This window comes from Zootoca vivipara, chromosome 8 (genome assembly GCF_963506605.1).
Source record: "Zootoca vivipara chromosome 8, rZooViv1.1, whole genome shotgun sequence".
Taxonomy (NCBI): Eukaryota; Metazoa; Chordata; class Lepidosauria; order Squamata; family Lacertidae; genus Zootoca; species Zootoca vivipara.
In genome coordinates this window covers 65912121-66169162 of record NC_083283.1, presented here as the reverse complement: position 1 = coordinate 66169162, position 257042 = coordinate 65912121, and the positions used below count along the sequence as shown (strand labels likewise).

General features: G+C 43.4%; 8 protein-coding genes and 2 long non-coding RNA genes across 36 annotated transcripts; 8 read left to right on the top strand and 2 right to left on the bottom strand.

The window, feature by feature from the left end:
• The first annotated feature begins 4594 nt into the window (after positions 1-4594).
• Positions 4595-16429, top strand: LOC118089975 (leukocyte elastase inhibitor). The gene is made up of 8 exons (XM_035125205.2): positions 4595-4707; positions 7748-7926; positions 8665-8721; positions 9830-9967; positions 11382-11499; positions 12313-12455; positions 13882-14037; positions 15608-16429. The coding sequence occupies exons 2-8, from the start codon at positions 7765-7767 to the stop codon at positions 16004-16006; spliced, it is 1173 nt and encodes a 390-aa protein (XP_034981096.2). The 5' UTR covers positions 4595-4707; positions 7748-7764; the 3' UTR covers positions 16007-16429.
• Positions 16430-24990: 8561 nt separating this feature from the next.
• LOC118089974 (leukocyte elastase inhibitor-like) lies at positions 24991-37944 on the top strand. The gene is made up of 8 exons (XM_035125204.2): positions 24991-25246; positions 29075-29254; positions 30479-30592; positions 31911-32045; positions 32252-32369; positions 33578-33720; positions 34304-34471; positions 36360-37944. The coding sequence occupies exons 2-8, from the start codon at positions 29087-29089 to the stop codon at positions 36762-36764; spliced, it is 1251 nt and encodes a 416-aa protein (XP_034981095.2). The 5' UTR covers positions 24991-25246; positions 29075-29086; the 3' UTR covers positions 36765-37944.
• A 1417-nt stretch (positions 37945-39361) lies between these two features.
• Positions 39362-52267, top strand: LOC118089833 (serpin B10-like). The gene is made up of 8 exons (XM_035124828.2): positions 39362-39423; positions 42681-42854; positions 43684-43731; positions 45249-45386; positions 47360-47477; positions 48979-49121; positions 50265-50432; positions 51362-52267. The coding sequence occupies exons 2-8, from the start codon at positions 42690-42692 to the stop codon at positions 51764-51766; spliced, it is 1185 nt and encodes a 394-aa protein (XP_034980719.1). The 5' UTR covers positions 39362-39423; positions 42681-42689; the 3' UTR covers positions 51767-52267.
• Positions 52268-54487: 2220 nt separating this feature from the next.
• LOC118089834 (serpin B6) lies at positions 54488-70715 on the top strand. Of its 2 annotated transcripts, none has more exons than XM_035124829.2 (7): positions 54488-54682; positions 62272-62449; positions 64907-65044; positions 68212-68329; positions 68441-68583; positions 68711-68878; positions 69385-70715. In XM_035124829.2, the coding sequence occupies exons 2-7, from the start codon at positions 62282-62284 to the stop codon at positions 69787-69789; spliced, it is 1140 nt and encodes a 379-aa protein (XP_034980720.1). In that variant the 5' UTR covers positions 54488-54682; positions 62272-62281; the 3' UTR covers positions 69790-70715. The 2 variants fall into 2 exon arrangements, with proteins under 2 accessions (XP_034980720.1, XP_034980721.1); XM_035124830.2 differs by lacking the exon at positions 54488-54682 and adding an exon at positions 60806-61490.
• Positions 70716-74299: 3584 nt separating this feature from the next.
• LOC118089835 (leukocyte elastase inhibitor) lies at positions 74300-82519 on the top strand. The gene is made up of 7 exons (XM_035124831.2): positions 74300-74406; positions 76329-76504; positions 77743-77880; positions 78602-78719; positions 79188-79330; positions 80589-80756; positions 81855-82519. Exons 2-7 carry the CDS (start codon positions 76337-76339, stop codon positions 82260-82262), a joined length of 1143 nt encoding a protein of 380 aa, XP_034980722.1. The 5' UTR covers positions 74300-74406; positions 76329-76336; the 3' UTR covers positions 82263-82519.
• An 8888-nt stretch (positions 82520-91407) lies between these two features.
• LOC118090069 (oocyte zinc finger protein XlCOF6-like) lies at positions 91408-148996 on the bottom strand. Of its 24 annotated transcripts, none has more exons than XM_060278002.1 (6): positions 138223-138606; positions 136811-137200; positions 118331-118720; positions 98539-98928; positions 96352-96478; positions 91408-93954 (listed from the first exon to the last, which is right to left on the bottom strand). In XM_060278002.1, the coding sequence occupies exons 1-6, from the start codon at positions 138460-138462 to the stop codon at positions 92528-92530; spliced, it is 2964 nt and encodes a 987-aa protein (XP_060133985.1). In that variant the 5' UTR covers positions 138463-138606; the 3' UTR covers positions 91408-92527. The 24 variants fall into 24 exon arrangements, with proteins under 24 accessions (XP_060133985.1, XP_060133995.1, XP_060133994.1 ...); XM_060278017.1 differs by lacking the exons at positions 91408-93954; positions 96352-96478 and adding exons at positions 113720-114058; positions 116449-116575 and having other exon boundaries at positions 98786-98928; positions 138223-138601; XM_060278018.1 differs by lacking the exon at positions 96352-96478 and having other exon boundaries at positions 93782-93954; positions 138223-138601.
• LOC118090070 (uncharacterized) lies at positions 104102-110683 on the top strand. The gene is made up of 3 exons (XR_009558059.1): positions 104102-104348; positions 106061-106245; positions 110553-110683. It is a non-coding gene; the product is annotated as an uncharacterized LOC118090070 (long non-coding RNA).
• On the top strand, positions 122117-133596 carry LOC132592559 (uncharacterized). The gene is made up of 4 exons (XR_009558060.1): positions 122117-122250; positions 123967-124151; positions 128451-128590; positions 132005-133596. It is a non-coding gene; the product is annotated as an uncharacterized LOC132592559 (long non-coding RNA).
• Positions 148997-149127: 131 nt separating the features above from the next.
• WRNIP1 (WRN helicase interacting protein 1) lies at positions 149128-185630 on the bottom strand. Its single transcript, XM_035125399.2, has 7 exons — positions 184776-185630; positions 171644-171835; positions 169888-170132; positions 159140-159363; positions 152418-152573; positions 151728-151807; positions 149128-149921 (listed from the first exon to the last, which is right to left on the bottom strand). Exons 1-7 carry the CDS (start codon positions 185448-185450, stop codon positions 149646-149648), a joined length of 1848 nt encoding a protein of 615 aa, XP_034981290.2. The 5' UTR covers positions 185451-185630; the 3' UTR covers positions 149128-149645.
• On the top strand, positions 170061-255690 carry MYLK4 (myosin light chain kinase family member 4). 3 transcript variants are annotated; one of them, XM_060278024.1, is made up of 14 exons: positions 170061-170194; positions 187094-187286; positions 240959-241010; positions 242294-242732; positions 243442-243713; positions 245085-245190; positions 245932-246031; positions 246720-246829; positions 248364-248505; positions 252149-252219; positions 253300-253428; positions 253602-253754; positions 254637-254715; positions 255624-255690. In XM_060278024.1, exons 1-14 carry the CDS (start codon positions 170139-170141, stop codon positions 255669-255671), a joined length of 1950 nt encoding a protein of 649 aa, XP_060134007.1. In that variant the 5' UTR covers positions 170061-170138; the 3' UTR covers positions 255672-255690. The 3 variants fall into 3 exon arrangements, with proteins under 3 accessions (XP_060134007.1, XP_060134005.1, XP_060134006.1); XM_060278022.1 differs by lacking the exons at positions 170061-170194; positions 187094-187286 and adding an exon at positions 223457-224816; XM_060278023.1 differs by lacking the exons at positions 170061-170194; positions 187094-187286 and adding an exon at positions 223458-224816 and having other exon boundaries at positions 245932-246025.
• Positions 255691-257042: the final 1352 nt, after the last annotated feature.

The following is a 257042-nucleotide window of genomic DNA, read 5'->3' as shown; positions in this document are numbered from 1 at the left end:
TGTGGGTAAGTTTTGTTATAAAAGCACTCTGTGTATGCCCATGGGTCGGGCAGAATGAGGAATGGTTTTTTCCCTACTGCTCCATATTGTTTTGCCGACAAGCCAATAAATTTGTTCAACTGCCTGAGATTTCGTCTGGTCAATTTGGGAAGCCAGTCATCCACCTTACAGTACCTCAGTTCTTCTTTTTTAAATAGCATGTAGAGATAGCACCTGGAGGCAGGAAAATGTCACTAGTGTGGGAACTGCTTCCTGGTAGAAGTGTTCCTGTTGCTTCATAATACATTTCAGCTTGAGCAACTGAAATAGATTTGTGTGGCTACCACTGAATTGCACAGGCCAAAGTTGGCATGAGGCTTCTGTCCTCTGATCACTTGCCTGGAAGTAAGCTCTTCTGAACTCAGTGGGACTTACTTCTGAGTAGATAAATCGACACAAATCGACACTGAGCGGCATAGCTGCCAAGTTTTCCCTTTTCTCGCAAGGAAGCCTATTCAGCATAATGGAAAATCCCTTAAAAAAAGGGATAACTTGGCAGCTATGCTGAGCGGTAGCCTGGCTGCTTCACATGAAAACCTTTTCGTATAGCTTTTCAGATATTCTCTGACCATGTTTTAATAAACAAAGCATTTAATAAAATTGTTGTTCTGCAGTTTTCATTTGCAGGAGAGTTTATTGTAGAGTATTATTTCTTAAGTACCCTTAGGTCAGGGAACTTAAATGGGCTAAGTGCTCTAAGGGTACTGAAGTAGGCGAAGAGGATTAAAGTGACCGACACGGATGGCGCTGTGGTCTACAGAGCCTAGGGCTTGCCGATCAGAAGGTTGGCGGTTAGAATCCCCACAATGGGGTGAGCTCCCTTGTTCAGTCCCTGCTCCTGCCAACCTAGGAGTTTGAAAGCACGTCAAAGTGCAAGTAGATAAATAGGTACTGCTCCGGCGGGAAGGTAAACTGTGTTTCCGTGCGCTGCTCTGGTTTGCCAGAAGCAGCTTAGTCATGCCGGCTACATGACCCAGAAGCTGTCTGTGGACAAACACCAGCTCCCTTGGCCAGTAAAGCGAGATGAGTGCCGCAACCCCAGAGTCGTCTGCGACTGGGGTCCCTTTACCTTTACCTTAAGTTGGCTAAGAGGACTGAAGTGGACTGAGTGCTCTAAGGGGAAAAGGGGAGTTAAATGGGCTAAGGGGAATTAAGGGGACTGGAGTGGGCTAAGGAGACTTAGGGGGCTAATTGGGCTAAAGTGACTGAAGTGCCCTACTTCAGTCCACTTAGCCCACTTCAGTCCCCTTAGCCAACTTAGCCAACTTTTAAGTCCCCAGTTAGCCCACTTTTGACCACTTTAGCCAAGTGAAACAACTTAGCCACTCACTTTTAGCATTAACTTTTTTCAAAGATATTGCTTCCAATGGGGAGAGACATCAAGGTGTTTTCTGTTCCAATAAGTTTTTATATTTCTCCCACACTGAGTAAATTGATTTTCTCACCAAGTGGTTTAGGAAACCTTTATGCACTTTTGTTTTTTCATACCATAGATATGCATGCCAAACAAATCTATTATCATAACCTTCCAAGCCTAAGATATCCCATGCTTTAACACAATTCACTCCTGGAGCCAGCAAAAACAGGACGCCTCATAATATAATCTCACATCTGGCACTGAGAACACACCTCTTTCCTTAGTATCCGTTAACAATTTATATTTTATCCTCAGTTTCTTCCCCTGCATGATTTGATTTTAAACGAGGCATACCAAATTCCTCCTCCTTAGTCCTGTGATACAGAGTCAACTTACAGAGTGACCTGCCCTGCTGACGGTATCAAACATTTTTTGCCAGCATTGAAAATTGTGCAAGGGGATACTCTTCAGAAGCGTCTGGAACAGAGAAGAAAAAAATCTAGGCAGGATCATCATTTTAAGAGTGGCGATTCGATTCAACTCAACCTGGAAAACTCAAGACCAGGCATCCCCAAACATCCTCCAGATGTTTTTGCCTACAACTCCCATGATCCCTAGCTAACAGGACCAGTGGTCGGGGAAGATGGGAATTGTAGTCCAAAAACATCTGGAGGGCCGAAGTTTGGGGATGCCTGCTCAAGATGTTTCCATTTCTTTCAGTCCTCCTTCATAGTCCTCAAAAGAGGGCCAAAATTCCTCTTACAAAATAGGGTGATTTCTTTAGTGATGAAAGCTCCAAAGAATTTACAACTTCCAGATTTAAGTGTCACTCCTGGCAATTGTTGCAAGCTCTTTTAAGTTGGTTTTTCAAAGGAGGTGCCTCTCATCGGCTGCCACAAGAACAGGTTTCCATTGAAGCCTCAAACCATGATTCATCATAAACATGCAAAGTGCTTTGCAGTGCATTTCACCCTTCCCTGAGCTAAAATCTGATGCAGCCCAAAAATGGTTGGCTTGCAGGGCCCTGTGCCGAGTGCTCCCTGAAATCTAGGGTCAACCCTGATGTGCAGCATGACCCACAGCAAAAGCATAAGCCAGCTCAAATTCTCCTCCATCCCTGCACAATTCAAAAGGATAAAATCTGAAACAAACTGTTGGAAGCATTTGAAATCTTTCCAAATCTGGAATCTTGTTTATTAGTTTTAGACAAGAGGAATATCAAACAATAAAGAGACCAATGAAAAAGCCATAAATAAACGATATCAGGTTTTGTGTAAAATTACTGAGTGAGTAATGGTGGCAAGATTCTATTATATCAGAATTCAGTGCGCCTACATAGGAAGTACTTAAATTAATTCCTGAACAGAGCCAGACAGATTCTACTATAATTTATGGCGCAAAGTAAATAATTAATATAAAAATAAGGATCAAAGGATGATTGATCCCTTTTAGGTAAGTTATTTTAGTTTATTTAAATATTTTAAATATTAATGATGTAATGCAATTATTGGGCTGGTCAGTGACCGTAATAAAGATTACTACTACGGTACTACTACTACTACGACTGAGTGAGTGAACACACCGGAGGGAAAGGGAAGGGGGATCACCTAGAACTTGGTAAGTAAATAAAGCCTGTTCAGTGTATACAGTCTCTCCAGAAAGCGGACTTTTTTGCACGTGTTGCCTGCCAATTCATTGATAAACAAGATGAAGGAGGACCCAACCAAACTTGTTAGGCTTGGCCAGTCCATGGATCCATCTGTTTAAAGCAGTACCATACAACTTTGAACAGACTTGCTGTCCCCCAAAGACATCTGGGGATTTCACCAGTGGGCATCGCCAATGAGCAGTGATATTTTTCACCTTGGGGAGAGGCAGTTGCTTGCTTAGATGGCTCATATGTTTCCCCATGGAGTATTAATTCCGGCTTCTCTGACCTGAGGCTGCAAACATCCTGACCCAACTAATTGGGCTTACTGTTCATTAACACTTCTGATATTGTGTCAGAGAGTAAATAAAGTGGTGGCACCATATTTCATCAGACAGTCGCCATCTTCAAGCTGGTGCCTTCCAGGTATTTTTTCGACTACACCTACTCAGCCCCAGTTAGCACAGCCATACTTCTGGAGACTTCTGTTATTCACCACACATTTGCCGTGCTTTAGCGTGCGTCTCTGTGGTACACTTACTTGAGAGAAATTAGATTTAGGGTGGGAGTGTTAAGGGGGCCTGGCCTGCACAGAACCAAGATGGCGGCTTACTTTCTCTCTTGTCCACTTATGAGACCACTCGTTCAACATTATAAGCAAAGAAAAATTATACAGACATCTGATCTGAGATCAGCAAACCTCCTCCCTGCCACCTCCCGGTTTGAATGATTTAATGGGGTTGGAGATTGTTTAAAAATCATTTAAAAATTGTTATATATACATTTTTTCATTACTTTTGTATAAGTTAAGTTTGTTTTTTAAAAAAAGAGGGTCGGGGCTGCCTTGGGAGTGGACCCTAGCCAATATAATGGCTGGGACAGGTACCACTAGGGCAGATACAATGGGATACTCAATCTCAGTGATCACGGGCAGGAGGAAGAGTTACACCAGGATCAGATTATGTTTTTACTGAGGAGTCAGGTTTAGTCACTATCTGAAGACTACCCCTGCCTCTGTGTATGTTCTTGGCCAGGGGGATACAGGTATCAACAAGGGTGTCCCACGTGACCTTAAGGTAGTGCTGTGCAAAGCCAGGTCAATGACTAATAAGAAGACGAACACCACCCATGATTTGATAATGGATGAGGGAATTGACCTGGCAGAATGCCTTCTCAATCTTATTTTCCAAACCTTCCTATTTTCCTGAACCTTCTGGTCTGTTTCAACTTCTTCTGCAATTGATGTGCCAAGTAAGCTGAAATATAAACCCAAATTGCAACACAAGTAGATTATTAACTGAGGAAGGGTTTTCTGTTTTGTTTCAGAAATGTTTCTCAAATGACCCTTACGTGACAAGCTTCACCTTCTGAAATTCTATTGAAGGTGCAGGAGCTCCTGCCCCACCTCTGTTCCCAAATTGCAACACCAGTAGATCCAGGATTCCCCAGTCTCCTCCTCTAGACAATCTTCCTATTGCAGATTCATTTGCAATTTCCGGCACCACGAACTCATTCTCCGGGAACTTTCCAAATTGCACCTTGGTGTAACAAAAGCAATTATCTGATTTATGCAGATGTCCAGCTTTAAATACTGGTGCCTTGTAAGAAGGTGCACCAGCTGCATCAGCCGTAGAACATTGGAATCATTTCCGCAGAGGAAAAGGTAAGCTTCGTACAGACTTTTCTCTTCTGCTAACTGAGGAAGGGTGTTCAATCTTAGGGCATCCATATTTACATCTAAGGGACACAGGCTTGGGTGGTGGTGGTACAATGCTAGGTTTCCATGGAGAGGAACCCAGATTCAAGAAATGTATTTTAAGAGCACTTATTCTGGTTACCTCTTCATACATACTTTATAAGTCAATTTTAAAAGTTATCAACACAGCACCCCCACCCCCACAAAAGGTGGACATCACTTTGGCACAGATACTTTATACATAGGCTCATCTATTTGTTTATTTGTATGGGGGAAGGGGGCAACATATTTAACCCCCCCCCCCAGCAAGCTAACTACTCATTGCTCCTTACAAAAAGGCTCTCTCTTCTGGCAAACAGGCATTTCAGTGCAATCCTATGCATTTCTGTTCAGAACAAACTCTTACCGAGTTCTCAGGTAAGTCTAATTAAGGTTGGTTGCAGCCTTAGAGCTTAGACTTACTTGGGGGAGTCGCTGAATTCAGTGGATATATGTATAGGATTGGACTGGGGTTGAGGGTAGAACGGCAGCAATGTCTTGTTTGTGGCAGTGACACTGTGTTCCCTGGGATGGGGATGAGGTGGGGTGATATGGCAGTGAGTGAGGGGATCACATTCACTTGCCCCTAAGCTCCAGGAAACCTATCTGAACTCTGTTTTTGTGGTGAAAAATTGAGCCTGCCAGCCTGTTGTGATGAGATTTAAGGGGTTGTGATTAGTCCTTTCTAGCCTCAGATTGTCAATTAGCAGACTCAACAGAATCCGATTCCTAAGCTGGCTAGCAAACAGGCACCGAGTACAATGGAGCGTAGGAGCAGGTCTGCCCCTTAGCCTATTCAATGAGCTGATGGCTGTGCTACATGTATGCTCAAGTCCCAAATTGTCTTCACTTGTTAAGCAGGGGTGGGGAACCCTTTTGACTTGACAGGCCAGCTCCTTTTAAGAGCTTAGCTTGTGAGTCAAATTTGGCAGGTGAAGGGACCTGCTCACCTGTCACTCACCAGATGTCAAAATGGCATCAAGTGCTTTGATGTCCCAAATTTGAGTCTGAAGCCTTGAAGTTGGGATTTCAATGCAAGTTGCTGCCAAAACAAAGTCGTCGTCCCCCTACCGTTTTAGCAGGACTTTCCATGTCGGTCAAGTGTTGAACTGTCAACAGTTCCAGTCATAAGACTCATATTATTTCCTATAGGTTAGTGCGAATGTTGGTGATTGTAGATAATCTGCATGGCAAACTTTAGGTGATACTGAATGCCGAAAGGGGGAGATACTGCTGTTGTCTGTGCATATGCAATGGCAGGGTAAGACTCATCTCTTATCACCTCTTTCAAAATAACCTTGTTTAGAGTTATGTCTCTTAGTTCTAAGCAAGGCCAGCTCAAACCAAGAGAAGATCATTTCCAATTAAGTTTGCAAGCACTGTGTTTGATTGGGTTGCCTAATAAGGACATAATTTAAAACTGATAGCCCTCATCATTATAAGACCTCAGGTGTGGTCACAAAGCAATTAGTCATACCAACTGTTTCACAACGCACTGTTGGAGCTGCTGAGCAGGAGGCAAACAATTGCTTTCCCTTTGTTATCAGTGGTTATATGTGTTAGGTTTCAGGTTGCAGAGAATGCTTCATCAGGCTAATCTGAAAGAGGGAGCAATTACTGTACTTAGCTAGGTTTGCTAATGCAACCTATCACTCATAGTTCTGTCCCCAAACAGTCATGTATTGGCATAGATGACAGCATCAGTAGAGCAGCTGCCTTCACACAACCACAAATCCAGCTTATTCACAGCTATGCAAGCATAGACATTGCTGATACATAAAGTGTGTTGTGTGGACACCCAGGAGACAGGGACAGCGCCACACGAAGCTGCTACCTGCAGAGAACAGCTGAATTGGGCTTTGTTCCTTGGAAATAGCTTTTGCAAACATTAGTTCATGACATTAGGAAATTGACAGGCTATCAGAGCAACTTGCCAATTATTAACATCAAAGAGGAGAGCAGCCAGATAAATGCTGAAAGTGTTCACAGCTTTGCTCGCATGAGGAGAAGCTAGCCACATTTCCAACATATGGAGACAACTTCAATAAGCACAGCAACCTAACACAGTATTTCAGAGTTCACCCAAAACAAATATTTGGAAGATGTAATATAGAGCTCATCTATTAAGTCTTAATAACCAACAGAGAATGCACTGGATGGGGGTAGGACTTAAATAAATGTTCAATACATGGTTAAAAAAACGTTAACTAGAACTTTTGTTTGAAGGCTTTTACTTATTAGTGATTTCAGTGAAACTTGGTTGATTTTCTTTTCTTTCTTTTTTTACTGTTATGTTTCAGCTTTCTAGTTTTTGCAGCTCTGTTTTAAGTAATGAGATGCTTTAGTACCTTGATTGTATTCTCTATCTTGTCAGCGCAGTTTGCCAGTCATTTGGGGTTCCTCCTCCAGTCAGCAGTGTCACCCAGAAAATCTTCTAGATCCTTCTTCACAGTTTAGCTCTTCTCTTGCTAAACTCCTGTGTGGGAATAAACACCTCACCCATTTGGGTCCTTCTTAAGAGCATTTGTTGTTAAGTTAAACACTACAGCTAATCTAATTTATCGAACTACTGGTCTAATGAAGTAAAATAAAACTATATACAGAGAATTATTCTATCTCACCCTGCTCTTCAGCCATCGTGACCATAACAACAGCCTCTACACCACACACAAACCTCCCCTCCAGAGCCTGCCTTATAAAGAAGCCTATTGTTAAGGGCAAAACTTTTTTCAAGGAACATTTCAAGTCAGTATTTAGAAGCTACACTGACACCAAGATTGTAATCTCTATCTTGAGCTTTTTAGAAAGGTGGGGTGTAGGCGTTTTAAATAAAATTGAAGTAACGCGGTATTGAAGGCACAGTGAATACCTTTCTGTGGAGATATTCATCCTATTAAAAACAAAATCAAAAAAGGACTATAGACAAAGGAGTCCACCAGAAGAATTAACCTGATGAAATTTGTCCCAGGTATCATAATCAACACCATGACTACCCTTGTGGATGCAATCAACAAATTTGCCCTTGATTTACACAAGAAGATTGACGGCACTTCGGGGAACATCTTCTTCTCTCCCATGAGCATCGCAGCCGCTTTGGGCATGGTCTCTCTTGGAGCCAGGGGAGACACCGCTAAGCAGATGGAGAAGGTAAGAAACACCACACACACACACACACACACACACACACACACACACACACCGTTGTGTGTCTGCCAAGTGTCATATTATGCAAATGCCTACTGTCTCAAAGGCCAGATAATACAATAGGTGGTAGCTGACTGAGTCCCAGTCGAAAGAGACCCATTTAAAGAAGTTAGAGGAAAGATGATCATCCGATTCTCCTGAACCGTGTGGAATCATCCATTGCCGGACACCCTTCCTTGATGGCATTCATTAGGTTCCTTTATGATAAAAAGGAAATGTTTGTTTTGACTCTGAGAAAGAGCCTCTCCCCACCCCCCCCAAAAAAAATCTGAGGTGGGGTGAAAGACCAACTATTAGTTATATGATACCCGTTGGCAGTTGTGGGAAATGGTTTTCCGTCCAAGTGCACCATTCCCTTGTGGGAAACTTTCTGAAGGGTTGCATGCCAGTGCTGGGTGTGGCCAGAGGGAAAAGTAGGCAGGGTAATAGATATGACTCTATCCTCTGTACTTTGGACAACATTCCAGCCACACAAAAGCCAGAGATTTCTACACAAACACACACATTTCTCCATGCAGCTAAGCAGGAGGTATTATCACAGCTCAGGGACATGTGCCCTAAATTCCAATAAGCCCCCTGCTCAAATGAAGTGTTTCCATTGTACTGGAGGAGGATGAAAAGAAGATGGCAAAGTTATTTGGAGTAGATCTGTGGTTTCTCATTCCACATTTTGTGTTGCAGGTCCTTCACTTCAATGAGGTCACTGGATCTGGAAGCTCTCCAGGCTTGGCTGAAAAAGTACTGGCATATAATTTCTGTTTCACTAGGTTGTTTTTTGGGGGGGAGGGGATAATATGGATCTAGCTGGCGATCCTTTCAAAATGTGAGATAATCTGAAATCATGAACAGCTGCAGCCATAGCAGCCAACTCCTAGGGGCCGAGGGGACTTCAGCCCCCCAATAAAATATTTGAGGGGCCAGGGGTACCCAAAGTTTATGGGGAAATGGTGTGCATGTGCCGCAGCATGTGATTATGTGGGCTGGGGCTTACCTCCCTCCCCCAATATTTTATTCAAGTTGCCACCTCTGCAGCTGTGAGGCTCAGCTTTCTTGGAAGTCAACCTGGGGTAATGTAGTCACTAAGAATACAGAGATTATAACGTGGTTGAAAAGGCTACTGTTTGGATAACCGAAGTCAGATATGAAAAGCAGTCGTGGTCAGCCACATGCTGATCTGACCTCCCGTTGACCAGATTGCTACTATATACAGTGGTACCTCTGGTTACGAACTTAATTCGTTCCGGAGATCTGTTATTAACCTGAAACAATTCTTAACCGGAGGTACCACTTTAGCTAATGGGGCCTCCCGCTGCCACCACGCGATTTCTGTTCTTATCTTGAGGTAAAGTTCTTAACCTGAGGTACTACTTCCGGGTTAGCAGAGTCTGTAACCCGAGGTGTTTGTAACCCAAGGTACCACTATACCGAGTGTTAGAGGGGGGAAGGGAAGGAAGCGAGGAGGTGGGTGCTGTGCACCCGATAGTCTCCCCCCTCCCCCTCCTGCCTTCTGGTTAGCAGGCAGCGATTTGGGAGACTGGAGCTCTGGGGTGTACAGCCCTGCCCTGCTGACCCCTACTGAAGGAAAGCAGTTATTCCCCATTATTCCCCAACAGCAATATACACACTTTCAAAGCCTGCTCCAAGGCAGTCCTGGAGTTTCAGAAGTTTGGTTCAGGATGCCTTGGAGGGGAGCACCTGCTTCCACTCAGAAGAGCCCCAAATCTCTCCATTATCTGCACAGTTTGGCTCTGGATTTGGGATTGGTCCATATAATGGTTTGGAGGGTGTTGGGAGCCATATTTACGAGAATGTTGATGTACTGTTAAACAGTCTTTGCTATTTAAAGGATACACAGTGTGACAGACCAGGAGGACCACACATCCAATTCAAAGCACTCTTAGCAGCTATCAACCATCATGACAAAAATTTCGAAGTGAGCATTGCCAATAGGCTTTATGGAGAAGAGAAATACACATTTCTACAGGTAAGGAAGAACACTTTCTACGCTCCTCCCTATGTGGTGGATGAGCAGCAGAGACCACATGAAATTGATAGCAATGCTTCTGCTTCCTTTTACTGATGCCTATTTAGTATCTCTTTACTTGACAGTGGAGAATGTTTTAAATGGTACATGGGAGCGGTTGTGGGGCCTCTGAAGTTTGGTCTTTAATGTTTTAGGTTTTGTTTTGTTTTTAATATTCTGTTGGGAACCACCCAGAGTGGCTAGGGCAACCCAGTCCGATGGACAGCATTTAAATAAGAATAAAAATATTTGTTGTTATTGATCTATAATTTGTATCCAACAAAGTCAGTGCATGTGTAGAATGATTCACACTTGTGCAACAGAAGTGTCCCTCCTCCCTTCTGCACGTCAGATCTGCTCTGGGGGTTACCCCAAGTTTCCAAAGCAGATCTGAAGCACTGTGGGGAAAACACAGCGGGCAAAGGAGAAGCATGGGAAGCTATATTGTACAAATGAAACTTGTTAAGCCCATGCTCAGCAAGTTTCTCCCCTTTGGGCACAAATATATTAAATCAACAAATGAGTTCAACTCCATCTTTGTCTGACATTTGACATAAGAGGGGGAAGTATCATGAAAGAAAATGAAGACTGACATAAGTCAGGAAGAGCACAGTAGCGTTTGATGGGGTGGCTCAGGTAGGAGAGCATTGCTCACCTGCCTTCTGAACACTGAACACCATTGCTGGTTCCTGAGAGGGAGGGGAAGGTCCGGAGAGTTCAAGTGCAGCAGAAACAGCAGATTGGACCCATGGCTTCACCACAGTGAGCTCCATGTGTCTCACCTTCACACTGGCAGGTACTGGCAGTGATGCTCAGTGTACAGAGGAACATTCTGGAAAAAGCAAATGAAACATCTTCTGCTTCTGACTAGGGAAATGGCTCCGTAAATCCCACAGTATTATTCTATATTTCTTTTTAATGAAGCTTTCTAATTCTCTTCAACAGCAGGCACTAAACAATTACATTGGTATCTCTGGTTATGAACTTCATTCGTTCTGGAGGTCTGTTTTTAACCTGAAATCGTTCTTAACCTGAGGTACCACTATAGCTAATGGGGCTCCCGCTGCCGCCGCACGATTTCCGTTCTCATCCTGGGGCAAAGTTCTTAACCTGGGGTACTGCTTCCGGGTTAGCAGAGCCTGTAACCTGAAGTGTTTGTAATCCCGAGGTACCACTGCAGTAGTAGGAGAGCAACATGGGGAAATTAATATGTCATACCAAACAATAAATTCCCATTTATTACATATATATGACAGCCATAGCTTCTGCTGTCCTGGGCTGATTTGGAGGAAGGTATGGCATATAAATTCAATGAAATTGTTTAAATAATAACAATTAAATTAATGGTTTGTTTGTTTTTTATTATTCTATACAGCAATTCTTACATTGCACAAAGGAGATGTACCATGCTGAGTTGCAAAAAGTGGACTTTGAGAAAAAACCAGAGGAAGCTAGAAATCAGATTAACACTTGGGTTGAAAAGCAAACAAATGGTAAAGGAACAGAAGTTATGTCTCACTTATTTGGAAATGGATCAGCTAAGGAAAGGGATATGGGAGAAATTTGTTCACTTTACATTTTAATGTGAACTTACCTAATTCACACTTCTGATACCAATATGTGGACCCAAATGCATCTAGCACTTGAAATCCACTCATCTACAATTTTTGCATTGCAGTTTTCCATCCCAAAAAAATGCATATGAAAAAGCATATATATTGAGGAGAGGTGGGGGAAAAAATGCACGTTAGTGAAAATGACATAGAAGAATGCATTCTAATGAAGAAAACTGCTTGCAAAAAAGTGTATGAGGCAAAATCCCATGCAAAAAATGCATACAAATGTTCGTGCAGTCTTTCTTTTAAATAAATAAATCACAAGCTAAATGCTAAAATGGTGGGAAAGTAATGGAAGATTGTGAAACTGAATGGCATTGAAAGATTTGTTTCCCATAAGAACTGAGCAGCCCACAGAATTCTAAAATGTACACCTACTCTCACCCCCATCCACCCTCCCATCCCCTATCTACCCCTATCTACCTCGTTTTCCCTCTTTCTTCTTAGTGTCTTAACAAATGAAACTGATTTGCAAAAATGATACATGTTAAAATATGAGTGACACTGGACACACCTTTGTAATTCAAGAAATCTTTAATAAAAAATATTTTTAAAAAAGTAATGAACCCTTTAATGGTGTTTGCACATGGTGGATAAGCTTCATGTTTTAGATGTTACGCACTAACATGGTAGAATTGCATTGTCATTTTGACTATTAAATATTTTGCCTTGAATCTGTCTTTTAAAAAGGTAAAATCAAGGACCTGATGGCCAGTGGATCTATTGACGCAACAACTGTTTTGGTCTTAGCGAATGCTATATATTTTAAAGGAAACTGGAAGTCCCAATTTGATAAGAAACTCACCAAGGAAGCACCTTTCTGGATTAATGAGGTACGATATGCCTAGAAGTTAGTGGAGATGGGAATGCCATTTATTATGGCCAGCTATCTGTCCAAAAGTAATAACTGGAGGTCCGTCCCAACTTCCCACCTGAGGTGAAATGGGATTTTGCCTCCCTCTGCCACTGCCCCCATCATACCTGCCAAGTTCGGGACGTAAAGATCCGGGATCGGCAGCGTGCGCATGACCGGAAGTTGCGTGACGCAACTTCCGGTGGCGCTTCACCCTTCTATGGGCACCAGAAAATGGCGGTGCCAGCGCCGGAAGTTGCTTCCGCGCATGACCGGAAACACGTAAAAGCGACCTCCGGCGCCGGCGCCGCCATTTTCTGATGCCCATAGAAGGGCAAAACGCAACCGGAAGTCGCGTCACGCAACTTCCGGTCATGCGCGGAAGCGACTTCCGGCGCCAGCGCCGCCATTTTCTGGTGCCCATAGAAGGGCAAAGCGGCACCAGAAAAATGGCTGCCGGGCCGAAGCTGATTTAAGGGACAATACCGGGATTTTAACCTAAACGGGAGACCGCCGGGAAACGGTAAGAAAAAATGGGTTTTCCTGGCGGATACGGGATACTTGGCAGCTATGGCCCCCATGCCCTTTCCACCTCCGCCGCACACCAGAATGCTCCCCTCTCTTGCCAGACTTGGAATGCTCCCACTTTTCGCTGATCTCAGTGGGAAGGAGGAGCATGCCACAAGGCAGCAGTGGCAGTGAGACAGACAAGACGCTTCACCCTTCATTAAACGGCTCAGGACTGCAATACCTCAAGGTCTGCCTCTTCCCATATGAACCTACCCGGACCCTGAGATCATCTTCTGAGGCCTTCCTTCATGTGCCTCCCCCTCGAGAGGTCAAGAGGGTGGCAACACAAGAACAGGCCTTCTCTGCAGTGGCTCCCCGTCTGTGGAATGCTCTCCCCAGGGAAGTTCGCCTGGTGCCTTCAATATACACCTTTAGGCGCCAGGGAAAATGTTCCTTTTTAACCAGGCCTTTGGGTTGATCTGATTGAAATCCTATGCCCTTTTAAAATGTGGCTTTTTTGGGGGGTGTATTATTGCTTTTATTTTTATTTTATATACTGTGATCTTTTTTATGTGAACTGCCCTGAGACCTCTGGGCATAGGGCAATATGTAAATTCAATAAATAATAATCATCATCATCATTCTGCCTCATTGGTGGGCCAGCTCTGACTAGACTAGAGCATTGTACATTGGGGATACAGAATACATTTGTGTTTTACGCCAGAATGGTCCGATGTTCAAAGGTGCTAAACTAAAAAAAGATAGAACACTGGAAATCATTGCAACTACCTTACTCTACTCAGTATTTCATATGGTTTATAGCCACCTCTTTTACACACACACACACACACACACACACACATTTTATGCTTAACTACCTGCTTTATTCACTACAGAACCAGAGCAAAAATGTGCCAATGATGTATAAGGAAGGTGAATTCAATGTGGCCTATATACAAAATCCAGCACTGAAAGTACTTGAGCTTCCCTATGATAAGAATGAGATGAGTATGTTCATTCTACTGCCAGACAAGAAAGGAGGTGCACACCAGGTAATTTGCTTTGATTTCTGAAACTGATCAAGGAACTGAAGCGAACTTTCAAAACTTTGTACATACATACATACATACATACATTGCTTTTAAAAAAAAAACCCTGATCAATGAGAATAAACGGTTCAACTGATTAGTCAACTGATGAAATCTTGGAGAAATATAGAGATCTGTGAACTGTAGCTTTCGTCCTGTTGCCAATTCTGTTTTATTTTGTAATTTTAACAGACATAGAGCAGGGCAATCCAGTAGGCCTGCATTGTCAATGTCTGTTAATACTAGTGTATCTTTGGATGTGCCCAGGGACACAGGTGGTGCTGTGGTCTAAACCAGGGACGTCCAACTCCCAATAGTCTGCGATCTACTCACAGTATAAAAAAACTGGCAGTGATCTACTCATTGTCATAAAAAGGACTGCCAGTGATCTCCCCAAAGTTGTGGAGCTTGAGCTTTTTGTAAAAAGCAAATGTTGTGGAGCTTGAGCTTTTTTTAATAAGCCAAAGTTGTTGAGCTTTTTTTTAGGAAGCCAAAGTTGGGTTCCCCACCCCTTTTTTGTAAGGAGATCACTGAGGGGCCAGAGATCAACCATGATCTACCAGGAACACCCTGTGATCTACCAGTAGATTGCAATCTACCTGTTGGACATGCCTGGTCTAAACCACCAAGCCTCTTGGGCTTGCGGATTATAAGGTCAGATGTTCGAATCCACACGACGGGGTGAGCTCCCATTGCTTTGTCTCAGCTCCTGCCAACCTAGGAGTTTGAAAGCATACCAGTGCTGCAGCGGGAAGGTAAACAGCATTTCCGCGCGCTCTGGCTTCCATCACAGTGTTCTGTTGCGCCAGAACTGTCTTAGTCATGCTGGCCACATGACCTGGAAAGCTGTCTGTGGACAAACGCCGGCTCCCTCGGCCTGAAAGCGAGATGAGTGCCGCATCCTGTAGTTGACTTAGACTGGACTTAACCATCCAGGGATCCCTTTACCCTTTTACCTTTATCATTTTTGGATGTGGCTGCAACAAGGGGACTTATTAACAACCATATTCTCAATTACTTTGCAACTTCTGTCTGATAGGCTGGGCAGGGGGACACCACACCCTTGACACAAAGGAGGTTTGGACTGCTATGTTTATAGTGCAATTTCATAGAATCCCCTTGTTCTCCATGGGGCTTTATGCCCTGGGAAATGTACATAGGATTGGTACACTTTTCAACGACCCAGAATGTTCCCATGGTGTCTTTTAAAACAGAAGTTAAAGACTCTAAAGCAGAGACAATCAACATTACAGTGTGCTTTGTACATGCCACTGAACTTAACGATTCTCCTCTCCTCATTTGTTAAAACATTTCCACAGATTTGTTTATTTATTTTTGAAAGAAACCACCAATTTCACAGACAAATTTAATGTTTTTCCAAAACTTTTATTGGGGGGGGGTTAAACAATATTGGAGCTTTTGGAAATATTCTTTGCCTACGCTTTACTAAATGAACATTTGTCTTTCTCTTTATCCCCAGGTCTTTGGGGGGGGATATTTAATTGGCATTTATTATTATTTTTTTACTTGACAGGTTGAAAAGGAACTCACCTATGCAAAATTTCAAGAATGGACAAGTTCGGAAATCATGCAAAAGGCAAAAATGGACATTTACATGCCGAAGTTCAAGCTGGAAGAAACTTATGAGCTCAACGAACTTTTAATAGATTTAGGGATGACAGATGTGTTTACACGAGGAAAGGCTGATTTATCTGGCATGTCAGGAAGCAAAAACCTGTTTGTGTCCAAGGCCATTCACAAAACTTATGTTGAGGTGAATGAAGAAGGTACGGAGGCAGCAGCTGCCACTGGGGTGGGAGTTTCTACCACAAGCATGCCGATTCAATTCAGAGCTGATCACCCGTTCATTTTCATCATAATACACAAAATAACCCGGGGCATCCTATTTTGGGGCAGATATGGTTCACCTTAACAGGTGCTTAAATGATCTCATGCATGCCCTTTGCATTTGTTGCAAGCCCAGGGTGTTAGAAGTGCCGAAACAAAATAATATATTCTACTTTCTGTTCAGCTAATATTTCCTGGTTTTCATCTCCTAAAAAATAGCTAAGATGGACCTCTTTCTGCTTATGTAGGCAGACTCACTTTAATGTACAACATGGGGCTTTCAACGGAGGAAATTGGGAGAGGGGGATAAGGAGGGAGCAGACCCACTTCAAAAAATAAAAATAAGAGACATATCTAAAAAGCAAAAGGGAAGAATCTCAAAGTGTTGAAGAAGGAAAAACGAAACCCAAAGCAACAATCTAAATAAAGTGAGCTGTTCAAAATATTTGGTTTTGTTATGTGATTCCGGGTCCTTAACTTCCTGACATGCCACTGTAAACTTGCTTATTCTGGGTGAGCCAGAGCTTAGACAGCTCAGCTGAAGCTGCCTGAGCTAAGGGCATATTATTATTATTATTATTATTATTATTATTATTATTATTATTATTATTAAATAGGGTGTCCCTATTTTCAGCGGAGAAATGTTGGAGAGTATGGAACAGTAGTCCTGCTTTCAAGCAGGGTTTAGATCTGGTGTAACTTTATGCTGGCTTGATTTACAAACAACTTGCTTTACAGTAGCTTCTCGTGCATAGAATTTTCCCCTTCGACTGACTTCAGTGCCTTTTCCAGGTTTTGGACAAGAGACTTTCCCAATTCCACCTAAAGACAGCAGGGATGAAGCCTGTGGCTTTTTCCACACAAAGCATGTACCGTACTATATATACCACTACAGTCGTACCTTGGATCCCGAACGCCCTGCAACTCGGACGTTTTGGCTCCCAAATGTCACAGACCCGGAAGTGAGTGTTTCAGTTTGCAAACATTCTTTTGGAACCCAAAGATCCGACGGGGCTTCCATGGGTTCTGATTGGCTGCAGGCTGTTTTTGATTGGCTATTGCTGCAGCAATTGTGCTGGCAATTGGTGGCGGCGAGTGGCTCTGGTCAATTTGGTTTACGAACATTTTGGAAGTAGAACGGACTTCCGGAATGGATTCTGTTCGACTTCCAAGGTATGACTGTACTTTCGACATGCTCACAAAAGGCACTCATTCTTTACATCCAACCTGCAGGGCCATAAATAAAGAATTAGCCAACTGCGCGCGCGCGCGCACACACACACACAGATACATCACATGGAAAACTCTTGCTCCAAATCTGACACGGATGTTGCAAACGCATTCCGCAACTCTCCTTGGACAGGCCCTGCCAGAAATAATTGCATTGGTCCTTCCAGTTGTGAGACAGTTACACCCAATCTTCTGCGAAGACAATCCCATAGGCTGGGTGCAATTTGTATTATTATTATTATTTAATAAGATATCAAAATAAAGACATGGGTTCCTCCCACAGCGTTACAAGAACAGGAACATAAGGGAAGGGCAGTGGAAGAGAAAAACAGAGGAGGGATCCTCTGAATATTATGAGAGACAGACTAGTTGGAGCCAGATTTTTTTGGAGGGGGCATGGCCTTTCTGAAGCCGCGAGTTCTCTGGCCAGTGACTGGGGCCACGCCGTCTTTCCCCTCCCCTCAGCAGTCCCAGGACCAGTGAGAAACTGAACCAGGTTTGTCTCTACAATGGAGAGGAAAGAATATGGTGGTCCTTAGGCTCTGTTCTGTGTTTCTCTATGTCCCTATAGACTAGGAGCAGTGCTTGGCAGAGACTGGATGGCCAGTGCTTTCAATGCAAACAACAACAACAACAACAACAACAACAACAACAACCCCTAAACATTTTGTGACTCTAATGGAAGAAGAAACCAATTTTTTTAAAAAAACACCAATAGTTTCTTCTCTAGCACGGTGAATTGTTGGTTCTGTTGCTACCCCTGATGGCGGCCTTTGGCATCTGATGGGAGGGCGTTCCACAGGGCAGGTGCCACTACCGGGAAGGTCCTTTCTTGGTTCCCTGTAACCTTACTTCTTGCAGTGAGGGATCCGTCAGAAGGCCCTCAGAGCTGGACCTCAGTGTCCGGGCTGAACGATGGGGGTGAAGACACTCCTTCAGGTATTCTGGGCCGAGGCTTTAGTAATATCCCACTTCACACACACACACAGGACTATGGGGCAGAGCGCAACTGGATGAGTTCAGACTATCAATGGCTACTAGCCAAAATAGCTATGTTCTACCCCCAGTATGCCTCTGAATACTAGTTGCTGAAAACCACAGGAGGGGAGAGGGCTGTTTGCTCAGCTCCTGCTTTTGTGCTTCCCATAGCCACCTGGTTGTCCACTTTGGGAATAGCAAGTTGGACTAAATGAGCTATCGGCTTGATCTAGCAGACTTTTATTATGTTCTTGTGTAGAGCCATGTTGAGCTCAGCTCCAGATTCAGTTCTGATAGTAAATGTACGAAGGCAAGGCAGGAAATACCGTACTTTTCCGTGTTTAAGATGAGTTGTTGTTGTTTTTTACGATAAAAAATGTTTAAAAATTGGAGTCATCTTATACATGGACGGGGGTTGGTTGGTGCTGCAAGCAGGAGATTGAGTAAATAAAAACACATTTGACTCAAATTTTAGTTTTGGTTTTTGGCAGAATTTAGGCCACAACTTCATTGATTACATCAAAGTGAGTGTTTTGCATAGGCTCTGGTTCGACTAGCTCCCTACACCATTGTAGGTAGCGCTGACCCAGGGCACCAGCATAGGTCAGCCAAGGGTGAACACCTGAGGTGGTGAAGAGCCCGGGCACGGACTCTATCCACTCCTCCAGATGCTCCCCTGGACTCAGGCACAGGCACAACCTCCTCTCGGGGGTTGACCAAACCAAGTTGAGTCCCTGGGTTCCTTTAACGGAATACCCTTCACATAGGGATGGCGAGACCGTTCTCCCATCGCTATCACATGAACCAGTGCCTCCCTGCAACCTTACAAGTTGTGACAATTTGCTATGCAGCAGGCGAAACCCAAATGGCAAGAGCCAATCAGCCAAGTGGGGAAGATTTCTGCAGTGCCCCTGTCCCAATGACAGATGACACACGACGGCATAGCAAGGTCAATCGCAAAAACACCCTAAATATAGGGAGAGGTGAGCGGGTGTTCCGTTTGCACAAGCCGAAAGAGAAGCTCTGGGTCATGTGCAAGGGATTAAATAGGTCCTTCAAACTATTTGGATTGTGCCCCATTGGCCAGATTAAACCCAGCAATGAGGGACCTACCAATCGTGTGTTGTGGCTATCCAATAGACCCACCCACAACCAGGAGGTCAGTCTCCAGGTCTCACCGCTACACATGCCCTCTTTTAGGGAGGACCCGATTTGTCAGTGGCGGTTGTGTGGTTGATTTGTGTCTGCGCTAAGGGCTCTTTTTGATTGGCTGCTGCTGCAGCAATTGTGCTGGCGATTGGTGGCAGCGAGTGGCTCTGGTCAATCCTCCCCCCCAAAAGCTCAACACCTCTGGGCAATTTCCCCCCATTTTCTTAATTTTGAGTCCCCAAAATAGTCTTATACACTGGGGCATGTTATACATGGGGAAATACGGTAATTCCTTGATGTGAACCTATCATGGCCTAATCTGATGCTAGAGTGGGGGAGGCAATATGTAGCAGAGAGAATTATGACCAGGGTTCCTTACTTTATTTTATTTTATTACTAATGAGTAGATCTTCATGGCTGCTTTGAAAGCTAAAGGTGGCACTAGGGAAGAAGACCATCCTATGTTATGTCCTCAATTATACGCCGTCACTAGTTGCTAAAAGTGTCGGAAAATACCAGTGCAAAAGGAAGAGGAAATTCTGCAGTTTGCCTGTTTGCCTGTGATCAGGAATGGAAATCGGTCAAGCAAGTATGACTGGCTTTCATTCACATTGTCATTCTGTGCATTTTTTAAAGCCTGCAAATAATATATAATTAATTGAATGCAAGTTATATGAATAATTATAGTGAGGTGAATAGCATAGTATTTGACAGATACCAAATTGCAGTGAAACAGAATCAGCACTGCCTTGATTTTTTTTAAAAAAATAATCCCCTCATTGCTTTCCTTTAGTGATGGGCTTGGAGAATGTTTAACATGCCCCCAGAATAAGCCCATCACCAAGACTTTCACACACACCATTGCTTGGCTCAAGGGAGAGACAGAGAGAAAGAGAAAGCAAACTGCTTGCTCCACAGTGATGAGGTTCGGGTGGGAGGAGAGAGACACAGGCTGGATCTACACTCACCTTTTGAACATATGTTCTGAAACATCAGGACATTTAGACTCTTTTCCTTTTTCACAAGGTCTATCCAGTTTCAGGAATGGGATAGTTCTGCAGCACCCTCTGGTGTCACATTTTAATAACGCATCATTAAAGTTCTAAGCGGAACATAATATGTTATAACCCTTACATTTTGAAACATCCCCTTAACCCTTTCCTAGCAGTATAAACTACGAGTGTAGATTAGCCTATGATCGCTCATGATTCCCCCCCCCTACACACCCACCCTCTCCTCCTCTGAGCCTACTTCTTAAGCATTGTGCACCTCTCACCTCCCCACCCAGCAAATCTCCCACTTGAAGCAATGGTGAGGCTGCCGGTTTGGAAGACCAACTCAAAGTCGCTTGCAGAGAGCCAGAGAACAAGGAAGCTCCTGAGTCTCTCTCTCGCTCTCCGTATCTTTCCTTTTTATTCCATCTTCAGGATTTGCCTGTGTGGCTTAACTTTGTCCTCTCTCCTCTTGTGCTTCCATTACACTCTTCTCTCTCTCTCTCTCTCTCTCTCTCTCTCTCTCTCTCTCTCTCTCTCTCTCTCTCTCTCTCTCTCCTCCCTCCCACATTTCCACACCTTCCAACTTAACTCTTTTCTGCCTCGTTTTTAAACCCTTTCTCACCTTGGAAAGAAACCTTTGGGGAGTGATTTTGCCCTTTTGGCTCCTTTCTGATCTTACCCACCCCCTCTTGCTATGTAAATTCACACACACACACACACGTTTGCCTCCGATGCTAGACTCACTGAAATTAGTTTTAAAAATCCAACCAAAGTGTCTACACTAGGTAGGATTTAGTTAGATGTCACCTGTTATAACCAAAATATCTTACCCAAAAAGCTCTGCGCAAACCAGTTCATCTGAGTGCATTATTCTCAATGGGGGGGGGCAGGTCTCTAACTTCTGCAGTCCACACTCTGGTGTTATATGTGGGACTGCCTTTGAAGATGGCTCGGAAATTGCAGCTGGTGCAGAACACAGCAGCCAGGTTGCTCAGCGAGGCAAGATGGTTTAAGCATATGACACCATTCCTGGCCTGACTGCACTGACCACCAATTAGTTTCTGGGCCCAGTTCTAAGAACCCAATACCTCAAGGACTGTCTGTCCCCATATGAACCAACCTGCAGGGGCGGAGAAAGGGCAGTGCAGTGGATGTGACCACTGAGGTGACCACTGTGGGAGTGACAAAATGCCGGGCGGCACTCACCGTGAGGCCTGAAACGCACCTGAGCCACACATCTCTCCTGGGAGTGATGCGGTGGCCTGGGCACACGCAGGCTCTGCACTGCCCAACCGTTCCACCCGCTGCCTCCTCCCCAGCTGTAGGGCAGCTGAGTGAGAGGAGGCTGCCAGACTCCGGAGGCCTTGCAGTGCACCCCACCCCTATGGGCGGCTCGCCCTGCTCCTGGGCGCGCCACCCCAGGTGCCCGAGCGGCTTCCTCCACCGCTGCCAACCTGGACCCAGCAATTGCCATCTGGGGCTCTTTATTGTGTGCCCTCTCCACAGGAGGTCCAGAGGGTGGCAACATGAGAACAGGCCTTTTCAGTGGTGGCTCCCCGTTTGTGGAATGCTCTTCCCAAGGAGACTCGCCTGGCACTTTCATTATATGTATTTAAGTATGAGGCAAACACTTCCCGCAATAACCTTTTGCCCTTAACTATGTGTGGCCATTTAGAATAGGGTGGGGTGGTTTTATGTATTCCCACCCACCCACCCTCCCACTGGTTTTAATGTATCTGTTGAAAGAGGGGAACTTGCAGTGCAATGCATGAACCACATAGAACTAACTTGAAGGAGTTTAAAAGGTCCTAGTTGGGTTTTCTTCACTTTCCTGTTGATTTGGCCCATCTTCAGATTGAGAAACAGCAAAGAGTTCAAAAGTAGCAGTGGCATGGTCAGTGAAAGGAGAAAAGGATTGAGGCATATCAGCTGAGTTCTTGGTGGGGGGTTGCTTCCTGCAGAAGTAGTATCTGTTTGATTCCTATGTGTTCTGCTGATGTATTTGTAAATAAAGCAATTCCACAAATTTCCACTGTTGCATCATCTAATAAAAACAGAACTTCTCCCCCACTTATTTATTTTATTTAATTTATATACTGCCCTTCATCCGATGATCACAGGGTGGTTTACAGTATATATATATATATATATACAGTATATACAGTATATACAGTATATACAGTATATACAGTGTATATATATATATATATATATATATATATATATATATATATATAAAATCACAACTTAATAACAAAACAGTAACCCCCCTCCCAGCACACAGTTTAATAATAATAATAGTAATAATAATAATAATTTATTTATACCCAGGCTTCCAACTGAATATTAAAAACAGTAAAGCATCAAACATTAAAAGGTTATAGATTGATTAATTAGCCAAAGGCCTGGGAGAAGAGGCATGTTTTTGCCTGGCGCCTAAAGATATGTAATTAAGGCGCCAGGCGAGTCTCACCTGGGAAAATGAGGAGCATTTACAAAAATAAAATAAAATAGCAAAATAGCAAACTTGGTCCATAGTGAAAACTGCATATTGACTGGTTCTCTCCATGCAAGCTCCCAACAGTTAAAAATAATAATGGTCCAGTCACACACTCAGTGAATCAACTCTGAGAAATCAAAATTAAATCTTATTCACACAACACATAGGTTTCTGAAGCAGCAAGGAGGCAGCTCCCAGGAAGCCACACCTACAGAAATATTTGTTCAGGATTAGCAATGGGGTTTTGGTACGTAAATCCTACCTTCCTGTGGATGTATGAATCACAGAAAGCTGCTCAGAAAGGATATTAAAAACATAGTGTGTGCATTCTTTTAGTACTGAGGTGTTCGAAGTGAAAGTCAATTGGGCTCTGTCATGTTTCTTAGAGATGAAAAGGGAGCGATTTGGCCGAGACAAGCAAGGTGTGTTATATATGGAATAGAATGTGTCTTTGATGCCTGCTTGTTACCTAGCAACAAGGGAACAAATACTCTTCACATGAAAGTCTGATTCTGAGACAATTGAAGCTCATGTCAAATTACAGTATCATACCCAGATTTGAAAGTCATAAAGGACAGGTTTGGCTGAATACCAGGCATGGCGACTCTAGGGGGCTGAAGGCACCTTGGGTCCCTCAATATTTGATTTAAGGGGGCTGGCCTCCCTCAATCATGAGGCGGCCCATGAGTGCAATGCACAACACACGTCGCAGGTCCTCCAGAGCGCTCTGCCTCCTCCATCCCATGCGCACCATGTGTGTGATGTGCGATGGGCCCCCTCAATCTTGGGGGCAACCTGGCACATCTGTTGAATGGATATTTGGGGGGGGTTACCTCTGAATTATGGTGCTGGAGGAGACTCTTGAGAGTCTCATGGACTGCAAGAAGATCAAACCTATCCATTCTGGAGGAAATCAACCGAGTGCTCACTGGAAGGAAAGATCGTGAAGCTGAGGCTCCAAAACTTTGGCCACATCATGAGAAGAGAAGACTCCCTGGAAAAGACCCTGATGTTGGAAAAGATGGAGGGCACAAGGAGAAGGGAACAACAGAGGACGAGATGGTTGGACAGTGTTCTCAAAGCTACCAACATGAGTTTGACCAAACTGCGGAAGACAGGAGTGCCTGGCGTGCTCTGGTCCATGGGGTCACGAAGAGTCGGACACGACTAAACAACAACAACCTCTGCAGGATTTGTATCAGAAGTCAGGTAGGATAGAGCTGCTAAGCTAGCTTTTTCAGCCGGAAGGTGAGTTCTGTTTCCTGGGAGGGGGTAAGCAGTTGTTGCTGCTGACTAGGAAAGGGAGGTGGTAGGTGGTGAGGAGGCCAGCACAGAACGAACACACTGACAGAGACAGCCCAATGCTACAGCTTTGCCCCTCCCCTTCCCAAGAAGATGCAGTGACTCACCTGTTGGGAGGTCAGGTGAGCACCACCACCCCATCAAACTGTCCCACTCAGTCCATGGATTTCTCTCTTTAGTATAAATAAAAATAAACATAAAAAATCCTTCCAGTAGCACCTTAGAGACCAACTAAGTTTGTCATAGGTATGAGCTTTCGTGTGCATGCACACTTCTTCAGATACACTGAAACAGAAGTAACCAGACGCTTATGTATAGTCAGAGAGTGGGTGTGGGGTGATGGGAATGGGTGATGGGCTGATAGGAGTGGTAAACCTGTTGATGACTGTTAACGACTGTTAATGACTGCAATTGGTCTTGCAGGAAAAAGCTGAGGTGCTAAAGAAAGCTTGATCATGTATAATGAGATAAGAATCCTATGTCTCTGTTCATACCAGGTCTCTCCATGGTTTTAAGCTTGGTAATGAGTTGCAATTCAGCAACTTCTCTTTCCAGTCTGTTTCTGAATTTTTTCTGTAATAAAACAGCTACTTTGAGATCTTGTATAGAATGTCCTGGGTGATTGAAGTGTTCTCCTACTGGTTTCTCTGTCTTGTGATTCCTGATGTCAGATTTATGTCCATTTATCTTTAGTATGTCTTTTTTATTTTCAGCTTTCTTTTTTCATGTGAGCATATGATCTGTGGGAAATATTTGTTGCATGTCTCAATATTTAATAGGTGACAAGTTCAAGAGATTTTCCACATAGTTCAAGAGATTTTCCACATTCCACAGAGGGGAGAAAACTGCTTTGAAAGCTCTTGCTCAAAGACTCAGTGATACATTGTGTATCAACCCCACAGCAGAGCAGTGAAAAGACACAGATATTTCTATGACCGTGATGTCATGCTTTCATTCTTTTTTTCTCTCTTTTTTTAGGTCACTGACTCTTGCCTAAGATGCTTCAATCATTCCATAGGATCACAGCCTTAGGGCAAATGTATATTGCATCACATCTACTGAGGAAAGTTTCACTGGGAGTGGTGAGAAATCCTATATAATCAGCCTCACTTGCACTTAGATTTACACTTGGGTGAAGAGAGTGCCTGCTGTAATAGCTGGGTTAAACGAGGTATGTAAAATTACAATTCTCATCTTTTCTCTGTTTTTGCTGAGGTTTATGCATGTCTTAAGATCAATCTGCGTCGGACAGAGTTTACAATCAAATCCGGTGCATATTTATCCGGAAGTAGATCCCACAGAGTTCAATGGGACTTACTCCCAAGTAAATATGCATAAGATTGCAGCAGTTCAACAGGGAACTTTAATAGAAACCACATCAAAATGTGCTCTATTAGAGATGAATAGGACCTAGAAGGCTAAGATTAGATCTAATGAGATTACATTACAACAGGGGGAGAGTTAAGTGGTGTTGATATTAGGAGAAAGTTCTTGACAGTAAGAGTGATTTGACAATGGCAAGAGTGATTTGACAATGGTGAGCTTTCCCTCCGTGAGTCTTTAAGTAGAGGGTGTATGGTCTATTTTCAGTCAGAAAAAGGCAGCAAGCCAAAGGTAATCTGCCTTTAGAAAGAGAAAATAGAATATATATGATACAATTGGGACCTTCAGCACAATGTACTCACTGACTTCTCCAGTCATGCCTTCCCCCATACCTTTCTTCCTTCTGCCTCTCACCTGGTTCCCCTCACAGGTAGTGAATCTTCCCTGCCCCCTGAGCAATCTCAGTTCCCGTTGGGATGTTTTGGGATTCCTACACCTGTAGCGATTTCCACTAAATAAGCTTTGCACTTCTGCAAGCTTGGGTTTTCTGCCAAGCCTGCTAGTACATATCTCTTGTATGTGGATGGTGTTTCATTTTGTTCTAGATAAGGTTGCATAGACACCTCGGAACTTTGGGATTATGAAGCCTCTGTGCCCAGACTCCTGAAGAAATGAACACACATAGAGGTCTAGGTGCATAGGCTTCCCCCACTCAGAGGTCCACACATGGATCATAGAATCATAGAGTTGGAATGCACCCAAGGGTCATCTAGTCCAACCCCCTGGATGTTGGGGTTCAGGGTGAGGGGGTCATATAGGAACATAGGAAAGTGGCCTTATACTGAGTCAGTATTGCCTATGCTGACTGGCAGCAGCTCTCGAGGGTTTTTCAGGGCAGAAATCATAGAATTGCAGAGTTGGAAGGGGCCACGAGCATCTTCTAGTCGAACCCCCTTCAATGCAGGAATATTTTGCCCAATGTGGGACTCGAACCCACGACTGTGAGATTAAGAGTCTCATGTTCGACTGATGGAGCTATCAAGAGGCTCTTCCCAGCCCTGCCTGGAGATTGTGGGGATTGAACCTGTGTCCTTCTCCATGCAAAGCAGATGCTCTCACTGATCCACACCCTAAACCTCATACAACCTCAGAAGCAGGGCCAACAGCACGTGGGCCTCCTTCGTTCCATTAGCCTATAACAGGGGCTATTCCCACAACCATCTTACAAGACTTAACCTGTGAAAGGTTGGGCAGAGTGCAATACAGTACATAGCTAGCTTAGTTGGGTGGAACTGAACTGTGAATGGCGAGACCTGTTGTTAGAAAACTATAAGGGGCGTGAGAGGCAAAACTAAACCTGACAGGACAAGAACAAGATGCTTCAAATGGATAGATAAGCCATGAAACAAAGGAATCTGCCAAGTACTATGGATGGCAACACTTCTTCCAAAGCGGCCCAGCTCAAAGTTCTCCAGGGCAAATTCTGCTGAGAGCTTGGGACAACCTGAGTTAAGTGTTTGTCAAGGAAGGAACTGTGGCAAGCTGCCTGGTGTTTACAAAAGTGCTAGGTTCAAGACGACATGTGTCCCAAGATGATTAAACCTAGGAAATGCTATCTTACGTTAACAGGAAGTATGTGGTAAGCAATTCTTTGCTTGACATATTCATACAAAGAACAGGACACGGTTTCCTGTGGGCTATGGTCAGAGGCGGATTTAGGGGAGCACAACTGGTTCAGTCACACTGGGTGCAGTCTCAAGGGCACTGCAGCAGGGATAGGCAGGCGGGTGCTGGGTTTTGGCATTGTACAGGGTGCCGCTGAAATTTGAGACCCCAAGGTCTGCCACTGCGGTGGTTTCCTAATCCTGTGGCACAATTGCATACCCTGCCTCACAGTCAGAGAAACACACATGGGGAGTAACCACATCATTCTAGTCATGATGGCCTTTTTCTGACCCCACTCTCTAACGCAGTCTGCATCTGTACACTAGCTGTGGGAATCGGAGGAGTGCTGTTGCACTCAGCTGCTGTCAGGAACGTAGCCTTCCCCCCAGAGCACAGCAGAAGAGTCAACTCAGAAATTAAGTGAGCAAGGGGCCGACTCTGCAGAGGAGAGCTGTGTGTAAGAGTTTAGAGAAGACAGCCCGGCCCTCCTCATTCCCAGGGAAGAAGCTATTAGCTACCAAGGAGAGGAAGAGTTGGAAGTCGGCCCGAGCATTGCCAGGCAACTAGCAGATAAGCCAGAGTCTGAGGCTGTGTCTTCTGGGAGTGAGGAGGAGACGGAGCAGCCGTTCAGTCCCCGTACTAGGAGGCAGAAAAAGCTCAGAGAATGACATAAGGGAAGAAGAAGAAAGGAGGGGTTTTGGCGTTCTTCCTGTTGGAAGGGATGGTGAGTCAGACTGAGCAGCAGCTATTAATGAGAGCATACAGGAGGCCATGCTCTGAATGTGTTTTTCTTGTAAATAAACTTGCATAAAACTGACGGAGAGTCGTTACTGCTTATCAGGCTGCTTGCTTGCCAGAGATTGTTATAGGTGCTGCTTGTGGGCTTCCCATAGGCACCTGGCTGATTACTGTGAGAACAGGATGTGGGACTAAGCTGGCAGGCCCAGAGGAACTCTAGAAACATCACCACTGTCTGGAAAGCATGGTCCTACCCTGAAACCTGACTTGACCGAGGAAAGAGAAGGGCCATCATTGAAAGGAGAATGCGTACCCAACTGTTCAGGGGAATGACTGGGAATAGTAATGGCATGAGCTTTCATTTATTATGCAGGAAAAGAACTGTACCCTGGGGTTTTAAAAGTTTTGGAAACACTAGTCCAACTCTTATTGCAGAGAGAATATGGACTTTCTAGCCACTGTATATTTTTCTCATCAAGATGGAATATTGGTAAGGTCATGATAGGGTTGCCATATTTCAAACAGTGACAGTTGTTGAGCTGTTTTGGAGACTTTGCAAAATAAGGCGTTTTGGACCTATTTTTTAAGGAAAATAGGCAAAAGCAACAGTGCCGACATGGGCTGCCATACGTTCAGATTTTCCAGACATTTTTGCAATTTCTGCCCAGACACTGCTTCCAACAGCAGTATTCCAGGTATGTCCGGGAAATATCTGCATATCCAGGTAGGGTTGAGATTCTGGAGATCCACTGCCAGCTTAGAGTACATAATACTGAGTGAGAGGGATTCTATATTCCTAGCACTTGTAAGCAGCCCTTCACCAAATCATGTGGTAACAGCCCTTGACAAAATGTCCCCATATGCAGGAGCATTTGGCATGCATTGTTCAAGTTGCATCCACGTATCATATGATGTAATTAAGAACAGAACAGACAAATGAACTATTTGCGACTCTCCTAAACCGAAAGCATGGTCTTTTTAATTTCTTAAGTCAGGATCAACATGCCATAATGAAAGACTTTTGGCAGAAGAAAGACTTCAAACCACATTACTAGTATCTACTGCTACAAAACTAACGCAAGACAGGCAGGAAGACAGTTTCTGTGGTCCAAATGACTGATGGCTTTTCCCGGACTGCTTATCTTTCAGGCCAGTTGCCTGATCATCAAAAGCTTCCAGAATTTCTTCAGTAGGAAAGAGGCATGCACAACGGTCCCTGGTGTACATGTAAACAGTTTTAAAGCTTATTCTCTCTCTCTCTCTCTCTAAATAGGTTTAAATAGCAATGGAGGAACTGAGTACAGCCAATGGTGGTTTTGCCATTGATTTTTTCAAACAAGTGTGCAAGGCTCAAAGCAACAAAAACATCCTATTCTCACCATGGAGTATCTCGTCTATTATGGCCACACTGTACCTTGGAGCCAAAGGCCGTACTGCAGAGCAGATAGCAGAGGTAAGCTTTGTGCTATTAATAACTTAAATCAGGGTTAGGGAACTGGGTGTGTGGCCAATGAGCTAGACTCTTATCTCTGCAGGCACCTGTGGGTCAAATTTGACAGTGGGTGAGATTATCTCCAGCTGCCAAGCACCTGATCTCACAATGACATCAGGTGACCCGTTGTGCAATGAAGGGATAAGAACCAAGTCCTACCCACCCCTCTAAAAAAGATGAGTACCTCCATTAACCAAAGGCCTGGGTAAACAGAAAAGTCTTAGCCCAGTGCCTAAAAACTGACAGAGATGGTGCCAGGTAGATCTCCCATTTCATAGATGGGGGGCCACCACTGAAAAGACCTGTTCTCATGTGGTCACCTTCCACACTTTTCTCATGTGGGGTGCACAGATTAAGACTGGGAATGGGGCGGTACCGGTATATATAAATTACACACAAGAGAAATAGCAACTCAACCTTGCTCCTGGCCCCTGGGATATAATGTCGTTTTCTCTATGCACTCTCAAGACCAGAGACCTAACTCAATCTACTTGCATAGTTTCTGGAGCTTGTAAATCCTACCAGCAATGTTGGATCCTGCTGTGCCTGGAATTGCATTGTCCTGCTTTGCACAGATTGCTAAGCCGTAGTTAACATTTGAGGCTGGGGAGAAATTAGATTCAGTTTGCATGTACAGGCAAATGTATGCACTTCAACTTTCCAGAGTAATACGAGAGCCAATATAAGAACACAATGATCCCTTGAAACTTGCACTCATCTGAATTTTGCGGTAAACTAATTAAACCATAGTGTTTACAGAAATGCACATTCTAGGTTAAGGTCTGCTTTAAAATGCATATATTAGTGAAAATAATACAGAAAGATACTTTATATTAAGAAAATTGCTTTGCAAAAATATGTATAATCGGCAAAATTGCATACAAGAATGGGTATATTGGAAGAAATTCACACAAAAGTTCTGGGGAATTTTCAGGCGAACCCTTTAAAAATGCAAACCAATACAGAAATGTGAACAGCTTAATTTGGAAAAATGAGACCACTGGAGATAAAGCTGAGGCATCTTTAACTTTTGGGAGGGTTCACTATGGTGAACATCAACTAACATTTATAAATCAACTTACAAACCACGGTTAATGAGTGCAATTGTAAGCACATGACTTTATACACCTCACGTAACAACTTTTTATTGCTTATGTTTTGCCTTGGGTTTGTTTTAAATTGCAGGTGCTTCACTTTAACAAATCTGGGAGAAGTGAGGCTGCCCACGCTATGAGACACCCACGAGGGTACTTCAAAATGGAGCAGCTATTGAATAACCCCTGCATCGCTATTCGGAAGGTAATTTTTGGAAAAAGCCCAAACTTCACCTATGATTAATGTATGCTTGCCAGGTTTTTGTTTTGTTTTTTACAGACTTTGGTGTTAACTTCTTTTCCAGCCTACTTTGTCCTAGTTCACTTGATGATTTGGAAAGAATGTCCTAGATGATACAAAGTTTTAGCTTTCAAAAAAACCCAACACTTTAAACCATCCAGTATGTGGACAAGCACAGAGAGAATAGTTATCAGTGTTATGTGGCAGAGCAACCATGACACGTCTCCCCTCCATATATATATATATATATAACCTGCAATGTACATTTATCACAGCAGCTTGAATATATGGATGTTTACTGGCAAGCAAGATTGTAAGAATTTACTCCCAACTAAGTGTGCATAGGGAAGCGGCTGTAGTCTCTTTTATCAACACTTCTTTGTTACTGGATGGAAATCTGGATGTCTTAAGAGTCAACAGGAATATAGGCTGCAAGAAAAGAACAGTGGAATTTAAGCATATATTCCCATTTATACCCATTGCAATTAATTTGACTTAGGCGTGCTTAATTCTCTCCGGATGTATCTTGTCATGGAGAAATCTAGATATGGGTATCTGGATATGCTTTTCTGGGATATATTCCAAGGGAAATAACTGGTACAGACCACATCCCAGTTCCATGTGGAAACTGAAAGAGGTATTAGCCTCCCCAGACAAACTTTGGAGAATTGATCTCTTCATCTTGTAGCTAAAAAAGAAAATATTAAGCGCCTTCACACAAGTGGAGCTGTTTGCATGTTAACACCCTATTCCAGCCGTGGTTCCTTGTTGCATCTGTTGTGGAGACAGGAGAATCTATCAATTTTGCTTTCTAATTTTTCCAATTTTTGATAAAGTTCTCCACACTTCTGCATCTGTTTGGGATTTTCATGAGTCCGCCTCATTGGCTCCTTCTCCTAACTCCTTCTCCTAACATACATCTTTTTAGATGTAGTTTTGCCTCTCACATCCTTTTTTTTTTGCAGGCAATTTCCCCTCACAGAATGCATCTTATATTATTTTTTACTAACATCTGGATTTTAGGCAAATTTATCGCTGCTATGAACATTTCTTTGGTTGAAGAAGTGCATCACAAAATCCAGAGAAGTGTGAGAATTTCAAATTCTGCCCTTCTGCCCACGGGAAAAGAAGGGGAAAGGGGAAAAGAGGCAAGATGTGTTGACAATGCAGGTTAATATGAATGTGTGGGGGTAAATGAGAGGTAATGGGGGACAAAACAAACTGCAATTAAGAGGTAATAGCTGAATGTGGGATTAATCAATGTTGTAATTCTCTGTTTAAGCCCCCTCCTGAAACATCAAGCAACATACATTCAAGATTCCTGGAACTTAGTCAAGAAATCAACAAACCTACAAAGCATTTTCTGCTTCGAAGTGTTAACCAGTTATATGGAGACAAATCGGTGCCTCTCCAAAAAGTGAGTGGAGCCTGTAGATGTGACCCTGGAATGAGAGCTGAGAATTTAATAAAAACATGTAATAACTGCCTATTACAACAATAGGGGTGTATTCAAAATTTAAATTTGCTTCTGTGGGTGTAGGATGATCTTAGTATCCTGTAAACGTTTGTTTCACTCTCCTTGGCATGGCTGCATTGCCTTAAGAGTATTGCTTTACCTTTAAGGAATTCATGTTGTCAATGAAGAAATACTATAATGCGGAGCCACAAACAGTGAACTTTCAAGAAGCCACGGAAGAAGTCAGAAAAGAGATCAATGCTTGGGTTGAACACCAGACAGAAGGTGAGCTCAAAATGGTTGCTCTGCTAAAGGCCTGGGTGATATATTGATATATCGCCCAGGATCGGTATGTGGGGGCAGAACGCAATGACAGCTTCACTCAGCGGTATATCGCTGGTGAAACCGTCACCGCTAGAGTCTTTCTGCCTCCAGCGCCCAGCGTGATGAGGGACAAACAAACGAGCCGGGAGCTGGAGGCAGAGGGACTCAAGAGCAGTGCCGGTTTCATCAGTGATATACCGCTGCTGAAACCGCCATTGCACTCTGCCCCAGAAGGGAGAGGATCAAGCTGAATCGGTGCCTACACAGCTTCTTCCTTCCTCCACTTCTTTAAGCTGCTTGGCTGAGGAGCGTGCAGCTGCCCTCGCCTCAGCCAAGCAGTTTTACGGAGCCACTGAGCCGCCACCAGTTCGCAAGAGCCAGTGGCGGGATGTGGGCTCTGTTAAAGTGCTCCCCCTCCCCAGCTGAGAGATCCCTGACCCCACTCCTGCTTGCATGCGAGTAGAAGTGGGATCGGGGCTGCTCAGCTGGGAAGCACGAAGCCGATATAGTCCAGCAAAACAGCACTCTCCCACTTGTGTTCTTGCTGGGTTTTTAAAATCTGGAGTTAGTATATAGTCAACATGACTAAAAGCCACTGATAGCTTTTTGCTCCATAAAGCTGTCTAATCCCCGTTCAAAGCCACCACTAGTGACTAAGGATGGAGAAACGATTTGTTCCGGTTCAAATTTAAAGGCAAACCCATTTAAATTTGCATCTCTCGAAACAACAGGCGAACCAAAAATACCCATCCTTCAAAAGCCACACGTCTCTGAATTTTGCAGGGCAGTTCGCCAGTAATTATTGTTATTATTTATTGATTCATATACCAGTAACTTGCCAAAAACGCTTCTAAGTGGTTTACAAGTATAAAGCCAATTACAAAACTATATCCGCTAGTAATTAATAAAACAATTCAAGTACGTACAAATATGAATATATTTACATTAAAACATATTAGTGAAATAGAAAACGTATTATTTTAGTGGGAAATGTTGTGCAAAAATGTATATATTTAGCAAACCATTAGAAAGATGGGTTGGGGCAAGTCCACAGAAAGTTTTAAGGTAAAGTCACATTTCTTGTTATCTAAAAAAAACTACACTTTTTCAGATGTGTACAGCTGACAAAACATACGACTTCTTTCTCTCTCCTTCTTCTCCCAAACAAGGTAAAATACAGAATCTGTTGGATGAGGGGTCTATCAATTCGCTTACCGAGCTGATCTTAGTAAATGCACTGTACTTCAGAGGAAACTGGGCAAAGACATTTAAGAAAAAAGACACAACAGAGCAGCCCTTCAGACTTAACAAGGTAAATAATTTCATACTGCTTAATAAAAAGAGGTAATAAGGCACTTCAACCGCCACTACCATGTCCACTACCATGCCTATGATGCCTATGATGGTATCATGTACCTCAGGGGTGGCCACCTCCCAAGAGACTCTGATCTACTCACAGAGTTTAAAACTGGGAGTGATCTACCCCCTTTTGGGGGGTTCAGGTCAAAGCTGTTGAGTTTTTTTTAAAGGAAGGGAAGCCCTGTTTGGGGGGGTTTAGGTCAAACTTGTTGAGCTTCTTTTAGGAGGGAGGGAGGCCCATTTTTGTTTAGGGCTTCAGGTCATAGTTCAGCTTTTTTTAGGGAGGAGGAAAATTTGGGTGAGCTTTTTTTTAGGGGTGCCAGTGACCTAGCAGTGATCTACCACAGACATCCAGTGATCTACTGGTAGATCACAATCTACCTGTTGGACATGCCTGATGTACCTTGTTCTGCACTGTAAAGTAATGTAAGGGAGAGAGATCTCTTCTCCAAATAGCATACATAACATGCATTTTTTCCAGTTCCCCCATGAAGTTTAAGGCTCATGGACATGAAAACATATTTGTCATATTGCAGCAAACAAGTAAGCCGGTGAAGATGATGTTCCAGCACGATAACTTCAATTGGAACTACATAAAAGAAGTGAAGACTCAGATTCTTGAGCTCCAATATGTCAACAATGAGCTCAGCATGTTTATACTCCTCCCTGATGACATCGCTGATGACACCACTGGCCTGGAAATGGTAAAGAAAAGAAGCACTATTTAGAATATTTTAAAAGGGGGGTTGTCCGTTCTTTTTTATTCCAGTTATTCACTGTGTGTGTGTGTAGACTGTGTTTCTTTTGGCATACAGTGGTTCCTCGGTTTATGAACACAATTGGTTCCGGAAGTCTGTTCATAAACTGAAGCGTTCATAAACTGAAGTGAACTTTCCCATTGAAAGTAATGGAAAGTGAATTAATCTGTTCCAGATGGGTCCGTGGCGTTCGTAAACCGAAAATTCATAAACCGAGGTGTTCGTAAACCGAGGTTCCACTGTATTTTGTAGAAAAATGACTGAAAGATATAGGTTTGGAACTCTGTCTCGATTGAAAATGGCACTTGATGTATTGAAAATTCCTGTTATACAAAACCCAAGAACATTGAGAGAAAAAGTTGCCTTTCGAAGGATTTGCAAAGGAGTGTTTTCATAACATTCAAGGACCATTTCTACACATCTAAAGTTGTTGGGTGGATATGGGTGTTGCACGCTGATTTCTCAACAGACGTTCATGTTTGGCCCAAGAATACAGATTTCGTGTAATCATTTCGGCAGCCTCTGTGGTGTGGAGAAAGTTGATGGGGAAACCTCCACCCATATTACTTGAATCTGGGGAATCCAATGAATCAGAATACTGGAAGATTTGGGACAGACAAAAGGAACACATCTGTGCATAGTGCATTACACAGGATGTACTGACAGCCACCAACTTGGATGGCTTTAAAAGATGATTGAATTAATTCATGGGAGATAAGGCAACCAGTAGCTAGTAGCCATGCTAGTTATGCACTACCACCACATTTGGAGGCACTATTCCCATTGAAAACAAGTTGTTGGGAATTACAGGTGGGCGGGGTGCTGTTGTGCTCATTTCCTACTTTCAGGCTCCCCATAGACATTTGATTAGCCACTGTGAGAACAGGATTCTAGACTAGATGGGCCCTTCTTAGGTTCTTGTGGTGAAGTGGATACAGTACCTGTTTTGAACTTAGGAGTTCAAGTTCAAACCCCTAATCAGAGAGTTACGATCCCTAGAGTGTTTTAACAATCAATGCCTCTACCTAGAGAAGTGTGTGAAGTTTTTGCAGGTTATCCCATTGTACAACATACAGCTCTCCAGCCAACCTCTTTCCCCTTCTTAATGCAAAAGCTCTTTGCTTCTTCAAATTATCTGGAGCAACTATACTAAAATGCCACTCCTTGGCATTATACAGAGTACCTCTGTTTTTTAACGTCTCCATTGGCGAACGTTTCGGTTTCCAAACGCCGTAAACCTGGAAGTAAATGCTTTGGTTTTCAAACACTTTTTGGAAGTCGAACATGCCACACAGCTTCCGTTTTGAGTTTTCCTTATTGAGTTTTCCATTTTGAGGCTTCTGTATTGAGTTTTCGGTTTTTGAATGTTTTGGAACTCGAATGGTCTTCCGGAATGGATTACGTTTGAAAACCGAGGTACCACTGTATTCATTTGGGCTTGTTCAAGTATTAGCCTCTCATCTGAATTAGTCATATCCTGCTTTAATAACCCCGTAGATCTTTGTAGATGAACAAATTTGTAGATGAAAATCCTGTTCTGTTTCACCTCTTTTTTCCCCCAGACACGTATTTTTCATCTTGTGATATACTGTGTTGACTGTTGAAAACCTTTGACATTGTACTCAGTGCTAGAAGAATGCATTGCATCATAGCTGAAAGGATCTGTAAACTAGCCTGGACTTCAAAAAATAATAATACTTGTAGTATTTGCTGTTCATCAATCAGTTTTGTGTATACTCTCCAAAACTCTGACATCCAAACACAGCTGTACATTTAGAATTTAGAAAACCTGGATAACTTTTAATTGATTGTTTCATGTTCTTTGTGTCTGCAGCTAGAAAAGAAATTGACTTATGAGGCCTTATCCAAGTGGACCAGCCCAGAAGAAATGGAAGAAATTGAAGCAAATGTGTATCTTCCTAGGACCCAGTTAGAAGATCACTATGAGCTAAAGGCAGCTTTGACCAGCATGGGGATAACAGACGCCTTCACTGTAGGCCAAGCCAATTTCACTGGAATGTCTGAAAAAAGCAACCTGATTTTGTCCCATGTTTTCCACAAGTGCTTTGTTGACATTAACGAAGAGGGCACAGAGGCGGCTGCTTCGACAGGCGCTACTATAGATGGACGAAGTACCGCGGGTGCAACTTTGTTTGCAGCTGACCACCCTTTCCTCTTTTTCATCCGGCATAATGAAACCAAAAACATCCTCTTCTGGGGCAGATTCTGTGGCCCTTAAAGTATTTCAGCTTTCTCTTAGCAAACAGGAAGGATCTTGTGGCGGCAGGAATGTGGCACAACAGAGGCACCGTTTCCCGAAGTTATGTCTAAATATGGTGTTCTCGCCTGTCTTTCCTTTATGCTTGCATGGGGAGTGCGTGTGGCCACAGCTGACGTGCTCAGCAAGAAGTCAACTCACTCTCAAACCGTGCATAAAAGAGTCTCTAGGGTACTTGTGTGTTTTTTTGCTGTGTCTCTTTCTAAATTGCATTGTTTGGTATACACAAGGTCTTAATGCAATCCTTTTCAACAATAGTCTTGCTGATGGGAGAAAAATAAAAACTAGTCCGTGGCTGTCAGTGGACCTGCACCCTAGTAATTGTATATTTTTTAAATTTTATTTTATTAAATTTGGGTACCACCTTTCATCTGAAGATCTCAGGGCGGTTCATAGCATAAAAATACAAGATAAAAGAACACAAAGCATAGGAGCCAACTCATTGGGGCTGAGGGGTCTTCAGCCCCCCCCATAAAATATTTGAGGGGGCTGCCCCCCAAGTTAAAGAGCATTGCCATTCAAATGGAGTGCATGTGATTATGTGGGGCAGGGCTTACCTGCCCCCAATATTTTATTCAAGTTGGCACCCCTGACACAAGGTACATAAAAACAAACAAACCAATAACCCCCCTTTCCTAAAAACTCGGCTACATTAATAAAGAAACAACAAATTGAAGCAGTTTAATCTCACTGTAAACAAGTGGTACAGTGACAATAAAGTATCTCTATTTCTATTGAATGTGCTATAAACATGCAACACCAGGTGGTGCCAGAGAGCAGGAAATTTTTATATACGATTTTCCATAGGTTTTTCCCCCTTTTGTTATCTAAGTATCTCATTTCTGACTTATTTATAGCATTTCCCCACCTCCCCCGGTGTAGACCCACCCACGTTACAGGATATTAATCTGCTAAACACCTGGTTGAAAAGGAATGTTTTCACCTCACGCCTAAAGGTGTACAATGCAGGTGCCAGGCAATATATTTATTGCATTCATGTATAAATGTTGCATTAAATACCATAAATGTGGGGTTGTAATTTATATTGCACATGACGATCACTTGTTATTTTTTTCCCATGTTGCAATGTGTGTGTGTACATATAGAGAAACAGAATGTGTAATATAGCAAATAAAATTAATTTTACTACACCATCAGGAATGCAGAATGTTTCATGTCTGGTAGACGCGGGAATTGAAACAAAATAGTAGATCCGAATGGCAGGTTGGTACTGGAGATGAGCCTTGCCACTTTTCAGCTAAGTCATGCCTGAAAGGAGGATAGTGTAGAAGAGGGAGATGAAACCACAACACGCCAATGAAAACTGCATCCCTCCTCTTCCCTTCCTTTCAGTTCGGCTCTTGGGAAACATTGTTGGTTGAACCCTTGCCTAACTCCATATGTGTTACAAACCAAGTGAAGTTGAGCCTGGTTCTCCTTTTCACGCAAGATTCAGAAACGCCAGACCAATTTGCGATATAAACCACCACAGTACACAGAAGTGCCAACTTGCGCCAAAGATCGAGGGGGCTGGGTGATGTCACCCACATGGCGTGCAACATGCAATGTCACATGATGTTTCGGGAGAAGCCAGGAGCTGAATGCAGAGGCCGAGGGTTCTTCCTCTCTCATGCTATGCAGCCTTCCACAGCAGGAGGTGGAGCCAGTCACTGAAGTCACGCTCAACTCAGCTTCCTCTGGCCCGACAGTAGGGAACATTGGGGGGCAGCCCCCCAAATTATTGGGGGGGGGATGCACCAGCAAGGAAATAGCATGCAAGGTTTGAATAGCAGGGCACCATTTTCCATGCAGCAAATAAGAGTTCTATGAGATTCCAAAGCTTGCTATCCTATTCCGACATTTGATCCAAGTGAACAATCCTATCTACAAGACACTGGTGTAAAGCAAGTCAGTATAAATTAAGCCGAAGTAAATTTACAGTGGATCCAAACTCTGTTCAGTAGTGCGGGGGGTGGGGGTGGGGTACTGCTGGCTGAGCAGGCCTAAGGCTGGCAGAGGGAAAACAAGTCCTTAAAATAGTGTTATACCACCTTTTTTGCCAGCTTAATTTACACTGACCTGAATGGGCTTAGGATCAAGCCTAACCACACCCTCTCTGGTCCCACCCCAGAATGCCCCTTTCCCAAGCCTTATGCCAGTTTAAGATTTGCTTTGTTCCATCTGAGCTGGGATGGAGGAGATATGCTGATGTCTCTTTCTGACTGGTTTAGCCTGACTGTGCCAGGAACCTCCCAGGTCAACTTGGAGATTCACTAGATTCCAACCCTCTCATCCCAGCAGATCTTGCTATAGGATTGATCCCTAAATGTGTTATCTGAAGAAATTTTTCCTCTTTCAGACTAACGCAGAACTGCTCTTACAACAAACAAACAAAAATAGTTTAGTAATAGCTCTGATAATATAACGTAGCTGACATTGTCTTTCAGCTTTGCAACAGACAATGCTGCTAGTTGATGGAGACAGAGAGGGTGGGCAAGATGTTGAAATGGAGGATATAAAAGAGGAGAAGTAAAGGTTGCTCTGTATTATTGCTACAGAACTGTGTCTTCACAAACACCGCAACCTGTCAGAGGAATCGCCGAAAGTGTAGCAGCTGCAGGTACTGTGACATCTTAAGCTTGTCTAACTTGTTTTGCCGCAAACCTTAAACTTGGGTGAAAAGGGGAAAAAATGCTATTTATAATGTGAAAAAAGCAACGTTGCAAGTGTCAGATATTCCTTGTGCTTATAATGGAAGAGCAGGATTTAATTTGGTTATTAAAAGTGCACGAACAATTGGCAACAGTCCCTGCATTCGTCAAGTAGATAATGCTAGGCAAGCATATAGGGTGACCGGGATGCCTTGGGCATAATAAGTAGAAAAGTGAAACTTCAAATTAACAAAGATAGAGATGATAGATGATAGATGATAGATAGATAGATAGATGATAGATAGATAGATAGATAGATAGATAGATAGATATAGTGCTTTTTTTCTGGGGGGGATGCAGGGGGACGCATACTGCTAAACATTTGTGAATCTAAGTTTGGCCTTATTGAGGGGCAGTGTTTCAAAATGAGAATACCCCTAAACATTTTTTTTTGGGGGGGAAGCACTGGATGCAGAGGGGGGAGCAAGGACAGAGCTTCTGAATCTCTGTAAGTATTGTTTGCCATGCAGAAGTGATGAAAGATGTTATCTAGCATAGGATCAGCTACTGGTCTAGGGTGATGGTGCTCACCTGGGCTCCTGGCAGCATCATCATTGGTGGGGAGCCAGGTGTACACTGCCACCCCTCTCCATCTGCCACTCCTGATCTAGCGAGGCTGTCAGGACAGGATAGTGAGGCAGAAGTGTAAGCACAAGTCTAATAAGCACAGTTCTGGCTCACCACATTTTGAAGTAAGTAAAGTAATGTGCATTACCATCTGAAAAGAAGGGACCCATCAGAAAATTAAGAGCAGGGTCTACAATGTTCCAGCTGCTTCTCAAATGTGTCTTCCACTTAACCTCTACAGACATATCTACAGCTTAAAACTGATTTCCATCTACCAAAGGGTTATCCTGAACCAGGAGTTCTGAGGGGAGCTTAGAGATCTCCCCGCAAAAACAAACTCCCATCACCTTTCGCAAACTACAATCCATACGGTTCTCAAATGGTTATATGTTGGTGGTGCAAAATACACCCCAAATGTACAGCAGTTCTGTCCTCCCTTGCAGCTGGTGACTCCAGAGCTTCGTTTAGCAAAATATACTTTTTTAAGATAAAAAAAAATCATAGGAAGCTGCTTTACAGTGAATCAAGTCGTTGGTCCACCTAGCTCTCTATTGTCAACACTGACCGGCAGCAGCTCTGTGATTTCAGACAGAGGCTACTCCAGCCTACCTGGAGATGCCAGGAATGGAACCTGGGACTTTCAAGGAAAGCAAATGTTCTGTCTCTGAATGACAGTTCTTCATATTCCAGGGAATCCTTAGAACCTAGGCGATTTGCCCTATACTACCTAGAAATTTAGCTGACTGCATTGGAATTTGATTCTAAGTAAGGGCTGACGGTCCCCACTGCAGTGAGGCGGTTGCCTCAGGTGGCAGGATCTGCAGGGCAGCACAATCCAACGTAGATCTTTATTTTCCCTTTGTTCCTGATGTAGATCTTCACTTACTTCTTCTTTCCCTGGCGGGGAGGGGGGGTGCCATTTTGTGGTTCGCATCAGGTGCAAAAATGTCTCAGGCTGACCCTAGCTGCAACTGCAAAGGAGAAAGTGTCTCTAACTTACCACATGGATCATCCACACCATGTAGGTTCTCTGTGCTACCACCAGAGGTTGCTGGTAATTGCTAACAAATAACATGGAAGTCTTGCCATATGGCTTCATGCACACAGCAGGGGGGAACTTCCAAGACACTTACAGTATTTTATTTTTGGTTGGTTTTCAAAGGTTGTGGTAACGCATATGGCTGCACTTTGCATCACCAAACAAAAGAAATATTTAAACTGCTTCAGAACCTCCATGATGAACTTAAAAAGATAAAAGTAAAGGGACCCCTGACCATTAGGTCCAGTTGTGACCGACTCTGGGGTTGCGGCGCTCATCTCGCATTATTGGCTGAGGGAGCCGGTGTACAGCTTCCGGGTCATGTGGCCAGCATGACAGCGAACCAGAGCAGCACACGGAAACGCCATTCACCTTCCCTTCTGATCGGTAACCCACAGCGCCACCTGTGTCCCTTGATGAACTTAATGCGCTGTAATTCTATGTATTACAGACCAGATACATTGCTTCACCTCTCTTAAGGTATACAGTGGTGCCTCGCTTAACAAACGCCCCGTAAGACAAAATTTTCGCTTAAAGAAAGGATTTTTCTAGCGGAGGTTGCCTCGCTAGACAAAATCATTTTACGGAAAATTCGTCTAGCGAATCGCGGTTTCCCATAGGAATGCATTGAAATTCAATTAATGCGTTCCTATGGGCAAATTTTTTCAAAAATTTTTTTCAATGCATTCCTATGGGATTCGCTAGACAAATTTTTCGTTATAAGAATAGACCCGTGGAACGAATTAAATTCATCTAGTGAGGCACCACTGTACTGCATTGCAATTCATTAATTTTATTTATGCTTCTCAGATTTATACAGTTCACTAATTTTACAATCATTTTAACATTTCAAAACTTGACTTCCTTTCCCTTCTTTCTGCGGTTCCTTAAATTTATTTTTAATATCTTCTGCATATCCAAATTAACTTAATTTGCTCATTTATTCATCTACTTTAAATATATACTCGTTATGAAACTGCAGGTTATTGCAATAATCCTGCCAGTCTTATCTGTTTACAATTCATCTGTGCATCCCCAATAAACCATTTCCATTCTTTTATAAAACATTTGTTGTCTTGATTTCTTATTCTTCCAGTACGTTTTTGCCTATTCCATGCGTTTTTGTATCCATTCTTCCTTTGTTGGGAAAGTACTTGCAATTTATTAAGAACATACAAATTGCAGGCACAGCACATAATAGTTCATTGGAGCTGCAAACTTAAAAAAATTGTTTGGGAGAAAATCCCACTAAACACAGCTGGCCTTTCTTCCTTGTTAACATACAGAGAATTGGGCCCTAAGGCAGTAACACTGCCAAGTTATGTGTGGTAACAATCTAGAGTTCAATGGGGTTTACAGAACATTAGGACGAGGTGACATATACAGAGCGCATGGATTGACTGGGAATGTATGGGGTAGGGTTATTTTTTTTCTGGTTGCATGAATGCTTTAGCATCTAACGTTGGGACAAACTAATGAAAGTGCTATTTTTGTGGGAAGGAAAAGAAACGCTTCTTTTTTCAGAGCAATGATTTGTCCTGTCTATTGCATTTTTCACAGGTTGCAGTAATGGACTCCCTCTCAGTAGCCAACGGCAGCTTTCTTCTAGATCTTTACAAAAAGCTGATCCAAACATCTGAAGGCAATATTTTCTTTTCTCCTTGGAGCATCACATCTGTTCTAGCCATGGTCCACATGGGAGCAAGAGGTAGAACTGCCAGCCAGATGGCAGAGGTAGGCTCTTGAATTTGTCCTGCCACCACCGCACATTTCAACCTTGCACATAGTTTGGAGATATAATACAGTGGTACCTTGGTTCTCAAACATAATCCATTCTAGGAGTCAGTTTGATTCCCGAAACCATTCAAAAACCAAGACACGGCTTCCGATTGGCTGCAGGAGCTTCCTGCACTCAAGCGGAAGCTGTGGAAGCTGCGTCGGACATTCGGCTCCCAAAAAACGCTCAAAAACTGGAACACTTACTTCCTGGTTTGCAGCATTCGGGAGCCAATTTGTTCAACAACTACCGGTAAGCCATTCAGGAACCAAGGTACCACTGTACAATAAATGCTGTTGTTACATACGGCATCTGTTAAAGTGCTTTATTTCAATGTTGTGTCCCCGGATGTTATTGGACTACAACTACCATCTTCCTTAACCATTGATTAAGTTTTTTGGGGGTTGATGAGTTTTGTATAGGCCAGCAAAATCTGGGGACCCAAGATTGAAGAACACTGATCTGAAGAACATTGTTGTGTACGCGAACAGGAGGAAGATGGGAAACCAGATAACCAACTGATACTAATAATGTCAACATGCATGTGCAAACAAATCCACAGAAGCTTAGCCATAAAAGAAAATGAAACTATAATTTGAAATTGTCAGAATAAAAACTATGATTTGAGAAAAACATTTCAGTGTTGACAGCAAGCTGGTCATAATCTTGAATGCCATGTAAATGTTTTATCAATCTAGGTTCAGTTGCTGAATTGCTAAGAAATTATTGTATGTATCTGCTTTATGTAATTATCTTAAAAATAAATCTTTACAACTCTGCTTACAGGTGCTTCGTTTCAATGCATCACCAGAGGAGTCTGAAAGGTCTTCACAGGTAATATCATTCTGTAACAGGTTTGGCAATCCTAAACACTCTGGAAGTAAGTGACGTTGACTTCCATGGGATTTACTGGTAAGGCAGCAATCCTATGAAATTTACAACCCCTCCAATATTTGTGTTTTTGTACACTTTGAAGAGCTGCGTTGCAAAATTTGGAGACGTGCCAGATTTTGAAGGATAGCTGTGTTAGCATATTGGTTGGAGAAGTGGTAGTTAGGTAGCTTTAATTTTTAATAAAATTAAATTTCTCCATCTTCTTCTTTGGCGATCACTTGTAACTGAGTAAGATTGTCTCAGTTACACAGTCTTAGCATAAGGTTACTAGATTTTTTTACAATGAATCCGGGGACACTTTTCAACTTCAGTCAAATTCAGTGGATTTTGTCAGGGGAGTGATCTGTAAATCCGGGGACTTTCCCTGGGAAACGCGAACGTCTGGTAACCTTATCTTAGCAGTGAGTCCGTAAGTGACTGTGGAGGCCAATTCTGGATCCACACATCCTTCCACAATAGGGACATAGGTTTCCGGGCGGGAGTTGATCACAGTGAGGGTTTGCCAAATGTGCCTTCCTCTTAGCACGCGTCTCCTTTTCATCCTGAGTTCGAGCATCTTCAAAGTCCATGACACCTTTGGTAAAGGCTGTTCTCCAACTGGAGTGCTCGCAGACCAGTTTTTCCCAATTGGCGGTGTTTATATTACATTTTTTAAAAGATTTGCCTTGAGTGAGTCTTTAAACCTCTTTTGTTGACCACAAGCATTACGCTTTCCATTTTTAAGTTTGGAATAGAGTAGTTGCTTTGGAAGACGATAATCAGGCATCCAAACAACATGACCAGTCCAAGTTGAACATAATATATAACATAACATAACATAAAAACATAGCATATAACATATAACATAACATATGTTAATTAGAACATAATATAAATTATTGCATTGAGAATGCTAAAGTTTAGTTATTTTCCAAAGGAGGATGGAAGAGAAAAGCTAAACTCTGGGCAGCAACTATTTTTGCATGATTGTCATTTTGAACAAGATATGGATGGTGAGGCAGACCCTAAAATGATGTCAAGCAAGGCTGGATTTGGCCTAGGAACCTCCAGTTGCTGATTCTTAGACTAAATTAATCACAAATGGCAATTCCCCCCTGGCAATTCCCCCCCCAACTAAACTGCTACAGTCATACCTTGGATCTCAAACACCTTGGCTCCTGAACAAATCCGTTTCTGAACGATCAAAACCCAGAAGTGAGTGTTCCAGTTTCCGAAAGTTGTTTTGGAAGCTGAACATCCGACAGGGCTTCTGCGGCTTCCGATTGGCTGCAGGAGCTTCCTACAGCCAATCAGAAGCCGTGCTTTGGTTTCCAAACATTTTGGAAGTAAAACAGACTTCCAGAACGGATTCCGTTCGACTCCAAGGTACGACAATTTGGAATTGTTATCTACCTATGCAGTACCATTGAGTCTAATGCAACTGAGATTTTTATATGCAATGGTGTCTCCCTGTAAAGGAACCAGGACTCAGTAAAGATGAAACCACCAACAGTCAATTCCAGGAACTGATTTCTAAAATCAACCAACCCAAGAACACCTACCTGCTGAAAACTGCCAATAGAGTATATGGAGAAAAGACTTTCGATTTTAACAGCGTGAGTATTTTATACTAAGACACCATGTTTCATTTGAAATATATAAAAATATAGTTCTCATCACAAAGATTACTTCCACATGGTATAATTAGAAAATATGGTGCTAAGAAAAACAAAGTGTTGTATGTGGTATATGATGCAATAATACTGAGCTAGAGGGTGATCGTTATTAAATTTAACATACATTTTATTTTCTGGTACTTATTTCTAGATCTGTTTTTCACAGTAATAAAATTTCACGATGCCAAATGAAACATTTGCTTTTATTCAACATGTTTGTATCCTGCCTTTCTTACAAGGATCTCATGGATTTATTCGTTTTTTGTGTTTTCAACCATTCTGTAAAGTGGGTTGGGCTTTCCAAAGACAATGAGTAGCAGCCACAAATGAGTCAGGATTCTAACCTGGGTTTCCACTGCCTAAGTCTAAAGTCGCTGTCCTATACACCAGAGTTCTCCGATCTTATTAGGGCCTGTGGTAATCAGAGGACCATGGGGGGCCAGTTGCAAAATGGCTGCTGAGGGCGTGTAGTGAGTGGGCAGAGGAACAAGCAATAGTGTGATTGGTGCGCATTCACTCTGCCTCCTCTCCCCCTCCCCTCCTGCAGCAAGGCACGTAGATGAAGGAACATGCAATGTCAACATTTTGACATGAAAGCTGGCCACTGCCACACCTCAACCCAAGAAGTGGAGTGGGTGGAGAGCCATCTGCCAGCCCAACTGAGGATGCCAACCATGAGATGCCTGGCTAATAATTTTTCTCTGCCTTGGAAATCTAGTGGGGGGATATCCTGCTCGGTGGTGAATCCATATGTGGATTAAAAAATGTTGCACACCACCCCAATCTCTGAGCGGTGCGAGATTCTGGAGATTCCAGGCACTTGCCCAGGGGTTGTGTTTCCTTTGGAAATGAGGCATTGCAGAGACTGTGGAAGGCCCTCTCACCAGATGTCAAAGAGAACAACAACTACCAGACTTTTAGACAGCATCTGAAGGCAGTCCTGTTTAGGGAAGCTTTTAATGTTTAATGTTGTTGTTGTTTAGTCGTTTAGTTGTGTCCGACTCTTCGTGACCCCATGGACCATAGAATGTTTAATAGATTATTGTATTTTAATATCCTTCTGGAAGCCGCCCAGAGTGGCTGGGGAAACCGGGTATAAATAATATATTATTATTATTATTATTATTATTTGGTGTCTTTATGATACAGTGGTACCTCGACTTACGAACGACTTGACAACCGAATTTTTCGACTTACGAATGGGGGTAATGGCATCCGACATCCGAAAGAAAACCATGGCGGTTTTAGATAGGGATTTTTCGACTTACGAATTTTTAGATAGGGTTGCTTCGACTTATGAATTTTTCCGTTTCCAATGCATTCCTATGGGAAATCGCATTTCCAATGGCGTTTTTCGACTTACGAATTTTTCGACCTACGAAGGTGCCTTCGGAACCAATTGTGTTCATAAACCGAGGTACCACTGTATGGGTTATTTGCACATATTGCAACCTGAGCCTAAAATTGAGGGGCTCACAGCATCAACACCCCCAAAGGGTCATGTTTCTCTCATAGCTGCTACCTTAGATACTTTGGTTTCTCTTCAGACTGTATAAAACTTCTGCCTTAAATTCAAACAGAAATCAAACTTGTCTCTTGTCTCTCCACCTTCTCTCAGCTTGCTGGTTTATATCTGGCCCACATCACTGCAGACGCTCAGCCCTCATCTTTGTCTTTTTCTACCAGCCAGTTGAGGGACAGGGGTGGGCATCCATTTGATGCCTCACCCAAATCCACTTCCTTTGTTCCCCAATGGCCCATCACCCAAACTATCACCTCAATAGGAAGCTGTCTTCTATTTTGATACTTGCTGGATCCAGGGGTTAGAAGGGTTTCTGCATACAACCTACTTCCCCCTGCACAAAAAAAGAGAAACTCATAACAATTTGTATTTTTGCCCCTATAATTTTCAGGAATACCTTCAGCTCACTAAGAAGTATTATCATGCAGAACTACAACCGGTTGATTTTTTGAATGCTGCAGAACAAGTCAGAGAACAGATCAACGTTTGGGTTGAAAAACAAACTAACAGTAAGCTTATTTATTCGGCCACTGCAGACTGTAATTCTACTCTACTGAAAGCTCAGTTCCAGACCTGTCCTTGAGTCTTAATGTCCTTAGAACCACTTAGGCGGTCAAGGGAATAAACCCTAAGCTACAAGAAAAGCAGAGAAGAAAGTTTTAAAGTTAATTAAAGATTTACAAAATCCACTGTATCTCCAGGCTTGAAAACTGGATTCTGATTTCTATAGAGGGATACAATGGCCCAGTTCTGGTACCCTGAAAATGCTTCATCACCTCTAGCCAGCATGTTCAATGGTCAGGGATGACATGTGTTTTAATCTTAAACATCTGGAGGATATCCTTGTTGAGCATTATGAGAAAGGGCTACAGCGAATCTTGGGTTTGTCCCAGAGCTGTCTTAAGCATATGCGGCCCCAGTGTGCAAAGATCCACCCGGTGCCCCCACCCCCAGGTTACCTAGTCCCAGGCACACAGGAGGGCAGAGCTGGCCAGCCGCCTCAGTGTCTCACTGGCTCGGCTGCCCCCAAACTCATAGCACAGAGCAGCAGAAGAGCCCACCGCGGTGCTCCAACCAACAGGCAAGCTCTTTCCCGGACTCAACTCTTGGGCCCTGGACTCTTGACCTGGCGCCCCTGAGAGCCCGGCATCCGGGTGCCCCACACCCCTAGCGCCTATGGGTAAGACGGCCCTGGTTTGTCCACCCTATCTCCTCTGATGCACCTGTGAGATCAGAAGCTTCCACTTCCAATTGGGATTAACCATGGTTTAGTGAACCATGGTTAATCTTAACTATAGTCAGCTGAAACAAGTCAGCTTCAAAAAGTGTAGTTTACGTTTCAACTAAAGATCTCTGATTGTCTGAGTTTAGTTGATATAGCAAGTTGCAGTAATCTAAAGTAAAAGCTTCTTAACCCCTCCTTGGAGGTACACCGGGGGCAAGGGAAGCGCATGAACCTGAGGTTTGCTAAGGCTAGTTCTACATCAAAATCGTCCCACTTGTACAGAAAACCATGTGCAATTCAAATGTAAATGTGAAGTGGTATTTGAGGAACCGAAAAAAAATTCTGTGTTTTGAAAAAAAAAAAGTGACTTTCTGGGCATAATGTGCAATCCCTAGCTGCTTAAATATTGAAATCCATTTGGTCTATCTAGTTTCTCCCTGTAATGGCTTAATAACTGGATCCCATCGTGCTAGTTGCTGCCCCTTTATAGCACCAAGTAATATTCATGCAGGTGAATCAGCCAGCTAGAGCCTGGGTCTGGGAAAAGCAAGGTTTTTAATGACAGAAATTCACTTTTCCTTTTCACCTGAAGCACCCCACAAGCCATGGGAAAGCAGTCATGAGATTTATAGCAGAACTGGGAAAGAGTTCAGATGAGCGAGTTCCAGGCTTGAGAGGAGAATTATCTGACTCAGAACAACACCATTTATTTCAGAGCCATATCCTATTAGTATAGCAACACTGGGATGCCAATACATTAACAACACCCTTCTGTTTTCCAAAAGACAAAATCAAGAATCTCTTGCCTAAAGATTCAGTTGGTGCTCAGACAGCACTGGTCATAGTAAATGCCATTTACTTCAAAGGAAAGTGGGATCAAAGATTTGAGAAAGCAAATACTACTGAGAAGCCTTTCAGACTGAGTAAGGTACGCATGTGTTAATAAAATAAAAAGTGTGTTTTTCCATGACATGTTCTGCTGGTATCAATTCTCTGTAAAATTATTCAGAGCTCTGTGCAAAAGGAAAACCACTAAATGTTTATATTAAGCAAGAGAATTGTGGGTTTGTTCTTGGTTTGAAAGTGTTGTTGTTAATTGAGTGTATCTCTTGAAAAGCTACAGTACAATCCTAAACATGTCTATCCAGATGTAAGTCCTACTGATTTCAATGGGGGCTTGCTCCCAGGTAAAGTGTGTTTCAGATTGTGGCTTTATTCTTATTAAACTTACAAAGTTGCTGCTATAATGAAATCTGCTTCAATCTGGCAGCCCGGGCATTGTGACTTATGCCTACCTTAATCGCTACTGATATGATGGTGGAACTTGGGGGGGGGGTAAACATGTGGTGATATAGCACTCTGAATTAAAGTGGCCAGGAGAAAAGCAAAATACAGTATAATGAAACAAGTAGGATTCAAACACAGAAAGACTGTACACCAACTGCTGCTCTCATTGCTATCCAAAGAATTACCAGCGTAGCAGAAAACCACTCAACCACACTCCCTCTGTACCTTTTGGACTAATCTAAAGCCACCTCAGATTGCCCAGGGCTGGATCTACACCGACCTGTTTAATGTTATTAGAACGATACCAGGTATATTATTCTAAAACGTCACAGAGCATACCGGTACTTGTAAATCAAAGCGTTTCTTACCTTTGCTGCTGGTTGTTCTGTAGCACCACCTGGTGTCCCATTTTTAATAACACATTGTGAACATCAAAAGTAGGGTGTCATGTGTTCAAATACGATAGGAAAAGCATTCCTTGACATTAAAAACCATGAGTGCAGATCTGCCCCAGGTTCAGCTATGAGTGCTTGCTTTTAGCTTTTCAGTGCTGCCCCCTGGTGGAAACAACACTATTCCCAACACTATTCCCCTTCTTCCCATTCTCATAACCCCCCACCCCACCCCAAAAGGAAAGTAACAGGGGGGGTGGGAAGTTGCCTGTGTTTGAGAGAGAAAGGCCCTTTATTTAGTTTTAATGCTTCAAGCTTCTTGGTCTCAGACAAATCTGAATGGCAGTTCATTTCAGTGGGGAAAAGGATGGCATGTATTTTTTTTATTACAGACCCAGTCAAAGCCTGTACAAATGATGTTTCTAAAGGGAACATTTCCAACCTTCTACATTGATATCCTGAGGGTTCGTATTCTTGAGCTCCCATATGAGAACAATGACGTCAGCATGTTCATCATGCTTCCAAAAGACATCGAAGATGAGTCTACTGGTCTGGAATTGGTAAAACACTTGCTTTCAATGACTGTTAGACATTTCATTCCATCCCTAAATAAATCAGGGATGGGGAAATCTGTGAGCCTCCAAAATGTTCCTGGACGACATTTGGACAGAGATGGGGGGGTGTAGTTCGCTAGCACACAGAGCAGGCATCCCCAAACTGTGGCACTCCAGATGTTTGGGCCTACAACTCCCATGATCCCTAGCTAAGAGGACCAGTGGTCAGGGATGATGGGAATTGTAGTCCAAAACATCTGGAGGGCTGAAGTTTGGGGATGCCTGACATAGAGTGAACTCACCCCTGATTTATATAAACAGAGATAGATGAACAAAACATTGTCTGATTCCCGCCCATACATTTAAAGCCCTGGAACTCGGACCTTTTGGCTCCCAAACGTCGCAAACCCAGAAGTGATTGTTCTGGTTTGCAAATGTTCTTTTGGAAGCCGAACATCCGACAGGGCTTCCGTGGCTTCTGATTGGCTGCAGGAGCGTCCCACAGCCAATCAGAAGCCACGCTACGGTTTGCGAACATTTTAGAAGTTGAACAGACTTCCGTTCGACTTCCAAGGTACAACTGCCAGCATAGAAGGGCTTGTTGCATTGCGAGCATAAGAATCACCTAATTTTAAAAGGAAAAAGAGAAAATAACATGCAGCAACCTTATGTATTTAGCAGCGACTGAGCGGGTTGCAGGTACAGTGGCCAGATTTGGGGGTGGAGTGGTGAAAGCACTATGGGCTCCTCAAACCTGGCAGTGCCTTTTCTCCTTGCATCACATTCCCTAGCAAAGTAAACAGCAGGCTTTGTTTTGAAAGCCCTCATAACTTTGTGGTGAGAAGAGTTACTGGTTGTAGGGTTTAGGAATGTGTGGTTTTTTAAAAGAGTCGCTTTTGTTTTTCTGTCTAACTTGCTTGATTATACAACCCCAGCTGGAAAAAGAACTAACATATGAGAGATTGTCGATATGGACGAGTCCGGAAATGATGCAGAAAAGGAAGGTGGAGCTTCACTTGCCAAGGATCAAACTGGAAGAGAGTTTCGACCTCAAGTCCACCCTAAGCAGTATGGGGATGAAGGATGCTTTCATTCCAGCCCAAGCTAACTTCTCAGGAATGTCAAAAAAAGGCGACTTGTTTTTGTCAGAAGTGTATCACAAGTCCTTTCTGGAGATCAATGAAGAGGGCACCGAGGCAGCAGCTGCCTCAGCAGCCACCGTTGTAATAAGGTCATCTCAGCAGCCCATAAAAATTGAAGCAAACCATCCTTTTATCTTCCTTATCTGGCACAAGGCAACAAAAACCACCCTCTTCTTTGGCAGATTCTCTGCTCCATAGAATGGGGTTGCCAATGTAATGAACCCACCAGTACCTCCCGTGGTAAACACACCCTCAAAAATAAAAAATGTGCAAGAGAACTTCCTGCACTTCCTGCTAAGTTAATGTTGACAGTGGTTTTGCCTCTCTTTCTCTCCTCTGCCAACAGTCATTTTGTGTTATGCCACACACCCCACGGCAGCCATTTTGTGACTGGCACCCACAGCAGTTTCTCAAAATTCCAAATGTCCTCATTGGTCCAAAAAGGTTGGCAATCTGAGTATAAATGCTTAGGAGCAGGCTGGAATGCCATAGGCCTCACATTTAGGCCTAATGCTGTTTTAGACATAACCTATATAAGCTTTTCTGCCTTCCGTCGCCCAAATCTGTCTCTGTACACGACAAGTGTGCAGCATCACATTCTTAATTCTTCTCTGAATGCCGGTCATCGTTGTCTGTAAGACATGCATTTTAAAGCAATAAATTTATTTTTGAAAATTACCGTACTTTCCCATGTATTAGACGAGCTTTTCTTCAGATAAAAAGAATCTCTCAAATTGGGGGTTGTCTTATACATGGGTAATACTGAATGGGGACGTGGGATTGGTTGTTGGCGCGATTCGGAGCATTTCAGTGGTGATTTTGGCTGATGGTGGGTTGCCGCGTCAAAGGCTGCTCTTAATTTGGTGCTGCCAAATTTGCAGGCGATTTGCGGTTGCTTTTGGCATGCGGGCAGAAGATTTATGTCTTCTGTGACATGCGCAATTGTCTTCGTTGGTCCGGTGGGTGAGCGTTTATCGTTAAACCACCTCTCCCAAAACAGCTGTGGGCAATCTCCCCCCCCCAAAAAAAGCTCAACAATTCTGGGCAATCTCCCCCCATTTTCTAAATTTTGAGTCCCCCCAAAAGTCTTATACATGGGGACGTGTTATACACAGAAAAATGTGGTATGTTTCCACTATGCAAAGCAATAGTATTTTAAAAGCTCTTATCCTCTCTCACTATGCCACTTTACATGGAGTGCAGCCCACTTGCATTAAAATAACTGACAACACTCCTATTTATTTTTAATATATTTTCATCATCTCACCAGCTGGTTAGTACAAAGATAGAGCAATTAGATGAAACATGTTCCAAACTGGAGGATATATTCCGGACCAGTTGGGATAGTATGCTCCACATGGGAAATTCATGCAAAATCCAGAGGCTTCTGGGAGTAAGTCCTTAGTCAATTAGAACTTGTCAAAGGACTTACTCCCAGAAGTCTCTGGATTTTGCATGCATTTTTCTTTTTCCAATAAAGTACAGCAGAAAAATTGTCCAAATAATAAACATTCAGCTTATTAAACCTCACAATAAATTCATAATGATCTGTCTGTGAGTTTCTAATACAGTAGTATAACCACATCAGCAATTTTTGATATAACTGTAAAAACCACTCTGAAAATCTATTATTCCAAAAATCAAACCTTCATCTGGTTGTAAATATTAAGATTATACCAGCAAGAATGAGTCTTTCTGTAAAAAAATGATTTAAGTCTTACTGGCTAGTGATTTAAATTGTGATTTAAATTGATTTGATTTAAAACAAATCCACCCTGGTCTGACCTTTATTTAAGCATCGGAATTGTGTGTAAGTTGAGCAACAAATTGAAGGCATAAATATCATTTTATTGCCCAGGTTCCCCACAATGGTTAGCAAAAATCTGGTCACTTTCAGTAGATCAAATTCAGTTGATCCTGCAATGCTTTCATTTGTAGAGATGGGATTCCTTCAACATTCCTCATAATTCTCATAAACACACTCTATGAGACACTTCTCCAGAATAGTCCACAGATTAATCACCACATACCCAGAGATTCCTCTGAACTGTACAAGCTTACCCAAACTTTCAGGAGAATATTGCAGTCATCAAAAAATCAAGACTGGATGGTTCCCATCCTTCACCCAGCCTGTCCGGGAAAAAGATATTTCAACACTCACTATGGCCAGAAGGATTCAAGCCTGCATATCTATATCATACACCTCAAAGAAACTGATCTTACCCTAAGGTCATAATGGTTCCTTGGTTTACAGAAGAAGCCTACGTGTATTGTCTCTTTTTTCAGGCTGTATTTTCTACAGATCAATCAGACTTTATTCGACGACCGTCAATCTAAAACATTTATCCATACAAAAATTAAAACATCAAACATCTAAAGGAACTTAAAACTTAAACCGACAATAAGAAAAAGGCTATACATTTAGATTTTCTACAGATCAATTGCATTTGTGGCGAGACATTCGTGTTGGTAGAATAACCCTCTCTCACTACCAAGGAAATGCAATAAATCAGAGAATAGAAAGAGGATCTATCGAAGCGACGCTGACACTCAGTAAAAGAATATAAGCTGACTGCATTGTTTGTATTAATGTCAGGCTCCTCTGGTTTGCGCAGCCAGGCGCCGTTACTCGGGAGTAAGCATGTGGGGATTAATTCTGCTGCGCCAACAACCAAAGGGAGCAGGGCGCAATTGCGCTTCCGCAGCGCCACCTTCCTGCTCCGAGTGTCTTCTGCGTTTCTCGAAAAAGCAGGCGGCGATGGCAAAAAAAGGCGTGCCGCCCTGCAAAGGCAACGGGCAGCGGCTTCGTTTCCTCTTTCTAGGCATGTGCGAGCCGTTCTGCACATGCTCCGTGGCAATGGAATCCGGTCGCAAACTTGCGGGGCTCGAGGCTGCGGCTCCTTTTTGTTTTCCTAGTAGGTTCCCGGATAGCGGCTGAGTCAGGGGCTGAGTCACATGCAGGAGCGCCTCCCCTGGACAGGATGGTTTCGTTTCCCTTTCCCGGGTTTCCCGTCGCCACTCGGTCTCTCTCTTTGCTCGCAGCCGGAGCCCTGCCTGCGATCCGTGCGTAACAGCCGCGCCGAAAATCAATATCTGATCCTAACGTCCAGAAAGGTAGGCGTGCTACGGGTGGCTTGCGCGCAACGAAAGTTCTTGGAGCGCCTTAAAGGCTGCCAGCTTTATCGCGCGCAAAAAAACTTCCAGGGACAATAGTTCATTGTATCATATATGCCTGCAAAAAAAAGCTTGTGCCATAACTAATAAAAGCGGGTTCTTGCCTTCAGAAGTTGATGCTGCGGTAAAAATATGTCAGTGGTAACTACTAACTGAAGCCGTTGCTTACTGGATTGCAGAGGGTAAGCCAGGTGGATTGCTTGGCAGCAGCGTCTGGAACTACTGTACCTTTGTTGAGGTGGAGCAGTGAAAGTAATCTGGGAGGGTCCAGGGTGTTGCCCAAGACTGGCACCTGTAGGACTGGCACTTTTGTGCTTTGAGCAGCTGCATGACACAGGTAGAAATTTAATGGCTGTGGCTTTCCATACTGCGTTTTTCTAATGGGAAATGCTTCACCTGCTAGATTTCTGCCGGCAAGGGCAGGAGCTTTGCAAGGGGGGCGGGGAGATAAAACCCACCTTGGTGCCTGTTCTTGATTGGCGTTTGTTGGGTTCATTTGTTTTTATATTTGCACTGAAAAATCTAATCACCTGCAGAGCATGGAAGAAGTGGATTTTTATGAGTTTTCATTGTGAATGTGCAGCAACCAATTCCTAAAACTCTTTTATTGGCTTGCTTATTAGGATGCAGCAGACTTCCTACCTGTTCCTTGGAAAGAAATTAAAGGGGGAATTTCCTGGCGTTCCCGCCCATGCTTTAGGCTGGGTTCTAAAGTGTCGGTTAAGCAGGGGGGGGCTCCTAGCAGCTAGGAAAGAGTGGGGTGGCTGGCAGAGATTGGCATGCCATGCTGTCAATTACGACACCCAGCTGAGGAGTGTAGCAATTGCATTGCCAACGCACAGGAGTGAAGCAAATAGAGGAACCGACTTTGTAACATAGGATGGATGTGCAGCTTATGTGCCAATACAGAGCCATAGTGTGGTGTAGTGGTTAAGAGCGGTGGACTCTGGTGAACCAGGTTCGCTTTCCCACTCCTCCACATGCAGCTGCAAAGTCGGTTCCTCTATTTGCTTCACTCCTTTGAGACTCCTTAGTGTAGCGATAAAGCAGGATATCAAATCCAAACTCCTCCTCCTCCTCCTCCTCCTCCTCCTCCTCCTCCTCCTCTTCTTCTTCTCCTTCTCCTTCTCCTTCTCCTTCTCCTTCTTCTGAGAGGCTGGGAAACTTCTCACTGTGTATCCTGGTATCATTAAATACAACTATTTAAATACTACTGTTTAGGGAGGCTTTTAATGTTTAATAGATTATTTTATTTCATTTTTCTGTTGGAAGCCACCCAGAGTGGTTGGGGAAACCCAGCAAGATGGGTGGGGTATAAATAATAATTTATTACTATTACTATTACTGTTACTATGACAAAACAGCTGATCTTCAGATACTGGAGCGTTGTCAAGGCAGAAGGGGGTAGTAACTGGTTGTTTTCTGTTTCTTTTTGCTCCGAAATCTCTAAATAGCTATGGAATGTGGAATGAATGCTTTTGTTTTTAAATATACTCCATTTGTCAGAGTAAACGAGAGACGAAAATCCCTTTACGGTACAGATACTATTGTAATCATCAGGCAGTTTTGAACTGGCAAGCATTGGATGGATAGTAATTAAGAGTTCCTTTTTTAAAAAACTAACCCACCAACCATAAGACTTTCTAATTAATTTGTATTGTATACTTCCTTCCCAGTCTCTAGGAATAGGCAGGAGGTACGGTAGTTTAAGATCTATTGGTAAGATCCCTAGGCTATTTGCAGTAGGCTTTCTGTTTTAACCATTGCAACAGCAAAATGACTGCTGCTGAAATGAAGAACGCCTCGTGGGCATCCATTGAGCACAACTGAGCAAGGATTATTCCTGTAGCATTTGGTAATAATGCAAAGTCTGCCTCCGTTGCTGCACCCTTCAAACTGAAGCAGATCTTGGCCACATTCTCTCCACCATCTGTAAGAGCATCCAGATTCTGTCCAGAAGAGCACCAAGAGTACTTCAACAAACAATCCCTCTTCCCTGGGGAATTCTGGCATTGTAGCTCTGCAGGGAGCGGGGAATGGGGTCTCTTAGCATCCTTAACAAAGTACAGTGGTACCTTGGGTTACAGACGCTTCAGGTTACAGATGCTTCAGGTTACAGACTCCGCTAACTTCAGATTAAGAACTTTGCTTCAGGATGAGAACAGAAATCGCGCAACAGTGGCGTGGCGGCAGCGGGAGGCCCCATTAGCTAAAGTGGTACCTCAGGTTAAGAGCAGTTTCAGGTTAAGAATGGACCTCCACAACGAATTAAGTTCTTAACTTGAGGTACCACTGTACAGTTTCCGTTATTCTTTAGAGAGGGGAGCCATGGCTGTAATGATAATGATGATGATTTATTTATTTATACCCTGCCAATCTGGCTGAGTTTACCCAGCCACTCTGGGCGGTTCCCAACAGAATATTAAAAACAAGATAAAACATCAAACATTAAAAGCTTCCCTAAACAGCCCTGCCTTCAGATGTCTTCTAAAAGTCAGATAGTTGTTTATTTCTTTGACATCTGATGGGAGGGCGTTCCACAGGGCGGGTGCCACTACTGAGAAGGCCCTCTGCCTGGTTCCCTGTAACCTCACTTTGCGCAGTGAGGGAACTGCCAGAAGGCCCTCGGAGGAGAACCTCAGCGTCCGGGCTGAACAATGGGGGTGGAGACGCTCCGTTAAAGTGTTACGATACTGCTTTAAACACACACTGAAGATGGGGCCTTGCTTCTTCTTTTTATCCATTTGATTGCTCTGTGGAGGAGGGTTTTCATTTCATTTTTTGCAAAGCCTCTTTGTAGCAGCATGGCTGAACTGGATGTAGGTCTTGATTGCCAAAACAAACCCAGTACTGTAAGGTAATTTGTTGAGGGTGGGAGGACTAACGTTAGGGATGTGTTTGGAGAGCTTTAGCTCTTGGTTGGTTCTGTTGTTGTAAAATAACACCGGAAGCGTGGAGCCCTATAATGTGGCCCTCCAGCCATCTTTACATCTCGGCCCTCCCTCCGTCAGTAGGCCAAGCCCCTCACTGGTCCCACTCTGGACCTCTTCTTGAGTGCTTCTGCCTTGACTGGAATAGTCCTTGGACTGTGGTGATTGATGCCTCTTGCTTGCCTGGACAAATGCATTGTGGGTGTAGAAATCCCTGTCGCTTTGTGTGGCTGGAATGTAACCTATTGTACAAAGGTAAAATTCACACCTATGACTGCACCTACGTTTGCCTCTGGCTGCACCCAGCGCTGGCACGCATTCCCTGGAAGGACCTGCGTTCTGGGGAAGGAAGAAGGAACCCACCCCACCCTCCTTCAATAATGGAACAAACAAACTCGGATAGTACAATTCCGTGCCTGAAGCCAGAGTTCTTTCCAAGCAAAAATAGCACCGCAGACCAATTCAGAGAACTGCTTGGTTGTGTATAGTACACTAATACATACAAAGAGAGAGCCTTCGTTTTTTCTCTGTTCCAGGCGGCCTCTGTGTAACCGGAGATCTTTCATAGCCGGCATGGCTCAATGCCAAGAAGACTGTCTCTCTTACAGCGCAAAGCAAACGGCAGACAGGGTCTTCAACCAGAAATATCTTCTTCATGTTCTTTTTTAAACAGTCCTCAGTACATTTTTTTTTGCATAACAACTGTATAAAACATTGTGTCTCGTAATGAACAAAAGAGTCATATCATAACTGGAAACGTACCAAAAAAAATAGGAAAGGCTGTTTTCAAAGGCATTGGATAAAAAGCTGGATAACACAGCAAAAGATTTCACTTAAAAAAAATTAAAATCCAGCGTAAGGACGTATTCTGTAACTCAAAAGATCAAATCACACCATGAATCTTCATGGGTCCCTCATTTACAGTATTATAACCACTCAGAATTCACAAGGTGGTGTGTGAATTAAGTCTTCCACAGATTATATATTCATTCTTTAGAATGTTAGAATTACTTTTAAAAGGGATCAGGACAAAGGAAGGCCAACTGACACCAACTCTGCAGGGTCAGTGCTCTTTTCAAGTCAGTGGCATCAAGCACTGCGTTGCGGATTGTGTCCCAGTATGTTACAGGCTTACTCATTGACGTGAAGCAGAAAGTTTCCCACAACCGTACTTTTCTGTGGAAAAAATTCCATGCCTAAAAATGCATTGTTTCATACAGTGAATTAGCAATCTAATGAATGAATACAAGAGATAGCTTTTACCTCTTTGTCTAGAGTAAAGAGATGACCTGCGGTGACTTGAAATTGGCAGTGTGTGATAACTAAACAAACCTCCTGATTAATCCAGATATTAGGTTGCTAAACTTATACCCTTATGTATTTTAATTACAGTGAATCATCAGCCATGCCTTATGGTAAAAAATATTATATATAACAGATGTTATACAGTATGTAGCTTTCCTTACTTGCTTAGCCCTGTCTGTATTTCCCTGACTGCTATTGTTTTGCAGAGAGATCAGAGCCATTTGGGATCACTTCCCTAAGGATATTTTTTCTGTGCCTTTAATTGCAGTCATAAACAGTCGTAAATTTTTCCTGTAAGACCAATTGCAGTTGCAAACAGTCGGGTTTCCACACCTATCAGTCCCATTCTCACCACCCTTCTGAGTAATACCCCTCCCCACCCTCTTACTATATATAAGGATCTGGTGACTTCTGTTTCAGTGTATCTGAAGAAGTGTGCATGCACACGAAAGTTCATACCAATGACAAACTTAGTTGGTCTCTAAGGTGCTACTGCAGGGACGCAGGTGGCACTGTGGGTTAAACCACAGAGCCTAGGGCTTGCTGATCAGAAGGTCGGCGGTTCGAATCCCTGCGACAGGGTGAGCTCCCGTTGCTCGGTCCCAGCTCCTGCCAACCTAGCAGCTCGAAAGCACACCAAAAAGTGGAAGTAGATAAATAGGGACCGCTACAGCGGGAAGGTAAACGGCGTTTCCGTGTGCTGCTCTGGTTCGCCAGAAGCGGCTTTGTCATGCTGGCCACATGACCTGGAAGCTGTACGCCGGCTCCCTCAGCCAATAATGCGAGATGAGCGCGCAACCCCAGAGTCGGTCACGACTAGACCTAATGGTCAGGGGTCCCTTTACCTTTGCTACTGGAAGGAACTTTTTAATTTTGTTTCGACTACGCCAGACCAACACGGCTACCTACCTGTAACTTTAAATAGGTTCACAGCTTGGAGCAGTTCTGAAGGCTTCACTTTCCTTTCCCCTGTGATGGGAGAAAGAACACATGCCAAAAAATTTAAATAACAAGGAAATGTGTGCTAGCTTGGCAAGAGTGCTGTGTTTTGTTTTGTTTTGTTTCAAAAACAAGAAAACCTGGGCTTGGCAGCTCTGCCAGCCAGAAAAAAAATGGCACAGTTCCTATGTCTCTGAACCTCCAAGACAGATAAATCCAGCAGGCGAAGCTTATCTCATTGCATCTTCATGCGACGAAAATCTTCAGATGTGAATTTCATGGGTCTGGGTCTGGGTTGATTTAGTATGCCCAGATTTCCCCCTAATGCATATTGGTAGAAGGAGTTTTGAAACATTTGTACATCTTAGGGTCAGTAGTCACAATATAGTTATAAAAGCAACAAACAGCACTTCATACAAGCTTGATCCCGTTCAGGACTCGGTTTATCAAACATAGACTTAATTGCTAAAGTCAGGTTATTATAGCTGTTGGCTTGCTAACTTAATTCTGCAACCTAAGGCTTTAATATGGGACCCAGATGGCGCTGTGGGTTAAACCACAGAGCCTAGGGCTTGCTGATCAGAAGGTCAGCAGTTCGAAACCCCACGATGGGATAAGCTCCTGTTGCTCGGTCCCAGCTCCTGCCCACCTAGCAGTTCGAAAGCACATCAAAGTGCAAGTAGATAAATAGGAACCGCTCCGGCAGGAAGGTAAACGGTGTTTCCGTGTACTGCTCTGGTTCGTCAGAAGCAGCTTTGTCATGCTGGCCACATGACCCGGAAGCTGTCTGCGGACAAACGCCGGCTCCCTCGGCCTATAGAGCGAGATGAGCGCTGCAACCCCAGAGTCGGACACGACTGGACCTGATGGTCAGGGGCCCCTTTACCTTTAAGGCTTTAATAGTCCTGTTTTTGAGGCTAGAATTGTGCAGTGGGGAGGGACAACAGGCTCTCAAGTGATGCTTTGCCTCCCTCTATTTATTTTTATGTCCCTGTCATGAAAACATGTACATTTCTATCATGGGTACTGGTAGAGCATTGTGGGAAATGTAGGGCCTGATGGGACTCTGGCCCTGGAGGGAAATCTATGGGAATCTTAACTTTTGAACCCTGGGAAAGAGTCTGCTTTAGTCCTTTGATTTAGTGTGAAAAGCCACAACCTTGCAGCTATAGGATCTTAAATTCCTGTGATAAGCAATAAGGGAGTAAAACCTTCTCCGGTGTGTCTGAACCCAGGAAGTTAATTGCCCTCTTGGATGACTAATGGGTAAACAAGGAACATCTGTGAAACCTCAATAATAGAGGGATGGGGCTAATGTCAGTTAATCTCTTGATTGGTCAGTTTGAATGAAAATCAACCTTGATTGGATAATTAGTTACAATCCCCACGTGGAGCTAAGGTGTGCCTCAAGGCATCTAAAGGATTTAAACCCCAGGGAGAAAGGGGTTCTTCGTTCAACAACATGAAGGGGAAAGTCTGTTTGTGTTAGTTGTTCCACAAGCTTGAGAACTGCTCAAGGCTGATCGCTGTAGTCTGCCGGAGGGAGAGACTCAGCGTGGATTCTACTCTTCTAAGTATGTATTAAGTTAGATATTTTCTTATTTTAAGTTTGTAGTCCTTTCTGTAAGAACTGATGTACTTTGATATACTTTGGTATACCTGTTTATTTAACTAGTTCTTTTAATAAATAGTTAAAAGGATTTTTGGTAAGTTTGTTCCTTTCTGAGCCACATTGCTAGTCCAGTCCTGCTGCTTGGTCTCCTACCGGAATAAAGTGAAAAGGTGTTCCCAGGTTGCCTGGCCAAGGCAGATCTGGGTGGTGGCAGCCTACTCGGAAATTCCGTTACGGGAGCAGGAATATAGCTTAGTCCTCCCGGGAGAAGGGGTGGCCAGTGGTCTTCGGAGAAAGAGCTGGCGCATCCAGGGGGGAGAGACGAAAGGTATTCCTGCCCCGTAACACGACAGTCCCAAAGGGGGTTATGTGACATGTAATATGCAATAGACTTTTAATTAAAAGCTGATCTTCTTAGAAATCAAGCAAGGGCGAATGTTATTCTCTTCTGGGGCATTTTTTGCAAATTACTGTCTGCTGGCCATTGCTTTCATCTAAAGAAATGTAGTGTGTGATTGATAGTTACTCTGTGGGCTGCAGCCTCTCCCACACCAGAAAACGGTGGGCGTGTGGCATTTTGGAGCGCATGAAAATGTTCCAACATGGGAGTTACAGGTTCATATGCCCTTAGGACACATGTGTGGGATCTGAAAACCAATGCTTAGGTTTTTTTTCCTTTTCTTGTTAAAGTGACCTCCGAGCAGACAAACTGGATGACTGTCTTATCTGTGCTTGTTTCGTAGGTTATAAGACATGGACCGCCTCACTGCAGCCAACAGTGCCTTTGCCCTCAATCTGTTCAAGAAGCTAAGTCAAAATGATAATACAGCAAACGTGTTTTTTTCTCCTTTGAGCATTTCTTCTGCTTTGACGATGGTCTCTCTGGGTGCGGCAGGGAATACTGCAACCCAAATGGCAAAGGTATATCCAGATAAATACTATTAAGGGGAGCGGGGAGCTTGACTTTTGACTCTTAAGTGAGGCATTCATGGTGCTTCCTTTTCTTTGTAGCAGGTCAGGCTGAAATATGCATTTATTAGCATGCCCTTAAGGCTACTAGTCTTTGTCCATGGAGTTTTCTTGGCAGGGATACTGGAGTGGCTTGCCAGTTCCTTCTCCAACTTATATGCAGAATTCATCATGCGAAAGGCTGGACTAGATGAATCCCAAGCCGGAATTAAGATTGCCGGAAGAAATATCAACAACCTCAGATATGCAGATGACACAACCTTGATGGCAGAAAACGAGGAGGAATTAAAGAACCTTTTAATGAGGGTGAAAGAGGAGAGCGCAAAATATGGTCTGAAGCTCAACATCAAAAAAACCAAGATCATGGCCACTGGTCCCATCACCTCCTGGCAAATAGAAGGGGAAGAAATGGAGGCAGTGAGAGATTTTACTTTCTTGGGCTCCTTGATCACTGCAGATGGTGACAGCAGTCACGAAATTAAAAGACGCCTGCTTCTTGGGAGAAAAGCAATGACAAACCTAGACAGCATCTTAAAAAGCAGAGACATCACCTTGCCGACAAAGGTCCGTATAGTTAAAGCTATGGTTTTCCCAGTAGTGATGTATGGAAGTGAGAGCTGGACCATAAAGAAGGCTGATCGCCGAAGAATTGATGCTTTTGAATTATGGTGCTGGAGGAGACTCTTGAGAGTCCCATGGACTGCTAGAAGATCAAACCTATCCATTCTTAAGGAAATCAGCCCTGAGTGCTCCCTGGAAGGACAGATCGTGAAGCTGAGGCTCCAATACTTTGGCCACCTCATGAGAAGAGAAGAATCCTTGGAAAAGACCCTGATGTTGGGAAAGATTGAGGGCACTAGGAGAAGGGGACGACAGAGGACAAGATGGTTGGACAGTGTTCTCGAAGCTACGAACATGAGTTTGACCAAACTGCGGGAGGCAGTGGAAGACAGGAGTGCCTGGCGTGCTATGGTCCATGGGGTCACGAAGAGTCGGACACGACTAAACGACTAAACAACAACAAGGCTACTAGTGGGGACACGGGTGGCACTGTGGGTTAAACCACAGTGCCTAGGGCTTGCTGATCAGAAGGTCGGTGGTTCGAATCCCCGCGACGGGGTGAGCTCTTGTTGCTTGGTCCCAGCTCCTGCCAATCTAGCAGTTCAAAAGCAAGTCAGAGTGCAAGTAGATAAATAGGTACCACTCAGGTGGGAAGGTGATCTGGGAAGTGTCTGCAAAATTGGAGGTGGAGCTAATAGCATGGACCCATTCCCCAGTCAGTTACCTTATATGCAAGTAACACATGAACTGGACTTAGGTCATGGTTCCTTAGGGAAGAATTCCTATTCACAGAAACAAAGTAAAAACCACCATGCTTGGAATTTAGTTTGTTGCCGCCTATTCGACCAGGCCTGCACAGCCCACCTAAGGAAATGAAGGCCACCAATTACGTATTCACAATCTCTTTGATAATCGCAAGTGGGGCAGTCCTGCTAAATCAACAAAAAGTTTCCAGAGAAGGACAATGGAACATGTGGGCTTTCTCTTTCTTGTCTAGCAGGTATTACCAGTATAACAAAAAGAGAGAGAAAAGCACAGCAAACCCTAAATTTAAGATTCCATGTTTTTCTTCCCCAGAACAAAGGACACGTAGTTTTGTGTGCCCAGTTTGTTGTCTTGAATAAAGTTTATTTATGTGAAAAGTATTTCTTATGTCACACCCAGAAAACCTTCCCGCTGCAGGGAGGTTCTCCGTAATTGCAGTGGTTCTTTGGCCCTCTTAGTTTTTCCTAGGGTAGTAACAGCTGCGTGCATCTGTTTCTGCTGTGGCTGCCCCAAATGTTTCCTGAGCTCCTGATAAAGCAGTTTGCTGCTTAGCTATGGTTGGTTAGTACTGCCCAGAGTTCAATTTTCAGTGCATCATCAAATTTTAGTTACTCTGTCCTTGCACAGAAGAACATGGCCCATGCTGAAACATGGCAGCCCAGTTATATTTAGAAAGTTAAGTTAAATTGTTAGGGGGGAGATAAAAACCCAGTAATTTAGTATGTGGGTGGGGTTTTTTGTTTAAATACATGGAAACTAATAGTCACTCTTTTTTTTTTGCCTGCTTCCCTTCTAACTGCTTCAGATACTTGTCTTGTGAAATCTTGAACAGGAACGGAACAATCTGCTTTTTGCTTCTTCATTTTTATCACTATCAAATCTCATTGTGATTTTGTTTTGTTTTTCCTCCTCAAATGGTAATCGTTGTGGGTGGTCACAACGGTTGTTCATTATATATATTTCACTCTCTTGTTTGCTAAAAGACATGGATTTTCAACCGATAACCGTTTTTTAGGAGTACGTGGATAAATGTCTGTATTCAAATTACTTAACATTATCCGTTAACCATTTATCATCTTACAGGTGCTGTCTGTGACCAACGACGTCGAGTTTCACCAGGGATACGAGAAACTTATTTCTGAAATCAACAAGCCAGGCACCAAGTACTTGCTTAGGCTAGCCAACAGGCTATTTGGAGAAACATCCTATGAGTTTATTTCAGTAAGTTACATGGTTTACAAATGTGCTAGAGAACAGGAAGTGGCCTCTGTTCTGATAGTGAATCGTGTTCTGTCGCAGATCAGAAACGCAGCTAAACACTCACCATCCCTTCTGTACTTTCCACTACCATCAAACTGAAAGGGACATTTGAAGCCAGATAAATAATGAGTCGGCAGCAGTGATCACCTTGAGTCCAAGTGGCAGGCTGCACCAGCCAATCTACTTGGTGGATGAATTTCTTTCCTTCTCTCTTTACTCATCCTCACTCGGCGCCAGGATATTAGCCCGGTTTTGAAGATGCACCTCTTTACCCTATGGCCTATGTGTTTTCAGGAACCCGGGCTACTGCTGTGACTTTTTAAAATATGTAATACAGAATTTAAAATTGTAATCGGGGTGGATTTGATTTAAATCGAATCAGTTTAAATCATTAGTCAGTAAGACTTCATTTATTTATTTCAACAGAAAGACTCATTCTTGCTGGTATAATCTTAATATTTACAACTAGATGAAGGTTTCATTTCTGGAATAATATATTTTCAGAGTATTTTTTTACAGTTATATAAAAAATTACTGATTTGGTTATACTATTAGAAATACATAGACAGAGAATTGTGAGTTTATTGTGAGGTTTAATAAGTTAACTGTTTATATTTAAACAACTTTTCTGTTGCACTTTATTGGAAGGAGAAAAACAATCATTTCCTTAATAACAATTTAAACAATTTGTATAACTAAAACAATGACATTATAGCATATGTATCCATGTTTGTTGACTGATGCAGTTAAACAATTTTTTTAGACTGAGTTTTAGCATGCATGAAAAACTTAAAACAAATCCTTATTTCCTGATGGACTATAATGTGACTTAAATACAAAACTATCTTTAGAATGATTTTTCCTTCAAAAGCATTTTATTTTAAAAATCCAATTTATATTTTAAAAATCCAATTTATATTTTAAAAATCTGATTTATTTTTTTTAATCCACCCTGGTTGTAATCTGCCCTGGGACCTTCTGGTTGTGGGCAGGTAATAAATTGAGTTGTATTATTATTAATGCCAACCCCACTTATTTCTTCCTTCTTTATCTGTGTCAACTTGGCCCTCTTTCCTTTGGGGAAATGAAGGGTCAAACCTGTCAGGTTCACTTCTATCTCCCAAGTAGGCTTGAGTCTTTGGGGGCCATGGGAAGAAAACCCAGACTAGATCCTGGATGCAGCCTGCATACCACCAATTTGACCACCCCTGCCAGTACGTTCTCTTTCTCAAGCTTCCTCCTCCATCTCTGTGCTTTGACACAATTATCCACTTGTTTCAAGCTAAATGTAAACAAAACTTTAAACTTCCCTCAAAGTAAACATCACTGTTAATTGATAGCCTTACATCCTGTTTTGTTTTGAACTCAAACTGTTACTGATAATAAATAGCTACGCAGTTGGGAACATGGCAGACTAATCTGCTTTTCTGCCAGTTATCTGCATGTTTCTTCCTGAACGGAGCACCTGCTGACACTCGCACTGGATGCTTTCTGTGTGCTGCTCTTGAAAAGCTGCAAAACCGCAGGGTAGCTAATGCTGGATCATGACATTCTTTGTTTTGGAAAAGAGACTGCTTATGGGATGTTGATACAAACCTGCAAGGGGCCATAGATAAGTGCATAATAGCACATCTAAGGGCATCACGTAGGGACGCAGGTGGCGCTGTGGATTAAACCACAGAGCCTAGGGCTTGCCGATCAGAAGGTCGGCGGTTCGAATCCCCGTGACGGGGTGAGCTCCCATTGCTCAGTCCCTGCTCCTGCCCACCTAGCAGTTTGAAAGCACATCAAAGTGCAAGTAGATAAATAGGTACCGCTCCAAGCGGGAAGGTAAAGGGTGTTTCCGTGCGTCGCTCTGATTCACCAGAAGCGGCTTAGTCATGCTGGCCACATGACCCGGAAGCTGTACCAGTACAGCTTAGTCTGATTCACTAAGTCTGATTCACTCTGATTCACCAGAAGCGGCTTAGTCATGCTGGCCAGTAAAGCGAGATGAGCGCCGCAACCCCAGAGTCGTCCGCGACTGGACCTAATGGTCAGGGGCCCCTTTAACTTTTTTAGGGCATCACAGACGTATCATTACTCAATCTGCAGGAGGTCATGCCATCTTTGGGGAGTGAATTGTGTATGTGTTTTAACCGATGTTCTTCATTTTCTTTGTTCAATCATCCCTTCCCTGACTGTATTTATTTTGTGACTGAACAATTTCAGCTGTTCGTTCTTTCTACGTTAGATATAAAGCAGAAGTCTGTTTTGAGTCAGGTGGCCAAACAAAAAAACCAGACGGGCATCAACAGCTCATTGAAGGCAAAGGTGTTTCCCAGCACTGCAGCCTGAGAACTATTTATCCATGAATTGAACCTGATATTGCTTTGATTGTATAAAGATTTTAGCTTCAACTGGGGGCTTTCAGTGGCTACTAGGCATGATAACCCAAAAAAGTATAGTTAAGAGTTCACAGACCAGCACTGGTGCATTTCCCACTGTCTGTTTATGGGTCTTTGAATCCAGGCCATTATAGAGAACTGTGTGTTAACTTTCATGACATGCTTGTGAGCTTCCAGGGACAGAATGTTAGACTAAGTTTAGCTTTTGTTAGATCAAGCCAAGAGGATAATTACATTTTTTTAAAAAACAACTGTAATACAACAGGTAGTCGACACTTTCCAAAGGGTTACCGAACTTGGAGACAAATAAGTATTGCTTGCGTACCATTTTTCCTCCATAGAGGAATAGAAAGAGAAAACGCCACACTGGAATTCATTATCTGCCTGCATTGAGCAGGACTAATACAGGGGCAAATCTTGCAGGATTCTCATATATAAAAAGACGACAATGATTGCTATATGTATTCTTGAGCAAAAGAAGTTTGTTTGGGTGAGGTTCAGTCCATCTGTTTGGGCTGATATGAATCTATTGCACATGCCATTAGCTTTTTCTTATCAACTGAAGTTAAATTTAGCATCTGCATACATGTTTCAGATCTTTAGGTATCTGAAAATGGAAGAAACATCCTTCTCTCCCCCTCTTTTCTGTGGGACAAAACCCCGAATGAAGTAAAAGTTTATGTGTATATGATATATACAGATCCATATATAGCTTCTAATTCTGAAACGTATTTGTTTAAGTCATTTGTAGACTCCAGCCAGAAATTCTATCAAGCAGGTCTAGAGAAACTAGACTTCATTAAAGCATCAGAGGATTCCAGGAAATATATAAACAATTGGGTGGAAGAACAGACAGCAAGTGAGTAGCAAATTCTTGGGCTTCCATATTGTCTACGAGTTTTACTTCTTAAAATATGAGTTTGTGCCTGAAAAATATGTACTTATTAAAACTCTTTAATCCCTCTTAAAGGTAAAATTCAAAATCTGCTCGCCCCAGGAATAATTGGCTCCCTTACAAGGCTGGTCTTGGTGAATGCTATCTATTTCAAGGGAAACTGGGCAAATCAGTTCCGCAAAGATCACACAGAAGAAAAGCCGTTCAAAATTAGCAAGGTATGAGGTGGGAAATAATGGGAAGCACATCACTGAGCACACAGTCTTTATCGTTTTGATTAAATACACACATTCTGATAGTGTTCCCTCCTGTTATGCTTAAAACAAAATTCTTCTCCATTTGCAGAATGAAAGCAAACCGGTGCAGATGATGTTCAAGAAGGCTAAATTCAACATGACCTACATATCACAACTTCGCACCAAAATTCTTGAGATTCCTTATGTTGATAACGAGCTCAGCATGATCATCTTGCTTCCTGATGAGATTGCAGATAATTCTACAGGCCTGGAAAAGGTGAGGCATTGATGCTGAGAATTAAACCATGCCTGGAAAAGGTGAGGCATTGATGCTGAGAATTAAACTATCTAAATTCTCGGCTGTAAGAATTGCCCTTGTTGGTTGCTGTACATCACTAGAGCATGAATCTTCCAGCTTCTATGTGATTCTTCCAAGTGCACAGTGTAACATGTTATGTTGTTGGCATTTGTCTGTCTTGAGAGACAATGGAGTGTGCCTCCAGGGGTGAAGTCAAACCACCATGCCAGCAGCACCGAAGTGACCTCCCCGGGGTGCAAACCTGGGCAGTGTGTATAGACATCTTGGGCTGCCCAGACAACAGGGTCCCCCTCTCGGCCTTGCTGATGTCCAAAGGAAAGCAGAGCAATATGTTTGGCACCAGCTTGGCTGCAGGAGTTGCCCGAGAATCCAGTGAAAATGGTTTTATGTAAGAAATGTGAGGATTTATATATGCAGCCAGGATTTCCTTTTTCCTTGAATGCCTCGTGTTTGTCTTATTTTAGTTGGAGAGAGAAATGACCTCTGAGAAACTCAAGGACTGGCTTAACCCTGAGATGATGGACCTAACTGAAGTTGAGCTGTCTCTACCCAAATTTAAACTGGAGGAAAAATACGACCTGAAGCCTGTTCTGATCAGCCTGGGAATGGCTGAGGCGTTTGACCCAAGCAAGGCAGATTTCTCCAGGATGTCTTCCAACAATGACTTGGTTTTGTCTGAGGTTGTTCACAAATCCTTCGTAGAGGTAAACGAAGAGGGAACAGAGGCTGCTGCTGCTACTGCTGCTGTTATGAATATGCGGTGCGCTAGGTTTGTGCCGTGCGTCACAGCCGACCATCCCTTTCTCTTCCTCATTCGGCACAACAAAACACAAAGCATTCTCTTCTATGGTAGGTTTTGCTCTCCCTGAACAATGGGTGTCCTGTATGTGCAGCACAAACATTCCCCGCTGCAGCCTGCTGGCAGTATATCAAGTTTTCGATTTCTAATCCTATTATTTCAAAGTCACATTGTCTAATCCCAAGTCTTCACTACTGTGCCTCTGCTTGTAACAGCTTTTCCCAACACTATTCATATTTGTTTGACAGTTGTGCATAAGGGGATCACATCTTAAAATGGGCCAACTGAGAACTTCCTTAAACCCTACTCCGAATGCACATTGATGCTTTGTGCGTGCCTTATTTAGAATAGGAGGCACTTGTATCACAGACCATTAGCAATATGGGTGAAGATGAAGCAGATTTTATTAATTGCACACCTCTTCATCTTTTGCATGCTCTTAATAAAAACATAGAGGGCTCGTTTTTTTACCAGGCAGCTTTGCTGCAAGTGCGAAAATCTGTGAGGTCCATTTTGTTCTTGACCTTTATTTTCACAGGATACTTCGGGGTGGGGTGGGGGAGGTGGTTTTGTTCTTATAGAGGTATTAGCAACCACCAAAAACAGCTTCTATCAAAGGAGATCCTACCATATAACCTCATGTGCACTTGATAAACAAACACAATTGTTTAGAACCAGTTTCTGGCGTTTACACCAGCATATAAATGTAAGATCTTGGTAACCAAAGTGAAAATGAAGAGCCTTATTTAGTTATTGCAGCGCAGAAAATGTGCAATGATTTCTACAACACACAGAAAATTTTGGCCTTGCGAAGAATGCAGTACGTGAGCAGAAGTATGAATCTGATGTTCGGTCTATACAGTGTATTCTTTGATGTTACATGCAAAAAAAGTAGTCACAGAATTTTGACTTCGCAACCTGTAAGTCACATTTATGTATGGATGGATTCATGTATTACTGGATTTAAAATAAAAATGAAATTGTTTTGTGTTCTGATGTTACTGCTACTGAATTAATTAAACAGCAGCTCGTGGCAAGATTTATTCTGACCCCATAGCTCCAGCGTCACCAGTCACTTCAAGACACTGGTTGCCAACAACATGTTTAAACAGTCAGTCAGCTAATTCCTACATGAGTTCAGGTGAAGTCCTCTCTCTGGGTGTGGCATTTGACAATCCATTCAGTTTAAGCTGACTGTGCTACAACTGCCAACAATACTTGGCTTATGCTGCCTCTTCTCTAGCACGCAAGCAATTTCATATGACCTTTGAGATCCACCCACCTGCGGAGAAATGAGACGAGTGAAGCACTGCGGAAACATTTCAGCAGACTGCTTATCGGGAAGAATCTCTGTACCTGGTACTTGTCGCTGGCAAATCGTTCTTCAGTGTGACTCTAGTGGGGTGCCTCCCCCCCCCCAAAAAAAATGTGCTAGTGTGAATTGGATACGTGTAAAAGCACACAATGTCGGTGCATTCTTCCAAAAGCAATTGCGGCTGAATGTCACAACACACTAGTCAATCTTTGTCTTAAGGGTGCTTTTTTATTTTTGTAAGTTAGCAACATCGCCCTGCTTTGGAAGCTGTGCTGAAAGAGCTGTGAGCACGCTTTATTTCACCCAATACATTTAGGCGCATTGTCGTAGCTTTCGTATTGTGTCTACAGCTTGAAACTAAAAAGGAACAATGGTCCAATGAGGCCATTAATCGTTTTCCTTTTTATTTTTTGCAAGTGAGACGGGGAAGAGATCTTGCTCAAAGTGGAAAAGGAGTTCTAAAAGGCCACAGTAATTGAGAGTGAACGATGTAACATAATGAGCCTCACTTACGTTACTTCTACAAAGCCTCGTTTTTCAGTTATCATCAGGCTGATCAGTGTGTTTGTTCCATTGGTGATGCCTTGAGGACCAGCCCTTGCTGAAGGTGTCAAGTTAGGCAACAACCCACTTTAACCTACCTGTAATTCTATCTCCTGTTGTGGTTGTGAGTGGGAAAATGCCCTGTATACTGTATGGTAACTCTAGGAATACGAAGGCAGTTCATTCCACCAGTAATCAGCAAAACTTGAATTGTACTTTTCTGTAGGAATGACATGGTTAGGTTGGCACTGGCATGCCATGCCAAAGGTAAGGAATCATAGCGCTGGCATACCAGGCTGCTTCTGCATAAGTTAGGGCAGCTTTGGCAAACCAAGCCAAAGGTCAGAGTGGGATGCACAGGTAAGTTTGACAGGTCAGAACGGGACGAAGCAAGGCATGGCAGGATGAAACAGGAAAGATCAGGTTGGAGCTGTGGGGTGAGAACAATGGGATGGTCAAGGAGGGGGTGTTTGGAGAGACATGTGACAGGAGCATGGGCAGAGTACGTGAGACATAGCACATCCATAATGGTGGTCATTTGGGGGAGGTTCAGGGTGTTGCCAGGAAGTGACATGCCCAGGAACATCACCTTGTATGGAGTTGCGCTACCGTCATTGGCTAAAAGTTGCTCTAGCGGGTTAATCTTTGACGGCTTATAAAAATCACTAATAAAAGGGAGCGCCCAATGATTCTGGGGGTCGCCTTCCCATTGATACCATTCTGTCTCATTCATGTCGTTCTTCACTGGCTACAACACTTTTCCCCTTTAGCGATCTGGATTTCTGTTCCTGACTGTATTTACCGGGTAAACTTACCTGTGTCACAGTGTTTTACACAATCAACATAGTTAATAAGGAGCCAGGCTGAAATCGATTCTGAACGTGATTGTGCAGACTATGGTACGTCTTAATTTACCACGTGCTCAGACAACCCTCTCACAAACAGTTTGAAAACAATGCGCTGTTTCTCACAAGGTGTGCCCACCGATTATGTTCTTCAAGAGTCTTCCTCATACAGGGTGGCATGGCTTCTGCTCCAATTAATCTCCTGGTACCAAAAACAAAATGCAAAGCAACACCAACTTTTAAGCGTTGCAATAGTACATACACACACCCCTGCGCCCAAAACTATCACATCTCTTCAGTTCCAGCAATTTTCTCCTAATTCCTGCAGGCAATTTAGGGCTTGTCATTTTAGGGACGGAACATAATCTTTGCAAACTTCTTCATCGAGGTATCTTGGAAACATGTTTTTGCGTGTGAGGAATTCGAATCTATTATTTCTGCGACTTGACAACATTTTGCTTGGTATGCCTCTGTCTGATGAGTAGGGTTGCCATATTTCAAAAAGTAAAAACCAGGAAACCCCCAAAGTTGTTGAACTTTGGTTCAATTAGGAAAAAACACCCAAAAACCCGGGATTCTTATATTGAGTTTCCTAAGATCCAGGACAAAGCACCACCTTTCATACCCCCCCCCCCCGGTCAATTATGCCAGTGAAATCCCATATGTACGGAGGTAAGGCAACCCTAGATGAAACTTTTGGAAAACAAAATTAATTTTACCTTCTGAAAATGTCTGCTAATGCTAAAGAAGAATAACTCATAGTAATAATAATAATAATAATATGCAATACCTCCGGGTATAAGACGGTATAATAATGATGATAAAATTGCAAGCAATTTTTTATTGGTTTTCATGCCGCCGCCGGCCCCCCCCCCATCTAGTGCAACCCCCTGCAATGCAGGGGGGGAAATCACATTAATTTAATCGATAAAGGTATTTCGAATTCCCAAGGCACAGTCACAGCCTTTGACAGCCCCTCGTTTTGGGAATCTGGAAGCTGAAAAAAAATGGCAAGCCCAAGAGACCAGGTTATTTCTGGTCAGGGCTGGATTTACAGTAGGTTGGATGAGGGCCCCTAAGCTACTGAAGGTAACGGGGCCCTTTATATGTCCAGCTTTGTCAACAACACATTGTCGCTGTTTTTTGTGTTGATTATATGCTATATGGTAATTTATGGACCTCCCGTGAGCTCCCGTTGCTGGGGTGAGCTCCCGTTCCTTGGTCCCAGCTCCTGCCAACCTAGCAGTTCGAAAGCACGTCAAAATGCAAGTAGATAAATAGGAACCGCTACAGCGGGAAGGTAAACGGCGTTTCCATGTGCTGCTCTGGTTTGCCAGAAGCGGCTTTGTCTGCTGGCCACATGACCTGGAAGCTATACGCCGGCTCCCTTGGCCAATAATGCGAGATGAGCGTGCAACCCCAGAGTCGGCCACGACTGGACCTAATGGTCAGGGGTCCCTTTACCTTTACCTAATTTATGGACCTAATAGGTATCTAAAGCCATTTGCACATAACAAAATATGTGATATTTTAGGGAGCAGGCTAGCAGGCGAGGCTCATTATTTACGTACACCATAGAAGCCTACACAATTTGCTACACATGTTGCTGTATGTATGTAGGTTTTGTTTTGTTTGTTTTTTATCTTATATTTTGGAAATGTACATCCAGTTTTTTCCCTTTTAATTTTTTTGGGGGCCCCCAAGAGAGTGGGGCCCTAAGCTATAGCTTGTTTAGCTTAAACGTAAATCCGGCACTGTTTCTGGTCTCCCGTCCCGTCGCACCCCTGCAGCGCCCTCCGGGTTCCCTCCGTCGAAGGGCGGCGCCTAAGGCGTTGCTCCGCTTTCTGTCTCCCCTCGCGGCGCTAGACCTGCCCTGGGCGCCTCCCTCCGCCCTGCCTTCCAGCCTCTTTCAGTAGAGCAGGGTTCCCTCGACGGCGACTGAAGCTCCACGGAAACTTCGCTCTGGGTCCTTGCCGCCCATCAGGTAAGAAAAAGCACCATTTCTGGCCCCGCCGTTGCAGGAGCGCAAAGAAGGGAGCGGAGAAGCCTTTGCCTCGAGGGGCGCGCGCGGCTCGCTCCGAAGGGCGCACAGCCTGATCTCCACATTTCGCCCCCTCTCGGCTCCCGAGCCGAGGAAAACTCTTGCAGAAGAAATGCAGGGATTCATTGGGCGGAGCTGCTGACATCCGATCCCCGGGGGCTTGGATTTCTCAAGAAAGGGACGGGTCAACCGGTGCAGCCCCGTTGAATGCAAGATCTTGGGCAACTGCGTTATTCTGAGTCAGCTGGCTCAGTACTGCAGCCCATGGGCGTAGCCAAGATTTCTTGGCGGGTGGAGAGACACGTACGGTAGCTAGGATTTATGTTGGGGGGGGGGTAGGACACCCACCAGCCATCACCCTTTGCCTGGCTCTCTCTAGCAGGTTCGGAATGAAATGTCTCAATAACAATTGTTTTTAATAATAAAAATAATTTATTATTTATACCCTGCCACTCAAATTACTTTCTTTTGATCCCAAGTGCTGGGGGTGGGAGTGGTGTTGGAATCTGTCAAAATATTTCCACGATTTCTACTTTGAGTTAAGTATTTTTATTTATTTACTTGATGCTCCCCCTGGCTATGCCCATTCTGCAGCCCACACTGCCTGGTAGTCGAGGCTTTCATATGGCCTGAATATACCGAGATTAAACCTGCAGGCAGAGCAGTTCTTCTTCTTCTTCTTCTTCTTATTATTATTATTATTTTATTTATTTATACCCATCCCATCTGGCTGGGTTTCCCCAGGGCGGCTTATAGCACATATAAAAACATAGTAAAACATCAAACATTAAAAAACAGTTTTAAAAATCCTGCATGCCACAGATATTTTATGGAGAAGAGTTCCTGCTGTTGATATCTTTTCCCCATCATCCCTAGCCTTTAAAGCCCTAAATGACCTCGGTCCAGTATACCTGAAGGACCGTCTCCACCCCCATCGTTCTGCCCAGACACTGAGGTCCAGTGCCGAGGGCCTTCTGGCGGTTCCCTTGCTGCAATAAGCCACGTTACAGGGAACCAGGCAGAGGGCCTTCTCGGTAGTGGCTCCCACTCTGTGGAACGCCCTCCCAAAAGATGTCAAAGAGAAAAACCAGATTTTTAGAAGACATCTGAAGGCAGCCCTGTTTATGGAGGCTTTTCATGTTTAATCAATTATTTTATTTTATTTTTCTGTTAGAAGCCGCCCAGAGTGGCTGGGGACAGGGTATAAATAATATATTATTATTATTATTATTATTATTATTATTATTATTATTATTATTCTGTCAGGGAAAGAGCTGGGAAGCTTGGGTTTCTGTGTTTGGCAGAGGGAGGAGTCCAGAGTTTGCCACTTTAACAGAAATCCAGCAGGTGGAGTTTTTCCTCTCTGCGTGAATGAGACAAACAGAACTTGCTGCTTCTTTGGCTGCCAGGCTGATAATAAAATCCTAGAAGCGTAGGGACCCTGAGGGTCATCCAGTCCAACCCCCCTGCAAGGCAGCTTCCTCTCCTAAATTGCTGCTCACCTGGGATAGCCGTGTGCCTGGAAGGTGCATTTAGAGGCGACTCAAGACAGGTTGCTGAGCTTACCAAAGCTCATTCATGTGGATCTAGCACTTGGTGGTTGCAGGGAGATTTTAGAAAGTTTGTTAACTTGAAGAGAATTTGGGGGAAGAGGCCTTTTTGGACATACCAAGCTGCTGCCCCATGGCACTATCACAAAAATATGTGGACAAAGGCAGAGAGAGACCATAACTTTATTTGTTATTTTGTGACACGCCTGCCTAAGTCAGATTCCTGTTTTCCTGACTGATTGTGTGTATGTGTTGGTCAAAAGTAATACGTGTAACAACATGACATAGTTTTTCTTTTATTTCCATGCTTTTCAGATTCCACCATGGAGAAACTGGCTAATGCAAACACACATTTTGCCCTTGATCTCTTCCAAAAGTTCAGTGAAGCCGACAAAACAGGCAACATCTTTTTTTCACCGCTTAGCATATCTGCTGCACTTGCCATGGTTTCCTTGGGGGCTAAAGGTAACACAGCCAAACAACTCTCAAAGGTTAGCAAAAAAAAAATTTAAAAAATCTTTTCAGGTTTTATCTTGATTTCTGGTTATTTTTCTAAGGCTGTTCAGCTTCAATCATTTAATATCCCACAAAGTAGGAGCAGTTTCGTTGAGATTTAATTATGCATCAGAATGTTGCTGTTTGTAGTCCCTGATTTCATGACAGCGGTGTGTTTCTTTCCATCATGATAGTAACGCAACAGGGAAATAAAGCTAATTATTCTCCTTCCATGTCCTAAAATGGGGAGGACATAGTAAAACCTTGTTATATTCCTTGTTGAGCCTAAATCAAAAGCCAGCCCGCTCTTTTCCGAGATAACAAACAGAATAGCATGTTCTAAGGATTCTCAAGCTTCAAAAACACACACACACATTCAGATACCTTCAAAGAGCCAAGCCCAGTCCTTTTGGCAGGTGATTGAATCATAGAGTTGGAAGAGACCACAAGGGCCATCCAGTCCAACCCCCTGCCAAGCAGGAAACACCATCGAAGCATTCTTGACATATGCCTGTCAAGCCTCTGCTTAAAGACCTCCAAAATAGAATCATAGAAATTGATTGCAGCCCATTGGCATATTTCGGTCCAGGGGGCGCCTCTTGATTAATACCAATTGTCCAAATCATGCCGGAGATAGAGGCTCATCCATGGCAGAGGCACACTCCCAGGTCGCACCCCCTCTGCCTTTCAAGCTGGCAGACGCAGGCTTGAGCAGCACAGTGGGGCGCAGTGAGCTCCCCAGACCCCACTGGGGAACATAGCCAGGATTTTTGCCGCACAAATCCTGGCTTTCCCCTTCCTGAACCTCCTCGCTGCCTGCGTAGGGCAGCGAGGAGCAACCGCCATTGACTTGTGACGAAGGGCGGAAACCTACCGGTATTCTGTTCTGTTCCTGGCACCCAAGGCTATTACAAGAAAGTGCATAGGTTCAGGCCCTGGTGAGGCCTCAGTTTCCCCCTCGCCTCTCTGTAAGCAAAAGCATTAGAGACTTATAAAATGAAATTTAAGTACTCAAGGAAAAGGAGCACCTCGGTGTGGAAAGGCAAGATATAAATCTAAACAACGAAGAAATGTAACCATCCTGGCCAGATTGTGATCATGTTGTGTGCATGTGTATGTTTACCATTGTGATGACAGTGTTGTGTTGTGCAGTGGTCAATGCCAGTTAGGAGAACAGATTTATTCGATTGGTCCTAGTGATAATAAGTTAGGACTTCTCTTTCCCCTTATGCAGACATTTCACTTTGATGTCGTCGAAGACCTTCACTCAAGATTCCAGGCACTGAATACCGACATTAACAAGAGCGGGGCACCCTATACATTGAAGCTTGCTAATAGGCTGTTTGGAGAAAAGACCTACACTTTTTTGCAGGTAAGTTAATTGCTGGGATATAAACGAAACTCTGAAAAATTAGCTGGATAAGAGATTTGCTTTTTATTTCCCTAGATGTGGAACTGGGGGTGGTGGGGTTGTAATACTTCATTTAGGAGAATTGGTATGCTATGAAACTGCTACACCAGAACATTAAAAGCCACATATGTCAAGCTCAAAAACAAAGTGCTGCCTCTTATAGGTTGTGGGTATTTTTTTGCCGGCTTTATTGTGTTTGACATTCCTGGATAAAGCTAAACATTCAAATTAGTTTACAACATCACATTCATTTGTATTGAAACTGCTTTTATAGAACACTTTCGGATTGTCTCTTCTGTTTAGGTAGACCTTTTCCACAGGAGTGTCTTTGCACAGAATGGGAAAAAACCCCAAACTACTACTACTAATAATAATTTATTACTTATACTCCCGCCCATATGGCTGGGTTTCCCCAGCCACTCTGGGCAGCTCCCAACAGAATTAAAAGCACAAGAAACCATCAAACGTTAAAAACTTCCCTAAACTGGGAATTCAGTGTTTTTACTAATTCGTGCATTATGAGAAATCTGGCATTCTTTCAATAGATAGGAAACCATGCCAACAAAAGTAACTGTTGCCCCCAGCCAGGAATGGGAAGACCAATTGCATTTATAGTTCACAGGTGGGTGATAACTCCCCCACCCCTTTGTACATTGATATCTGTCTTCTGTGATTTCTCCAGGATTTCTTGGCTAGCACCCAGAAAATGTACGGAGCTGAGTTAGCCACAGTGGATTTTCTAAATGCTTCAGATGATGCACGAAAGCAAATTAACCAGTGGGTTGAGAATCATACAGAAGGTGAATGGCGCTTGGAAAACTTTCAACTTAGAGAATCATAGAATCGTAAAGTTGGGAGGGACCACGAGGGTCATCTAGTCCAGCCCCCTATGATAAAAGAATATTTTGCACAATGTGGGACTTGAACCCACGACCCTTAGCTAAGTGTCTCATGCTTTACTGACTGAACTACCTTAATTTCTTTTTTAAAAATTAGGAAGGACTAGCAGGGTTTGTTTTCCTTCCTTCCTTCCTTCCTTCCTTCCTTCCTTCCTTCCTTCCTTCCTTCGCTTCAGCCCTACCTTGTCTCCAGTCAGATCCTGATTTAATAAGCCAGGATATGGATGAGTTTCAGGCATATCCGCACGCTTGCTTCACAAAAGCAGCAAAACAAGCCACTGAGCCACCGTTATCCACAGCCTCCTGTCATGTCTGAACCAATGTCTTGATTCTTACAGAGCTAATTTGTTCTGTAACTTCAATTTCCAGGTAAAATCCATGACTTGTTATCCGAAGGCTCTTTGAATGAACTGACCAAACTTGTTTTGGTAAATGCCATCTACTTCAAAGGCAGCTGGGCAGAGAAATTTCAAGAGGAGGACACTGAGGAACTCCCTTTTAGACTCAGTAAGGTAACAAAAGGCCTATATTCCATACATTCCGCTGTCCTGTTATCACCGTCTTATAAAGAGTTGTACCCGAAGTAGCGCTGAGTAACACTTCCCATCAGTGCTAAAATTTCTGTTTTGTGCAACAGGACTTCCCCACTTGTCCTCCCCTCCCATGTGCTCTCTAAATTTGTTCCAGGGGTTCTGGAGCACATCTGGGGAGGGTGTGGGGTGTGCGTGAAGAGGAGGGAAGTCCTTACACTGAGAGAATGCATTCGTCGGATGCTACCCAAAATTTAGGTGTAAGGGTGATAGTCAACTTGCTAATACTTTTTTTAAGCAGCTCTAAAACACATAAAGGTTATTTGTGCATGTATAAGGGGAGGTGGTTGTAGGGTTAGATGTGGGGATTATTTGCAGAAATAATATATTCATGTTATGTACAATGTTGAAGGTGTATGGCAATTAACATGTAATGCGAATTAATTGAAAATAATATTTAAAAAATTAAGGGCGTGGAAGGTTATTTGTGCATGACTGGGAGTAAAAGAAAATGTGGGTGGAACACCTCTGGATTCAACCCAGTGTGTTCTATGGATGTAAGCTATTAAATCTGAACCAATATTTTCATTTTGAAATATTTTATTGAGCTTTTATTGGACTTCAGTTTCCATTGACCAGCTTCAGTGCTTGAAGGAGAACAGCTGAAAAGAATAAACAAATTTTGCTTTAGTAATCCGCTTGCTTGATTATCTTTGTCTTTAGATGACGAAAAGCAATACTGAGTGTGCCATGAACTGATTAGAATGTGAATGGTTGCATTCCTTTCCACACTTATCCCTAGGAGTAAGTCCCAATGAACTCAAATCTAACTTTCTTCTGAGTAGGACCCCTCTGTAACAGCACAACTGTTAACAGAGTTTTGGAAAGAACCTTTTTCTTTGCACAAACTCTTAGGTGTCTAAACATACCCTTTCACAGTGGTACCTCTGGTTGCGGACACGATCCATTCCGGGGTGCCGTTCACACCCCGAAAAGTCTGTAACCAGAGCAGCGCTTCTACGCATGTGCGAAGCGGGGTAGAGTGTTTCTGTGCATGTGCAAACCGCGCAGAACGCTTCTGCGTGCGCGGCGAAATCTGGAAGTAAACACTTCCGGGTTTGCTGCGGTGTTCTTAACCCGGAAAAAACCACAACATGAAGCGTTCACAAGAAGAGGTATGACTGTAGTGGCAATATGTTTTTGCATGCTCATAGTTGTGCATTTTTTAAAAACTACCCAGAAGGAAAAGAAGACGGTGAAGATGATGTTTCTGAAAAAGGAGCTTCCTTTGGGATATATCCCTGAGTGTAAATGCCGTGTACTGGAACTTCCGTACAAGGGGGACAAACTTAGCATGTTAATCCTGCTGCCTGATGACATTGAGGATAACTCCACTGGCCTGGAACAGGTGATTCTGGTTTCTCCCTTTCTTTCTCTATTATGATTTTTTCAAATGGCCCATTGCCAATAGTTATTTTTAAAAAAACAACAAGCTGTAGTTGCAGTGCAGCAGTTCATGGTATATGCATGTGAAATTGACATCAGCATTTATTTATTTTACTCTATTATTAATATTATTGATTATTACAGCTGAGTCTTCATAGAATTGTAGAGTTGGAAGTGACCCTTGGACATCTAGTCCAACCCCCTGAAATGCAGGAACATGCAGCTGTCCCATACAGGGATCAAACCTGCAACCTTGACGTTATCAGCACCACGCTTTAACCAGCTGAGCTATCCAGTTGATTGTCGAAGAAATATTCTTGGATAATATATGAAGCATGCCTCTCTTTCGCAGGACCGTTTTACTTTTCTGGATCAAAGACTGTGTTTCTGAGAGGACGGAGAGATATCGGAGGCTCTCCTTGCAGAAAACCAAAGCAGAGCCCCTGGCTTCTTCAGCACAGGCTATGAATTATCTGCAGATCGATTCATTTGCAGTTTTGAAATCAAATAGGGACAAGTTTGACTTGCCTTCAAAATATGTTGCTTTGACACATTTTTCATACCATTCTACAGTTTCTAAAGACCACTGAGTATACAGGAGTGGCTAAATGCTTTTGGGAGTATTTCCGTGTGGAATTTTAGATTTTCAGTCTCTCTGTGTGTCTTATACTTGCTAATGTCATTTTTTTTCTTACACGAATCCCCATTAAAGCAGGAGCTGTTCTAGAGACCGGGTTTCCTTTTATGGGACCAATGCTGTGTTGAGTATCGTATTTTCTCTTCCAACAGATAGTGAGTCTCCGAGGCCTTGGGTAGCAAACTGTCTTTTCCCAGCCCTGGTACCGGGTACCATTCTGTGGTGGAAATAAATGAAGTTAAAGTTGGGGTCCCCTTCTTGAATATTTAGTTCTCCACAGACGCTCCCTAGCTTTCCATTCTGGCTTTCTATAAAAGCGTTGTTGTTTGTTGTTGTTTGTTGTTTGTTGTTGTTTTACATGAAGTAGATATATTTGAGCTGCAATGGCATATTAAATTCATCCTCTCTCTCTTTAAATTCTAGCTGGAGAAGCAGCTCACCTTAGGAAAGCTCCAAGAGTGGACACACCCAGGAAAAATGTACAGCAACTCTGAAGTTAGGGTGCATCTGCCAAAATTTAAGCTGGAGGAGACCTATGATCTTAAAACTCCCTTGGCAGAATTGGGAGTGCTGGATGTCTTTGACAGCGGCAAAGCAGATTTGTCTGGAATGTCAGGAGCCCAGGACCTCCATGTGTCCAAAATTGTTCACAAGTCATTTGTAGAAGTGAATGAAGAGGGGACAGAAGCAGCAGCAGCAACCGCTGCTATGATAATGTTATGTAGTTTGCCATTGGAAGAGGATTTCAACGCTGACCATCCCTTCCTATTTTTTATCCGCCACAACCCAACAAAAAGTATTCTTTTCTTTGGCAGATTTGCTTCTCCATAAAAAGTAAAAGAAATGGATTAACCACGTGCCCTCAGATCTGCTCCTCAAAAAACACTCTTTGTTTCTTTGCTTTTTTGAGAGGGAGAGAAAGAAGAAACATTACTGGGCACAAAGTTTTTCCAGAAACCTATTTATAAGAGAAGTGGCTTTTCGTGCATTCCTTTGCTGCCTGTCATTAGCTAGCTTTTGGTTTATTGCATTGTGACACACTACTTAAAACGATGCCATTATAGTAAAACTATGCAATATATATCTGATTTAATAGGAGTGTTTGTTTTTTAAAGAATAGATGTTGTTCCAAAGCTGGATGTGAATTAATTTGGGTAATCTGTTAAATCTTTGTGTATCATGGTGCCCCTTGTCTTCTGCAGCCTATCTTGCTCTTTGAATTTGAATTTGAGTTTGAATTCTCAAACCTGAGAAGTTGTTGTCGGCTACTCTCATTTCACAGCAAAATAAAAAAATTCCTTTAGGTATATTTATATTTAGGTATGAGCTTTCGTGTGCATGCACACTTCTGGAAAGAACCTTTTTCTTTGCACAAACTCTTTTCTCAAAGCAGCTGTTTTATTACAGAGAAATTTCAGGAACAGACTGGAAAGGGAAGTTGCTGAATTGGAAATCATTACCAAGCTTAAAACCATGGAAGCACCTGGGATGAATAGAGACATCGGATTCTTATCTCATTATGCATGATCAAGCTTTCTTTAGCACCTCAGCCCAGGACTAATTGCAGCCATCAGCAGACATTAACATCCATCTACAGGTTTACCACTCCCATCAGCCCATCTCCCATTCCCACCCACCCCCACCACCCTCTGTATATATATAGGGTCTGACACTTCTGTTTCTAGTGTATCTGAAGAAGTGTGCATGCACACGAAAGCTCATACCAAAATATAAACTTAGTTGGTCTTTAAGGTGCTACTGAAGGAATTTTTTTATTTTGCTTCGTCTCATTTCACAAAGACACTTCTTTTACAGGTGTACTAATCTATTTGACATCCACAACATCATGGGATCCAGCAACACTGCTCTAAAAGCATGCACTCGATTGGTCTATGGGGGTGGATCAGATCAATCTGCTTTGCAATTTGCATCCCACCTACCTTCCAAATTCTGTATTTCAGCTTCCTACATAGCAACCCGGTACAATGCTTTGGATTGTACAACATTTATGCAAATCATTGGTGCTAAGATTCCCAATTGTTGATTCCCTCTCTCTATCCTCCAACTATCTGCCAGATTATTTTCTGATAGATAATAGTTGCTGAAAGAGCTGTCAAGAGCAAAAAATATAAAGTACCGGTATTCTTGTACTCAGATCCATTCATGCTATGGGATCCATTTTTGCATCCCACCCCCCGTCAGGGAGGAATTCCCAAGAAGCCCATTCCCATATCCATCACAGGCATGTGCATCTTGTCTCTGATGTTGGTGAATAATGCTAGGAACAGACAGCATTAGCTGTATGCTATTTCCAGGTGGCGCTGTGGGTTAAACCACAGAGTCTAGGGCTTGCTGGTCAGAAGGTCGGCGGTTCGAATCCCTGCAACAGGGTGAGCTCCCGTTGTTCGGTCCCAGCTCCTGCCCACCTAGCAGCTCGAAAGCACATCAAAGTGCAAGTAGATAAATAGGGACCGCTCCAGCGGGAAGGTAAACGGTGTTTCCGTGCGCTGCTCTGCTTCACCAGAAGCAGCTTTGTCATGCTGGCCACATGACCCGGAAGCTGTCTGCGGACAAACGCCGGCTCCCTCGACCTATAGAGCGAGATGAGCGCCGCAACCCCAGAGTCGGACACGACTGGACCTGATGGTCAGGGGCCCTTTATCTTTACCTTTATTTCCAGAATCAGAAACAGCAAGCCTCTGAATAGCATTGACTGGGAAAACAACATCAAACCTAGGGTTACGTGAAAATATACTCAATAACCACATGAGACGTAACCGACTGTACTCTTGCAAAATAAAGTATACTATTCACTGTGTCATATAATATATTTCAACAGAAATGAGTCATAAAATTCAATGGAAAAAGCAAAAGATCCAGTGGATCAGTTCACACTCTAATCAGTTCATGGGTCAGGTCTAGACATTTGTACGTGTCTGTTCCACCTGCCTCAGTTCATAAAGTCCCAGCAATCCACATAACAAGTAGTTTCTCTTCCACAAAATCCTATTCCAAAGACAAGAATTTCCGGAATATTAACCTTGTTTCACCGTGCTGGGCTTCATCAACAGAACAGGTTCAAAAGTGATGTAACAAGATAGTAAATCTGTCTCATAGTGGTAGCTGCGATGATCACAGGACTTTACTAATAGCTTGGGGTTTCTTTACGTCAAGGAAAGGAAGGGTAGAGACCTCCTCATAAGGTCTGCTTAACACACCTTGACGCTTTGTCAGCTGGGGCCGAGATGCTTCATCAGCTGGGACTCCTTGAAGCTCATGGAATCGGCGTATACTGTATGTTGTTAAAGTATCCTCCCGCTAGCAGCGGGTGGCGCTGTGGTCTAAACAACAGAGCCTCTTGGGCTTGCTGATCAGAAGGTTGATGGTTTGAATCTGTGATGGTGGAGAGCTCCCATTGCTCTGTCCCAGCTCCTGCCAACCTAGCAGTTTGAAAGCTAAATAAGTAGGTACGGCTGCGGCAGGAAGGTAAACGGTGTTTCAGTGCGCTCTGGCACTCGTCACGGTGTTCCATTGTGCCAGAAGCAGTTTAGTCATGCTGGCCACATGACCCGGAAAGCTGTCGGTGGACAAACACCATCTCCCTCGGCCTGAAAACGAGATGAACGCAGCAACCCCATAGTCGCATTTGACTGAACTGTCCAGGCATTCTTTACCCTTACCTTTTACCTCTCCCCCCTAGAGAACCTCATACTTTCCCCATTCATAATATGTTAGACTAAGGGTGTGTGGATTGAGAGTATGTTATGATTCTGTATGTTCCAACTCATTGTTCCAAAATAAGGAGCACGGGACCAGCGATGGAACTAGCCGCTCATGCTCCCAGAGGGGCAGGGCGATCTTCCCGGTGGGGGGCCAATTGCGGTACAGCAGCGTGATCTGCCCAGGGGGGATTTTGTCACTCCCGTCTGTGATGACACCCGGGGTGGGCCCCCACCGCACCCACTTTCCTACGCCCCTGCACGGGACCCTTAATTCCAGCTTTCAGTTTTAAGTAGGCTTAATGGGTGAGGGCAGTTCAGTCCACAAAAACTGCCTTGGCTATCCTTGAGGACACATGCTGAAGACAAAGGGTGGAATTAGCAGTCAAAAAAAGGTATTGTTTAAACAATAACTTACCTATAAATGTGTTTGCTCAGACTCCAGTAAACATCTGCCGACAGGGAGCACACAGCTATCCTGTGCCAGCTTTTAAACCCCTGCTGAAAACTTTTCTTCTAACAGGTGTATGTAGTCTATTAAGAAAACATCCTTCCTGAACAACTCAGATTTGCAGAGCAGAGAACTTAGAAGTCACATTACAAGCAGCTAGATGCATGATTAATAGATGCCTTGCAGGCACAATGATAACTAACCAATTCAAATTTGGTTGTGGGAAATAGCTACATTAAGAAGACTGACAGATGATGTCCAGAGGACAAAGTAGGAAAGACAAATTTACTTCTGGCTGGTTTGATTTCATAATGAACGCTAGTGTCTTGAAACATGAATAAGTACTTCCTATGTAAAAGGTAAAGGTAAAGGGACCCCTGACCATTAGGTCCAGTCGTGACCGACTCTGGGGTTGCGCGCTCATCTCGCATTATTGGCCGAGGGAGCCGGCGTATAGCTTCCAGGTCATGTGGCCAGCATGACAAAGCTGCTTCTGGCAAACCAGAGCAGCACATGGAAACGCCGTTTACCTTCCCGCTGTAGCGGTTCCTATTTATCTACTTGCATTTTGACGTGCTTTCGAACTGCTAGGTTGGCAGGAGCTGGGACCGAGCAACGGGAGCTCACCCCGTCACAGGGATTCGAACCGCCGACCTTCTGATCAGCAAGCCCTAGGCTCAGTGGTTTTAACCACAGCGCCACCTGGGTCCCTTACTTCCTATGTACTGTCTGGTTAATTAGCTGCAATTATCGATGTAACAATATCTCCACTTCTCTCATGTATTGTATCCTTATGCGTAGGACAGTAAGAAAAGCAGTTGTCATCTTAACAACAGTTGCAATGATAGGAATAACCGCTATCACTTACCTGTTCTGGGAAAGCTCAGATATTGGTGAGGCTACCATATCACACCCCTTCATGGATCACTGCCTTGTCGTGGCGAGGGGGCTTGAATAACTCCAAGAAGCTATGATGAACTATGTCATGCAGGGCCACCCAAGATGGACAGGTTGAGAGTTTAGACTAAATGTGATCCACCTGGAGAAGGAACTGGCAAACCACTCCAGTATTTTGCCAAGAAAACTCCATGGACATTTTTTTAAAAAGGAGAAGCTTTGAGAAGAAAGTGAGAGTTTCCAAGGCATGCTCTGGTTCATGGTGTCTCGGAAAGTCGAACATGACTAAAGTGACTAAACAACAACCATATCACAGCTGCATGGATGCTTTGGGTTTCTAAAATCTTTTACATTTTGTATTTGATCAAAAGCTTTGTATCCAAAGGTCAATCCTTTGGATAATGTGTTATGCACATGCTCCCTGTTGGGTTATATATGCAAGATAATTGACCGTTTATTTTGTTTATAGTGGGGGTTTTTTTAAAAAAGGGAAAGAATACATCCTTCCACAAGGGTTAACTGATGTCCGATGTTAAGCTTTGAATGGTTATTACTGTGTAGTTTTGTGTTTTTATTTCTGCAAACCACATTGATATAATTTTAATTACACAGCAGTATACGCACACATACAAAAGGCGGCCCTGAAAGAGCAATAAAACACACCCAGGCAATTTCTGAAGCTGTTTCCTCCTTCCTTTTCTAGTATCTCATTACCTCTACCCCAGCATGTTTACCCAAATTCCCGCTGCCCCACCTGCCAGGGTGAAGCCACCCCATTCCCTCAGTGGCCTTTGCCTGCCCTCCAGCCATAGAAGGGTGGGGAGCTGAGATGCAGCTCAGCCTTCCCAGGTCTCTGGAGAGAGCAATGCTTGCTCCCCAGCCCAACCCCAAACACTTAACAGTTTGCCGACCCACACCTACTTTCTCCCACAGGGCTGCTTAAACAGTGACCGGCTACGAGGACTTTTATTCCTGTCGCCCAGCCAGGTAAGTGCCAGAAACAGAGACGCTGTGCAATTCTTCTGCACCACACAAGTCCAGTGCCAGATCAAACCCTGCCTCAGGGCAGTTGAAATCTCAGGGAGTCCCTCACAAATTATCTCCAAATACTTGATTGCAATTTTCTCTCAATATCAAATCAATAATGCTTTGATCTTTTGCCCCGGCCCCCGAAAAGGCGTGGGGCCCATGTGTCTGCCTGTTTGGTAATCCAGGACTGCACCAGTCGACGCTGCCCAAAACTGCAGTGAGGCACTCGCCTTGTCAGAATGGTTGCAGCTGAGAGAGAGAGAGTGCTTGACTGTTCCAGCCTGAGGAAATATTTTGTATTCTTCTTTGGCAATCACTTGTAGCCGAGTAACATTTTCTTCCATAAACATGGTTTTAACCGTGGGTCCGTGAGTGACTGTGGAGGCCAATTCTGGAGCCACACGTCCTTCAGTGGGGAGATAGATTTCTGGGCAGGAGTTGATGATGGTGAGGGTTTGCAAAGAGAGTCTTTAAACCTCTATAGACCACCAGCATTATGCTTTCCATTTTTAAGTTCGGAATAGAGCAGTTGCTTTGGAAGACGATAATCAGGCATCTGCACAACGTGACCAGCCCAACCAAGCTGGTGTTGAAAAATCATTGCTTCAGCGACATGTTGGTGTGAGTGGTGACTGGGTTAATGAAAGCAGTCTGGTTGGTGGTTTGAGCTCAACCAGGCAGTGGTATAGCATGAGGGAGGGGGGGCATGGCCCTGGGTGCAAATTCCTGAGGGGGCTCAACCAAGTGCCCCCGTGACAGGCTTCTTTGTGTAGGCCAGAGCCGTGGGGAGGCAAGCCACACCCAAGCCGGCCTCCCTCCACCCCCCCCCCCCCGGTGGCTTGTGAAGGAACACCTGCGCTTTCAGAGCTGAGGCAGGAAATATTGCTGGGCCTGTCAAAGCTCAGTATGGAACATGTAGCACTGGCATCTTTATCCTAAGGCAGGGGTAGGGAACCTGGGGGCCGGATGCGGCCCAATCGCCTTCTCAATCCGGCCCATGGATGGTCCGGGAATGAGCGTGTTTTTACATGAGTAGAACATGTCATTTTATTTAAAATGCAACTCTGGGTTATTTGTGGGGCCTGCCTGGTGTTTTTACGTGAGTAGAATGTGTGCATCTCTGGGGTTTTTTTTTGTGGGAAATAGGAATTCTTTCATATATATATATATATATATATGAAAGAATTCCTATATTTCAAAATATAGTCCTGCCCCCCACATGGTCTGAGGGACAGTGGACCAGCCCATGTCTGAAAAAGGTTGCTGAACCCTGTCCTAAGTGGTCACAGTAGAATATTGGGAATTTATTAACTTTTAAAGACCAAGTTGCTTCCCTGCGGTGTTACTGCACACAGCTTCGGTATGTGAATGTCTCAACTGCACGTGCAAAGCTCTTAATCACATTTGTCTTTCCCATCCAACCTGTGCCCTTCTTCATGGCTGCGTTCCATTGGCGAGGGAAAGGCTTTGCCCATCAAGTAGTGATGCTTAGACACAGACATCGCAGTTGCACAGGATCGCCCCATAGCCAAGCATCTCTGTGTGAAAGATTATTATATGTGAACCTCTGGACTGCCAGTATTTTTCGGGAGGGATTCAAGAAAATTAGGTCTCCACAGCTAAATTAGTTTAAAGCACTGTCTACCCTAGTGCAACAGAGCCACTTTTAAAAAGAATTTGGGTGCATAGGAATGCAATGGGGAAATGGTATTGAAAAGTGTAGCATGAACAAAGGTTTAAGAAGGTTCGATTAGAAATCATTTAAAACCCTTTACATTTACAATACCCCACATAGCAGGAGAAGGTTTTGTTTGGATTCAGATGCGTATTAGAAGATACAGTGGTGCCTCACTAGACGAATTTAATTCGTTCCACGGGTCTTTTCTTATAACGAAAAATTCATCTAGCGAATCCCATAGGAACGCATTGAATTTTTCTGAATTTTTTTTTTTTGCCCATAGGAATGCATTAATTGAATTTCAATGCATTCCTATGGGAAACCGCGATTCACTAGACGAATTTTTCATAAAATGAATTCATCTAGCGAGGCAACCTCCGCTCGAAAAATCCTTTCGTTAAGCGGAAATTTGGTTAAGCAGGGCATTCATTAAGCGAGGCACCACTGTATCCAAAAATATTGCTGTCTTATAGTCCTGGCTGTCATGAGAGTGTTTCGTTTTGTTTGTATTGTTGTGTGGTAAAGGTGCTACAATAAAGTTGCTCATCCTTCTTTCTGTGGCTTAAACTACAGAAATGTATTGGCCACACATGTCATTTATTTATCTAGAGTCTTTGTAACGCTCCGTTCATTGAATGTTTACAGTCCCAATGCAGAGAGCAAAGCAATAAAAATAAACAGAAAAAAATATGCAGAAATTACCAAAATCTTATGAATAGGTCCAATAAATAATGAGGAAAACAACAGTAGCTAAAATTAATATAACCCACTGCAGCCAAACAATTACACCCTGGGCTTTCCACAATTCCTACGCCAGTGTGGTGTAGTGGTTAAGAGCGGTAGACTCATAATCTGGTGAAATGGGTTCACATCTCTGCTCCTCCAGATGCGGCTGCTGGGTGACCTTGGGCTAGTCACACTTCTCGGAAGTCTCTCAGCCCCACTCACCTCACAGAGTGTTTGTTGTGGGGGAGGAAGGGAAAGGAGAATGTTAGCCGCTTTGAGACTCCTTCGGGTAGTGATAAAGCGGGATATCAAATCCAAACTCCTCTCCTCCTCCTCCTCCTCCTCTCACTACCAAGGAAATGTAACAAGTGAATTGAAAGAGAACCTACCCAGTTGACGCTGACACAAAACCCCACATGTATACTATAAAAAAAGAATATGTTTCACCACCACCCCTCCTCTACCCCCACATCTTCCCCGACCTTATACTGTGCTCAACACTAATGTCTCGTAACAAATGTAACTATCTGTAGAAAAGACTTTACTTTTGTAAACGAAGAAAAACTTTAATAAAAATTATTTTTTAAAAAATCAATTAATTAATTAATATTTATGGCTTAGCCAAACACTTATGTAAAAACAAAACAACACATTCAAATACATAAAACAGCAACAGTTTGTATTTATTTCAGAATATTTGTCCCATTTATATTCTATTATAGTTAACATCTCCCCTCTATCTACTCCCCGTCAGGGAAACAATAGGTGGTTTTAATTTTTTTCTATTCCTAGCTCCTGAAAGCCGCTTTGAATAAGAGCATGCCTTATAAATACTTTAAAGCTTTTGGAGAGTCCCCAGTTTTTCTGTTGTATCTCTATTAGTAAAAGAGCTTTACAGCCCCCTCCCCTTTGAAAAGAACTCTAAATGCAGTCATCCTTTCTCTGACAATGGTTCCGACACACAGCAACCGTACTGTACTGTATATGTGTGTCATTAGGAGACCAGAAAGTTGGTTGTGCAGTCTGTTTCTTAATTGGCATAAATTTGAATGGCTGCCGTGCTGGTGACCTAGGACTTCTTTCTTCCATGCAGACATTTCACTTTGATGATGTTGACCTTCATTCAAGATTCCAGGCATTCAGTACTGAGATTAATAGTAGTGCGCCCTATACTGTATATTGACGCTCACTAATAGGCTGCACAGAGAAAAGACATGCACCTTTTTGCAGGTAAGCCGCTTGCTGGATGGTAAAGGAACTTTGAAAACTTGCTTGGTCACCAGAATTGCTTTCTATTACCCTAGATTAGCTTTGCCCAATCTGGTACCCTGCAGAATGTATCAGACTTCAACTCAGTCAGCATGGCCAATGGTAAAGGGGCGATGGGATTTGTAGTCCAAAATATCTGGGTTTCAGCAAGGGCGGAGAAAGGGGTTCTACACTCTGTTATACTTTGTGTGTTGCAGTCCAGTGGGCTGATAGGTCCACTCTAAAACATCTGTTGTTTGAATGCTTTTTTTTTTTTTAAAGCACACACAAATGTTGCTGTTCCAACAAGGATAGGGCAGTGGAAGCTGGTCCATTGAGATGAATGGGGCAGTCCATGCTCCACCAACCTGTCTGCCCTCATCCAGCCCCCACCTGCATGCCTTCTGCATGAGAATCAGTGTTGCACCTTGTAGGGAAGGGAGAAAAACTAGACTTATTTGGCTCTGCCACCACTGGGATATAGATACCAATTTTATTGTGCATTTTGGGATGTGTTAGGGGCACTCCCTACAGGGAGCCAGCCCCCATCATCCTAACGTCCACCTCATCAAGTACAGAGAGCACCAGTGGTTCTGAAGCAGCCAGAGGGGGAGGGGGAGACTGGGAGAGGGAGAGAAATCAGAGTGAAGAACAATGGGAAAGCTCGGAGGTGGAGGGATGCAGGCAGACGCTTGGGAATTCTGCAGAGCCAGGGAACAGACTGCTGAGGGAGGAAACTGAAAGGGCATCGCTCCTTCCCACGCCAGAAATGAGGACAGCACTGCAACGCAGATCAAGGGGGCGGCATTTTGGGGTGCCCAGACTACTTTGCTGGTGTAGGAACAGACGTACGCCATTGCCGGATTCTGATTCGGGATGAGAGGTCATGTTTTTAAGCTGTCTCTACACTGTAAATAATTAGCACAATAAACATCTTTGAAGACAAACTGGACTCAAGGGGAGTTACTCTAGAATAGCCATGACGACCCTGACAGGATGCATCTAAAAGTTCATTATGTTTATAATCCTTATTATGACATTATCTTGATTTCATGAAATAGACTTCCCCTAATGAACATTCTGTCCAAGGTTTCAGTTCCGTCATAACTAAATATAATGCAGACCAGTCTTGGAAGGTGCACATTCACAGTCCGTTCACTATTACTGAATGAACGTCCTTGTGTGTAGTCCTTTTCTACAGGGCTGTATTGTTCCAGAATATACTTATTTTTGTGGTGGAAGGGAGGCTATCGCTGATTTCTCAGTGTTCTTTATCTGTTCTGTACATTATAAGAGAACCAACATAGCATCTTCATATTTTCTCTGAGACTACAGCATGCTGTAAACTTTATGTCTCCTTCCATAGTTTCTCACACTCATTCATATGAATATGCATTCTAAGGTGTGCATTCTGACTGAAGCTCTTTCCACATTCAATACATTCAAATGGTTTCCCCCCCGTGTGAGATTGTTGATGTATTCGAAGTGCTCCACTTTGACTGAAGCTCTTACCGCACTCCATACAGTTAAATGGTTTCTCCCCCGTGTGAGTTCGTTGGTGTATTCTAAGTGCTCCACTTTTACTGAAGCCCTTTCCACATTCAATACATTTAAATGGTTTCTCCCCTGTGTGTGTTCGTTGGTGTATTCTAAGTGCTCCACTTTCAGTGAAGCTCTTTCCACATTCAATACATTTAAATGGTTTCTCCCCCGTGTGAGTTCGTCGATGTATTCTAAGGTGTGCATTTTGACTGAAGCTCTTTCCACATTCAGTACATTTAAATGGTTTCTCCCCCGTGTGAATTCGTTGATGTCTTTTAAGTGCTCCACTTCCACTGAAGCTCTTTCCACATTCAATACATTTAAATGGTTTCTCCCCTGTGTGAGTTCGTTCATGGATTCTAAGTGCTTCATTTTTATTGAAGCTCTTTCCACATTCCATACATTTAAAAGGTTTCTCCCCTGTGTGTGTTCGTTGGTGTATTCTAAGTGCTTCATTGTTACTGAAGCACTTTGTACATTCAATACATTTAAACGGTTGCTCCCCTGTGTGTGTTCGTTGGTGTATTTTAAGTGCTCCACTTTTACTGAAGCTCTTTCCACATTCAATACATTTAAATGGTTTCTCCCCCGTATGTGTTCGTTGGTGTATTCTAAGTGCTCCACTTTCACTGAAGCTCTTACCACATTCAATACATTTAAATGGTTTCTCCCCTGTATGTGTTCGTTGGTGTATTCTAAGAGCTCCGCTTTTACTGAAGCTCTTACCACATTCAATGCATTCAAATGGTTTCTCCCCTGTGTGTGTTCGTTGGTGTATTCTAAGTGCTCCGCTTTTACTGAAGCTCTTACCACATTCAATACATTTAAATGGTTTCTCCCCTGTATGTGTTCGTTGGTGTATTCTAAGTGCTCCACTTTCACTGAAGCTCTTACCACATTCAATACATTTACATGGTTTCTCCCCCGTGTGAGATCGTTGATGTCTTCTAAAGTGTACATTTTGACTGAAGCTTTTACCACATTCCATACATTTAAATGGTTTCTCCCCCGTGTGAGATCGTTGATGTCTTCTAACGTGTACATTTTGACTGAAGCTCTTTCCACATTCCATACATTTAAATGGTTTCTCCCCTGTGTGAATTCGTTGGTGTGTCCTCAGTCTTCCACTGTAACTAAAGCACATCCCACATTCCCTGCATTTAAACTGTTTCTTTGTCCTTCCCAATGAATTCACTGGTGGCTCCATAGAATTCTGATTGTCATCTTCCTCACCTGTTTGGGAGTCAGGGAGGAAAGAGAATCCTGTTAGACTTTCAAGAACAACAATAAAGAAACTGAACACATGTCAATCCCAATGTGCACCTTCTCTTATTTTCACACTGTCTCCATTCTCCACTGTCCTCGCTATGTTCCAAATTTTTAGGAATGCGGAGGAGATAATGGCAAGAGCAACACACGATCACTCCATTCATACGTAATAAAGCAGCAGCATTTCATAATACAGATCTTCGTTGGAATGGGCTCCTTAAACACATCTCTGTATTTTTCATTTTCAAGTGAGGAAATGATCTCAGGCTCGAGTAACAGTATCATCTATTAGTAATTAGCAAAACTTAAGTGTTGTTATGCCACATGCAACGGTGAGAATATTGCAGTATATTAGATCATAAGAAGAGCCTGCTGGATTGGCAAAGGCCCACCTAATCCAGCATCCTGTTGTCTCAGGGGCCAACCAGATGACTGTGGGAAACCAGCAAGCAGATTTGAACACAAGAGCCCTCTGCCTTCCTGTGCTTTCCAGAAACTAGTACAGTGGTACCTTGGTTCTCAAACTTAATCCATTCCGGAAGTACGTAACAAAACCAAAGCGTGCCAAAACAAAAGTGTGCCTTCGCATAGAAAATAATGCAAAATGGATTAATCAATTCCAGATTTTAAAAAAAAACATCCTAAAAGAGTACTTTCAACATGAATTTTGCAATCGTACGAGACCATTGATCCATAAAATGAAATCAATAAACAATAAATAAGACAGTATTGTAGATGATAAAAATTAAAATTACTTTCCCCCCCTTACCTGCACTGATTATAGTCATTGTTTGGATGGGGGGCTTTAATCCATTTCCGCAGTCACACAATCAATCAATCAATCAATCAATGACACAGACACAAAAACAAATGAACTGAAAAAGCCGCCAAAACAAAAATGTAAAATAAATCTCAAAAACAAAAGTTGTACTGCAAAATAAATAAGCTCCAGACCACTTAAACAGACAGCACTTTCATGCTTGGAAATAATTTGCTTCTTTATATATAGGGAAGTCTCGGGAGGGTGGGAGAGGGAGGGAGCGAGAGGAGGGTATAAAAAGTGGGGTTGGTAATGTGTTTTGTTAATTTTGTTCAATAAAAACATTATAAAAAAGGAAATAATTTGCTTCTTTATCTCCATTGTTGTTTTGGTTTTGCAGCTTTTATCCATTTCTGCAGTCAATCAATCAATCAATCAATCAATCAGTCAGTAGCTGAACTGGGTTCCACACAATCACAAAAACAAAACAAAAAAGCAGAAAATAAATATAAAAAACAGACAGACCTCAGTGTGGCACTGAAAACGGAAGTGTGGCACTGAAAATAGAAGTTTGATACTCATATTGGAAGTGTAACACTCAATCCGGAGCACGTTCGGCTTCCGAAAAAAGTTCCCAAACCAGAACATTTACTTCCAAGCTGTTTGACTACTAAACCATTTGAGAACCAAGGTACCACTGTATTCAGAAGCATTATTGCCTAGGACCGCGAGGGCAGAGCACACACATCAGTCTAATCCTTTTTTTCAATCTATCCCAGTTGCTGGCCGTCACTGCTTCCTGTAGAATGGAAGTCCATAGATTAACTATGCTTCTGTTGATTCATCTTTTGTAGCCCTGAAAGGATGATAAATGTATTATGGCCTAAGCTTTTGTGGGCTGCAGTCGGGCAAAGTGGACTCTTGACCAGGAAAGCTGGTGCCCCTATAAACTTGTGAGTCTCTTTGTTGGCTTTGTGTACTTATTTTGAAATCTGTACCAAGTTTGTACCAAAGTATCTCCAAGTAAGCTTAGAGATTGATAAAATTACAGGGGTGCTATAAAATATTATACCTTTCACACACAACCCCAGCCTGTAAAATCGGCAAGTTTACACAATTCACTTTTTCCTAGCCCTCCCTGCACACAACTGTGCAAGACATGCCTACAAATACAATGCCTCTATGTACACTGATGGCATGCAAAACCTCATGTGGAAGAAAACTATGGAAGGAATTCAGTATTGTGCCGTGTCAATCATTCCATCACAGAAAGCATGTCAGCTTCCTAGAGATGTAATGGTTCTCCCCCTTCTTTCTCCATGAATTTAACATTGGGCTGTCTTCCCACAGGATCCTTCTCCAACTTGATGCGCTCTGGAAGTTGTTAGACTACAACTCCCACCATTCCATTGGTCATGCTGGCTGTGGGTGAGGGGAGTTGGAATCTCATAATGTCTGGAGGGTACTATGTTGCAAAAGGCTAACTCAGAAGTTCTGGCATTCCCATTGTCTGAGAATTTCAGGCAGGAGAGAGGAAATGGCTTCTGCTGGACCCTCTGCAAATTGCAAAAGCACCCAAGGACCCAGACCCCAACCCTTACCCAGAAAGCTGGCCTCTTCTTCACTCTCTCCCTCAGCCTTTACAGAGAGATGGATGTTCTCTGTGTCCAAGGGATCCTGCTCAGACTTTGGGGACTTAATAACCACATCTTCCACAGGCCACAATTCCTGGAACAGAGACCGGGATGCCGATAAGGACATCTTGAAAAGCTAGAGAAGCTGACTGACAGAGACCCTGGGTGTCAGAAGTCAAGGCTGTCGGCTGGATAACACAGTACACAAGACATAATTAACTTGAAGATTTATTGCCAAACAAGCAATTAGCCTTGGAGAGCTGCAGTGGGAACAGTCAAACCACAAAGCCACTGATCAACCAGAGTTTCCTGTTTTGACCAAACACAGTTTGAAGTTAGCTTAATATCCCGGCTTGTTCCAAATCTGGCAGCTGTAGTTTCCTGGTTTGGGCAAAATGGAAAGTTGCTTAGTTACGGCTTATAAGAGACTGCCTGGTTAGATCACAGTTCACCATCAGGGCCGGCCCAATCATGAGGAAAACTGGGACAATTAGGTCAGGTGGCAGATGCAGGGGAAGATGGGACTAGCACATTCCCAGTTCCCCTGTTTGTTAGCCTTGCCCCCAGTGCAGGACCACAGGTGGTAAATTTGTGCAACTACATCAATGACTTGGATGATGGGCTTGAAGGCATCCTGAGCAAGTTTGCAGATGACACCAAATTGGGGGCGGTGGCTAATACCCCAGAGGACAGGATCACACTTCAAAAGGACCTTAATAGATTAGACAACTGGGCCAAAGCAAACAAGATGAATTTTAACAAGGAGAAATGTAAAGTACTACACTTGGGCAAAAAAAATGAAAGGCACAAATACAGGATGGGAGACACCTGGCTTGAGAGCAGTACATGTGAAAAGGATCCAGGAGTCTTGGTACACCACAAACTTATCATGAGTCAACAGTGTGATGCAGCAGCTAAAAAGCCAATGCAATTCTGGGCTACATCAATAGGAGTATAGCATCTAGATCAAGGGAAGTAATAGTACCACTGTATTCTGCTCTGGTCAGACCTCACCTGGAGTACTGTGTCCAGTTCTGGGCACCACAGTTCAAGAAGGATACTGACAAGCTGGAACGTGTCCAGAAGAGGGCAACCAAAATGGTCAAAGGCCTGGAAACGATGCCTTATGAGGAACAGCTTAGGGAGCTGGGTATGTTTAGCCTGGAGAAGAGAAGGTTAAGGGGTGATATGATAGCCATGTTCAAATATATAAAAAGATGTCACATAGAGGAGGGCGAAAGGTTGTTTTCTGCTGCTCCAGAGAAGCGGACACGGAGCAATGGATTCAAACTACAAGAAAGAAGATTCCACCTAAACATTAGGAAGAACTTCCTGACAGTAAGAGCTCTTCAGCAGTGGAATTTGCTACCAAGGAGTGTGGTGGAGTCTCCTTCTTTGGAGGTCTTTAAGCAGAGGCTTGACATGCATATGTCAAGAATGCTTTGATGGTGTTTCCTGCTTGGTAGGGGGTTGGACTGGATGGCCCTTGTGGTCTCTTCCAACTCTATGATTCTATGATTCTACCCATGCAGAGTGCTTCTCTTTTGCTCTCTCTCACTAAAGGTTGGGTGGGAGTCCTTCCTGGAGTGATCCATTCTGCTTCTGATGCCCAGCAGATTTTTGTTTTAAACTTGGGTCAACTAAGGTTTCAGCGTAACTTTGCCAAAGAATCCTTAAAAACTGTGCCTATTTGTAAAGCATTTTTTCAGGCTGCGATTCAGTCATCTGAAGCTGGCCATTATCTTAATAAATCTTGCAACGACCTTGCAAGGTAGGCCAGTGTTATTCTTTTTTGCACCACACATGGCAGTGCTGAGGCTGCAAGACGTGCCAATATTTTTACCTCAGTGGGGAGAAAAGAGCATTTTGGAATGGAGGCAATTTAGAGGAGTAAAACGGGGGTTGGAGTAAAGGACCCCTCTTCTGACGTAGCTTCTGCTCTGATGAAATTCAGAGTCCCCTGTGGTTGCTTCGTCACATCAGGAGATGTGATTGCAAACCTCCCAAGTTTGGTCTAGCAAGCCTTTTTAAAGTGGATTAGAGAGAAAGCGCAGGGAGGAGGAATATTCATAGCTAAACAGAACTTCCATGTCTACAGGCAGTGGACCTGTGACCGCCAGGTGCTGGAAACCCAGGTGAGAGGAGGGCACTTACCTTTCCTAGAAGCCCCTCAGTGTCTGGGAACAGGGTCTGGTCTGTCTCCCCTGTTCTCCCACTGGGCCACTGGCTGTCATCCGCAGCTGCCTTGAAGGAGGACAGGAAGACACCATCCCCGGAGTGGGGAGGAATGGGAGCCTGTGGGGTTTCCCAGCTTGAACAAGGGGGTTGCATTGTCTTCAGGAAATCCTGCCACTGGGCATCCCAGTGCTGCTTCAGCTCCTCCTCCTCCTCTGGCTCCTGCTTAATTTGACGTAAATCTGCCTGAGGCAGAAGATCCCCGAAAGTCTCAACTTGGCCTGCAGGAGATCTCTTTCCTTTGGATTCCAGGCTCTCCCTTCGAATAGGTCTCCTCGGTCCCTGCTCTTCCATTTTTACACTACCCTGCTGGAAAAGGAAAAAAAAAACACAAAGTAAAATGCCAGTGTAGAATAAAAGTCAAGAATAAAAAACAAAAGCACGTTTTTTTAACCATTAGCCAGATTTTGAAATATATTATTACTCTTTCTATTTCTGATGTTCAGGCTGTGAATGACAAGGTCGCCCAAATAACCCCACCCATGGATGAGAGGAAGTTATCCAAAGACTCGAGGAAACCCCAAGGTTTACGGAAGTATGAATAATATTTGGGGGTGGGAGAACCAAGGCAGTGATAGGGAAATCCAAAAACAACTCAGTAAGAGCACTGAGCATGTTCAGTGGCCAGGGAATGCTGATCCTGGCTGCAACTTTAAGCATGTTGGAAAAGCAACAACAGATCTTTGTATATAATTAAGGCTGTGACGGACCCACCTAACATTTAAAGTACATGGCTTCACCCAAGAAATCCTGCGGGCTGCAGTTTGTTAAGGGTGCTGAGAACTGTAGCAATAAACTACAGTTCCCATGATTCTCTGGGGGTTTAAATTCTCTGGATCTACAGACTTAATGCTCTCAACATCCTATGGACACAAACTGCATTGAGATTTCTCTCTAATTACTTTGAGATTTTTTCCCTTAAAATATGAAGCAGTACAGTATAGAAATGAAATGAGTAATAATCTGAACATTAATAACTAATTTCCATTTTGCCTTCCTTAGTCTTTTACAATACTGTCCTCAACATTTTTATCACCATTAATTTATTTCCAGGCGCCACTTCCAAAGAATCCTCCTTTCCTCTGCATTTTCAAAACTGTCACCCACTTCAACCCTCCGCCTTCATCTGAAAACTTAGCTGTCTTACTGAGGAAGGTGGAAGATAAAACCTTTAAAGAAACGGGCTTAAGCCCCTCTCTCTTATTTACACGCAGACCCAAGAGGTCACTAGCTTTGACAGCTTGAGAAAAGATCGGATGCGTTCTCTGGGGAATAAATCTATTAGCTGTTTTATTAGCCGTGACTGATCAACAGAACCTCCATGTGCAGGCACAGTGTACCTTGATTTGGGGCAGGCAAAAGAAGCCATTTCCTTGCTAAATGAATCTGATGGACATCATTGCCACAAGATGCGGTGATGGTGGTGGCTTATAGGTTTATCAATGGCCCTGGCAGAGGAAAGGGGGGGCAGGAGTAGTAGCCTGCAAAGGGTGCCACGGGGCGGCAGAATGAGAGGGGGACCTCCCTGCTGCAATGCTCTTCTTCTCCCCCCACCCCCCTGCCTCGCCTTCCCTCTCCGCCGGTGGGAGAGCGTGAGCTTGTGCCTGTGCTGCCGCCCCCTGAACCCACTCATCGACCTTGCCGCCACTGTAAGGGAGGCAGAAGCAGGCGAAAGGGAAGGACAGTCGGAGCGGAGGGAGGACCGTGGAAGAGGACGGGGCTCCCTGATGAGGGACAGGGAGAGGGGCGGCAAAAGCCCCAGGTACGCCCTGATCAGTGGGCGTCTATGCAGCCTCCATCGCGAAGCAGCAGCTGCCTTGGACCCCTCATTGTGCGCCTTGAGCTCAACAGCGTCTATATTATTGAAGGGTTGCAGGGCGCCCTGCAGCCTCTGCCTGGACTCGGGGGCTGATCCTGCCAGGCACGGGCTCTCCTCCTCCTCCTCTTGCTTCGCCCTCCTGCCACCCCCCGCTTTGCACCTCTGACTCCTCGCTCCTCCGTCCCTGCACTGGAATGCGGATCCTCACCGGGGAAACTCGCCAGGCCACTGCCCGCTGCTCCTCCGCTCTCCTCGGCGGGGGACAGGAAAGTGTAGCCGCTCTCGAGTCCCCTTGGCTGGCCACGTTTCCTGCCTCTCTGAGCATCGGATCTCGCTGGCTGTGGGTTGGGCCATGGGAGGCTGCAAGGCTGGATGCGCCCCCTTGCAAGGCGAATGCATCGTGCAGGCGGCGAGACCGCCCTGCTGATGCGCACTTCTTCAGATACCAAATGGTACATTTCCAAATGGTACATTGCCAAAACGCTGTTGCTGCAGTGCAGCAGCACAGGAACAATATGTTCAATTCATATTCTCTCTCTCTCTCTCTCTCTCTCTCTCTCTCTCTCTCTCTCTCTCTCTCTCTCTCTCTCTCAAACATCTGTTATTTGAATGCTTTTTTAAAAAATGCACACACAAATATTGCTGTTCCAACAAGGATAGGGCAGTGGAAGCTGGTCCATTGAGATGAATGGGGCAGTCCGTGCTCCACCAACCTGTCTGCCCTCATCCAGCCCCCACCTGCATGCCTTCTAACAAGGGGGTGGCACTTCCAATCAGCTTCCTTCTCCTCAGAATCAGTGTTGCGCCTTGTAGGGAAGGGAGAAAAACTAGACTTATTTGGCTCTGCCACCACCGGGATATAGGTACCAATTTTATTGTGGTTGGCATTTTGGGATGTGTAAGGGGGACTCCCTACAGGGAGCCAGCCCCCATCATCCTAACGTCCACCTCATCAAGTACAGAGAGCACCAGTGGTTCTGAAGCAGCCAGAGGGGGAGGAGGAGACTGGGAGAGGGAGAGAAATCAGAGTGAAGAACAATGGGAAAGCTCAGAGATGGAGGGATGCAGGCAGACGCTTGGGAATACTGCAGAGCCAGGGAACCGACTGCTGAGGGAGGAAACTGAAAGGGCATCGCTCCTTCCGGCGCCAGAAATGAGGACAGCACTGCAACGCAGGTCAAGGGGGCGGCATTTTGGGGTGCCCAGACTACTTTGCTAGCGTAGGAACAGACGTACGCCATTGCCGGATTCTGATTCGGGATGAGAGGTCATGTTTTAAAGCTGTCTCTACACTGTAAATAATTAGCACAATAAACATCTTTATGTGTAGTCCTTTTCTACAGGGCTGTATTGTTCCAGAATATACCTATTTTTTGTGGTGGGAGGCTATCACTGATTTCTCAGTGTTCTTTATCTGTTCTGTACATTATAAGAGAACATAGCATCTTCATGATATTTTGTCTGAGACTACAGCATGCTGTAAACTTTATGTCTCCTTCCATAGTTTCTCACACTCATTTATATGAATATGTATTTTAAGGTGTGCAATTTTTTGTGCTCTCTCTCAATTGCAGCTGCAGAAGCACCTCACCTTAGGAAAGCCCATCACTCATTCCCACCCACCCCCACTACCCTCTGTATATATATAAGGGTCTGACACTTCTGTTTCCAGTGTATCTGAAGAAGTGTGCATGCACACGAAAGCTCATACCAAAATAAAAACTTAGTTGGTCTTTAAGGTGCTACTGAAGGAATTTTTTTATTTTGCTTCAACTCAGACCAACACGGCTACCTACCTGTAACTAGAACTGTAGTTTATGTGCATCTGCCTAAATTTAAACTGGAGGAGAGCTATAACCTCAAAAATGACTTGGCAGCGTTGAGACTGCTGGATGTCTTGGACAGCAGCAAGGCAGATTTTTCTGGAATGTCAGGAGCCTGGAATCTCTACGTCTCCCATATTGTTCACAAGTCATTTATAGAAGTGAATGAAGAGGGAGCGGCAGCGGCAGCAGCAACTGCTGTTGTTATTACAACAACATGTACCTCTCCACATATTATGGAAGAGGATTTCAACGCTGACCACCCCTTCCTATTTTTTATCCGCCACAACCCAACAAGAAGTGTACTTTTCTTTGGCAGGTTTGCTTCTCCATGAAAAGTAGAAGAAACGGTTGAACCGGATAAACTGATGAACAACATACTGTTGTTTATTTCCGTGTTTTAGTCCCCCCCCCCCCCGATACTTAGATTCATGGAATTGTGGAGTTGGAAGGGACATTCCAACTGCTTGCAGTGCAGGAATCCTGCCCATGGCCGCCCTTGGTTCTTATAGGCTTTTAGAAGGAAAGTGGTCCATTCTGGATATGGAGTGATAACAAAATAATAATAATAATAATAATTATTATTATTATTTATACCCCACCCATCTGGCTGGGTTTCCCCAGCCACTCTGGGCGGCTTCCAAAAGAAAAATAGAACACAATAATCTATTAAACATTAAAAGCCTCCCTGAACAGGGCTGCCTTCAGTTGTCTTCTAAATGCCTCGTAGTTGTTTTCCTCTTTGACATCTGTTGGGAGGGCGTTCCACAGGGCAGGCGCCACCACCGAGAAGGCCCTCTGCCTAGTTCCCTGCAACTTGGCTTCTCGCAACGAGGGAACCGCCAGAAGGCAAACCACTCCAGTACTTTGCAAAGAAAACTCCATGGACATTTTTTAAAAAAGGAGAAGCATGGATGCTTTGGGTTTCTAAAATCTTTTACATTTTGTATTTGATCAAAAGCTTTGTATCCACCCACCTACTTTCAGCAATCAGGAGTGTCATAACCAGGCATTGGAGGAACCTGTCAGGAGTAGGCATCGACCGGTGGTACCAAGTAGTATGGGAAACAGTCTTACTAGAAAAACTAACCAACAAGCTGAAATTACCAACAGGACAAATAGAAGAGGATGCCTTCACCCCGGTATGGTTCCCCTTTATCACACACGCAGCCCAACAAGATACTGACAAAAATTTACCACCAGCATACAAATCAGTACGGCTAACCTGACCCAAAAATACCCACCCACCCCACTCACACATGAAAACAAAGACCATCATAGCCAATCACAAATGAAAAACTACACCCTTGGCCAACCCAAATCTCTCTCACCATCAAAAGAACACAAGCGAATAAAGGAATACCAACGGAAACAAAGCTGACATCAAGCCCTACATATATTAAGCAAAACAGAAACATCTTTGTAATTCAAGAAATTTTTAATAATATTTTTTTTAAAAAAAGAAACTTTGTATCCAAAGGTCAATCCTTTGGATAATGTGTTATGCACATGCTCCCTGTTGGGTTATATATGCAAGATAATTGACCGTTAATTTTGTTTATAGTGGGGTTTTTTTAAAGAAAAGAAAAGAAAAGAATACATCCTTCCACAAGGGTTAACTGATGTCTGGTGTTAAGCTTTGAATGGTTTTTATTGTGTAGTTTTGTGTTTTTATTGCTGCAAACCACATTGATATAATTTTAATTACACAGCAGTGTACACACACATACAAAAGGCGGCCCTGAAAGATCAATAAAACACACCTAGGCAATTTCTGAAGCTGTTTCCTCCTTCCTTTTCTAGTATCTCATTACCTCTACCCAGCATGTTTACCCAAATTCCCGCTGCCCCACCTGCCAGGGTGAAGCCACCCCATTCCCTCAGTGGCCTTTGCCTTCCCTCCAGCCATAGAAGGGTGGGAGCTGAGATGCAGCTCAGCCTTCCCAGGTCTCTGGAGAGAGCAATGCTTGCTCCCCAAGCCAACCCCAAACACTTAACAGTTTGCCGACCCACACCTACTTTCTCCTACAGGGCTGCATAGGAGCAGTGACCGGCTACGAGGACTTTTATTCCTGTCGCCCAGCCAGGTAAGTGCCAGAAACAGAGACGCTGTGCAATTCTTCTGCACCACACGAGTCCAGTGCCGGATCAAACCCTGCCTCAGGGCAGTTGAAATCTCAGGGAGTCCCTCACAAATTATCTCCAAATACTTGATTGCAATTTTCTCTCAATATCAAATCAATAATGCCCGGGGGCCCGAAAAGGCATGGGGCTCATGTGCTCTGCCTGCTTGGTAATCCAGGACTGCACCAGTCGACGCTGCCCGAAACTGCAGTGAGGCACTCGCCTTGTCAGAATGGTTGCAGCTGAGAGAGAGAGAGAGAGAGAGAGAGAGAGAGAGAGAGAGAGAGAGAGAGAGAGTGCTTGACTGTTCCAGCCTGAGGAAATATTTTGTATTCTTCTTCTTTGGCGATCACTCGTAGCCGAGTAAGATTTTCTTCCATAAACATGGTTTTAACCGTGGGTCCGTGAGTGACTGTGGAGGCCAATTCTGGAGCCACACGTCCTTCAGTGGGGAGCTAGATTTCCCGGCAGGAGTTGATCATGGTGAGGGTTTGCCAAGCGTGCCTTCCTCTTAGCACTTTTCCCCCTTTCGTTCTGATTTTGGGCATCTTCAAAACCCATGACACCTTTGGTAAAGGCTCTTCTCCAATTGGAGCGCTCGCAGGCCAGTGTTTCCCAGTTTTCAGTGTTTATACTATACTGTATTTTTTAAAGATTTGCCTTGAGAGAGTCTTTAAACCTCTATAGACCACCAGCATTACGCTTTCCATTTTTAAGTTCGGAATAGAGCAGTTGCTTTGGAAGACGATAATCAGGCATCTGCACAACGTGACCAGCCCAACCAAGCTGGTGTTGAAAAATCATTGCTTCAGCGACGTTGGTGTGAGTGGTGACTGGGTTAATGAAAGCAGCCTGGTTGGTGGTTTGAGCTCAACCAGGGAAAGGCTTTGCCCATCAAATATTGATGCTTAGACACGGACATTGCAGTTGCACAGGATTGCCCCATAGCCAAGCGACTCCATGTGAGAGATTATTATATGTGAACCTCTGGACTGCCAGTATTTTCCGGGAGGGATTCAAGAGAAGACTGAGAAAATTAGGTCTCCACAGTTAAATTAGTTTAAAGCACTGTCTACCCTAGTGCAACGGAGCCACTTTTAAAAAGAATTTGGGTGCATAGGAATGCGACGGGGAAATGGTATTGAAAAGTGTAGCAAGAACAAAGGTTTAATGGAATCCCCATAAACTGACCAAGAGGAATGGAACAGAATGAATGCTGAATAAAGACCAGATTTAGTATGAAGACGCTGGCTGCATTAAGATAAATTCAACAGAGCAAGTAATTGTTGATGGATGTTAACAGTGGACAATCAATTGGAATAGTTATTGTAAAATATGCAGGGATGTAAGATATTCAAAATGAACCATGGAAAGAGAAGAAGGGAAGTCATTGGATATGTTAAAGTATGTAAAATGTTTGTTTGAAATTGTAAAACAGAATATATATAAAAATAATTTAGTGTAACCACCGCATAAGCTTTATGCACCCCTTTCGTTTTTGTCAATAGCCATATGTAATAACAACATATCTGAAGAAGTGTGCATGCACACGAAACCTTAGTTAGTCTCTAAGATGCTACTGGAAGGAATTTTTTAATTTTGTTTTGACTACACCAGACCAACACGGCTACCTGCCTGTAACTAGAACGTAACAGAAGTTTTCATTTGATTTCAGTCTTTCAGAATTTCACCATGGATGAACTGGCTAATGCAAACACACATTTTGCCCTTGATCTGTTCCAAAAGTTCAATGAATCCAACCCAACAGGCAACATCTTCTTTTCACCCTTTAGCATATCTATTGCCCTAGCTATGATTTTCTTGGGGACCAAGGGAAAAACAGCAGCACAGCTCTCAAAGGTCAGCAAAGCTTTTATTTCTATTTTGTGTGTGACAGCTGTTGTGCAGATTTCTGGCTATTTTCTTAAGAAGGTTCGTTTAGAAATAATTTAAAACCCTTTACATTTACAATAGCCCACATAGCAGGAGGTTTTGTTTGGATTCAGATGCGTATTAGAAGATATCCAAAAATATTGCTGTTCTGGCTGTCATGAGAGTGTTTAGTTTTGTTTGTATTGTTGTGTGGTAAAGGTGCTACAATAAAGTTGCTCCTCCTTCTTTCTGTGGCCACACATGTCATTTATTGGCCACACATGTCATTTATTTATTTAGAGTCTTTGTAACACTCCGTTCATTGAATGTTTACAGTCCCAGTGCAGGGAGCAAAGCAATAAAAATAGAGAGAAAATATATGCAGAAATTACCAAAATCTTATGAATAGGTCCAATAAAGAATGAGGAAAACAAGAGTAGCTAATATCAACATTAATAAATTAATTAAAACCCACTGCAGCCAATCAACTACACCCTGGGCCTCCCACAATTCCTATGCCAGTGTGGTGTAGTGGTTAAGAGCAGTAGACTCGTAATCTGGGGAACCGGGTTCGCTTCTCCGCTCCTCCACATGCAGCTGCTGGGTGACCGTGGGCTAGTCACACTAGTCACACTTCTTTTAAGTCTCTCAGCCCCACTCACCTCACAGAGTGTGTGTTGTGGGAGAGGAAGGGAAAGGAGAATGTTAGCTGCTTTGAGACTCCTTTGGGTAGTGATAAAGTGGGAATTCAAAATCCAATCTCTTATTCTTCTTCTCCTCCTCCTCTCACTACCAAGGAAATGTAACAAGTGAATTGAAAGAGAACCTACCCAGTTGACGCTAACACAAACCCCCACCTGTACACCATAAAAAAAAAGAATATGTTTCACCACCACCCCTCCTCTACCCCCACATCTTCCCCGACCTTATACTGTGCTCAACACTAATGTCGCATAACAAATGTAACCGATCTGTAGAAAAGACTTTACTTTTGTAAACGAAGAAAAACTTAAATAAATCATTATTTCTGGCTTAACCAAACACTTATGTAAAAACAAAACAACACATTCAAATAGATAAAACAGCAACAGTTTTCATTTATTTCAGAATATTTGTCCCATTTATTTTCTATTATAGTTGACATCTCCCCTCTATCTACTCCCTGTCAGGGAAATAATAGGTGGTTTTATTTTTTTTCTATTTCTAGCTCCTGAAAGCCGCTTTGAATAAGACCATGCCTTATAAATACTTAAAAGCTTTTGGAGAGTCCCCCGTTTTTCTCTTGTATCTCTATTAGTAAAAGAGCTTTAGAGCCCCCTCCCCTTTGAAAAGAACTCTAAATGCAGTCATCCTTTCTCTGACAATGGTTCCGACACACAGCAACCGTTGTTGTTGTTGTTTAGTCGTTTAGTTGTGTCTGACTCTTCGTGAGCCCATGGACCAGAGCACGCCAGGCACTCCTGTCTTGCACTGCCTCCCGCAGTTTGGTCAAACTCATGTTCGTAGCTTCGAGAACACTGTCCAACCATCTCTCTTTTTTTTTTAAAGAAATTTTTATTGATTTTATGAAACAAGACATACAATATAACACTGTCCCTTCGTTTTCCCTCCACACACCGGTCCACTTCTGCCACCAGTAGGACCCGTGTGCTTTAAGAATCAAAGGGGTCCAATTATGAATTGAGTTCTGCTTCCCCCCTCCCTCCTCCCCCCATATCCCCCCCCTGCCACTGAGAGAACAGGTAGGGAAGAGTTATGGGGATCTGCATCCCCCAACTCTTTCATAATCATATTAACAAACCTAAAAGAAAAAAGAAAAAAAGAAAAGACAAAAGAAAAAACAGAAGAAAAGAAAAAATTGGGAAGAATTCAAACTTCCCAGTTCTTATTATTTTAACATCTTAATTGCGACTCCCTCGGTAGTCTTCCTCATGGTTTTCCAACAAAATCTAATTACTTGTGGCGAATTTTCCAACTCAGCTTCAAATCTTAATCTTATAATATTAACTCAATCCTCCTCCTTTTTCATGCTGTCCCCCCACAGGTCCCCTCCTGCCACAAGAGGAACCTGCAGGGCAACAGCACTTCCAAGGTTCCATTTTCTCCTCACCCATCTGGGCACCCCCTGCCACTGAGTGCCTCAGAATAAGGAGAGGAGGGTGGGCAGCTTTCTGCCTAAATACCTCACTTAACCTACAATAATTTACAATCACTTGAAAGTTCTTTCCCAACCATTCTTATACTCCCTTAAGGAAACATAACTTTTTTTCTCTTTCTTATTTATATTCCATCTCCTCTCCCCAAGTCTTTCCCCCCCAATTGGTTCAGCGTTTCCATTGTCAAGCCAAGATTTTGAAAACCGTCTTTCAGAGACCAAAACAATACCTTTTAACTAAAGTTTTTACCCCACACCCATTCTTTCCCAGATCCATCTCCAGACCTTTGCCCCCCTCTGCCCCTGTCCTTCCCATCCCACAAAAACCCCACTCCACATTTTAACTCCTCCAGGATCTTCAATTCCATTAGACTTTAAGTCTCTTTGTCTCTCATCTTCTTGTTCTACTTGTTTTTCTCCCTTTTGGAGATCATATTTTGCTTCATCCCAAACAAATTTGTCATAGTCCAAGTCCTCTTCGAGTTGTTTCTTATCACCCACAGTCTCAGAGTCAATAATCTCCAAATTTGGATTAACCTCTAAGTCCTGGACTTGGACTTCAATCTCAACTGGTGGTGAATTGGGATGTTGCCGATCCTTGTAGAAATCTTCCCATGACAGCAAGTAGTTCAGCACAGTCTCCTGGAAGGCTCGAGAAAGTTTTGTTTTCATACCTCTCGTAACCGCAGATAAACAGGGTGTAGGGAACAATGGGTACTGGAAAATTCCTTTCTCAGACGATCGACTCCATTTTGGCTGTTCTTTTTCTTAGTTCCTAACACAGTCCCAAATCCATTCTTACTTCCAATTTAAATAATTCTTTAACAATTTCAAACAATCTTTCTTGTTCACAGCAGTGCAATCAATCCACCCAGTCTTTTGACAGTTTGACAGCTTTTGACAGCTGTCAAAACGCTCTTCACTTTAATACCGCTGTACCTCAAGGGGTGCCGGACTCAGGGGCTGAGATGGTTCCAAAAAGTCTTTTTTCCCTCTCGGGTCCACAGTTTCAAATTCTTTTGTTATTCGGCTTAGGATTTTTTTTTCCAAACGCCTCCCAGTTTCCCATTAGGAAGAGACCGGCTTCCGTTTCTTTAAAGTCTCTCCTATTTTCCAATCAGCAAATTTAGGGTCCAAATCAAAGTTCCACTTACTTCTTTAGGAATCTTTAGTTTCAAATCGGAAGAATCCGCCGCTTGCCGGGTCAGGACTCGGAGCTTCGCTTCCTGGAGGTAAGATGTAGCCCAAAATGGCTCCCGCGGTTCAACCCCGCCGGCTCACGATCGCTCTATTGAGCTCTCGGGCGGCGGGGGATCCGCCAAACGGAGCGGCCGCTGGGCTCCTGAGTCATCGGAACTCTCGATCCGATGTTTTTACGGGGAGTCCGCTCGCTCTGCGGACTTCCCCCCCCTCCGAGAAGCCAGGGACCTCGGCACGCGAAAGTCCCTGCGTCCTTCTCACCGCCGCGACGAACCGGAAGTCCATCTCGTCCTCTGTCGTCCCCTTCTCCTAGTGCCCTCAATCTTTCCCAACATCAGGGTCTTTTCCAAGGAGTCTTCTCTTCTCATGAGGTGGCCAAAGTATTGGAGCCTCAGCTTCACGGTCTGTCCTTCCAGTGAGCACTCAGGGCTGATTTCCTTCAGAATGGATAGGTTTGATCTTCTTGCAGTCCATGGGACTCTCAAGAGTCTCCTCCAGCACCATAATTCGAAGGCATCAATTCTTTGGCGATCAGCCTTCTTTATGGTCCATCTCTCACTTCCATACATCACTACTGGGAAAACCATAGCTTTAACTATATGGACCTTTGTCGACAAGGTCTGAAGCTCAACATCAAAAAAACCAAGATCATGGCCACTGGTCCCATCACCTCCTGACAAATAGAAGGGGAAGAAATGGAGGCAGTGAGAGATTTTACTTTCTTGGGCTCCTTGATCACTGCAGATGGTGACATCAGTCCTGAAATTAAAAGACGCCTGCTTCTTGGGAGGAAAGCAATGACAAACCTACACAGCAACCGTACTGTACTGTATATGTGTCATTAGGAGACCAGAAAGTTGGTTGTGCAGTCTGTTTTTTAATTGGCATAAATTTGAATGGCTGCCGTGCTGATGACTTAGGACTTCTTTCTTCCATGCAGACATTTCACTTTGATGATGTTGAAGACCTTCATTCAAGATTCCAGGCATTCAATACTGAGATTAATAGTAGTGCACCCTATACTGTATATTGAAGCTCGCTAATAAGCTGCACAGAGAAAAGACATGCACCTTTTTGCAGGTAAGTAACTTTGAAAACTTGCTTTCTATTACCCTAGAATAGATTAGCTTTGCCCAGTCTGGTACCCTGCATAATGTATCAGACTTCAACTCAGTCAGCATGGCCAATGGCAAAGGGGCGATGGGATTTGTAGTCCAAAATATCTGGGTTTCAGCAAGGGTGGAGAAAGGGGTTCTAGACTCTGTTATTTAATGAACTCATCAATACAATTATTCTTGGTTGTTGAATCTTCAATAATTTCAAACAAAGTGACTTTGTGTGTTGCAGTCCAGTGGGCAGATAGGTCCACTCTAAAACATCTGTTATTTGAATGTTTTTTTTAAAAAAATGCACACACAAATATTGCTGTTCCAACAAGGATAGGGCAGTGGAAGCTGGTCCATTGAGATGAATGGGGCAGTCCGTGCTCCACCAACCTGTCTGCCCTCATCCAGCCCCCACCTGCATGCCTTCTAACAAGGGGGTGGCACTTCCAATCAGCCTCCTTCTCCTCAGAATCAGTGTTGCGCCTTGTAGGGAAGGGAGAAAAACTAGACTTATTTGGCTCTGCCACCACCGGGATATAGGTACCAATTTTATTGTGGTTGGCATTTTGGGATGTGTAAGGGGGACTCCCTACAGGGAGCCAGCCCCCATCATCCTAACGTCCACCTCATCAAGTACAGAGAGCACCAGTGGTTCTGAAGCAGCCAGAGGGGGAGGAGGAGACTGGGAGAGGGAGAGAAATCAGAGTGAAGAACAATGGGAAAGCTCAGAGATGGAGGGATGCAGGCAGACGCTTGGGAATTCTGCAGAGCCAGGGAACCGACTGCTGAGGGAGGAAACTGAAAGGGCATCGCTCCTTCCGGCGCCAGAAATGAGGACAGCACTGCAAGATCAAGGGGGCGGCATTTTGGGGTGCCCAGACTACTTTGCTAGCATAGGAACAGACGTACGCCATTGCCGGATTCTGATTCGGGATGAGAGGTCATGTTTTTAAGCTGTCTCTACACTGTAAATAATTAGCACAATAAACATCTTTATGTGTAGTCCTTTTCTACAGGGCTGTATTGTTCCAGAATATACCTATTTTTTGTGGTGGGAGGCTATCACTGATTTCTCAGTGTTCTTTATCTGTTCTGTACATTATAAGAGAACATAGCATCTTCATGATATTTTGTCTGAGACTACAGCATGCTGTAAACTTTATGTCTCCTTCCATAGTTTCTCACACTCATTTATATGAATATGTATTCTAAGGTGTGCATTTTGACTGAAACTCTTTCCACATTCAATACATTTAAATGGTTTCTCCCGTGTGAGTTTGTTCATGGATTCTAACTGCTTCATTGTTACTGAAGCTCTTTCCACATTCAGTACATTTAAATGGTTTCTCCCCTGTGTGTGTTCGTTGGTGTACTCTAAGTGCTCCACTTTGACTGAAGCTCTTACCACATTCAATACATTTAAATGGTTTCTCCCCCGTGTGAGTTTGTTGGTGTCTTCTAAGTGCTCCACTTTTACTGAAGCACTTTGCACATTCAATACATTTAAATGGTTTCTCCCCTGTGTGTGTTCGTTGATGTATTCTAAGGTGTGCATTTTGACTGAAGCTCTTTCCACATTCAATACATTTAAATGGTTTCTCCCCTGTGTGTGTTCGTTGGTGTACTCTAAGTGCTCCACTTTTACTGAAGCTCTTACCACATTCAGTACATTTAAATGGTTTCTCCCCCGTGTGTGTTCGTTGGTGTATTCTAAGTGCTTCATTTTTACTGAAGCACTTTGCACATTCAATACATTTAAATGGTTTCTCCCCTGTGTGTGTTCGTTGGTGTATTCTAAGTGCTCCACTTTCATTGAAACTCTTTCCACATTCAATACATTTAAATGGTTTCTCCCCCGTGTGAGTTCGTTCATGGATTCTAAGTGCTTCATTTTTACTGAAGCTCTTACCACATTCAATACATTTAAATGGTTTCTCCCCTGTGTGTGTTCGGTGGTGTACTCTAAGTGCTTCATTGTTACTGAAGCTCTTTCCACATTCAATACATTTAAATGGTTTCTCCCATGTGTGTGTTCGTTGGTGTACTCTAAGTGCTCCACTTTTACTGAAGCTCTTACCACATTCAATACATTTAAATGGTTTCTCCCCTGTGTGTGTTCGTTGGTGTACTCTAAGTGATTCATTTTTACTGAAGCTCTTTCCACATTCAATACATTTAAATGGTTTCTCCCCTGTGTGTGTTCGTTGGTGTACTCTAAGTGTTCCACTTTCACTGAAGCTCTTACCACATTCAATACATTTAAATGGTTTCTCCCCTGTGTGTGTTCGTTGGTGTATTCTAAGTGCTCTACTTTCACTGAAGCTCTTACCACATTCAATACATTTAAATGGTTTCTCCCCCGTGTGAGATCGTTGATGGATTCTAAGTGTTTCATTGTTACTGAAGCACTTTGCACATTCAATACATTTAAATGGTTTCTCCCCTGTGTGTGTTCGTTGATGTATTCTAAGGTGTGCATTTTGACTGAAGCTCTTTCCACATTCAATACATTTAAATGGTTTCTCCCCTGTGTGTGTTCGTTGGTGTACTCTAAGTGCTCCACTTTGACTGAAGCTCTTACCACATTCAGTACATTTAAATGGTTTCTCCCCCGTGTGTGTTCGTTGGTGTATTCTAAGTGCTTCATTTTGACTGAAGCTCTTTCCACATTCAATACATTTAAATGGTTTCTCCCCTGTGTGTGTTCGTTGGTGTACTCTAAGTGCTCCACTTTTACTGAAGCTCTTACCACATTCAGTACATTTAAATGGTTTCTCCCCCGTGTGTGTTCGTTGGTGTATTCTAAGTGCTTCATTTTGACTGAAGCTCTTTCCACATTCAATACATTTAAATGGTTTCTCCCCTGTGTGTGTTCGTTGGTGTATTCTAAGTGCTTCATTTTGACTGAAGCTCTTTCCACATTCAATACATTTAAATGGTTTCTCCCCTGTGTGTGTTCGTTCATGGATTCTAAGTGCTCCACTTTGACTGAAGCTCTTACCACATTCAATACAGTCAAATGGTTTCTCCCCTGTGTGTGTTCGTTGGTGTATTCTAAGTGCTCCACTTTTACTGAACCTCTTTCCACATTCCATACATTTAAATGGTTTCTCCCCCGTGTGAGATCGTTGATGTCTTCTAACGTGTACATTTTGACTGAAGCTCTTTCCACATTCCATACATTTAAATGGTTTCTCCCCTGTGTGAATTCGTTGATGTGTCCTCAGTCTTCCACTGTAACTAAAGCACATCCCACATTCCCTGCATTTAAACTGTTTCTTTGTCCTTCCCAATGAATTCACTGGTGGCTCCATAGAATTCTGATTGTCATCTTCCTCACCTGTTTGGGAGTCAGGGAGGAAAGAGAATCCTGTTAGGCTTTCAAGAAAGACAAGAAAGAAACTGAACACCCGTCAATCCCAATGTGCACCTTCTCTTATTTTCACACCGTCTCCATTCTCTACTGTCCTCGCTATGTTCCAAATTTTTAGGAATGCGGAGGAGATAATGGCAAGAGTAACACATGATCCCTCCATTCATATGTAATAAAGGATCTTTGTTGGAATGGGCTCCTTAAACACATCTCTGTATTTTTCATTTTCAATTGAGGAAATGATCTCAGGCTCGAGTAACAGTATCTTCTATGAGTAATTAGCAAAACTTAAGTGTTGTTATGCCACATGCAACGGTGAGAATATTGCAGTATATTAGAACATAAGAAGAGCCTGCTGGATCAGCAAAGGCCCACCTAATCCAGCGTCCTGTTGTCTCAGGGGCCAACCAGATGACTGTGGGAAACCAGCAAGCAGATTTGAACACAAGAGCCCTCTGCCTTCCTGTGCTTTCCAGAAACTAGTACAGTGGTACCTTGGTTCTCAAACTTAATCCATTCCGGAAGTACGTAACAAAACCAAAGCGTGCCAAAACAAAAGTGTGCCTTCGCATAGAAAATAATGCAAAATGGATTCATCAATTGCAGATTTTTTTTTAAAAAAATCCTAAAACAGTACTTTAACATGAATTTTACCATCTTGCGAGACCATTGATCCATAAAATGAAATCAATAAACAATATACTGTACTATAAAATAAGACAGGATTGTAGATGATAAAAATTAAAATTACTTTTTCCCCCTTACCTGCAGTTGATAGTCATTGTTTGGATGGGGCGCTTTAATCCATTTCCGCAGTCACACAATCAATCAATCAATCAGTGACACGGACACAAAAACAAATGAACTGAAAAAGCCTCCAAAACAAAAATGTAAAATAAATCTCAAAAACAAAAGTTGTACAGCAAAATAATTAAGCTCCAGACCACTTAAACAGACAGCACTTTCATGCTTGGAAATAATTTGCTTCTTTATATATAGGGAAGTCTCGGGAGGGTGGGAGAGGGAGGGAGGGAGAGGAGGGTATAAAAAGGGGGAAATTGATGATGTGTTTTGTTAAATTTGTTCAATAAAAACATTATAAAAAAAGGAAATAATTTGGTTCTTTATATCCATTGTTGTTCTGCTAATGGTTCTTTTGGTTTTGCAGCTTTTATTCATTTCTGCAGTCAAACAATCAATTAATCAGTAGCTAAACTGGGTTGCACAAAGTCACAAAAACAAATCAAAAAAGCAGAAAATAAATATCAAAAACAGACAGATCTCAGTGTGGCACTGAAAACGGAAGTGTGGCACTGAAAACAGAAGTTTGATACTCATACTGGAAGTGTAACACTCAATCCGGAGCACGTTCGGCTTCCGAAAAAAGTTCCCAAACCAGAACATTTACTTCCAAGTTGTTTGACTACTAAACCCTTTGAGAACCAAGGTACCACTGTATTCAGAAGCATTATTGCCTAGGACCGCGAGGGCAGAGCACAGACATCAGTATAATCCTTTTTTTCAATCTATCCCAGTTGCTGGCTGTCACTGCTTCCTGTAGAATGGAAGTCCATAGATTAACTATGCTTCTGTTGATTCATCTTTTGTAGCCCTGAAAGGATGATAAATGTATTATGGCCTAAGCTTTTGTGGGCTGCAGTCGGGCAAAGTGGACTCTTGACCAGGAAAGCTGATGCCCCTATGAACTTGGGAGTCTCTTTGTTGGCTTTGTGTACTTATTTTGAAATCTGTACCAAGTTTGTACCAAAGTATCTCCAAGTAAGCTTAGAGATTGATAAAATTACAGGGGTGCTATAAAATATTATACCTTTCACACACAAACCCAGCTTGTAAAATCAGCAAGTTTACACAATTCACTTTTTCCTAGCCCTCCCTGCACACAACAGTGCAAGACATGCCTACAAATACAATGCCTCTATGTACACTGATGGCATGCAAAACCTCATGTGGAAGAAAACTATGGAAGGAATTCAGTATTGTGCCGTGTCAATCATTCCATCACAGAAAGCATGTCAGCTTCCTAGAGATGTAATGGTTCTCCCCCTTCTTTCTCCATGAATTTAACATTGGGCTGTCTTCCCACAGGATCCTTCTCCAACTTGATGCGCTCTGGAAGTTGTTAGACTACAACTCCCACCATTCCATTGGTCATGCTGGCTGTGGGTGAGGGGAGTTGGAATCTCATAATGTCTGGAGGGTACTATGTTGCAAAAGGCTAACTCAGAAGTTCTGGCATTCCCATTGTCTGAGAATTTCAGGCAGGAGAGAGGAAATGGCTTCTGCTGGACCCTCCGCAAATTGCAAAAGCACACAAGGACCCAGACCCCAACCCTTACCCAGAAAGCTGGCCTCTTCTTCACTCTCTCCCTCAGCCTTTACAGAGAGATGGATGTTCTCTGTGTCCAAGGGATCCTGCTCAGACTTTGGGGACTTAATAACCACATCTTCCACAGGCCACAATTCCTGGAACAGAGACCGGGATGCCGATAAGGACATCTTGAAAAGCTAGAGAAGCTGACTGACAGATGTCAGTCAGAAGTCAAGGCTGTCGGCTGGATAACACAGTACACAAGACATAATTAACTTGAAGATTTATTGCCAAACAAGCAATTAGCCTTGGAGAGCTGACGTCGAGCATCCATCAAGTATGCTCAAGTTGACCCTTCTGAAGAATCCTGACGGCATCTGCAGAATATACAGTACTGAACCTATGACCATTGCGTCTCTTGGTTTGTTTTCTGTCTAAACCCTTCCCATTTGTCTACTCTTTGGCCTCATTGGGTCAGCTGCTTCCCCTTCCGGTGAAGGAAAGCTCCCTTCCTTCCTCTACGAGTCTTCCTGTGCCTCTTGAGAGCTTTGGCTTTGTTGCAGCCTGCTTCCAGCTACCGTGTTATCTAAATTCCTTTCAGTGTCAAGAGGAGTGGGAGTTTGTAGCTGTCGGCTCTCAGCTCTCAAATCAGACTGTACTTCTAGGCTTTGGGCTGGTGTGTTCATGACACTGGGTGAGTTAATACTGCTAAATAGCTTTTGGACAGAACTGTAGGCCACTATCCTATACTGTTCACACTCACATGGAAGTAAGTCCCACTGAACTCAATGTGGCTTGCTTCCAAGTAGGCCTCCACAGGACTGCCCTGTTAAACAGTATTCAGAATGCTTCATATGTGTTGGTCCATTCTGAATTATTGTGTCTCGACTCAAGAGGAGGGATTTGAAGATGCCTTTCACCTGACTACACAGCCCCTTTGCAGTGGGAACAGTCAAACCACAAAGCCACTGATCAACCAGAGTTTCCTGTTTTGACCAAACACAGTTTGAAGTTAGCTTAATATCCCGGCTTGTTCCAAATCTGGCAGCTGTAGTTTCCTGGTTTGGGCAAAATGGAAAGTTGCTTAGTTACGGCTTATAAGAGACTGCCTGGTTAGATCACAGTTCACCATCAGGGCCGGCCCAATCATGAGGTAAACTGGGACCATTAGGTCAGGTGGCAGATGCAGGGGGAGATGGGACTAGCACATTCCCAGTTCCCGTTTGTTAGCCTTGCCCCCCAGTGCAGGACCACAGATGGTAAATTTGTGCAACTACCCATGCAGAGTGCTTCTCTTTTGCCCCCTCTCACTAAAGGTTGGGTGGGAGTCCTTCCTGGAGTGATCCATTCTGCTTCTGATGCCCAGGAGATTTTTGTTTTAAACTTGGGTCAACTAAGGTTTCAGCGTAACTTTGCCAAAGAATCCTTAAAAACTGTGCCTATTTGTAAAGCATCTTTTCAGGCTGCGATTCAGTCATCTGAAGCTGGCCATTATATTAATAAATCTTGCAACGACCTTGCAAGGTAGGCCAGTGTTATTCTTTTTTGCACCACACATGGCAGTGCTGAGGCTGCAAGACGTGCCAAGACTTTTACCTCAGTGGGGAGAAAATAGCATTTTGGAAATGGAGGCAATTTAGAGGAGTAAAACGGGGGTTGGAGTAAAGGACCCCTCTTCTGACGTAGCTTCTGCTCTGATTAAATTCAGAGTCCCCTATGGTTGCTTCGTCACATCAGGAGATGTGATTGCAAATCTCCCAAGTTTGGTCTAGCAAGCCTTTTTAAAGTGGATTAGAGAGAAAGTGCAGGGAGGAGGAAAATATTCATAGCTAAACAGAACCTCCATGTCTACAGCCAGTGGACCTGTGACCGCCAGGTGCTGGAAACCCAGGTGAGAGGAGGGCACTTACCTTTCCTAGAAGCCCCTCAGTGTCTGGGAACAGGGTCTGGTCTGTCTCCCCTGCTCTCCCACTGGGCCACTGGCTGTCATCCGTAGCTCCCTTGAAGGATGTCAGGAAGACACCATCCCCGGAGTGGGGAGGAATGGGAGCCTGTGGGGTTTCCCAGCTTGAACAAGGTGGTTGCATTGTCTTCAGGAAATCCTGCCACTGGGCATCCCAGTGCTGCTTCAGCTCCTCCTCCTCCTCTGGCTCCTGCTTAATTTGACGTAAATCTGCCTGAGGCAGAAGATCCCCGAAAGTCTCAACTTGGCCTGCAGGAGATCTCTTTCCTTTGGATTCCAGGCTCTCCCTTCGAATAGGTCTCCTCGGTCCCTGCTCTTCCATTTTTACACTACCCTGCTGGAAAAGGAAAAAAAACACAAAGTAAAATGCCAGTGTAGAATAAAAGTCAAGAATAAAAAACAAAAGCACGTTTTTTTTAACCATTAGCCAGATTTTGAAATATATTATTACTCTTTCTATTTCTGATGTTCAGGCTGTGAATGACAATGTCGCCCAAATAACTCCACCCATGGATGAGAGGAAGTTATCCAAAGACTCGAGGAAACCCCAAGGTTTACGGAAGTATGAATAATATTTGGGGGTGGGAGAACCAAGGCAGTGATAGGGAAATCCAAAAACAACTCAGTAAGAGCACTGATCATGTTCAGTGGCCAGGGAATGCTGATCCTGGCTGCAACTTTAAGCATGTTGGAAAGGCAACAACAGATCTTTGTATATAATTAAGGCTGTGACGGACCCACCTAACATTTAAAGTACATGGCTTCACCCAAGAAATCCTGCGGGCTGCAGTTTGTTAAGGGTGCTGAGAACTGTAGCAATAAACTACAGTTCCCATGATTCTCTGGGGCTTTAAATTCTCTGGATCTACAGACTTAATGCTCTCAACATCCTATGGACACAAACTGCATTGAGATTTCTCTCTAATTACTTTGAGATTTTTTCCCTTAAAATATGAAGCAGTACAGTATAGAAATGAAATGAGTAATAATCTGAACATTAATAACTAACTTCCATTTTGCCTTCCTTAGTCCTTAGAGGCAGAAGCAGGCGAAAGGGAAGGACAGTCGGAGCGGAGGGAGGGCCGTGGAAGAGGACGGGGCTCCCTGATGAGGGACAGGGAGAGGGGCGGCAAAAGCCCCAGGTACGCCCTGATCAGTGGGCGACTATGCAGCCTCCATCGCGAAGCAGCAGCTGCCTTGGACCCCTCATTGTGCGCCTTGAGCTCAACAGCGTCTATAGTATTGAAGGGTTGCAGGGCGCCCTGCAGCCTCTGCCTGGACTCGGGGGCTGATCCTGCCAGGCACGGGCTCTCCTCCTCCTCCTCTTGCTTCGCCCTCCTGCCACCCCCCCCCCTTGCACCTCTGACTCCTCGCTCCTCCGTCCCTGCACTGGAATGCGGATCCTCACCGGGGAAACTCGCCAGGCCACTGCCCGCTGCTCCTCCGCTCTCCTCGGCGGGGGGACAGGAAAGTGCAGCCGCTCTCGAGTCCCCTTGGCTGGCCACGTTTCCTGCCTCTCTGAGCATCGGATCTCGCTGGCTGTGGGTTGGGCCATGGGAGGCTGCAAGGCTGGATGCGCCCCCTTGCAAGGCGAATGCATCGTGCAGGCGGCGAGACCGCCCTGCTGATGCGCACTTCTTCAGATACCAAATGGAAGTGTGCATGCACACGAAAGCTCAAACCTAGTTGGTCTTTAAGGTGCTACTGAAGGAATTTTTTCTATTTTGCTTCAACTCAGACCAACACGGCTACCTACCTGTAACTAGAACTGTAGTTTATGTGCATCTGCCTAAATTTAAACTGGAGGAGAGCTATAACCTCAAAAATGACTTGGCAGTGTTGGGACTGCTGGATGTCTTGGACAGCAGTAAGGCAGATTTTTCTGGAAATGTCAGGAGCCCGGAATCTCTACGTGTCCCATATTGTTCACAAGTCATTTATAGAAGTGAATGAAGAGGGAGCGGCAGCGGCAGCAGCAACTGCTGTTGTTATTACAACAACATGTACCTCTCCACATATTATGGAAGAGGATTTCAATGCTGACCACCCCTTCCTATTTTTTATCCGCCACAACCCAACAAGAAGTGTACTTTTCTTTGGCAGGTTTGCTTCTCCATGAAAAGTAGAAGAAACGGTTGAACCGGATAAACTGATGAACAACATACTGTTGTTTATTTCCTTGTTTTAGTTTCCCCCCAGATACTTAGAATCATGGAACTGTGGAGTTGGAAGGGACATTCCAACTGCTTGCAATGCAGGAATCCTGCCCATGGCCTCCCTTGGTTCTTATAGGCTTTTAGAAGGAAAGTGGTCCATTCTGGATATGGATTGATAACAAAATAATAATACCGGTAATAATAATAATAATTATTATTATTATTTATACCCCACCCATCTGGCTGGGTTTCCCCAGCCACTCTGGGCGGCTTCCAAAAGAAAAATAAAACACAATAATCTATTAAACATTAAAAGCCTCCCTGAACAGGGCTGCCTTCAGTTGTCTTCTAAATGCCTCCTAGTTGTTTTCCTCTTTGACATCTGTTGGGAGGGCGTTCCACAGGGCAGGCGCCACCACCGAGAAGGCCCTCTGCCTAGTTCCCTGCAACTTGGTTCTCGCAACGAGGGAACCGCCAGAAGGCAAACCACTCCAGTACTTTGCAAAGAAAACTCCATGGACATTTTTTAAAAAAGGAGAAGCATGGATGCTTTGGGTTTCTAAAATCTTTTACATTTTGTATTTGATCAAAAGCTTTGTATCCACTCACCTACTTTCAGCAATCAGGAGTGTCATAACCAGGCATTGGAGGAACCTGTCAGGAGTAGGCATCGACCGGTGGTACCAAGTAGTATGGGAAACAGTCTTACTAGAAAAACTAACCAACAAGCTGAAATTACCAACAGGACAAATAGAAGAGGACGCCTTCACCCCGGTATGGTTCCCCTTTATCACACACGCAGCCCAACAAGATACTGACAAAAATTTACCACCAGCATACAAATCAGTACGGCTAACCTGACCCAAAAATACCCACCCACCCCACTCACACATGAAAACAAAGACCATCATAGCCAATCACAAATGAAAAACTACACCCTTGGCCAACCCAAATCTCTCTCACCATCAAAAGAACACAAGCGAATAAAGGAATACCAACGGAAACAAAGCTGACATCAAGCCCTACATATATTAAGCAAAACAGAAACATCTTTGTAATTCAAGAAATTTTTAATAATTTTTTTTTAAAAAAGAAACTTTGTATCCAAAGGTCAATCCTTTGGATAATGTGTTATGCACATGCTCCCTGTTGGGTTATATATGCAAGATAATTGACCGTTAATTTTGTTTATAGTGGGGGTTTTTTAAAGAAAAGAAAAGAATACATCCTTCCACAAGGGTTAACTGATGTCTGGTGTTAAGCTTTGAATGGTTTTTATTGTGTAGTTTTGTGTTTTTATTGCTGCAAACCACATTGATATGATTTTAATTACACAGCAGTGTACACACACATACAAAAGGCGGCCCTGAAAGAGCAATAAAACACACCTAGGCAATTTCTGAAGCTGTTTCCTCCTTCCTTTTCTAGTATCTCATTACCTCTACCCAGCATGTTTACCCAAATTCCCGCTGCCCCACCTGCCAGGGTGAAGCCACCCCATTCCCTCAGAGGCCTTTGCCTTCCCTCCAGCCATAGAAGGGTGGGGAGCTGAGATGCAGCTCAGCCTTCCCAGGTCTCTGGAGAGAGCAATGCTTGCTCCCCAAGCCAACCCCAAACACTTAACAGTTTGCCGACCCACACCTACTTTCTCCTACAGGGCTGCATAAGCAGTGACCGGCTACGAGGACTTTTATTCCTGTCGCCCAGCCAGGTAAGTGCCAGAAACAGAGACGCTGTGCAATTCTTCTGCACCACACGAGTCCAGTGCCGGATCAAACCCTGCCTCAGGGCAGTTGAAATCTCAGGGAGTCCCTCACAAATTATCTCCAAATACTTGATTGCAATTTTCTGTCAAGATCAAATCAATAATGCCCGGGGGCCCGAAAAGGCGTGGGGCTCGTGTGCTCTGCCTGCTTGGTAATCCAGGACTGCACCAGTCGACGCTGCCCAAAACTGCAGTGAGGCACTCGCCTTGTCAGAATGGTTGCAGCTGAGAGAGAGAGAGAGAGAGAGAGAGAGAGAGAGAGAGAGAGAGAGAGAGAGAGAGAGCTTGACTGTTCCAGCCTGAGGAAATATTTTGTATTCTTCTTCTTTGGCGATCACTCGTAGCCGAGTAAGATTTTCTTCCATAAACATGGTTTTAACCGTGGGTCCGTGAGTGACTGTGGAGGCCAATTCAGGAGCCAAACGTCCTTCAGTGGGGAGCTAGATTTCCCGGCAGGAGTTGATCATGGTGAGGGTTTGCCAAGTGTGCCTTCCTCTTAGCACTTTCCCCCCTTTCGTTCTGATTTTGGGCATCTTCAAAACCCATGACACCTTTGGTAAAGGCTCTTCTCCAATTGGAGCGCTCGCAGGCCAGTGTTTCCCAGTTGTCAGTGTTTATACTATACTGTATTTTTTAAAGATTTGCCTTGAGAGAGTCTTTAAACCTCTATAGACCACCAGCATTACGCTTTCCATTTTTAAGTTCGGAATAGAGCAGTTGCTTTGGAAGACGATAATCAGGCATCTGCACAACGTGACCAGCCCAATCAAGCTGGTGTTGAAAAATCATTGCTTCAGCGACATGTTGGTGTGAGTGGTGACTGGGTTAATGAAAGCAGTCTGGTTGGTGGTTTGAGCTCAACCAGGGAAAGGCTTTGCCCATCAAATATTGATGCTTAGACACGGACATTGCAGTTGCACAGGATTGCCCCATAGCCAAGCGACTCCATGTGAGAGATTATTATATGTGAACCTCTGGACTGCCAGTATTTTCCGGGAGGGATTCAAGAGAAGACTGAGAAAATTAGGTCTCCACAGTTAAATTAGTTTAAAGCACTGTCTACCCTAGTGCAACGGAGCCACTTTTAAAAAGAATTTGGGTGCATAGGAATGCGACGGGGAAATGGTATTGAAAAGTGTAGCAAGAACAAAGGTTTAATGGAATCCCCATAAACTGACCAAGAGGAATGGAACAGAATGAATGCTGAATAAAGACCAGATTTAGTATGAAAACGCTGGCTGCATTAAGATAAATTCAACAGAGCAAGTAATTGTTGATGGATGTTAACAGTGGACAATCAATTGGAATAGTTATTGTAAAATATGCAGGGATGTAAGATATTCAAAATGAACCATGGAAAGAGAAGAAGGGAAGTCATTGGATATGTTAAAGTATGTAAAATGTTTGTTTGAAATTGTAAAACAGAATATATATAAAAATAATTTAGTGTAACCACCGCATAAGCTTTATGCACCCCTTTCGTTTTTGTCAATAGCCATATGTAATAACAACATATCTGAAGAAGTGTGCATGCACACGAAACCTTAGTTAGTCTCTAAGATGCTACTGGAAGGAATTTTTTAATTTTGTTTTGACTACACCAGACCAACACGGCTACCTGCCTGTAACTAGAACGTAACAGAAGTTTTCATTTGATTTCAGTCTTTCAGAATTTCACCATGGATGAACTGGCTAATGCAAACACACATTTTGCCCTTGATCTGTTCCAAAAGTTCAATGAATCCAACCCAACAGGCAACATCTTCTTTTCACCCTTTAGCATATCTATTACCCTAGCTATGATTTTCTTGGGGACCAAGGGAAAAACAGCAGCACAGCTCTCAAAGGTCAGCAAAGCTTTTATTTCTATTTTGTGTGTGACAGCTGTTGTGCAGATTTCTGGCTATTTTCTTAAGAAGGTTCGTTTAGAAATAATTTAAAACCCTTTACATTTACAATAGCCCACATAGCAGGAGGTTTTGTTTGGATTCAGATGCGTATTAGAAGATATCCAAAAATATTGCTGTTCTGGCTGTCATGAGAGTGTTTAGTTTTGTTTGTATTGTTGTGTGGTAAAGGTGCTACAATAAAGTTGCTCCTCCTTCTTTCTGTGGCCACACGTCATTTATTGGCCACACATGTCATTTATTTATTTAGAGTCTTTGTAACACTCCGTTCATTGAATGTTTACAGTCCCAGTGCAGGGAGCAAAGCAATAAAAATAGAGAGAAAATATATGCAGAAATTACCAAAATCTTATGAATAGGTCCAATAAAGAATGAGGAAAACAAGAGTAGCTAATATCAACATTAATAAATTAATTAAAACCCACTGCAGCCAATCAACTACACCCTGGGCCTCCCACAATTCCTATGCCAGTGTGGTGTAGTGGTTAAGAGCAGTAGACTCGTAATCTGGGGAACCGGGTTCGCTTCTCCGCTCCTCCACATGCAGCTGCTGGGTGACCGTGGGCTAGTCACACTAGTCACACTTCTTTTAAGTCTCTCAGCCCCACTCACCTCACAGAGTGTGTGTTGTGGGAGAGGAAGGGAAAGGAGAATGTTAGCTGCTTTGAGACTCCTTTGGGTAGTGATAAAGTGGGAATTCAAAATCCAATCTCTTATTCTTCTCCTCCTCCTCCTCTCACTACCAAGGAAATGTAACAAGTGAATTGAAAGAGAACCTACCCAGTTGACGCTAACACAAACCCCCACCTGTACACCATAAAAAAAAAGAATATGTTTCACCACCACCCCTCCTCTACCCCCACATCTTCCCCGACCTTATACTGTGCTCAACACTAATGTCGCATAACAAATGTAACCGATCTGTAGAAAAGACTTTACTTTTGTAAACGAAGAAAAACTTAAATAAATCATTATTTCTGGCTTAACCAAACACTTATGTAAAAACAAAACAACACATTCAAATAGATAAAACAGCAACAGTTTTCATTTATTTCAGAATATTTGTCCCATTTATTTTCTATTATAGTTGACATCTCCCCTCTATCTACTCCCTGTCAGGGAAATAATAGGTGGTTTTATTTTTTTTCTATTTCTAGCTCCTGAAAGCCGCTTTGAATAAGACCATGCCTTATAAATACTTAAAAGCTTTTGGAGAGTCCCCCGTTTTTCTCTTGTATCTCTATTAGTAAAAGAGCTTTAGAGCCCCCTCCCCTTTGAAAAGAACTCTAAATGCAGTCATCCTTTCTCTGACAATGGTTCCGACACACAGCAACCGTTGTTGTTGTTGTTTAGTCGTTTAGTTGTGTCTGACTCTTCGTGAGCCCATGGACCAGAGCACGCCAGGCACTCCTGTCTTGCACTGCCTCCCGCAGTTTGGTCAAACTCATGTTCGTAGCTTCGAGAACACTGTCCAACCATCTCTCTTTTTTTTTTTAAAGAAATTTTTATTGATTTTATGAAACAAGACATACAATATAACACTGTCCCTTCGTTTTCCCTCCACACACCGGTCCACTTCTGCCACCAGTAGGACCCGTGTGCTTTAAGAATCAAAGGGGTCCAATTATGAATTGAGTTCTGCTTCCCTCCTCCCCCCATATCCCCCCCCTGCCACTGAGAGAACAGGTAGGGAAGAGTTATGGGGATCTGCATCCCCCAACTCTTTCATAATCATATTAACAAACCTAAAAGAAAAAAGAAAAAAAGAAAAGACAAAAGAAAAAACAGAAGAAAAGAAAAAATTGGGAAGAATTCAAACTTCCCAGTTCTTATTATTTTAACATCTTAATTGCGACTCCCTCGGTAGTCTTCCTCATGGTTTTCCAACAAAATCTAATTACTTGTGGCGAATTTTCCAACTCAGCTTCAAATCTTAATCTTATAATATTAACTCAATCCTCCTCCTTTTTCATGCTGTCCCCCCACAGGTCCCCTCCTGCCACAAGAGGAACCTGCAGGGCAACAGCACTTCCAAGGTTCCATTTTCTCCTCACCCATCTGGGCACCCCCTGCCACTGAGTGCCTCAGAATAAGGAGAGGAGGGTGGGCAGCTTTCTGCCTAAATACCTCACTTAACCTACAATAATTTACAATCACTTGAAAGTTCTTTCCCAACCATTCTTATACTCCCTTAAGGAAACATAACTTTTTTTCTCTTTCTTATTTATATTCCATCTCCTCTCCCCAAGTCTTTCCCCCCCAATTGGTTCAGCGTTTCCATTGTCAAGCCAAGATTTTGAAAACCGTCTTTCAGAGACCAAAACAATACCTTTTAACTAAAGTTTTTACCCCACACCCATTCTTTCCCAGATCCATCTCCAGACCTTTGCCCCCCTCTGCCCCTGTCCTTCCCATCCCACAAAAACCCCACTCCACATTTTAACTCCTCCAGGATCTTCAATTCCATTAGACTTTAAGTCTCTTTGTCTCTCATCTTCTTGTTCTACTTGTTTTTCTCCCTTTTGGAGATCATATTTTGCTTCATCCCAAACAAATTTGTCATAGTCCAAGTCCTCTTCGAGTTGTTTCTTATCACCCACAGTCTCAGAGTCAATAATCTCCAAATTTGGATTAACCTCTAAGTCCTGGACTTGGACTTCAATCTCAACTGGTGGTGAATTGGGATGTTGCCGATCCTTGTAGAAATCTTCCCATGACAGCAAGTAGTTCAGCACAGTCTCCTGGAAGGCTCGAGAAAGTTTTGTTTTCATACCTCTCGTAACCGCAGATAAACAGGGTGTAGGGAACAATGGGTACTGGAAAATTCCTTTCTCAGACGATCGACTCCATTTTGGCTGTTCTTTTTCTTAGTTCCTAACACAGTCCCAAATCCATTCTTACTTCCAATTTAAATAATTCTTTAACAATTTCAAACAATCTTTCTTGTTCACAGCAGTGCAATCAATCCACCCAGTCTTTTGACAGTTTGACAGCTTTTGACAGCTGTCAAAACGCTCTTCACTTTAATACCGCTGTACCTCAAGGGGTGCCGGACTCAGGGGCTGAGATGGTTCCAAAAAGTCTTTTTTCCCTCTCGGGTCCACAGTTTCAAATTCTTTTGTTATTCGGCTTAGGATTTTTTTTTCCAAACGCCTCCCAGTTTCCCATTAGGAAGAGACCGGCTTCCGTTTCTTTAAAGTCTCTCCTATTTTCCAATCAGCAAATTTAGGGTCCAAATCAAAGTTCCACTTACTTCTTTAGGAATCTTTAGTTTCAAATCGGAAGAATCCGCCGCTTGCCGGGTCAGGACTCGGAGCTTCGCTTCCTGGAGGTAAGATGTAGCCCAAAATGGCTCCCGCGGTTCAACCCCGCCGGCTCACGATCGCTCTATTGAGCTCTCGGGCGGCGGGGGATCCGCCAAACGGAGCGGCCGCTGGGCTCCTGAGTCATCGGAACTCTCGATCCGATGTTTTTACGGGGAGTCCGCTCGCTCTGCGGACTTCCCCCCCCTCCGAGAAGCCAGGGACCTCGGCACGCGAAAGTCCCTGCGTCCTTCTCACCGCCGCGACGAACCGGAAGTCCATCTCGTCCTCTGTCGTCCCCTTCTCCTAGTGCCCTCAATCTTTCCCAACATCAGGGTCTTTTCCAAGGAGTCTTCTCTTCTCATGAGGTGGCCAAAGTATTGGAGCCTCAGCTTCACGGTCTGTCCTTCCAGTGAGCACTCAGGGCTGATTTCCTTCAGAATGGATAGGTTTGATCTTCTTGCAGTCCATGGGACTCTCAAGAGTCTCCTCCAGCACCATAATTCGAAGGCATCAATTCTTTGGCGATCAGCCTTCTTTATGGTCCATCTCTCACTTCCATACATCACTACTGGGAAAACCATAGCTTTAACTATATGGACCTTTGTCGACAAGGTCTGAAGCTCAACATCAAAAAAACCAAGATCATGGCCACTGGTCCCATCACCTCCTGACAAATAGAAGGGGAAGAAATGGAGGCAGTGAGAGATTTTACTTTCTTGGGCTCCTTGATCACTGCAGATGGTGACATCAGTCCTGAAATTAAAAGACGCCTGCTTCTTGGGAGGAAAGCAATGACAAACCTACACAGCAACCGTACTGTACTGTATATGTGTCATTAGGAGACCAGAAAGTTGGTTGTGCAGTCTGTTTTTTAATTGGCATAAATTTGAATGGCTGCCGTGCTGATGACTTAGGACTTCTTTCTTCCATGCAGACATTTCACTTTGATGATGTTGAAGACCTTCATTCAAGATTCCAGGCATTCAATACTGAGATTAATAGTAGTGCACCCTATACTGTATATTGAAGCTCGCTAATAAGCTGCACAGAGAAAAGACATGCACCTTTTTGCAGGTAAGTAACTTTGAAAACTTGCTTTCTATTACCCTAGAATAGATTAGCTTTGCCCAGTCTGGTACCCTGCATAATGTATCAGACTTCAACTCAGTCAGCATGGCCAATGGCAAAGGGGCGATGGGATTTGTAGTCCAAAATATCTGGGTTTCAGCAAGGGTGGAGAAAGGGGTTCTAGACTCTGTTATTTAATGAACTCATCAATACAATTATTCTTGGTTGTTGAATCTTCAATAATTTCAAACAAAGTGACTTTGTGTGTTGCAGTCCAGTGGGCAGATAGGTCCACTCTAAAACATCTGTTATTTGAATGCTTTTTTTAAAAAAATGCACACACAAATATTGCTGTTCCAACAAGGATAGGGCAGTGGAAGCTGGTCCATTGAGATGAATGGGGCAGTCCGTGCTCCACCAACCTGTCTGCCCTCATCCAGCCCCCACCTGCATGCCTTCTAACAAGGGGGTGGCACTTCCAATCAGCCTCCTTCTCCTCAGAATCAGTGTTGCGCCTTGTAGGGAAGGGAGAAAAACTAGACTTATTTGGCTCTGCCACCACCGGGATATAGGTACCAATTTTATTGTGGTTGGCATTTTGGGATGTGTAAGGGGGACTCCCTACAGGGAGCCAGCCCCCATCATCCTAACGTCCACCTCATCAAGTACAGAGAGCACCAGTGGTTCTGAAGCAGCCAGAGGGGGAGGAGGAGACTGGGAGAGGGAGAGAAATCAGAGTGAAGAACAATGGGAAAGCTCAGAGATGGAGGGATGCAGGCAGACGCTTGGGAATTCTGCAGAGCCAGGGAACCGACTGCTGAGGGAGGAAACTGAAAGGGCATCGCTCCTTCCGGCGCCAGAAATGAGGACAGCACTGCAAGATCAAGGGGGCGGCATTTTGGGGTGCCCAGACTACTTTGCTAGCATAGGAACAGACGTACGCCATTGCCGGATTCTGATTCGGGATGAGAGGTCATGTTTTTAAGCTGTCTCTACACTGTAAATAATTAGCACAATAAACATCTTTATGTGTAGTCCTTTTCTACAGGGCTGTATTGTTCCAGAATATACCTATTTTTTGTGGTGGGAGGCTATCACTGATTTCTCAGTGTTCTTTATCTGTTCTGTACATTATAAGAGAACATAGCATCTTCATGATATTTTCTCTGAGACTACAGCATGCTGTAAACTTTATGTCTCCTTCCATAGTTTCTCACACTCATTTATATGAATATGTATTCTAAGGTGTGCATTTTGACTGAAACTCTTTCCACATTCAATACATTTAAATGGTTTCTCCCGTGTGAGTTTGTTCATGGATTCTAACTGCTTCATTGTTACTGAAGCTCTTTCCACATTCAGTACATTTAAATGGTTTCTCCCCTGTGTGTGTTCGTTGGTGTACTCTAAGTGCTCCACTTTGACTGAAGCTCTTACCACATTCAATACATTTAAATGGTTTCTCCCCCGTGTGAGTTTGTTGGTGTCTTCTAAGTGCTCCACTTTTACTGAAGCACTTTGCACATTCAATACATTTAAATGGTTTCTCCCCTGTGTGTGTTCGTTGATGTATTCTAAGGTGTGCATTTTGACTGAAGCTCTTTCCACATTCAATACATTTAAATGGTTTCTCCCCTGTGTGTGTTCGTTGGTGTACTCTAAGTGCTCCACTTTGACTGAAGCTCTTACCACATTCAATACATTTAAATGGTTTCTCCCCCGTGTGAGTTTGTTGGTGTCTTCTAAGTGCTCCACTTTTACTGAAGCACTTTGCACATTCAATACATTTAAATGGTTTCTCCCCTGTGTGTGTTCGTTGATGTATTCTAAGGTGTGCATTTTGACTGAAGCTCTTTCCACATTCAATACATTTAAATGGTTTCTCCCCTGTGTGTGTTCGTTGGTGTACTCTAAGTGCTCCACTTTTACTGAAGCTCTTACCACATTCAGTACATTTAAATGGTTTCTCCCCCGTGTGTGTTCGTTGGTGTATTCTAAGTGCTTCATTTTTACTGAAGCACTTTGCACATTCAATACATTTAAATGGTTTCTCCCCTGTGTGTGTTCGTTGGTGTATTCTAAGTGCTCCACTTTCATTGAAACTCTTTCCACATTCAATACATTTAAATGGTTTCTCCCCTGTGTGTGTTCGTTGGTGTACTCTAAGTGCTCCACTTTTACTGAAGCTCTTACCACATTCAATACATTTAAATGGTTTCTCCCCTGTGTGTGTTCGTTGGTGTACTCTAAGTGATTCATTTTTACTGAAGCTCTTTCCACATTCAATACATTTAAATGGTTTCTCCCCTGTGTGTGTTCGTTGGTGTACTCTAAGTGTTCCACTTTCACTGAAGCTCTTACCACATTCAATACATTTAAATGGTTTCTCCCCTGTGTGTGTTCGTTGGTGTATTCTAAGTGCTCTACTTTCACTGAAGCTCTTACCACATTCAATACATTTAAATGGTTTCTCCCCCGTGTGAGATCGTTGATGGATTCTAAGTGTTTCATTGTTACTGAAGCACTTTGCACATTCAATACATTTAAATGGTTTCTCCCCTGTGTGTGTTCGTTGATGTATTCTAAGGTGTGCATTTTGACTGAAGCTCTTTCCACATTCAATACATTTAAATGGTTTCTCCCCTGTGTGTGTTCGTTGGTGTACTCTAAGTGCTCCACTTTGACTGAAGCTCTTACCACATTCAGTACATTTAAATGGTTTCTCCCCCGTGTGTGTTCGTTGGTGTATTCTAAGTGCTTCATTTTGACTGAAGCTCTTTCCACATTCAATACATTTAAATGCTTTCTCCCCTGTGTGTGTTCGTTGGTGTACTCTAAGTGCTCCACTTTTACTGAAGCTCTTACCACATTCAGTACATTTAAATGGTTTCTCCCCCGTGTGTGTTCGTTGGTGTATTCTAAGTGCTTCATTTTGACTGAAGCTCTTTCCACATTCAATACATTTAAATGGTTTCTCCCCTGTGTGTGTTCGTTGGTGTATTCTAAGTGCTTCATTTTTACTGAAGCTCTTTCCACATTCAATACATTTAAATGGTTTCTCCCCTGTGTGTATTCGTTCATGGATTCTAAGTGCTCCACTTTGACTGAAGCTCTTACCACATTCAATACAGTCAAATGGTTTCTCCCCTGTGTGTGTTCGTTGGTGTATTCTAAGTGCTCCACTTTTACTGAACCTCTTTCCACATTCCATACATTTAAATGGTTTCTCCCCCGTGTGAGATCGTTGATGTCTTCTAACGTGTACATTTTGACTGAAGCTCTTTCCACATTCCATACATTTAAATGGTTTCTCCCCTGTGTGAATTCGTTGATGTGTCCTCAGTCTTCCACTGTAACTAAAGCACATCCCACATTCCCTGCATTTAAACTGTTTCTTTGTCCTTCCCAATGAATTCACAGGTGGCTCCATAGAATTCTGATTGTCATCTTCCTCACCTGTTTGGGAGTCAGGGAGGAAAGAGAATCCTGTTAGGCTTTCAAGAAAGACAAGAAAGAAACTGAACACCCGTCAATCCCAATGTGCACCTTCTCTTATTTTCACACCGTCTCCATTCTCTACTGTCCTCGCTATGTTCCAAATTTTTAGGAATGCGGAGGAGATAATGGCAAGAGTAACACATGATCCCTCCATTCATATGTAATAAAGGATCTTCATTGGAATGGGCTCCTTAAACACATCTCTGTATTTTTCATTTTCAATTGAGGAAATGATCTCAGGCTCGAGTAACAGTATCTTCTATGAGTAATTAGCAAAACTTAAGTGTTGTTATGCCACATGCAACGGTGAGAATATTGCAGTATATTAGAACATAAGAAGAGCCTGCTGGATCAGCAAAGGCCCACCTAATCCAGCGTCCTGTTGTCTCAGGGGCCAACCAGATGACTGTGGGAAACCAGCAAGCAGATTTGAACACAAGAGCCCTCTGCCTTCCTGTGCTTTCCAGAAACTAGTACAGTGGTACCTTGGTTCTCAAACTTAATCCATTCCGGAAGTACGTAACAAAACCAAAGCGTGCCAAAACAAAAGTGTGCCTTCGCATAGAAAATAATGCAAAATGGATTCATCAATTGCAGATTTTTTTTAAAAAAATCCTAAAACAGTACTTTAACATGAATTTTACCATCTTGCGAGACCATTGATCCATAAAATGAAATCAATAAACAATATACTGTACTATAAAATAAGACAGGATTGTAGATGATAAAAATTAAAATTACTTTTCCCCCCTTACCTGCAGTTGATAGTCATTGTTTGGATGGGGGGCTTTAATCCATTTCCGCAGTCACACAATCAATCAATCAATCAATCAATCAGTGACACGGACACAAAAACAAATGAACTGAAAAAGCCTCCAAAACAAAAATGTAAAATAAATCACAAAAACAAAAGTTGCACTGCGAAATAAATAAGCTCCAGACCACTTAAACAGACAGCACTTTCATGCTTGGAAATAATTTGCTTCTTTATATATTTACATTTTTTTTCTTACCTGCACTGATGATAGTCATTGTTTGGATGGGGGGCTTTAATCCATCCATACAATCAATCAATCAATCAATCAGTGACACGGACACAAAAACAAATGAACTGAAAAAGCCTCCAAAACAAAAATGTAAAATAAATCACAAAAACAAAAGTTGCACTGCGAAATAAATAAGCTCCAGACCACTTAAACAGACAGCACTTTCATGCTTGGAAATAATTTGCTTCTTTATATATTTACATTTTTTTTCTTACCTGCACTGATGATAGTCATTGTTTGGATGGGGGGCTTTAATCCATTTCCGCAGTCACACAATCAATCAATCAATCAATCAATTAATCAGTGACACAGTCACAAAAACAAATGAACCGAAAAAGCCTCCAAAACAAAAATGTAAAATAAATCACAAAAACAAAAGTTGCACTGCGAAATAAATAAGCTCCAGACCACTTAAACAGACAGCACTTTCATGCTTGGAAATAATTTGCTTCTTTATATATAGGGAAGTCTCGGGAGGGTGGGAGAGGGAGGGAGGGAGAGGAGGGTATAAAAAGGGGGGAATTGATGATGTGTTTTGTTAAATTTGTTCAATAAAAACATTATAAAAAAGGAAATAATTTGCTTCTTTATCTCCATTGTTGTTCTGCTAATGGTTCTTTTGGTTTTGCAGCTTTTATTCATTTCTGCAGTTAAAGAATCAATTAATCAGTAGCTGAACTGGGTTGCACACAGTCACAAAAACAAAACAAAAAAGCAGAAAATAAATATCAAAAACAGACAGATCTCAGTGTGGCACTGAAAACAGAAGTTTGGTACTCATACTGGAAGTGTAACACTCAATCCGGAGCACGTTCGGCTTCCGAAAAAAGTTCCCAAACCAGAACATTTACTTCCAAGTTGTTTGACTACTAAACCCTTTGAGAACCAAGGTACCACTGTATTCAGAAGCATTATTGCCTAGGACCGCGAGGGCAGAGCACAGACATCAGTATAATCCTTTTTTTCAATCTATCCCAGTTGCTGGCTGTCACTGCTTCCTGTAGAATGGAAGTCCATAGATTAACTATGCTTCTGTTGATTCATCTTTTGTAGCCCTGAAAGGATGATAAATGTATTATGGCCTAAGCTTTTGTGGGCTGCAGTCGGGCAAAGTGGACTCTTGACCAGGAAAGCTGATGCCCCTATGAACTTGGGAGTCTCTTTGTTGGCTTTGTGTACTTATTTTGAAATCTGTACCAAGTTTGTACCAAAGTATCTCCAAGTAAGCTTAGAGATTGATAAAATTACAGGGGTGCTATAAAATATTATACCTTTCACACACAAACCCAGCTTGTAAAATCAGCAAGTTTACACAATTCACTTTTTCCTAGCCCTCCCTGCACACAACAGTGCAAGACATGCCTACAAATACAATGCCTCTATGTACACTGATGGCATGCAAAACCTCATGTGGAAGAAAACTATGGAAGGAATTCAGTATTGTGCCGTGTCAATCATTCCATCACAGAAAGCATGTCAGCTTCCTAGAGATGTAATGGTTCTCCCCCTTCTTTCTCCATGAATTTAACATTGGGCTGTCTTCCCACAGGATCCTTCTCCAACTTGATGCGCTCTGGAAGTTGTTAGACTACAACTCCCACCATTCCATTGGTCATGCTGGCTGTGGGTGAGGGGAGTTGGAATCTCATAATGTCTGGAGGGTACTATGTTGCAAAAGGCTAACTCAGAAGTTCTGGCATTCCCATTGTCTGAGAATTTCAGGCAGGAGAGAGGAAATGGCTTCTGCTGGACCCTCCGCAAATTGCAAAAGCACACAAGGACCCAGACCCCAACCCTTACCCAGAAAGCTGGCCTCTTCTTCACTCTCTCCCTCAGCCTTTACAGAGAGATGGATGTTCTCTGTGTCCAAGGGATCCTGCTCAGACTTTGGGGACTTAATAACCACATCTTCCACAGGCCACAATTCCTGGAACAGAGACCGGGATGCCGATAAGGACATCTTGAAAAGCTAGAGAAGCTGACTGACAGATGTCAGTCAGAAGTCAAGGCTGTCGGCTGGATAACACAGTACACAAGACATAATTAACTTGAAGATTTATTGCCAAACAAGCAATTAGCCTTGGAGAGCTGACGTCGAGCATCCATCAAGTATGCTCAAGTTGACCCTTCTGAAGAATCCTGACGGCATCTGCAGAATATACAGTACTGAACCTATGACCATTGCGTCTCTTGGTTTGTTTTCTGTCTAAACCCTTCCCATTTGTCTACTCTTTGGCCTCATTGGGTCAGCTGCTTCCCCTTCCGGTGAAGGAAAGCTCCCTTCCTTCCTCTACGAGTCTTCCTGTGCCTCTTGAGAGCTTTGGCTTTGTTGCAGCCTGCTTCCAGCTACCGTGTTATCTAAATTCCTTTCAGTGTCAAGAGGAGTGGGAGTTTGTAGCTGTCGGCTCTCAGCTCTCAAATCAGACTGTACTTCTAGGCTTTGGGCTGGTGTGTTCATGACACTGGGTGAGTTAATACTGCTAAATAGCTTTTGGACAGAACTGTAGGCCACTATCCTATACTGTTCACACTCACATGGAAGTAAGTCCCACTGAACTCAATGTGGCTTGCTTCCAAGTAGGCCTCCACAGGACTGCCCTGTTAAACAGTATTCAGAATGCTTCATATGTGTTGGTCCATTCTGAATTATTGTGTCTCGACTCAAGAGGAGGGATTTGAAGATGCCTTTCACCTGACTACACAGCCCCTTTGCAGTGGGAACAGTCAAACCACAAAGCCACTGATCAACCAGAGTTTCCTGTTTTGACCAAACACAGTTTGAAGTTAGCTTAATATCCCGGCTTGTTCCAAATCTGGCAGCTGTAGTTTCCTGGTTTGGGCAAAATGGAAAGTTGCTTAGTTACGGCTTATAAGAGACTGCCTGGTTAGATCACAGTTCACCATCAGGGCCGGCCCAATCATGAGGTAAACTGGGACCATTAGGTCAGGTGGCAGATGCAGGGGGAGATGGGACTAGCACATTCCCAGTTCCCGTTTGTTAGCCTTGCCCCCCAGTGCAGGACCACAGATGGTAAATTTGTGCAACTACCCATGCAGAGTGCTTCTCTTTTGCCCCCTCTCACTAAAGGTTGGGTGGGAGTCCTTCCTGGAGTGATCCATTCTGCTTCTGATGCCCAGGAGATTTTTGTTTTAAACTTGGGTCAACTAAGGTTTCAGCGTAACTTTGCCAAAGAATCCTTAAAAACTGTGCCTATTTGTAAAGCATCTTTTCAGGCTGCGATTCAGTCATCTGAAGCTGGCCATTATATTAATAAATCTTGCAACGACCTTGCAAGGTAGGCCAGTGTTATTCTTTTTTGCACCACACATGGCAGTGCTGAGGCTGCAAGACGTGCCAAGACTTTTACCTCAGTGGGGAGAAAATAGCATTTTGGAAATGGAGGCAATTTAGAGGAGTAAAACGGGGGTTGGAGTAAAGGACCCCTCTTCTGACGTAGCTTCTGCTCTGATTAAATTCAGAGTCCCCTATGGTTGCTTCGTCACATCAGGAGATGTGATTGCAAATCTCCCAAGTTTGGTCTAGCAAGCCTTTTTAAAGTGGATTAGAGAGAAAGTGCAGGGAGGAGGAAAATATTCATAGCTAAACAGAACCTCCATGTCTACAGCCAGTGGACCTGTGACCGCCAGGTGCTGGAAACCCAGGTGAGAGGAGGGCACTTACCTTTCCTAGAAGCCCCTCAGTGTCTGGGAACAGGGTCTGGTCTGTCTCCCCTGCTCTCCCACTGGGCCACTGGCTGTCATCCGTAGCTCCCTTGAAGGATGTCAGGAAGACACCATCCCCGGAGTGGGGAGGAATGGGAGCCTGTGGGGTTTCCCAGCTTGAACAAGGTGGTTGCATTGTCTTCAGGAAATCCTGCCACTGGGCATCCCAGTGCTGCTTCAGCTCCTCCTCCTCCTCTGGCTCCTGCTTAATTTGACGTAAATCTGCCTGAGGCAGAAGATCCCCGAAAGTCTCAACTTGGCCTGCAGGAGATCTCTTTCCTTTGGATTCCAGGCTCTCCCTTCGAATAGGTCTCCTCGGTCCCTGCTCTTCCATTTTTACACTACCCTGCTGGAAAAGGAAAAAAAACACAAAGTAAAATGCCAGTGTAGAATAAAAGTCAAGAATAAAAAACAAAAGCACGTTTTTTTTAACCATTAGCCAGATTTTGAAATATATTATTACTCTTTCTATTTCTGATGTTCAGGCTGTGAATGACAATGTCGCCCAAATAACTCCACCCATGGATGAGAGGAAGTTATCCAAAGACTCGAGGAAACCCCAAGGTTTACGGAAGTATGAATAATATTTGGGGGTGGGAGAACCAAGGCAGTGATAGGGAAATCCAAAAACAACTCAGTAAGAGCACTGATCATGTTCAGTGGCCAGGGAATGCTGATCCTGGCTGCAACTTTAAGCATGTTGGAAAGGCAACAACAGATCTTTGTATATAATTAAGGCTGTGACGGACCCACCTAACATTTAAAGTACATGGCTTCACCCAAGAAATCCTGCGGGCTGCAGTTTGTTAAGGGTGCTGAGAACTGTAGCAATAAACTACAGTTCCCATGATTCTCTGGGGCTTTAAATTCTCTGGATCTACAGACTTAATGCTCTCAACATCCTATGGACACAAACTGCATTGAGATTTCTCTCTAATTACTTTGAGATTTTTTCCCTTAAAATATGAAGCAGTACAGTATAGAAATGAAATGAGTAATAATCTGAACATTAATAACTAACTTCCATTTTGCCTTCCTTAGTCCTTAGAGGCAGAAGCAGGCGAAAGGGAAGGACAGTCGGAGCGGAGGGAGGGCCGTGGAAGAGGACGGGGCTCCCTGATGAGGGACAGGGAGAGGGGCGGCAAAAGCCCCAGGTACGCCCTGATCAGTGGGCGACTATGCAGCCTCCATCGCGAAGCAGCAGCTGCCTTGGACCCCTCATTGTGCGCCTTGAGCTCAACAGCGTCTATAGTATTGAAGGGTTGCAGGGCGCCCTGCAGCCTCTGCCTGGACTCGGGGGCTGATCCTGCCAGGCACGGGCTCTCCTCCTCCTCCTCTTGCTTCGCCCTCCTGCCACCCCCCCCCTTGCACCTCTGACTCCTCGCTCCTCCGTCCCTGCACTGGAATGCGGATCCTCACCGGGGAAACTCGCCAGGCCACTGCCCGCTGCTCCTCCGCAATCCTCGGCGGGGGGACAGGAAAGTGCATCCGCTCTCGAGTCCCCTTGGCTGGCCACGTTTCCTGCCTCTCTGAGCATCGGATCTCGCTGGCTGTGGGTTGGGCCATGGGAGGCTGCAAGCCTGGATGCGCCCCCTTGCAAGGCGAATGCATCGTGCAGGCGGCGAGACCGCCCTGCTGATACGCACTTCTTCAGATACCAAATGGTAAATTTCCAAATGGTACATTGCCAAAACGCTGTAGCTGCAGTGCAGCAGCACAGGAACAATATGTTCAATTCATATTCTCTCTCTCTCTCTCTCTCTCTCTCTCTCTCTCTCTCTCTCTCTCTCTCTCTCTCTCTCTCTCTCTCTCTCTCTCTCTCAAACATCTGTTATTTGAATGCTTTTTTAAAAAATGCACACACAAATATTGCTGTTCCAACAAGGATAGGGCAGTGGAAGCTGGTCCATTGAGATGAATGGGGCAGTCCGTGCTCCACCAACCTGTCTGCCCTCATCCAGCCCCCACCTGCATGCCTTCTAACAAGGGGGTGGCACTTCCAATCAGCTTCCTTCTCCTCAGAATCAGTGTTGCGCCTTGTAGGGAAGGGAGAAAAACTAGACTTATTTGGCTCTGCCACCACCGGGATATAGGTACCAATTTTATTGTGGTTGGCATTTTGGGATGTGTAAGGGGGACTCCCTACAGGGAGCCAGCCCCCATCATCCTAACGTCCACCTCATCAAGTACAGAGAGCACCAGTGGTTCTGAAGCAGCCAGAGGGGGAGGAGGAGACTGGGAGAGGGAGAGAAATCAGAGTGAAGAACAATGGGAAAGCTCAGAGATGGAGGGATGCAGGCAGACGCTTGGGAATACTGCAGAGCCAGGGAACCGACTGCTGAGGGAGGAAACTGAAAGGGCATCGCTCCTTCCGGCGCCAGAAATGAGGACAGCACTGCAACGCAGGTCAAGGGGGCGGCATTTTGGGGTGCCCAGACTACTTTGCTAGCGTAGGAACAGACGTACGCCATTGCCGGATTCTGATTCTCTCTCTCTCTCTCTCTCTCTCTCTCTCTCTCTCTCTCTCTCTCTCTCTCTCTCTCTCTCTCTCTCAATTGCAGCTGCAGAAGCACCTCACCTTAGGAAAGCCCATCACTCATTCCCACCCCCACCCCCACTACCCTCTGTATATATATATAAGGGTCTGACACTTCTGTTTCCAGTGTATCTGAAGAAGTGTGCATGCACACGAAAGCTCATACCAAAATAAAAACTTAGTTGGTCTTTAAGGTGCTACTGAAGGAATTTTTTCTATTTTGCTTCAACTCAGACCAACACGGCTACCTACCTGTAACTAGAACTGTAGTTTATGTGCATCTGCCTAAATTTAAACTGGAGGAGAGCTATAACCTCAAAAATGACTTGGCAGTGTTGGGACTGCTGGATGTCTTGGACAGCAGTAAGGCAGATTTTTCTGGAAATGTCAGGAGCCCGGAATCTCTACGTGTCCCATATTGTTCACAAGTCATTTATAGAAGTGAATGAAGAGGGAGCGGCAGCGGCAGCAGCAACTGCTGTTGTTATTACAACAACATGTACCTCTCCACATATTATGGAAGAGGATTTCAATGCTGACCACCCCTTCCTATTTTTTATCCGCCACAACCCAACAAGAAGTGTACTTTTCTTTGGCAGGTTTGCTTCTCCATGAAAAGTAGAAGAAACGGTTGAACCGGATAAACTGATGAACAACATACTGTTGTTTATTTCCTTGTTTTAGTTTTCCCCCAGATACTTAGAATCATGGAACTGTGGACTTGGAAGGGACATTCCAACTGCTTGCAATGCAGGAATCCTGCCCATGGCCTCCCTTGGTTCTTATAGGCTTTTAGAAGGAAAGTGGTCCATTCTGGATATGGATTAATTTGGGGAAATTATTCAATCTTTATTTATCACGGCGTGCTGTTCATTCAGATCCAGTAATTTGTTTGTTATACTAAAACCTGATAAGGTCTCTCTCCCCCCCCCCCCCGTAGCCTCTTCTTATGAAGACTAATTTGTTTGACATCTGCTTCAAGAAGTGTTCAATGAGGGCCTACAGTAAAAGATAAAAAATGCTTAGGAATAGGCTTCTATGAGAGAGCCTTTTGAGGGTAAACTTTAATCCCAGTCTGCATTTGGTACTATATGTCCAGTCTGGAGATCCTTTTCCTAGTCTGTATTTGTACTGTATTTGAAATGGGTTTTTTTATATAAATAAATAAATATGGAATTGTTTTAATTGTTTTTACTGTGGAATCAGTTTGAGATATTTCATGGAAAGCTATTCATTAACAATAGTAATAGTAATAATAATCTCGGGGATGCGGGTGGCACTGTGGTCTAAACCACTGAGCCTGTTGGGCTTGCCGATCAGAATGTCAATGGTTCGAATCCCCCCGACAGGGTGAGCTCCCGTTGTTCGGTCCCAGCTCCTGCCAACCTACCTAGCAGCTCAAAAGCACATCAAAGTGCAAGTAGATAAATAGGGACCGCTCCAGCAGGAATGTAAACAGCGTTTCCGTGCGCTGCTCTGGTTTCGCCAGGAGCAGCTTAGTCATGCTGGCCACATGACCTGGAAACCTGTCTGCGGAAGTGGATAAATGCTGGCTCCCTAGGCCAATAAAGCGAGATGAGCGCTTCAACCCCAGAGTCGTTCGCGACTGGACTTAAGTGTCAGGGGTCCCTTCACCTAATAATAATAATAATAATAATAATAACAACAACAACAATAACAATAATAATAAATAATTCATACAAAGTATGCTCTAGCTGTATTTTGCATCATCCCTCCACATGGTGCTACTTTTCTAGAAAAAGGGGTGCCAGAACTCACCATGAATGCCTCCCTGTCACTTGAGAGCTGTCGGAACTGAGTTCCACATGGCTCTGTTCCACATGGCTAAATAACTTCTGAAGCAGCAAGCCATTGCAGCAGTTTTCCAAAGTAGATCTGTTGAGGCGGGGAAGGAGAGAGAAACATTTTCACATGATACCTGCTTCTCACAATAAATAGTGTTAGAGAGCTGATTATGCCCTTGTAGCGATTCGCCACCTAGACCAGACCCAGCATGTGAGGGGTTAAGTGTGGAGTAGATAGAACCCTCGGGGGCGGGCTCAGCCCAGGGATAAAAACCCCTCCCGAGTGGCAGTTAGTTGAGTTGAGGTTGAGGGAGTCAGTTAGTGTTGAGCTAGGAGTGGTTGGTTATATGCAGAGAGAGCTGGTTTAATATATTGAGGAATAATAATAATAATAATAATAATTTTTTATTTGTACCCCGCCCATCTGGCTGAGTCTCCCCAGCCACTCTGGGCGGCTTCCAGTCGAATATCAAAACAATACAGCAATAGTACAATTACAAAAGTCACAAAAAATACATAAACCACATCAAAAAATACACAACCTAATAGAAAACAATTTCGACATAAATCAAAATCTAAAACTAAGAATACATCCTTAATACAGTTTAAAATAACATAGGTAAAAAATAACAGGAATTTAAACAAAAAAACAAAACAAAATGGAGCCCTCTCTGCCCAGCAGCAGCGGCGGCAACAGTCCTTTATAAAGCCCATCAGGCCCCACCCTGGGCCAGGTGGTGAGTGGCAGGACTGGGGCCTCCAGGCGCTGAGGAGGGGAGTCCTCCTGGCTGGTAGCAGCAGCAACAGCAGTTCTTATAGGCCTTGGCCCCGCCCTGGGCCAGGTGGTGAGTGGCAGGACTGGGGCCTCCAGGCGCTGAGCAGGGGAGTCCTCCTAGCTGGTAGCAGCAGCAACAGCAGTTCTTATAGGCCTTGGCCCCGCCCTGGGCCAGGTGGTGAGTGGCAGGACTGGGGCCTCCAGGCGCTGAGCAGGGGAGTCCTCCTAGCTGGTAGCAGCAGCAACAGCAGTTCTTATAGGCCTTGGCCCCGCCCTGGGCCAGGTGGTAAGTGGCAGGACTGGGGCCTTCAGGCGCTGAGCAGGGGAGTCCTCCTGGCTGGTAGCAGCAGCAACAGCAGTTCTTATAGGCCTTGGCCCCGCCCAGGCCAGGTGGTAAGTGGCAGGACTGGGGCCTTCAGGCGCTGAGCAGGGGAGTCCTCCTGGCTGGTAGCAGCAGCAACAGCAGTTCTTATAGGCCTTGGCCCCGCCCAGGCCAGGTGGTAAGTGGCAGGACTGGGGCCTTCAGGCGCTGAGCAGGGGAGTCCTCCTGGAAGGAGGATAGGTGGTGATTTAGTCAGACGGGATACAAAGTTGTGAGATTATTAATAAATATTTACTTAGTTGACTTTAGCGGTAATAGGCCGGTAATTTATAATTAGAGGTAATAGGCCGGTATAGGAACCATCTGAAATTTAGAACAACCTAAGATTTGTAATGCAACCATTAAGCATATGAACACACAATAAAGCAACTTTGTTTTATTTTATCTGTATCCTGGTCTGTGGTGTTTTGGTGGAGGTGTTTATTTTGTAGTTGGCACATCACCAATCGACCGTAAAACGTCCAGTGGTGATGTGCAGGTCAGAGTGACCGCTACAGCCCTCTATAAGGAAACCTGCTTTCCTTATAAAATGCCTGGCCATAGACACATCAAATAAAACACTCCCAGAATGAAAGGTAAACTACCTCAGCTGTTTATGGGACATAGCAGGAAGTGGGAGGGTAACACCGTGTAAACAGGATGTGAGCTAGATTTTTATTTTTTTAAAATACTTTACTTCCTTTTGCTGGCTGTTTCATTTTTCAAAAAAATATAGATTTCAGTGTTAATGGGAGCAGCACAGTGGTTTGTGGCTCTTGCTTCTAACTGGCATTAACAGTAATGTGTTGTTATCCGTAGATGTCACAAGAATATGAGAAAGGAGGCATTTCATGTTCAGCATTTAAATTTATTATTGCTATATTTTTACTATCCATTTGCTTCCTTTTCATGACATCCAAAAACAGCTGCCTGAGGTGGCTGCCTCGTTCTACCAAGCGACAGAGTTGGATCTGTTAGGGCCCCAAGACGTACCACCAGCCCTGTGGTGTGAAAGAAGCTTGTTTTCGCATACCCCACTTCTTGCAGGTTAAGGGGATTCGACTAACTTTCTCAGGGGCCACCAAAGTGTTTCAGCTCAGCTGAAAGTCTGAAAAGCCTGAGAGGAAGAAGCAGCCCGCAATTAACCTGCACTGGAGCTCCATCTACTGCCTGTTGTGCGCAATAAAATTCAACCGTGCAAGCACCGAAGTCTTACTGACAGCTTGCTCCACAGCTGTGTGTGTGAGAGAGAGCTTTCGGAGACACTGTGCAGTGTTTAGTTGCACAGGTTAAAATGCACACACACATTTTACCGGTAGTTGCTGGCCTCATCTGTCATACTTTATTGTGGTTGATGCAGCTTTAAACTCTTATTTCTTGCATTTTTAGCTCCCTTTCCCTACAATGAATCCCAAGTAGGGCACAGGGTTATCTTGTTACAACAGTCCTGTGAGGTAGGATGCATTGAGAAACAGTGATGCAGTTTGGGTTATCCAGCGTGATTTATATCCCATTGGGGATTTAAACTCTGTTTTCCTGAGTCCTAGCCCAAGCCTCTATTGCAGGAATGGTAAAACTTGTGGCTCTCTACTAGTTGGACTCAATTCCCCTGGTCATTGGGCCCTAGTCACTGTGCTAGCTTTTTGTTCATCTGAATTCAGATTTCCATGGCTCATTCAGCTTCTGCTCAAAGAAGCGCTATCACCTTTCTGCAAACATATTTGCCTTGTTACACATTTGAGTCAGGCACCTTGCAAATCCAGGTTAGCCTAATGCGCTGTGCCGAGAAATTCTGTGGAATGCGTGATCAGGACATGTGACAGGTCACGAAGATGACATCTGGAGATTGCCTAGGTTCAACACATGTTTTGTTTTATTGCAAGGGGGGAAAGTAGGAGGAAAAGCTTCAGGGGCCGAAGAAAAGTTTAACCCAAGATGATGCATTTTAGAGTAATCATTTAGTGACAGTTCTCACCCAATGCATGAGCTGCTCTAGATCACTTGCAATGGTCAGAATCTGTGGCAGGGCCATGTACGGTACACATTTCTGACTTAAAACACAGCTAGGCAATTGCTTTTCTCAATTTAGATTGAAGCTGCTTTTGGAAGCGGGAATGCATCAAAATACAGTTCTGCGTAAGAAACGACAGGGTAGGTATGACTTATGACTACTGTCGTGTGTACTCTGCTTCCTAGGTAAGGTAGGTTAAAGGTTAAGGACCCCTGGATGGTTAGGTCCAGTCAAAGGCGACTATGGGGTTGTGGCGCTCATCTCGCTTCAGGCTGAGGGAGCCGGCATTTGTCCACAGACAGCTTTCCGGGTCATGTGGCCAGCAGGACTAAACTGCTTCTGGTGCAACGGGAGACCGTGACGGAAACCAGAGCACACGGAAATGCCGTTTACCTTCTGGTCACAGTGGCACCTATTAATCTACTTCCACTGGTGTGCTTCTGAAGCTGGGACAGAGCAACGGGAGCTCACCCTGTCGTGTGGATTCAAACCGGCAACCTTCTGAAAAGCAAGGCACCTGTTGTCCCTAAACCAGTTTTGGGAGTGTACTGGATGTAGGGTAAATGCAGGACTGTGTACATAGTCCAAGATGGCACCTGGTGGTTGCCTGGGATAGTATCACTTTTCTTAACTGTGGCAGGAAAATTGAGTAAGTTTGAAGCTCTTGTTTCTGCTTCACGTGAAATCTAGGTTAAGACTAGCACCATGCCTGGAAATTGAGGGGATACACAACAATGGGTGCTCATAAAAATATAACAAAGCCCTGCTGGATCAGGCCCATGGCCTATTCAATCCAGTATCCTGTATTCACGGTGGCCAGCCTCTGGGAAACCAGCAAGCAGGACCCAAGCACAAGAAGATTTCCCCCTCTTGCAGTTTCCAACATCTCGCATCCAAAAGTATCATTGCCTCTGCCAATGCAGAGGAGGAAACAGAGCTACCTTTTCATGGTGGGAATGTTGCCCCTGGTCCTAACCCTATTATAGGCTGCTTTGTGCAGTGCTGAGGGGACCTCTTCCTCCTCACTGCAAGGCCTCCATACATCACAGAGCTAGTTGTGCTGTATACATATGGGATGTGAAACACATAGCAATCAAGTACAACATTCCTAGAGTGGACATGCTAGTGGATGCTTTGTACAGTTGCGAACGGGATCTGTTCGTGAGGCCCGTTCGCAACATGAAAAGGCCTCATCCTGAAGCTCTGAATCTGCGCAAGCGTATGACGCAATTTGGTGCTTCTGTGCATGTGCATGCGCAAAGCGCGATTTAGTGCTTCTGAGCATGCGCACACGCCAAATCTGGAGGTAACCCATTCCAGGACTTCCGGTTTCGGCGCGCACGTAACTTCAAAAGACGTAACTCGCAGCGGACGTAACATGAGGTATGATTGTACCAGCCAGGAGTCTAACTTCCCATTTCCTTCTGAGCTGTGACAAACTTTCTCTGCATGTGACTAGAGGCCTGTGTGTGTCTGTGAGGCCTAACCTGGGCAAGGGAGCACCTTCCTTTGTCTCTTCTCCATTATGTCAAGAGCTGGGATCATGTGATTCAAAATAGAAGGTCAAAATTAGGGTTTAAAGAAGCAGAGAGGCATTACAGTACGTGCTGCTGTGAAAGCAACATTGGTTGGGATCTGGGTTAGTAATCCATATTTAAACCAAATGATTTTTCTATGGTTGAATCACATTTAAAGAGTATGTAAAGCTTTTATAAGCTCCTACAAACATGGGTGGTTTTTATTGTGTTCTAGCTTGTAAATTAAAAGCTACTGTATTGTCCTTCCACAATAGCTCATGGGATCACAGATTAAGCAAAACAGTCTTTTAGTTTGAAATGAAATTAACAAACCTTGACTGAGCCTTTCGCTGATTCTACAATTTCTTAGTTATCAAAACTTGCCTGCCTGTTTCCCTTAAACTTAAACGCATTGGTGGCATCTGATTGCATCTGTCTGCATGCAGAACAGACTTTTCCTCATGGAATGGGGCTTCCCTTTCTTCTCCCAGCTGCAACCCCCCCATGCACCCTCCAAATCTGCTCCTGATAGTTGGGGGACCCTCTGGAGCTGGGGCTGTGTGTGTGAGAGAGAGAGAAAGAGAGAGAGAGAGAGAGAGAGGAAGGAAGGAAGGAAGGAAGGAAGGAAGGAGATCTTCTATTGTACAACACTGGATATCACATAATGGAAAGACTATAGTCCAGTACAATACCTGTGAATGTTTAAGATGACCTTTCAAATCTGGAATGGAAGTTGGTTAATACATTATTCACTAACATGGTGCCCTCCAGATGTTTCAGACTTTCCCCGGGTTGGGGGATGACTGAGCTAACATAACCACCACCTTTTGGGAGTAAGGCAGCAGAACCCTGAACATTAACAGTTCACTTACTACTGCGAGTTCCTAGAGGCAAGGATGAAACCAGCTGCCATTGGTCCGTCACTTTTTGACATCACATTCCATTAAAAAAAAATTCTTGATGAGGCAAGTTATGAGGAGGACATTTGGCCATTTGACGCAAAGTTTGCTGAAATCAGATATGATACGGGCACGCTCTGTAACCTCCCATTTTTATTCGTGCTGGAAGAAAACAACATGACCGGGCAAGGTTCAAGTGTGTCCTCAGAGGAATTAAAAAGGGCTAAAAATGAGGCGACGAGAGGTCAAGTTACTAGCAGCAGAATGCTACATACCTGGGTTAAGCCGTGGCGCATGCTCAGTGAGAGTGCGTTGTTTTCCAGATGCTTAATAGCGCAAGCAGGCCGAATTGAGTATCCATGAAATTTAGATGGCTTGGCTCTTTATACACCACACTAACTTCTGGGTGCTTACCAAAAAGTTGACGTCTCCTTCCTGAATCTAAGTTTGGCTTAAAGGGAAACAACGGAAGTTTCTATGATGTCACATGTTGCATTTCTGTTTTGTAAGTGGTTGGGACCACTTTGTGGACAGAAGGAGCTCTAGTAATGTTAATAAATAATAAAATATCAGCTTAAACCCTCAGAAAGGGAAAAGGTTCGCTGCGGATGTCATTGGTCTGCAGCGCAGAATTTTGGCGCAGGTATATTTCAGTTCCTCGGTGGCAGCTACGGGGCTGCAGAATTGATTAAGCACACAAGGAAGGCTATGCATACAATTTGTGCATTATCTCCCCCTTTTGTGTAATTTTAACTTTCTTCAACATATTCTGGAGGTAACTTTTAACACAAACCATCACTGTGGAAGCACATAGTGATGAGCAGATTACCAAGATCTCTGCAACATGTATGCTGGATTGGGTGATGTATTTAGCATCCGGAGCCCAGTTTGAGAAGTGACAAAAAGCAGGTATGCCAGTCCACACAAATCTGTGATTCCTGCCACTTCTTGCGATTGCATGATGTGGCTCCAAGATTCGACCCACAGACAGAAAACACCTTTCTGTTTGCCAATAGATCTGGCTGGAGGAAGCAGCCCAAGAACAAATGTGGGAACAAATGATGCAATTTGGCTGCAGAAAATGCTACAGGATTCCTGTCTGTCAGCTCTTGGTAGGGGTCCATCCACTGTGGCTTATATCTCAAGTCATCTTCCCTTCTTCAGATGCCAACCTCTCCAGCACACAGTTATCCCATCTCTTGTTCCTGCTTGAAGTAAGAGTACAAGGAACCAGCTTGCTAAAGCAGCCTTTGCCAGACTGCCAGATGTTCTGGACTACAACTGGGCTCCTTTGAGAGGACGGGCAGTGTATAAATTTAACGACAGCTATCAGCACAGCAAGCCTCTTGAGGGGTCCCTGGTTGGCAAAGGCTACCCTAAATCATTTTCAAAAAACAGAAAATAGTAGGTGTCTTCCAAAACTAAAAAGGCATTTTCTGGAGATCTCCGAGATCCAGCTACTGTGCATTTGCCCCCCTCAAATCCCCTTTATTAAAATATTAATACGCCATTTTATGCCGCTAAGGAAAACATGGAGGCAGCTAATAAGTGTTGCAAGCCATCTACCCTTAAAAGGACGTAGGAATTCTTTAAAGGAGAAAAAAAATAGTAATGTTAAACAAATCTGTATTAAATCAGCTAAAAATGAAACACACACACACACACACACAGGGACGCAGAAAGGACAAAGTATGGAAAAACATCCTACCTTTTCACTGAAAATAGATGTTTTAACGTACTCTTGGACTGTGGCCTTAGTTTTTTGTGGAAGATTTTAGTGGCCCTTGGCTACGATGAAAACCTGACTGACTGACATACTGCTTTGATGGCACTCCTTGTTCATTATTCTGAACATGCATTATAAATGGAAGGAAGTAAATGCAGATCAGTAATTCTTACAGAGACAGAACGAGCAGCCCCCCTTCCAGGACATGATTATTCTGCTGCATCAAAAATATACTCTCCGATGCAAATACACAGCAAGAGTTTTTCCTACCCCCCCAAAAAAGCAGATGCTGACTGGAAAGCAGCCAAGACAGAGCAGTAAATCATACAGAGAGAGAATGGGCAGCCTCCTTCACCTTCCACATGAATGCTTTGGGCTTCACTACCGAGTTTGGGAATTACTGATGTATAGCACAGAACACGGCCACAGCAATCCAACACAACAGGTGTACGAGACTGAAATCTGCCAAGCATCCATAAAGCTATTGAAAATTAATTCTTCCCAACTTCATGCAGAGTTTCGGCTGGCAAAGGAATGACACTCGCTCAGAGGCAAGAGGCTTAAGTGGGAAGCAGAATAGCTAAAATAGTGTTAAGAATCACACCACCATAAACCAATCCTGACTTTCCACAAAGCAGACACTGAGTAAATTTTAAATCAACCTTTATTTACAAAACTTCACAGTATCAAAAATAATCTGACAAGCGTGTTAAATTCCCGTCATATTACTTTTTCTATCTCAAGGTGCAAATGCAGACTTTTTATTCTTTTAACCTAGTCCTTTTTCAGTTTTGAGCAAGCCCACGGCATGAAGCACGCCCCTTTTAAGTCCCGGGGATTTAATTGGGAGCATTCAGTATAGAACAAGTGCCTAACCTAGGCTAGATTGTGTCCCAAATGTTTTGTCTTAAAAAATAATGACCTAGATATGTTTCCTTATGTCCAATGATTTCAGTTGATCTTAACACATGTACAACTGTAGACCAGATTGTGGACATCCATTTTCTACACAAAGTCCATAACTTCTGATATATTTTACCTCACAAAACCATAATTCTGTGCCTGGATAACATGGCGGGGTTAAAACAGAAATTATTGCAGAATTAAACTTAAGTGTGTGTGTGTGGCAGGAGAAAGTTGGCCACCACATTGCACGTAGGGTCATCACATTCTTTGCTGTGTAAAAAAATCGACCCCTTTCAGTTCTTTAGGCAGGTATTCCTGCTCCACAGGTTCCGTATACATTGGGTTATATTTATAACCTTTGCCATAGCCTATGTCTTTCATGAGCCTGGTTGGTGCATTCCTCAAGTGCAAAGGAACAGGTGGAAGAGGTCCCTGGTGGTTTCTCAGACATGCCTTGACTTTGCTGTAAGCGCCATACACTTCTATAGACTTTGGTGCTCTGGCAAAATAGACCACACACTGCGCTAGTAAGACCTGTACAACAAAAGAGGGAGAAAAATAGAGACTGAAATAATCTGACGTACTTTCGGAAGGCTTGTTACTGAGGCCGCCAGATATCATTTCTAATAAAGAGAAGAACATAAAATATAAGAAGAGTCCTGTTGAATCAGCCCCTGCTATTCTGACATCCTGTTTCCCAGAGTGAAGTTCAGCAAGGCCCAAGTTTTCCCACATCCAGGTTTATAGTGTCACTCACAGTCATGTGAAAACAGTGAAACTGAAACGGTAAGCTCTTCAGATGAATTGAAAATTCGTTTTAATTTTATTCACCCATTTCTAAACCACACACTCATACAAATGTACACTAGTCGTCAAAATTGTGGAAACCTTTTGGGGAAAAGTGTATTTCCGAGGTTTGATGGCTCATAACACCTGACTGGCTCTCCAAACACTCATGCTCATTGGCTACATTCAAATGAAGGAAAGCTACTGCATCTCAACCTAAGCAAGTTGTGCTTCCCTTTTCTGGTTATCTGCTATAATGTTTGATAGAATACAGATAACTGAACAACCTTTGTTGCACTACATTCTCTATTACATTATCTTTCCATTGATATATAATTTTATGGTATTACTCCAAAAAAGTGGTGTTTTACAGTGGTGCCTCGCTAGACGAATTTAATTCGTTCCACGGGTCAATTCTTATAACGAAAAATTCGTCTAGCGAATCCCATAGGAATGCATTGAATTTTTTTAAAAAAATTATTTGCCCACAGGAACGCATTAATTGAATTTCAATGCATTCCTATGGGAAACCGCGATTCGCTTGACGAATTTTTCACAAAACGAATTTGTCTAGCGAGGCAACCTCCGCTCGAAAAAATCCTTTCGTTAAGCGAAAAATTCATCTTAAGGGCGTTCGTCTAGCGAGGCACCACTGTACTTTCCCCAGAAGGTATGTGTGTGTACAAAAATCTCAAATTAAACCCAGAACAACATGACCAACAAAAACAAAGATCAAAACGCGTTGAAGAAACTGGAGTACAATGGGTCATGTGACAAGAGAAGCTATAAGCACGGTGAAGCGTTTTTGTAAGGCTTTCCGAGATAAACAGATTTAAAACTTGTTACAGATGGTGCCAAATTGATTTCATTAGCTAGAGATTTGCATAAGCCCACTACACAGAATGCACAATTTCTTGTAGAGGACAATCTCACACTGGCAGGTACCACCAGACTTGCTTCTGTGGTGGATCGCAAAGACTGAGCTTTTTATATATTCAGAGAATAGGAAAACCTTAAAGTTGGCCCATAGCCCTGCAGCAACGACGACAGAGGTTTTATTAACTAGTCGGTAGCTAATGCCTAATTACAACCAGACTGATAAAACAGAAGAAACTGAAAGTGGCAGGTGAGAGTAACATATATGCAACTTTTATCTGTATGCCTCCTTTTCAGTTCAAACCATGTTAAAGGTGGCTTGCAACATGAAAAAACCACATAACTGCAACATGACAAAAGTAGTAAGAAACAATAAATGGAACATGAAAAAAATACGCAACCAAACTGAACAATTTTCACACAAATCACAAGAAGATCTAAAATAAAGATACAGAAGATTAAAATCAAGAAGAGCAACAGCCTCCGCTAAACAATACCCCAGCCCAAGAGTCTGTTCAGCGGTCTCAGCTTTTGTAGCTGGAGTCAGTCAGTGTCCCTCCCTCCCAGGCCAGGTGGGAAAAGGCCTGCAAACCAGGGAGCATGTCTTCCAGGATTCACAGGCAACATTTAGGGGTTGAAATGCTGACAATTATAGAAGTAAATTTATACCAACTTTACCTCACACTCTGGCATTCCAATGAAGTGGCAGCCTTGATAAGCAGCCACCGCTTGGGTTAACGCCAAGGGATCAGCCAATCCTACAACCAAAAATTACATTTAAGAAAGCACATCACGGCCAGCAATGTAATACTCCATAACAGTGCCCATCTTATTCCTTAAACCAACTGTCATGTCAGGGCTGTTGTCAGGGGGGTTGGCGCTGCTGGGAGAGGGCCCATTACAAACTCTTGGAACCCACTGAACCCTCTCTGTTGCTATCTGTGCCCTCCAAGCAAGTGAGTATGGACAGCTAGGCAAGAAGAAGCAAAATTATCCATGCCCTCTTTGCCTGGATAGCTACACAGTTTGGGGCCAAGAGAGTGAGCAAGTAGTGACAGCAGTGAGGAAGAGGTGAATGCACTCAATTAGGGGTCCACAGTAGAGGTAGGACCTCCCAAATCTTGCTTACAAGCCCGTCAGCAGAGGCTTGCCCAGCCATGGCTAGAAGGACCTTCCAACGTCAAGTAAGCGAGAGTTGACTCTGTTCCTTGCCACCCTCCCCCAAGGGCGTACTAAAACGAACACTTTTACAACAGGGCTGGGGAACCAGTGGACCACAACTCCCATCGTCTCTGAAAACACAGCTCCACACAGCATTATCTAAAATGCAAATAAGACAATAAAACTAGTCCGCTTTAAGTAACTCACCTATGTCTTCACTTGCAAACCTCACCAACCTTCTTGCTACGTAGAGTGGATACTCGCCGCCTTCCAGCATTCGGGCAAGCCAGTAAAGAGAAGCATTTTCATCGGAGCCTCGCATAGATTTATGGAGGGCAGAGATGCAGTTGTAATGCTCTTCTCCTATTCAGAAAAATAAATAAATAGATAAAAACCACACCCTCCACAACAAACTTGGTCATTCAGTGAAACTGACTGGCAGTACATGATTTTGAGCTCCCTGGAAGAAAAAGGTAGGATATAAACAAACAAACAAATTATCTGGTTTTTATCTTTCTTTCTTTTTTAGTACTTGTACACCACTTAGAAAATACTGTAATGAAGCAGTATATAAATTGCCAGAAAAAAAACATTCAAGACAGTCGAAAGAGAATACAGACGAATACAGATGATAGGGTCCAGTTAATGCTTTGAATTAATTGCTATAAGCAGCATTGATGACCACTAGCTTAGATGGCTTTTGAAACGATGATTTAAATTCACAGCGTACAGATCTATCAATGGCCACTAGCTTTGACACCTACATGCAGCCTCCAAAATCAGGAAGTTTCCAGTTACCAAATGCCCGGAGCAAGCCCTGTTTGTAAGAGGGGATAAGACTACAGAGCAAGACAGACCCTTGGTCTGATCGAGGTCTGATTTGTTCATTCTGTAAGTCTTTGTGGGTTTCACCAGCAATTGTAATCATTTCAGTTACAAACAGCATGTTTCAAAGTGTGCATTTCCTGTTCATTCAGATGTACATCTTTATCACAAAGCAGTGGACGTGTCTTTAAATGCAAATATAAATAAGTAAGCCGCATCATTCAATACAACGGTGTGAAGTTGTACCGCTATGCACTTTCCACACAGCCCCAAACTGCTGCCCGGTGCAAGGAATGATTATCAGGTGTTTTGTTATATAGACTAGAAGCAACGCATAACAGTAACTGGGTCTGCACCCTCCTGCCTTAGAATTTAAAGGCGGAACCACTTGTATCTTCATTAGCAAAGGCGTAAGCCTCAATCCCTCTGAAGTGGGATATCCCTATCCGCGTGTCTCCAGGGTGGTCTCTTTCTACGACACACAAGGCCAGCAGACAGCTATTTTTAATAGCGCTCCACACAAAAAGCCCACTGGTATGCCATCGTTATCAGGCCAATATAAACAGCGTGTCTGTGCTCTGTCACAGCATTCAGGCTTTCAACTCGAGCAGGCGGCAGTGAACCAAGCAGCTGGGAGTCTCATCGCAGTCCTGGGAATGGCGTCGCCTGGTCTCTTAAAACCAAGATGGCCTTTAAATGTTGAGAGAAAGGCAGTGTGATCTGTTCCCACCCCCCTTCTTCTCCCCCAGCTGGCATTCTTTCATGCGGTGTTTTCTAAGCCACTTGGAATATTCATTGAGCATGCTCAGTACTTGTTGAGCTATTTGTTGGAAGGATGGGTTTTCCCTTACATTTTACCAGAGGTGGGTGGAAAAGACAGACTGGCAAGCCCAGCTATATTAAAATATTGGATCTCTCCTTTGATTTCTATGGGCAGCTCTCTGGGGACATTTAAAATAGCTTCTCCATGAACCAGGACATTAGAATCATTGTATAGCACCGAGCTTCTGTTTGCATTCCACATTTCCAGTTCCTTGAGTGTTCATTGCACACTGCATTTGTTGTATTTTATTTTATTATTTTTATGGTGTTATGAGGAGGAAGGGACCAAGCTCAAACAGCCACACGTAGCCACTTCTGACCTAAAAAGAAGTTGTATCAAAAGCTTAGTTGCCTGGCGTTACAGTGATTAACATGTGTGACCCATATTGTGATGGGGATAATATTTACTATGAAGAAAATGTACCTGGTCCCTCACCAAAGAACCCTGAATAAACTTACCTGTCGTGGGACAAAAGGACAGGCCACTTCATGGCCTGGTAAACATTTAAAAATCAGGAAGCAGAAAGAAGGAGAAGAGTAGTAGAAAGGACTCACGATGAATGGGTGTAAATGTGAGTTCTTCAAGGATAGGGATTAGGTCGTGTTGTGCCAATATGTTCAGGTAAGTGCGCTACTTCACTTCACTTGTGAAGTCTTCTGTACTTATCTGAAACTCCTAAAAGTACACATATGAACCCATGCTAATGAGGAGTGACTATATCTTCATGCCAGCAAGGACTATAAAGGTAAAGGTAAAGGGACCCCTGACCATTAGGTCCAGTCGTGACCGACTCTGGGGTTGCGGCGCTCATCTCGCTTTACTGGCAGAGGGAGCTGGTGTACAGCTTCCAGGTCATGTGGCCAGCATGACAAAGCTGCTTCTGGCGCACTAGAGCAGCGCACGGAAATGCTGTTTACCTTCCCGCTGTAGCGGTACCTATTTATCTACTTGCACTTTGACGGGCTTTCGAACTGCTAGATTGGCAGGAGCTGGGACCGAGCAACGGGAGCTCACCCCGTTGCAGGGATTCAAACCACCGACCTGATCGGCAAGCCCTAGGCTCTGTGGTTTAACCCACAGCGCCACCCGCGTCCCAGCAAGGACTATACCCAAGTATAATTTGGAAATGAGATCAAACACCACAAATCTAACATCTGCCCTCAGCCACCGCAAGACAGTCCATTGGTCAAATCCTATAAGATTGTGCATCATTGTTTATGATAGGCAGAAGCTGGAATAATAATTATCATGGAGGTTACTAACTAGGGAGAGAAAGATGGCAGGTTCCGTTCTACTTTTCTTGCCATCCTCCCTGCAATCACCATCACAGTCATACTTTGTATAAAGTTTAGAAAAGAACCTCCTCTCATCAAAATATTTTATTAATAGTTTGCGTTGCATCACTAAGCAAACATATTTTACTGGTCAAGAAATGGATAAAAATGCCACTTCCGGCAACAGAATGAAGCTCAGAGTCGAGAATATGTGAAGAGCATTCATTCAAAGACTATTTAAATGCTAGCACGTAACTAGTTCAATGCAAGGAGACAAGTCTAATCCTCAAAGCACAATCTCTAATTCCGATCTCCGCAGCAAAGACAGACAGAAACGGCCAGCGTTTGTGACACGTCATGGTGCCAAGTCACGAATTTAGCAAGAGCTGGTATCAAATTAGGGATCCTCGCATCCAGTTATATGCAGGTGCTGTGACATAAGCAAATTACAAAATTCCTTTCCTTAAAAAGGAGTGCCAAAAATAAATCAAATAATTGAAAATTTTAACTAAGTATTGGTGTGAATGTCAATACAGGGGAGCGGCAGAGGTTGCATTTAAATGATACTATGTTTTTTGAAGAAAAAGCCATGAAAACTCTAATACACCCTGCCAACAGCAAAGTATTCAATATAAATGAGAGATTTTAGTAAATATGAAGCACCAGTCCACAAATCATGGTGGACTTCTGCCCATGTCGGGGGTTAATGATTCCCCTAGGTCTCCTCCAGTTCTGAAGGTCAGAGTTTAAAGAACACTACTGTGGCTCTTTAAAGAGTTTACATCATACGATAAAACCAATTTCGATATAAATATCCATACATTGTGTCAGGTTTATTTCAGCTTTAACAATAATGATGGCACGTAACTGAAGCCTAGAGTGGTAAACGCTGCTGTTTTAGAGTCCTGTGTCTGTCCTTCATCCCTTTTGCTGAAGATGGTATCAAGATTATGTAATGAGGCCCAAAGTCTACAAACCAACAGAATCAGGATGACGACATCCATTGCAGCTGTGTCCCTGCTACATATCCGAATGTAGCCCAGTGCCAAAAATTCTCCGCACAAAGCAAAATAGCAGAAGGCCAGTTGATCCTTTCTCCCAAACATTATCGATTTCGATGCATAGACATCTCACCCAGATGGGAAGCATTCAGACACGCAACACCCCAACCCACTCAGCTTGACATGGCCCCACCCAGGAAAATCCTTATCAATTGAGTCTGCTGGTTGTACAAACCGCAATTGACGCAAGAGAATATCACCAAGGCAACTATCTGTAAACAAACAATAAATGCCCATAAAAATGGCACAAGTAGTTCCTTTCCCAAATAGGTCTTATCTTAAACAATAGCAAATGCAGTAAATAAAAGAGTTCACTTGTAATGTTATCAGTAGTTCAGTGCTTATTTCTTCTCTTCCCAAAATAGATGTTTTTCTTGAACAATTGCAAATGCAGTACTAAAGGGGTACTTGTGATATACCAGTGGTTGAGTGCTGGAACGTTGTCCCGGTAATCCGACATTTCGTCGCTAAAGAGCTTAGTCATCGAGCTTTGTAGTAAATAATGTACAAGAGAATCTGTCCCCATCTGCATGTTTCCAACGGGAAGAACATAGAGGACGACGTCCTTCATCAAACTATTATCTTGTGTTGATTGCAGTCGTCATTGTAACACCACCCTGTTCATTGTTTTAGAGTTGTACAAACTGGCACTTAGAGGTCTCCCAGCAAAATAAAACAAAATGTATATTTCTTTTGCAGGGAGAATCCCAATACCATGGAAGCGGAAGTGTGTACGCACACAGCCAAAATCTTCGCATTACCATATTCTTCCGTGTATAAACATGCCCCCATGTATAAGATGCCCCCTATTTTGGGGACTCCAAATTAAGAAAATGGGGGGAGCTTACAAAGAGTTGTTAAACTGTTTTTTGGGGAAATGTCCAGAGTTGTTCAGCTTTTTTTTGGGGGGGGTGGGATGCCCACAGTTAAGCTTTTTTGGGGGGGGTTTGCTGAATATTGCTCACCCGCATGATTGCACGCGTAGCCAATCGCATGCCAGCTCGCCGACACCAGTCGCAATTCAGCCATCCAATTGCCACAGTGGCAGCCAATAGACAGCAGCCATTGCCGCAGCCACCACTCAAACACCAAATCAACACTGACAATCTCCTGATTGCGGCTGTAACCAATTGCCCATTTCCCCACCCATGTATAAGACAAGCCCAATTTTTAAAGTTATTTTTTTAAAAGAAAATACCCTCGTCTTACACACGGAAAAGTATGGTACAGTATATGATTTCTTAAAATATATATCTGTTCATTACTAGAAATGCTCGTGAGGCAACACATGAAGCGCCACAAGCTATTCTTAGCCACAGACAAAGCGGTTTTTATTCCACCGCCACACGGTCCCCAGGGAGACCCGGTATGCAATATCCTACCCCTTTCAATGTTCTTCCTTCTGAGATAATAGCACGGAGTTCACAGTATGTTCCGAGCCAAACCCCTCTCATGAGTTTCATCTTCCCAGCAGCAGGGCCTCCTCAAATTCTCCACACCTATTGTTGGAACAGGTGCAGAGGATCTGAAGAGCAGCGTGTGAAGATGAGTGGGCCTCTGCCAATGGTGTCTGGAAGGCAACAGCTATCTTATTAGGCAAGACCTTCTCGCTCAGGCAGTCTCTCGGATCCCTGGAAAAGGAAATGAGGCTGGGCTCTTTTGTATTTTTAGAATTTTATGTATTTGGCTTTCTGTTTTATTGGTTTCACTGGCACTGCTAACGTTGCTGCTGTTTCACTGTTGCGTTCCTTTCGCTAACGTATCACAACCTGCTTTAAGAGCAAATATAGGTATAAATTCTAAAAGTAAATAAAGGAACGGGTTTCAACTAAACCACAGTGGCTAGATTTGGACATCACAGTAAATTATGGCTTATCATGATGGAAACGAGCCTAGCCTCCTCCCAGGCTCATGTGCTCCCCCTCTTCTTCTCTTCTAGTGTGGCTGTGAGGAGGAGACCAGAAGATTTTGCTTCTGGTACCAATTAACCACAGCTTAACATTACACCTGAACTCTAAACTGTGGTTAATCTCATCTATGGTTTGACGAAACAAGCCAGCTTTGTAAGCAATGGTTTAAAATGCCATGCTTCAAACAAACCATAACTGAGATTAACCACAGTTTGTTCAGACAGCACAGCAAGGGGTGGTTAATTAAACATGAACTCTTCCTCTCATTGTGGTAGGAGAGAGGAGAGTATGCAAGCCTAGAAGCTAGGCTCATTTCCAAGACAGTAACTATGGTTTTTTGTGACTGCTCAAAGCCACCATAGTGATTAGAATTACGGCATACATAGGCCCAGTTCTGACATAATGGTAAGTGATAGTTTAGTATTTTATGAACATGTGTGACTTATGTGCTCTTCCCTCACCTCTGTGAGATTTGTTTTACTTGAAAAAAAATCGGTGTTTAGCATTGTCTGGGAAAGGGCAAACTGTGCTTCACTTAAGCTATGGTATAAACCAAGACCGAGCCTTATGTTTATGATCTTTACTTGCTTTAACAAACCATCGTTTAAATGAAACAAGGATCGCTTTTCAGCCACAATAAGTTCCAATGTGGGTAAACTGTGAACAAGACACTCCATATACCATTCTTCTGACTGCGGGGACTGCATGTCCCTTCTTCATGTGACATTAAAATACAGTTTAGCATCATTTATATTTTACTTATTGAGTTTAGATCTCACCCTTTCCTCCGAAGGAGCCCAGGCCCACAGGCATTTCACCCCTTCAGTTGCTGAAAGCAACCTAGTTTAAAACAAAGCCTTGTTGGCATGTTGGCCAACACTTTGTATGACTGAGTTGCGCCTCATCTCTGCCAAGGGAACCTTAACATTACAGAAGGGGAGCTGTTTCAGCTGCAAGCAAAGTTCATTGCTGAGATGGGTACCAACCTTCATTCCTAGCACTGCATCACATGGGGCGTTCTTTATTAGCTACTCACCGGCTCGATCATACAGAATGTGGGATCGCTGAAGTCCCTCCTTAACATGATCTTCTGTGATGACCATTTCGTTAACAGAACAGCCATGTGTGCTACTCTGCTGCTGGAGCTTAGTTAACCTGGCCTGAACAGCCATCTGCAGTCCATTCAACCCAGTTCTTGCATCTCCATCACAAAGGGAGGCGAGAGTGTTTACAGCTTTTCTCTCGATGCACACGCAGCATCTGAAATGAAAGACGTGACACCTGAGTGCATTTCCTATTGTCCACAAGGCCACATTTCTTTGCCCTGACCACTGAGAGCCAAATGGATATGAGCTTTATCCCCAACTAAATGCCACAGTAGGTAAACATTAAGGTAAAAGGTAAAGGACCCCTGGGCGGTTAAGTCCAGTCAAAGGCAACCATGGGGTGCGGCACTCATCTCACTTTTAGGCCGAGGGAGCCGGCATTTGTCCACAGACAGGTTTCCGGGTCATGTGGCCAGCAGGACTAACAAGCTACTGGGCACGGAGAACTGTGATGAATGCCAGAGCAGATAGAAACACCATTTACCTTCACTGCTGCAGTGGTACCTATTTATCTACTTGCACTGGTATGCTTTCAAACTGCTAGGTTGGCAGGAGCTGGGACAAAGCAACCGGAGCTCACCCCGTCGCGGGGATTTGAACCGCCGACCTTACATCAGCAAGCCTAAAAAGGCTCAGTGGTTTAGACCACAGCACCACCCGTGTCCTTTAAATACCGTGTTTCTCCAAAAATAAGACACCGTCTTATATTTATTTTTCCTAAAAAAAACACACACTATGGCTTATTTTCAGGGGGTGTCTTATTTTTTTCCTCCTCCTGCCGCGGCCGGCATTGCTGCTGCGCCTATCACTATGTCTTAATTTCGGGGTATGGCTTATATTCCTTGAATGCTTAAAAATCCTGCTATGGCTTATTTTATGGGTATGTCTTAAAATATGAGAAACAGGATATTACAAGGGCTTTACGGAGAGTATGCAATCCACAAACTATGCCTTAAGCATTACAGCATGTTAGAATCACCATGGACGTTTTAACCATCGTACGAAACCTGTCTGTACTTGCAGCCAGACAATGGGCAAGAGAGACAAACTTTGTAAAGCCTTATCTACATAAGATTAAATTTAGATTTGATCAGGGAGTCATACCGAATGGGAACTAAGAAAGCAACCTGCTTTCTTTTTCTTGAATTGAAATAGAACCTAACCCATTTTTTTTTGCATTGCTCATGTTGAACTGGAACTAAAAAAAATCTTAAGGCTTGCATCCAATAAGTGTCCTGTCAATGCGAAGATTCCCGCTTGCTCAATGCGACTTCCCCATGCATGCACCCTGTGCCCTCCTCAACTCTGCTCTGGAGGGTTGAGGGAAATCACAAAACAGATTTCAGGGGTTTGTGGTGAAAGGAGGTTTCCACTGTGCAAGCATGAATCCTTGGTGCTGCACTGGATGCAAGCCAAAGCAAGACTACAATGGGTTTAAAATCAGGGTTTGGCCACACACACACCCGGCCCTGTGTGGAACTCAGTAGCACAAACATGAGCAACTATGTGAATGCTTTTTTAAAAAAAAGAGAGAGAAAAGCTCAATACCAGGAAGCATCAGGCAGGTTAAAGGACAAAATTTACTTTAACCGAACAGTAGAAAATTGTAGAACTACTTGCAATATGCTGATGTCATGTCCTGCTTTCCTCAAGGGGAGAGAGAGGACTGCTGCCTTCGACAGCTGCCTTGAGTTCTCCATAACATCTTACCCTACTTAAATAACAAAATAACCCAAAGATCAGTGTTAAAAGATGCCTGCAGGCCCCACAAGCATTTGCCTCAAGCTGACCATAAAGATAGCAGAATTTACAGATTTTGAAAAGAGATGTCAGCGTTGCTGTGAAAAGTCAGATTAAAAGGAGGGAGGAGAGAATAGGCCAGGCATCCCCAAACTTCGGCCCTCCAGATGTTTTGGACTACAATTCCCATCTTCCCCAACCACTGGTCCTGTTAGCTAGGGATCATGGGAGTTGTAGGCCAAAACATCTGGAGGGCTGCAGTTTGGGGATGCCTGGAATAGGCCTTCAAATTACAGAATCTATCAGCACTGGAGATACTGCTCGCCAGTGATTTAGGAATGCCCCCAGGGGGAAAAAACCACACACTTCAATTTCTTTTGTAGAAGATGCCATTTGCAATTATCACATTTGTTTCTTTCACTCATCCATTTCCCCACCCCTTCTTCCAAGTTGCTCCAGTTGGGCTACATGATTGCCTCCATTTTAGCATCACAGCAGTCATGTAAGGTAATAATAACACAGTGGTACCTCGGTTTAAGAACAGTCCTGTTTAAGAATGATTCAGTTTACAAACCCTGCAAAACCGGAAATAGTGTCCTGGTTTGCGAACTTTACCTCGGTCTAAGAATGGAATCCGAACGGTGGAAGGGCACCGACGGTGGGAGGCCTCATTAGGGAAAGTGTGCCTCGGTTTAAGAACAGTTTCGGTTTAAGAACGGACTTCTGGAACGGATAAAGTTTGTAAACCGAGTTACCACTGTAATAATTTATTATTTATATGCCACAAATCTGACTGGATTGCCCCAGGCACTCTGGGCAGCTCCCAACAAAAATAGTAAAAACACAATACAACATGAAAAATTAAAAACTTCCCGAGGTGGGCTGAAGATTACCCATTGAGTTTCATGGGTAAATGAAGATTTAAATCAACACTCTAACCCAGGGGTCAGCAACCTAAGGCCCATGGGGCAGAAGCGGCCCATGGAGGTCGTTTGACCAGCCCATGAACCGCCCCCGAACCAAGTTTCTCACGCGTGCGCTGCACTAAACTGGCGCAGTATGGTGTGGGGACTCGCTTCCACGGCGCTGAAAATCGCATCTGCCCAGATGCAAACGCCGAAAATCACAGACTCACGTACTCACACGCACGTGCAATCTGGCCCACGGAGGGAACTCCATGGGACCGATCCGGCCCAGGCAAGATAAACCTTGCTGAGCCCTGCTCTAACCACTACACCATCTCCTTAACATTTTCGCAAATACAGAAACACAGCCAACCTATTTTTCAAGGGCAGGAGTTGCCACGCTTCAGAATCCGGCACGTACAGCACTTCAACTTGTGCTGTTTCCAGCTCATTGACTCATTGCCCTTTTTATCCAACGGGGATTAGTGTGGGGAGACTGGAACAGGCAGCAATTCCTTATGGAGTATGTTGGCACTGCACATAAACCCAGGATTGCCAGAGGTTCTGCACTTCATTCACTGAAGGATTTACGGTCGTTTTCTTTAAATGGTTATCAAGCAGCTAGAGAAGTCAAGGGATTCGTTTTGAATTGATCTAATTATACCTTTCAATAACCAAACCAGTCATTTAGAGAAGTGCGCTTATCCACAAAATATCAACATGGGTGCTTGGGAATGTGAAATGTGATGGATTTTACAGCAGGAGTGTGGAACAACAGGCCCAGGAGCCAAATCTGCCATTCCAGGGGCCTTGGGACTCACCCTAGGCCACACCCCTTACCCCAGCCACTTTGAGTGGTTTTTTCCCCAGTTGGAATGTGTTCTTGAACACTGATAAAGTTTCTTGCTTGCCTGGGTGGAGGATAAAGAGGGATGTGTGAGTGTGGTTAGAAAGTAGGCTATTGTGCAAAGCTAAAATTTACATTTGTTACTTTGGCCACCTCGGCCCCCAGGTGGTTTTCCCAGAAGAGAATGTGGCCTTCGGGGCTGAAGAAGGTTCCCTAAAGCTAGTAGCCATCGTCAGAAGAAAGGATGTGTGTGTGAACGTCAACCTGCTTCTAGCAGTTAATCAACAGCCATTATTATTATTATTATTATTATTATTATTATTATTATTATTATTATTATTCCAGGAGTGGATAATATACACACCTCTCACAGGCTGGGTGACTGGGTCTGAAAAACCACAAGATTTCACCACCTCAGATACAGACACATGTGCAAATGTCCTCTGTGCCCACCTTTCTCTGCATTCTCCTAGCTAAACACACCATATGTAATGCATCTATAGGTGGTGTTCGAAATTAGCCAGGCGCCAGGTGCGTTTTGTAACTGGCACAGGTTCCACTTGTAACCACATGGATATCTCTGGATGCCAGATTTGCAAATGACATCTCCATCTTGCTGGCCCCTCCAGCATTCTTAAGCAGAAGAGTTTATTAATTGCATTTATATTCCACATTTTTCTCCAAGGATCACATGGTTCACCCCCATCCATAATAATAATAATAAATCTCATCACAAAAATGGTTCCTAGACATTCCGTTGTCGCGACGATAACCTAGGCTTATTGGCAATTAGCCAATACAGTGGTACCTCAGGTTACAGACGCTTCAGGTTAAAGACGCTTCAGGTTACAGACTCCGCTAACGCAGAAACAGTACCTCGGGTTAAGAACTTTGCTTCAGGATGAGAACAGAAATTGTGCTCCGGCGGCACGGCAGCAGCGGGAGGCCCCATTAGCTAAAGTGGTACCTCAGGTTAAGAAGAGTTAAAGGCTAAGAACGGACCTCCAGAACGAATTAAGTTCTTAACCCGAGGTACCACTGTATATCTGAGTTTCTAACACTGTCTATAGCTCACCTTCCTGTAAAATGTACTTAAAGAAATGTGCTGGGGAGATTTTCTTGTGAGAGACCATTTAAACAATCTATCTTTATATGATCTGATCCCGCACAGAACTGTTCAGCACATCTCGCACATTGTTCAGAACTCTCTGGACATTGTTTTATACGTACGTTTCATGTTCTTGGACTAAGGGCTACTATCTTTACATGTAATTGGATATAGACGCGCATTGTGAAGAACGATCGCTATCATGATATATAAGAATACAGTCATAATAGGATTACCTGGCCCAGGCCAACAGAATTCCTCCTGGGATTCCTACCAGGGTGTCTCCCAGAGGAAGCTGCCAAGCTGCAAATAACTTAAGACGGGACTACACACCCTTTCCTCACTGCTGCCAACAGCGTGCTGCAAGCAGAATAGCTTTAGGTGACTCAAGCAAGCTACAGCACAAAGGGAGAGGGGACTTCAATTTACTTGTATCCTTTATACCTGGACCACTAACCCAAGTTCTCAAGGTGGATTCCAATGCATTAAAACTATAAAATATGTTTTCCAACATACAATAAAACAGACAAGAGTAAATCCATGCAAAATTGCATGAATAGGAGTATATTCAGTTCTCCCCAGGAGAGAAATGGCTGCCAAAGCAGCCAGATGTTTTTTTGTGTTTTTTTTTAAAGTGTCAGTATCCGGAACACACTATTTGCAAGTGGATTTGAAAACCAGCAGCAAGCATGTTCTTTGAAGCAGGGACCAGCAATTTTGCCTTTGGTATAATGTCTAAACGGGACACATACACAGGGAGACAAAGAAAGAATGCTCATTGCTACCTGCTCTGACCAGATGCTCAACCACGGAGCAATAGTCTTTCCCCAGAATTTTTTTTAAATGCTCATAAACCAGATGCTCAACCACGGAGCAATAGTCTTTCCCCAGAATTTTTTTTAAATGCTGATTAATTTCTTTAGCACAATACTATTTTATAGAGCTCAGTGCTTTAAGCAATACATCCCTCCATCCCCTGATAACATGTGTTGAAAGGGATCCTAGAATCCTCATATTTCTGGGAGAATGCCTATTAATCATTTGCATATGGTAATTTAAAAAAATGTGTGCCTTTGAAAACTGCCCGTTCCCCAGCATAGAATCCAAGTTAAAAACAATTGTTAATAACAACTTTGTGGTGGGCAGAAGCATCAAAATCTAAAAACAAACTATTCTTTCTTTACTGGTTTGAGGAATTTCTTAGTAATTATGAAGTATCTGATTACTTCAGCCTTATATTAAAACATACCTAAGTTTCCTCTTCTACTTCCGTATTCTACGTCTGCCCATTCATCCTACATGAGGTAACAATTGCAAGTCAGGAAACTAACCTACTTTCCAACCTCTGAATATACCCCCCCATACTCTCATCTTACACTTGCACTATTTTGTATTTTTGCCAGTCTCCCAAATTAACACGGGACATAATTGGACACCAAGCCTTGATGTTTGTACCTTGTAACCGGTGATACCTAGAGACAAAAATATAAACAGGCAGGCAGGAAAAACAGCCTAGGACCTTGCACCAGCTGACCTCAGGGTGCCATGTTACCTAAAAGGTAAAGGAAAACTGCAACTAAAGTGCACAAGAGAAAAACCTCCACTGGGATATTGCTAGTCTCCTTCACGCAATGCAGAGTTAAACTATGGAATCAACTCCCACATGACGTAGAAATGGCCGCCAAGAGGATTTAACAAATTCATGGAGAACGTTCTCAAGCTATAACGGCTATGCTCTATCTCTGAATGCCTCTGGGAACCAGAAGTGGGAGCAGGGCTGTTGTGGGAGAAGGTTGGTCACTGTGAGAACAGGCGGCTGGACTAGATGGAGCAGAGCTTTTTTTATGTTCTTATGGAGAGTGCAAAGGCATGCCATTAACCCACCATGCAGGCAATTCCCCCCCCCTTTATTCCTGCGTTCATATACGAATCCACACGAAGGTCCCACCAAAGAGGCACCAGGCTTTTAAATTCTTAAACAACTCAGGACCATAAAACCTCAAAGACCGCCTCTCCCCATACAAACCCTGCATTCATCATCAGAGGCCTTTCATTGTGTGGCTCCTCCATGTGAGGTTCAGAGGGTGGCAACACGAGAATGGGCCTTCTCTGTAGTAGCTCCTCGTTTGTAGAACGCTTTCCCCAGGGAGGTCCACCTGGGACCTTCATTATATATTTTAAGGCAGAAAACATTCCTCTTCAACCAGGCCTTTGGCTGATTAATATCCTGCAGCCTTTGAAATGTTTCTGTGGGAAGGGTGTGTGTGTGTGATTGGATTGGTGTTTTGTTTTAATTATTTCCTTGTTTTTTTATCCTGTATTTTATTCTGTGAACTGCCCTGAGATCTTATGATTAAGGACAGTATATAAATCCAATTAATAAAACAAAAACAAAAATTTCTGCGGCAGAATTGTGGGATGAAGCCGCGTCATCATTTGCTGGGGGAAACCAGAGAACAAGGCACTATGAGAACAGGATGCTGGACTAGATAGGCTTTTGGTCGGATCCACCAGAGCTTTTCATTGATTCTAACATATAAAGGGCACCTAAGAAGTCTTGCCATTTCTTGGCTCTGGCTTTTGCTTATTATGTGACCTTGACCAACCCTGCTAACCTTTCGGTGCTTCTGTTTATATACATGTTTACCCAACTGGCAGAACCTACGAGGATAACATATAAATATATTTTCACTTCCTCCGGCTAGCAGTATTATGCAAGCGCCAACACATCAACTTAAACTCACTCCTTACGGGGAGTGAGTTTTTTGTTTTTTTAAAGTATTTTGCACCTGGATCCAGTTGGTGGGCCAACAGGTTCTAATAAATAAATAAGAAACAGCACCAAGTTGATCCCTAAAGTCTGGTCTCCATTGAGAGAACAAATATTTACTCAATGCAGGCCTAGGGTCTAGTGAAATATATTGCCTTGGAAGGAGGAGGCAGAATTATTCCTTCTACCTACAGGTGGTGCTGTGGGTTAAACTACAGAGTCTAGTGCTTGCTGATCAGAAGGTCGGTGGTTCGAATCCCTGCAACGGGGTGAGCTCCTGTTGCTTGGTCCCAGCTCCTGCCCACCTAGCAGATCGAAAGCACATCAAAGTACAAGTAGATAAATAGGGACCGCTCCAGCGGGAAGGTAAACGGTGTTTCCGTGCGCTGCTCTGGTTCGCCACAAGCAGCTTTGTCATGCTGGCCACATGACCCAGAAGCTGTCTGCGGACAAACGCTGGCTCCCTCGGTCAATAAAGTGAGATGAGTGCCGCAACTCGGACACGACTGGACCTGATGGTCAGGGGCCCCTTTGTTGTTGTTTAGTCGTTTAGTCGTGTCCGACTCTTCGTGACCCCATGGACCATAGCACGCCAGGCACTCCTGTCTTGCACTGCCTCCCGCAGTTTGGTCAAACTCATGTTCGTAGCTTCGAGAACACTGTCCAACCATCTTGTCCTCTGTCGTCCCCTTCTCCTTGTGCCCTCCATCTTTCCCAGCATCAAGGTCTTTTCCAAGGATTCTTCTCTTCTCATGAGGTGGCCAAAGTATTGGAGCCTCAGCTTCACGATCTGTCCTTCCAGGGAGCACTCAGGGCTGATTTCCTTAAGAATGGATAGGTTTGATCTTCTAGCAGTCCATGGGACTCTCAAGAGTCTCCTCCAGCACCATAATTCAAAAGCATCAATTCTTCGGCGATCAGCCTTCTTTATGGTCCAGCTCTCACTTCCATATATCACTACTGGGAAAACCATAGCTTTAACTATACGGACCTTTGTCGGCAAGGTGATGTCTCTGCTTTTTAAGATGCTGTCTAGGTTTGTCATTGCTTTTCTCCCAAGAAGCAGGCGTCTTTTAATTTCGTGACTGCTGTCACCATCTGCAGTGATCAAGGAGCCCAAGAAAGTAAAATCTCTCACTGCCTCCATTTCTTCCCCTTCTATTTGCCAGGAGGTGATGGGACCAGTGGCCATGATCTTGGTTTTTTTGATGTTGAGCTTCAGACCATATTTTGCGCTCTCCTCTTTCACCCTCATTAAAAGGTTCTTTAATTCCTCCTCACTTTCTGCCATCAAGGTTGTGTCATCTGCATATCTGAGGTTGTTGATATTTCTTCCGGCAATCTTAATTCCGGTTTGGGATTCATCTAGTCCAGCCCTTCGCATGATGAATTCTGCATATAAGTTAAATAAGCAGGGAGACAATATACAACCCTGTCGTACTCCTTTCCCAATTTTGAACCAATCAGTTGTTCCATATCCAGTTCTAACTGTAGCTTCTTGTCCCACATAGAGATTTCTCAGGAGACAGATGAGGTGATCAGGCACTCCCATTTCTTTAAGAACTTGCCATAGTTTGCTGTGGTCGACACAGTCAAAGGCTTTTGCATAGTCAATGAAGCAGAAGTAGACGTTTTTCTGGAACTCTCTAGCTTTCTCCATAATCCAGCGCATGTTTGCTATTTGGTCTCTGGTTCCTCTGCCCTTTCGAAATCCAGCTTGCACTTCTGGGAGTTCTCGATCCACATACTGCCTAAGCCTGCCTTGTAGAATTTTAAGCATAACCTTGCTAGCGTGTGAAATGAGCGCAATTGTGCGGTAGTTGGAGCATTCTTTGGCACTGCCCTTCTTTGGAATTGGGATGTAGACTGACCTTCTCCAATCCTCTGGCCATTGCTGAGTTTTCCAAACTTGCTGGCATATTGGGTGTAGCACCTTAACAGGGGCCCCTTTACCTTTACCTATATCCCACCCAGAAATGAAAGCCTCCCAAACCCATCCAATGAGTCACCGTAAGCACAGCTGTGACATCATATGAAGCCTGAGAAGCAGTGTTGCTCTGACCCACACTTCGCACTCACAGCTCATGCCCTGTTGCAACAAAGAGAATAAACAGTCGTACAAACCCAGCATCCTAAAGAAGGAAACAAAATTCCTTCATTTCCCTAACTTATGCAATCTAGTTAGGAACTTGCATGTACTGGAGCAAAAAATAAAGTCACATTAAAACTGAAGAAAAGAGAGGTCTTTATGCCCCCCCCCAAGCTTTTCTTCTTATAAGTAAACCACAAGTGTTCCAAGAGAAAGTTAGTTACACTTAAGTTCTACTGAAATCCACGGTACAGGTCACTTAGTCTTACAAATCACTTAAGTCCTATTGATTTGATTCGTGGGACTTAAGCATCCATTTTTTTTAATGGATTGGAGGCAATACTAAATCTGTCAAGAGAGATTTGCCAGCGTGTGGGTTCTTCCTCCCCCCTTTTTGCCACGCAAGGCAGACACATAATACTGAATTCTGTCTGGCGTGCGAGGAGGAACATGACTAACGATCCCTTAGATTATGGCCATATGCTTCAAAGACCGTTTGCTCAACCCGAAGTAGCCTTTCCCTCTTACATGTAGACTTCAGAACTTTTAGACTGAGTTTAGAGACAGAGAAGAAAGCATAACAGAAGGGTTGGAATATTTTTAGCTGAACTTCTCTTATTCCCCCGGAATGTTTGGCATTTTTGAATGGGTAATTTGCGTTGTTTTTTTTTTAAAAGACATACAGCACTGGCTACGCAGGAACAATTTCTGATGTCCCCGCTTCATTTGCCGTCGAACAAGCACTCAATTACATTTTGGATCGAGAGATTCAAGATAAGTAGAGAAGGGATATTTCGGCTAACACTTGGCTGTTACATGATGCATTTGTAGCCAGCAACAAGAACGATGGCATACAAATGAGACAGGGACCCAAACCAAATCCCCAGCTGTAGTGCACTTTAATATATCCTGCAGGCAAATCAGAAATTGCAACAGCTAGCATAAGGTTCTCTGTTGTAATCCGGAAAGCAGGGTTTTTTAAAAAGAAAGAAAGAAAGAAAGAAAGAAAGAAAGAAAGACAACAGCTTGTATTGTTTTTTTTATACCATTTACAGTGAGCATACATGCATCCTTTTCCCCTATGAAAAGGAGTTTTAAAAGTATTCCCACCCCCTCCTAACCACTCCATAAGCTCTTTCTCACTTCTGCTCTGGCAGGCTGTCAATGGATTCCTTGGGTGGTGTGGGTTAACACGCTGCGCTCCGCAAAGCATACTTACTCGGAGTCCTTGCTGTCGCTGCCATTCACAGAGCCAGCGGCTTGCTCGCCTTGGCTTAGAATCTGGATCCCTAAGGACTTGAGAGCTCGCATCAGAATAGCTTCCATCGCCTCGACCGAGAGCTTCTCGAGGACAATAACGCGGCAGCGACTCAGAAGAGCCGAATTGACCTGGAAAGAAGGGTTTTCGGTGGTTGCCCCGATCAGCGTCACGGTCCCACACTCAACGTGAGGAAGGAACGTATCCTGGACATGGGAGGGAAGCAGAAGAAGCTGGTCCCCATCAATGACAACATGAGGCATCCCCCGTGAGTACAATTATTTCACAAACGCAATTGCGATTTTCCATTCGCTCAGAGATTGAAGCAGTTCCGTTTTGGACGTTTTGCTGGCAACTCGTCCAAAGACCAAACTAGATCATCTTGTTTTCCCCCATACATAATTAAGGTGTGTGCGGTTTTCGCTGAGAAGGCAGTGCACCTCTCCTTTCCTCTACCTTGAAGAGAACCAGGATGTCTCTTCCCCAGGGGTGACCAGGACCCTCAAAGAAAATTCCTAGCTATGTGGTGGCGGCGAGGGGGGGGGGCAACCTCTGTTCCACTTCTGGTGGGGAGTAAAGAGACAAGTCTCTCCGTAGGCAACACATTCCCAATACCAATCACACAGACACCTTTCAAGGAAAAACAAAGTGCATAGCTGCATGCCATATATTAAGCAAATTCTTAATTTGGTCTGTAATAGCACCTTTATTCATTTCATTTACAATGTATGTTGAGGGGCTGTGTTGTGGGGGGGGGGGGGAAGTTTCTGCAATTTTTGTTTTACTGTTCGAGATACAGAGGCCAAGTGTTCACATACTCATCTTTACTGCAATGCTAAACTGACAAAAGTAAGCCTGTGGCGGCTCTTTCTCCCCCAAAGGATTATTCATGTGATTCTGATATTTTGATGGAAAACAATTCGAATGCGACTTTAGGCATTCATGGAACATTTTACGCAGATCTCCCCATCGCAGCAATCCATCATTCAAAACATCTTTTTAGAACTTTCAACACCTCTTTGTGCCCAGAGTTCTCATATTCCATTTCAACTGCAGAACTGAAAACTCTAAGGTGCGAGTGTAAGGAATTATGCAAAAATCCAGTCAGTATTGCCTTTGCTTTCCTTCCTCTCCCCACCCCTGCACCCCCAGACTTAGGGATGGTGCATTTGCATGTTTGTTCGCAGGGTGGGAGTGTATTTTGAAATGCTGGACTGCCTGCCAGCTTCCTAATCCCAAAGCTTGTGGTTTAAACTAGACTGTGGTCTTCCTAATGCTGCAAATGAACTCTCAATTCAGTCAGCAAACAGATGCCAAACGTGTAGTTTCAATATAGGTTAAAAGAAGTTTAGGTTCTAGTTTCGAAAGCCAAATGCACGTCAACAAACTCTGGGACAGATTCCTGCTGGCTGGGTGACCTTAGGGCACTCATTCTCTTTCATTTCTAATCTACCTTGCAAGGCAGAGATAATAAAAAATGGGATAATCCTACCATGTGGGTTAGGCTAACAGATAGGACACCTAGCCAAGAGGGGATTTGAACCCTGGTCTCCCAGAGTTCTAGTCTGACACTTTAACCACTATGCCACACAGAATCTCAGCCGAGATGCTAGAAACCTATCAATTTAAGTACTGCTCCACCGCACCGTGTAGAAGCCATTCGTTTCCAAAGGAAGGCCTTCCGACTACTTCCTACTGAGACGGGAGCAATCAATACCTGCTGAGACTTATTGAAACGGTGTATCTCGTCGATAAAGAGGATCGTTTTCCTCTTGCAGAGCCTCTTTTCATTTTGTGCTTGAGCAATGACCTCTCGGACATCGTTGGTTTTGGCACTCGTGGCCGACAGGGTCACGAACCGTGTGCCGTTCTTCTTGCTGCCGTTTGCGATGATGTGAGCCAAGGTGGTCTGAAAGGAAGAAAAGCGCAAGGGTGTTGATTTTCCTCTGAGAACACAAAAGACATGGCTAAAAGGCATTGTGAAGAGGGGGAGGGGGAAACAGTGTTGGGATGTGAAGAAACGAAGGAGTGTTTTGGGATAGAAAACGTCTCATTTTCTTTATTTGACTGGAAAATCTATTGGGCATTATTCTGACAGGAAGAGAGTGCGACTATTCCCTCCCCTGAAGGGGAATCGAAAGAGCTATTTTAGCCAGTGGGAGAGAGAAGTTTTCTTTTTGGACAGCAGACTCTCATGCCATTTATCACCAGCTGGCTTTTGAAAGCCTCTCCATTTTCAAAAAACAGTTTGCCATGTGGCTTGAGAAGGTACTGTTTCCAAAACATGTGCCCAAATCCTCATTGGCCTGCAGTTTCCCAGGCTTCCATGGTAGAAGAATCAGCTTGATACAGCAAGCTTGGGAGTGCTGCCATTTGTTACTTCCATTATTATAATGACTACCGGCAAGCAGAAAGTTGTGCGAGCAGAAAGTTGCATGCCATTCACACAAGGCAGCCATCTTGGATTTCTGCAGATTTCTTGCCTCTTGCAGCCCTCGACATGGCATTAAATGCAGTATTGAAGGATCCCAGACTTTCAGGAACAGCTTTTTTAGGGAGTACTGCAGCAGGAAGGAGGTGGGAAACCCAAATTCCACATGTGGAGGCTTGAGAGAGATCACAATGCACAAGTGGAGGCTGAGAGAGATCCCAATGCAACACTATTCAGTGGCTGATGTCTGGCAGGAGTCATCTGTCTCTGCCTGGCAGCCAACTGCAAGTGATTCCGGGGGAAGAAAGACAGGTGGCGCTGAACACTTTTGTCTCTGGCCCCCTGTTGGCATGTAACCCCTCCCAACAGATCACTACCCTAGTAGCTGCCTTTGATAGGACAAAGGTCCTCCTGCCCATGAATTACAAAACCAACAATAATAGCCATAAGACACTGGGGAAAATAGATTGTATTTAATTTGGTCAACAACATATCGGCGTCTTTTCACCAAAGCCAGATTAAATGTATTCCTATCAGAAGTGTTAAATGGCAGACTGAGCGGTATTCCTTATCAAAATAGGATCTGTGTATGCTCTCAGGACGTCGACTGCATGAGGCATATTTTATTGCATTGCAGACAATATGATCAAGCTAGGGAACTTTTGATTAAAGCACTATTGGCAAATCAGCCGGGTCAATCTGAAGCCTACTATATCAAATATCTTCTGGACGACAAGTCCAATGATATCACAGCGGCTGTGGCAAAGTTTCTTTCAGTAGTCATACGAATCATATCACATACCCATGACTAAACAAATAACGCTTCGGTCTCCCTTCCCTGAGGGGTTGTCTGTATGAATCTGCATTTTATTCTGAATCCATGTTATGGGCTGTTGGACCGCAATAAAGATTATTATTATTATTAATTTGGCCAAGAAAGCGGCAAAGATAGCCCAAATTTACCACTCTGTTCTAAAGACCGTTGAAATAACATGTGCAAAGTCATTTGAACACCAGATGCATCATATGCCTACTAAAAGCATTAATGTTATATACTTAGTTCAGGTTATTTCAATAACCAAGTTAATCCAAAGGTTTTGTGTGTTGCATCAGACTATTTCGTTGCTGACTAAAGCTTTGGCCCACACAAATGAGCATCCTTTTTGATCGTCAGATTGATTTATGTTAAAAGGTGGCGATTTCACCTTTCTCTCTTTGCCCTCCTGGCAGGACTTGGCAATTATTTATGGACACTCTTTGGTGCTCCTTACAGCAGGCCTTCTCAATTTGCGACCTGCCAAAGCAAACACAGCTGCCAGCGTGGTTTTGTGACCTGCCTTGACAATTGCCACCATTTCTGTGGTCTAAGGCACACAAAGCGGGGACAGCTTTAGTGACTTCCCCCCTGATTCTTAGGGATAATTTTAAATCTCCATGGGAAAGGGAAGAGGTAGAGGAAGTGCAAAAGTGCGGTCTGTCCTCCCTTTATATTGAGTCCATGACATACAGCTGCGCTAAAGCGATGATCGCTCAGAGATTGGGGGATATCGCCAGACAGGAGGACATAGCCCGCGTGAAATCTGGGATGTTTTTAGGGGAGCAGGTGTATCGGTCTGCACCAGCCCGTTACCTGGCAGATATCCACTACGTGGAATACCGCAGACTAATTACTGCGGCTAGACTGAATGTCCTTGATTCAGCGGTTTTGAGGGGAAGATTTGGAGGAGTCCCATACGGTCAGAGAATGTGCCATTGTGCCTTGGGTGAGGTAGAATCCACAGAACACATTCTACTGAGTTGTCCCTTTTATAATGATTTAAGGCAATATCTTATAGACCCGTATTTATCTCAGTTTAGTTCCTGACCCAGAGAACGGCAGGCAGCATATTTGCTCAACAAGCCCACTGGGAAAATAACCTTCTCAGTGGCTAAATTCCTCTTCCTGGCGCTCAAGTGTCGGAAACGTATAATCGAATGTCTTGATGTGGGTTATCTGTAGGAGGTTTAGTAGCGTGGTCATACCCCATTTATGTATCCCTCTGATGCCTTCAGTTTTATATTTTTATATTTTTATGTATCCCTCTGATGCCTTCAGTTTTATATGTTTATCTTTGTATTGAGAAATGTTTTTTGTTTCTGACTATCGGTCGAATAAAGTATATTGAGCATTGAGCTTTAGTGACCCCCGGTGGGACAGCATACATGAAGTTTGATGTGTGTGTGTGTGGGGGGGTCACAGTCAGGCATGCCTTCGGCACCGCGTTTCTATGAAAATACTTTTAGGTACAAATTTGGATGTTTTGGTACAATTGTCGCAAAATTCACCTTGGAAAACCCCAGCAGAGCAGAAATAGCTCAGTTTACCTAAGCTATCTTTTATAAACACCCCAGGAGAAGAAAAGGGGAAATAAAGAAGGAGGGAAACCCAACTCATAACAAGAGAAGAAAGAATACGCAACTGGAATAGAGGAAACTGCCTTATACTGAGGAAGGCTGTATATACTCTATACCTTTAAAGAGCATTCAATGCATGTTTCCCCCTGCCCGCTCTAGGAATTTTGGGCACTATGGTTTGTTAAGAGTTGCTGGGAACTGTAATGCTGTGGGTGCCCAGAATCTTTGATGGGGGGGAAAATATGCTTTAAAGGTATCATGTGTACCTGGCCTTAGGCTCACATAATATAAGACAGGCACCCCCAACCTGCGGCCCTCCAGATGTTTTGGCCTACAACTCCCATGATCCCTAGCTAACAGGACCAGTGGTCAGGGAAGATGGGAATTGTAGTCCAAAACAGCTGGAGGACCGAAGGTTGGGGATGCCTGATATAAGATGATCTCAGTAAACCAACCCAGGATGGGAAATGAGAAAACAAACTGGGGAAACCTAGGGATGCAACTATTCAGGACAAATATTATCTGGATATCCTGGAAGTGAGAAAAAGATGGCCACCGTGGAGAAAGTGGAAGCACCCGCAAACTCACGTTCTCTGTCCATCGGCCAACCATTTCCTCGTCTATTCAAGGAACCACAGCAAGATAAGCCCGAGTAAGACTATGAGGGGACATTCCTGAACAGAGCAGGAAGGATTTGCAGAGGGACAGGTGTGGCGAACCAACCGTCTGGATAGCAAACGCTTTAGATGTTTTCAGGGAAGCAGCAAGAGAGTCTTTAGGAATGCGAGTAGGAGGCAGCAGGCTTTCTCGATTTCAGAGTTTCAGCTCAGCTTAGTTCCTCCTCCCCATCCTGCCGCAATCAGATACCGCTGTCAGGATTCAGTATCCATAGAAAGTCAAAAGATAGAAAGACTATACAACCTGACCTGATCAATACTGGCTCGTCTGGTTAATATAAACTCATATCCCAGTTGAGTCACGGACAAACAGAGTAGCTCTAGCTGTGAAGTTATTCTCTCCCAGACTGAGGGTTGTAGCAACCAAGCTCAGAGTAGACCTACTGAACTTAACGGCCTGAGTTAGTCATGTTCATTAATTTCAGTGGGTCTGCTCTGGAGTAGGACCAGAACTGGATTCCACCCTTAGCACCCAATATGCTAAAGTTTTCCTCTTCAACCAGGACATTGGGGGGGGGAGGGTTATTGTTTTGCTGCTTTGTTTTACTTATTTACTTGTTTTTATCCTGTATTTTATTCTGCGAACCGCCCTGAGATCTTATGACAAAAGGTGGCATATAAACCTAATAAATAAATAAAAACAAAAAACAAAAAACGGCTGCAGGCGCCCATCAATTCAATTGGTGCACTAATCAATAAATAACAGCAATTAATCAGTGCAGCTGAGATGTAAGAGTTCAGCACGATGCAAATCACTCAAAGGCAATAGACAATCAAATGAGTTTTAATTCGTTAACTAAAGGATTAATATATCTGGGTCCGATTAAACCAATTGTTTTGATAGGGGGGAGCATGCTTCCTTCAGAAGTTGCATGTGCATCAGGAATAGCGAACCCGTGGCTCTTTTACCTGTTGCTGAACTATGGCTAAATTCATGCCACATATTTAAAGAACAATGCTACCACTTCAAACACTCACGGCTCCCAAGAATTATGGGACCTGCTACAATTCCCTGGGCTCCCTGGGAATAGAGACGGACCGTTAACCACTCTGAGAATAGTGAGCGGGCATGAGATTGCTTTGAAGTATGGCATGGATGTGGCCTGCAACTCCTACCATCCCCAAGCATTGGCCATGCTAACTGGGACTCATGGGAACTGGAGTCCCAACAACTTCCGGGGGGCTACATCCCCATCCCTGAATTTAGCAGGCGTCATCTTACAAGAGCCATTCCCCTTCTGCATAAGAGTGAAGGAGACTTGCTTCTGAGACAGTGCCTGGCAACCCCAAGATACTGACTAGAGCTTCAGCAAGGTGATGGCCTCGTGGACCTTCAAATCCCACCCTAGGAGGGCTTTCAATGTACCATATTGGCCAGAATATAAGCCACACTCCCCCCCCCGCCCCAAATTCTACTTGCAGGTTCTCTCTAGGACCCATAGGATTTTCTTCTACATTTGCCATTTACGGGTGTGAGTGCCTGTAGAATTTTAAGGGAGCAGCTTACGGTATATTCAGGCATTGTCTTTTTTTTCTTTCCTCGCCTTGAATTTTAAAGGCGCAGCTCATATTTGGGCTAATACAGTACATTTGCACGTATGTTACAAATAATCAACTTTTTTCTCAGAGAAACGGATTGCCCGCTTTATCAGGGAAGCCACGTTAGACAATTAAGAAAAAGGTTTTTTTAATAGACTCATCTAAGCAATCAGCTCATTCAAGAGTTCCAAAAGATATATGGATGGACAAGGCTTTTCAAATCTGAACTTTTCTTGGCGGGATGTTAATTCTATTCAGATTGCCGGGAAGAGCTAAAACGCTGTGTTGTTGTTTAGTCGTTTAGTCGTGTCCGACTCTTCGTGACCCCATGGACCATAGCACGCCAGGCACTCCTGTCTTGCACTGCCTCCCGCAGTTTGGTCAAACTCATCTTGGTAGCTTCGAGAACACTGTCCAACCATCTCATCCTCTGTCGTCCCCTTCTCCTTGTGCCCTCCATCTTTCCCAAAATCAGGGTCTTTTCCAAGGATTCTTCTCTTCTCATGAGAAGAGAACGCTGTACATACTTTAAAAAACAGCAACAACTGGGCAGCAGCCCCCTCTGCCCCCACTTTCTTCTCCAATAGCTGCTCTGGGCCAAAAGATCCTTTGCAGCTGGTGAGGGCAGGCGGTGACAAGCCTAAATGCTGCCCGAAAAGATCAGGACTACTTCAGCAGGTGCTCCGAACCTGATCCTCTACTGGAGAGCGCTTCAGAGCCAGAGCTTTATGTCCTGGGGACTAACAGTGATAGCAGGGCACTTCTGTTTGTTCCATCAATGGCAACACATACATCCCCAACCTCTCTCCCACTCTCCTGTTTCTCGGTCTCCTTAACCTTTCAGGCAAGCCAAAGGTAGAAAGCTTGTCATTGGATATAAGCCAGTACAAGCTCAGCCCAAGTATGTATGGGGAGCCTGTAGTCCTCTGGGTGTTGGTAGGTTACACTGGGATGTGGGTGGCGCTGTGGTTTAAACCACTGTGCCTCTTGGGCTTGCCGATCAGAAGGTCGGCGGTTCGAATCACTGTGATGGAGTGAGCTCCCGTTGCTCTGTCCCAGCTCCTGCCAACCTAGCAGTTCGAAAGCACGTCAGTGCAAGTAGATAAATAGGTACCGCTGTGGCGGGAAGGTAAATGGTGTTTCCATGCACTCTGGTTTCTGTCACAGTGTTCTGCTGCACCAGAAGCGGTTTAGTCATGCTGGCCACATGACCCGAAAAACTGTCTGTGGACAAATGCCGTCTCCCTTGGCCTGAAAGCAAAATGAGCGTTGCAACCCCATAGTCACCTTTGACTGGACTTAACCGCCCAGGGGTCCTTTACCTTTTTTTACCTTTAGGTTACACTACAATTCCCATCAAACATTCCTGCTGAATCCTGGCCATAATAGCTGGGGCTGATGGTGGTCCAACCACTTTTAGAGGGGCATAGGTTCCCCTACCTTGTCCTCTTCCATTTTCAGAAACTGGAGATTACAAAGCTGTTGCTGATTCAGGAAAGCATATGTTTTGAAGGCTATCTGAAAAAGTTCAGTTCCTTTTTCATTTATTGCGGGGCAGAATATTCTGCATTAATCTATCCCCAAGCTGTAGCGTGCAGACTGATCTTAGTGCATTTTTGCTCATGTGTATATTGCACTGCATTCAGCAGAGCATACTCTTAAGATATCTGTGTATACAGTTGCAGCCTTAATTACAAGCAACAGGTGTTAAAACATGAGAATACTGGATTCTTTAAAAAAAACAGGACACATAAATAGAACGTAAATGGAAAGGATTTTTTTAAAAACAGTATGATATACAGCAGCTAACATTTTCAATTCTAACACAGTCCCTCCTAGAAAATAAAGATGGCTGTTTCTTCTTTTTCCCTTTCGGTCAACCTTACACACAACTGCTGTATGTACTAATTTTTCTGTGGGATCCATTCTCCCCTACTCTTTCCTTTCAAGAGATAAAAGTCAAAACAATCCAAGTCAGAGAGGAGTTATGCATTTATATCTGAACTTCTGTAATGTTTGCAACTACGTTATACATTGCTTAATTTTCCTTAAAAATTCTTAGCCACCTTTCCTGTAAAGGTTTGAGACTGTGCAAGGAGAAAACAAACAAAAGCTTACTTCTGAGTAACCAATGTGTGATTTAAAATCTACACATGAATTTACCTAAATCTGATTATATCCTGATGCAATGACGCTTGCTAACACAATCTCCTGAAACAAAACATAATGATGGAGTATGTTTCATTTGAAAATATAAAACACAGTAGTAAGTCCCCGACACCTTTCTCACCTTTGAAATTAGAGGGTTCTCTGGAAGGCCCAGAGCAGAAATTTAATCCTTTATTTTCATATAATGTATATCCAATATTAATTAGTCCTAAAACACATGATTGCACTGTGCGCTAGATAGCGGGTCCCAAAGACTTACCAAGATCGGCATCACAATTGCTCTTCCCTACTTAAATGTGTGTATCACCTGGTTCTCAACATTTATTGCTGGTAACTTGACTTCGTGCTGTTAGCTCTCCCTGGCAAAGACCCTCAGGGCTTAGGATGGGGGAACTACATTTATTACAGAAGGCTGCTGCCAGCTGGGAAGAAGGCAGGGGTCTGAACAGCCAAGAAAACCACGCTGCATTTATTTCACAGCCCCATTGCCAACATTCCCAGGAGACCAGCCGTGAAAGGCAGTTCTGCAGGGTGGGGACCACAAACCCAAGGACCACCATGTCGAACTAAGAGCACCAGGCATTGCACATGAAACTTTTGTTTTCTTCCCAGCTCCGTTTGTGGAACGCTCTCCCCAGGGAGGTTCGGCTGGCGCCTTCATTATACACCTTTAGGTGCCATGAAAAGTGTTTCTCTTTAACCAGGCCTTTGGTTGACTGACACCCAATGACCTTTTAAAATGTGTTGGGGAGGGGGGGGGTTATTGGGCTGTTCTTATTTTTTATTTTTATTGTGCATGTAATGTTTATATGGTGTGATTTTTATCATGCGAACTGCCCTGAGACCTATGGATATAGGGAAGTATACAAATTTAAGAAATAATAAATAATAAATTTGTAAGGAGGAGGTTCTCATCAAGGCCAGTGGCAATGAAGAAAATTAGGAGAGCTGTTGTGACAATATATACTTCCATTTCCTAACTTCTCAAGGAGCATCGGATATTTACTGCATTTCTATCCCACCATTTCCCCAAGGGACTCAAGGCTTGCTATACATAATTCTTTCCCCTGACCCTCCATTTTATCCTCACAATAATCCCGTGAGACAGGCTAGGCTGAGAGATTGTGACTGAGCTAAAGTCACACGGCGAGCTTTGTTTCTGAACGGGATTTGAATCTGGGTCTCCCTAGTCCTAATCTAACATGCTAAACCACACTATACCACACTGACCCGCAACGTTATCACAGTAAATTGTGGTTGTTTTTTTTAGGGGGAAGCAGATATAGTTGGGGGAGGATGATGTAGAACTCATACTCTCAACTGAAAATGGTGTATACAGGTCATGTATGCAAAGTGGGATTTAACATATACACAGCAAAAGGGAGCTACCTAGAGAAATTCAGGGCATCCTTGTATTTGGCCCCATCACCTACTGCACACTGCGTCCAGTGATGGGCCCACCATTTGGAAATTTGGAAACTGTAGAAATTAGCCCTGAAGAGTGCAAAAAGAAATCCTTGATTTGGCAGAGATTTTACCAGGAGATTTCCCGGTTCATAACAAACAGCCAAGATAGCTTTGCAGAGTAATCCATTAAACAGTAACTGACCCCTGTCAGGTCAGTCAGATTCGATTACCCTCAAGTCTTCTTGCCTCTATAAACAAGGTAGAGATAACAGGTGCAGGGCGGAGCTTCATAATTTACTGACAATTTCACACAACATCCGTCCTAGTCTTGTTAATGCAGGGACCAAGCTGCTCAATTCTAAATCTACTTCCACCCCCAATAAGTCTTGTTGCAACAACAAATCTCAGCCACGTGTGAAACCCCTTACGCAACTGGTATGGATGATTAGGCACTTAGACCAGAGACAGCCAACCCCCCATTTCCCCAAATGGCATTGCTGCCAAGCCCTTTTGACAAAAATGATGCTTGGCCACATCTATATTTATCTTCTGGGACTGGCAACTACAGATCACGCCTCTCAGTAAGGGAAAGGAGGGTTGGCATAGGCAACCTTGGCTCGCCAGATGTTTTGGAACTACAACTCCCATGACCCCTAGCTAACAGGGCCAGTGGTCAGGGATCATGGGAGTTGTAGTTCCAAAACATCTGGAGAGCCAAGGTTGCCTATGAGGTTTGGCCACTGAAAGCTTATTGCCCCTTCTCAGTGGCTGTTGAACTCCCTTCCTAGAGAAATTAGACTGGCTCCCTGCCAGGTAAATATCTATTTGCTCCAACAGGCTTTTGGGAACTGACTGATTTTACTGAAAGGGCTGGTGCCCTGCTGTTTTTGTTGCAACTATCTGTATGTTTTTAAAACATTACAGATAGACTTAACTCTATCAATGTTTAATTGGTTCCTCCCCCCCTATGTTTTTAGCTGTTCTTGTTTTTATCTGTAAGCCACCTTGAGTCCTTGTCAGGGAAAAGTTAGCATAACTAAACTAAGAATTAAGAATAAGAATGTCCCCAAAATACTTCTGTATTTTTGGACTGAGTTTGAACTCTGACCTGCCACTGAAGTGTGACAGGAAATCACACACCCATGCATTTTAATGCAGGCATGCCTTTAGGGTGTTATTCAGTTCTAATTTTGAAACAATAGTATTCATGGAAATTGTACACAGGGAATCATTTGACCAGCGTTGTTTTCAGATTTTCCTTTCTGAATTGTAATGTGGCCATCTTACGTAACCTTTGTAAGAGATGCTAAGAAATAAGCACCTTTTCCCCACTCATGCTCTCAAGACAAGGGGGATCATAACCAATTATACGGTTTTGGTATTCCAGAATCCATCCCTGCCATGAATTTTCCCACAATCGGTGAAAATCGTCAGTGACAGTAGTCAGTTCTTATACACTGGCAAGCTGCGTCTCTGAAGAAGCAAAGCGTCTCCTTTATGGTCGCACAGATAAGAAGAAGACTTAAATAGGCTGACTTCCCACTGTTATACAGTGGTACCTCTGGTTAAGAACTGAATTCGTTCCGGAGGTCTGTTCTTAACCTGAAACTGTTCTTAACCTGAAGCACCACTTTAGCTAATGGGGCCTCCTGCTGCCGCCGGGCCACCGGAGCACGATTTCTGTTCTCATCCTGAAGCAAAGTTTTTAAACTAAGGTACTATTTCTGGGTTAGCGGAGTTTGTAACCTGAAGTGTTTGTAACCCGAGGTACCACTGTATTGCAGAAGACAAAGATGGTTATAGTGGATGGAAACAGGAGCATCACTTTGCTTATGCTGACAACCCTGTATGCCTGGCACCAGCAATTATAATGGAAACCAATTCAATCTAATACCAGGAATGCCAATAAGATCTGCGCTCGTGTGTCTATGGTAGAAAGTCACAACACTTCAATATGTTCAAAACTAAAATACCCTATTTGTACCCCTGGCCTAAACTACAAATACTTTTGCCCTGTCATGATGAAGTTCGAACTAAAAGCTAAAAGATAAAAATAAGCCCCGTGAAACTTAATACAGATTGCCAAGACAGCATGTTGCTTTGAAGTTAACACATTCCCATCGTCTATTAACTCCATTAACGTAGTATAAGATTGCACATGGAGGACCGAGAACAGCTGGTTTGCAGTATTCAGAGTCAGTTTATTAAGTAATAACATGTCAGGCATCCCCTTACATAACCCTTTTGCATGGGTGTTAAAACAAAAACAAAAAAATGTACAAAAACAAGGTTATACCAAACTTCTGGTTTGGACAGTTCTAAGGTTCATTTGCAACAGCAAAGCTATTCTGTGCTTGGGTTACAGCCGTGGATGTTTCCCTGCTGCATCCCTAGGCTAAAATTGGGTGCTTCATGGCAGACATGCAAAAATCTGAATCTTGCACATTAGAGGGTCATAAATCATAGCATAGCTTACTCAGGTTGCAAACTTGTGTTTAAGCAGCTGGACTAGGCCAAGAAGAAACAGGGGAAAGTTTTTTAAAGTTAATTTGTAGCCCAATAGAACAAATTGATGCTCTTGGTTCATGCTATTTGTCTGTGGGCATATGCACAATGCTAGTATTAAAGGTTTGGGGGTAATTTATCACCACTTCCAATATCCACAGATATGATGGTCACTTCAAGCGTATTTTTCCCTTTTGACCTGAGCGGCTGACACTTAGCCTGAGCTTTTTAGTCTCTTCCTGGAGCAACTTGGGGAATCTTGGAAGACACATGTCCCACGTGCTGTAGCATCAAGGTGTATATACCCTTTCCTCACTTAACTGCTTTATTCCTGATCTGTTCTGATATAGGGTTGCCATATTTCAAGCAGGGTAGATTTGATTTAAATCAAATCGATTTAAATCACTATTTCCAAGATGCTTCTCAGAGTTACCCAAATAACTGGAGCAGGGGTGGGAAATTTGGATGCAACTTTAGGACTTGGCAAATATGGCAAAAGAAAGGCAGACTTTCTCAGTGAAGAGATGCTACTTTTAAACTCATGAGTACACGCTGTATCTCTTTGGTTTTAGGTTCACCAGTTACACAAGAAGGGGGAATGGTATGTGCTGCAGAAGGGGAATGGTATGTGCTTCCTTTTGTTTCAGGGAAGGAAGGCAGTGATGCCCAGTCACAGCAGTGCTGAATCCTAGAGTTCACTTTAAAAAAAAAAGGGGGGGGATAGTCCTCAATTCTGCCCTTGAAAAGACCACAAAAATGGCTTTGAATGTGAAATGGAGATGTTATCGCTCCCTCAGTATGCCACGGGTCCTTTACTTGCGATGAGATTTATTATTATTATGCAGGTTGGGAGTGTGTGTGTATGAACCACGCACTCCTTGGAGAAAAAGGTGGACTATAAATGCAATAAATAAGCTCTACTACTTAAGGAAGCTGGAGGGGCAAGCCAAGCCAGATGGAGATGTCAGTCGCCAACCTGGCATCCAGAGATCTCCATGGAGTCGCAATTGGACCCACGCCAGTCGCAAAAACGCACCTGGCGCCTGGCTAATTTCAAACACTGGACTGGATGCAAAAGTAAGCCCTGGTTGTGATCCTGCGTCCCGTGGAGTCTGTCAGAGGGGAGGGCGACAGAAGGTAACAAGGAGTCCACCCCCCCCCCATTGCATAATGCTATGTGCATTTGGTTGTTAAACCTATAAAGCCTTGAAAGGCTCAGGACCGCAATACCTCAAGGACCGCCTCTTTCCATATGAACTTACCCGGACCCTAAGATCATCTTCTGAGGCCCTTCTTCGTGTGCCTCCTCCATGAGAGGTCCGGAGGGTGGAAACATGAGAACGGGCCTTCTCTGCAGTGGCTCCCCATCTGTGGAATGCTTTCCCCAGGGAAATTTGTCTGGCACCTTCATTATACACCTTTAGGCGCCAGGCAAAAATGTTCCTTTTTAACCAGGTTGTTCTGATTTACATCCTATGCCCTTTTAAAATGTGTGGGGGTTTTTTGGGATGGGGGGCTACTGGGTTGTTGTTTTTATTTTTATTATGTATTTTGTGGTTTTCTACCTTGATTTTATTTTGTGAACTGCCCTGAGACCCCTGGTGAATAGGGTGGCATATAAAATGAATGGATGGATGGATGAATGAATGGCTGGTGGTTCGAGGAATGGCTGGATTCCTGCACAGCAGGGGGCTGGACTGCTGGACCCTTGCAACTGCTGTACTCACCTTTCCACAACCCGGAGGCCCCCAGAGGATGAGCGAGGGGATTTCGTGCGCTTCCAGCAGGGAGCGCAGGAGCGTCTGTTCGCCCAGCACCTGATCCTGCCCCAAGTAGTCTCCCAGGTGGCTGGGACGCAGCTTGTCCGCCAGGGGCTTTCCTTCCAGCTTTCGGGCCAGGCTTTCCCCGCCCAGCTCGGAGCCACGCGCACCTGAGCCCCGATGATCCTCCCCGTCCGGCTGTTTCTCTCCCGCTTGCGCCAGGGATGGAGATGGAGACGGAGACGCAGCAGTAGCAGTAGCAGCGGCAGCAGCAGAGGCGCCCCGAGGCGTCCCGGCTTTCCCTGCCCCGGAGCTCCTGGCCTTGTGGAAAAGGGAGAACAGCGGGGTTGAACCGGGGCTACCCTTCCCCGCGCGCTCTTCCCCGCTGCTCCTCTCCGGGGAGTTGGAGAGGCGCATTTTCTTCCGGCCAGACGCACCCATCCCCGCGTCCTTTGGGCTGCTGCTGCTACCGCCGTCGATGCCACTTCGCTCCGCATCCTCTGGGACGTCTTCGCCGCCTCCCGCTTCGCCTTGCTGCTGTAAACATCTGTCCAGATGTGAGTTGATGCCGCCGGCGGGGAGCTCCCGCAGGCAAACGGGGCAGCTCACGAGAAGTTCTTCCTGCGCGCCCGCTCCTTCCATTTCCAGGGCCAAGGAAAGGGAGAGGAATCCCACAGAATTAAGGCTGCCCCCTTGGCTTCTCCCCCCCTTCCCTCTTGGGAAGGGACCTGCTTTAGGGATCCTCTCCAACGAGAGCCAAACAGCCTAAATCAAACCAGAAGTTGAGCTATAAAAACTTGCCCGGGCAGGAAGAAGAGAAAAGTCAACACCTCCTTTTGCGACAAACCCAGCGGGCTGTCGGGAATCGTAGTTCTTTATGCGGGAGGAGTGTAAAGGTCCTGTCGGGCTCGATTGAAGTTGCGTCCGAGCCATAGCTGTCAAGTTTTCCCTTTTCTTGCGAGGAAGCCTATTCAGCATAAGGGAATTTCCCTTTAAAAAAGGGAGAACTTGACAGCTATGGTCCGAGCTTGAGAGGCGGACGGAAAATGCCATACTGTAATCTCTAACGTTTGTTGTGCATAATGTGCACAGCCTTTTTATACAAATTAGACATACCTTTTACACATTACAGTACTCGCTTCAGTATAGGGGCACTCAATGGGCAGGTTTTTCCAGTCCTGTCCCATGGATACCTGCTTCAAAGAAGGTTGGCTCAAGAAGATAGAACTGCACACACTAACCCCCCTGAAATTTGGGCTCCCTCGTGTTCAGGGATTTGGGGTTGTGAAAGCTTTCGTAAGCTAAGCATCATCCTCGTGATTATTAGGGATCAGGCTCTAAGAAATGTCCGTGGTCAAACACTATAAAAAAAGTGCAGTTGTGCGTGCTTTTGAAACACTGTGTTTTGTGGCAATCGATTGAAGATTTGCTCAATAGATAACGTACAGGGAGGTCTGGCTGCTATGTTGTTCTTTTTTTATTAAAGATTTTTTGATTTACAAATGTATGTGCAATGTCTCTCTCTCTTTCTCTTGTTATTTTTTCCACGCATCATTTTTACAAATCAGAGGGGATGGGTGGGGTCAGGTTCCGATGTTTCTATTTTACTTAATATATGCAGAATATTTGCAGGGTTTGATGTCAGCGTTACTTGTGCAGGTTCTCTGTTGTTCATTTGTGTTCCTTTGGCGGTGAGAGAGGTTGGGGTTGGCCTAGGGCAGGCATCCCCAAACTGTGGCCCTCCAGATGTTTTGGCCTACAACTCCCATGATCCCTAGCTAAGAGGACCAGTGGTCAGGGATGATGGGAATTGTAGTCTAAAAATCTGGAGGGCCAAAGTTTGGGGATGCCTGGCCTAGGGTGTGGTTGTTCATTTGTGATTGGCGGTGGTGGTCTTTGTTATTGTTTTCATGCGTGAGAGGGATGGGTGTTTTGGATCAGGTTAGCCATATTGATTCATATGCTGTTGGTGGATTTTTGTCATTATCTTGTTGGGCTGTGTATGTGATAAAGGGGAGCCATACTGGGGTGAAGCTGTCTTCTTCTATTTGTCCCCGTGTCAGTTTCAGCTTATTGGTTAATTTTTCTAGTAAGGCTGTTTCCCATACTATTTGGTACCATTGGTCCATGCTTACTCCTGACAGGTCTCTCCAGTGTCTGGTTATGATATTTCTGGCTGCTGAAAGTAGATGGTTTATGAGTTGTTCTGAATACAGTACATGGCTTTGCTGGATGCTAAATTTGCCACCATATAAACACTTTCTGTCTGTTTCCTTTTATTGCAGACAACAGACAGGAGATATTGGGGACCACTCCTATTCGGTACTTCACAGAACCATGATGGAGAAACACATAGTAGCTTACCATTCGAAATTCAAGATCAACCGGATGGATGAAATGAACACGCGGTATTACAACAGCAGGGAGGACACCATGGCATTCTTCCAAAAATTGGAGACAGTCAAAAGCGAAGAAGAGGTATGTGAAGATTACAAATGTGCACACACATAGAGAGAGAATCATCCATTCACACACGGAATGAAGTAAACACTTGCGTGCGTATAAACTGTTACAAACTATTGGTCTCTTTTCTGTGGCATCAGATGGTTGTTGAACAGAGAAGAATGTTCGTGAACATATTATCTTCTTGGAAATATAAAATTATTCCAAGCAGGGCCGGGCCAATACATTTTGGTGCCTGAGGCGAACCACAAAATGATGCCTCCCTCACCAGCAGGGAAGAAGGGAATGAGTGAAGATGTATGCCAGGAACAGTTAAAGATCTACATTCGGATCTGCTGCCTGTATGGCTCCTGCTGCCTGAGGCTGTTGCCTCATCTTGCCTCATGGCCAGTCTCATTTCAAAGGCTGATTTGACTAAGGATAGTCAAAAAGTTGGTCCACTTGATGATTCCTAGGGTAGAAGTTGTCATGTTGGGTGTAGGGTTGGGGTAATCTCTGTAGAAGGTGCCCGCTTGAGAGATGGAGCTACAGAAGGCTGTGATGGTTTGAAAGTGGTGTATAAATAATTTCAGTAAATGAATACAGTTGAAAGCAGTTGGATAAGTTGGAGGAGGCGACAGGACTGAGAGCTTATAGTTTCCATGTTGCCTGTGTGAAAGTTTCCAAAGGATTGAAATAAAAGGTGCTATGAGGTTTTGAGGTGCCTTACAATGTACAACCACATGATTATGACCGTATGTGATTATGTCTGTTTTGAAGCCAGCAGGACTGTTTCAGAGCATGTGGCCTTATGTTTGTGTTAGAAAGCTGTACAGTAGTACCTTGGTTCCCGAACGGCTTAGTTGACGAACAAATCAGCTCCCGAACTCTGCAAACCTGGAAGTAAGTGTTCCGGTTTGCGAACGTTTTTTGGAAGCCAAATGTAAGGTTTTAAACATATAGGCATTGCCTCCATGTTTTATTGCTGCGAGGGACTGGACAAATCCTTGAGCGTAAATTTGGTGCAAAAAGATTGTGCAGTCTAAGATTACAATTTTTAAGGTTGCTGACAGGAGGTTTATTTTGTACATGTTGGGTTGTTTCAAAGGGCAAAGGAAGTAATTTTAAAAGATCCTTGCACTTGGCTCATTGTGAAGGGTGTCTGAAATTAATCTCACACAAGGAGCAATTGCACAACTGTCCTCTAGGTGGAAGTCTCCTCCATGTTGAGCACTCCACAAAATATCGCCCTCCTTCTCCCATCCACTTTTTGTTATATTAAACTAGGGAATCATGCATGAGCAGTGATGAGCACAAGTTTCACCTGTGGTTTTAATTAGTTAAAAATAGGTTTCATTAAGAAAAGAAAAAGCCCTGCATGGTTACTTCCAAGTACATGTATTGCATTTGGATCGTGGTGTTGACTGCTAGGTTTCAAACTGTAATTCATATGTATTTCCCTTCTACACAAGGCCATCTTTAGCATATGCGCCACCGGGGTGCAAAGATCCGCCCAGCGCCCCCAAATTTAGTTTAGCCCCCCAAATTAACTTTTATTATGCTTATGTCAGACACCACACTTACGCCTTATCTCTTGTTTATGAAAGAAGGGAGGAAAAAGAAATGTGTTTCTTGCTTAGCATTCGTCGTAAAATGAAGAAAAAATGCAGCTCGCAGAATTCATAGTGTGTGCTCTAGGTGCGTTTTTGCAGAAATGGAAAACTAAAATCGCGTGCTGAAAATCGCGTGTAGTAGAGCCCTAAGTACTAAGTAGTGAGTCAAAGAAAATGCCGACAATTAGCGAAAATAAACATTCTTATTTTTAACAATTTCTCTAAACGATTTTGAACTGTAAGTGATAAAATTAAAATGCACTGTTGTGAATGACAAGCGTCGCTGCTGGCGCGGCGCGTCTTTGGTAAATGAGCGCACAAAGTCGAAAGTCCTTTAGTGAAACAGTAGGTAATACCTAGTATTTTGTTTTTCTAGCTTGATCAAAATTATTTATTATTTAATAACAGGTAGATAGTTAAGAGCTTAGATGACTTCAGTGGTGGGCGCCCCCCAGAATTCAGCACCCAGGTGACCCGCACCCCTTGCACCCCCAGGTAAAGACGGCCCTGCTTCTGCATACAGTACAGCCTCATTTGGGTCAGAACTTTCATATTGCTTAAATTGGGGTTGGGGCAACAGGACAGGTGTGTGGGCAAGAAGGAAAAAAACAGAGAACCCAGGTAAGCGCTGCACTCCTGAAACTTCTCACCACTTAGAGAAGTTGGCAACAGGCAACAGTACTTTCATGCACACAGCCTGAAAAGCACCCTGACCATCTTGAACCCTGACCACTGCAAACTGGCAGATTGGCTTTCCAAACCAAGCAGTTACAAACTTTAGCCAGTGCTATCGCTAAATTGGCTACACGATTGCAAACCCTCCAAATGTCCCTTTTCCCCAGGGACAGTCCTGGATTTACAGAAGCTGTCCCGGTTTCCAATTTGATCCCAGAATGTCCCGCTTTTCCTTAGGATGTCCCTATTTTTGTCAGAGAAATGTTGAAGGGCATGGTAGGACACCCCTATATTTATTGGAGGAATGTTGGAGGATATGGAGTTATGTGACACCCCCACCCCCCCGAGCCAAGGAAATAAGTAACTGTACAGTACAAACTTTAGAAGACATCTGAAGGCAGCCCTGTGCAGAGGGATTTTTTAAATGTTTAATGTTTTATTATGTTTTTATATGTGCTGGAAGCCACCCAGAGTGGCTGGGGTATTATGATGATGATGATGATCATAGAATCATAGTGTTGGAAGAGACCACAAGGGCCATCCAGTCCAACCCCCTGCCAAGCAGGAAACACCATCAAAGCATTCTTGACATATGCCTGTCAAGCCTCTGCTTAAAGACCTCCAAAGAAGGAGACTCCACCACACTCCTTGGTAGCAAATTCCACTGCCGAACAGCTCTTACTGTCAGGAAGTTCTTCCTAATGTTTAGGTGGAATCTTCTTTCTTGAAGTTTGAATCCATTGCTCCGTGTCCGCTTCTCTGGAGCAGCAGAAAACAATATTTCTCCCTCCTCCATATGACATCCTTTCAAATATGGCTATCATATCATATATATGGCTATCATATCACCCCTTAACCTTCTCTTCTCCAGGCTAAACATACCCAGCTCCCTAAGCCGTTCCTTAGGATGATGATGATGATGATGATTGAATAAGACGTCCCTATTTTCATTGGCCCCTTGTTGTGGCAAAGGGGTTTGAATAACTCCAAGAAGCTATGAGCTATGCCGTGCAGGGCCAAGACGGACAGGTCATAGCGGAGAGTTTAGACTAAATGTGATCCACCTGGAGAAGGAACTGGCAAACCACTCCAGTATTTTGCCAAGAAAACTCCATGGACATAAAAAAGGAGGAAGGTTTGAGAAGAAAGTGAGAGTTTCCAAGGCATGCTCTGGTTCATGGGGCCATGGAAAGTCGAACACGACTAAGACGACTAAACAAACAACAATTTTCATTGGAAAAATGTAGGAGGTTATGCGATTGTGTGTTCCTTTTGCAATATCATTTCCCAACCTGTTGCTTTTTGGTGGCTATGAGTTAGTATACTTATGTCACAGACGATGATCTGGTCTGAGATTTAAGGTATTAATGGATGGTGTCTGATCTCTTCAAATACACAGTGACACATCACATTCCCTTCGATACAGTATGCTGCGTATTCCTGATTAAACTGGAAGTCTCCCAGCTGTGTTGCACGTAGCTTAATGATTCATTCCGTACAGTTTCCAACACTGCCAACATTCCTGCTGCATGGGCCAGATGCTGATATGTACATATCTGGTACTTAGTACTGCAGCATGCTATCTTCCACTAATATTTATCCGGCCTGAAGAAACTCGGCTTACTTGATTTGGCTCATTTCCGACATTTTCGTTCACAGAGACATAGTTTTGAAATTTTGCAATGTATAACATTATCAAGGAGCTATGAATCTATGTTACGGGGTGAAAAAAAGAGACTCACAACACCATATCTAAATATAGGTATACACAGTACATTTTGAAGGGGAGTGTCAGGAGGACTCCCTACAGGGAGCCTCCCCCCGTCATCCTGACCAGCACTTCTCCCAGCGACAGCGCTAGCAGCGGGTCAGGGGGAAGCGGAATGGAGGAGGGAAGGCTCAGCAAGGCATCAGAGCCCTGGCAACGCTCTGGGGAACAGACGGTGGAGGAAGGGCTCAGCGAGGCATAAGAGCCCCTGCACCACTCTGACCAACAAGTGGAGGAGGGACGGCTCAAGGAAGCGTCGGAGCCCAGGCACTGCCCCAACCAGCAAGGGGAAGAAGGGGCACAGCTCCTTCCGGCACCCGAATTGAGGCGCGCGCCCAAACGCAGGGCTAGGGGGTGGCGTTTCGGGGTGCCCAGGCTATTATGCTGGCCCCGAAGCAGAAGGGCGCCATTGCCGGATTCTGAGAGTGACCGAGAGTCATGTTTTCTGCTATCTCTGCACTGTAAACAGTATGCACAATAAAACCTTTAAAGACAGGACGGACTGGAGCGTCTTTACTCGGGAGTAGCCGCAACAGCTCTCTGACAGGGAGGTTTTTGCTGGTTCCTAAAATAATTGCTTGGTTTGGAATTACAAATGGTTTGTGGAAGACATAAACCATGGGCAGGCAAACTAAGGGCCGGGGGCTGGATCCAGCCCAATCGGCTTCTAAATCCAGCCCGCAGACGGTCCGTGAATCAGCGTGTTTTTACATGAGTAGAATGTGTCCTTTTATTTAAAAAGCATCTTCCCTCTCCCCTCCTTTCTCTACACTTGCTCCAGTTATCCTCTGGAGGGTCCCCAACCCTCTCTAGAGCCAATTGGGAGGATGGGGGGGGGGAGAAGGGAGGAGGCGAAGGTTCCATCACACAACCAGAAGTCTGCTGTGCAAGCAGTTAAGTAAAGACGTGCACATTTTTTGAGAACTGTTGCTGTCTTTTGAACTTTTTTTGTGAAGCCCAAACAACCACCTTACCCCCTCAGTACCCCTAGTTTAATGTATCCCCAATTAGAAGAGAGTGGTCAGTTTTTACACAATACCTTGGAGTGCTAATCAGGGCTCACATCTAGTGGGCTGAACAGTAGCAATGCCTTCTCCAGGTTCCAATTACAGGTTCCAATTTTAAGTGGAAGTTCTATTCAGTAGCATGTGAGAAGTGAGAAATATTAGCACCTATATTGGCCATTGCCCAATTTTAACATTTAACATATGTAACAGATTTCTACCCCTTGTTTTGATGTCTCTGCCCACACCCAGGTCCCTTGCATCTCCTTGCATCTTTCCCCCCTTTCCTCCCTTTTCAGCTCTTAGAGAGGGATAGAAAAACGATAGAGCAGATGACTTACAGCAGAAGTTAGGAACTGCTGAGGTTGATGCTCGCAGCCCTAGACCATTTGAGAATGTCAGATGAATTACCTTCCAAGCGAGGCTCTGCCCATCTTCTCTGCACCTGTTTCACGCTTGTCACTGGGCCATCATGTTGCTTCCCTTATAGGTCCGATTGAGTTTGCCGGTGGATTCCTTCCAGCCGGCAGCACTTCCATGCCTTCCTTAGCTAGGTAGTGCTGGCTGGGCTGAGCAAGGCCACTGAATGAGCCCAGCAAATTTCTCCTAGCAATGCCCCAAACCTGCCCCCAATGCTAAAACATCCCCACCTCCCCAAAATGGGTCTCCTTTCGAAAGGAAAAGCTGTTTGGATTGCTGGTTGCTTCTGCTTCTTAGCCTCATTCCTTTGGCACGTGCTGTGGACTCTGTTACTAAACCATGGAAGCAAGAGAAAGACCGAAGTATCTGCAGACACACAGGTAGCTGAAATGCTTTTGAGGCGGGTGGATGCAGTTCAACAACAGGCTTGCCATTTGATACAGAGTCAATTGTTGATAGTTTGCAAAAACAGGTTACGGTGTCCAGGCAACATTATCTTTATATGCTTTAAAAATTTTCCTAAGTGTATATCTTCTTTTAGGCTTGCCGTATTTGAAAAACTGATAAAAATGCAATTTTAGAAACTGGAAGAAGGGGACAAAATAGAAGGGCAAGATGATGTATTCTAGAGTTATATATCATAATAAGTTGGTGTAGAATTCTAGACCAGTGGCATATTTTGTCTTCACATTTTGAAACGTTGCATCCCTTCCACCTTCACGGTCATCCTGAATTCTCATTGATCCATGAAACATCCTCTAGTGACCTCTGCTGGGAGAGACAATGTTTGTAGTTAGCTAGACTGTTACTTGTACCATTCATTATCAAGTCAACCCACTATTTGAACCCTCCATCAGTTGGTATGCATGTTTTGGTCTCCTACGTTCTCTCCACTGAAAAGTATTTACAATCAGACTACTCCATTCCAACAGGCAAATTTTCATTATTTTACCCATTATTCGGCAGAGAGGTCACCATGTCTTCTCTTTCCCCTCTCCCTTTCCCCAGGCAGGAACAGATTTCCCATAGGATCGAGTCCTATTTCATGATTGCAAAATAATGGTTTTATAGATGGATGCATATATTTATTTTTATTCCTCAGTTAAGGACTCAAAGCTGTAAAATAATTCAGTTAGGAAAAAATGGTAAGCATGGTTTCGCTCAGTGGTGATGGAGCGGGGCAAATACAGGTGGAATAACACTCCTCTTTTGCGATCAAGTACATCGCTTGGAGATGCTCCTTTGCCCAGTGTTGTCATTGGAGACACAGCTGGCCTTCGAACTCTGGCTAGTTCACCAGTCATGGTTGTTCTTGGACCAAGATAGTCTGGAATCAGTAACCCATGCTCTGATGACCTTGCACTATTGTTATATGTGCCTTACATAGCACTGTCCCTAAATACTGTCTGGAAGTGGTGAAGAATGTGGCTGCCTGGTTCCTCATTGGAACAGCCAGACTGGAAGGTGTAATACCGATCCTAAATAATAATAATAATAATAATAATAATAATAATAATAATAATACAGTGGTACCTCGACATCCGACTGACTCGACTTCTGAAGGTTTCGACTTCTGAAGTCGGCAAACCCCGAAGTCTTGTTGCCTTGTGCGCATTCTGCGCCTGCGCAGAAGCGGGGCGCGGGGTCCGCGCATGCGCAGAGGCGCGAAATCACGCTTCTGAAGACTTCGACTTACGAAGACTTCGACTTACGAAGAGCGCTGCGGAACGGATTGTCTTCGTAAGTTGAGGTACCACTATAATAATAATTTATTACCTCTGGCCGGGACTCCCCAGCCACTCTGGGCAGCTCCCAACAGAATATTAAAAACACGATAAAAAAAATCAAACATCAAAAACTTCCCTAATTGCCTTCAGATGCCTTCTAAAAGTCAGATAGCTGTTTATTTCCTTGACATCTAGTGGGAGGGCATTCCACAGGGCAGGCGCCACCACCGAGAAGGCCCTCTGCCTGGTTCCCTGTAACCTCACTTCTAAATGCACTCAATTGGCTGCCTCTGGGCTACCAGACCCGGTTCAAGGTGCTGGCAAGGCCCTAAATGTTTCAGGTATTTATAGCAGCACCTTTTTTCAATACCAGTCAATTCAATCCTTGAGATAAGCATCACGACGCCCCAAGATTGCACAGTATGGGATTGGATGAAAGTCTTCCCTGTGGTGGAATTCGAACTTTGGACTAGTTGGAGAGGTATGGGTATCTCTTTTTTTTGACTGGCAGATCCAGTTTTTAATCACAGTGAAATATTATTCCAGGACACCTCCCAGAATCCCTAGGTAGAAGGACTATTGGTCAGGATGGTGAGTGTTGTGGTCCAAGAAATCTGGTGACCCAATTTGATGCTGGTAGAAGTTGCAGCTCTTCTTGTGATGTGAGAAGTTACAGATGCCAATGAAAATAGTTTCTGTGAACCCCTCATGGTTGCAAAGAGGCTTATCCTTTGGGGTTGGAAGGACAAACTCCCAGCATCCAGCACTCAGCTGGTCTGAAGATCGTCCCGTCCTTTGCACATTTGAACATGTCTAATACATATATTCTAGAAAGTTGTTTGTCAGTTTGCTATGCATTTGGACACCCCTTAAAATATAACCACATTTTGCATGATGGTTTCTGAGACCAAGGAGCAGGCTTCTGTAGATATATGGTAGCTGGACACCACTTGGAATCAAGATGGCAGAATGAGCCATTCAAAACGGCACTGCTTTTTGAGTGTGTGTCTTGGAATTCCCAGGCAATGCTGAATATTAAGCTGCTGCTGTCTCATCAATCTCATTTTGCTGTCTATCTGGGCACATGGACTACTAATAGTAATATATATGTTTAACTTAGAATTGAGGGAATACTTTTATTGATAATGTGATCTGGCAATATTTCTTCCGTTGTTCTTTTGTCATATTTGCAAAATATAAAATTATTAAGGGGCTTAAAAATAAAAGAGTCACACTTGTTTAATATTTTCTTTCCAATTCTGCTGTGTTATAGCTTCACCTGAGGCTGGAACTGTCCAGCGGCTGCTATTACATGCAAACCTGCCACCCATTTTGATATTTATTGCACCTTTGTGTGCCCATCCAAATTTCTTGGAGAATTCTGCCATTCCCATATTGATTCTCTGGCATGGAATATATGCTGAGCCATATAAGACGGGGCAGTATGAGATCATTAACTATGGCTGTATCCTAACTCAAACAGCATTTTAATTTTTGATGGCTTCTCTGCAACAGTGAAGTAAAAACTTACTTTCCAAGTGTCTGGGTTTTTCAGGGACAGTCCTGGAATTACAGAAGCCATCCCGGTTTCTGATTTGATCTTAGCATGACTCTTTCCCCCCTTCTTCCTCCCCTCCACGTCTTGGATAACAATTGAAAATGGTGTGTGTGTGTGTGTGTGTGTGTGTGTGTGTGTAGTTACAAAAATGGAATCCTATTTATACGGAAAATAAAATCCCTGCACCAAATGAATGAAGCTGCCATACAAATCCCTTCCTTTAACTTTGAAAGAAAAGATCACCAATGCACTTTAAATTTTTTAATTGCAATGCTTCTGCAGCCAGCCATTCACTAGGAAACAAGAATGTTGATTCCTTTATTGTAAATGGAGCCTTATTATTATTATTGCGTCCTGCCTTTTTCCCTGACAGGGACTCAAGGCAGCTTACTTCTAAAATGTTATTTCATTTCATTTATCTGTGGAAGGTATTGCACGTGATCTTTCCCCTCACACATTTTTTCTTGATCTCACCGCACACAAAGACATCATATATATACACATCTACATCGGCCACCTTCAGCCATTTACAACCTCACCGCCAAACCTACAATCCTGTGAGGTGAGATCAAATGTGGGAGAGGCTTCCTGATAAAGAATAGGATGTTCCCTATATTCATCGGAACAATGTTGGGTGGGTAAATAAAAAAATAAATGCTGTAAACCAAGCATTTAAACCACCCAACTGTAAGCCACCCAACTTGGCCAACAAGACTCAAATAAATGAAATCAATCTCATAGGCCTACATCGTGAAAAAGAGAGAATGTGTACATTTTGATTCAGTTAGGTACAGCTTGCTAGAAAGGCAGATTGTGACACAGGTCTCGGCATATGCGCTTGTCAATCAAAAGAAAGACGTGTTTCTCACATTGCTTGAGGCTTGGTATCTGTTTCCTCTTACATGTCGCACTTGCTATGTGTTAGACACTTGTCTGCTGAATAAAAATAAGATCTAAGAATTTGTTAATTAGTCCCACCAGATCTGGATGTCTGTGTACAAGCACTTCATTACTCTTTTTTTAAATATTAATCTTTATTCTTATCTGGTTACATTCAACGACCTTCAAGGAAACCTGACCCCATAGCTATATTCCAACGTCACAAAGGGTAACACAACATCCAGCAAATGCCATTAATTCCTTAATTAATGTGTGTGTGTTCTACGAGCCACGGTATTTTCAAACACTGTTTCCGACTCATGCCAATCATAGAAATGTTCCTTCTGGAATTGCACCTTGAAATATTAACTTGGTTGAGTTGGATGCATTCAAGATAGATAGAAAGGGCAATGAACAATGACCAACCACCATTGACCAAACTGTAACTAGTGATGCCACAGAAATGTGTTTTGGAGGCCAAAAAACGACCGGGTCAAAAATGACCGGATATCTTTTTGTACAATTTTTTGATGCTGGAGAATTGCATCACAGCATTTCGAGAAATGCAGATGTTAAAAACTAGCATCAATGTTTTTGATACTATTCAAATGATACATTCAATGATACATCAATGTTTTTGATACTATTCAAATGATACATCAATGTTTTTGATACTATTCAAAAATAGACAGACCCTGCCCCTAAGGAGCTTACAATCTAGAATCTAGAAGTTGAACTCAACAAACGGAGGAGAGGAAGATATTAGTTTAGGACGAAGATGGATATGGACCAACCTCTTTCAAAAAAAGATTACATTTGCATGTGAGGATTAAAACGATAAGCATGGTACAACCACGTACATTGTAGTGGCGGTGGAAAACTTCCCATATTCACTGAGTGCTTCACTTTTACGAAAGTCAAAGGACCCCTCTCTTTTCCTGCACAAGACTGCTTTGATATTTAAAGAAACCACAAAGATATCCATATGACTTTCTATCGGCCTGACTCTCATTTGCGTTGCAGCATTTCTGGCAGCCAAAAGAGACCTTAAAATGAACTTAGCTCTCGTTTACACCCACTTTAAATCCCTTTTACATTGCCAGAAAATGAAGAGGCTTTTATATACAGTATCTGAGAACGTCGCTGGCCCCTCATTAAATGGGTTAGTCTCATTTCATTCATCATTCGTATTTTGGTATAGTGATTCTTCATGCCATCTGTCTGGGTTACGTGCCCATGTGGAAGAGCTAGGTCAGTTTTTATCTGTTAATGATAAGGTGGGTTGGATGTTAACACTTGGTGTGGGTCTCTTCTCTAACATTATGTGTAGCTTAAGTGTCAAAACTCTGAAAACCTTTGAGCAGCAAGGCTTCATATCACTGTAATGTCTATTTCTTAATGCACCTGAGTATTCCATTCATGTTTTAAAATAATTGGGTGGGGTTTTAAAATTCTTTATCCTCAGATATATATTTTTTGACAAATTTCCATCAACGCAGCATATTGTGTTGCTGAGTAAATTCAGGAAAATAGTATCAAATGCTACGGATTTGGTGTTTTTGAGTGTTAGCTACAGTAACCAGCGCAAAAACAGCTATATAGTGTATAGCTAAATTTCAAAAATGCAAAATGTTGTGCTTGTTTCCTACAGAGAAAACTATACTACCCCTTTAATTCACTTGAATTGACTTTGCGTACTACCGTGTTTCTCCTAAAATAAGACGGTCCTCAAAAATAAGCCATGTCAGGCTTTTCATTAGAAGAATAAATATAAGACATCCCCCGAAAATAAGCCGGGGGTGGGAGTCGCTTCGGGGAGCGCAGCGCAGCGCGAAGAGCCTGGTGAGAGGCAGCTGCGGCTGCAGGTGAAGCCCAGGATCTGCGTGGGCGACTGGGGACGAGCGCCCTGAGCGCTGCGGCGGTGGCGAAGAGGCGCCCGATCAGCCCGCTTCTCAGCTGGAGGAGGAAGTGGGGCGGGGGAGAAAGTTCTGGACGCCGAGCGCGCTTTCCTGACAGCAGTGAAGCCTGCTTTGATTGTCATCATGAGTTTGGCAAAGCCGAGCTGCTGCCCCGCTGGGCTCCTCGCACTGCGCCGCTGCCGCCTGCTGAAGTTTCCTGGTCCGCAGAGGGGTGGGGTGGCGAGCAGGGAGACCTGGCTTAAAATGGGGGGTGCTCTGGTGCTCTTGTGTGTGCGTGCGCGCGAGGGAGAAGTCCCCTTTTCCTTACCCAGATGCAGCAGCAGGAGGTTACCCCCGCGAGGTGGGCAGTCTGTGCTCTGCACACACACACCCCGTTTCGCCTCGCTCCGTCTCTCCCCCCTCTGCAAAGACAGCAAAAAAAAAAAGACATCCCCTGAAAATAAGCCGTGGTGTGTTTTTTGGGAGGAAAAATAAATATAAGACGTGTCTTATTTTAGGAGAAACACGGTATGTAGAGTTTTGAATGCTTAGGATATGACTGCATGCCCTCCAACATTTCTCCGATTAAAATAGGGACATCCCATTCCATAATGATAATTTTACTATTTATACTCAAACATCTTATTGGGTTGCCCCAATGAGTCCAACATTTCTTGGATGAAAACAGGGATGTCCAATTTCTTAACAACAACAACAAAAACAACAACATCATTTTATTATTTACACTCCACACATCTGAATGGAACTCTGGGCAGCTTCCAACATATGTAAAAACATAATTAAACATTAAAAATCTACCATACAGGGCTGCATTCAGATGCCATCTAAAGTTACTTATCTCCTTGGCTTGGGGGGGGGAGTTGCTTCCCAACTGCCCATGTTTTAATTAAATCTTATGTCAAGATTTAATTGCCAGTCTGGTTAACTTTTGTACATGGAATAGGGGAGACATCTTTTCCTTTGCACCAGGCAGCAAATTGTCTTGGTTGGGGACCCACATGTTGTGGGGAAGGAGGGGAGAAATTGACTTTGTCATGGCTACTGGTGCATGGACAATGAAGTTTGTTAGCAAACAGAGGAAGGGAAACTGCTCTGAGTTACGCTTCATGAATGCCAGCATCAAATAGAGAAGCAGCCTGCCGGGAACTTGGGAAGGAATCATTAAGGTAGCAGTGACCTCCAGTGGTGGGAAAATATCCTAAGGATAATGGTTCGTTGACATCTGAAGCCATGCACGGAACAGGACAGAACTTTTCAGCTGTGTTAGGGATTTTCTGACCCGAGAGTAACAGTGGAGCTTACTTTCAAGTAAATGTGTATAGGATTGCACAGTTCTGAATCCAAATATCGAAATTGCTCTGGACCTCCTGACTTCCCCCCCATCCCTTCCTTGGGTCCTAACGGTATTATTTACAACTGCATAGCAATACTTATCCAAATTATCTAAATTATCCATGCTTTCCATTACTTTGCAAGTGTGTTTAAAATCCTGCTAATGTCTTAACCTGCTTACAGTGGTCTCGTAAATAAATTATAAACTTTTCCCATTCCTTTTCTCTTCTTCTTGGTGATGTTGGTTTTTCATTGTGTTTTGTAAATTTGTGGTTTTTTAAAATTTGATTCCGTAATCCTTTTTGAAAGGTACGTGTAAAAGCACTAGTATGAATTATAAGTAATAAACAGAAAGACCAAAGACTGGCACCAGCACCCAAAATTCAAGTACTTGGGGAATATCCACTAATGACGCCAGCCCTGCTCCTCATCCCCATACCAGCATACTTGCCAAGTTCCTGTCGGAGAAATAAGGGACCGGACCGGAAGTAGCAGACTGGAAGTAGCGCTGCCGCCATTTTGGAACTGGGCAGAGCATGCTCAGAAGCAACTTTTGATGCTGCTTTGCCCAGTTCCAAAATGGCCACCGCGCAAGAAGTCGCACTGCAGCCATTTTGGAACTGGGCAGAGCTGCATCAAAAGTCGCTTCTGAGCATGCTCCGCCCAGTTCCAAAATGGCCACCGCGCCAGAATAAACCGGGGGAAAACAAAAAAATCCGTTTTTTCAGCTGGGAACAGCTGGAAAAACGGGGGTTTCCCGGGGAATACGGGAGACTTGGCAGCTATGCATACCAGGCCGCTGAGTCTGAAAGCTGACCGCCATTTAAATTACCCACAATGCCCGCAGCATGCTGTCACTTCACAGCACTGCGAAAAATATACTGCGCCTTCTGTGGTCGCTTAATGCGGGGATGTTTCTTGGTCTGACCTTTTCTGCAGTTAAAGAAAATGTTTATTGTCATTCCAGCATACACCTGTATATAGGCAGTAAGAAAGAGCTGAAAAAGGTTTAACTTCAGGACAAAACAAATATTATTTTTCTTAATATAAGGCCATGTGGGTATTTTGCATTGGTTGGAAAGCTAATGGAAGGAGATGTCTGTTTGTTTAAGAGCTTTTCGTTCTGTCCTCCAGTCACTGTAGAAATTCAGGGCAGTGCACAATTAGATAGATTGGACATGAAATGTAGAAATAAAACAACAGGGGGCAAATCTTAAAACATGCAATAAGTTATAACAATGTATCTGTGAGGCAAGTTTCTATGGTTTTTAGAGACAGGTTTCCACTACTGAAAAGGTCCTTCCCTTTGTTGCCACCAGGGTCGGATTTACGTATAAGCTAAACAAGCTATAGCTTAGGGCTCCACTCTCTTGCCCCCCCCAAAAAAAATGTAAAGAAAAAAATACAATTACTTTGATAAAATACATATTTTGTTATGTGCAAATGGCTTTAGATACCTAGTGGGTCCATAAATTACCATATACTGTAGCATATATTCAACACAGAAAACAGTGACAATTTGTTGTTGACAAAGGACAGCTGGACATATAAAGGGCCCCATTGCCTTCGGTAGCTTAGGGCCTCATCAAACCTAAATCTGGCCCTGGTTGCCTCTTAGCATAATTCTGCTAAAAGTGCCTGAGGAAGGGTCTAGGTCTGGGTAGGATGATAAGGGAAGAACCCACCTTCCGTTATTTGGCCTTTCTGAAAAGAAGGAGAAACTCGAACTTCCAGCCCCCAGTAAATTGCAGCAGTGATGCAGATGAGATTCAGAGCCAAAACGGAGAAGTTACCAGCTAACATGGACTGTGTTGCCCTGCCTTGTCCACTAGGTAAAAAGCATCTCTCTGTGCCAGACTCAAACATGCCTTGCAACGTTGTGTGAAGGGTTTCATTGCAGTTTGTATGCTAAGGATAAAGATAACTTGACACACAGTCAGGAACAGAACTAAGTGCAGCTTTATTTGCAGGTTTTATTATAAGTGTGTGTGTGTGTGTGATGTAAACAGTAGTCATAGGAGAGTCCAAGTGGTTGTGGGATCACATGAGGAGGGAGAGTTTAGTCCTTCCTCTCCTGCTATGGTTCTGGCTGAAACTAGCAACAAGCTAGTTTCACAATTTTGAAACTAGCACAATTTTGTGCTACAATTTTGACTGGGACCACCCTCCCCACTACCAGGTTAATGCCACATCCTGTTTGGCCCCGAGGGAACGATCTGCACATTCATGCAAATCGCCACTTACCTGCTGCCAAAGACAAGTGAACATTGCTGGTGGACAGGGACGAGTTGCTGTCCTTAATCTCCCTGTCCTTTTGCTTGCATACTTTCATTTATACATCTGTTCCCTCCTCCGGCATTGATTAAGAACAGTCTGCCTGCTCCACCTCCCAGGTCTTTGCTGCCAGGTCTTTGCAATGTATGTCTTTCCAAAAAAACATCTCCTGCAATTTAGTCAATTGATTTAAGTAGGGTAGCGGCATTGCAGGCACAAGGAAGGACAATGTGTGCTATATAGCACGCAGGGGAAGGGGAACTTTAATGCTTTTGTTTGGTAGATAACTTGATCGGGTATAATAAACTAGATTTTCACTGAGCTGGAAAAATAATAATCCAGCTATGGCTTAGCAGGGGAAAGGATTGCATGACTCTTGTTTGCTTCACAGTTGGAAGTAAAGTGATGAGTCATGAGGAAATCTTTCCACTTTTCTCTTGCACTGTGGATAGCAAGAATATTTTGATCCAAATTGGTGTTTTAACCGCATAAGGGATGTGCTGGTGAGGAGACTTGAACCACTTAACTTCCCCGTGACCTGTCAAATTGGGCACTGCTTTCATCCTGATTCCAATACCAGAAGTAAACTGGACAGGAGAAGGAAAAAAATTGCCTTAAGCAATGGACAGAGAGCAGAAAGAATGGGACCTCTCAGCCGTGCCTGCCTTCCCAACTTGATGTTGCTGAAATTAGACTCTCTACCTGTAGACTCTAGGGACGCAGGTGGTGCTGTGGTTTAAACCACAGAGCTTAGGGCTTGCCAATCAGAAGGTCGGCGGTTCGAATCCCCGCGACGGGGTGAGCTCCCGTTGCTCGGTCCCAGCTCCTGCCCACCTAGCAGTTCAAAAGCATGTCAAAGTGCAAGTAGATAAATAGGTACCGCTACAGCGGGAAGGTAAATGGCATTTCCGTGCCCTGCTCTGCTTCACCAGAAGCGGCTTAGTCATGCTGGCCACATGACCTGGAAGCTGTACGCCGGCTCCCTCGGCCAATAGAGCGAGATGAGCACCGCAACCCCAGAGTCGTCCACGACTGGACCTAATGGTCAGCGATCCCTACCCTACCTACCTGTAGATTCTACTTGCCCATAGAGAAGTATCATTTCAAATATATGTGGCTACCACAATCACATCTCATTTTGCCAGGCTTGTAGTGTGCATGCCAGCTGTTTTAACCTTCTTTTCAAGGTTAATCAGTTAAAAATAGAGGTTTGCAGAATCCTGCTCTAGAAACTGTCATGCAGACCTTCCAATATCTTCTCGGCTGGGCACACAACACCTGCTTACTGTCTGAGTAACCTGTCTTCCGGGACTCCCTGGAGACCACGGTCAAATACAGATTAAGGATGTGGCATTGAGGTCCAATTAAATGCTTCTTGTGGGCATCTAGAAATAGCCTGCCTACTTGTTGGAAACTGGAAAGCAGAGGAAAACGTGACTTGCGCAGATGCCAGGAGGAAAAGGTGGCAAATGGAGCGCCCCTTCGATGAGCTAGACATGTGCCTCCTTCCATGTAGGGTTTGTGCAGTTGTAACACGGACATCAGGTTTCATGTCCATGTGAGAGATAATGGACCTTTGAAGAGATGTTGACAGCGTTTGTGCATCATGGAAATTTGGAAACCTGTCGCTGTCAACAGAGCAGCAGGTGCTGGTGCAGCAGAAACTCCAGCTTCTGACTCGGAAAGTGGTGGTGTAAGCTGGCCGTTGGAATCCTGTGTGTTCCGGCGAATGTACCTTCCATGCATTTGCCTATTTTGAGCCGTTACTGTTTCCGTGATGACTTTTCTCCGCGTGTTGTGTTTTCAAAACGATTAAAAACACCTGAGTTCTAGCCAAACCCAGCAAGTAAAGTTTTAAAGGGAGGAAAGATATTTATCCCCAAATGCTCTCTCTGTGCATGTTCGTGTGCATGTGTGTGAGAGAGACTTTTATTAGCCAGATTCCTGCTTAAATCTTGCCAGCAGAAGGGCAAAGCGGAAATTAGCTAAACGCTTCCTGCTTAAGAATTGTGATAACTTTGCTATAATTTGAGGTGTGTGTTGTTGTTGTTGTGTGTATGGCAGAGGGCCTTCTTGGTGGTGGCGCCCGCCCTGTGGAACGCCCCCCCCCATCAGATGTCAAGGAAATAAACAACTACAACATCTGAAGGCAGCCCTGTTTAGGGAAGTTTTAAAGGTTTGATGTTTTATCGTGTTTTTAATATTCTATTGGGAGCCACCTAGAGTGGCTGGGGAAACACAGCCAAATGGGTGGGGTATAAGTTTGCCTTGTCCTCTAGGCTATGCTATGGGTTATATATATATTTACAACAACTTTAGTTTATCTTTTATTTGAAGATAGTGTATTTTATCAGCTGTGCTTGCCTTTGAAATTACTGTTTTTATTGTAATGTTGTAGGTATTTTTTTGACATTTTAAACCACCCAGGTGGCTCTGTGGGTTAAACCACTGAGCCTAGGACTTGCTGATCAGAAGGTCAGCGGTTCGAATCCCTGTGGCGGGGTGAGCTCCCGTTGCTCGGTCCCAGCTCCTGCCAACCTAGCAGTTCGAAAGCACGTCAAAGTGCAAGTAGATAAATAGGAACCGCTACAGCGGGAAGGTAAACGGCGTTTCCATGTGCTGCTCTGGTTCACCAGAAGTGGCTTTGACATGCTGGCCACATGACCTGCAAACTATACCTCGGCCAATAATGCGAGATGAGCGCGCAACCCCAGAGTCGGTCACGACTGGACCTAATGGTCAGGGGTCCCTTTACCTTTACCTTTAAGTGATGCTTATGTGTCGCGGTCACTCTGACCTGCACATCACCCCCGGACGTTTGACGGTCTATTGGTGATGTGCCTACGACAAACAAATACATTCAGTCACTCACACACCTCAGACCAGGATCTCTTAAAATAAAACAAGATAGTTTATTTGAATGTTCTTATGCGTGATGGTTACGGTACAAAGCTTAAACGGGTTCAAATAACAGATGGTTCCTATACCGGCCTAATACCTCTAAAACTGAATTACCGGCCTATTACCTCTAAAAACAACTAATATTATCTATCACTATTCTCATCACACTGTATCCTGTCTATCTCCTTGTTTAACAACCACCTCAATATTAACCAGCTCTTATCTTCACACCAACTCTAACCTGACTGACTTCAACCAACAACTCCCTTCAACAACAACAACTGACTCCAGGGTTGGGGTTTTTATATTCCCCCAGAGCCCTCCCCCTTGGGTTCTTAGGGTTCTAACAGGGTTAACCCTCTACAGCCTGGCTAATTTTTAAACTGATCGCCACATTATGCATTAGAAAAGCAGAAATATCTATCTATATACCCATCTATCTATCTCCAATGTTGTCTGTGCTTGAGCAGAATGGACTTCTGCTTCTGCAGTGGGACTTTTTCTCCTTCCCCCTCCAGCTCCAAATCTGCTTCATAGGGTTGGAGGAAAGTGAATTCTTGCTGTGTGAGGAAAAGTCCTTTCATGTAACATTGGATTCTTCCTGAAATTAAAAAAAAAACAACATTACAGTAAATGTTAATTAGCATATGAATCTGATCTTTTGTGGATCTGGAGCTGGCTGAGTTTTTAGTATGCAAAATTCACCCGAAGTGCTGCATCAGAGTGAATGAAAGGACATGAGAGGAGATGGCATGAAACGTTCTTAACAATAGTTAATAATAATAATAATAATAATTTATTATCTATACCCTGCCCATCTGGCTGGGTTTCCCCAGCCACTCTGGGCGGCTCCCTACATAATATTAAAAACACGATAAAACAGCAAACATTAAAAACTTCCCAAAACAGGGCTGCCTTCAGATTTCTTCTAAAAGGCATTTAGTTGTTTATTTCCTTGACATCTGATGGAAGGGCATTCCACAGGGCGGGTGCCACTACCAAGAAGGCCCTCTGCCTGGTTCCCTGTAACCTCACTTCTCGCACTGAGGGAACCGCCAGAAGGCCCTCGGCACTGGACCTCAGGGTCCGGGTTGGACGATGGGGGTGGAGACGCTCCTTCAGGTATACTGGGCCAAGGCCATTTAGGAATAGCTGGGTTATGAAGAAAAGAGAGCAAGGAAAGGAGAACTGGGAACACAGAAATGGAAGGATTGGTTGGTGGGGTGGGAAGTAAAACGTAAACAATGTTTTGCAGTAAAGAGCAACTTGCTTGAAATCTACAACCAGACCTGATCTCCCCCTGGCTGTGCCTAGAATTAGAACAGAATCGTATTTAAAAACAGATGTCACTCAGGTCCTTAGGAAGGGTGTAATAGTAGCCACAGGAGTAAATAGATACTGAGTCCCACCAAGTGACACAAATATAACCTTTTGTAGGATTCTCCCCTCTCCCAGAGGTCAATGGATCAAAATAGCAGCTCTGCCCCTGCTCCCTCGTGCCACGCTTGCACGTGAATGCCCTATAGACAATACGGAGGCACCAAAGACCCCATAGTTCCCAGTTTGTATGGTAACCAGGCAAGAAGGTGGAGAAAAGTGGCTTTGGCACCTAGAATCGTAGAACTGTAGAGTTGGAAGGGTCCCCAAGGGCAATCTAGTCCAACCCCCTGAAATGCAGAAATCTTTTGCACAACATGGGCCTTGAACCCACGACCCTGACATTAAGAGTCTCTGGCTCTACAGACTGAGCTGAACATGCGAGCTGAAAATTAAACAGCAGGATGCCAAAGGACCTACAATGTGCAGGCTATGGGAAAGAAAACAAAAGTGCTCCAAGAATATAGTAACCCCAAAATGCTACATAAGAAAAGAAAAGAAAATCATCACACCGCTGACTTTTTAAGACAGGAAGGCTTGTACTCATACTTTACTACTAAAGCAGAAGCTAAATAGACTATAACTCAGAGCCAAGTCAGAAAATGGTTACTGGATTTTACTGGAGTGCGGTCAAAGAACAGCGGGTACTTGCTTTTGTAGGAGAAAGGAAAGCGTTTTTCTCAAACGACCAGGCACTTTTCTTGCTCAAGCTCTGGCTTTTGGCAGAGGCCAAACCAAATAGTGTTGAAGTTGCTGAAGCTGATGAGCCACAGCAGTAGCTTCTAGGATAACATAGGTACGTTCCAGCTTTGAAGCTTTGAACCCCTGAGCTACAGCTTGGGTTAGGGCATGGTCTAGGGTTGCCATTTTTGAGCTATGTATGTCTGGATTTTCCAGGACATTTTCCCAATTTCTGTCCAGACACTGCTGCTGACTGAAGTATTCTGGATATCTCTAGGGAAATCTAAACGTATGACACCCCTAGCGTGGTCCTCAGTCAGATTGCCCATATGCATGACGTTAAATATTCATCGTTTCGAATCTCTGAACCGAAGTGTGGCTAGATTTGCTTCTCGTCAGCAAGAAGAGAAAACCTGGTCTAAGTTAGAAATAGGGTTTCATTCAAGCTTATTATAAAGAAAACTTTTTTTTAAAAAAAAACCCTCTAAGTCAGGGGGGTCAACTGTCCCTCAGACCTTGTGGGGAACCGGACTATATTTTGAAAAAAATATAAAAGGAACGAATTCCTATGCCCCACAAATACCCTGAGATGCATTTTAAATAAAAGGACACATTCTACTCATGTAAAAACACACTGATTCCCGGACCGTCCATGGGCTGGATTTAGAAGGCGAATGGGCCTCATCCGGCCCACGGGCCTTAGGTTGCCTATCCCTGTTCTAAATCTACTAAAGCTGTGTGTCAGGGACTGGACTGAGGAGGAATTGTGGGAACCGCCGATCCCCCTCTTCCTGCGGGCCGGATTTAGAAGGAGATTGGGCCGGATCCAGCCCTCGGGCCTACCCATGCTACAGTATAAGTAGTCTATTTATAACTTGCCTGTGTAATTAATTTGATACTGGATTAATTTGTAATGTTATGTGTTTGTGTTTTTTATAATTTAAAATGTGCAAAAAGAAAGGTTGCAAAACCATACTTCTTAATGGATGTCATAGGTGCTAACTCCCTGGAGCCCTGGGTGCCCGAACATCCACCAAATTCCCCATGAAGGGGCCAGGCACCCACAAATTTCAGTGCCAGGGCCATGCACGCTGCATGGCACCCATGGTTGCGGGGCCAAGTTGGCACTCCTAATGCGTGTGTCTTATGCTACGATCCTGAATAAACTGGTTTTGAGTATCACGGAGATGGTATGTTAGGATTAATGGGTTTCAAGATGGTGACCAAATTAGATCTTACTGGTAGAATGTATGATGTGGGACAAAGAAAGCAACTGAAAAGTTTCATGTAGATTCTTAACAGTCTTATTGGAGCATGCTCACAAACACAATAAAACTCCACTACTATTTCTCTATTGTCTCAGGGCATTCTGACCGGTGTACGACTAAAGAACCAGTTGTTTCTTTTCTTTACTTTATAGGAAGTTGGGTAGAAAAAACCCCACAGAGCTGTGTTTATATACTCCAAATAAATAGTATAAGTGAACACTTGATAAATTGGAAGAAAGGAGAAGTAGAGTAGGTTGACAATAGGATAGCAATCTCTTAGGAATCTGAAGGCCATAACGGATAGTGGAGGTAATCCACGTAACTAGAGCTTTCTTTGTCACATATCGCACAAGGCCATGGCATTTCCCCAGTGATTTCTGCATCCACCGCTTGTGGCAAAGGGGTTTTGAGTAGCATCCTTTTAGTTCTACAAATAGAATGGGGGTGGGGTGGGAGATAGAGCTGATGGGGCCAAATTAGGGGACAGGAGAAGAGGGCCTCTGAGGTAAATGGAGAGTCTGTTTCATAACAAGATGCTGCTCTTCTCAAGTTTCTCCACCCCAAGAGTGGAACCACTTGACACAGCAGCAATTTTCAGCCAGTCTTTCTCCAAGAAAAAGAAAGGCACCCCCCCCCCGAAAAAAACCCACCAGTCATTTGGATTATTTCTTGTCACCATTAATTAAAAGCCGATCTGTCCTTTCCATTTACAGTGGGGGGGGGGATGTTACGTCCATTTCCCCTTCCTCCTGCCATATTAGATTCCTGGGTTACATATCTATAGTCTATTCCTTAAATTTTGGTGGATTTTGTAACTTTAGAAAATTACGCTCCAGTTGCACATGCATAATTTTGTAATGGTGGTTGTTTGGTTCAACAGTATAGAGGGCCAGGTTCAACTACACAGTTGCAGTAGTAGAAGACAGCACAACATGTCCCTCTAGGACAAGGGGGCTTATCTCCCTCTTCCCCCCATGGGCCCTCATCCCCCCAATCAGTTTTGGGGGGTTAGGTATACCCCCAGAACGGTGCATGGAGGAGGAGAGGGGAGATTGTTCCACCAGGCAAGCAGAAACTTGCACTGATTTAGCAATCTCCTTAGTGCTTCTTCAAATACCATCCCATAAACCTCATTGTGTCCAGCTATACTTTTACAATATAGACCAGAGACGGGGAGCCTGTGATCTCCAGATGGTAGACTACAACTCCCACAGTCCTTTACCATTGGCTATTGGCCATGCTGGTGTGGGCAGTTGTAAAGATGGGAGTTTGAGTCCATCCACATCAAAAGCGTGATGGGTCCCCCAACCTCAATATGCAGATCTGACAGCACAGCAAAATAAGAACCATTAACTTTAATGGAACCTAGATGCAGATAAGTGTGTATAGGATTAAAGCCTAAAGGTGTGTGCATCTCTGTGTGCACACATGTGCCCAAGGAGAGCCATAAAGGCTGTAGTTAAGTGGTAGAACCTCTGTCTTGCACGCAGAAGGTTTCAGGTTCAATTCTTGGCAACTCCAAATAGGGCTACAAAAGACTCACGCCTGAAACACTGTAAAGCTACTGGCCAATCAGCATAGACAATTATGAGCTAGATGGACCAATGGATGGATTTGATATTAGGCAGCTGCTTATGTTCCTATAAAGAAAAGGTTGGAAAGTCCGAAACAGTCAGGATCTGGAACAACACTGAGATGGGGTCCACATTTTGCTCCAGTGTTGAGAAACCCAAAGGCTCGCATCCCCATTCCCCCATGAAGCTCATTGGGTGAGCTTGGGAACGTCAATGCCTCTCAGTCTAACCAGACTCACAGTCTGGTTGTGGTGATAAACTGGGGATGAGGGGAGAGGTCCTGTTCATCATGTTGAGCTCCATGGAGGAAAGGTGGTCTATGATTGCAATAAACAAACCTGCAAATTTGTAAATTAAGTGATCACAAGAAGGACATCTTGAAATTCTGGTGTTATCTCTTTGAAAGGAATTGTACCTCGGGAAGATTGCCTTGAACTTTGCACTATTTGGGGAAGGAGGGGATATGAAATTGCATGTGAGGATTCGGCTGCAACAGAACGATGTCAAAAGTTTTGCTGATTAAAAAATTATTGGGCAAAATGTTGGGAACATTTGAAAAGTCTGAGGTAACTTTGGTGTTGCAACAACTTACAAATTAAAAGTAACGGTTGTGGTCAACAGTTTTACACAGAGTAGAGCCCCTGAAATGAATGAGCCTAAGTTAGTCAGGTTCATTAAGTTCCATGGGTCTTCTCTGAGCATAACATTGTTGAATACAAGCTTCCCCGCCCCCGTTATACCTTGTTAACCCTCTTTTCTCACTGGATTCCTTTAGCCATTAAGTACTGCTTGCCAGAAGTGCATTAACCACGAAAATGTTCAGATCTCTCAGTGAGATGGTGTCTTCCCTTTTATCCATACAAATTTCACAAGTTGCCGAGTTCCTTTCCCGTGTCTTTCTGTTCTGCATTCCACGCACACTTAATGCTTGTGACCTATGAATGGCATTTGCCTTGAGCCCTAAGATGTTGGGGGTGGTGGTTGTTGGGTTGTTGTTTTTTTGCAATGTTTTGGAAGTATTACTTAGACACAGAACATTAAGGAGGTTATGAAATTGCCAAGGTGTAGCGATTTTGGGCAGGCGGGAGGCTACGTCTCTATTAGTCCGTGAAAGAAGCCAGCTGTGTTTGCTGGACTGGCACCAGATCCAGCCAAGCCTAACTTTAAAAACAAACAAACAAAACAAAACAAGCATATTGCTTATATTAAGACACTCAAGCCTATCAAATGGCAAAAGTATGCCTAAGAATATGAGCATTGTAGCAGGTGTGAGAAACAGAGGATGAAGCAGGTGAATTGCTCTCTCTCTTTGTGTGTGTGAACGCGGGTGGCGCTGTGGTCTAAACCACTGAGCCTCTTGGGCTTCCCGATTGGAAGGTTGGCGGTTCGAATCCACATGATGGGGTGAGCTCCCATTGCTCGGTCCCTGCTCCTGCCAACCTAGCAGTTAGAAAGCATGCCAGTGCAAGTAGATAAATAGGTGCCGCTGCAGCAGGAAGGTAAACGGCGTTTCCGTGCGCTCTGGCACTTGTCACGGTCCTCCATGCGCCAGTAGCAGTTTAGTCATGCTGGTCACATGACCCAGAAAGCTGTCTGTTGCCAAATGCTGGCTCCCTCAGCCTGAAAGCGAGATGAGTGCCACAACGCCATAGTTGCCTTTGACTGGACTTAACTGTCCAGGGATCCTGTGTGTATGTGTGTGTGAGTAGATAGTTATAGTGAATCCAGTTTGAGGCTCTGCATTTCTGTACAAACTTACCTTGGCAGTAAATTCCCTTGAACATGTATACGGCTGCATCTCTAGGCATCTATTCTAGGAATGACTGAGGCTGGATCCAACTGTTTTAGAACATGTTGCTGATAATGCCAAGGTTGTAGATTCAATCCCTGTATGGGACTGCAGGGGGTTGGTGTCTAGATGACCCTCAAGGTCCCTTCCACTTCTACAATTCTATGATGCTATGGTTGTAATTTTGTTTTTGTTTTTTCCTATTGGAAAAAAATGCGGGCTATAACAATGAAAAGAAATGAAAGTCCCACAAAGGTAAGAAACTGTAGTAATGAAGCTTGGCTCTGGAAACATGAGGTCTAAAGGTCAGACTTATATGTTCAGCAGAAGCAAGTGGTTAAGGTTTCCGTAGACTGTCCCTGTTTGGGGTACAGGTGTCAGGGGTACGGGGTACGGGGGTGTGGCCCACCCCTGGTGCATAGCTGCCAAGTTATCCCTTTTTTACAGGGATTTTCCCTTATGCTGAATAGGCTTCCTCGCGAGAAAAGGGAAAACTTGGCAGCTATGCCCTGGTGTCATCCCTGAGGGGGTGACAAAATGGCACACCGCAGGAGGCGACACTTACCGTGGGGCCTGGCCTGCAGCGCACCGAGTCACATGTCTCTCCTGGGAGCAGCGGCTCGCCCCGCCCCTGCTGCTCCGGGTGTTGGAGCAGCTAGCTACAACCTTGGCAGGTGTGCTTGAATGCTCCCTTGCAAATAGCGTGCCATGCATTTAGAAAAACATTATGCGGGAGAGAAGAAAAGCGGTTAAACTGTTCCCTGTGGCTGTTCTTATATGTGCAAAAAGGGTTGGTTTTTCCCTTTCGATTTGCAATAATTCAGCATGCATTACTCCATTAGTATATTCCAATGTCAAGGCTTCATTCCGCTGAATGTATATTCAAACCTGACGTATAAAACACTAATATGAAATCAAAACCGTGGAAAGAAGCTGGCAGGGAGGCAGCTGCAGTGTTACTAGGTGGAATGTCAAGGACGAGGAGCAATTGCATAAGAACGACCAAGAAGACAGTGAAAGTTAGAAATGGAACATGGCGATTAAAAGAATGACCTTTGCGGTGGCAGTGATTACATTTCTGCAAATTGAAGCCAGGTATGGATGAAAGACTTCGGCTGAATGCAATACAACATTTAACCGAATCGTGTTGTAATTGAATGAAAAGCAGACTGGCTGTGTGTGCAACTATACTAAGCTCTAAAAGAGCTGTAAAGAAAAATTAATCTTTGGAGAAACATGTTATCCTGCATTCCGAGACAGAACGGAACGTGGATCCAAGCAATAATTTTTAAAAGAAGTGCTTGCAAAAACTGCAGATGCTAAGCACAATTTTAAGAGGCATCCTGTCCCCATTTCCACACTCGGGAGGAATGCCATTTCTAAAATGATGTCTGCTGAAATATCATCTAAAATAATGATGTCTGCTGAAATATCATCTAAAAATAATGTGTTTTCATTTTACCCAGATGTAAATGTATGAGCTATTTTAATTTATGGTTTAGTGGTTTAATAAACTAAAACTTGCATGATTAATAAATTTCTTTAACTGAGTTGCAGCACTAGTTATGTTTATTATTATTATTATTATTATTATTATTATTATTATTATTATTATTATTATTACTACCCTCCCATCTGGCTGGGTTTCCCCAGCCACTCTGGGTGGCTTACAGAATATATAAAACATAATAAAGCATCACACATTTTTTTAAAAAAGACTATCCCCAAACAATCTCATGAAATTTACAGTAGTGAAAATGCATCCAAGTTTGACTCTATAAAAGCCACTGTAGCATATTTATTTCATAAAATTTATGCATCACTTGATTGTAAACAACAACAACACCCTCAAAGCAGTTTTCAAAAACAAGAAACAATAAAATCAATAAAAAATTTACAACCCTACATTAAAACACTAGAAGTGGTTCACGTATTGGACTAGGACCTGGGACACTAGGCTTCAAATCCCGAGACAATCTAATCTCCATGAAATTCACTGTGTGACCTTGGGCTAGTCACTGTATTTTAGCCTAACCTAAATAGGAATGGTTTGAATCATATACACCACCTTGAGCTTCTTAGAAGGAAGGTGGGGATATCAATGCAGAAATTATATACGCAAAAGCTTGCTTTGCACTTTGAAAGGAATTATAGAGACAATATTTCTTCAGTCAGATAGTAAAACCTTGGGACAGGCTGCTGTCAAGTCTGTTGTTCATAAAGTGCCATTTACACAGATGATTCCACATTAATAGTAACAACAACAACAACATCATCATCAACAACTAAAATAATATTATGATGATGAAGAAGAAATTCTTACTCTTCAGATTGGAGCAATTTGCACTCACCTTGTAATCACCAAGAAGGTTGCTTGTATATTTTGCAAATTATATGATTTTCCAGAAGCAATTGATTGCATGCAGAGATCCCTAAATAGTGGAAAGAAGGACGTGATTTCTATGTTGTTTGTTTGTGTGTGTGTGTGTGTGTGCGTGCACACACACACATATACTCTTGTATCTGCTGAACAGGGGTTACTGGATTTTTCACAAATCCTTTTTCTTCTTTTGTTTCCTTATTGATTTACAAAGAAGTTGTAGTTCTCAAAACATTCCCAACGCCGTCAAAGAGCAATGAATTCCCACTTAAAGATATGGAAGCAAATTCCTACAGTGATAATTTCTCCCCCTCACCCCCGGTTGTTGCATACAGGTGATGTTACATGGTGAGAAGTGTGGGAACATGATATTTACTCTGACAGGGTAACGATGCAAAAATTACTTTTCATTCAAATGAAATCTTTTTTTAAGACATCTTCAGTTATTGGGGTTATTAAGTCAGAGGTGATGGAAGAGAAGCAATGTTCATTTAAAGGGCAAAATTGGCTGCAGAAGACAACTTATGTTAACTTGCTTTCACAAAGTTTAATCTCAAATAGCTTAAATCTATTAAAACACACACACGTCTAGGCTAGAGTTAGCAGCAACAATAAGAGAACGTGGTGGAAACAGATCTAGGTCAGGAGCTCTAAAATTTAAGCACCACATTCCCTCAGCTTAATCTGTGGCAGTGAGTGAAGTTGAAGCCAGTGGGTGGCTGTGGCTGGAGCCAAAAATTGAACTGGGCTGCTCCTTCTCTCTCTCTCTCTCTCTCTCTCTCTCTCTCTCTCTCTCTCTCTCTCTCTCTCTCTCTCTCTCTCTCTCTCTCTCTGCCTGCCACCCTTTGACACACACACACACACACACACACACACACACACACACACACACACACACATTTCTAGCATCCTCTGAAAATCTTCCCCTTCCCAACTATTACTGAATTCCTTAATCCTTTGGTATTGATAATGGACCTCACCTGATTTGCCTTGAAGATAATGTTCTGAACTGCTGTGAGCCACAGCCCTACGAAATGTATTAGTGCGTATATTGATGATTCTGACTAGGGCTGAATACAAGACCGTGGACTCAGCTATAAAGCTGCAAATAAAACGTTTTAAATGTGTTGTAAATTGCAATATACAAATATGACACTAAGCGGCGACAGTGAGCTATGCAAAATTTAATGTGTTTTTTAAAACGGTTTTTAAAAATGCATTTTCACAGTGCTTTTTATATGTGTGTAGATTCCACCCATGCCAAAATTAGAATGCTGTTATCATTCTCCTAGGTATAAATGCCACTGGAGAGGTATCACACAGGGACCTATTACCAGTGCTGTTATGTCACTGTATTGGCAAATCATGGCTCCCGCAGTGCGATTGATCAATGAGGTATGATTCAGACATTAAGCACTTTTGATGCTCATTGATTACAATGGAAGTATGCAGAACATGCATTATTTCCCCATTGAAGTAGTTGAACTTAAATGTGCTCAGTTTTGGCTGGATTGTACCCATTGGTAGAGAGTACCAAGGAAGCTTCCAAGGCTGTTGAATGAGATTATTATTCAAATAAAACAAATCTGGTTTACATCCAAGGATGTTTTAGTAGCATCCTGTAGCAGTTAATCACTGTCCGAGCATATTCTCAGTGTTGGTGTGTGCTTGGAGCAATTTTTCCCATGATCATGATGCTGTTTACACAATCAAATGAGAGCTAAAGACCTCTAATCAGTTGAGGGCTTTCCCGACTCTCAGAACCCAATCCACCTTTGATCAAAGGATAAATAACTTCCCCAGATTCCACCTCCAAGTGTCTTACAAAATGCTGGTCATGCACTAAAATGATGTTCTAACTGCACATTTAAAGAAGATGATTTGGACAGTACCCCAGTTTTACAAACAGTAAGAATATCCACCAGTGTAGTGCAATTTTAATACTTTATGAAGGAGTTAAGATCCCAACTGAAGAAGCAATCAGAAAGCAATCCGACCTGACCATCCTTACACAAAATCTTGATCATTATGGCTTTCCTTCCCATGGAAATCGCATTTGCAATATTTTTAGTTGATTCCGACAGAGTGAGAAGCCATTACTTGTATCCAATTTTCCACACAACTGCTTCTGACTGCTGTCCCTTTTAAAGTCTTTTCAGGCTATCCATCCAGAATTAACTTTCTTTTAAGAAAAGGCCTTTTGTGGTTTATAAAATTTTAAATGCAGGATGGGAGCTGCCAGAACAGCTTTGGAGAGCAACCAAAGATTTGAAGCAGTCTCCCTAACATGAAATGAGGTACAGCTCTGGCTGCACCTGGAGACAGTGCTTCTTTCATTCCCCGTCTTCGGAGTTATGACACCTCTGGCTTTCGCCTCAGAACATCAGGAATTTTCCTTCAAACTGGCTTCTTGGAACGAGGCTTGTGCACTATTAGGGGATAATTTATCACATCATATTTCTCTGATTTGAGAAATTCAGCTCTCAGCCCCCAGCCTCTTCTTCTTCTTCTTCTTTTCAACAGAGTGGTATTAAAAAGGCAAGAGAAAGAGAAACACGACAGCAAGGGCTGCTAAACTCATGCAGGAATCTTCAGATGGGGCCGGAGATAATGGACAATGGGGACTACACGAGAGCTAACAGGCAGCAGGGGGATAGCAGTCCCCATCATTTATAATTGTACATAAAACTTCTCATTAAAGCCCTGGCCCACCATTCTTTGCCTGTAGTTCAGAAAGAGTTTCATTGATATCTGTTAGGCTGGTTTCGCGAGAAACATCTGGTCGGCCAGAGGGAATTCTTCTCAGTAGTAAAAAGGGGTAAAGGGGACCCCTGACCATTAGGTCCAGTCGTGGACGACTCTGGGGTTGCGGCGCTCATCTCGCGTTATTGGCCGAGGGAGCCGGCGTACAGCTTCCAGGTCATGTGGCCAGCATGACAAAGCCGCTTCTGGCGAACCAGAGCAGCAGACGGAAACGCCGTTTACCTTCCCGCTGTAGCGGTACCTATTAATCTACCTGCACTTTCAAACTGCTAGGTTGGCAGGAGCTGGGACCGAGCAACGGGAGCTCGCCCTGTCGCTGGGATTCGAACCGCCAACCTTCTGATCGGCCAGCCCAAAGCTCTGTGGTTTAACCCACAGGCCAGAGGGAATTCTTCTCAGTAGTATAACACTGCTTTCCATCCTTTGAGGGTCGAGCATCTTTGCATTTAATGCACAAGGATTTATTTATTTATTTTTATATGCAAAGTGCATCAGTGGAGGAGGAGGAGGAGGAGGAGGAGGAGGAGGAGGAGGAGGGGCTAATAATTGAAGGAATCAGAACTGGCACTGGAGGGGGATTTAACCAATTTCCCCCCCCCCTCTGCAATGCTCAGAAGGTTCCCCTTTCCAAGGCTACTGTTTGCCTTGGTGGGGGGGGGGTGAGTGGGGGAATCCCCCATTGTAAAATTATTGCAACTCCTCCCCTGCCCCAAGCTGAAACAACATACATTTTTTGGTTTTAAAAAATCCAAAGATGTATATGTGTCATCTTGGCTCTGAGTAATTGTGGGAAATATTTAGGGTGGTGGCCCAGTGAGAAAAAAAGGGACAGGATTATAAATAGTCGTTCTGGACCACTCAAACATTTGGGCTCCCTGTTACCTTTCACCCAATATCTGTAAGTGAGACGTGTTTTAACTAATTTAGTATGAAGATGTGGCTCACTTAGAGATCGTACCAACCTTGAGTTATGATTGTTGCCATAAATCAATCCATAGGAATTTAGGTTGAATATATAAAGTGATTGCTGAGATAGATAGATAGACACTATCGACACACGACACACCACACACACACACACACACACACACACACACACACACAAATAGTACCTAACCCCTACTTGATTGAACAAAATGTATCCAACAATTAGTGATCAATGCTGAGGGTGTAAAGAACCCTATGCAATTTGGTAATACAGACCTATTGAGAATCCGCTTTTACAGAAATAAGATATATCATTGCCTACAGTCTTCCAGGCTAAATCACAGAAAACATAGCGCTGCAAGGGATTAGAGGGGTCATTGAGGCCACTCATCCACCAACAGTGGATGTCAAGACCCTGTCAACACTAGAGGGAAGACACAGAAATCAGGGAGGGAAGGCAAGGGAAGGAAATGATAATAACACAGGGGAGAAATGCAAGCAAATGTGTACTTAGGCTGTGCTTCATTTGGACTTGCAAATGGATGTGCTTCTACCCTTAATCCTAACATTTATGAATCAAGCTTTTTCAATACACTGGGAAAAATCCCCCCCAAACAAGCACTGAGAAAGGCGAAAGAAGAGAAGTGCCTTCAAGAAGAGAAGTTGTCTTTACACGTCTTTTAACACGCATCAATTGCATTTGGCTTTTTGAGCGAAAATATTAGTCAATAGAAGTCTCGTGAATCCTGGGGAAGGACATACTAATTTTAATGAGCCACAACTATAGGCAAAGTGGTCCCTGTTTTCTGCTATTGCACGACAGGGAGAATTTTAACAAAAGGCTGCAGCCGACAAATGATGGTAATGTCAGGTGTCTTGTAATGATTTATCACCAAGGGGATTTGCAGAACACTCGTGGCCAGTTAGCTTTTGGTAAGGGAGGTCAGGATTCATAATTGATTAACAGGTGGTAGAGTCATTCTGCCCGGAGGCCACATTGATGCTATAAATTCCCTATCTCTGCCTCATTGAGCATCGGGCCAGAACGGTCTCCCTGTGTGTACTCTAAACATTGTCATTTCCTTTGGGGAGACCAGAAGGGGGCTGAATGGAGTTCCAGACAACCTTTCGGGTCGGCCCTATGCACACCACATCCATATATCATTAGAAGACACAGCATGTCACTCTTTTTCAGTATTATGTGATTGGTCTCTTGTAACAAGAGATCCCCAAACACAGTTGAAACCCACAGGTTCAGATTCATTTTTTAAAAAAAATTAAATGTGGATCTGAGCAAAGGTTTCGGTACAGTTGGATCCTGAGAGTTAGAACTCAGCTACATTCGTCAAAACGCAGTGTTATAAATGCGTTACAGCACTGTGACACCAGAGGGCGCTGCAGAGCTGAAATCACAACTCAATTATATTTTCAATTGTGAGCTTTAGAACGTTTTTTTTCCAGAGTGTTTTTCAGAGCACTTTTTAAATAGCTGTGTAGATCTAGCCTTATAGTGAGTTTCTGCGTTTACCATTCCTGATCTGTGTTCACCTCTGAACTTCACACAATTTTTAGATAAGGTAGTTCTTTTACGATTGTGGTTTTTCAAGGAACTCTCGCTTTCTCAGGAATTGGTCAGGATTTCATCAGTGGGACCCATAGTGCCTGAAAGAAAGCGTATCCGCTACTACTGATCTCCCCTTGCAGAGCCCATCGCTAGGGAGTGCTGGGTATGTTCTGGCTGTGTTCTGGTGTGTAGTCAGGTCCAGAATCAGCGTGCAGCATAGCTGGGCAACTGTTAAGTTTGGTTAAAATGGTTATATACACATCATCCCTAAAGAGGAAGTGCATCACCAAAAAGTAACAAAATAGGACACATATTTGCATAAAAATTGTATATACTAATTTATATGTAGAGATGCAAATGTCACCATTTTGTAGATACAAAATGGCCTAGCTAAATCTAGAGAAATGGCTTACTCGATGGTCTTAACCCCTGCATGCTTTCACTAGAGCTAGGCATGCTGGTTATATATGGGGCTGATTTATCCCACAGTGTACTCATGCAAGGCAGGTGGTGGCATTTTTACAAGGGCTTGGATACGTTTTTGCCAGGAATTAAGGAAGAAAGAAAAAGAAAAAACCATCTAAAGCAACAGGGGGAAGTGAGAAGATTAAGCTTGGGAGAATGGTGATATACAATGACTTCTGCTTTATTGGTGATAAAATGGAGTAGTGATAGTCGCTCGTGAATGATTGTATATCCCTATAAGTGGCACAAAGCCAGAAAAAGCCAGGACTGGACTCGGCCGCTGCTACAATATTTCTGTTCAAGTGCCTGTCATGTTCAATGCCAGCAGCTGCCATAAATTATAAGATGCTCAGTCTGAGCCTTCAACAAAGAAGCACTCTGGTGAGAGATGCTAGGTCAACCCAGGAGTGCAATACATAATCAAGAGAATCTTTGGGAAAAGGAACTCCAGTTTTCTCTTTCTCATAATGCAAACTCAAGATAGCATTCAATCAATGGCAATTATTGGGATTGCAACAAGCAAGACGTTTGTCTGATGAAAGAGATAAACAAGCAAGAAGTTTGTCTGATGAAAGAGATAAACCTGGGAATGCATTACAATGAAATCATGTGATGCTTTGTCACTGTTGTGGCTGCATTGATGTGGGTCTGCCTTTGAAGATCGCAGATATTTCAGTGAGTTCAGAGGTAAAGGTAAAGGACCCCTGACAGTTAAGTCCAGTCGCGAACAACTCTGGGGTTGCGGCGCTCATCTCGCTTTACTGGCCAAGGGAGCTGACGATTGTCCGCAAACAGTTTTTCTGCGTCATGTGGCCAGCACTGTGCGCTGTTCTGGAAAAACCAGAGCAGCGCACAGAAACGCCATTTACCTTCCCGTCGCAACGGTACCTATTTATCTACTTGCACTTTGATGTGCTTTCGAACTGCTAGGTTGGCAGGAGCTGGGACCAAGCAACGGGAGCTCACCCTGTCACGGGGTTTCGAACCGCCAACCTTCTGATCGGCAAGCCCTGGGCTCTGTTGTTTGACCCACAGCGCTACCCACATCTCCAGTGAGAACATGGATCCAAAATTGAATGCCTTCACTTTCTCGGTTTTCTATCATGTTCCTGTTGAAATCTGCCTTTCAGAAGGACCATACTGTAGAGTCTACCTCAGTAGCTGGCTTTCCTCATGACCACTGACATATGACCAACCTTTGGCCTCCGGTGTTTAACTTGGGATGGAGGTGGCTGGAGGGGAGACTGTGTTAGAATTATGTGCGACCCTTTTTCACTGGTAATGCTTTGTGAGCTCCTCAAATGCCTCAGAGATGAATGTTTCTGTAGAATTGTGTTGTTTTACAGATGGTGCAAACACATCTCCTGGTGCTTTGCAGATAACAGGGAGGTGGTGGGTTTTTTGAGTGTGTGTTGTTGTTTTTTGCAGATGTCCAAGTGTCAAGAGGATTTAGCTATTCTTTTAGCAGACGCATTTTGGAAATCCCCAAGTGTTTGAAAACATAACTCTTCCTCGCTGGAGCTTCCCTGCTTCTAGCTCCAGTGGCATTTTCAGGGATGCCTTTTGTATTATTCTTTCCATGAAATAGAGATCCCAAACCTCTGGATTCCACCCCTCCCTCCTTTTCTGTTTCCTGCTTTTAAATCAAAGCCATTTAAATCAGTGTCGGGGAAGCATTCCCAGCTACGTTTGGCGTGTTAAATCTTGCAGATGTCTATTCTGTACAAAAGGGATCTCAATTCTGGGCTGTGTCAGAGCAGAACTTGTTATGTGGTAGTAATGGAGATGTATCTCAAAATGACTGGTGCCTCCACCCCTGGCATTTTATTTTCAGTCATTGGCGCCATCAGCAGATCACAAGGAAGGTTTTTGCTTTTTAGTACCGTAATTTGGTAGACCTTGAAATACAGAAAGAACTATATTCTTCAGCGGGGCTCTGTGGAACCACACCCTTTCCCACCTATTGTGATAATATAGGCTAAAATATTGTAAACATTTAGGTGCTTTTATTTTTATTGCTGATAAATACAATCTCTGTTTGGCTTTGGGGGTGCAGTGAGTTTCGGGATTTTTGTTTTGCATTTACGGAGCTGCGGATTTTAGCTTTTATTTTGTATTCATATAGCATTTGTTTTCAGACAAATAGGGCCAGTTTGGGGGTTTTGCCTTCCTCATAGCAAGCGTTACAACTTTGGCTCAAAAAAGGCATTGGGGTGAGAGGGACACGTCAAAATCTCAGGGCACCCTGGTAAAGGGGTCTGGGTTGAAGTTCGGACCTGTCCGAAGGTCCAGATGGGAGGTGGGGGGCTGATGGGTCAAAGGACTTCCATTTGGTGGCTGGGGGGTGGGGGTCACCATAGTTGACCTACTTCTTGAAGACACCCTTAATCCAGAACCAACTGTTGTGAACCCAGTGGTCGGAGTGGATGATACATACCCAGTGCCTATGCCAAAGCCTACTGTCATCTGTAATCAATAAAGTTGTGGCCAATTTAGTTCCAATATCTTAGAATCATAGAATCATAGAGTTGGAAGAGACCACAAGGGCCATCCAGTCCAACCCCCTGCCAAGCAGGAAACACCATCAAAGCATTCCTGACAGATGGCTGTCAAGCCTCTGCTTAAAGACCTCCAAAGAAGGAGACTCCACCACACTCCTTGGCAGCAAATTCCACTGTCGAACAGCTCTTACTGTCAGGAAGTTCTTCCTAATGTTTAGGTGGAATCTTCTTACTTGTAGCTTGAATCCATTGCTCCGTGTCCACTTCTCTTGTTGTGTCATTTTTGTTGGTACTCCATTACTGCCCCTTTCCGGTTCCTGGGTCACACTGCGCATGGGCCCGCAACCAACTTCTCAGACTTGGCTTGTTCAATGCTCTCTGCATGTGTTTGCGCATGCGCACATGTGCATATGCACACATGTAAGTTCCAATATACATGTTGAAAGTTTCTGTGCACATAATGGCCTCCCCATTCATTTCAATATCAGGAGAATCTGTTTGTAGTTAAGGGGAAGACGACTCACCCAGGAGATTTATGTGCATCTCAGAGGACGCACAGTGTTTTGGATCAGAGCCCAGCCAAGTCATCGCTTGAGTTTCTATATTTACCTTTTGGGTTATACAGGGCACAAAAATGATTTGTGTAGATGAACATGGTTATTTTATACATGACAGATTTAAACTATGGTTGTGGGGAGAATGGCTGCTTTTTAAAAAGCCATACCCTCCCTTTCTCATCATGGCTAAAGCTATGAAAGAATGTCAGCTGCTTAAGTAGGAGAAACCAAAACTATGATTACTACTGCTGCCATTATACAGTAATTTTATGTTTGTTGCAAAAATAATAATAATGCACTTGCTCTGTGCAATTCTTACTTTGCTAGCAGCCGGGATAGAAGATAATAGCAAATAATGTTTTCCTACTATGTTCACTTGTCAGTTACGTTGTCAGTAGGGAGGCGGGGAAGGCTAATGCACCTCTAGAATTATATGCAAACAGAGTTATAAATTTTCTAAACTATTTGTGCACAAGAATTTTTGCAAAGCAACTGGCACTCTAATCCAAACAATTAGCATTAAGCTGTAAAAATTTCAAGCACCCAAATTTAGCTTCCCCTTTAGCGCGGCTCTTATTTTGTTCAGCTCAGGGATCCAATTGGACACCAGATTCATATCTTTCACAAGCAGCCGTGTTGCTGCTGCCAAAGGGTCTTTGGCATCCCTGGACTTCTCAGATGTCTTGTAGCCTTTATGGTGTCAATTTCCACTTGGGTGCAAATAGTTCTTCTGCCCTCCCCAAGGACTGACGTCACTGACGGCAAGTGCATTTAGATGCTCAGCAAATGTCTGCCTGGAACTTCATTATTTTACTGTGCTTTCTAAAAAAAAGTCGAGAGCGGACTGCTCTTCTTCGATACCTAACTTGGAGAACTCTAAATGGATTGAGCCTGATGTTTTGACAAACACCAGGCTTATGTCCCTCAGGAAACTGGCTGGCGAAGTCCTCTGAATAGGCTATTTTCATTGATATCATCTATGTGTCTGTGTAAATAGGCAGAATGACTGCTTCCAACAAAAAGTCAGTGGTAAACTCCTTGGCCAAAATATTTGACCCGAATGCTTTACAAAACCAGCGACCTTCTAGTGAAGAGGAAGACTCACCTGCTCCCCAAATTTCAAGCAAGGATGTCAGCCCCCCTGAACAAATGAGTGGGCTGGATATTGCTTCCTTGGATCAGAAAATAAGCAGGTTGTTGACTGAGCAAGACAATGTCCTTCAGAAGTTGGATTATGTTTCTCAGGAAATCTGCTGTATGGAAAAGAACATGGAGCTCCTAAAGGAAAAAGGAAGGGACTCTGGACTTCGACCGTCTGCCATAACACCAGAAAAGCCGAATGGTTCTGATGTCACAACATTATGCCTAGAAATTGACAAGAAGCTCGCCGACATGAACAGGAGCGCCGAGCAACAAGCCAAAAGGTTAGATGGACTTGAGCAATTAGTCCTGGGAGTCCAGCAACTCGTTGGCTGTTTGGTAGAAAAACTGAAGACTTCCACCATCACAGACCTAATACGCAGAAATGAAGTTCCTCATAACCTCCTTAGAGTCGGTGGCTACCTGCGGAAAGACAGATCGGGGAACCTTTTCAGGATGCAGACATTCTCGGACAAAAAGGATGCGCTGTTCAGCAAATGGAATGAAAAGGTGAGCTCGGCTATTTAAGAGCCCAATGTGCATTTACCCCTCCCTCCTTTGTGCTCAGTGGAAGTTGTTTTGGGCTAGATCCAGATCTTCTGATACAGGAAAGGTTCCCTCCATTTGTGAAAGTGACTCAGATCCAGCTGAGGCTCCTCACTGGAGGAAGGGAGAGGAGGAAGTCAGAGATTTCCTTTCCACACTGCAACTCCCAGCACCACCTCCAGCATTCTGGAGGGTTCAGCCTCAACTCTTCAAAGCAGTTTGGGAAGGTGCAGGGGTCTGCAAAAAGAAGGGAGAAATTTTCCATCCAGGGTTCTATCTATAATTTTAGCGAAGTTCTGCTCCAGGCACCCCTGGAGCCAACCCCTTGTTAACTGGAAAAAGTCATTCAGGTTTGGATTTATTTTTATTTTTCAAAAGCTCCTAATTTTGAGCATTGTGAGCAATGCAAAATCACACCATAATAATGTCACATGCAGCTATGCCTTAATGGTTGGGTAACAGTATGCTCATTCTAGAAACCTGTCTTAATGGTTGGGTAACAGTATGCTCATTCTAAGGAAATGTGCTTGCCAAAAGGAAATGTGTGTATAGTGAATATTTATGCGCCGAACGGATGCAAAAGGGAGTTCTTTAAAAAATTAGGAAGAAAATTGGGGAACCATATAACAGATGAAGAAGTAATTCTTTTGGGAGATTTTAATGGGGTTACCCAAACTGAATTAGATAGAACAGGGAGGGGGAAGAGGGACAGAGGGAGATTACCGGAAACCTTCTTGAGTTTAGTAGATAATTATAATCTAGAAGATATCTGGAGAAAGGAAAACCCAAATGGCAAAAAGTTTACTTATTATTCAGGAGCGAAAAAGACGGCCTCCAGAATAGACATGATATGGATTTCAAAAGGATTAGTACAAAAAGTGGTTAAAAATGAAATATTGGCCAAATCAATAACTGATCACAACCCAACAATGGTAAAATTAAGGGAGAAAGAAACGAAAATTAGAAGGTGGAGAATGGATGAAAGAATTTTAAATGATGAAGAATTTATAAAAAAAGTTAAAAATCTATTAAAGGAATTTTTTGAAAAAAATATACAACGAGAAGTGGAATTAACGACAACATGGGACGCAGGTAAAGCCTTTGTAAGGGGATTATACATCCAACAAAAAAGTAGGATTAGAAAAGAAAGGGAGAGAAATATGGAGAAAATTAAGGAAGAAATTAAGGAAAAAGAAAAAGATTTGGCAAAGAATCCAAAAAATGAAAATTTGATAATGAGAATAAAAGTATTGCAAAAAGAATTATCTATATTGATAGGTCAAGAAATTGAGAATAAGATAAGATGGATCAAACAGAGAACCTTTGAATGGGGAGATAAGGTAGGGAAATTATTGGCTTGGAGAATAAGGAAAAAACAAAAAGAGAGGCTGGTCACGGAAATATTATACAAAGGGAGAAAATTGAGGAAAATAGAGGAAATACAAAAATGTCTTACCCAATATTATAAAAAACTCTATAGGAAAAAGGGAATAAATGAAAAGAAATTGGATAAATATTTTTCAAAAAAAAGGAAGGAGAACCAGGTCACAGAAGAGGAAAGAGAAAGGTTGAATAAACCTGTGACGAAACAAGAAATATATGATGCCATCCAAAAATTAAAAATAGGGAAATCGCCAGGCACAGACGGTCTGTCGAGTAGACATTATAAACTATTTAAAGAAGAAATAGGCGAGACCCTTCAGAAAATAATAAATAGTGTCATGGAAGGAGGCTCTATACCTAAATCTTGGGAAGAAGCCTATGTGACACTTATTCCGAAAGGTGAGGAGGAGGATAGGCAAGTAGGAGATTTTAGACCAATCTCATTATTGAATGTAGATTATAAAATTTTCACGGATATTTTGGCAAATAGATTAAAAAAGATTTTAAGTAGGATTATAGGACAGGACCAACAAGGGTTTCTCCCGGGAAGAAAATTGGCAAGGAATATAAGAATATTATTAGACGTTTTAGAATATCTGGATTGGTCACCGGGGAAAAAAGCAGCCTTTATCTTTTTAGACATAGAAAAAGCTTTTGATTCTTTGTCCTGGGATTTCATGAAGAGATCGTTAAAAGAAATTGGAATAGGAGATAATTTCATGAAGGCAATTGATTCAATTTATGAAAAGCAATCAGCTAGTCTAATCTTAAACGGGGAGGTGATGGAGAAGTTTGAGATAGAGCGAGGAACAAGACAGGGGTGCCCTTTATCCCCCCTATTATTTATATTATCTATAGAGTTTCTATTAGATGATATCCAAAAAGAAGAGAAAATTGGAGGAATCAGGGTGAAGGATAAAAATTTTAAGATAAAGGCTTTTGCGGACGATATGATGGTGATGTTAGAAGACCCAGGGGATTCAATTGAATGTCTAATAAAAGTATTAAAAGTTTTTGAAGAAGTATCAGGATTAAAAATAAATGAAAAAAAGACAAAAGTGATGTTAAAAAATATAGGGCAACCGGATAAGGATAAATTGGAACAATTGATGAGCTGGGAAGTTGTTAAAAAATTTAAATATTTAGGAATTGTAATTAGCATGAATAATATTGATCTTTACGAGAACAATTACGGAAAATTATGGAAGGAGGTTAAGAAAGATCTAGAGAGATGGAAAGATTTAAATCTATCTTTTTCAGGCAGGATTGCAACAATTAAGATGACGGTTCTACCTAGATTCCTATTCTTATTTCAAACATTACCCATATTGGGGGAAAAAGATATATTTGAGGGTTGGAGAAAAGAATTGAGCAAGTTTATTTGGTTGGACAAAAAACCACGGATTCAATATAGATTGTTGACAGATGTGAAGGAGAGAGGGGGTTGGGGGGTCCCCGATCTGAGGCTCTACTATGCGTCCGCTTGTTTGGGATGGTTGAAAGATTGGATAATATTGGAAGATGATGAATTATTAAAATTGGAAGGATTCAGAAACCAAAGGGGGTGGCATGCATATCTATTACAAGAAGAAAAAGGAAAATCTACTCATTTTACAAACCATGTGATAAAAAAATCAATCCTTAAAATCTGGCAAGAGTTCAAACCCTTATTAGAACCCAAAATACCCTGGTGGGCCTCCCCCTTTGAGATAACTGCATTCGGGGGGAAGCGGGAAAATGGAAAGTGGTTAACGTACAAAGATATATTGGTAAAAGAAAATGAAGACTGGAAGCTAAAAACATACGAAGAAATCAAACCACACTGCAATAGTTGGTTACATTACCTCCAGATACAAAGCCTTTTTACGGAACATAAAAAAGTAGGTTTCTCAAAAGAGAAATCAAAATTGCAGGAAATTTTAATCGAAAACAATGCGAAACAATTAGCAAAAATGTATAAGTATCTCCTAGAATGGGATTTAAAAGATGAGGAAGTAAAAGGGGTAATGACGAAATGGGCCCAGGATTTGGGAAAACCAATATACGCAACACAATGGGAATCTTTATGGAAGGGGTCAATGAGATTTACAGCCAGCATGGGGATAAAAGAAAATATGCTAAAACTTGTTTATAGATGGCACCTAACCCCCGAGAAATTAGCGAAAATATATAAGAAAGAATCTGATAATTGTTGGAAATGTGACGAAAAAGGAGGTAACTATTTTCATTGTTGGTGGGGTTGCAGGAAAATTTTTAAATTCTGGGGAGAGATATATGAAGAGATAAAGAAAATGCTGAAAATTACTTTTGGAAAAAAACCAGAGTATTTCTTATTAAGCATAGTACCGGAAAATTTACCAGTAGGCAAGAGAAATATCTTCCTATATGCTTGCGCAGCAGCGAGATTATTGATTGGACAAAAATGGAGAAAAACTGAAATCCCTACAGTTCAAGATTGGCATATAAAATTAATAGAATTCATGAACATGGAGAGAATGACAGCCGCAATTAGGAATACATCTAAACAACGGTCCAAATTGGAATGGGGGTTGGTCGAAGATTATTTCAAAAAAAAAGGTATAAAAACGGAATTGATGATTTGTTTAAACTAAGGGGTCATGGGGAAATAGACAGAAAGTTGAGTTAAATAGAAATAATTTAGATTGGAGACGTAATATTTAGAGATAGCAACGCAAACTAATGAGAACATGTCAGCTAAGCGATGTGGAGGGATTGGGAAGTTTGTTTTCTTTGTTTTCTTTGTTTGTCATCAAATCTTATTATGTTATTTGTTTACGTGATATATCTGTTTATGTATTATATTTTAATAATTTAAATAAAGACTATTTTAAATTGAAAAAAAAAAAAAAGTATGCTCATTCTAAGGTAAAGGTAAAGGGACCCCTGACCATTAGGTCCAGTCGTGACCGACTCTGGGGTTGCGTGCTCATCTCACATTATTGGCCGACGGAGCCGGCGTATAGCTTCCTGGCCATGTGGCCAGCATGACAAAGCCGCTTCTGGCGAACCAGAGCAGCACATGGAAACGCTGTTTACCTTCCCGCTGTAGCGGTTCCTTTTTATCTACTTGCATTTTGACGTGCTTTCGAACTGCTAGGTTGGCAGGAGCTGGGACCGAGCAACGGGAGCTCACCCCGTCACAGGGATTCGAACCGCCGACCTTCTGATCAGCAAGCCCTAGGCTCAGAAATCCCGATCTCATTATTCTCAGTTATTATTTCAGCCCAACCTGTTTCTAACAAAATGTCAGAATTTATTTCTGAGACTCTGGTCATTTGGAAAAGTGCTTTATGAGTGTAAATTAATATAAACTACCTCCCTGCAGATTCTGTGTGCCGTGATATCAAAAACAAACCAAACAAAGTGGCACTTTTTAATATTAAATTGAAGGTATTTGGCACTTTCATTCAGTAGAACTTTACCTTTTCAGTTCCCTGAACACCTTTGCTGCAGGTTACGTTTTTTTTTTGTAAAATATATAAGGAACGCTGCACATGTAACAAGCTATTTCAGGGTAGGCATGGGTGTAGATATTGGACTACTTTAGATGTAACACTAAACCATAGTTTAGCATTGCAAGAGTGAACCTGGGTAACCCCTGAACTCCCTAGTCACAAGGGCATTTTGGGTGCTTTCACTTCCATTTTAGATTAACCATAGCTTGCAGTTTCATCTAAACAAACTATGATCCATTCTAACTATGGTAGAAACAAACTAATATCAAACCCAAGTTTACGATGCTGGCTTGTTTTTGCAAACCACAGTGAAGATTAACCATTAGACCATAGTTAGGTGTTATAGGAGAACCTGGCTATTAACTAGTGGCAGGTGGGTGTCCTCCTCTTCCATTCCACAAACCATTCAATTCTAAATCAATTCCATTATTAGAAATGCACCCAACACTTTCAGACCTTTTCCAGATCCACTTCATTGCCACAGAGATTCTGAAATGTGACGGGGAAAAATTGAGTTTCACAAACTGGTCCCTTAGTCCATTGCTAATATGACTCAAACGGATCTGCTTCAATTCATAAGTAATAATTCAATTCATAAGTAATAATCATAATTTCTACAGTGTTCAGTGTGCATTATCTCAGGATCAATACAACATCCCTGTAAATGAGGCCTGTATTATTATTATTATCTCCATATTGACCATGGAGCGTAGACAGTAGTAGCCTTCGTAGTCAGCCTGTGGCCGGGGCAGGATTTGAACCAGGGACTTCGTAGTGCACAGCTCACACTCCTAGTCATTTCTCTATACCCATTGCCTTATTAACTACTGTAGTTCATCTTACCTTAAGACTTTTCACTGTTGCATCCAGGGGCTTTGCAAAAGCATTATCCTTAAACAGCCCCACTTCCTTGTTGGATAATGCCTGGCTGGAGTAAACATATGTAATTCAATAAGGGCCAAGGGAGTCTGGGCAGCGGCAGGACAGCATCTTGTGAAATATTTCCTTTCGGTGTTTCAGGCCAAGGTTTCCCCATATAATCTAGATTACTTTGCAAGCACCGTTTTAAAATAGTGATAACCTAATGTAAAACGAATGTGTTGTGTAAGTGAATGAAACCATAGGAAGCATACGTATACAGGCTGTTTCGGGGTATCAAAATGAATCCATTGCAGAATGCAAATACATTTTAATCAACATTAAGGCTGTATATTGGTCAGATCTGCTATTATTTGAACAGTGTCAATTTGGGATAAAGTCCCACAGATTTAAACAAGAGACGAAGAGATGCATGTGCGCAGTCAAAGAGCCATAGAAGCGCTAAACTTTAACAGATTGAAACCTAATGTTACTGTGAACCATGAGTTCTAATTTTGATTTATTTCGGTCAATATTATGTGGCGAAAGGCTGTATCTGGGAAAGCCTGCTCAATATTTCAGTCCTTCTGGGTAAACGATGCTGTCAGTTGCGCAGATGTGTGTCTAAAAAAGTCCAAATGGGCAAGATCATGACACAGTGGAAAGCATAGGTAGTGTTTTAGTTTGAATGTGGCCATATTCCACCTCTGAATGCTACCTGCTGGGAATTGCAGGTGGGCAGAGTGCTGTAGCTCTCATATCAGTGGCGGACTTAATAATAATAATAATAATAATAATAATAATAATAATAATAATAATAATAATTTATTATTTATACCCCGCCCATCTGGCTGGGTTTCCCCAGCCACTCAGGGCGGCTTTAAAATCTCAGTGGCAGTCCTGTGCAATGTCAAAATTAGGCGTCCCCTACCTTTCACCTTCCATGGTTTGTCATTGTGCCAACAGCTCCCTGTGGCATCCTCTTGGCGAACCAGTCGCGCTCCCCAAAATCTACTTCTGCTCATATCCTGCCATCTTCTCTAGTTGATTGAGGGCCCCCAACATGATGTCCTGACATCACGTGTGACATTGCAAGGAGCCGGGGGGGGGGTTAGTTGAATGCTCTCTAAACATTGAGGTGGCCTGGTGCCCTCAAAAATACATTGTTGGGGGCCGGTGCCTATGCTGGCCACTGTAAGGAACAGGATGTGGAACCCAGTGGCAGAGGAGGGGGGGGTGCAGCCTGCCCCAGGTGTAATCACTGAGGGTGTGTGTGTGTGTGACAAAATGAGTTTTTTTTTATAAAAAATGGGCTCACAAAACTTTTTAGGAGTGACGTGGTGGCTTAGGCAGCATGGGTCTTGCATATGCCTACTACCTCTCCCTCAGCTGCCCTTCAATATAAAATATTCAAAAGTGCTGTTCTCAAAATAAAAGCAAAATAAAAGAGTTCCAGGGTGATGCAGCTAAGGAGAAGCCCATGGATAAACAGCTGCTGGTATGTGTGAGTTGCTTACTTCACAGAGTACCATGGGTATAAATTGTTTGCACCGTCAAACGATGCTCCAATGTGCATCTGAATAAGGATGCAGTCTGTCTGCATTGCATGTATTTTTAAAAATGTGACCCGCATTCTGAGATACAGTGGTACCTCGGTTTGCGACCGCAATCCGTTCTGCGGAGGTGGTCGCTTGCCAAAGCGGTCGCTTGCTGAAGCCATGCTTCTGCACGTGCGCGAAGCGCCGATAGAGCGCTTCTGCGCATGTGCGAGCTGCGCATCCGACGCCGCGGAACCCGGATGTAAACACTTCCAGGTCCGTGGCGGTCGCTCGCCGAAGCGGCCGCTCGCCGAGGTAGTCGTAAACCGAGGTTTGACTGTACACTCAAAACCCAACTACCACCCCCCATTTCTTGCACAGCTAATGATATGTTAACAAGTTTGTCCAGCTTGACTAGAGTTGGATCAAGGCATTTATGTTTAAGAATTATTGTATTGTATTGTATTGTATTGTATTGTATTATTATACATCAGAATCATTCGAAGAACAAGATGAGTCAAAATAGACTGGGAGTGCCTATGTTAAGATTAGCCAAAATTCCTTTTTCTCAGCTTCTTTTGCATAAGGACATTCTGATTGTCTATATCAGGCACCCCCAAACACAGCCCTCCAGCTGTTTTGGTACTACAACTCTCACCATCCCTAGCTAACAGGACCAGTGGTCAGGGATGATGGGAATTGTAGTCCCAAAACAGCTGGAGGGCCGAGTTTGGGGGTGCCTGGTCTATATGAATGAGGTTATCTCACACAGTTGACTTTATGAGCTGCTGAAATCAACATACGCTCTCTGCACACCATCTTATTTCAACTGGGTGCTCTCTGAAAATAATCTGTGCGTTTACCATCTTGTTTAGAAGCCTGTAACATCCACTGGATACCTTATGATCCAGACCTTGAACATTTCATTCACGCCAAAGTGAACTTTTATCAGTAAATGTTTTGGGGGAACAGCCTCCCAGCACCGTATCTCTGGGCTCCGTTGACACCATGACTATCAGCTTCCAAGGAGAATATTAAAGCGCTTTTATTCCTCAATATTTTTTCCATATTGTTAGATTTGTCATTTTTGATGCAATTGTAATTGTTTTAGCATACCGTTGTAATATACTTTGTGCTTCCTTCTGAAATTAAAAGGGGTGCAGACATGAAATTAAACTTGCCTACCGGACTGTATTTTAAAGGAATCCAAGATCAGTCTAACTGTCCATGAAAATAACCATTGGCTCAAGCTCATAAACCACAGCTGGATTTGTTAAACACGCATATTAAGTATAACCAGGCTATAATTCAGATTTTCTTGAACAAACATTGAAATGAACTCGCTGTAATTCATTACAGCTGGGTTTGTCTGTTTCTTTCACTGCGACTGGCTGTCATGTTAGGCCCAGTATTTACTGTTGTTCTGAGTGCAATTGTCAATTAGAATATCATCATTCGCTCCACAGGGAGGGAAAACAGTGGCTTTTCTATAGAACTACTAAAAGCTCTGAGGCTTTTTCCAAACTGGATTGCACTTAAGAGACATGTATCATGTATTTATTTTTTATTGCTAACCATATAGTCAGTGGACTGTATTGGGGTCTCTTCTTGCTTAGGCTTTGCTGGTTTATTTGTTTAAAAATTACAAATAGGTTTCAAATGTTGGGGTGTGTGACCCCCCCGGTTTTCTGATACATCCCTCGTGTTTGGTGAGGGTGTGTTTGCTGTTTTGCCAATGGGTGCAACAGTATTACCAGGCTGAACTTTGGAAATAAAGGGAATAGTTAACTTCCATCTTCCTCAGCTCTATGATTTGGCTGGAAGCAGTTTCCCAGAACTGAAAAGAGTGTTCAAGTTATATCAAGTCTTCAGGTGGTGTCAGGGTGCTGTCAGCAGCTCCCGGCTGGTTGCCCTGGAAGTTATAAAGACAAGGGAAAGTTTCTTACAGTCCTTTTCTATTTCAAACTTTACAGAGAGAGGCTATAGAACCCAGCCTCTTGGATAATGGTGTTGTCCTAAGTGAATCTCCATCCACTTCTCTGCCACTTTCTCATTCGTCATCATCCTCTACGGATGCCACTAAGAGCTTTCTGTCTTCAAGCTCTTTGCTCTCCTACTTTTAAGGCTCGCCGGGTTCTCGGAGATGGAAGGTCTGGAGTGCTTTTTAATGACAACGTGTTCGCCGGGTGTTGTTCTGACTGTCTCATGATTTCCAAACTTTCCCCCTCATCTGCCTCTCAGCTGCTTCCTCCCTCAAACCCCTGTTGTAAATCTATAACAGTGGTACCTCGGTTTAAGTACACAATTGGTTCCAGAAGTCTGTACTTAACCTGAAGCAAACTTTCCCATTGAAAGTAATGGAAAGTGGATTAATCCGTTCCAGACGGTCCGCGGAGTACTTAAACTGAAGTGTATTTAACCTGAAGCGAACTTTCCCATTGAAAGTAATGGAAAGTGGATTAATCCGTTCCAGATGGGTCCGTGGAGTACTCAACCTGAAGCGTACTTAACCCGAGGTATGAGTGTAATTGGTTCTGGAAGTCCGTACTTAACCTGAAGTGTACTTAACCTGAAGCGAACTTTCCCACTGAAAGTAATGGAAAGTGGATTAATCTATTCCAGACAGGTCCGCGGAGTACTTAAACTGAAAGTACTCAAACCGAAGCGTACTTAAACCGAGGTATGACTGTACTGTCTTCCTTTTTCTCCTCCCTGGAAGGTCAGGATGGGGAGGCGGTCTCCACCATTCCTCCTCCGCCCAATCCCTGACAGGTGGCCTCTTGCTCAGAAATTGCTCACTAAGGGTTGATTGACCCATACGTGCATAATTCATAACTTGATAGGTTCAGCACTCAATGACTCCTTTAACCAGTGCAGTAACTGTTTGCACTAAAATGTGTTGTCTTTACAAAGTGAATATGTGAACGTAAGTGAATTCTGGTATATCAGATTCTGGCATCCTGCTTCCTACAGTGGTGACTCTGGGAAAGCCAGAAATAAGACATGAAGAAGTTCCCCCTCCCTAGCAATTGAGAGTTATCCTGCCTTTGAACGTGCAGGTTTTATATAGCTACTATATAGCCATGACATGAGTAATGAAAGAAGTGATCAACACGCATGTGTAAAATGGCCCTTAGTAGTGTTTTTAATGTGGTTTTAATTGCACCTTGCACTGTATTAGCAGTAAACATTCTGGCATGGTTGTTAGAATGGTGCCTTCTGGTGATAAATAGAGGTCTTCTGACTCAAATCATCATATCCATCCTTTGATGGTTACTGCAGAATTGAAGCCATTGCAGATCATACACCACAGACAGAGTTTTCTTATTATCGGAAGGTACTTCAAACACAAAGGGCCGGATTCAACTAAATAGTTGTGCAGGCACAATATTGACTCCAAGAGAAGAGGGGAAATCGTTCCACCTGGCAAGCAGAAATCCTTGAGCTGTTGGAAGTGTTCCACCCAGAGGTTTCCAAATGCCTCACTTCACATGTTGACATATGAGTCACCAAATTTAAAGTCATCAGCAGAGTTGGAATCAAGTGAGGTGGAATCTGTGGTACCCAACCTTTTGTGCCTGGGAGTTCTGTCGATCCTGAACACACACGACAAGGTGAAAAGACTGGTTCTCTGATGAACGCAGAGTCATGATGCAGTATATGTGGTGTGTCTTCCTTTTGTGATGCCTTGTGCTGCTCTTTGTCCTGCTTTGTGCTAGGGTGCTGCAGGGGAACAGCAGCTAAAGGAATTTCATAACATAAGCGAGGGTTTTAAGAACCCATATGGTACACACGTAGGAGGCTGTCGGGAAATTTGAAACAGAAAAGTTTTATAAACCCCTTAGAAACTCCACAAAGGTTATGTAGATCCCTGACAAGTTTATCTGGTATCCTTTGATTTTGGATCCCATCCGTATGAACATCGGAACAAATGTCACAAGAAATATAGGGAGGAACCTGAATGAGGAATGTTGGCTTTCAGCAGCCCCAGGGCATTTACTCAGGTGATGTCTCATGCCCTGATGCTAAAAAAAAGTCTCTATGTTGAGGCGTCGGTATAGTTGCACGTGGGTTGCTGTCAGGGAAAACATGTCTACTCTGTATTGGTGCTTATATATCAAGATTCATGACGTTAGTTTGGCTGGGAATGGCATACTGAAGTACTTGTTATCATCACTCAGATCAAGTAACTGAACCGCAACTATTAATGGGACTGACACAGAAGTGGGATATCTGATCCTAATAAATCTCCAAGAGATTTTTATATTTTTTTCCCAGAAGCTCCCGATATAAACACTCATGTACAGGCAATGTAGTATTTGCAGATGCAAATTTCTATATATTATGACCTGTTAAGTGCAATTGAACCGAAGCCACAGAACAGTTCAGTTTTGGCACCCGATTTTACCTGATGGGATGATAAAGGCTGGGAGGTGGAGGCAACTTCATGAAATGTTCATTATAGTGCTTCTGGCAGTGGGAAGAAAATCAAAGGGTTTTATTAGGTGAATAAAAAAAAAGAAAAAAGCAAGTTGAGTATCAGAAACATTGCCAGGTTCATCCTGGTGGTGTATAAAGAAGGAATTCAGTGCAGTCAGGTGTTCATAAAAACTCCAAGTTAATTTTGGAATGAATTTCAAATTGCTACTAAAAGCACGGTATTTATGCCTAATGACGCCTTCGTGTCTAATTCCTGCCTTTTTCAGCACATATTTCTTTCAAACAATCTCATCCAAGTACCAGGTCAGACTAAGGCATTCTGGATAGGAAACAGTGTCAACAGAGTTAACTTGGCTGCTCAGAGAAACACATTGCCCCAGCAAGAATTTTAGGCAAATATTATGTTCTGGAAGGAGCAGCCAGAGACCTTATAGAAAGGAGATACTGTTGAGCCTGGTACAACAGCCGTTCGCCTTGAAAGCAACCTGTTCCACGGTGCTGCCAAATAAAGTGCAACCTGGCTGATTGAGGGAAGGTGGTAATTGAAAGCAAATATTTTGCAGGGTTAGAGCAAGGAGCCAAACAGCAGCTGAGTTGGGGAACCTGTGTCTTTGGACTGAACCATGGAAGTGAATGTACCAATGTAAAAATAATCCCTGCACACAGTAAACAAAATGCCAGGAAATAGATTTCTAGCCTACTCTTTTCCCCTGACATGCTATTTTTCTATGTATAATGTTCATCAATTTAAAAATAATCCCTGCACATGGAAAACAAAATGACAGGAATTAGGTTTCTAGCCCATTCTTTCCCCTGACATGCTATTTTTCTATGCATAAGGATGTGGGTTTTGTTCTGTCGGGGGTTGATTCTGCCATGCGAGCCCCCATCTGAAGTCTGAAATGGTATTCTCAGACATAGATTTGCAGTTGGGAAGAGATAGGCCTAAATTTCATGCTCGAACACAAAGGGGAAAAAAGGTGTGTGATTGCAGATTATCTTTCATAACCCTGTTGTAATATCATCTTATTTGAAACACCTCCATGCCTAGGAGCCATAAACCAAGCTACCTCAAGGGACTTCAGGGAAACCAAAGGGAAGTTTTCCGGTTGATTGATAAAGGGTAGCCTTGTCAAAACAAATCCCCCTGTATCTGGTGGCAGTAATATCTTGAGCAGGTGAAAAGGTGCGCAGACAGAGCGGTACACTCATTTCCCCCGGTGGCACAGGACCCAGGGTGTCTGAAAGGTGTCTGTCACAGATACAGCCCATGAACATTTAATATTTGGCAGCCATAACAGTTGGTAGTATATCTTGGGGGTCAGGTGGGTGGAAAGGCAACAGGGGATATTTTACTTGGCAACATTTGGTTAACATTTATGAAAAGTGAATGCAGATCACAGTGGACTTGGACTGATCCTGAGAGGCAGTTCTTATTTTCTGACATTCTGTTTTTTTCTGTGAACAGTATATTAGTAAAAGCTTCCTCTAGATGTCACTGTAGCATTGTATTTTTTTTAAAAAATACATTTTATTCCAATTTTCCAAATTCAACAAATTAACAAAACCAATCTTTTATACAAAATCTTATATTCACATCTTTTACCTTGCTCCGCCGAGCTATGACTTCCCCCCCTCCCCTCATGCGGGTTTCTTGTTAATTCCCTTTTTTGCAGTTCCTTTTTTAACATATTGGTCAATTCGTAAGGTTTATTTTAATCCTGCAAGAGTTTTTAATGATCTACAGTTTTTCTCCATATAGTCCACATATTTACTCCAGTCCTTTTGAAACCTTGTCTCCCCCTGGTCACGAATCTTGCATGTCAATCTAGCAAGTTCAGCATAGTCCATCATTTTTATCTGCCACTCCACAGTTGTAGGTAATTCCTGTAATTTCCATTTTTGGGCTAACAAAGTCCTAGCCGCGGTTGTTGCATACATAAACAGTGTTTGATCTTCTTTTCTAATCTCTCCTCCTATTATTCCTAACAAAAATGCTTCTGGTTTTTTTGGAAAGGTATATCTAAACATCTTTTTCAATTCGTTATATAAACTTTCCCAAAATCTTTTAACTTTTTCGCATGTCCACCACATATGATAAAATTCACCATCTTTCTCTTTACATTTCCAGCAACTTTTATCACTCATTCTATACATTTTAGCTAATTTAACTGGAGTTAAATACCATCTGTACATCATCTTATATACATTTTCTTTCAAGGCAGTACATGCTGTAAATCTTAAAGTTTGATTCCATAATTTCAACCACGCATCATATTCAATATTATGCCCCAAATCTTTTGCCCATTTAATCATCACTTCTTTTGTCAACTCATCTTTTGTATACCACTCCAACAACAGATCATACATCTTTGCCGTCACTGTAGCATTGTAGACTGCGGAGAAGTTGTACCAGGCAGGGTGTATCACATACTCAGAACTCCCGTGAATGTGGGAACATAATTTTGTGGTGGCAAATCATACCGGTTTGTTTCAGCACCGTTGTTTTCTAATGCATCTCAGTGATCAGCACATAACAGATTAAAATCAGATAGCAAGGCTATGCTTGGCAAACTGAAGAAAGCTAATGATAATCTCCGAACTTCTTTCCCAATGGTTATTTATTTCAGTGATATATATCTCACTTGATTGTAAAATAAACCCTCAGAGTGGCTTAGCTAAGGGGTTGTAATATGCAGAATGTTCATGGTAGGCACAGGGGAGAATTTTTGTTAAGTTCACACTGAAAGGCAAATTTTCAAATTCACACTTTCCGAAGAAATATGAGAATGGAAACACATCCATCCTTCGAAATTCGCATTTATCTGAATTTTGCGGTGCAGTTCTCCAACCAGATAACGTTTACAACAATGCATATACAGTATTAGGTTAAAGTGTGCGTAAATATGACTACATTAATGAGTAACATAAGACGCATTACATTAGGACAAATTGTTTGCAAAAATGTGTGCATTAATTAGTCAAAGCTGCATAAAAATGCTGAAGAATTTTAAAGAGGATTTTTAAAATTTGGAAATTTGGAGAAATTAATATTAGGAAAATGAGAAGCAGAGAAGCAAAATTGACATGTCCTTCCTTCCCTAGTTCATGGATATTCTAACTGTTGAGCAAGGGGCAGCTATAGATGTGGGGACTGTGAAGACATGGAGCAGAAGAGGCAGAGAATCAAAACTACAAGAAAGACGAATAGGGATGGAATAATAATAATAATAATAATAATAATAATAATAATAATAATATTTCTACCCTATCCATCTGGCTGGGTTTCCCCAGCCACTCTGGGCGGCTTTCAACAGAACATTAAAAACAGAATAAAACTTCAAACGTTAAAAACTTCCCTAAACAGGGCTGGCTTCAGATGTCTTCTAAAAGTCAGATAGTTGTTTATTTCTTTGACATCTGTTGGAAGGGCGTTCCACAGGGCGGGCACCACTACTGAGAAGGCCCTCTCCCTGGTTCCCTGTAACTTCATTTCTCGCAGTGAAGGAACCACCCTACATTGTTTTGAAACAATAAGCTATCTAGTATTGACTCTCTGAGCAGTGAAGACCTTTAACAATGGTGTTTTGTGCCAATAGCCTACTTCAAAGTTTGCACAGAATTCAGTCGAACTCCATTTATAACTGTTGGTCATAACTGAATACTAAAAAGTATGAGTTTAAAATATACAGCTAGCAATTGGGAGTGGGGATTCATTGGCCAGTTTGCTAATAAAAACATAAGCAGATAACTGGCCCCAAAACAGCTTCTTCTTATTCCTATTATTATTATTATTATTCAGTAAATTTATCTCTGATTTGTGTGTATGCATGTGTAGAGTTAGAGCAGGCATCCCCAAACTTCGGCTCTCCATATGTTTTGGACTACAATTCCCATCTTCCCCAACTACTGGTCCTGCTAGCTAGGGATCATGGGAGTTGTAGGCTAAAACATCTGGAGGGCCGCAATTTGGGGGTGCCTGAGTTAGAGCAAAAATGGCCACATTACATATCACATGATTGCCCAATTTGGAAAGAAGGCAGCAAATACCAGAGGCTTTCCCATAGCAGACATTCCTTTGAGAATTTCAGACAAAAATCTTTGTCTGGGCAAGATCTATGGTAAGAACCTTGACCACACTTAAACCACAAATACAAAGATGACAGCTCATGGGAGCTTTTGCATACCTTCCCACCAAATAAGCCATGTCATTGTTTGGAAATGCGGGACCACGACTGCATCTTCCAGTTGCAGGTAGTAGCCAGGGGAAGTAATTACAGATGTCGCCAGAGTTGGATTTGATTAGAAGTTGTGGGAAATATGTGGCTTACAGAAGAGAACGTGCAGTTTTGCAAAGGAAGTGTATTGTGAGTTAAGGGTCTAATGTGTTTGCTTGTTCCTTTCCCCCTAGGAAAGAAAGGGAACAAAATTGATAAAGAAGAAGAAACCACCAGACTCCTCAGGTTAGTTTTTTGTCCTCCAAACCTAATGACAATACCTTTCTATGCCTAGCCTTGTGCCCTAGAGAAGAGGGACTAGACTTGTCAAAGGGCTTTAGCACTGCAGGGAATTCTGAAGTGAAATTTCTCAACCTTGGCCTCTTGCTCATGGGACCTGTGCCAAGTCTACACCTCTAGACTAGCTCGTTTTATTCTTATAAGCCTAAACTTATTCCTGTAAATACAGTGGTTACAAATGCTTCGGGTTACAAACTCCGCTAACCCGGAAGTAGTACCTCGGGTTGCAAACTTTGCCTCAGGATGAGAACGGAAATTGTGCGCTGGCGGAGCAGCGGCAGCGGGACGCCCCATTAGCGAAAGCGTGCCTCAGGTTAAGAACGGTCTCAGGTTAAGAATGGACCTCCGGAATGAATTAAGTTCGTAACCTGAGGTACCAGTGTATGTCGGCCATGTTACTTACCAATTAGAACATGGGTAGGCAAACTAAGGCCCAGGGGCTGGATCCGGCCCAATCACGTTCTAAATCTGGTCCGCGGACGGTCCCGAGAATCAGCATGTTTTTACGTGAGTAGAATGTGTCCTTTTATTTAAAATGCATCTCTCGGTTATTTGTTTGGCATAGGAATAAGTTCACCCCCCCCCAAAAAAATATAGTCGTTGTCCCCCCCCCCAAGGTCTGAGGGACAGTGGACTGGCACCCTGCTGAAAAAGTTTGCTGACCACTGAATTGGAGATTTCTCAAGCAGTATTTTAATATTTCAGACCAAACTGTACATACTGCAAACTATACTTATTGACTCAACTTGCAGAATTTTTTGATATGCTGTTTTGTTCTTTTGTTCCAGTACAGTGGTGCCTCACAAGATGAATTTAATTCATTCCGTGAGTCAATTCGTTTTGCGAAAAATTCGTCTTACGAATCACGTTTTTCCAAAGGAATGCATTGAAATTTCTTTTTTTGCCCATAGGAATGCATTAATTAAATTTCAATGCATTCCTATGGGAAACTGCGATTCACAAGACAATTTTTTCGCAAAACGAATTCGTCTTGTGAGTCACCATCAGATCACAAGACGCATTCGTCTTGCGAAAAATTCGTCTTGCAGGGCATTCGTCTTGCGAGGTAGCACTGTACATGGAAAATCTTGGGTTACCTTTTGTATCAGGGTAGAATAAAGGGAGGAAAGAGGGAGGAACAGATGACTTTCCCCCAAACAACTGAAATGCTGCCAGCCATACATGTTCTTCTTTCATTCAAATGGCTGCTGTTATCTGTTTGGTTCCAGAGGAATCTGATGGGAGCCCAGAATCGTATTCCCACACAGAAAAGGTCCATAAACTCAACAAGGAGAATACTGAGAAGGCAAGTGCTCTTTTTGTTCAGAGAAGTTCCCTTAAACCTCATACTCATGAGTCAAAGGAGAACGCGGAGGACAGCCATAGCAAAAATTGGAAAGGCTCGCTCCCGAAGACAACAGGGAAAAAACTGGCAGAAGCAAAGGCCGTTTGTAAAAAATCGAGTAGCGACGATACAAAGAGTGATGCTTTGGGAGTTGTAAAAAAGCACCAGAGGTCTGAAGAAAGCCCAGAGAAAGCAGGAAAAGATGTTGAAGGAACAGATACTAGCAGAGATGAAGAAACAGAAGTACCAGAAACTACATCCCCAGGTGAAGATACAGCAGAAGATCTTAGCAGTCCATCAAAAAGCCAGAATCAAGATGTCAGGTAGGTTTTATATGATAATTCCTCAAATATCATGCAGTTACCTATTAAAGATTATTGCATACATGAAGAGTGGGGCTTGGTGTGATTTACGCAAAAGTCACATACAACACTGAATTTGCATTTTAAAAATCTGTCGTACTTGGCAAAACAGACGAACATATTGGTTTGGAGATGGCAAAATGACAGAGCGAGCCCCACTAGCAACCAATAATGATCGAAGTGTTACTTTGTTTTATTTATTGTTGGTATAACATACAAACATACTGTAGTACTATTAAAAATAAAAGCATAGGAAAATAACATTTTAAAATGTTGACAATGTGAGTTTTTACAAATGGTAATGATAGTTACTGTTTATTCCAATACACAACCTCCCCCTTGAAAATTAATGTTTGAATATTCTTCCCTTGCCTCTCTAGTGATGTTTAGTATCTCTGTATCCAAAATATATAGAACTTAGTATGTTCATTCTTTGTGATCTGCTCTGGTCTGGTCTGAAGTTTGCAGAGAGCAATAAAGTATAAAATGGTGAAGACAACAGCTGCTTTTTGTGCGGTTATTTTACCATATGCATTTTGTTTAGGCATGAAATGCAAACGCTGAAAAGTAACGAGCTCCTTACATTGTTTTGTTTTAACCTATATTTTTGCTTCATTCCAACCCCACTCTCACGATGCCATTAGAATAATCTGTATCCCTCATCCTGTAGGCATAAGGACAGTGAAAAGGCCTCATTCCCTCCAAAAGATGAGCAGAATGGCAGCAGTAAGCGTCGCGTGAATGACTTTGGTCTTACCAAGGAGGAGAGCAAAAAGAGCAGGGTAGATGCAGCGAATGCCAAGGATGGACACAAACCAAAAGGAGCGACTAAGCCAAAAGAGGCAGAGCCTGCCTTGCCTGGGAAAACAAATGGATCTGATTCCACACCCACGAAGAATGAAAATAAGCAAGAAGCTTCAATAGGAGACAATATTACAATTGGTACAACCTGGCTTAAAAAACAACAACATAGATATGCATGGTGATGATGCTAAGCAAAATGAAGTGTACCTTGCATCTTTAATTAACTTCCCAGGAGTTAATAGAGCTGCATGAAACTTCAGGGGTGTTATTTTGTTAATTCACACCAGCTGACAATCTGTTTTGAGAATGAGGAAGTTCAAAAGCTTTCTGTGGAGTCCATTCTGAAGCCCCATGGCGACTTGTTAATTGGGGGTTGTTGTTGCTTTGTACCAACTAACAGGGCTTGAGGCTTTTGCAAAATGCGAGTTTTCTTTTTGTTATTTTGTTTTGTTAAGTTAAGGCACAGTCCTCGGGAAGTTCACAAGATTCTTTTTTACAGGAAAATTTTGCCATGGGGTGAGAAACCCTTGCAATACTACCCTTAGTGAATTCTTTTTAAAAGTGGCGATGTAAGAATCCATGGAAAGCCACTGGAAAGATTTCACATTGTTGTATCTTTATACCCATGAGGGTCTTTTTAATTATTCACAGAGAACTTGATAGCTGCCCAGCTTGCTCAAAGATGGCCCCATGAATTGGATTCCGGATTACTGATAAATCCAGTTCTTAGGAGCCTCTTAAAGCAAACTGAGTAGATTATACCTTCTGGGGCAAATGGAAATGTTTTCATGTGCCTTTATTCACACAAATGGCTTTTAGTAAGCACCTGACTTACAAAAACAGGCCCAGGACTTGCCTCCCTAAACTCACAAGGTGGGTTGATGTGGTGGCTGTTTGTAGCTTTAACCAAATGAAGAGGTAGCTCTCTGTAGCCTCTGATTTCCACACCATAAGCCCTGTGTTTATATATCACCACCCCCTCATTCCTCCCTAGAATTCAAGTACAGTGGTGCCTCGCTTAACGAATGCCCTGCTTAACGAAATTTCCGCTTAACAAAAGGATTTTTCGAGCGGAGGTTACCTCGCTAGACGAATGCGTTTTACGAAAAATTCGTCTAGCGAATCGCGGTTTCCCATAGGAATGCATTGAAATTCAATTAATGCGTTCCTATGGGCAAAAAAAAATTCAAAAAAATTCAATGCATTCCTATGGGATTCGCCAGACGAATTTTTCGCTATAAGAAAAGCCCCTCAGAACGAATTAATTTCGTCTAGCGAGGCACCACTGTACAGAGGTGAGAATTCTGAAATTCAAAATATACTCTGGTGCATGTCCGGAGTGAAGTTCGGTGTTGATTGTAGTCATTAATTAATATTTTGTAAAACAAAGTGCATGTGTACTGAACATTGTAACACTGCTTGCTCTGTGGAAATGGTAGATAATGAGCATAATAGGTCAATTTCTTCATGTCATGCGAGGATTTCACATGCATTTCTTTTCATTTGTAGAGTGTATCTCCCCTCCAGCGGCTCCCTTTGATCATCGGATCGTCTCAGCTAAAAGAGCAGGGATCCATAGCTATTATCATGTCCACAAGGGCGAAGTTTTGGGAGGGTAAGTACAACTGAAGGAATTGTTAGCAGAATGAGGAATCTCTTCCAAGCTGTTGAATATCACACTGCAGTGGATGGTTTTGTGATAGATCCGGCAATAGGCGTAACTAGACTAAAACAATATGGACAACCACCCAAAGTGCAACTTTGTGAGGTGTGGAAAATCAATATGAAAGGCAACATATTGATAGTTTTATAATATATTCTTTTTCCATTTTGGCATAATTAGCCACGTTTTCAAGATGTCAGGTTGAAAAGCCTGGGTAATATCCAACAGAGTCATATTCAGAATGGCCCCACTGAAATGAATCCATTGATTTTAGTGGATCTACTCTGAGTATGACTAACATTGAATATCACTCTATATATCAATTGACTCAAAGCTTAGTGGGGGGGGGGGCAGTGCCAACTTTCAAGGTACTTCGTACCTGATCTCCAATTCTGTCCAACATTCCTTACAGGAATCATTCTCCGGGTAACTCCCACATTATATTCCTCCAGACTTACATTGGCGTGCCTTTCTTAAGTATACTTCCTCTTAATTTGAGGAGGTTTGACAGAGATTGCCAGGGGTCCAGCAGGATTGGTGGGGCAGTACCTCACAATAAGGGACAATTGCTAGACACTGTTCTGCCTCAAATAATGAGATTCTAGCGAGCATAGCAAACTTGAATGCTCGTATCTCAAAGGAAGGGCGATGGGTCTTGGATTCAGCGACATTTCCCTCTTTTCCTTTCTTTAGCGGACGATTTGGCCAGGTGCATAAATGTGAAGAAAAAGCAACGGGTCTCAAATTAGCCGCCAAAATTATAAAAGCAAGAGCTGCCAAGGAAAAGGTAAGGGTAAGTAGAGTGCAGGTTAAACAGTCTACAGCAGAGCCTTGCCCAAGAGGTTTTGTTTTGCAAATTGGTTTGCCACTTCCAAGTGGCAGCTTTTGTTCTACTGATTCCCATATCCCTTGGTTTATTACGCTCCTGTTTGTACAACTTGTGAACACAGCTGGGGAACAGATATTTCTTCTTCCACTTGCATTGCCTTTTGAATCCCAGCTCACCCGTGTCCACAGCTCATACTGAGATCACCCTGTAAATCCATGGTTATAAATAAGCCGTATTATTTAATTTCTTTAATTTCTTTTATTGCAGTTAATTTTTCTGCCACTGAGCCATTGTCTTGGCCTCTCTTTCCATTACACCAAGTTCAGGAGGAATTTATCTGTCTATTCACAGACACCAGGATTTTCCCACCTCTCACTCTATTACAATATACTTACCATTTCTAGGCATGAGCTACTTTCTCCTGTCCCCCCCCCCAATTAGCTTAAAGTTATTGCCACTAGACAGTATTTACAATATATTTTTGCTATTAATTGGGAGATACCCAATCTGATTGTCCTACAAACCTAGGAACATTTTGAATGAAAGGTCAACAGCAGGAAGGAGCCATAGCAGCGAGGTCAAGCAATAAGTGTACATCCAATTTCTGCCATATTTATCATCGTATTTAGCACCGTTCTTGCATTCTTCACAGGACGAAGTAAAGAATGAGATCAATGTGATGAACCATTTGAACCACGTGAACCTCATTCAGCTGTATGATGCTTTTGAGTCAAAACATGACATTGTTCTCGTCATGGAATAGTATGTCGAATGTTTCTTCTGTTTCCTTTTCTTGGGCTTTCGGTTATGTCCACACATGTGCATATATACACACAGAGTAAATGGCCCTTTTTATTTCTGAGCCTTATTTTTACGTGAGTGGGGGGTTGCTTTAGCTGTAGTCGCTGTGAGAGGGAAGGGTTCAACTTATCCCCACGCATTCGGCTCCCCATGAATAATCTCTCTCTCTCTCTCTCTCTCTCTCTCTCTCTCTCTCTCTCTCTCTCACACACACACACACACACACACACACACACTGCATGCGTAGATGTGTGTACATAGAGCTTCTCCATAGGAGGGGAATTCAAACTGGCATGGAGGAGTTCTGTGTACATATATCTGCATGTACAATGCACATCAGCGCCAGGGGTAGCGCTACCCACCATGACACCTTTATATGTTGGGTGAAAGCTTCTCCCAATGGCATTGTGTTCTCATGTTTTTGTTGGGGAAGGGTGGGATGCAATGTAAGTCATGGGAAATCCAAATCCCGAAATGCACATTTTGTAATTACTTTTGATTCACATTTTCTTTTCTTTTTTTTAAAAAAAGTGTTTTTATTAAACATTTTCTAGGGTCACCAAACCACATAAAGCATCTCTGCTTTCCGTTCATAGAATCCTTTCCACAGATCAGTCATATTTGAAGTGAGACATATAGATGAGCAAACTAAGGCCCGTGGGCTGGATCATGCCCAATTGCCTTCAGGACTGTCCGTGGAGGTCCCCATAATTCTGTTCATTCGGGCTGCGCCATTTTTTCTCTCTGCGCCATTCCATTTCCCACCCCTCTCCCTCACACACACCACGGCGACACCTCCCTCCTCCTGGCTTCTCCCCATCCTGCCTAGAGGAGGAAGGGGGCTGGGCTGAGCGCCATTTTAAGCAGCCCCTCTCCAGAGCCACCCCTTTTGCTCCGCTCATCTTCCCTCTGCCACCGCCACCTTGGTGCTCCTGAGGGCCAGAGAGAGGAGCGGACAAGCTCGCTCTGCCTACCCATGAGAAGCAGCAGCAGTGGTGGTGGTGGCGGCAGCCCCAGGGAAGATAAGCACAGCGGCTGGGGGTGGGGGGTGGGTGGGGAGTAGGACTACTTCCCCCCCTCACCCCTTATTCCAGCTCCCCACCAGTGTCTCTTCCCTGGTCCGCCACAAGGTCTGAGGGACAGTGGACTGGCCCGCGGCTAAAAAAAATTGCCGTCCCCTGTTATAGACAGTATAAGGTTGGGGAGAAGAGACTTGGGGAGAGGGAGAGAGAGAAGCGGTTAGTAAACATTCATTCTTTTACATACATAGCGTATGTTCAAGGTTTTTGTGTCAGCGTCACGTGGGTAGGTTCTCTTTCTATTCATTTATTAGTTTTCATTGGTGGTAATAGAGTTTGGGGGGTCCAGGGCGTGATTGGTTGCCTTCAGTTGGCTGCAGTGAGTTTCTTTAAATAAAAGTGTGTGTGTGTGTAATCAAACCCTTGATTATGGGGACCTCCAGTAACATGAATTTTGAATTCTCTCTCTTTTTCAGTGTGGAGGGAGGAGAACTGTTTGATCGAATTATTGACGAGAACAGCAACTTGTCAGAGATAGATACCATCTTGTTCATAAAGCAGATCTGTGAAGGGGTTCAATACATGCACCAGATGTATATCCTCCATTTAGACCTGAAGGTACAGTGCATTTCTTACACTACCCATGAGATTAAAGGCGGCAATTTTCCCTCCCTCGCTTGGCTAAAAGCTGTTGGATTTCAATGTTATACCTGCAGTTGATTCTCTCGGACTTATTTTTGTGGCCGCTTAACTAATGACTGTGCTATATTCTACCTTCCTCAAACATTCGCTCTTGTCCCTAAGAAGTCTGACCAACACCTCTGCTCTGCTGAATTTGATACCTGGGTTTAGGTTCTAACGTTTCAATACAGTGGTAACTCGGGTTAAGTACTTAATTGGTTCCAGAAGTCCGTACTTAACCTGAAGCGTACTTAACCTGAAGTGAACTTTCCCATTGAAAGTAATGGAAAGTGGATTAATCCGTTCCAGATGGGTACTCAACCTGAAGCGTACTTAACCCGAGGTATGACTGTACCGATAAGTAAATTGATATCTGGTTGACGTCCAGGAACTTCGTGAGTGTAACTCAGCGACAAGGACCAGATGTTACACACAGATTTGTGTAACAAAATCTTGTGTTCACCTTTGATATGCAAAAGTAGATTTGGAAGGAGGGTGAATAAGTAGGAGTCTTGCGCATATTTGGAACCCTGGAAGAAAAAGGAGCTCTGGGCACTGTGGATAGCCTGTCACCAGCTCTGACAGCATAACAACCAGGCCATAGCAACCAGGATCTCTGCTCTGGACCATACTCTCCTTCCCTGGTCCCATCTCCACCATATGGAACACCCTCCCATCAGATGTCAAGGAAATAAACAACTATCGGAATTTTAGAAGACATCTGAAGGCAGCTCTCTTTAGGGTAGTTTTTAATGTCTGATTTTTATTGTATTTTTAATATTTTGTTGGAAGCCGCCCAGAGTGGCTGGGGAAACAGCCAGATGAGCAGGGTATTAATAATAATAATAATAATAATAATAATAATAATAATAATAATAATAATAATATTGTACCACTGTAAACAGTCATGGCGTCCCCCAAAGGATCCTGGGAAGAAGAAGAAGAGTTTGGATTTGATATCCCACTTTAAAGGTAAAGGTAAAGGGGCCCCTGACCATCAGGTCCAGTCGTGTCCGACTCTGGGTTTGCGGCGCTCATCTGGCTCTATAGGCCGAGGGAGCCAGCGTTTGTCCGCAGACAGCTTCCGGGCCATGTGGCCAGCATGACAAAGCTGCTTCTGGTGAACCAGAGCAGCGCACAGTGGCCTGGCATGAACTTTGAGGCCTTCGCTTGGTAGTGGTCTCCATGTTGGAGAATGGGTCCAGCAAATGCTCAACAAATGATCTTGAACTTGTTTTTTCTCCAGGAATAGCCGCATTGGTTTTGTTATATTCATATGTGTGAACTGTTCTGACTTAAGCCAAAGCAATCCTTCTTCCATTGAGATATCCGCTGAGTGAACCTGAAGAATTTGATCACTTTAGGTGGCAATTAATGTGTGTGATATTGCTGGGACATTATATCAGTTTTTAACGCTGAAACATTAGAACTGGCAGGAACCACCTTGTTCACCTCTGGCCAAGAGGAGAATTCGATTATTGGTCCTGCCAAGCTTTTGTCTGCAGAAACCATCACATCTGAACCAAAATGGGCTAGGTCACCTTTTTGTGCTTTTAACATTTAGTTTGGCTTGACAAAGTGTTCGCTTCAGTTCAGACGTCATCCTATCCATTTATGTTCCTTTACATGGATTTAAGACTATATCCATGCATAATTTTATAAACTAGTGTCATGTATCTTTTAATTGCCTTCTCTATACTAAAAAGTCCCAAATGCTGCAACCGTTCCTCATAAGGCAGTCACTCCATCCCTTGGGTCATTTCGGTTCCCCTTTTCAAACTCTACAATATCCTTTTTGAAGTGAGGGACTAGAATTGCACAGAGTATTCGAAATGCAGTTGCACTATGGATTTGTATGACCGTATTATGATAGTGACAATTTGCCTTTTGGGGGGCTCCTGCACACTGGGTCAACATCTCTATAATTTATCCTCTTTTGAGCAAGTGTAAATTTGTGAGACAAGTGTGGATTCAAATATATAATCAGCAATAATGGAGCCAGAGGTGGGTGCCTGAAAGCTCAAATCACACATCTGACATAGTGATCCTTTAAGCAAACTCACGCGATTTCAGCTGAGGTTGTGAAGAGGAATGGTGGGGGCCATCCCCCCCTTCTCCTGAACCTTGCCGAGAACAGGAGGACAGTATAGATTTAGAAGAGTGGTTTGCAGAAGGACATAGTTCAGAGGCTGCAGAGGGGAGAAGCTGGGAAATATTGGAAGAGGAGCAGCAGGAAGAAGCACCACTGGAGAGACAGCTGACAGACTCAGTGTCTTTGGAAAGCATTCCTGACCCCACCCCCTCTCCCAGGACCAGGCATGCATTGAAAGCTCAGGAGCAGAAAGCTATGATTGGCCGATGCAGGGATGATGTAGGATAAGAGAGACGGAGGGGGGTTGGACTTTACTTGGAGCTTCGCCATTATCTTAGATGGACTCCATTCCTTCGTCTCTCTCTGTGCGTAGTGAATAAACTGCTTAGTAATAACGGTTTTTTGGGTTTATCTGCTTCTTGGCTGCCCCCGTGGGAGGGATCGGACTCACCATATCTATCTATCTATCTATCTATCTATCTATCTATCTATCATCTATCTATCTATCATCTATCTATCTATCTATCTATCTATCTATCTATCTATCTATCTATCTATCTATCTATCATCTACAGTGGTACCTCTACTTACAAATAACTCTACTTACGAATTACTTACAAATGGAGCTCCGTCCGCCATCTTGGATGCGGTTTAGATAGGATTTTTTCTACTTACGAATTTCTAGATAGGGTTGCTTCAACTTACGAATTCCCCCCCCCCCAATGCATTCCTATGGGATTCGACTTACAAATTTTTTCGACTTACAAATGTGTGTTCGGAACGCATTAAATTCGTAAGTAGAGGTACCACTGTATCTATTTCTATCATCTATATATCTATCATCTATTGGATCAAGCAATTTGTTTTCTGACAGCCCAGATGCATTTAACCTTTAAGTCTTCCCTCTTAGTCAATATCTGGTGTTAATATTATTTATCACAGAAAAAAAAACATAATAACAGTGTCGTCGCCCCGCCCCGCCCCATTTAAAAGGCTCACATTTAATATATTAGATACTGATTAGGGAGAGGAGGAACAGTGAACTAAGAAGCTAAAGTTGAAAGATAAATGTTGAATAGTGGTGAGTTTTAAAATACGAATGGAGGAGGAGGAGAGCTATAAAAAACATGTCTCAGCGTGGATTCATGATGGGTTGCAAAATCACAACACAGACTTCCTGAAGTCCAGTCCGAGTGCTTGCAGTCCCTTTCTGAAAGCTCACTAATGAGTTTTTTATCTTGACTTGCTACATTATGTCAAACAGAAAAGCCACAGCAAGGGGAAACCTACATTGGCAGAGCATTCCCAGCCTCAAATACCACATGATTACAGCCTGAGATGTCCACAGAGGCCGACCTGCTTCAAGATGCAGGCACTGCAAAGCATATTTTTGTGCTGTGTTGTGTTTTTAATGTGCTGATTCCACTTCATGTAGCATTTCTCATAAATGTGTGCTCTTTTTTCTTTTCTTTTTTCCCCTTCTGGCAGCCTGAGAATATCCTGTGTGTGAATAGAGAGACAAATCAAATCAAGATTATTGACTTTGGGCTGGCAAGGAGGTACGTTGCTTTCAATCAAGCTACCAGCATCTTTTATTTCCTAAATCCAATGTCCATTTTCAAGTGATCCAATATTGGGAGAAATGGTGCAATAATAAAGAAAAGACTCTCTAGGCTACCCAAAGATGGCCGGTCTTGAACGCATTTCCCCTGTAGTTTAAACGAAGAACCCGATAGTACACATGTTGGTCGAAGTTTTCGAACAGGCAATCTCACAGAAGGGTGAAAAGGCTGCTTTAGTTGCCAAAAATACCGTCATAGACCAGAAGAGGGATCCAATTTTGCTTCTTTCCAAATAATCCAGAGCAAGGTGCTATCGTGATACAAGATCCTTTGCAAAACAGGCTGCAAGCGGTCATCAAAATACACACAGTCCTCCCAAATTCACATTCTGATCCTCAACATGTTCAATGGGTTGACTTTAGTAGGGTTTATTTCATGTCATATGTTAAGGATGGAGGTACTAAACCAAACGGCAAAATTACAAAACAATGACCGTATAAGAAAAGGAAGTTTGGGGCAAGACAACAAGAGATGCTTTCTCGTCACCAGCATGTTTTATATCAGGCATAGGCAAACTCCAGATGTTTTGGGACTACAACTCCCATCATCCCTGACCACTGGTCCTGTTAGCTAGGGATGATGGGAGTTGTAGTCCCAAAACACCTGGAGGGCTGAGTTTGCCTAGGCCTGTTTTATATTCTCTGGCATCATCCTGACAGCTATATGTTTGCCTGCCCCCACTAACTGCCTATTTAAAGTATCTTTGGGTGGAATTCAATGTAGTGTTCAGTGGGATATGCGTGAGTTCAATGTGGTCTGCCCACACAGTGGGACCTCCCCCCCACTTCCTTCACTGCTGTCGCACGTCCCCTAAACCTAGTCTGGGTTTTTCCCCTAATCCTCCAGAGCACATTTAGGGAGCCATGGGGGAAGGAAAGGAACAAAGTCCTGTGGACAAGTGGACCTTGTTCTGCTTGCTCATCAACTTAGTTGAATCCCAACCTTTGTGTTGAACTCTTAAGTAGATATCATTTTTGCTGACATTGTTTCTCATTGCATTTCGTTGCCGCTCATTAGATATAAACCAAGGGAGAAGCTTAAGGTCAACTTTGGCACTCCAGAATTCCTCGCTCCTGAAGTTGTAAACTACGACTTTGTATCGTTTCCTACCGACATGTGGAGTATAGGTGTCATTGCCTATATGTTGTAAGTATCCTGCAGCCTACATTGTTAAGACTGTGCTTTTCTCCTACAGTTGATGTCAACTTGATGGAAGCTACTCCTGGACTCTGACTGTTGATTAAAGTCCAGAAGGTTTAGGTTGCTCCATGATCTACGTAATTCACAAAACGTTTTGCCTGTTTCCCTGTTTCCTGCAGGCTTAGCGGATTGTCTCCCTTTCTGGGCGATGATGATAATGAGACTCTGAACAACATCCTGGCTTGTCGGTGGAGCTTTGATGATCAAGAATTCGAAAAAGTGTCGGAGGAAGCTAAAGACTTCATCACTAAGCTTCTCATTAAGGAAAAGGGGTAACTGTCCAACCAGAAATTGTTATCCAATTTCCAAAAAATGAAAAGTTCTTTTCATATGTATCTCTCAAGTGATAGAGTGTTTCAATAATAAAATCCATTATAAACCTGGAGACTTTTGAAGTGTGCATCCGGTAAAATGAAGAGGGATAGTTCAGTCAGTAGAACACGAGGTTCTTAATCTCAGGGTTGTGAGTTCGAGCCCCATATTGGGCAGGAAGATTGGATTAGAATTAGATGACCCTCGTGGTTCCTTCCAACTATACAACTCTATGATACGACTAGATTTTAAGAACTTTTATGTTTAATTCAACAGGAGTGAATCGAGCATAGGTTAATAGTTAAAGATCATTGCTCGTTTATCTGTTTGATTTGTAATTCATCCACCCACAATCCTAAGGGGCTTTGGGTAGATAACAATATGCTAAAACCCCAGTTTCACTGAGCAAACTCTCACATCATCTCTGTCTCCTGGTGATCAAAAGCCAACATCATATTGCATTTCCAGGAGAAATTTTCCAGGCCCAATTTAGTGCTGCACCCTGTTCTCACAGTGGCCAACCTGATGTCTATAGGAAGCCTGCAAGCAGGATCTGAGTGGACCCACTAGTATAAAGGCCCAATCGAGATCAGGATTGTATTCTGAATTGAGGTCCTATGTGACTGCTTTTCTTCCAAAATAAAAGTGGCCATCTTAAGCATGCTTTTTAAAAATGGTTAATAATTTAAAGTGTAGTTTGTTTCTCAGCCGTAAATTTAAAATTGCCTTTCAGTCAAACCTGGTGTGTGTTTTTTTTTGGGGGGGGAACACATTTTAAATATGAATGCTAAAATCGCTGTATAGCTATTAAATACTGACACTCATTTTTACCCCCCTTTAAGCTGGAGGATAAGTGCAACCGCAGCCTTAAAGCATCCTTGGCTATCTGACCAAACACTCCATTGCAAATTGCAATCTAAGGTTTGTATATCAGAATAGAATTGCTTTGTTGTTCCTAAGCAGGGGCACAGAGAAGAAAATTGTTTAGCTCGTTATGCTAAATGTGATCCTACAAAATTCACACTTCCCAAACGAAAACGTGAAGCAAAGCACAGCTCTTCAAAATTTGCACGGCTCCGAATTTTGTGGTGCAGTCCTCCGAGGCAAAGGATGCATACAAAAACGTGTCTTTTTGTGAAAGTAGCGCCCACAAAAATGCATTCTGTTATGTGGAAATTGCTTCCACAAAATGCTTATATTGGGGGAAATTACGTGCAAAAGGTATTAGGAGAACTGTGCACAAATTTGCATACAGATTTTCATGCGGGCTGCATCTGCAGTGGGGCAAACTGAAGACTGGGGTGGGGGTGGAATGAGAAATTGAGAGTAACTGAAGTTGCCAAATTCACCCATCTCTATTCCTAAGTCAGTTCTGCTATTGAACGTATCTGGCTAGACTCTTATCCCCGTGCTGATGTTGGTATTGTTGGCATTTTAAAACTACCAATGTATGTGTGGTGGCTATTGGTGTGAAGAAATTATGCTGGTTATTGTAGATGTGGATTTAAGAGTGTGAGGTCCCTGGTCCCTGGCATATGTACTTTGGCTTGTGCCAAAAGAGCTTAGCCCCCACTGTTATAGATGCTCCCCCCCCTGAATGCCTGATCATTCAAATGTACAATTTGCACAATCTCTCCCCTTTTGGAAGGAGGAAAAAATTAGGAAGCAGACCTATTTCTCTGCCACCATAAAGTCAGTCTGTGTCTTGGTAAGAGTCTGAACTAAGTCTTGCAATTCATTGCACGATTTGAGCCTTTTAGATGTGCTTCTGAGCCACCTAGGCTGGGACTCTAGAGCCATTTCTGACATTATCTTTTATCTCCTTGTAGAAAAAGGCTAAGGCTTCTGCTGGATCTCAGGCACCTGTGACTCCATAAGCTCTTTGAGAAATGGAAGGTTGGTAACATTTCGGGTATCAGTGGAAAGTATTGACTTCTGAGCCACTCTGTGAAGGCCACTTAGGACTGCTTTGCTATGAAGCATCCTCACTGCATGGATTAAAGGGGTTTCTTCCTACCACCATGTGGCCAAAATAAATCGCCAGATCAGTATAACAATATATTATGAATGCATGCAACCATGTGCAATTGTCTAGGGCAGTTTCCATAACAAGTGCACAGCTTCAAGGTTAGTGCCGGTGGGTTGACTTAACATTGACACCTGAAATAGTCTTCAATTAGTAGCACATAGTAGAAGCGGCTCAGCCTCTGGGGTGGAACTGCTCTGCTAGCTTTCTGGCAAGGGAGTCACTGTTGCTTACTGAGAAGGCAGAGGAGCAAGGCAGTGAATTAGTTTATTTGTTATTGCAACCACTGTGGTCATTTCAACCATCACTACAAAGAAATATAATCCTATCCTTGCTATACAGAATGCACATAGATACACCATTATAAAGATAGTGTTAGCCAATTTATACATACATATATATCTTAAAATGCAAACCAAAACACATACATTTCTATATTTCATTGACAATCAGATGGCCACCATATTGTCCTTGATGAACATTCTTCTCAGTTTGGGGGCAGCAACGGCAAATCTTGCCACGTTGTTTGTCACAAACTTATCACAGCCAGACAAAAAAGATGTGATCTCCACTCGTTCATCTGTTTCAGTCGTCTGACACAACAATTCAAGGATATACTTAACTCTCGGTTGAGAGTACAGAGGGCAATGTAATAGATAATGGTATAGATCTTTAACTGCTTGAGTGACAGATATACAAAGCCGCTTTTATACTGGTATTTTCCTGTAGCGTCCCTCTAAAGCACGAGTCTGAAAATGTAGAGGCAGAAATGAAGAAATTGGTACATCATACAGTTCTCAAAGCCATGTGTTGCTTTAGTTAACTGTAGCTGTGTAGAGAATGTTATTTTTGGATTGCCTGTAGGTCTTGTACAAAGAAGCAGTGAGGAGGACAGCTTGGTGCAAATGCACCAGCGCACCCGGTCCAGCACTGCTGCCAGTGCTTTTGCACCACAACGACCTCGCCACTCCCCTTCTTGCTCCCAGTAAGCAACAATGACCCACCTGTTGGGAAGGTAGTGTAGCAGCTCTGTTGCACCTGGCAAGATGCTTCTTATACTAAGACTGCAGCCCTAAGCACACTTTCTCTCTTGCTTTTTCACTAGAAATGGATCCATTTGTAGTTCTCAGTCTAAGCCTTCACATCCCTGAAAAATGCAGAGCAATGCAGTCCTGTTCCCCGAAGTATAATTTGGTCATCTAGCCAGAATTCAATGTCCTGT

Bases quoted from the DNA above. Each gene is read 5' to 3' on its own strand.
- LOC118089975 (XM_035125205.2), top strand. From the start codon at position 7,765: ATGACTACCCTTGTGGATGCAATCAACAAATTTGCCCTTGATTTACAC. The intron at 7,927-8,664 runs GTAAGAAACACC...TTTGTGTTGCAG, and splicing joins CCGCTAAGCAGATGGAGAAG to GTCCTTCACTTCAATGAGGT. The intron at 12,456-13,881 runs GTACGATATGCC...TATTCACTACAG, and splicing joins CACCTTTCTGGATTAATGAG to AACCAGAGCAAAAATGTGCC.
- LOC118089974 (XM_035125204.2), top strand. From the start codon at position 29,087: ATGGAGGAACTGAGTACAGCCAATGGTGGTTTTGCCATTGATTTTTTC. The intron at 32,046-32,251 runs GTGAGTGGAGCC...TTTACCTTTAAG, and splicing joins AATCGGTGCCTCTCCAAAAA to GAATTCATGTTGTCAATGAA. The intron at 34,472-36,359 runs GTAAAGAAAAGA...TTGTGTCTGCAG, and splicing joins ACACCACTGGCCTGGAAATG to CTAGAAAAGAAATTGACTTA.
- LOC118089833 (XM_035124828.2), top strand. From the start codon at position 42,690: ATGGACTCCCTCTCAGTAGCCAACGGCAGCTTTCTTCTAGATCTTTAC. The intron at 42,855-43,683 runs GTAGGCTCTTGA...CTCTGCTTACAG, and splicing joins CTGCCAGCCAGATGGCAGAG to GTGCTTCGTTTCAATGCATC. The intron at 43,732-45,248 runs GTAATATCATTC...CTCCCTGTAAAG, and splicing joins AGTCTGAAAGGTCTTCACAG to GAACCAGGACTCAGTAAAGA.
- LOC118089834 (XM_035124829.2), top strand. From the start codon at position 62,282: ATGGACCGCCTCACTGCAGCCAACAGTGCCTTTGCCCTCAATCTGTTC. The intron at 65,045-68,211 runs GTAAGTTACATG...TATTTGTTTAAG, and splicing joins CATCCTATGAGTTTATTTCA to TCATTTGTAGACTCCAGCCA. The intron at 68,330-68,440 runs GTGAGTAGCAAA...TCCCTCTTAAAG, and splicing joins GGTGGAAGAACAGACAGCAA to GTAAAATTCAAAATCTGCTC.
- LOC118089835 (XM_035124831.2), top strand. From the start codon at position 76,337: ATGGAGAAACTGGCTAATGCAAACACACATTTTGCCCTTGATCTCTTC. The intron at 77,881-78,601 runs GTAAGTTAATTG...TGATTTCTCCAG, and splicing joins AGACCTACACTTTTTTGCAG to GATTTCTTGGCTAGCACCCA. The intron at 80,757-81,854 runs GTGATTCTGGTT...TTTAAATTCTAG, and splicing joins ACTCCACTGGCCTGGAACAG to CTGGAGAAGCAGCTCACCTT.
- LOC118090069 (XM_060277998.1), bottom strand. From the start codon at position 138,462: ATGCATTCGCCTTGCAAGGGGGCGCATCCAGGCTTGCAGCCTCCCATG. The intron at 116,576-118,330 runs GTAAGTGCCCTC...TCTCTGTTCCAG, and splicing joins CTGAGGGGCTTCTAGGAAAG to GAATTGTGGCCTGTGGAAGA. The intron at 114,059-116,448 runs GTAAGGGTTGGG...ACTCCCAAACAG, and splicing joins AGAAGAGGCCAGCTTTCTGG to GTGAGGAAGATGACAATCAG.
- WRNIP1 (XM_035125399.2), bottom strand. From the start codon at position 185,450: ATGGAAGGAGCGGGCGCGCAGGAAGAACTTCTCGTGAGCTGCCCCGTT. The intron at 170,133-171,643 runs GTATTGATTGCT...TCCCATGTCCAG, and splicing joins GTTTCAATAAGTCTCAGCAG to GATACGTTCCTTCCTCACGT. The intron at 159,364-169,887 runs GTAAGTATGCTT...CTTTCATTTCAG, and splicing joins AGCGACAGCAAGGACTCCGA to ATGCTGCGTGTGCATCGAGA.
- MYLK4 (XM_060278022.1), top strand. From the start codon at position 224,169: ATGACTGCTTCCAACAAAAAGTCAGTGGTAAACTCCTTGGCCAAAATA. The intron at 246,830-248,363 runs GTATGTCGAATG...TCTCTTTTTCAG, and splicing joins ATTGTTCTCGTCATGGAATA to TGTGGAGGGAGGAGAACTGT. The intron at 248,506-252,148 runs GTACAGTGCATT...CCCTTCTGGCAG, and splicing joins TCCTCCATTTAGACCTGAAG to CCTGAGAATATCCTGTGTGT.